This window comes from Colossoma macropomum, unplaced genomic scaffold (genome assembly GCF_904425465.1).
Source record: "Colossoma macropomum unplaced genomic scaffold, Colossoma_macropomum, whole genome shotgun sequence".
In the NCBI taxonomy this organism is placed as follows: Eukaryota; Metazoa; Chordata; class Actinopteri; order Characiformes; family Serrasalmidae; genus Colossoma; species Colossoma macropomum.
In genome coordinates, this window is record NW_023494801.1 from 17,965,636 (window position 1) to 18,253,993 (window position 288,358).

General features: G+C 39.5%; 8 protein-coding genes and 1 non-coding gene across 17 annotated transcripts; 7 read left to right on the plus strand and 2 right to left on the minus strand.

The window, feature by feature from the left end:
* Positions 1-25,276: 25,276 nt before the first annotated feature.
* mchr1b (melanin-concentrating hormone receptor 1b) lies at positions 25,277-27,295 on the minus strand. Its single transcript, XM_036590245.1, has 3 exons — positions 27,059-27,295; positions 26,703-26,800; positions 25,277-26,292 (listed from the first exon to the last, which is right to left on the minus strand). Exons 2-3 carry the CDS (start codon positions 26,770-26,772, stop codon positions 25,277-25,279), a joined length of 1,086 nt encoding a protein of 361 aa, XP_036446138.1. The 5' UTR covers positions 26,773-26,800; positions 27,059-27,295.
* Positions 27,296-33,592: 6,297 nt separating this feature from the next.
* Positions 33,593-73,360, plus strand: grb2b (growth factor receptor-bound protein 2b). The gene is made up of 6 exons (XM_036589256.1): positions 33,593-33,736; positions 35,251-35,552; positions 61,470-61,567; positions 69,163-69,285; positions 70,535-70,703; positions 71,406-73,360. The coding sequence occupies exons 2-6, from the start codon at positions 35,475-35,477 to the stop codon at positions 71,589-71,591; spliced, it is 654 nt and encodes a 217-aa protein (XP_036445149.1). The 5' UTR covers positions 33,593-33,736; positions 35,251-35,474; the 3' UTR covers positions 71,592-73,360.
* Positions 73,361-80,557: 7,197 nt separating this feature from the next.
* On the minus strand, positions 80,558-80,639 carry trnas-aga. The gene has a single exon. It is a non-coding gene; the product is annotated as a tRNA-Ser (tRNA).
* Positions 80,640-83,342: 2,703 nt separating this feature from the next.
* On the plus strand, positions 83,343-126,727 carry bptf (bromodomain PHD finger transcription factor). 6 transcript variants are annotated; one of them, XM_036589570.1, is made up of 32 exons: positions 83,343-84,020; positions 86,097-86,919; positions 89,828-90,051; positions 95,200-95,394; positions 96,399-96,581; positions 99,548-99,733; positions 100,381-100,532; positions 103,372-103,715; positions 104,918-105,049; positions 105,442-105,571; positions 106,443-106,578; positions 106,761-107,072; positions 107,244-109,089; positions 110,152-110,276; positions 110,365-110,493; positions 110,647-110,797; positions 110,937-111,057; positions 111,406-111,643; positions 112,605-112,775; positions 113,267-113,403; positions 113,985-114,114; positions 114,314-114,531; positions 115,082-115,355; positions 115,808-116,826; positions 117,279-117,361; positions 117,491-117,716; positions 118,436-118,725; positions 119,004-119,177; positions 119,609-119,801; positions 120,405-120,489; positions 121,703-121,889; positions 126,351-126,727. In XM_036589570.1, the coding sequence occupies exons 1-32, from the start codon at positions 83,549-83,551 to the stop codon at positions 126,385-126,387; spliced, it is 9,123 nt and encodes a 3,040-aa protein (XP_036445463.1). In that variant the 5' UTR covers positions 83,343-83,548; the 3' UTR covers positions 126,388-126,727. The 6 variants fall into 6 exon arrangements, with proteins under 6 accessions (XP_036445463.1, XP_036445465.1, XP_036445466.1 ...); XM_036589572.1 differs by having other exon boundaries at positions 113,985-114,099; XM_036589573.1 differs by having other exon boundaries at positions 111,406-111,634; positions 113,985-114,099.
* Positions 126,728-130,204: 3,477 nt separating this feature from the next.
* On the plus strand, positions 130,205-134,908 carry kpna2 (karyopherin alpha 2 (RAG cohort 1, importin alpha 1)). The gene is made up of 11 exons (XM_036589578.1): positions 130,205-130,278; positions 130,636-130,752; positions 131,044-131,184; positions 131,706-131,791; positions 131,901-132,169; positions 132,271-132,365; positions 132,628-132,891; positions 133,309-133,542; positions 133,835-134,017; positions 134,437-134,586; positions 134,676-134,908. The coding sequence occupies exons 2-11, from the start codon at positions 130,684-130,686 to the stop codon at positions 134,763-134,765; spliced, it is 1,581 nt and encodes a 526-aa protein (XP_036445471.1). The 5' UTR covers positions 130,205-130,278; positions 130,636-130,683; the 3' UTR covers positions 134,766-134,908.
* Positions 134,909-135,043: 135 nt separating this feature from the next.
* On the plus strand, positions 135,044-194,563 carry smurf2 (SMAD specific E3 ubiquitin protein ligase 2). The gene is made up of 20 exons (XM_036589577.1): positions 135,044-135,521; positions 160,334-160,372; positions 162,088-162,196; positions 166,679-166,812; positions 170,980-171,045; positions 172,848-172,932; positions 173,061-173,144; positions 173,988-174,190; positions 177,463-177,547; positions 178,490-178,648; positions 179,243-179,287; positions 184,240-184,438; positions 187,373-187,476; positions 187,942-188,056; positions 189,023-189,201; positions 189,636-189,773; positions 189,896-190,016; positions 190,317-190,518; positions 191,422-191,497; positions 191,660-194,563. Exons 1-20 carry the CDS (start codon positions 135,470-135,472, stop codon positions 191,757-191,759), a joined length of 2,295 nt encoding a protein of 764 aa, XP_036445470.1. The 5' UTR covers positions 135,044-135,469; the 3' UTR covers positions 191,760-194,563.
* A 3,657-nt stretch (positions 194,564-198,220) lies between these two features.
* On the plus strand, positions 198,221-204,380 carry ddx5 (DEAD (Asp-Glu-Ala-Asp) box helicase 5). 2 transcript variants are annotated; one of them, XM_036589581.1, is made up of 13 exons: positions 198,221-198,392; positions 199,416-199,587; positions 199,693-199,789; positions 200,131-200,264; positions 200,380-200,445; positions 200,719-200,860; positions 200,949-201,109; positions 201,289-201,461; positions 201,673-201,783; positions 201,868-201,929; positions 202,021-202,080; positions 203,149-203,370; positions 203,598-204,380. In XM_036589581.1, exons 1-13 carry the CDS (start codon positions 198,352-198,354, stop codon positions 204,026-204,028), a joined length of 1,872 nt encoding a protein of 623 aa, XP_036445474.1. In that variant the 5' UTR covers positions 198,221-198,351; the 3' UTR covers positions 204,029-204,380. The 2 variants fall into 2 exon arrangements, with proteins under 2 accessions (XP_036445474.1, XP_036445475.1); XM_036589582.1 differs by having other exon boundaries at positions 203,149-203,383; positions 203,598-204,081.
* Positions 204,381-213,749: 9,369 nt separating this feature from the next.
* On the plus strand, positions 213,750-225,030 carry pglyrp6 (peptidoglycan recognition protein 6). 2 transcript variants are annotated; one of them, XM_036590428.1, is made up of 5 exons: positions 213,750-214,148; positions 218,082-218,927; positions 219,725-219,935; positions 224,236-224,530; positions 224,646-225,030. In XM_036590428.1, the coding sequence occupies exons 1-5, from the start codon at positions 214,085-214,087 to the stop codon at positions 224,658-224,660; spliced, it is 1,431 nt and encodes a 476-aa protein (XP_036446321.1). In that variant the 5' UTR covers positions 213,750-214,084; the 3' UTR covers positions 224,661-225,030. The 2 variants fall into 2 exon arrangements, with proteins under 2 accessions (XP_036446321.1, XP_036446320.1); XM_036590427.1 differs by lacking the exon at positions 224,646-225,030 and having other exon boundaries at positions 224,236-224,551.
* A 2,072-nt stretch (positions 225,031-227,102) lies between these two features.
* si:ch211-194b1.1 (protein Wiz) lies at positions 227,103-252,796 on the plus strand. 2 transcript variants are annotated; one of them, XM_036590425.1, is made up of 18 exons: positions 227,103-227,701; positions 228,612-228,760; positions 229,525-229,702; positions 229,983-230,067; positions 230,838-230,983; positions 231,134-232,666; positions 233,297-233,485; positions 235,003-235,461; positions 236,296-236,661; positions 239,387-239,512; positions 240,978-241,556; positions 242,618-243,094; positions 245,006-245,524; positions 246,598-247,134; positions 248,243-248,454; positions 248,603-248,894; positions 249,104-249,269; positions 249,451-252,796. In XM_036590425.1, the coding sequence occupies exons 2-18, from the start codon at positions 228,659-228,661 to the stop codon at positions 249,806-249,808; spliced, it is 6,324 nt and encodes a 2,107-aa protein (XP_036446318.1). In that variant the 5' UTR covers positions 227,103-227,701; positions 228,612-228,658; the 3' UTR covers positions 249,809-252,796. The 2 variants fall into 2 exon arrangements, with proteins under 2 accessions (XP_036446318.1, XP_036446319.1); XM_036590426.1 differs by lacking the exon at positions 233,297-233,485.
* Positions 252,797-288,358: the final 35,562 nt, after the last annotated feature.

Sequence of the window (288,358 nt, forward strand, 5' to 3'; positions counted from 1 at the left end):
TTGATGGAAGCTGGGTCAGAGGCTGTTTGAACAGCAGCGCTTGTATTGACTCACATGCCAACACTTTCTATTCTTAAGATGTTCTGAACAGTAAGGTCAATGCATGGGTCATCTCTCCTCTGACTGATGACTTATTACGTGCTTTTCAGAGACACTTGTCCCTTTCCTCAGCTTGTGAAGGGAATGCCAATACTAGCACAGGATGTAAGAATATCACTCTCTAGCCTCCACTAGCCTCGTAAGCAAGGTTTATGATTAGCACCAGGGACATTTTCGTTGCCCAACATGGCCAAGAGCCACCTACTTTGACAAGAAGGGGCCAGTTGACTGAAAAACGGCCTGCCAAAGACCTTTTTTTGCATGCTGTGGCGGGACAGACATTTGTGACAATGGTGCTATAACCAAAACAAGCCTGCCTGAAAGTGGTATAGCAGACACCAGAAAATACTGTGTCAGTAACACCAGAGAAAGCTAAAGAAGGTACACCATGACATTCACAGCCATTTTTCAACTATGATTTGCTCCAAAAAATCATTTTTGTCATGCTGTGCAGGGCAGATGGGAGCTGACATATGCTCCCAGAGTCATTTAAAAGGGTTGCGTAATGGTCATGGTTAGGGAGTAACCAAAAGTGATACAGGGAACAAGAAGAAGAACATTTTCCCATAGGACTGCAGTTACCCTCGACTACGCTATCCTTAGTAAGATAATTAGCTAGCTAAGTAAACTTTGTAATGCAAACCCCTTTCAAAAGAGTCTGGAAGACATACTTTTTAAATAATTGCTTTGTCTGGCTTTAGTGATGTCTTTCTTCCTTTTTGTTGCTAGTAGCAAATCAAATGTCATAGTTCGAAATATTAAGCAAAAAATAATGAATATTGCGTCAGATCGCAATGATACACTATATTGCCAAAAGTATTCGCTCGTCTGCCTTCACGTGCATATGAACATGAGTGACATCCCATTCTTAATCCATAGGGTTTAATAGGATATTGGCCCACCCTTTGCAGCTATAACAGCTTCAACTCTTCTGGGAAGGTTTTCCACAAGGTTTAGGAGTGTGTTTATGGGAATTTTTGACCATTCTTCCAGAAGTTCATTTGTGAGGTCAGACACTGATGTTGGACGAGAAGGCTTGGCTCACAGTCCCCACTCTAATTCATCCCAAAGGTGTTCTATTGGGTTGAGGTCAGGACTCTGTGCAGGCCAGTCAAATTCTTCCACAGTAAACTCACTCATCCATGTCTTTATGGACCTTGCTTTGTGCACTGATGCGCAGTCATGTTGGAACAGGAAGGGGCCAAACTCCCCAAACTGTTCCCACAAAGTTGGGAGCATGAAATTGTCCAAAATCTCTTGGTCTGCTGAAGCAATAAGAGTTCCTTTCACCGGAACTAAGGGGCCGAGCCCACCTCCTGAAAAACAACCCCACACCAGAATCCCCCCTCCACCAAACTTTACATTTGGCACAGTCAGACAAGTATTATTCTCCTGGCAACCGCCAAACCCACTATGCGCCTCACCATCTGCTGACCCCGCTCTGTCATTTTACATGGCCTACCACTTCGTGGCTGAGTTGCTGTCGTACCCAATCGCTTCCACTTTGTTATAATACCACTGACAGTTGACTGTGGAATATTTAGTAAAGAGGAAATTTCACAACGGGACTTGTACCTGCACAGGTGGCATTCTATCACGGTACCACGCTGGAATTCACTGAGCTGCTGAGAGCGACCCATTCTTTCAGAAATGTTTGTAGAAGCAGTCTGCATGCCTAGGTGGTTATTTTTATACACCTGTGGCCATGGAAGTGATTGGAACATCTGAATTCAATGATGGGTGAGTGAATACTTTTGGCAATATAGTGTATCTGGGGCTCCCGGGTGGCACAACCATCTAAGCGTTGGCCCTATCATCAGGAGATCGCGAGTTCGATCCCTGGTGATGCTACAGCCATCCGTAGCCGGGAGTCTGGGAGAGCACAACTAGCCTCGCTCTCCCTGGGTGGGTAGGATGGCCCCTCCTTCTCCCCCCATCACTTAACGCGATGCTAGTCAGCGCAGGCGTCAGTTAGCTGACGTAACAGATCTGGCGGTTGGCGCTTTCCTCCGAGCGCGTTCAGCTGTCCAGTGACGTTGCGTGAGCGGCAGTTCGAAAAGAAGTGGTGGCTGGTTTCACAGGTCTCGGAGGAAGCCTGTGCTAGCCTTCGCCCTCCTAGCGTTGATAACATCGTGTGATTGGGGGAGTCCTAACTAGCGGGTGGAATTGGAGACGACTAAATTGGGGAGATAAATGGGCTAAAATCCAAAATAGTGTATCTAGACAAGTTCTGCTCCTGAAAACTTGATTGAGGAATTGAGGCTGAAACACAGAGCCATGGAAACATAGAACTGTTTCCTAGAGAGAACATAGGCCTAAGAACATATGACTGTTTTCCAAAATAACATAGAGGGAACACCAGCCCTGGGGAACATAAGGCCCTGGAATCAAATGGCAGTTTCCAACAAATTTCAATAAGAAAATAAAGTACCGAGGGAACACAGAGATGATCCTGAGCCAAAAACTACATTCTCCTGGTGACTACTTACCATTCAGCTTGATAAACAAAAGATTTTTTTTCTACTGGGCTGATATGAGTCAGTGAATGGAAGTGTGTACAGGTTGAAGGCCAGAAAGCTAATGAGAGTGTAGACAAAATGGATCCCTACTCTGCCATTAACTGTGCTTTAAAGGAGGAAGCTGTTTAGTCCACTAAACAGCACTAAGACACACACAAATCAATAGATTCTCAAACACACCAGTAGTTGCTTGCATGGGGTTGAAATTGGCCTCTGAGTCATAGCATGCAAAAGACACGGATGTAACGTGTAGGACCTACAACAGTTATCATTCTGTGTTTTGCTCTGTGATGAGCAGCAGGCAGTAAATGTTCAGTTAAGGTTTTTCTTTTTCTTTGTACAGTGCTACTTTTACAGCAGTGTTTCATCAGAGAGTCAGGAGAGGAGGTTGTTTTGTTTACAACAGGCTTACCAGCCTCTAAGAATGTTCCACTGTCTGCTGCTCAGTTATAGGAGACTCGCACTATGGTGTATATTCACCCAGCTAGAAATATTTTGTTCTTAAAATGTTCTAAAAAAAATTACGCACATGTTCTATTAGTGTTTTTAGCAGGAAGGCTGAAATGTTCTGTTTAACATTCTCCAAAAACATAATCTGTGACCTGGACAAAATTCTCAAAGCATCCTCTGAATATTGCACTTAAAACATTATGTCTCAGTTGACAATTAACCTCATAGGAACATTATGTTAAATGATAAACATCCTTAAAACGTTCTTTGAACATTAGATTAAACGGTTTTCTTTAAAACATCACCGTAAAAACCATTACAGTAACCTTAGTCAAAGTTGTAGGAATGTTACCTGCTAGCTGTGCAGCTTTTGTAGTGATCTACAATGCTCACTAGAGAAATTATGAGTGTACTGTTGGAAATCATAGTGCCCTTCAAATCACTGCACAAGAATGGACCCAAACAGGGGTCAACAGAAGCTATGGTTCTAAATCAAATTAATTTCCCCCTGTTTGAGACAGCTGGAACCGCCATAGTAACTGTGATTAATAATTCACTTGCCTTTTTAGTTATTTAATGCCGCTCTAAAATGTCTTGGCTAATTACCTTGCTTAATAGTAACAGTTCATTTGACTTATGGGCTGATATAAAATGATATACTGCACTGTTTTGCACACACACTCACAAAGCTTGTATCATTCTCTAGGAATGTGAAAATATGAGTAAAACCACTCAGTCTTTGAGGTTAGCATAAATGCTAATTGCATTAACTAGCTGATGTAGCCTTAGTGAACTCTTTGCAATTAATTTTCTTAAAAATTAATTGAGACATTAACACACCATTCAAGTTTACATTCTAGTACACTTTTTTCGGTTATGTAATAGTGCTTGGTGTTTTCTTCATCTGAAAGAGTGAAGAATTTGTTAAATTTCCTTTAGCTTCATGTGTACCAAAAACCATAAAACTGGTATTTTGGGTATTGAACTGATGACTGCACTCAATGGCCAACATAAATTATAGTGCCCAAAACACAGATATGGATCCATTTCAGTCACAGCTGAGATTCCATGAGGACAGCCATCAAAAATTGGCAACTTATCATAAGAAAAATACATATATATGTAAGGATGTACCAGTGCTAGCTTGGTCTACTGCGAATGTGTAGGGTGTTTGGATGGTGCTCATCTACTTGAAAAGTGGAAAATTGTTGCATCATTAAATAATCAGTTGTTTATGTTCTGGATTTTGGCAACCAATGATTGTTCAGAGAAAAATTAGACAACTGTTAGACAATGGAAGCAACAGCAGGAATTCTGATTGTCATTGCTTTCGGAATCAGTTATATATCATCCATTGACTTACATTTTTTGCGTGGTCTACTGTGTTCAAGTGTTATGGTATAATGTTACTCTATTGGTCCTACAAGGGAAATGTGTCATTTTGCATACTTAACCAATCTGGGAGCAGCATGCTGTCATTGGTCATGTCACAGGTCATGTAACATGCCTGATTTTATCAAGTGTATTTATGACTACACACTTGGAAGGTGGTTCTTCATGGGTTTTTTAGTAAAGGGAGTGGTTCCATGTAGAACTCTGAGTTCTACATAAAACAATTTCATGCTTAAATTGTTGTTTGCATTGTGAAATCATTTTTCAGATTGATGGAGGATGTGTTGTATATGGTTCTATATAGAACCTTTTTGAAAATGGTTATATATAGCACCAAAAATGGTTCTTCTATTATTATGATGTCAAGCTTGTAACAAAAAGAACCCTATTTGGTGCTTTATAGAACAATATACAACACATTCTCTATCAATCTGAAGAACCATTTCGCCATGCAAAGAACCATTTAAGTTTACAAGGTTAATGTAAACATACCATTTGCATACAGTCAGTGCCTCTGTGGACTGACACTGCTCTTCCACCGCAGGCTTCTTTCTTACCTGAAGTGATTGCGGCAGTGCTCTATGCACCTGAGCTGCGGCACATACAGCACAGGCTGGAGACAAGCTTCGGCTGAGATCTAACTCAATTAAAAACACGTTTATTGTGCACGGCCAGGGGAGATCAGGCCTGTCTTTTCCACTCAGCTGCTGACAAACCACTCTTTCCTTTTTGCCTGCGAGCGTCCTAAATCCTCTCCAGCTGTGCTTCGACTTTTTCGTGAATGTGAAGAAGCCAGCAAGTGGCAGCTAAAGCAAATATCTTTCAACAGATGCCACAAGCCTTCTTTGACTCAATCTGCATGTGCTTATTGTTTCAAGAGGTCTTTTTGTGTGTTTCTCAGTCGCCTCACACCCTGCAGACAGCCCTCTCTCTGCTTTAATCTCAGTCAGGAGGCTTCTGTGTTGCTCTGAATAGGAACACCGCTGGGTCTTTCCTTGTTGCTTCCTTTGTTTATATCCACACCACCTTCCATCAACACTTGGGGTTCATGCCGAGACCTTGAGGAACCAGAGGTTTCATTAACACCTCTTCTTCATCTCCTCATCCCTCAATAATCAATGTATCAACCTGTTTTCAGCAGAGAGGCTGCACTATGCTACAGTGAATTAAAACGACTTACATATTCACAGCTCTTTGTGTGATCAAAACAAGCACAGCTCCGTTCCACAAGCCCTTAGCAGTCCATTAAGACACCCAAGAAGCAGCACTCCTTTAGAATTGGCAGAGAATGCATTAATGGCCAGGATCATAATATCTTGACACTTGCATTCGCATTAATGTAAAAAATCATTTTAATGATACAGTAGCATCCTGAGACCTGACCTAATGCAGTCTAATGACTATGTAAGTGCAGCGCCCTCTAGAATCAAATTTTACAACATTCAGGTTAGATTTCTGTATGTAATGGTGCAAATGCTGCAAATTGCAGTAAGCAAGAAGGCGCTCAGAAGGATTTCATTGAGTAAGAAGAACATGCATCACAACACGGTAATGAGCCAAATGTGAAAAAAGATTCAGGGCTTTGCTAGAAATATTCAGGGCTTAAGCCCAGGCGCTGCATGGTCTAAGATCAAGCTGATAAACAACAAAGACATTTTTATAGCCCTTTTTTTGCTCATCTTTATCAAGGATGCCAAAAATTATGTACTGCCTGAACGTTTTGCACCAGTGAACAGGAATCAGACCTCCAGTTCAAGAAATGAATGTCTTTTTTACCACAAGTGAGTCAGTTTCTCTAGCACATCAAAAACCATAGAGGCATGAAAAAGGCAAGATTTACCTCAGCGAGCAGAGGCTGCTTTCAAGCAGATTTCTTCTGTTCAGTTATGCCTAAAACAACATAGCAAATACTCATGAGAGCCAGAAAAGAAGGCCGTTTAGTCTTAATGTCACAGTGTTATTCCTCTAATCTAGAGATCTAGACCTTAAATAAGGTTTCTAGTCCTGAATTTTATACTCCGTGATTTGAGTTAACTGAAGTGATGAGTTAACTGAACAGGGGAGGGGTGTGCTTAATTCTAAAAACATTGTGCTATAGTTTCCCAGTTGAATGATGCTTTTATAAAACGTTGCAAAGTTGTGTGCAGTGGGCTTTGCGGTACATTTTCTTTCATTTGTTGTACTGTAAAAAGTGCGTCGTCAGGTCTACCTAAAAATTATTTCATGTGGTAACAAGCAACTGAACTAGTTTTATTCAGCTTAAAAAACTACATTGATTGAAAGAATCGTTCATTCAAAGTTTTTATTTAGGTTGAATAAAACTTGTTACCACATGAAGTAATTTTTTTAGGTAGACCTGCCGAGGCACTTTTTACAATGTGGGTGTCAGAGTGTTACCCAATCAGCAGCGATGTGTATGTAAACCCCGCCGTAATAAAAAGACCACACAATGGATTCTATTAAAGTCATTAAAGTCACGTATTTTAAAACATTAAACACATATTTAAACCCTTTTTATTAGGCTTTAAAAATTCTTCAAAAAAAATGCCAAGAATGGCCTTCTTAAATGCCGTAGTTGCAATGCTTGTGTCACACAACAGTGTTCAACACACCTGTCACTACACGATTTGAACCGGAAACCTGATTTGGACCACACATGCATGAAAATGTGTGTAATTTCCGCTACTGTTTTATGGCTGCTACCCGATATTGGCCGTCTCTGAAATGTAATAAATGCTGCCTACTCATACAGTATTCTGAGGCAGTAAGGCAGCCAGTCATGTCTGAATTGAATGTTCATGTAAAACACTGCCTGAGGTTCCTCAGTTTGGTCACGTTTTGAAGACAGCATAGATGTATCCTAGCCTTCTTAAAAGACTGGAAAAAAGATGATAATGCTAACAGCTAGCAGTGAGGTTTTGTATCTTGGCAACAGTGTGATGTATCGCTGCGTCCAAATGTGATTCAGTTGCAGGTATGTTCATCACAACGATGCCTTCTGAGGCACTGACTTATGAAAAAACAAGGCACTGAGACAGCTGCCTTCAGTTTCAGACACAGCTTTAGACAATGCATGCTGATGTGTCTTTGCTGAGCATGCATGGTAGCTGTTAGCGTTAGCTCCTTTTTTCCAGTCTTTTAAGAGGGCTAGGATACATCTATGCTGCCTACAACAAAGCAACCAAACTGAGGAACCTCGGGCAGCGTTTTACATGAACATTCAATTCAGACATGACTGGCTGCCTTACTGCCTCAGAGTAGGCAGCATTTATTACATTTCAGACGCAGCCAATATGGAGCTGCAGCCATAAAACAGTAGCGGACATACATTTTTGCACATGCATGGTCCAAATTGGGTTTCTGGTTCAAATCACTGTTTGCATTTACATAAACATTTTGTTACATTTTGTCAGGGCTGAAGGCTTCCCTGATTGATGTAAATGATTGGCCAACCACTGTCACACCAACCAGAGATCATAAAATCCAGAACTGTAAACTGGACTCAAGGTCCAGATTTGAAGACCTCTGCCTAATCTATTTTTTCAATCTCATTCCACTCAACCTGGCATGAAAGCATCAAATACCCAATCACACTCCTCTGTAACCTTTTACTTCAGGTGGTGAGTGGTGATCTTGCCTTAAAGCAAGAATAAATAACAAATGTGAAAGCACTGGGTTTCTCCCACCGACTCGCAACGACTGCTGGCCTTCTGAGTGACACGCACAAACACCCACGCGCACACTCACCGTTGTGCATCCACTGGATGTGTACAAATGTCAAAGTTCTTGACGCTCCAGAACATCAGTTCAAGGCCTTGGGCTAGCCGTACACTCCTTAATTAGCCCTCCGCTAACTGCCTGGGGGGCTATCATAATTATATCCCTGCACAGTCTGCTTCTAAAGACAACTTCTCAGTCTAACAACCCTTCTCATTAACTTCAAGGGCAAGAGGAATTTTATACTGAAGAAATGATATGCAAATGAACTGGCAAAATCAAATTATATGTGTTTTTATGAAACAATACAAAGTGTACGTGGACATGAGATCATTTCTATGATGCCCAATTCAACTCTTGTATAAGGAATAGGTAAGATAGGTAGATGGAAAAAGAGAAACAGGCTAGGTCGCAATGAGAAAAAAAGCCCAAGTTAGTCTAAAAACCTTAACAGCTAAAGTGTAGCTTCCTTCTGCAGGCCTATCTTTCAGACTCTTGTCATCTCAAAGTAGACTTCTGCAACTCGCTCTTGGCTGGTCTTCCTGTAGGGCCCATCAGGCTTTTGTAGCTGATTCAAAATGCAGCAGCACGGCTTGTCTTCCATCCTATGTTCACTCAGGTCACTCTGCTGTTGTGTTACTCTCACTGGCTTCCTGTAGCTGCCCCCATCAGATTTAAAACCCTAATGCTAATGCTTGCTTACAAAGCCAGAATGGACCAGCCCCTCCCTACCTGATGGCAACTGACAAAACTCGACTTGACTTGGTGGTATGTCTCAGTTGTCTTCAAAAATGGTAACTGAAGATTCATCTTTTTACAAGGCATTTAGATGAATAATAATTAAAATGCCTTGTATTGTACTTATGTCATGTTTTATTTCAGAGACAGGTATGAGCACTGACTCCCGAGAGTCTCTAGGGTTTCTTGCCACTGTCGTCATTGGCTTTCTCATGGGGTCTCGACCCGGATTTTTCTGTAAAGCTGCTTTGTGATAACGCCTGTTGTAAAAAGCGCTATATAAAACCTTAACTTAAATAAACCTTGACTTGACATGACACCTTACGTGATTACATGGGTGACATATTTTGAGTGGTCCTTTTTAGATAAAACAAAGACTTAACAGACTCTCAGTAACATGTCAAAAACATACGAGGGTTAGGATTAGGTTTTGCTTTGAGGTTAAGGTTAAGGTTAGGATTAGGGTCAGGGTTAGGGTTAGGTGTTGGGTAAGGTTGGTAAGGTTATGTTTTGCACAATGGAAGTAACATATTAACAATACATCTACTTAATGTAAGTAATGCATAAACAGAACATTTACAAGATATTTACTTCAGTGTACTCAGATGCTGCACTACTGCTACTTCACTGATATGTTTTTTTGTGTTACTGATAATCTATTAAGGGGTTATTAATCATCTACAAAGGACCACTCCAAATAAAGTGCCACCCTAACATAAATCCATAAGCATTTATGAACACTTATTTCAACAACCATCGGCTGTCATAAAGGCTGCTTTTGTAAATTTTGATGACAATTCACCTCAACAGGTTTTATGACAACTGACACTTCTTGGAATAAACCTTCATAAATGTCTATATAGGTGTATGTCAGTTGTCATGAATGGCTTGTGTATGTGTTGAGTACTCAGCCTGTGGATGACTGCTTATACCAGCCTGTGGATGACAGTGGATGTGCATTGTATGTGAGACTAGAAATGGGCATGAACAGAGATTTGAAATATAGAGGGTTGAGCTCGCTGTGTTTCGCTGAGTTCCAACTGAGCCATGCGTGAGCAGAACCTCAAACAGATGATGGATTTACGCTTATCATAGGAGGTGTTTGTGTGTGTTTGGGGGGGAGGGGGGATTGGCACTTCTCGTTTGATGGTGGAGTTATGAGATCAAGGATAGACATGAGTACTTAGGAAACAAGCCGCGGCTATATTTATTAAATAGAAATCTACATATCATCACCATTAAAAAAAACATGCACAGCATCTTTATTTCTTTTTTCAACATCATTTAAACGCAGCAGCTGTCCTTTATATTGTGTGGGAATTCCATGATGAACAGACCGATAGAAATGCTCTAGAATTAGCTGGAATAAAATCTCCTTACGTTCATTTACAAACCCAAAAATGATACAGTAGATAAAACGCAAAGCTCTGATTTATAAATCCTGTTTGATTTTTGAACTGCAACCAGCCACCAGATTCTGTCTCTGCACCAGCCTGCAAGAAGAGTTCTTCTACTGTTACGATGTCAAGTCTATAACAGTAGAAGAACCCTTTTGGGTGCTATATAGAACCGTTTTCAAAAAGGTTCTACATAGAACCATCTACAAAACATTCTCCATCGCTTTGAAGAACACTTTAATGATGCAGAGAACCCTTTAAACATGCAAAGGGTTCTTTGAGTTTTAACGGTTCTTCATAGAACCATTCTCTTTATTAAAGAACCTTCGAAGAACAATCTTTTTAAAGATGTAGTGCAGTACATTCGAAGTAGCCGGGGTTATTATACAACAGTGTTGAAGTTTAATAACAGACTTTCATATGACGTCATTTCAGTGTGCAGGACTGTTAGCTTGCTATTAGCACAGATGTAGCAATGTTAATGTTTGACTCTTTAACGTTCTTGTCTTTCAGAGGGTCCAGTGACATTCAGTGTAAAAATGTACAAAGGGCAAAACATACTTGGTTTGGAACCTTTTTGTGTACCACGGGGCTCAATATTGGCAACTTTCCAAAATCCATCTAGAGAAATTGTTAGATAGAAAGTTGCTAATGAGTATTTTGCTCAGTACAGAATGATGCACGACTTCAGATGTCTAAAATGACGCCTCTTATATGTCAAACACCTCAAATAACATAAAAAAATATAACAACATATTGTAGCATGTTCATAGAGGCCATGAGCTGTTGCTATCATTTTCTGGATTGTTGAGATAACGTGTTAATTATCTTGTGATCTCAAGATAACAACTTTGTTGTCTTGAGATAACAAGATAACCAACTCCTTACTTGAAGATAACAGCTTTGTTATCTCAGACTTACATTTGTTCAAGAAATGTTGAAATTAGAAATTGTTCAAGAAATTAGTTCTACAGCATGGGTTATTTCATAAGGACGCTTATTGTGAAGGCGGGGCTAGCCCTCTGTGTTTATGTGTAGATCAGTAGTCAGTCTTGCACTGATGGCTGAAGTAGACATGAGCTGAGGTAGAGAACCAACTGTTACAGAAAATTCTGCTTATGTACGTTGTGGCTGAGGCCAACAAAAGCTGGGGCACGTTCACTTTCAAAACACTGTGAAGTGTTTTTCTGCTGTTTCTGGGTTGAATGACATGTTTTGTTGGAACAGTGTAAAACCGTGTGCAGTGGGCTTGAGGTACGTTTTCTTTCGTTTGATGGGTGTATCAGAGGTCTTACCCAATCTCACCCAATCAGCAGGGACGTGTATAAACCCTGCTGCATTACAAAGACAGTGTACACAATGGATTCTAATAAAGTCCTCTACAAATGCAGCAGCTGCAGCTTGGTGTGCACAATAACTGAAGACATGCTTGCCATATTTTGATGTAAAGCTTTTTTTAATATTATGCTTATTCATTTTTAATATTATGTTTATTAAGTTTCTTTCAACATAAGAAATATTCATCACACATGCATAACATAGGAAAAAAAGGAGGAGGGGTGCAGCTTACATACACGAATGTTTGTGACTAAAGCTTTACCCACATTTCAAAAATAGTACAGTGAATTATATAAGTGCTCTCATTAGAATACTTGAGAGATCTGAGCCAATATACACCAGAAAAGGTTCCCAAATGTCACAGAAGATGTTCGTTTTAGAAGGTAACAGGTGTGTCAAGTATTCTATGGTCAAGTATACATGGTCAAAAACGACTCTGTGCCAGATTGGTATAGAGGCCATTTTATGTTATCCATTGTAATAAAATACAATGTTATTTTTACAATACAATGTTGTTTTAAACATTTTAAAAGAAGAATGTGTGTCCCCAAACTTATGACAGGCAGTGTGTAAAAAAAGGTCAGACTTCATTCTGTGCGGTCACTTAGAAATCACTTTCACAGCTGAACGTTTTCTTAAAGAAGCTTGAGACAGAATCGACTTTGGGTTTGTGTTCTTGCGTCTCTGTGTGACTGGTTCCTGAAAGTTTCATGCTTTGCATTAATGATGGCCTGAAAGCCTTTGTTGTGACTGTGGACAGTCCACAGTCAGAGGAGGACGTGTAGGGGGGATTTGAAGGATTCTCTTTTGCTGCCACTTGCTTTAGGTGATTCCATTGTTTTCCTCACCTTTCACATCATTGCTGTCATATGAAAACTCCATTTTTTTTGCTTTTTATTTATTTATTCATTTACTTTTTTACACCATTTGAAAATGGCAGCTGTCCTTTACACTGTGTGAGTGTTTCATAGTAAATGGACCAACAGAAAAGTCCAAAATCACTTACATTGCAACTAAGGATGTTTGACCTTCTCGTTTAAAGACTTTAAAGATCTTTCTTGCAATTTTCTTCTTCGAGTGCATCCCTAATTACATCTTGTCAGATACTCATTCATAAACACAACACAGGAGATGGGGTTAGCTCCTCAAAGAAAACAGTAAACACTTATAATGAGCAAAGTATCAGGAGGCCTCTCTTTGAACCTCAACTGAAAGATCAGTTCTTGTTAAGAAAAAGCAGATGAAAGGTAAGATAACATCGTCTGGACATTAGCATGGTAGACATACTGTTATAAATAGCTTAGCATGATAGAATATAGAATGTACAGAATGTCTTTATTAGCATTGTACAAATACACTGAAACTGGGTTGCAATTTCCCCGCTGGATGATAGCAGTAGTCAAGAGTCAAGAGGTTTTTATTGTCATTCCATCTATGTACAAGTACACAGTGGAGTGAAATTACGTTCCTCCAGGAACAACAAGGTGCAACAAGGAACAAAAAGTACAAAAGTACAAAATTACAAAGTGCGAATGTGCAGACAGTGCGCAAACAAAAATTAAGCTAGAAACAATACAATAAATACAATAAATTAAACAGACATTAGACACAGTAAACAGACCGGACAGTGTAGCACCGACACAGCACAGATTTCTGGACATGAGGTGGTGGAATAAGGTGCAGACATATTTAACATGATGTGATCTGTAAGTTATGTCAGATAACATACATATACACAGCAGTTACTGAGGTAGTAAAACAATTACTGAGGTAGTGAAACAGTTACTGAGGTAGTAAAAACGGTGTAAACACAGTATTGGCAGCAATGTTCCAGATAGATGGTGCAAGTAGAGCATCAAAAGAGATGTGTATGAGTGTGTAGGGGGGGGATTTAGTTCAGTCCTTGTGAGTTTAAAAACCTGATTGCTTGAGGAACAAAGCTGTTGCAGAGCCGGATGCTCCGGTACCTTCTGCCAGACGGCATCAGTGAAAAAAGTCTGTGTGAGGGATGGATGGGGTCGTTCACGATGCTGGTGGCTTTGCGGATGCAGCGTGTGGTGTAGATGTCCATGATGGAGGGGAAAGAGACCCCGATGATCTTCTCAGCTGTCCTCACTATGCGCTGTAGGGTCTTGCGGTCGGAGGCGGTGCAATTCCCAAACCAGGCAATGATGCAGCTGCTCAGAATGCTCTCCACAGTCCCCCTGTAGAACATGGTGAGGATGGGAGGGGGGAGATGAGCTTTCTTCATCATCTTAGTAACATATGATAGAACATATGAATATAATTTAAACAACCTATATGAACTAGAATTATGTGTGCAAAATGTATATTACGCAGTAAACAAAACAATATACAAAATAGATTTACACAGTAATATGAGAGAGCAATGTCAACAGTGGCAACCAGCATACTAAAGCAGTAGCAGTGCCTATATAGTGATTAATATTCAGTATAAGTAGCAGCATTCATGGTGGTAGCAGTCACGGGCATAATATTGCAATAATGTCACTGGCATTAGTCAGACAGTGATATGGAAAAGTGTCAGTGCAGAGTGGGGGTGGGAGATTGATATGGGTATTCAGCAGCTGATGGCAGCCACAAGCAACATACTTTAATTGTCCCTGGTGTCAGCATAGCAGATGATGCTATGGTATGGAAAGTGAAGTGTCAGTGCAGTGAGTGTATTGGTTTAGTAAACTGCTTCAGTGCAGTAATGGCTCATGGATAGAAGCTACACTGTATGGACACCTACACGTTAGACCCACAGGAGCTTTTATGATACCCCATTCTAAATCCATAGGCATCAATACGGAGTTGACCCCTTTTTCTACCTATAACAGCTTCCACTCTCCTGCGAAGCTTTCTACAAGATTTTAGAGTGTGTCTGTGGGAATTTCTGCCCATTCATCCAGAAGAGCATTTGTGAGGTCAGACCCTGATGAGGGCCTGACTCACAATACAGTGGCAGCCTATGACAGTGCTGTATTCAAAATCACTGAGCTCCTCAGTACGACCCATTCTACTGCCAGTGTTTGTCTATCGAGACTGCAAGGCTATGTGCTTAATTTGATCCACCTGTTAGCAATTGGTGTGGCTGAAACACCTGAACTCAATAATTAAGACGTGCATCCCAATACTTTTGTCTATATAGTGTGTGTTATAGCAGATTCTTTAATATTTTGCACTGAGGAATATGGTCAGATAAATAATCTGACCTTGAGTGTTATTTGCACTGGACGGTCACAGAAATGAAATCTACGCAGCTTCAACTCCGAAAGCAAAGATTTTGATCAGTCACAGCTGAAAAGGCCTGCAGGTTGTCTTCGTTCTTGAGGACGTCCCCAAAATGTTGTTCAGTTTTCCGTATTCAGTCTCTCACAGCAGATCAAGGGAACATGTGAGAGAGAATGAGAGTGCACTCTATGGTACAGTGAGCTACTTTAGGTCTATGAAGACCAGCTTTGTCATTATTTGCTGGAGATTATGAGGGATGGTCTGAGCTATTACATGAGATATTCTTTGCTCTGTGCTTTCAATCAGTGTTCCCACAATCAACCATCAGTAGGTGGTGGCCTTTATGACCTTTTGTGCAGTATGGTGGACGTAATAAACCTCCTAAACCTCTGTCCTAACTGTTATTAGAGCTATAGAAAGAAAGCTATTGACATAAGGTGACATAGGCTACTGATAAAACTGGATTTAAAACTTGACTTATTGAGCTGGATTACTGCATATTCACTGTCTACTTTATTAGAAATGCCTTGTGTTATTCTTTTATGGATGAAGCAACAAATGGTGTTCACTGACAAATGTTTGTCAAAGTTTTCCTAAGCCCATGTGGTGATATCACAGAAATATGCTGGATTTTAATGCAGTGCAGTCTGAGGATTCGAGGGCCATGGCCTTCTCTGGATTTCCTGAATCTTTTGATGATATTATGCACTATAGAGGGTGAAATACCTTAAATATTTGCAATTGCTCATTGAGAAATGTTGTTCTTTATCCGTTGGATTTTTTGCTAATGCACTTTTTGGCAAAATGGCGAACTTCACCCCGTAAAGGACTAGGACGTTCCTGGATGTTTCTTTTATGTCTGAGCATGACTGCATCACCTGTTTAAGATGTTTTTAAACATTTATGACTGGGCAGTGGGTGTAAAATCTTACTGGTAATTTACATAAATCCAGATTAATATTGCTTTCAATCCTGGCAAAAATATTTGCTAAAGGTCAAAATGAAGAAAACATCAACAAAGAGCTAATAATGGCCAACTCATTTAGAGCTGAGATAAACTGGGTATTTAATTAAGTTACAATTTTCAAAGGCAGCTGCTCTTTCTGTCTTTATCAGCCTTTTTCTGGCCAAGATAAAAAAGAGCATATTAAGGTGTGGAGAAATGGTCAGCATCCCCAAAAAGGCTGAAATCTGAAAGTAAGTCTATTCATCTGTTTAGAATTATTACTTTGTAGAGAGTTTGATATAAGGCGATATGATCTAGTTATTAACATTTATGCTTGGGCCACAGAATGAGTGTTTTTGCTAATATTTCAGAGCTTTGTTTGATAGTACAGAATAAAAAAGAGCTTAGTAGATGATTCCAAACTAGATAATTTTAGGTATATAAAATGATCAAAAAGACAAGTACATGGTTAATGGTGTTTATTATAAACGGTTCCTGCTGCCTCTCGATCAGGTGAGAAATGAACTAGGACTAGAACCATAATGTTGGCTAATGTTTGAGTCAGTTCTTGTGAAATGTGTGGCTGGTATATGTTCATTTCTTATGAAATGTGCAGCTGGTATATGTTTATGATTAAATGACAAAAATTAACTACATAAATTCTCAAAGTTATTGACCTGGGAAGATCTGTTTTAAATCATTTTCTATTTTTCCAGTATCTTGGTTAAATAAGTCTCAAACAAAACCCTGTTGTATCAGTGCAGTGCTGTACCCACCCAGAAGTAAGTAGTTTCCTTTTTTGATGTAATGCTGATTTGTCCTATCCTGTGGATGTCATATGGGCATAAAGATAAAGGCCAGTGATGTCACAGCTACAAACCTGACATTTAATTGAACTATGCTCATCCCATAAATGTGCTTTTTCTTAGCACCTGTTGCTAGGTTGGGCAAATTTTACACTAGGAACACTGACAAAAAGTCCCATTCCACCTAATGAGAAACTGTAGCAGGCAACTTTTAGTCAAAGTTTTTGTCAAAATATGTAAATTTAGATGCATAATTGAGTTGGCTTGACTGTTCTATACATTTTTGCACTGTTGTCCCAGGTCGCAGTTTTTGACCTGGAAACAGAAAACAATTGTAGGAATACAGGAATAGTGTGCTTGTGCTTCTGGATAAGACTACGTGTGCTTTTCATACAGCATTCATTCAGGCAATATTTTTTTTCCATAAGAAATGAACGAAGGAACGTTGACAAAATTCAATTATAAAACGGATAGTTCAGGTTCTAAAATCTGATTGGCTGAGCCGCATATATGCACACCTAAGACTGCCTCACACCAACTGAAATATGTATTACTGCACCATGTCATGTAAAAATCCTTGTGCTAAGTAATCTTTGACTGTAACGCTGCTCAAAAGAACAATCGAGTATATTGATGAAGTAAGAACCTGTTTTAGTTTAAACAGCTGACACTCTATTATTTTTAACTAGAACTAGGCTGGTCAGTTAGCTAACAGACCAAAGAACTCCATCATTGATATCACAGGCTTTAATTAAAGTACTTACGGTATGATTAACTGTAAAACGGCAGTATAAAAGTCTAAAGAATGTCCCCTGAATGGCTTACATGCTTCAAATGTCTGTGTTTCAGTCAGAAGTCTTATTAAACCCAGGCTGAATCCCAAACAGCTCCATACTCCCTATAGTGTGCTAGCTAGTAATTTGATGACCAAAAAGTAGCAACTGCCCAGAATTCCATTCACTTTCCCTTTCTAGTTTCAAATGATATTTATTTTGTGCACATGTGAATGGTCTCACTGTTAGGATATATAGGATGTTATTGATGTTGGCTGTTAAATTCATCATTGTTGGTTTTTGGTGAGGTTAATTGATTTGAAACTGTGCACTTATTTGCATTGGACATATATTTCCCAATAAGCCACTTCCAGAATTTGAACAGCAAATATTATTGTTTGAATATTATTATCTTCACGAAGCTCCCGTGGCTCTACAGTCTGAATAGAATTCTATAAAATATTCATTTAGCAAAAAAAGACCCCATGTAGATGTTTCTTATGAACAGTGTAGGCAGGCTAGCCTAATTCCATCTAATTGTGGAAATCCTGCAGCATCAACAGCTGTGTGCAGAGCTGCAGGCAAAAACTAATCAGACCCCGTTTTCTCTTTCATATGAACCATTCCATTATTTCAATATGAAACATTAAGTCATGGAAATATAGAAATTCTAGCTTCTGCAGCCGAACAGTGCAGTTTGTCGAGTATGGATGTGGCTGAATCCCAAATTACTATTTTAGCGTCATAGTTTTGCTTTAAACAGTGCTATGTTATGAAATGTTCACTGTTATATGACAAAAAGTTGGGCGACCGAATGTTCTCCTCTTCATTCAGCAGTCCATGGTTGCTTGGCAACAATACCCTTTGCTAATGGAACTACATTTCTTGGTGGAATTCTTCTTTATGTTGATTATTATTAATAATACCTTAAACTATTTTGTAAAAAAAATGTATCATAATTTATGTTGGCCACCATTTTATAAATACAACAAGCCCCTTAAGGCCATGCATTACTGCAAATTTATCATGGGGAAGAGAGTTTTAGGCACTCATGCCTAAGAAAACCCTTACCCATGATGAAATAGCAGTAACGCACAGCCTGTTGTGGCTTATTGCTTTAATCTAACTGGCACAAGTAATGTCACAAAGGACATCTCTCACACTGCCCCTCATAGACATTACGTACAGAATCATACACATATAAACACACATGTTAGCAACCACCAGGGACACTATAGCAACAGCCTAGCAACACCCTAACAACCATTTGGGATAATATCAGAGAACTTGTAGAGAGGAGAGTTACCACTCTGCAATGTCTTCCGGGTTTCTCAAACACTAGAGGGCGCTCCTGAGCAAGTCCAAAATGAATGGGTTGATATGGAGCCTTTGAGCAAAATTATAGTTTCTAAATGCTGAAACATTTTTAATCTAAAAGAATACATTAATTTCCTGAACACAGAATAGCATAAAACATTTTAACACTACTGTTATATTTTTAAGAGCATTTAAACTCGAGTTATAGGAGTTTAAAACGGCACCTCATGTACGTTCATGACATCTGTGAAAGCGAACAGCCAATGAGCTGCTCTGCTCACCAACCAATCAGAACTCACTAGCAGTAATGCAAGCGCTCTGCTGCCCAAAACCCATTTGCTGTAGAAAAAAGGAAACATATAGGTAAGACTTCTTTGCTTTTTAGTGTAATAACAGACACCTGGAATACCATAGCAATAGCCTAGCAACACCTTAGCAACCCTCTGGTTACCATAGCAACAGCCTATCAACACCTTAGTAACCACCTGGAATACCATAGCAATAGCCTTGCAACACCTTAGCCACCAATTGACCTGGGATAACATAGCAACAGCCTAGCAACACCTTAGCAACCACCTGAGATACCATAACAACAGCCTGGCAGAAACTTCCAATTGAATTCCATTCACTTTCCCTTGCTATTTTCAAATGATATTTATTTTGTGCGCATGTGAATGGTCTCACTGTTAGGATATATAGGATGTTATTGATTTTGGCTGTTAAATTCATCATTGTTGGTTTTTAAAGCCCACAGGGTGAGGTTAATTGATTTGAAACTGTGCATGTATTTGCATTGGACATATATTTCCCAATAAGCCACTTCCAGAATTTAAACAGCAAATATTATTGTTTGAATATCATTATCTTCACGAAGCTGCCGTGGCTCTACGGTCTGAACAGAATACTATAAAATATTCATTTAGCAAAAAGACTCCTTATATATGTTGAATATGAAAAGTGCAGGCAGGCTAGCCTAATTCCATCTAATTGTGGAAATCCTGCAGGCAAAAACAAATCAGACCTTGTTTTCTTTTTCATATGAACCATTTCATTATTTCCATATGAAACATTAAGGTGATTAGTTCGATTACTAGTGGTCCTATATATCAGAGCAATGCTTCTGTTGTTTTATGTGTTTTCTTCATTGTTACTGTGTACTGTGAAGCTTACCATTCTATGCAAACCACAAACATTTTTGTAATAATATAAAGACAAATAATAGCTTTGATTGGTACACATACCTATACAAAGTGCTGTGCAAAAGTCAGAGACCACCATTCTCCTGTTTAATTTCCAATCAAAATGGCTATTAACTACAAGTTATTCATTTTTAAAGTGATATTTTTGAGGAAAATAGATAAGGTAATCCACTTGCATGAAGAAAGATAAAGTCAATAAAGAAATGAAGTGGAATAATAAAGAAAGAAAGTGGAAAAAACAGGAGTTTCCAAAAGTGGAGCCCTTAAAAAAATCATTAATAAATATAGAAAAAGACTCTTAACAGCTGTGTCAAACCACCACAATTGTCCCATCATAAAACAGTACTTCAAGCATTCATCTTTAAGATAGAGAAGAAAATCAAGCTCCACTTCTGCTTCAGATCTGAAAAAATGTGTTTCTGTCCATCCTTCTGAGACACAACTCAACACTATGAGTCTGAAATGGTGAGTAGCTGTCAAGAGTAAGTAAGAAAAGGAAATAGACAAAAAAAGAAATTTTGCACAAGGACACCTGAGATATGGAGGCTTTATGGTCTGATGAGTCTAAATTTCTAACAGGGATTATTTGGATTGTGAGAAGGAGAAAATACAACCAAAGCAGGCTGAACTTCGGAGGTGTGGAAAAATAGATTTCTTTGAAAAACTGAAAGCAGGTCTCCTGAAAAGAAGCTGTAATAAAGGCAAAGGGTGAACACACTATTCTAAAAAATGTAACTATATTTAGTTGTTGAGGTTCCTGTGTAGTTTTCTGTTTAACACATGTTTTCCACTTTTTTTCTGATGCTGAAAATGAATAACTTAATAATGTGCATAATGGCCTTTTTGACAGGAAATTCAATAATTATGTGGTCTTCCTGAGTTTCCCAGCGTATTGAATGTACTTAAGATACATAATTATACAGTACATGTTCACAAATAATGCACACTTAGATTATGAGTCATAGATGTTTCCTCATATTGTAACCCATTGATATTTTGAGCTAATGTAATCTTGCATCAATAAAAAAGGTCTTTGCAATTTGTCATTGCAATTAAACAGGAGTGGGCCATGAGAATGGACTATATTAGTCATATCTAAAGTCAAATCAGCACTCAATAAAACACAGTTACCTCCTAATCAAAACTACCCCCCTACTGTGTCCCATCTCCATAGCATATTATTTCTACAATTTAAATGGCGGGTAAAAAAAAATTATACTGTGTTACACCTTTGATTGAAGCCACTATTGGCTGTATCATAATTGCTGGGCAGCCTGTAGTTATTTGGAAGCATATTCTCCCATGACAAGATGACAGAAATAGCTTTTTAAAAAGGGGCTTTTCATTTTGAAGGAAACAGATAAGTAAGCTTATATAGCAGCAATCTGTCTTATTAGAGTTGCTCAGACACACTGAGGAGCTATTCTCATCTGTCATGCAGTAGAGCTGGATGAGCGTAGTGAAGAAAATGCAGCCTGCCTTTAGAAAAATCCTACACACAGCCATTAACTAGAAGTCAACAGTTTTATTCTGACATTTATGCCAAGAGACACTTGAACAGACAGGGTCTAACGAAAAAACAGTCACAGCTGAACTTTTATTTGACACAGATTTAGTTCCATCAGGTAATTAGATGCAAAGATTCCAGTATGCAGTGAAAATGCTTTCAAAAGCCAGGTTAACCCTTAGAAGCTTAGAGTTATTACTGTCGTTGTGCTATACATTTGATTTACATCATTATTTATATGCCATGTTACATAATTACATTATGAATTACATTTACATCCAGTTTAAATTTTGTTTAGACAGTTTTGGTTCTGGAGTGCAAATATATACTATATTTATTTTTAGATGCACAACACCTCATGGAACTGGTGTGCAACTCACACATGTTTAGCAGGCTAAAACCTCTCCACAAGGGGGTGCCGTTAGCCCTCAAAAAGCTTCTGATGCTTCATAAGAGCAGTGTCTTGCATCATTGACACTGTGCTCTTGCTTCTTTTTGCAAAAAATGGCAAAAACATGGAAAGACCACACACAGCAATAACATTTCATCAAATACAAAAAAAATGCATTTTGGCTAATTTTGATATTAGAGTATGTGTAAGAGTTAATGACTGGATTTGATTAACTGCAGAGAAGGAAAAAAGCAACAACAAGAAGGGGAAAATAGAGCATAGAGCTGAAGCTTACTTTTTGATTAATGGCACTTTTTAAGATTAAAATTAAAAAAACATTTTATTATTTAAAAATAGCAGATGGAAATTGGCAGGTTTTGTATCTGATGAGTAACGCTGGACGTACGCTACACGATTCTTAGCCCAATTTTAACCCCGATTTGCACCTTTCAACAAATTTTCACAGCCTTGAAGCGATTTTCCAGGTCGGGGGGCATGGTCAGAAAGGACTGACAGTGCGAATCATCTGGTAGTGTGAAAGGAGAAACGAGTTTTCAGCCTTCTGAACCAGCTCTTGCGTAATCAGAGGCCCTCTTATTTTTTCAAACATGATTTTTTGCGACTCAAAACATTGACGAGGCCTGTAATGTGAGAAGGTCAATAATGTAACTGAACGGGTGATTAAGGCAAGCCAGTTAGAGAGCTAGAAGAAAGAAAAAAGTAAAGGAACACAGCGGACTGAGGAGATAAAGAAACTGCTTGTTGAACAAAGGAAAAGAGTTACTCTCTTTACAATGTCAATTCACCTGCCAGTGTATAGAAGAATACGTCTCCACTTCTCAGTGTGATATCTGCATTTCTCAACCGCATATTCATCCCCAGTTTGCATTTTTTTTGCGATTATTTAAGTCCTCGTTATGTAACTCGTTATGTTATATTCTTATTGCCTTATCTCAGTGTGTATGCTCTCAACAAAAATACAAGAAATTCTCTAAAAGACTGAGCTTAAGTGTGTGATGCTCTTCGTTCTGTAAATCTGTTAGGATTTTAAAGTTGTGTAGTGTATGGTCATCTTAACAGAAGCTGCCTCTTGAGAGGAGCTAATGAGCTAACCCTGAGTGGTAAAAAGTTGGATGCTGATGAGGACTTTTCTCCTCAGTGGAAAATGTTCCTACATGTTATTTTGTCACAGAAAATATATGTTCACCATTTCTAGATTTAGCTATTACCAGCAGGAATAGTTAGCCTAGCAAAAACACTATTATTGCCATCTGAGTCACATCCTTAACATGGTGTTCACGTTCAGGCACTCCTGTTTAATAGTAACTCACCTCATTATTCAAATACTGGCATCACGAACAGTTAAGCGAGCACTCGAGTGCCTCCCTATAAAATATCTCATCTTCTACTTACAAACACTAGGGATGGGCATCACAATATCGCTGCTGTCGGAACAAAACCTGAGAGGTTTTTCTAAGTCATTTTGGGCCGTTTCTTTTGGTCCATTCATCGTGAAATTAACACACAGTGTAAAGGCCAACAAGCATTTTCGAATTATGTCAAAAACTGAAAAACGACAAAAATTGAGGTATGAGGTTTTATTCCGACCGCAGCGACATGCTTTTCTGAACATATGGTGAATATTGTCAGTACGTAAAGAACACTGACCAACTGCATGTGTAACGAGACAGACAATTAAAATTAACAAAAGAGGCTTTACTGGTTTGTGCGAGATCCAAAGTCATGGTCAAAAAACAGGCAAAGGTCAGATCCAAAATAAGCCACATACAACAACAAACAAACATAAACGATAGGCCCAGGTGAACAATACTCAAAAGGGAACAGGCAAAAAGGCAGAGTTGAAAAAATACAGAGGGTGAGTCACACACACAGGAAGTCAGCCCGATCACAGGAAAGAGCACTCAGTAACTCTGTGAAAGAAGCAACATCTCACACTGAACTTAAGTAAAGCCTGGGCTTCTAAGCTATCTAAACAAATCATGTGACAAACTAAACAGGTGAGGCATATCAACAGTCAGGTGAGGCTGATCTCTGATAGGTAGAGTGTTGTAATGTCAGAGTGATGTGTTCACCCAGAGGGTTCTGGGAATTGGAGGGATGCGTGACTGCATGATTCATTACAAATAAATTAGGCCTGGTTAAGTCAATTTAGAGCAGCATATTTTAAAAATGTGGCTCTACTGGGTTTTGTTTTTTTCACCTCTGGAAACTAAACATCATGATGCATTTTGTGTATCATGAATATATATTGAGTTATTGTGATATATTTTATGCTGAACCGCCCACATCTAGTCTGGACCCCTGACTGCTTGTTTCAGTGAACTTTCACCTTTCTCTGTTTTTTTTTAATGCTTTTGTTATTACCAACAACAACTACAACTTCTAAGGGTTAAAAGACATCAACATCAATACCACATTTACACTTAACAATAAAAAGGATGCTTTCTTCAAGAGCAGTGTGAAGTTTACCACCATGGAACTGGCATTAATCCTCTCTTTTGGGAAGCAGACAGCATTTTAAATGAATGTCTGTCATCTCTTTCAACTGAATCACATGACTGCACAACTTTGACATGCAATCAGCAGGCAGACAAAGGAACACAGCGTCCGGCAAATCAGTCTGGCTTTAGAACTACCAGGTCACTCTGAACCAGTCTGTGGGACTTATCACATTTAATCAGGTGTCAATTCATTCTGTTCGGAAGTGAAACTAGAATAAAAGCTAGAATCAGAATTCGATGCGACATTGGCAATGTCACATCTTGTGCTACGGATAAATAATGGACACTGGCATATGTTGAGGTCTGGGAAAAGAGAAAAAAGAATATGTTTCTGACCAGTCTCAGCGGTTCAGGGATAAAATGCTTCCATCCCAGAGGAATCCTTCTGTGTCTCACATTCACATTTAAAAGGGAATTTTTTATATACACATTTTCTTTCAATACCTAAACAGAACAACATTATTTCTTAGTAGTGCACCACACACTGCCAAGAAATTTATGAAATGTATTAGTTTTCTTCTAGCACTGTTCTTCTCCAGCCAAGAATGAACATGTAGAATCTGAAACATGAATTACAGCCAAATGCGTTCAAATTCAAAGCCCTGTCATGCTCTTTTTTCAACCTTGAAGTGATCCCAAGACATTCTTCTGATCCTCAAGAGCACAAACTGTCTTTAAAGAAGATTCATCTGAGACGAGCAGAGCAAGAGTGGCCCCTTATATAACATGCAGCACGGAAGAACGTTTGTTAGCGTTAGCAAAAACGTTACATTGTACGTGTTCACTTTGGAAAGTTTTTCTTTTTTTTGGTGGTGCTCATTACAGACAGCTTCAAAATGTTCTGTTCAGCGCGGTTTATCCTAACTCCCCAAGGGCCGCTCTTAACCTCCTGTGGAGCTCTGGGAAGCTTACTGAGGCTTAGGATTTCTCAGTGCACAGCCACCGTGACGGGCAGGAGCTCTCTGGAGGACTGGGACTGCTGTGCCCCATCGGGCGCCAAGCGTAGACTCACGCTGCCATCTGCCATCCCAGGATCGACCCGTAGGTCCCTGTGGCCCAGCCGGATGGCCACAATGAATTGCCTCTTGAAGGTCTCGCTAAGTATGATGTACAGAAGTGGGTTGATGCAGCTGTTGGCGTATCCCATGCTAATGGCAATGTTATAAGCATAGAGGAAGGCGAAGCTTGGCCGCTGGACGCCCAGATGGGCCAGCTGTAAGATGTAATACGGGGCCCAACAGATGAAGAAAGCCAAGCAGATAGCCACCGCCATTCGGGTAACCTTCCTCGTACGGACGCGAAGACTGCGTTGTGGAAGAGGAGCAACTGTGGCAGCCATGTTCTTGAGGATCTTGAAGAAGACCACGCAGATGACCACCAGAGGCAGGGCGAAAGCCAGCACAAACTGGTAGAGGGTGAACCAGTAGGTGTCTGTGGCCGGGTTGGGGAGAAGAAGAGCGCAGCCCACAGAGCCATCTCGTAGAGGCATGAGGCCAGCATACATCCAAACAGGCGTAATGGAGAGCAGGGAGAGTATCCACACCAGGCTGACCACGGAGACGGCCATGCACGGGGTGCGCACATGGTTAAAGCGGATGGGGTGGACTGTGGCCAAGTATCGGTCCAGCGTCATGACGGTCAGGATGTAGGTGCTGACTGTCTGGCTGTTGGAGTCCAATGCGGTGATGACGGTGCACATGGTGGCTCCAAAACACCAAGAGCCGTTTCCCACCAGCTGGTGGATGAGGAACGGCATTCCCAGAAGGAAGAGCAGGTCCACAATGGACAGGCTGAAGATGAAGATGTCAGGCACCGTCTGCTGAGCCCGAAACTTGGTCTTCTTGACTATGGTGTAGATAACAATGCAGTTCCCAATGATCCCCACAAAGCAGATGACACCGTAGATGCTTGGCATGAGCACATTGTGATAGGGCTCGCTGATCTCTGCAGGAAGCACAAGAGAAACTTCAGATTTCTGGCCTGATTATCATGCATATCTATCTTCAAGACTAGCTATAAATGTGTGACTGCATGCAATGAAAAAAGTGATGGACATAATGACTTGATTTAAATGTGGACATCATTTCTGCATAAAAAAAAAAATGTTTTGTGTTTTGGGTTTCCTGTATTTGCCAATAAATGTGTTGTTGTAATATGTTTTATCTGTGTGTAAATAATACACACGCTTAAATCAAGTAAATGCAATGCACCACTTTTACCAAACAGCTATCTTGAAGGCTTCATTGGTTAAATGTACTGAAGAAGTCATTTATGTTTAAATCCTTTTATGGTCCAAAGAAAATGGATTTAATAATGTCTTCAAGTGGATGGGAAAGGAGAGAGAAAAAAAGCACCTGCATGAACAATCCCAGATAAATTATATTGGAAGCTGGAATTATCCTCGGGATCAGTGATGAAATCCATCTCCAGCTGGACCGACCTACTTGAAAAGCTGTCATAATAAATAAATAAAGTCAATTTCAGAGGCTATAAGTAAGTGACCATAATCAAAATCATTATAAGCATTGCTGCACCGCAAACAGTCAGATAAAATGGAGAAATCAGTCTCGTAAAAGCTGATGCTTGTAACACAAAGCCGTGCCTTAAAGTCACTAGCAAATTGTTGCTGTGTGGCTAATTAATTACACTAAGTGTAATGGATATGAACGCTAGCCACAAATATGAAGTAGCATCTGTCCAGTTAACTTACCTTCTCCCAGAGCCTCTCCTCTCGCTGTATTACTTCGTTCCTAAGCATTTCTCCTTTTTCCACCGTTAAAATGAAATCCTTCAAGTTGAAGTATTTCTCCTTAGGTTCAGCATTAACGCCCCCTCTCGCTCTTCATTACTCTCTGTGTGCGAGTAGAGAGCTGCTGTCTGAATGAACGCTAGTGCAGCTCCTCCTCTCTGCGCTCAGCTAAACAGGCGCTGCGCTCCTAAAAGGGGAACTCCACCGACGTTTTCAAAATTTTTATTGCATAATTCAGTCGTTGCGATGTAAGCAAAGTCATTCAAAGTGGTGAGATGTAAAATGATTCGTTGTAGAGTAAGTAATAGACTCTTATATCTTCACAGTGGTGGTGATAGGAACCAGGAATCGTCGTGTCTACAGCGCTAATATAGCCATTTTATTTACTATCCAAAACCACCACTTTTTAAATGTAACGTTGATGATGGTAAAAAAGTGGTAAATGTGAAAAAAAAACGTTTTCTTTACTATTTTGTACAATACCCTGCCCCCCTCCACCATGAATGGATTAAAATAAAGGGATTAACAATACGGTTTTAGGATACAACTTCAGCACAAGACTATAGCAAAACAATGTCTCAAACGTCAGGCAGTGTACTAATTTGTGTTATAACTTTCTGTAAGGGAGTTTTTCAGATGTGGACCTCTGGTGGTTTCTATTCAATTCTGACTCGGTAAGTTTCTCTACAGCGAGTATTTCACACCACACCACTCTGAACGACGTTGTTAACGTCTTAACCAATTAGTTCTGTACAAATTTTAAAAAAACTGGTGGAATTCCCCTTTAACGGAGAATAAAACCGGGAACATATGGTTCATAACTGCTTCTCAGTCAGCTCTTCATGTCCTCAAATACAACTCTGGCACCTTCTGCCAGATGGCAGGAGGGTGAAGAGTCCATGAATAGGGCTGGGAGGGGTTGTCCACAATGCTGGCGGCCTTGTAGATGGAGAAATTGTGGCAGCGGGTGTTGATGGTGGGGAAAAACACAGCGATGATATTCTCAGTTGTCCTTACAATCTGCTGTAGAGTCCTGCGGTCTGAGACGGTGTAGTTCCCATACCAGACAGCGAGAAAGCATAACACTCTCTATTGTCCCCTTGTAGTGAGAATGGAACTGGGGAGGTTTGCTCTCTTCATCCTTTGCAGGAAGTTAAGTTGCTGCTGGGCTTTCTTGGCTGGACAGGTGGTGTTGAAGGTTCAGGTGAGGTCGTTGGTGATGTGCACACCATAGAACTTAGAGTTTCTGTCTCTCTCATGTTGTAAGGCAAAACAGTACCCAGAGGAAACATATTTTTTGGGGGTTTAGCACTTTTTTTTTACTACTACACCATTACATATTAAGACATGTATAGGTTTGCTGGTGGCTTTATATATGAAATAAAATGGTTGTATTTGTGTTGCAAACAACATGATATCTGGTTCCCATCGCCACCATTGTAAAGAAACCAAACTGGTAAGTTTTTCTACAATGCACCATTTCACATTAAACCACTCTGAATTACTTTGTTTACATCTCAAAAATTGGATTATGCAGAAATTATGCAGGAATTGTCCTTTAACATTAGTTCTACATTTGACTCTGCGCATATTTGTATTCATTCATATTTTATAATTGAAACTGCATCTGAGCCTCATTGCGAGCATTTCAGTCTCTGAATGTCCTTGACATCAATTTTTAGCCGTTCAGCTTGTTGATTTCATTAAAGGAGTCATATTTTGGCCTTTGGAATTGATGCGCTTGTTCTGAATCAGGGTTTTGTTATGCAGTCAGCGGTAATGTGAAGAGTGCTGTACATGCTGTCTTTGTACTTCAGCTGCTCCACAATAACTGTCTGTGAGAATTTGTGAGATCTTGGCACCATTATTTAATGGCATTCCAAAACAACAGCAGCATAATGGAGTAATTTCTGTTACATTTTCACATTTAGTAATTTAACAGATAATCCCTACAAAGAGCAACCTACAAAAACTTCCCACTAGCACTGCTACCAATACAGCAATAGTGCTAGATTGTAACATATGGCAGTATTTTGCCAAAATTGCATGAGTGAGGAGTGCAGAGTATATGTAAAGAAGAACTGTTAGAGAACTAATAGAGTGTAGGAAAGGGAGACAAAGAGGCAGGATGCATGTGCAAGTCCTTTGATGTATTGGAAACACTGAAGAAATTGAATCTGCAAAAGTGACTAAACAAATAAGGAATACTAATGACAAAATTCTTAGGCAGAAAGAAAACAAAAGACAAAAGGACATGAAGTAAATTGGTAAACAAACAAGAAATAACAAAAAAAGCAAACACAAAGCACACAACCAGGGAACAAACACACATGGAACAAACTGGAAACAGAGGATCTACACAAACTACACACAGGTGGGACAAATGACATAGAGGCAGGACCAGGCAGAAGACACAGACTAAAATAACAACAAATCCACACGGAACAAGAAAACAAAGGCTGAAAGACGAGGACAGGGCAGGAAAGGATGTTACACCTATTGTAAAACAACATCACAGGCAGCATATTTAAAACCATTTTCATGTAACCGCTCATAGTAAGCTTTCAGAGGCTCTAAAAAATTCGATTCTTCAAATGTCTGGTTCCTATCATCACTGTTGTGAACAATTCTAACTTCTATAGAATAGAGCATTTCACATTAAACCACTCTGAATAACTTTCTCTTTTACATCTTAGTGATTTTATCATTAAAAGTGGGAAAATCAGTGGTATTCTGCTTTAAGCCAGAAATCAAGATTGTCCAGCAGGACTGTCTCATACTTCTTCTCAGATAGGACAGTTTTGAAATCAGAAATCAAAATTGACCTTTTTTTGTCTCATTAGTTCATATTTTTGGTCGTATTATGCGTATTATGTTTCCTGTAATCTGTGATCAAAGTATAGTGAGTTTTGATTACATCACTGTGCACCAGCAGGAGGAGACAAATAATATTAACCAATAACATATCACCTCTACCACTTATCATCAAGTGAAAACGCTCAGCTTACTCATAGATGCTCCCTACTACCATTTTTTACTCAGAAAGACATTTGAGCTTTAAAGGAAAATGTGATCATTTTTGCTTTGTGTTGACGTTAAATGACGTATGTAGATTTTGGGGATCTGGAGATCTTTATGGTGGAAATGTGTAATTGCACACATGTGCAGAAGAACGTTAATCAGTTGTATTTTGGACCCTTCCCTGAGCAGATTAATCTGATGATTGTGTGTGCACTGAAAAAGTATTCAAAGAGGACTTTGAGCTGGACCATCTTTTTGAGTCTGTGGGTGTGACATTAATATGTAAAGACATAAGACGTAGTCTGAAAACCACCCGTGAAATCCGTCCCGATGCTTCTTACTTTTACATCATTCTTTAATGTCTTACATTGTGACTCACAGCAGCACATCCTATTTTATAGTGTTTTTTCTATAAAAATACACAATTTACATAGTACATAGTACGTACTTGCTTTGTGCTGTCTCTGCCCAATCAGAGCTGAGGTGCTCTATGCTGTTGTAAGAATATTTCAGTTTTCAACTACGGCTGTTCACCCCCTTTGTTGAATCCATTTTAAAGGGTGTGCCAGTCTATCAGGTCAGGCCGCTCAAGTAGAATTCATGGTTATCACTTCTGTATAGAAATCAGGTCTGCACTCACTTGTTATAAAAAATCAGTTTGCCTAGTCCTTTAATATAAGTAAAATACATATTTCATGTCTTCACTACTCTGCCTTTCCCACTCATGTAACAGTAGATGGTAGATGAAATGCATGGGCCCAGAAATTGTTTTTTATCTTCATCTTTGCATCTTGTGCCTCAGGCCTGGGGGTTTAGAGTTTGGATGTGTTGCACTTTGTGGGATCAATAAACTATAGCGTGGGCCAGACTCCCTTTATAAATTATACTACAAAGCTTGGCCCGTTCTGCAGTTGTTATGGTGTCCTAATGATTATCCATACACTTTAGTCTTTAATGGCTGTTACTATTAGGCCTATAAGGCCATTCTGGTGCCTGAATCTCACTTAAGGGACATTACGTAAGCTATTACTGTTAGCAGAGCTGTTAGATACTACATTTATCAACTAGCAAATGAGCAAATGGAGAAATAAGGCCTGTCCTCAAGAAGGAGTCACACATGCAGTTTGATGTATGAAAATACATAAAAGTTCTGAATTACAGCTAAATCAACATTTCAGTGGTTTGTGAAGTCTATTCTATGCCAATGTTTCAGGATTATTTGAGTCCAGTACAGTAGACTTAGTACTATTGTAGAAACGGGGAAAGACTGAAAACAAAATCAAATCAAGTTACTTATCTACAGGTAAATAAGTAAGACCCATGGCATCGACAAACACATCCCAAACCTGCATAAACTACATAATTCGCTGATAAAATCCATTTTCAAATTGGCTAATGCCACAAATACAGCTACATTTGGCACCTACAACCCTATGAAGGGAAAAACAATGCGAAACCTGAGAACATTACATGAAAACTGTGGTTCGTTCAAACCATGGTTATTAAATTGACGTATAATTTAATTAACCATCCTGCTTAGTGTAGTAAATATACTGTGCCAGAACATTTCTGCTCTAATGGATTTGCTTTTGTCAGGACAGCTCTCATTCACAGACTCCACCGAGAGGTCAATACAGCTCAATATGTCATTTGATGGCAGCTTGGGAATCCAGAGCGGCCATCAAGGTTAAAAACTCAATCATTGATTCTACAAGCCTCGAGAGTGTCTCCAGTCTCTGTTGTGGTCTTCAGCTACGCTGAGTTTCGTTTGAAAGTCCAATTCATCAATTTTATGGTCGTTCAGAAAACATCATGCCCTGTGCATACAGGGCTGTTATGACTAAAAAGACCACTCTCGGGGGATTCTATCAGTGTTTCAAAATGTTCTTCATAATTCAATCGTTAAGAAGTACAAAGTCATTCAGAGTGGTTTGATGTGAAATTGTAAGTTCCCACTAAACTTCTGAACTGTTCACAGCTCTGGTGAAAGGAACCAGATGCCCAAAGTGTTTAAAGCCTGTAACAGCTACATCACAAAGTTATTACAAGAAATGTTTTATGAACATGTTCCTTGCAATCTGAGATTGTTTTATGATAGTTTTGAGATGAGATTTTGGGATAAAACATATTTTTTAAAATATATTCATGCTGGAGAGGTACATGCAGGGTGTCGTAAGGCTAAATAGTCCCAGAATAAAACAGATTTTATCGCATTTACCACTATTTAACCATAGTTGACAACACATATAAACTCAGAAAACATGTACATCCATTGGACATTCTAGATAGCAAATAGAATGTGTATATTTGTGTTCTAGACATCAGGACCCCTGGTTCCTATCACCACCACTGTAAAATCAAACCAAATGCTTCAGCACTTTCATATCATATATATATATATCGCTACAATCTTAGAAAAGATGGTTCTTTAAGCGTTCTTTAGTAAAAAAAAAAGTGGTTCTATATAGAGCCATGAACACTCCAAGAACCATTTGCATGATTAAAGGGTTCTTTGCATCATGAAAGCGTTCTTCAGAATGTGATTTAGATGGCTCTATATAGAAAAAGTTTCTTCTATTTTTACGGTCAAGCTTGTAACAATAGAAGAACCATTTTTGGTGCTATATAGAACCCCTTTTTAAAGGGGTTCTATATAGAACCATCTATAGCACATTCTCCATCAATCTGAAGAACACTTTCAAGTTTCAAAGAACCATTTAATCATGCAAAGGATTCTTTGAGTGTTCATGGTTCTATATAGAACCATTTTCTTTACCAAAGAACTTTTGAAGAACCATCTTTTTAAGAGTGTAGGGCTTAACGATTTGGGAAAAAAATCTAAATGTGATTTTTCTGACTAATATTGTGACTGCAATTTAAGTTGTGATTATTTTCTTATTCTCCTCTAAATTAGGGTTCAGGTCTTATTTATTTATTCATTCATTCATTCATTTATGCTGATAAGATCAGAATATCCATTTTTCTGGCTTGATGCCTGGACCCTGAATGTAGTGTGCTAGACTGCCAGTAAGCTGTGGTTGTGATGTCACAACACATAAACCATTGCCTCTGATTTGTCTCACTCATCCACAGGCATTTTACAAGCTGTGTTAATAGGTTAAATTTCCCCATTTCAAACTTAAGACATAGTTGTTGATAATGTAGACTATAATTTTAAGCAATTGCAGCTCTTGTGGTTTGAAAATTGCTCTCTCTTAAATGACTTTTTCGATGTAAAATCGATTCATCTTTCAGCCCTACATATCAGTACGTTTAAGGCCTTATTAATTTCATATATAAGTAACTGAGAAATCCCATCTGTAACTGAATCATCTGTTTACCTCGTATTTTTAATTGTACTGGAGTGTCAGTTAGAGGGTCGGTCGGCCGGTGGCAGACTGAACCCGTGTAAGTGAGCAGTCTCCTCCTGAGGAAGCGGAAACGCAGGAAACTTACGTCGCAAAACTAGCAAAGCCAAACAAGCGTTTGGCCGAAGGTTCATCACGGCGAAGCGGACTTTCCGTAGTCAGTCTACTGGGAAAATAAGCGTAGCGTTTGAATATTACTCAAAGTGGGATTTAAAGTGAGTTTAAAAAGGACTGAAGACCTCCCACGAGGGTGAGTGGAACTTATTTCAGTATTTCTCGCTGACAAACCGCTGAAACGTGAGGGGTTTTCTTCACGCCACGGCGTTAGATAACGTTAGCTCGCTGGCTAACGTAGAGTTAGCAAAACAAGCTAACGCTAGCATTACAGTTACAGCGGCCCGCCTGAGTCGTTAGCTCGCTGCTAGCTGCCCAATGCGTTTTGTTGCCTGAAATGTTATATAGTCAGCGCTCGCCGACCACTTGTTGTTCAGAACGTGTTCGTACATTCAGGTTGGTCTGTTATACTCATTATTTCGACTTATGTTATGTCTGTGTCACTGAAAATATGCCACGTTAGCGTGGTGGTGGCACAGCGATACAAATCACTTGGTTGTTGGCGGAGGCTCGCTTTCCTAGCTGGGGTGCGCTGCCGTCGAAGCTTTGCGATAAAACACATTTGTCTAGGTTTCCCCCTTTTCTTTAGTTACATTAGAAATGTCTGAGGAGCGTTACTTGACGTTTTAAAGCGTTAGCGAGTTGGCTGACATGGCTTGGCTGGTGCGATGACAAATGAACGTTAGTCAGTTAGCGAACATTCTAGTTAACGTTAATGTTGGTGAACGTAACGTTAGGTGAGCTTTGGCGGACTTTGTAACGACACTCTTCGTTGCCTTTTAAATAACTATTACGACTATGTTTTACGGTGTTGTGTTATATTAAGTACCATTTAAGGCCATGTTGAGCGTGATTTTGTACATGATAATTCTGTGATTATTAGCAGTAACGTTACGTTAGTGTTTTTTCTGGCAGGCTGAACTGCGTAGACAGCTGCGATTTGTAAGGAATTGTCAGCGATGGAAAAGTCATTTAATGTTACGTAACGAGTTAAAATACCATAAAGCATCCTTAGGTAAAGGTTATGCAACATTTATTTCAAAGTGATTATTAGTTAGCTAAGTTAGTCTTCCTCACATTTTTCCGTGAACGCTAGAGCCAGTATAGCCCGCTGCATCGTAAAGTTGGCATTGGTAAAAGTTACAGTAAGTTAGCTTGTTATTTACTCAGTAGGCTCGATGGATCTGATGGAATCGTCGGATTGTTATTAAATCTCCTTAATGTGCTGTATTTGAGCTGAACCTCTTTAAAGAGCTCTGCTCGCGAAACGCTAATCTGTGCATGTGCCTTTGCGCCATGTCGTCATCGTGCTTCGTCTCTCTCTCGTTTTTTGGGGGCTGCGTGCTTCTAACCAGCTACTGGTCTAATGCCAGACTGCCTGCAGCCAATGGGATGAGTGTCTGTTGATTTTTTGTTTCCTTATTGGACAGCTGTTCTCTGTGCTCGTTCCTGATTGGACGATAAGCGGTGTTCGGAGAGCGCAGTTGGTCGCTGGAAATGTCAGGCAGACGGGCTTCCTTCCTCTTTATAGGGAGCGCTGGGTTTTTAATACCAGTCGTATCGTGGGCGCGGCCCATTGAACAGCGTATATTCAATCTGTTCGTTTTTGCTTCGGTGTCAGTTTTACTTACACGCTTCTTTCATTTGCAGGCGCCTCACCGTGACCTTTATGTGAGGATAGAGAAGGAGAGACGCGGGTCAGCGATTCGGAGCCACCGTTTGCAGCATCTGTCCTGGATCTACCCTTGTGTTCCCACTTGAGACATCTTTTGTCTTCATTCAGTCTGCCACAGGGGAACAAACTCTCACAAAACAGACGTTTTCGACTGCTCTGCTGTAGTTTAGTCTCTTGTAGGTGTCCGTCACGCTGAATCATGGAGGCCATTGCCAAGTATGATTTCAAAGCGACTGCAGATGATGAGCTAAGTTTTAAACGTGGAGAAATCCTGAAGGTAAGGAGCTCTCTTTACACCTTCACTGTTCATGCACATGTAAATTACAGTTATGATATATGGCAGGGTACTTTCATCTGAGTTTAGCCTAGCACAGACCAAACATTTTCGATGTCTGAAAAGACCATCATTAAATGTTCAATCTGAAATCCTGCTGTGTCACTAAATCACGTAGAGATAGAAGGGATTGGCTTATTTGTCTGTTTTTTATTATGAGTGATATTTTAGGTTGTGCTGCATTTTGTCAGTTTAGGGGTGTGTCTGGTGTTTGATAGAAGGATTTATTTGCAGCCAAAACAGAGTCAGAATATCTGAAGCCTTTTATGTATATTCACGTGCTGTAGTGATAAGTAACAGTTCTTTTTCACAGACAAGCTGTGGCAGAATATTGATAAGTAGAATATTATCAGTTGAGTGTGCATTTGGTATGTTACTAGTAAGACATAAGAGTGTTTTGTAAGGTACCAAAAGAAGTCCTTGGTTTGAAGATCCGGCCTAAAAGAAATATTTGTAATATGTTTTCAAGAAATAATTTTAAAGATTTAATCAAGAACTGTCCGACATTATGCAGCCACTGCTCTCCTAGCACGTGTTGTGGGGCCTCATGCTACAGACATTTTACGTCCATTCCTTTTCTCCTACACATTAGTGAAATATAACTCAAGCATGGTAGTTTTTGACACCTTAAAGTAGCATTAGTTGAGGGTGAGAAACATTTCTTCCTTCTTCTCATTGCACTAAAAAAAAATCTGTAGTTCTGCTTGCTAATCTTAGTGTAATGCAAGACGTATTTGTTGCTCATCATGTCAGCCAGATGCTGTATTTTGAAATAAGACGGAACAGAAGTGTCTTAAAATGCTTAAGTTCCACTTCTCTCTTTGCTTTAAAGCCTGAATGCTTATCTTCCTTCAGTTTTTGTTAATCTGGTTGGCCCTTGAGGCTGCATGTCATGGCTGTGCTTGTGCAAAACTGAGGTCTGCCTAAAGAGACTTTGGGTTGCATCCTTTGAGCTGGATTGTACAGCCTGCCGTAGAAAAGGGTTTTCACTCCAGTGCTCCGAGATTTAAATGCAATCATTGTAATCCGTCTCACTGGACGTCATAGGATCTTTGATAAAGAAGGCAACATAAGCACCCCACATACATCATATCCTTTATCTTCTTACTTCTTGAATTCATGGCCTGATCTTTCTCTGGGAGGGGTGAAATAAAGGAGAGACAAAATAAAAAAACAACCCCCCTTCTCCCGTCTTATCATTTCGTAAAGGATTAAAGAGCCATTAGTGCACTCTAGATTGGTTTGGACTGTTGGATAATGCTTACGTAATATCACTATAAGTCACAAGCACACAGTACCTCAAGCATTATGAAGGTCTATTTTATAGACAGAACAAAAGTTTAAGTGTAGACTTAGCGTTTAAAAAATCAGTGATGTAGAAGCTTTAGCATGAAGCAGGAGAATATAGGTACATTATGCGCAAGTTGTTATAGACACAAGTGTTTCTGCAACTACAGACTTTTTAGGTCTCAGCAGTAGATTTTTTAATGTGTTCACATTTTTAGCATAAAGCATAGAATTTATTTTCTCACTATACATGTATGTCATAATACATGCACACATGCAAATTGTGAAGCTAAATATAATAATATGAGAAAGTAATGTGTTTTATACAGTCTTTGTGAAAAGTTACTGAATTACAAAATTGCAGGTTTAATTGAAAAGATGTAATGTATAAATGTTAAATTTGAACATGAGTGGTTGTCTTTAATCTTTTGGCTGTATCTGTCCCACAAATGTTCTTACCAAGGCAAAAGACCAGATGATCCAAAATATGTTTTTTCAAAGTCAAATTAACCTATTTTCAGTGAAAACATTAGTTAGCAAAAAAGCATGTGGGCAAGCCGTGGGAGACCTAGTCACAGAAATGCAGAGTAAATATTGTCTTTTTATAGTCCATATTTTCTGTTCTTACAGTGTAGCTAATATGTAATATGCTTTGAACTAGATCTTTAAAGCAGTCATATTTATTACTTTCAAATATTTTAAGTGATCTGCCAAAGCTAATGTAACTGTATGTAATATAAATTTATTGTTTATTCTCAAATAGTGAAGATGTCTTCGCTGTGGTGTCTTTACCACTACATTTTACACTGCTGGTGCAAAGACTTCATGTCACTGTAAAGACAAATTTTAACAGGAGTAAAATTTTAGAAATTGTGAAATTTTGTATTAAATTTGTACACGTAAAATTCTCTTTTGATGTGGTGATGAGGTTCTCACGCTGCTAAAAAGTCCTGTACTTGCAGAAACACCCCCATTAAGTAAATCACATAGTAAATACCAATTAAATAATTGGACTAGATGATTTTTTTGTTATACAAGTTGTATTTCAGTGGAGAGTTTTAAATATGTTGTTTGGCCCTAATGTCTGTAGTCTGTAGATGTGTACAGAAAGACATTAAAACTTTACTGCACTAGTTTTTATATTTTACCTTTTTCTGTCTTTACTTACTCCTTGCTTATCTGTTTAGTGTCTTTAATTGTACTCTTCTGTGTGGCATCATTGTTTATCCACCCACTGAACATTTTACTTGTTCTTTGAGTCAGGAAGCGATTCTGGTAGGTAGGCTCTCTTAGCAGGAAGTACCAAGGGTGGATCAGAGCTTGAATGAAGCAAAATAGGACAGTTTATTATATTTGCATACAAGAGGAGGGTAATACTGTGTAACTTGCTTAGCAGTGTGCTGTCAGTTACAGATCACAGTGTAGACTTTAAAGCAAATTATATCAGCTCACCACACTTAATCAAATGTTCACATGATCTAATTATACTTTTGGTATCAAATTGTCGCCTGTTTATCTGCTTACTCCTCTGTGAAATCCTTTTGTTTCCTTAGTATATGTTTTGGTGAAAGAACAGGCTCAGCAAAGCTGAAGTGACACCTTCTTTTCCTCTTCAAATCACTTTTCGCTTCCTTTTTAACCTTTTCTAAGCCCTTAAGCTTCTTGGGAAACGTTCTTCCGAGAGCTAAGGTCATTTCGCTAAAAGCTCCATTAAGTCTAATTTTAAACCAATTCGATAATGCTGGCGTTTCTGTGAAACATAGCGCTCCAACCCTGATGTTAGCAAGAAAAGCCACAAAAGAGGAAAGGAACCATGTGCACGGGTAGACATTTACCCCAAGTCTGTTACATAGTTGAGACGAAAAAATGAAGCATGCTACATCCGTGTTTTATTAAGGTGGCTTGATGGCAGTTGTGGTATCTCACATGACCCCACGTTTTACTGTTGCCACCTGTTGTCACAGGCGTAACACAATGCATGGCTGCTCTGTTTCGGCACGGGGTATGAGTTATGAGTGCAATCACGCAAATATCCCGTAACACAGTTGTCTGATGTGGTCTTCAAAACAGTTCTGAGCTTGTGCAAAACGTATTGTATGGGTAAACCCATTGCACAGCAGACATGTTGCAGCACTGATGTTGCAACAGCATTAGCAATAGAAAAAATTAACACTGCCACCTTTTCTTTAAAGGCATTTGGATTTTTGTGTTTTTATAACTGCTTCTTTCAAATAAGTGGCGTAACCTTCATAAACACATTTAGGTAAAGTTGAAATGGGGCATATTTATCAAACCCGTCATGAGTGTTGATCTAGCATCAGTTTTTTCATATACGTATAAATATAATCATATGCATAGGTGAGCTGCTCTGGTACATTTGATAAATGTGTGTCATGCAGATATCAGAATATTAATGCTGCATGCATCTTTTGTTTTCTTTTGATGTCCTGCTCTGCAAAGCTTCTGTTATAGTGGTAGAATGGCAAACTGGGAAGAGTAAGTGTAAGCAAGAGATCATTGTTGTCCTGTTCTTAGCACAAAATGATTAAGCAGCTGTTTAAGGACCCATTATGCCAGCTAATCCTGTTCAGCCCCATGCTACATTTAACAGATATAGGCTAAGACATATAAACATCCCGATACTCTCTCTTGATTTTAAAATAATATGGTCACATTAAGTTTTAGGAAAAGCCTAAGCTTTATAACAGCACTATCAAACACTCTCAGCTGTTATGTTTAGTATACATTTGCTAATATTAATGGTCACTTTGGTACAGCTTTCATAGTAGTTGCCGTTAAAAAAAAAATTCTAAATATGTTCCTTGTGTTCTTTAATTTCCTCCAGTGTCCATGAGCCTCAGGGTTCAGCAGTGGCAGTTTGCTTGACCCGTTTTACTCGCATTTAATTTTGACCCCTTAAGGGTTGGTGAGTGTCTGATTCACCAAGCGTACTCCATTTATTCTGCTCTCCTGCCTTTGAAGTGAGCGAGAGCCAGCCAGTCAGTCAGATCATGCCCCAAGGGTTATAGTCCTGTGGACGCACGAATTGTGTGGAGAATTGTGCTGGTGGTGAATAAGCCCCGTTGCCACATGCATGGCTGTATCCTTGTTCCTGGAAAAAACATGTTTTAAACACATCATTATTCTCTCCACTTGCTGCTGGGCTTTCCCGCATGCATTATGTAGAGTCTTATTTTAACTTATTGGAACATCCAGTGTCTCATCTTTTTAAAGGTTTCTCTTAAGTGGCTAGTGATGATTTCGAAAAGCAGGTTTTTAAGTGTGTGCATTTGATAGTGCTGATGCATCTTTACAAGCAGGAGATTTTGCAGTGAACAGATAATGAAAAATCTGAAGTGAGAATTTGAATACTGGCCTTTCTTTTTCCTGATCTTAATGTGTCAATTAAACATATGCTGCTGTGGTCATTTGTGCTGTTTGAAGAAGGAATACACAGTGATGTTGGAGACATATTATTATTTACTGTGTTTGTATTTAGAAGTTACTCTGCTCTGGAAGAGCAGAATGTTTAGGTGACGCTGGTCTACAATGCCTGTCTGGTATTCATTATAGTGCGTAAATGTTGTCTTTCTCTGAAATGCTAATCCAGGTGTGTGCAGTCCAATTTTCTACATATTAAAAATGTGTCTGTATTGGTAGATAAGTACATGAAAAACATTAGCATCGGCCCATGATTTCCATTTCGATGCGTCTCTAGTTCCTTAATTCTAAAGTTATACAAGATAATTGGAAGATCATTTTTTTCCATTGTTTTTGACAAGAGACTAGCAGGCAGTGGGCAGTCAAGCTCAAGTGAAATCAAACTCTCTTAGATAATTATGAGCTTTTTTGGTACATTTTTTTTTTTCTCCATTACGGTCTTTCTTTTCGTTCTCTCCTTTCTGCTCCCTCTGTCTACAACCAACCCCATTTCTGCCTGATTTTACCCTTCAGGTGACGTTATGAAGAAGGACAGGATGGAGCGTACTAATAGACTCCAGACTCCCCCTGCCTCCCTGTAACCTTTAACCTGCTTACATCATAGTGAATTAAGCACTGAGGCATTGAAAGACCTTAGCAAAACCTTTTTTTTCTTTTCAGAATGCAGTCATTAAGAATGTGGAGAAGTGCTTTTAATATGAAAATGTAGCCAGCATTATAGTGGCATGTAATATCTTTACTAGTTCATGAATAAAGATAAAAAAAAAAACACTACTTGCTCTGTCAGTAGGTTCAGTATGTTACCATGTGCGTTAATATTTCAGTCATTGTTGGCATATGGTTATACTTAGTTAATCCAAGAGTGGTCTTAAGACTTTTCTGGGAATACTATCATTTAAATAGCTTTGTCAAAATACCCCTCCCTCTTTCCCCTAATTCTAAATCCATTAAGGCTTTTCTGCCCACGCAAAAAGCATTTTATTTCTCATTCATTAATTCTACAACTTAATGTTATATTTTTTACGTATATAAAAGAAGAAATCTAAAATGTCAGGGAATTCTGAGACTTTTTTCAGAATGTGAATAATAGTGCCACACGCCAAATAGGACTACTGTATTCCCTAAACGTGCATGTAAAACACAATATTCTGGGTTCTTTTGTTAAAAACACATAAAGTAGGTAATCAGCATTATCTGATTCTGCTCTATGCTGTACGACACTATATCAAGCAGGACGTGTCCGGTAATTATTAACTTCTGTTGGAATCATGAAGAGCACTTAGCTCTGATTGTCTCCTTATAGAAGATGAGCTGTATAGTGTGTACCGTCTAGCGCGACTGCAGCATATCTAAACCATCACTGCATTAGTAAAAATGGTGACCATATCCTGAAATTCAAAACTGAGTCATTAGCATTGGAAATCCAGTAGCTAAATCCTAAGGGCCTGAGCCTTTGATCATGTAGTATTTTATAATCTTAGTGACAGTTTGAGGATGGATGACTGTCTGACTGCCTGCAGAAGAAGGACTGAATGTCATCTGTATTTCCTTCTGTGAAAGTAACCGACCAGTCAGGAAGAAAATGCCTTTAACTATTCATTATCTCCTGCAAAGAGAGAGTGCAAGTGGATAACCAGGAATGACTCAGTCCCAGCTTTCCCTGAAATTGATAATGTTTTATTTAGTACTGACCTCACTTTTTGTAGCAGGGACAGAGAAGTAAGGTGCTTAATAAAAGTTATGCAGTGCAGTCAGTCTTTGCTGGTGGGGAAGCCATTGCAGTGTGGTTAGGTGCAAGTCTTTACAGCAGCTAATAAGCAACCAACCCTAATGCCGGCCTTACACCAAACGACTTGTCAAGCGATTTCACTGTCGCAGACAAATATCCATATCGGGATAAAATCATGAGGGTTACGTCGCGCTCACGTCATCTCGATCGTTTGGTGTGAAGTGGTCAAGACGGTCGTCTTAAGTCAGTCTTTTTCTCGTCCTGATGCTGCGACAAAATCAACCGTGTTTAATATTATCGGACGTTTTAAGTCTTGGCTCATGCAAATAGTAACGTGCCAGGGGCGTGCGTGAGTGCTTGCGGGCGAGCACAGGCGCGCTGCGCGATAGGGAGAGAGAGAGAGAGAGAGAGAATGCAGGCATTATTGAAGAATCATCAATGTTTTTTTTCTGTTTTCTGTTATAGTGGTTTCTTATTTTGTTTGTTTGTTTCTTATGGTTTAGTTCATGACACCCAGTCAACAATGCTGAATCGATGCATGTTGTGTTGATGTGTAAATCTTTATATCAAGTTAAAGTAACTGCACATTTTACGGGTTAATTAAAATTCTGGGTGATGATCTGCCAGAGTATGCAGTTCTATAGTGAACTAATCTGAGCACCAGATTTTTACACACCAACGTATCTTCCCATCTCTACCACTATAGAGTGGAAGGAAAAGTGTTCATCTGCTTGTAAATTTCCACCAGGTGCATGATGGGGAATAATCTCAAAAATCTAGTTGCAGTCTTGTAAATAGTGACACTGCAAGATTCCCAGTCTTTGCAAAATCATAGTTGGTGACTAAAAACCGTGACACTGTCTTTATTTGTGAGAGGGTGTCAGACCTTAGTCTTTCAGAAGTCTTCAAAATCTTCTAGTGTATGAGTAGCATAAGAAGTTCCTTGATTGGCTTCTTCAAATGCTTTCTGTTTCTGGTGCTTATTGTTTGGTAAAGGTGTAATCGTATGCAAGCATGCATTGAGATCATGCACCCTATTTCAGAGGTTAAAAAAAACAGAACCTAAGTGGAAACATGTCTCTGAACCCATTTCAGGAGCACCTACTAGCAACCAGCGCATAGTATGTTTAGTCACTCCCTTGTGATCAGAACGTAAGCTGCTTCTGCAACGTCATTCCATGACTGAAATTAGCATTAAAAATCCAGCAGCCTCAAACTCCCGGTCTTGACAAACCTTAACGGCTTATGTACCTACAGTCATATACCTAGTTAATACTGACCTGTTTAAAGAGCTTTCTGTGGCTAATCAGGGTCACTGGCTAGCACTAGATTGTTAGCAAACACAGTGTAATTCACTGCCACTCCATCTAATCCACTGTTGGTAGACTTTGGTAAAAGAAAAAAGTGTATTTAAGGATGACAGATAAACAAAAATTAGAGTGACTGCAGTGTGTTTCCATAACAGTTAACCCCTAGTAAAGCCTTGGCACAATACAAATCTTTTACAATACACTATGCAGTGAGAACAAGAAGTTTTAGTTTCACAAAGAGACTTTGTAGAATAATGGTTAGTGTAAGTTTAAATACACATAGGTCAAGACTGAAATACAATTTATTGAAAACATTCAAAGCATAATAGATTAGTTGATTACTAGTTATTTGCTGGTGTATTTGAAAATATTTTTCCTTTTTTTCTAGTACATTCTGGACTTTCAAAAAAAAGGAGAGAGAACCATGGCAAAGACATGCTGAATAAGTTGTTCCTGTCACAAATCAGCTCTTGATTCTCGTTTTCTCCCCACTGCTCTAAAAGGCCCTGTTGGCCCTGTTTACTTGAAGATGGGTCTGTCTCTCTGTCTGTCTGTCTGTCTGTCTGTCTTACTCAGGCACCTTAATCAGCTCCAATTTTATTTTAGTTTCTGTTATGCATTTTGAATGAATTCTACCACTTTGTTGACTTTCTTTGTCTGTTTTTTTCTGATTGTGAAACATTCTATTTTATGTAACTTGTAATTTATTGCTGATGGGATTGATAGAGGATGGGGGTCAAATTCTAAGCCTTTTTTCCCCCCCAGCATTAATCGCCTCAAAGCACTGGTATGTAAAGCCTTTGTTTTGTCTTCTATCTGGCAACACTGGATTTTTCCAGGAATAGATTTCACTTTATAATCCTGAGGCCAGAGATGAACCTGATGCTGTGTGGGTATTTTTTTAAATCGCTTCCTTGAGCGTCAGTGCAGTGAGGTTTTCCTCACAAAAAAGGTTGATTGTTCAAGCTGCTGATTTTGTTTTGTCAATAATCTGTCAACTGCGCAGTGTGGTGAATGATTGATAGGACATTCAAGCTTACTTTCTTTCCTGTTAAAATAAATAGGCTTATTAATACAGGGCTGTTTTGTATTTTAGCAAGCTATTTTGAGGCTGTGAGGCAAATCAGCTTGTCAGTAGCTGGTCTAATTTAGTATGTGGCATGTCTCTGTCTGCACACTAATCTGATGGCTCCTTTTCATAATACATACAGCTGGTGTTGTGTTTGTTAGGTTATTTGTTTATAGTTTTCCCTGCCCAGATTTTATGATTATTGATCTGTTTATTGTGGTACTTTTCTTTCTTTACTTTCTTTATTAGGATCCTCATTTGCTGTAGCTACTACTGCAGCTATTTTTCATGGGGTCATACAATAACAACAAAAAGACATAAGGAAAATAAAAGATAGTATGAAAAGAAAAATGTAATATGTAAGACTAATGTAAGACTAATAACAAAATAATTTGCTTAATGAAGTGCAGTTATGAATATAAAGTAATTTCAGTACCATGCAGTGGTTCTATTCAAGCATACAGTGGTACTACACAGCAATACCTGAGCAGAGGTGGTACTCAAATAACTGTCATGTCCATACAAAGTTATAGAACCTAGCACCAACATTTCGGTCTGTTTAAAGTAATTTATTTTATGGGAATAATAATGTTATTTACAGCCTGAACAAGTTCCAATTTAGTGTTACCAACCCTAAATGAACTGATAAGATGCCCCACCAACCACTGCTTAGAAGTAGTTATGGTCGTTTTCAGACTGGTATTTTCTGGTGTACTGACCAGAATACACTGGCTCATGTAAACATCAGTACTGCTGCAGTTGAGATGCACTTTGTCATACTTGTTTTATCAGTTGCGACAGTTAAATTCCACACTCTTGAGGCTTAATACTGGCATGCTTGCAATGTCGGACAGAATTCTGTGCACTAGTTAAGAGTTCAAATCAGAGCACAAATCCATTGCAGCATTTAACATTCCCCTTTAAATACTGCCAGTCCCACGTTCCTTAGTTATCCCTGCTATCTAAACATTTACTTGTTACCCAGTTGTCTATATTGAGTTAAAGCATAGAGCATTACTGTCACAAAGGTATCCCTAAGTAGATTTTACTGTCCGGGACATGATTTTTATCTCAGGATGCCGGTATGGTGTTAAGTCTTGAGTACTGTCTGCTTCTATATATTGGACAAAATGAAACAAATTAACCAGCCAAAACCTCTGGCTGCCCATGTTTATACTTAGGCCTTTCATGGCCTATATTTGAACTTTTGTGTGTGTGTGAGCTATTGAACAATTGAGTTGGTCAGTAGCACCCCAAAACCACAGATGTGGTTGAAGTAATTAACCCCTATGCTGATTAGTCTTGTAAGGCCAGGTGTGATCTCATATTGAGAACGTACATCTGTACACAACTTGTAAAAAATTTTGGTAGTGGGTGGCAGCAAAATCTACAAATAACAAGACTACACTTACGAGCTTTGTCTCTGCAACCCATCCCCAAATTCGTCCGCTCCCTTGTACTTTTAATGTCTGGACTTAACCGATGATGCTGCTGCGCACACAGCACGCATCTGTCTGCTTGATCGGAACAAGTCCTGGTGGGAGCATCTAATGCACTGTTGTCCATAAATGTTCCAAACTCTATTGTTTATCCAAAAGGAAAGGCTAACAAGCTTATAAAGATGCACAAAACCTTTTCTGCTCATAGCTGTCCTGGTTTTACAATGAAGGTCTGTCCCAGCATTACCACAAGCATTACCAGTACTGTACTCATTGTGTTTTCTGCCTGCTTGATCTCATAACATTCTTTGAGATCAAAGGAAGACCACTTAATGTGGTACTTAAAAATTTTCAAGATTTTCTTATGAAAATTATCTTGTGCCATGAAAGGCTTAGTTTCCGCAAGGAGATCTTGTGATTATGAATCATGCTAGGAGGGGGGAAAAAAGAAGAAGCTTATTTTTGTCTCTGTACATTTGAGCTGAGCTGTCTAAAAATGCATCTGGGCTCGCGCTCTCAAATAAGCTGTGTACTTAGCATGATTAGATGAGCCAGAGTGCTTTTGAATTTGTATGAGGCTGGCACTCTAGAGGACCTGAGGTGTCTCTCTTACTCTGTCATTAAGGTTGTTTTACAGCTTGAGTGTTCAACAGTCAAGAATGACTGTTAAAGCCCTTTCGTAAGACCTCAGTAATTAATATTGCTGTCTCCAAATTTTATAGTTGCAGTTTCCGGGTTGATGATTAAATGTGAAGAAAAACATGGACTTTCTTTGGTTTACTTGCATTATGTGAACGGCTGCAAGTGAACTGTGTGTTTATTTTACTAATCAAATGTGGGTTCTTTTTTTGGGAAGAACATCTGATTTGTTATGAGATGAAATCTTTGGACAGGAGAATACAAACAAAATCAAAATTCAGAAGTCAAAAAAATTCAAATGCAGTTATGGTCTTGTCCAAGGTTTGTCATTAGTGACCTTGTCTCAAGTTTAGCTGACCTGATTTCCCTCCTCCTCTCCTTTACAGTTTTGTCCGTTTGATTACGTATGTGTGTGTTGTAGAGCTGGGCGATATGGCCAAAAACGTTATCACGATAAACAAAATTCATGTCGTTCGATATCGATACATATCGTGATAAATGTCAAATCATGATTTCTTTCACGTTTGAAGGCTGATTTTGCTCCTGGGTGGTTAATTGTGGTTTTAAACTATCACTTATGGTCCCGATCATGACAAACACTCGGCAAACAGTGGAACATTTCACTAATCTGTCATGGAAGAGTGGGAGAAAGTTTCTGAGCTGTTTTTATCAGCTTGAAAAGCACAGCTGCAATTTTTGTAATAGTCATGGTTTAAGAAAGAAAACAGATTATTTTTAGCTGTCTGGTGACGGGCGCTCGGCTACCCCGTTACAAATGCTAAACAAGTGGCCAACAACAGTGCTAAACTCTTTAGCTTCTCAACATCGTCAACTCGGTTCGGTAGGTCACTGCTGTCACTCCTACCACATCCATGACAGAGCATATCACAGTATTCAGACACCAGCTAGCGACGACTCGGTTTCTCTATGCTATCGTAGTAGTTTGAGGGGTGAACCGCAGTATATCTGACGTTTGCTGTGTCATGCTTCATGTTAGCCAGCAGCTAAAAACAGCTAGCCTGGAAAGATAGCGCTCTCCTGCTCTCCATTGCCTCACAGCTTCTTCAGTTTACTTTCGAACATGAATCCACTTCTTTCTTTCACTTTCGTTGCTCGAGAATGCACTAATACTAAAATATGACGGTTTGGCGCTGTAACACGGCGCTGTAGACGTGATTTAACACCGCTGAAGTTGTTAGGATGCACGGAAAGAGGTGAGTTCACTGTAGGACAGTACAGATACGCCACTGACCTCGTCAATCACACTCGGTCACAGGAGAACAGAACGCCGGTCGGTCCACTCAAACAGGGAATGTATAACTCCGCGTTTCATCCATCCATCCATCCATCATCTAAGCCGCTTATCCTTCTGGGTCGCGGTGGAGTGCTGGAGCCTATCCCAGCTGTCATTGAGCGGAAGGCAGGATATCCGTGTTTCAGCCGTTGCTAAAGTATATTTGGCGACTTTTTTACTCGTGGCCCCCTCCCTCTCTAATCAAGTCGAAAAATTCGGAAGTGCGCCCTCTCCTGGCGACAGCAGAGTAGTATCGCTTTCCTTGCAGTAGAAAACGCCACCAGGGCTTTCGCTAAAACGTGGAAGTGTGAGAATGGTGTATTATATCGAACATTTATCGAACCTGTCTTATCGCTCTATCGAGGAAAAGTTGTATCGCAATACTTATCATTATCGTTTATCACCCAGCCCTAGTTTGTTGTCATTTCGCGCTTAAACAGTGTAACTTCTGGTTGGTCTGGCTTATTTAAGTGACTTCATTACGTACTCTTTCTCACAATCTCATTTGTTCATTTTTGCCTATCCTCTTTTCATGTCTCTCTCAGATTTGCTGTAAAGGAACATTAGTCTTATAGTTATAATTCTATTCTACCCTAGACGGTCTTCTCTGTTACTGGTCCATGTTTTAGCATTTTCCTTTATAATAAAATAGTCCTTCTGGCTTGGATGAGAGGATGTAACTTGCAGGTTAACATTTGCTTTGTGGTGTTGTATATGATGCACTCGCATTATTTGGCCAATTTTTTTGCTGTCTATAAAATGGTATATTTTAAAATGTAAAGATGTACTAATTTCAGATCCCAAGTCTAGCAGGGATTTGATCACAGATATAGCGTTGTGATATAACGGTGTATCGCAGGGGAGAGCTGGCTTGTGCCTGAGGAGCAGTGTCCAGCTCTAACTTGGTCTTCTTGTGTCTCCACACAGTAGACAATTTCTTGGACTTTGAAGGACCTAAATATTAGGTTGAGGTTGTTTGCAAAACTAAAGCAATAAAACAATAGGTAAAATTAGAGCCCCCCCTTCTGTGTGTTTGCAGACGTAAGCAATCAAGGTGGTGTATTCTTCAAGTCCTAATAATCAAAAGCAGAACTACTTGGGCCTCTAATAGACTCTCAACCGAAACAGCTTTAGTTTTGGTTTAAGCAACTATTAACACCAATTTTATGCATTTCTATAAAAAAATGTATTTTATATTCTTTGGCCCAGTATGAAATAGAAAGCATTCAGTCACAACTTCATTAATATTTAATATTCATTAATAAATAACAAATTATGTTAACTGACTATAAATGTGCACATAAACAGTTGTACTTCTTGAAGAATGTACAGTTTGGTATGTTCACATAAATAGCTTTTTTACTGTATCTTTAGCAAGTTTTCTGCTTGATGATACTATTCTGGTCTACATGCATTTGATGACATCACATATGCACAGCAAATCTTGTGGCTTCAAAGAGTCTACCACCCAGCCAGAAAAAAGGTCTAGGAGAAACACTGTGTTTAGTGGTGTACTGTTGAATGAGTTGTTTCATCTTGCCAAAATACACAGGTTGGTTTAGGTTATTTATTCATTAACTCTTGGCTACATTACCAACATGGGTATTGATTTATAAGCTGGAAGGGAGATTGGTTGCATGTAGCAGCACCCTGGTAACGTGTGCATGTGAGTTTGCAGCCGCCCTTGACACCACTTTGTTCTCACTTCCTGTTTGGTGCCTCTTCCACCCCCTGCAACTTCCTGTCTCCATGGAGCTGCAGTGGAGTGCATGTGTTGAGCACTTAAGCAAACTTTACTCTATATGGCTTGACAATTTTGCTCACATGAATGTGTATGTATGTGTGTACTTCTCTCTTTGTCCTTTGCCAGATATCTCTTTTAACACCTTTCTTCCTGTCTTTTACATATTCTGTCTTACTAACCTGAACTGATTTTGTCCAGAGGAGGGAAGTGTATGAGACTGTGCATGACAAATAGTTGGACTTTCCTCCTTTTCTCAAGTTCCTTTTTCTGGTTAATTGTCATTTGTCTTTGACAAAATCCTTTGCTCCCCATGTTTAAAACTTTTCTTAAAGATCTTGATGTTGATTCATTCCTGGAATCTCAGATACTCCCACTGTGTGTGAAACGGAGCCTAAAGAAGAACTCGAGTGCACAGTTTCAGTGTAGTAATTACTTTCCGACAGAGGTCTCTGTTCAAATTAAATGCAGTGAGTTATAGTTTGCTTTAATTCTTCAGCTGATGTCAAAATAGAGAGTGCTAAATCTATACTTTACAATCGTTGCTACAATGCGCAGCAGAGACTGTAAGCCATAGAAACACCAGAACAGAAGTGTCATTGCGCTCTCACCCTCAGTCTTATCCCTGGGCAAGTGTGTGTATGTGTGTGTACACTAGACAATGGTTTTTCCACAGTATCTCTCACCTTCATGGTATAAATTTTATACTGCATTAATTTATAGACTTCTAATGGTGGTATACAATTTTTAAGATACTTTTTATTATTTATTAGCTAAAAATGGAGAGGGGCTGTGCATCTTACAGCGGGGGGAGGACGTTCTGCCATGTGGCTTGTGTATATAGAGCTGGGCGATTTGACAAAAAAATCATATTACAATACCTCAGGAAGTTCATGGTACACAATATGCCATGACGTTTATTTTTTTCTGACATCTGATAAGTTGGAACAGACAAAAAAGAATCAGTAGTGCCACATTTAAAAAAAAAAAAATATCATAACTATTGCAAGCTATGAATACAATGAATGATTATTCAACACTTCGTCTTGTGCTGCACTAATTTCAATTAAACAGGAACAATATTGGTCTTGTTGAAATGAAACATGCAATCAGTGTTCTTTAAAAACTCATCATATCTGCGATATGCCCAGAAAAGTGTTTTGTAACATATTGTGATAATTTATCAAGATAACATAACAATATCACACACATATATATTTAAAAAATTATATTGCTGTATATTACAAGTGCAATATGTCTGACAGTGTGTTAATTCCGTTTTGATAACACGTTAATGTTTAATGTGACAGTCAAAGGTCAGTGTTGTAATGACCAAAATTATTTACATTTGTTTGATGATGTGAATACCTTTATTGATCTAGACACTCACAGAAACTTATCTGGGACATGTAAGAATAGGGCAGATGGTCACAGCACATTATAAAACATTTAATGATATTTGTTCAAGGACAAATTTACATGTTGCAAACGATATTTTTTTTAATTAGTTTTTATTATGGACCACATACATGCACACTTTAGGGCAGTGGTTCTCAATCCCAGATCTTAGATTCCATTCATTTTTTTTTTTTACATGCTTAACATCCATTTCGGCTCTTGGTGTAATTTGAGACTTCAAAACAATAAAAGGTTGGGTGTTTTACAAAAAGGAAAACGTGCAGCGTATGAGGTCTCCGCAGCTGGGATTAAAAATCACTGCGCTACGGTTGCTGTTCATTGAGCTGACTAACCATATGTGAGGCTGCTGTCCTCATCTAGATGTTTAACGGCAGCACAGTAGCTACACTCCATCACCATCTCAGCATGTATGACTCAGAGCTGCAGACAGGCCTCCTGAAGGAAGCAGTGACTCAGTGACAGGTCACATGGCAGGCTGTGAGGTTTGAGGTTTCAGTCCTCAACGTGTGTGTCTTGGATGGTGCATCGGTCAGCCTTCTTTTGGTCTGATGTGTGTATTGCATTGCATTGCATTGAACAACCATTGACAGTAAAACATGAGAACAACAAATCTAAATGATGGACCTAAACAAGCAGTCAGTTTTTTAAACAATGGGCATATATGTTGAAAATATAATCTTATGGTCCTTGGACTTCTCATTATAAACAATACATATCATTTTTTTAGTTGCCTGGGGTTTGATATGGTGGAACAGACAATATAGATAAATTCAATAGTTTTTGTGTATGTGCCTACAGCCAATTAAACAGGACCAATTATATGCTACAGATTGTTAGCATTGTCAGGATTTAGATTCTCAAATTTCCAACAATAGGGTGAAACCTTAGACAGCTAGGCTAGCTGGCATCTCCATTGCATAGAAATGTGACTCTCATTTATTTACAGTGTTGGTGTGGAAACTAGATATAATATCTACAATGTAAATATAGGCATTTTATTTACTATTTAAAATGACCAGTGAATCTACATGTGTAATGTTTTTAATGGTAAAATATTGGTAAATCTAGGGGGGGGGGCATTTTCTTTTTTGTACTGATTACAATGTCCTGCATTTACTACTCCAAAATTTAAGTTTAATTTTTTATTCAGAAATTTAGAAAAATCTGTGAAATTCCCCTTTAGTCAAACTTACAGTTGATCAATGCATTGTAGTGTATTGACGGTATCTGATGAACATAGATATTAATAATCGTATTCTCATCCGCTAGGTACTGTAGGTAAAGATCCCAAACAACACTTTGCATTGATGGTTCTTTCATGTATATACAAGTCATATGATTTGCTGGCTTTTTTTACTCTATTTGAGCTGAGACAGATGAAAGCAACTGTCCCTCCTGCTGTGATCACTGGGCTGTAATCTCATCGCCATAAACTCTGTTACACGGCCCACAGTGCTGTGATGGACTGCAGTGACACATGGTCTCTTAGCCCCAGGATTCAGCAAAGAGACGTCATAAAGAGGAAAAGTGAGGGAGATATCCTTAAAGTGAATTCTCTTACCATTATGGATGTTTGAAGAGGACCAAATAAAGAATGATTTGCAGCAGAATTAATAGATATGCCCAAGTGTGAGGAAAGTGACGGTAACCTGAACCATCAAGAGAGCAGACCCAACACGTGTTTGCTAATATCGTAATCCTGTATGGGTTGTATGGGTGTTCTTGTTAAAGCACCTTTCTAAAGCAGAAAGTGACATGGTCCAAGGCTCCTTCATCATTGCCAGTTATTTTAAACACTCTCCAAGCCACCTGTCTCGACCTTCACACTGCCAGAGTGAGAGGAGTCTAGTAGCGTGAGTCTGGTGACATCCCTAACAGAAGCGCTAAAAACTTCTCAAAGTAGGTAAATGCAAGCAGCCTAGACCATGATGCTCTTTCTCAAGTATTACACTCATTTTTTTTTTTATTGTATATTCACATTTAATTAAACAACTCTTCTCTCTAGAGATTTTGCTGCTGTTTTGACTGAAAATGTGGAACAAACACTGTTTTACCTAGCCTGATTTATACAGTGCAATAAGACTGTGTAGAACAGAGACACGTCTTGTTTAACGATCCTTTTGAAGCTCCTAATTATGTTTCACACAAAACAAAGCTCTTGGATAGGAGATACATGTGTAAAACAACCCTAGATTCCTATTACTGTAGATGTAAATACTTGGTTAGGTGTAAGCACGAGCTTTTAAGGGGTAAAGGAATCAAGGAATATCCATCCATCTAAGCTTTTTCACATCTAACAAATCCAATTCAGCTCAACAGCTATTTAGTAGATCCTTCATGAGCCGAATTGGGTAGATTTGAACGCCTTTGTCTCTCCGTATGTATCAGGTGCCTATTGCTGATTTTCATCATTGTTTTTGACTTTGATTTCAATAAAAATGGAAAGCTCTATCCCATTCTTTAATTAAATCACACCTATAGGGCTGGCCTGAGTAATTTGAATTCTCAAGTTCCCATTTATTGCATTGGTAGTCATTTCCTTATTTAGTGTTCATGAGCTTTATCCCTGATTTAAACAAAACATTTTATCATACAACCAGGAAAAAAATGGCAAAAGCCCATTGATTTCATTTGAAAGGTAACTGCCACATCTTTAGTTTGAACTTAAAAACAAGAGTTAGGAATCAAAACAGCCCAGGACTGAGGGGGAGACTAATTCTGAAAACACATAATATATCAGCAAACATAACAGTTCCTAGAAACAGTGAATAGAGATATGGAATGAACAGACGTCAACAACAACAGTTCAAGATCAGTACATAACGATGGATGTGATATCAGGCTGTAATGTTGAAGCTTAAACGAAGTGGGGATGGCTCATTCTTGCTGGGTGGGAGTGACCTCTGTATTTAACCAGTAATCAGACTCCCCCACAAGGGACTTCTTGACATGAACTGTGAATAAGCCAAAATTAAGAGTCTGTCTTGTCTCTTTTAAACTCTTTTTTGTGGTTTTCCTAGAAATCCTTCTTGCCTTTTTTGGGAAATGTCTTTGTGTTTACATTACGCTAGCACTGTTATATCGAAAGAAAACTTGTGTAATGTTCCCTGGCTAACAGTTTTCCTTGTTCCATTTTTTCTGATGTTACTTTATCAAAGGCTACAGTTCCCTTTTATTTCCTTCTGTTGATCCTGCATGGCCTGAGGGGAATGAAAAAGTATGCTTTATACTTTGTTTTAAATAAATGACTGTGGTCACTGTAATGGAGCGCTTTATACTTATACTTTGTCTGAACCCTGAAAGAATAAGTTGTTCAATTTTCCCTTAGATATAGTCACGTTGTTTTTGGTGACTGTTGAATGACAATTTGGATTATGTGGAAAGAAAAGCCTGTGCCAGTGCAGATCTTAGCTGCAAAGGTTTGTAATCTTGCTTCAGCACCGTCAGTAATACAATTTGAATGATGTGCTTTTCATCTCTCTGATGGTTCTCTAGACAACAAAAAAGCTGGTTACTTGCATGTCAAAGTGTGAGATTGTCACTTAGTTCTAATCAAGACTGAGTCTGGATAGTTGCAGTAATTTGCTGTAAGTTGCAGCATGCCCTTGACTTTCTCCTCCATAGGGATGTTTGAGTAATTAAGTACAGTCAACTTAGAGCTGACTAATGCTCGGAGATGGAGGATCAGCACAAAGAGCATTTCTTATGAAGAAGTCCCCTGGGTGCTGAACTTCCATTAACACTGTCAAAATCAGCATCTCATTTATGAAGTCAGGCTTTGTCATCTTTAGTCTGTCAACTTGACCCCAATTTAAGAGGCCATAGTACAGCTTTTGAGCTGTTCTTTCTGTTTTGTTAAGGCTCTGCCAGGGTAGAGCGTGGTGCGAAACGTTCCAAGGCCTTTAGGAGTTGAGTAACTGGGAGTTTGCGATGCTGATGGTACCAACAGAGATCTTGGTTGTGGTCTTAATCATCATTACAGCACTGCAATACAAACCTTTTTGTAGTTCACAGCTCAAAAGCAGCAGTGCCCCAAATCTGATTTTCCTTGGTTACCATTTCTTTTGCCTGGCATGGTTACAAGAGTTCATATTCTCATTTCATTTTGGGGCCAGGGGTTTGAAGCACATGGGATCATGTAAAGAGGAGGTGTCTGTGCTTTCAAAGCCCTGTGTTGATTACAGAAAGAACTGGGGTGATTCATTAGTCTCTTTAATCTGTTTGCTGGTGCATTTCAGGATTTAAATCAGTCATGCTGTCTTTTATTTAAAAAAAAATATATATATATAAAATTCACTTTGGGTTTAGATAGTTAGTATGTTCATATCCGAACATTTGAATAACCTTCATCTCTTCCCTGCACAGGGTCTTAACTGAAGCACCCTCCTTGCTTATTAAGCGATACAGAGTATTGCAAAATACATAGTTTATAGTGCTGCCTGCTGTAGCTCAGGCTTAGTTCTTGAATCGACTTCCTCTAGGCCAGCTGTGCTGACTATGCATACACACGTCATGTTTGCTTTGACTGTGTGCCAATGTGTAACTATCGATTCCTTTAACCTTAACATGTTCATCACAAATGACTAGGAGAGCAAAGGTGTTAAAATGTTATTTACAGCCTTTGAATGAGTTTGTGATGCCTTCTGTTCCTGGTATAACCAGTTCTCCAATTTGTCATGCGCTGAGGTGCAGAGTGGCTGGTACTAACATGCACACTTGCAGCACTGTTAAAGTCGTACCAATGAAAGCCTTGTTTAGTGAGCATCGCTATTTATCATGGTGGAGAGCTCTGCTAAGGCAGCCTTTTGTTGAGTCATGGATTGAAGTGTTGCTATTGCAGTTAAGAGTGGCTACCTTTTCATTAATGTAAATGAATATTTTAACAAGTGTAAAAACATTAAAATAATCTATAATCTTATGTTTCATGAGTTCTGCAAAGTGAACTGATGAATGTTGTAATTTTCAGCCAATAGGAGAACAAGTTTAAGCCAAATTTGGTATTGGACAGCTATGAATATATTCAACATCTGCCAACTGTATGCTTCTATTGTAAGTCACATGCTTTAAAGTTAAAGATCAGTACTCTGACAGTTTGGAATACATACCATGGATGCAAAATAGGGTTTTTGGCAGGTTTACCTCTGAAGGTGCTTAAAAATACAAGCCTGAACTGGTAAACCTAACTGATAAACCCAATTCGTATTCTATCTGTTGTGATGTAAACATAAGATTGTAAAAGAACAACAGCTGTGTAAACTGATTGCGATCAGCTAAAATAGTTGCAATCAGGGGGTTATGCAGTTGTGACAGACCTACAACATTACTACAGGAGAGCTGTAAATACTTCAACACAATTTTTGACCCTTTTTACCTTAATGGTACCAATTTGTGTAGTCATTATGATGATCATTTATTTTCTTGTATAGGTTGTTCATCTGTCTTTTTCCCATTTTATTATCTCCCTCAATAAGTGTTGAAGGCCTGTGGTTAATTTCTGGTTGGAGGAAGGGTGTTTATATTTGTTCTAAATGGGTAACAGAAGGCAGAGGCCCATTATCAGCAACAGGACATGTGGCCTACAGTTGAAAGGAGCTTTGTCCAGTGGTCAACAGGTTCATTTATACTCTTGTATGATCCTGTCTTGATTTATAGGAGTCCTCAGTAGATGTGTGGGGAGCCGTTCCTCTCCTTACAGGAGAGAAAAAAGTGTGTTTTGATTTCTGACACATACAAATTAATGCTGGAAAAAAGTACTATTAAATTGAGGTTTAGATTTTTTGACTGTTTCTTATGTCTAGTCCTATTAAATACAACAGTATTAATTTGTGAACTGTATAAATCAAAGCACTTTGTTTTTCTAAATCCAAGTTCAAATTCGATCCTGGAGGGTCACAGCACTGCATTGTTTTGTGCTTTTTCACATTCAATTCAGATTTTGAAGGACTTCTAAAGAGTTGGATCAGCTGACATCATTAACAATTTACTGTACTCATACTCAGATTTGATTGTTTTTGTAAAATCACAACATGTGTATTAATAGCACTGCCTTAGGAGTATCCTGATGTGGCATTTTTATCGTTGGCCAGAGATGCGGCTCATTGGAGTAGGAGGCCCTAACAGCTGTGCTCAAGATTATCCAGTCTTCAGTCCTCAGGCACAGAAATAGAAACTCCCTCTATTTTAGCTTGGCACAATCAAAAGACCAAAAAATAGTGAGAGGGAGGCAATTGTTCCATTGTTCCCATAGGCTATACAGAGTTGGAGTGAATTTAGGATTGTGGGTGCATGTGATGTGCAATATAATAGAGAATATAGTTCTGTGCTATGTTGCAGTACAGTATTGGTACTGAGTTACCAATGTTCTTTTCTTCTCTCTTATTAAATGCATTCATGTCCAGTTGTGCTCACAGCTACTGAAGCTATGCAACAAAAGATCAGTTTTGGGGTTCTTGAAATGAAACCAAAGCAGTTTTTGCTTTCCTCTTCCTTGTGTGTGTTCTCTCCTCTCACCCTGCATAAATCATACGTAAAACTTGCAGTCCAATTACACAGCTTTATGTATGTTTGAGCCTGAGCACTTTGCCTCCTGATGTGTCCCAAAGATAGCTTAATCTGTTGGAGTATAACTGTGAAACTGAGTGAGATTGGTCATGTCATAATATATGGTATGATAGTCAGTTATTGTTACTGCAGTATTGGACTTTGCAGTACTGATATCAGAAGACTGCAATATGCAGTAGTGTGTTCTGTGAGCAGCATAATCAATCAGATACACCAGATATTCTAGATGTTCTGAGGTTAGCCAGATACAGAAACAGTGGAAGTAAAATTACATTTCTCTGACTGACTTGCATGTTGACACATCGTCCACTGAGCAGAAAAGAAGAGTCCTCATCGACATCCATTGTTGTACCAGTCAGCTGTATTTTTAGCTCACACCTTCATCCAACATGGAAACTACCAGTTTCCTTCTGCTTCTTTTACAATAATGAAACGTGTTCAAATGTATTCCTTTGCTTGCTGCTAAATTTTTGTGCTACTGTCATTCATTCATTCATTCATTCATTCATTCATTTGTTTATTTGTTTATTAGCCTCTTAACACCAATGCAGTCACCTAAAAGAGTAAGTCTCCGGCTCTAGCCCTACGTCAGTTTCCGCTGAAGTTTTTTTTTTTCTTCTTTAAAACCACATAGCTGTTCATTAACTCTTGTGGGCACTTGCATATCAAAATTAGTTGGAATGTTCAACCCTAGTTGAGGTTTATAGTCTCATCCCTCTTCGGTCACTGTGGCAAGATTTGAATAATGCTAAGATGTACCACCACTATAATAGTACACTTTGGTAATGCCATGGGAATAGTCTCTCTCTTTTTGTTCCTCCCCTTTGTCTTCTCATTTGGTGAAAAACCTGATCCCCTCAAAGGAGATCCCCTCAAAGGAGAGTTTCCTGTATTCAGGTGGGTGTCTAGTCATGTTGAAACCAGGCTGTGGTGGTGATAATTTACAGTTTCTACTCACCAGAAGGGGGAACATCATATGAGTATTAAGACTTGTTAAGCATTCATTCATTTATTTATTTATTTATTTATTTGGTCATGCTTCATGTAAATGTTGTGTTCACTGGAACAATAACTGCTGCCAGCTTTAATAAGGAAGAGTTTTTGTTGTTTTGATTCTGTTAACCTGCCCTAAGTTTCAGGTTGTTTTCCAAAGCCAAGTGTGTCAAAAGTGCTGGCTCATTAAATTAAACAAATCAGTTTTTAATATGTAAAAATATACTGCCTGCTATACAAAAAAATCTCTTATACTATTGGGAATTGACAAAATATTATGATGCAGTAGTGATTTTTATTAAACTTTATAGCATTCATTAATGATGTTGGTACACATTATTCATGTTAATAGCTTAGGTCATGTGTAGTTTTTTAGTTACCTTCTTCTTTTTTGGTAGTCTAGCAGGGTGGGGCCTTACTCATCAGCCATGGTTTGGTGAAGTGATCAGACCATTTTGCAACATCTGTCCCCTGAGCCTGCCCTCATCACTGCTCATTTTCTCTGGAATAATTGGTGCGCTTCTGCAGCTTTCGCTCCTTATTGGATCCACTGAGTGGATAGTTTCAATCTAATTGCTTTCCTTTTGGTCTCTCCTTCATTCTGCAAAGAACTACAGAAAGATGTTTATGCTTCATTATGCTTTAAAAAGGCACTACGGAGGTGCCTCCTTAACAGCTGTAAGCTTAGCAATCAATATAATCTCTAGCTAAAGAAAACATCTTGTTCTGAGTTGGTCTCTACACACCACCCCACACTCTCTCTTCTGTAGTGCTTGCAGCAACCCAAAGAAAGTCCGTTTCACTCCATGTATGCTTTACACCTACATTAAACCTATTTTCATAAATATACCTAGATTTTCTGCATCTGTAAGACAAAGGAAAACGACGTTGTTTGCAGAGAATAAGGCACGTTTATAAGGCTGAGGCTGTTGATTGAGTAAGGCTTTGTTGGAGGTTGTAGGCCTCCTAGGACTGCATCTTGACTTGCTTTCACCTCTCAACCACGTGTTTTGTTCACTGCTGAGGTGTTAACCATGAAGAACGGCCACATGTCAGGTGGACTTTTTTTTTTTGTGGGATTTTTTGTGAGCTATGTGTTGAGGTAGGGGATATGACGATATGTTGCTATTATTGAGATAAATTGCATTATAATGTGCTACAGTTATATATAACTAAGCGCTGCTGCTCTGTGGGTGCATGTTCTATGTTTGAACTTGTGAAAATGCTTTTAAGTATAATGTTACATTTTGGTTATATAGTCTGCCATTATGTGTGCATGGTCAGACTGCTGTGTTGGCACATTTTGAGGTCTGTACAATTCAGTGATTTGGGGAAATTTTCTATTTGAGATTTTTTTTTTCCTTATTTTGATGAAAATAAATTATTTATTTTCAACAAAATAAGGTCCAGGCCTGTGTTGTGTGTGTTGGGGGTTTTTTTGGAGTTTTTTTGCCCCCCTGATTATTGCTTAGAGCATGATTGCAAACTGGAGACCTTTTGGACCAAAGTGCTGCAGAGATTAGCGTTTACCCTCATCTAATGCCCTGAATTCAGTTCATGATCTTGCTAATTAGCTGATGAGCTGAATCAGATGTGTTTTAATAAGGCAGCATGCCGAAGTGTGCAGTGTTTAGGCCCACTAGGACTGGAGCCTGACACACGTGGCTTAAAGGTTAAGCTTGCACACATCAGAGGAATGTGTATATGGGCCTTCAGTTTTCCAGGTCCATAAAAGTAGTGCAATCATCTGACTGCTAATTTGGAAAGTTTCTTAACAGTAACATTATAAAAGTAGCGTTTTAAAAGAAAACTGTATCACAAAGGCTTAGTGGTCCTAAAATTAACATAACACCTTCTATTAAACCACTAGTAATTGTCATCTGCATGCAAAAAAAAAAAAAACCCAAAAGAAAATCACAAAAATTCACATGTATTGTTTATTGGCCACTTTAGTGTCCAGAGCTAGCTTTTGTGGCTGCTGTGAAAGAATGCCACAGAGCACATAGTCAAAAATTGGACTTCGTTGAATCTTTTCAACATTTAACACAACAGAAGCTAGAACTGCTGTTGATGCCGTTATGTGAGGTGTCATGTTTTTTGTAAGAATCATGGAGAAAGTACTGGTACGTTCTGGCCCCGGAGGAGTTATTTCAAAGTGAGTTTGCCTAAATAGAACAAGTAACAACAATATCACTGTCCAGGTTTTAGGTTTTTTGAACAGCAATAAGACTGAATCCTTTTTGATGTTCTATAATTTTCGAATACATAGATACTAGCCAAGATTTATTATGAACATGTCATTCAGATATGTTCTAATACTGATTTTGCGGTAACAGAGTAAGTGCTGTATCTTATACTGTATTGAAAATGCTTTCGTTACCAAAAATGTGCCAAATTGAAATGCTGTGGGCTGAGCGTTTTTTGGGGCTCATTTACATTTTGCATGCTTATTGGCAGAGGAGTTCTGGTTTTAGTGCTGTGGAAACCTTTCCTTTGAGGCATGAGTCAATAACCCGCAGTTTCACAGAAACTGACTGCCGCCCAGATAGATATGAGACATCTGCCACACAGTGTTTCAGTGCACACATACAGATATGCACGCATGAATTTCACAAGCGCATGTGCTAAATAAAGAGTGCAGCTCTTATCAGTGACACCAAGACAACCCATGCATGAGACGCACAGACTACGCACCATTGTATGTAGATACTGTTGTTGTGGTTGTTGTATTTGAATACATAATTAATGGTATTCAAATTGTTGTTCTCACATGTAAAAATTCACTCTCTTCTCTCATTTTATTCTGTTGTCTTAATTCACATTGCTAACATTACTGGCGAATGTTAGCCACGTAATCCTTCCACTGTCAAATGATATTGGCTTATATGTGTACTTCCTGATCCTGTATTAACCAATATTAACTTTTATTTTATTTCAGGTATTAAATGAAGAATGTGACCAGAACTGGTATAAGGCAGAGCTAAATGGCAAAGATGGTTTCATTCCAAAGAATTACATAGAAATGAAAGCACATCCGTGAGTACAACTACTTCCTCTTCTCCTCTGTCTTCCAGCTGCATACATTCTCATATCACCCTTGGGAGCTTAGCCAGATATTTCTAACTGTCCCTGGTGAGTGCAGTGACAGGATTGTGTAGCTTAAGACGAAACGCATCTTCATTGTAGTTTAATCTTCTAATCTGTGAGAACAGCCAGTAGCCTGCAGAGGCTCTGGATTGCAGTAATGTGGAGCGAGAGTGTTTAGTATGGCTCTCAGTGGTAGCAGTGAACTTTTTCTGTAATCACATCAGCAGATCCCTGTGGGAGTCTGAGCATAGCTAAATCACAGTGCAGATTCTAAAAGACTCTGTACATCTGCTCACATTTTGTCAGAGACTACAGAGGCTACAGCACTGAACAGGAGTTCAAGTCCCAGCCCAGACTTGGTTTAAAGGAGTAGTTTAACAGAAAATCAAATGTACATGCATTTCCCCTTAAGCCAGACATAGTAGATCAGCCAAAACATTCATTGCCTGAAGTTTACTTCTTTAGTTTTGAAACTATGACTTTACTATAATAGAAGTCATAAAGATTCAGGGTGACATAGACTTTAATGTCCTTTTAGCTGCAATTATGTAATAGCTCCAATGCAAAACTAAAGAGGCCAACATCTTGGTGAGCTGCTGTTTTGATTTCTGGCCTTATTTCTCAGTTCTTGTTCATCCAGTTTAAACAGTTTAAAATAGTTCTTGATCAGAAGCTGATAATACCCTTGGTAAGGGGGGAGCACAGTTGCACTATCCACAGAAATGACCTTACACGGTTTTGAGAACTGCTGTACTAGATCACAGCTTTCTGACTACTCATTTGTTTACTCATTGTACTCATTCTCTGTTCAGTTGACTCTTTTTCCTGTAGAAAAACAAGCTCTTAATTGTGTCCAGGTGAATTACCGACTCTTGACTCTTACTGCCTTACTGACTCTTTCTGCCTTTTTGGCGTCCTGTAGAATGCCTTTGAAATTTTGCTATGGAGAAATGCAATAGCTAAATGGAATAGTAATCATATTAACTTTGCGTTTCATTTTTCTGGGAAATGTTTTCTTTTGGTCTTGTTTGGAAAGAGGACCTACCAGTTAAAGAATGTGTATAGGTGTAAGTCTATCTCAGCCACTGTGTTCCTAGCTTTTGTTTGTTTGTAAGATTTTTTTCTAATGTTTACCCAAGTTTCTCTCCAGTGTTAGTTGTTGTTAGTTCCCTCTTGTTACCCAGATCTCTTGTGTTGCATGATGCTCCCACTTAATAACAATGTAGCTTCATCTGTGGCATACCTGTAGCCTACTGCCAGTCTTTTCAAGCTGCCTCTTGGGCAATTTTGTAGGACAGTTTTTTAGAGGAGAGGATATCTGCCCACAATTGGCTAACATTAGAAAAAGACACCTACAATTGGCTGTTCTCAAAATTGACAAAGGAACTAAGAACCCTTGCCACTCATTTGGAGCAGCTGTCTATGGCATCATTGAGAATCAAACCCAGGAACCTCTTTTAGCCAGTTTTGTCATGATATAAACAAACAATACTTAGCTATTTCTGGAATAGAGCATTTTCTAATTAACCACACTGTCACACGGGTCTCTGAGTGGCTCTGAGTGGGTCTCTGAGTATCTTGTGTGTTATTCCTGTCAAAGTAGCTGAACAATCTTGTCATTGTTTTTGGTACCATCTTTTAAAATTAAAAAATTTTGTCTGTCATGTTTGTCTGAATTCCTACAAGACTTTAGTGCTAATAGTACTTAGTGCAGTACATTTTCTCTCTTACTCTGTCTGCTCAGGTTCATTACATTGGGATTTATGGCCATGACTGCCTTACATGCAGTGTTGCCAGAGGAATCATATGATGATGGACATTATAAATTATAAAACTATTTGTTGCCCTTTAGTGTATGTTATTCAAAATGCATCCTTATACTTCCACATGCACAAATCGATATGTCTTAATTTCCAATGCAAAGGAATTCAGGTGAAACAAAAATAATAGAATAAAGTATCTAGACCGACCATAGATGGCATAGATTACAAAAGAGGACATAAAGTTGTGAATATCTGTTGTGCTTGTTTTAATTGTGGAAGTCAATCACCTATAGTGAAGAGAAGCTGAGTTTGTGTGTGCACCTGCTGTGAAGAATGCTGGAATAATGGCAAAGAGACACATTCAGTTCCAAAAATAACAATATATGCCGGTGATATCCAAGAAATGTAATTAGTATTTGTTTTTTTCCCAAATTGTCCCTGAAACAAACCTGGTTTTGAGTAGCTCTTTTTTTTTTTGATTGATTTCATTAGATAGTGCTATGCTTCTTTGTTTACACTGCCCATTTGTTTTATGTGTCCTCTTTTGACAAACTTTTATTATTTAAAATCACATTTGTAGTAAATGTCACAAATTCAGTATATCAACGACAGTTTCGTAAAACAGACATTAACACTGTTGGTGTCTTTCACTTCAGATCTTGTGGCTCCTGTAGTTTAGTCTCTTTGCTCCTTTTAGCACTTGATCCGAGTCTGGCTGGAGTTTCAGATCACAGATTGGAGCACAGAGCACTCATTCATACAAAGATGAAAGAAAAAAATTATTAATTTGGCTTCGCTTTTGATTTCATGCCCAATTTTTGATAATTATAAATAAATTGAGAAGTGGTTGAGAGAACATCTTTTGATTATGCTCTATGCTGACAAAGTTGCATGAGTTTCAGATCTGAGTGTTCAGCACTGCTTCATGTCGGAAATTGTATCAATGTTTCGGATGTCAGTAACTCTGAATTAGTTTGTTTGTTTATTTTAATTAACTCCCATCACCACCTCTCCTTTTGAAGAATTTCTTTGTAATTGTTATGTAATATATAAAGTACAAAGGCCAACAAAGAGTGACTAAATATAGTAGCTCAAACATAGGCAGTAACACATGAGAATAGAAATGAAGGAAAGGAGAAAATGATATATAACATTTTTGAAAAAATAATATAGTGAATCATACATGTGCTGCAAATGCATGTACATGTAAATGGCTTTGTCGTCCACATCCGGCATGTCGTAAATGAAGATCTGGTTTTGCCCACTTCTGCCTACAGTGTGAATGCAGCCACAGTGTCTGTCTTTTTTTTTTCTCACTGCTTTTAGGCACTATTGAATATTGACCCACTCAGTGTCACTGGCAGCCCAGCAGGTCCTAGCTAGGATCATGGGCATGATGGGAGTTCAGTCATTTGTCCGTCAGTCATTTGTGTGTGTTTGCATAACAGGCGACTTTTCTGTCGGTCAGAGAGAAAGGAATGGGTACTAAGGACAGCTGGACCTTGTGGGAGTCTCCACAGGGTTACCATAGTCCTCAGGGGCAGGGAGGCGTCCCTTATCAGGCCCTGGGATGTAAATGTGTGTAATCATACAGAGAGGTGCTGATCTGATGGCTACTTCCTCATTACATGCTGTATGTCTGTGCTGTAGATGAATAGGAAAGAACAGACGTGAAACATCTGCTGTTGTCTTGTGTATAAAATAAAGCATGTTGCTATGCAGTCTTCATAGACAAATGTCAGTAGAATGGGTCACCGTAAAGGGCTCAGTGACTTTAAACACGGCACTGTCATAGGATGTCACCTTTGCCACAAGTTAGTTCATGACATTTCTCCGCTGCTAGGTCTCCCCGGGTCAAGTAAAAGTGCTGTTAATGTAAAATGGTAGCTTCAACAACTGCTTAGCCACAAAGCGATAGACCACACAGACTTAGAGTGGGGCTGCCAAGTGCAGAAGCATGTAGCATGTCGCCTGTCTGTTGCATTGCTCAATGCAGAATTTCAAACTGCCTCAGCACAAGAACTGTGCGTCAGGAGCTTCATGAAATGGGTTTTCATGGCCAAGTAGCTGCACCCAAGCCTAAGATCACTATGTGCAATGCCAAGCGGTGTAAAGCATGCTGCTAAACTGTAAAGCCAACAGTAATGTTTGGGAGAGGAGGGATGATGGTCTGGGGCTGTTTTTCCGGGTTTGGTCTCGGCCCCTGAATTCAAGTGTTAATGTTCGTGCTACACCATACAAAGTTGTTTTAAACAATTATATGCTTCCAACTTTGTGGCAACAGTTTGGGGAAGGCCTTTTCCTGTTTCAGCACGACTAAGCAAGGTCCATAAAGACATGGTTTGATGAGTTTTGGTGTGGAGGAACTCCAGTGGTCTGCACAGAGCCCTGACCTCAACCCCACTGAACATTGTCAGGATGAATTGCAACGTCGATTCCAAGCCAAGACTTCTTGGCCAACATCGGAGTCTGATGTCACAAATGCTCTTTTGACTAAATGGACACAAATTCCCACAGACACACTCCGAAATCTTGTAAGAAGCCTTACCAAATGATTGGAGGCTGCAAAGAGGGGTGCAACCCCATATTAATGCTTATGTTTTTGAAATAGTTGCACACGGGTTTCATATAGGTGTGGTGGACAGATGTCCACATACTTTTGGCCATGTAGCGTATTTTGAAGATCTTTTTGATGGTTTGATTGTTGTGGACTGTAAACAGAGAATCAGAAACATTTAACACATTAAATGGAAAACGTTGATGGTTCATTCTACAGCAACGTCCACTTTTCTACCTATCCATAAGTGTCACTGGTCACAGTGACCGTAACACCAGTGACATTTTTGATGAAAATACATTTTACAAAATGGCTGCTACAGAGCATCAAACCACATGTTGTCAGTCATGGAATATCCACTAAAATATGTAATTAAATCAATTTGTATTCTATTTTTTTCACAACTACCTAAGAAAAAAGTAGGTCATACCAGTGACTTCAACTAAAAGCTTCACATGAAATCCTGAGCTAAATGAGAAAATGTCTGATAACTGAAAAGACACAGTGGACGTACCATGTGCTTTTTTCATAGATCCTCAGAAAATAGGTAAAAGGAGGGCAAGCACTTCTGTTAGGCTTGGAATTCTAGATAAATGATTTAAAAACCAATATTGCTAAATTGATGACTCAAGAAGGTGTAATTGTTAAAATAACTTATCCTAGCATGTTTTAAGTGTAATATATCTGTAAACACTAGGGACACAAAAATGGACGTTTCTGTAGAATGACCCTGATCAAGTGGTAGCAGTTTTAGACTCAGCTACATTAAGAATGTGAGTTTGGGTCAGATAAATACATAGTGAGCCAGCTCTGAAACAGGACGCTTGCACACCTGCCTCGTTTGTTGCGGACCAGTTAAACTTTCATTATTTGTTAGTTTTGACAGGTGTGAACACTTCGCTAGGGCTGTACTTTGACGTACAATGATATTGACACAAAATCGGATGTTCAGTAAAACTGTCGGATATCACAAAGTTATGAAAAGCGAATAATTATTATTAATTAATGCCCCTGACTGGAAATGATGTAACTAACCTCTCCTTTACACAAATAGGACAATACAAAATTTAAAAAGCACCTACTATTGTGCACAATAAAAAGAAATACCAACAGCTGCTTGCATCAGAACTGCAAGCATGGTTTTTATGCGTTGCAAAGCTGAAAAACAGTCAGCATTACCTCAACAGATTTTTCTAAAAAGGCTACGAAAATCTATATTTACTTTTTATCTTTTTATATAGTCACACAAGAACGAATGTTGTATTTTTGTTTAGTTTTTAAATATGTTTGTTGTGACAATAGCCATTACTGCCACGCACACTTAAAACACAGTACTAGGAATGAGAACAGTCCTAACCTTTGACGCATTTTTACAGGCGTGTGTGTTACCTAGTTACCTATTCACCACATGGAGGAGTAGGGTTCAATCCCAGTGCAGAAAACACTCGTTGGTAAATGATATGATGTTTCTCTGGCATGTATGAAGTCAGTTAATATGTTCTACTATAATATAATAACATACTATAATAGTATGTCATTTCAGCTCTTAACAATGTGTTTATTGTGTAAACTTGTAGCATGAAGTTTAAAAAGTACGATTTATCGTGCAGCCCTACGCTTCATTCTGATTGGCTGAATTTAAACTAATGCAACATTTAAACTAAATCGATCATAAAGAAATAGTTTATTTTTATTACTCTGTGATACACTTAGACATTAGGTATATCTATTTTCATGCGACATAATGGGTATGATATGTTTTATTTAGAATAAATAAAATTAAACATAGTAATAAATAATAGAGTGCTTGTATTAAATGTTTGGCAAGCCAAAGAACACAAACTTGTAGTATTGGATGCACTACAGCCGTTGCAGTGTGAAACCAACCAAATAAAAAAAAAGTCACTAAAACCCGAACTTCAGCGAATAAACTAGACTAACAGGTGCAAACAGGCTAAAAACAGAAGTTTTGACTCATAATGAAATTATTACTTAATTATTTGTGGTGTTCAGGGGAGTGACGTGAAACTGTCACTTTGTGTGTGTGTGTGTGTGTGTGTGTGTGTGTGTGTGCGCGCGCTGTGCGTTAATTGGTGTGTAAATGCGTGAGAATATAAAAATATTGTGATTGTTCTAGTTGTTCTTTTAAGGGGCCAAACAAAACTTTTTGTTTGTTTTCTCCAGTGCCCCTGAGGTAAATTTCCACACTGTGTGTGTGTGTGAATGATGTGCGTGTGTGGGATGACGCAAGCCGAGCCCGTCCCCATCCTCTTGTACACTGATGTTAATTGCTCGACAGACTCTTTTTATCAGACCGGGACCTGAAGTGTCCTCAGGCTATCCTAAGCCTTTCCGTACAGGACTGCTTTAATTCTGAGAACTTTGTCTCATTCTCTTCATTATTCATCTAACCTTACATGCAGTCCAGTCAGATTATCAGCTTTGACAGCTATTTAATTATTAACTTCCCTCTGCTCTCATCTCCCCTCTTCACTTGTGCCTAATTCATTTTCTCTATTAACATTTTTTTTCTGCCTCAACTTTTCTGGACTGTTCTGTGTGCTCTGCAGATGTTCTCTCCTCTCTCAGATCTTTATCTCTCCCCTCACCCCTGCTGTGTGTTTTCTCTCATCACTCAACCTTCTGGCTGCTTGGCTGTAAACCTCAGTTTACTTCTAATCTGAAAATAACATCATTAAGTTAGGCAACACAGGTTACTTGCATAGCAGAGAATGTACCACAGAATACAGGTATCTAGACCTCCAGTCTGTTTTGAGTCATCGCCTAGCGCGAGATGATGTATATTGTCGACACCAGAATACCGGTCGCTATGTCACATCATGATAAAGACTTTTAATTTTAGCGGTGTTGTTAGATGTAGATGGTTATATCCATAATAATTCTGTTCCAGTCCCTATTGCAATGCTGGTACAATACACTATGAAAGGTTCCTGATTCGTGTCATTTTAAGAAAAGAAAGTAACAAAGTAGTTCAATCAAAACATGCTTTGCAAGGCATTATTTTCACTACAAGTACTCCGTAAGAATAATGTAATTATTATTAAGGTATTTCAAAATATCATGAATCTATCAGCCTAAATATTCAGAATAATAGTTGAGGGAAAGTACCTCTTTATCCACTACTCTAGCCTTGATGATTGATTTCTCAGCAGTGCTAACACCAGGGTCCATGTGGTAATTATACTGTATGTGTACATGTGCAGGTGGTTCTTCGGGAGGATTCCTCGGGCCAGAGCGGAGGAGCTGCTGAACAAACAGAGGCATGACGGAGCTTTCCTTATTAGAGAGAGCGAGAGCGCACCTGGAGACTTCTCCCTGTCTGTCAAGTAAGTGACCACACTCAAGCACACCCTCATTCTCTCTCACTGTGATATTCATGTTTTCATTATATTTTTCTCACGCTTCATCTTTCATGCTAATCTCTCTTTGCGTTTGCCAGCATCTACTTAATACTTCTGATTTTATCTTCACTTCGCTTGCACGAGCAGCACAGGTTACGTGCTGTTCACTTGTGATGGCTCTGCACCACAAAAAGGCTATGCCTGTATCATAAGTGGTATTTTTGTTTTAATATAAACAGAAAACAACATACATACATATTGCTAGATAGAAATCCATCATTCTGATTCTGACATTTGTTCCTTTGAATTCATTCATAATTAATTATAATTGAAAGAAACTTGTTTCCGTGCTTTTTTTTCCTCTTCACTTCATGTACAGATTCAGTTTCAATGAATGACCTCAAGCCAAACACTCTGACAACTTTTTCATTCTTTTAATCAGTTGTTAATCAGCTCATGTGTGATCTACATACCAGGACAGAATTTGATTAGTAGCCAGGAAACATGTTTACCTGTCACACTTTTAATTGAATCCAGAGAGAGATCAATCATTTTGTTTTGACATCTCTAGACTGTGCAGAGCATTTCAACCTTTCTTCAGGATGTCTTTCCATTCCAGTCTCTGTAGGCCTTTAACTGACCTCTAGTGGTCATTTCACTCTACAGGTCCACAGTCTTCCCTTTGATGCCTGCTTTGTTTCATCTGCTCACCTGAGTGTGGGTCTGTGTCTGTATGTGTGTGGGTCCAGGTTTCCTTCTACTGTCTGTCTGTGTGTCATTAATCTGTTCTGGCCTTTCGTGAGCAGTTCTATATGTAAAACAACTCTTTGATTGTCGTCAGCATAATTGCTTGTTTTATCCCAACCCCACGTGCATGTTCCCTCACTGATAAACACGGTGCCTGCCTCAGTTTCCAGTCAGTCTCATGAGTGTGCGTGTGTTTGTGTGAACTATGATAAGGTCATACCGCAGCTCACGCCTGACTCAGACGGCTAGACATTTGAATACATTTTATTGTCAGATTTTACTTCGGCACTGTAATTAGATTGTTAAGGATAAGCTTAGAGCGGGCTGTATTACTATCTACAGAGTAACTCGCCAAGTCTGAAACCGGGTTATGTGCTACTGTATCTACTGTCAGCATCTCTGTTTGCTCCAGCCCTTGTCTGTCTTCTATGGGTCATAAATAGGCCACGCTCACTTACATGTGCTTTCTCTCTCTCTTTGCCTGCAGGTTCGGTAATGATGTGCAGCATTTTAAGGTGTTGCGTGATGGAGCAGGGAAATACTTCCTGTGGGTGGTAAAGTTTAACTCACTCAACGAGCTGGTGGATTATCATCGCACCACCTCCGTCTCTCGAAACCAACAGATCTTTCTACGAGACATTGAGCAGGTGCCTCAGGTCAGTCAGCACTTTTACACTCTGATGCAAAAGGAAGAAGTTATGCAATATGGGCCGCCCTTCCCTGAGACAGTCATAACAGCAGTGACCATGCACTATTGCAGCATTTGGTTCATTTAGCATTTGAAGTACAGGCCACACAGGGACTAAATAACTGAATAAACATATGACACAATGATTGTTTGCATTCATTTCCTATTAAAAGAATTTACAAAATTTCTCCTTACCCAAAATGTAAAACATTAGCTAGGACATTTAGTTCTCCTGGAGCTAATCTAATGTAGCTAACTAGTAATGGTTTGATTATGGTAAGCAGTTAGAATTGTGGAAACTAAATAAATTATCGAACTGTGCGAAGTTGTTAAGCAATCTCAAGTAGACAAATGTGTCTATTTCTGATGCTGTATAAAATACTGATATCCTAAAAAAAAAACGCCAAAGTTACGTAAAAGCAGTAATAGCAGCTGTTTTGAAACCTGAATTTTGTCTGTATGTTCGTATACCAAAATTGAAGGACTTTGCTCTGGCGTTTGCACAGAAATGCCCTGTGCAGTATATGCTTCAAAATAAATCTTATTTTGAGTTCTTTATTTGTTCTTGTGTTTAAAATGCTATGCTATTATAAAATTAGAGAATTTCAGGGCTCTGGACGGGGTCATTCGAACATTTCTAACTCGTGTTTATCTGTTCTTGTGTCTGCAGCACCCTACATATGTGCAGGCCCTGTTCGATTTTGACCCTCAAGAAGACGGTGAGCTGGGATTCCGGCGTGGAGATTTCATCCAAGTCTTGGACAACTCCGACCCCAACTGGTGGAAGGGTGCGTGCCATGGCCAAACAGGAATGTTCCCACGCAATTACGTTACACCTGTCAGTCGGAACATGTAAAAAAGAAAAGAAAAAAGAAAGTCCCTCTCTTCCCACACACACTTTCAAACAACCCTAAACCCCCCACCCCCACCCCATCCCTTAACACCCTGTAATTTGCAGAGTGAAAAGGAGAAATGGAAACCTTGAAAATAGAAAGAAGAAAAATGTGTGGAGAATGGATGTCACATCTCTTCAGTGACATCTGGGTGATATCAACGCTGATTCCTGAGAATATCTGCTTCACCATGAACGCTTGCAGCCAGGCCTGTGCAGTCTGCCAGGGCAAAGAGATAAAGCAACACCACACAGATTAAAACAAAACATGATGATTCTGTCTTTAGATTCACCCTGCTGCTTCTGCCTTTTCCCCACTCCCCCCACCCCTCTTTCCTTTCTAGTGCATTTTTTCCTTTTCATTATTTTTTGGCTGCATGTTTTAATCACTGCATAACAGAAAATTCTAAGGCTGTTTTAAGTTTTAAAAAAATTAAAAAATAAAAAAATATATATAAGATTCAAGTTCAAAAAGAAAACTGATGCTTCATACGAGTTTCCAAGTCTGAAATCATGGGCACAAGAGCGTTGTACATCAATTTTGGGCTGTGTAAAAAAAGACAAAAAAAGAAAAAAAATCACCTATAGAGAGAATCCATTTTTTAAGAATATATATTATATATTTGTATGTGTTTGTCTGTTTTACCTTTACTCATGTTTTTTTTTTTTGGTTTTGTTTTTTTTTCTCTTTTTTCCACTTGTAAATTATGTTCAGTTTTTTGGATGAAACAGTAGCTCTGGGACATGCTGAATCGTCAGTATAATTTTTATGAATTATATCTGAGATTGCTCAGATAAAGCCACATGATATTTAAATCATCACATATTCCATTGGAAACGTTTTTTAGCTGCATACTTTTGCAATCAAACCATTTATTGTCAGGATGCTACCGTTCAGTGACATGCAAGTGAGAGCCATTTATCCAGCAGGAGTTTGTCTAATGTGAAATCGTATTAAGAGGCCAGACACCAATGTAAGCCAAGGTATTTATTGCAGCCACTTTTACTTCTTGGGCCGCGAATGTAGCTGACTTTAGACCGTAGAAATAAACATGAGGGAAGTAAGGTCGGAGTTCTGAACCACACAACTGCTTTGCGAGAGGTGAGTCTATTTACAGTGTCAAAAACGATATACAGTGTATGCATACATATGAACCTATATGCACCGGCGTGTATCATTTTAACCAGAAGATTTTAAATCTTCAGATTCTGATCTTTCTTTGCTACGTATTCGCCAGTCCACAACTGGCATCAGTAATACCAGTATGAGAAACCATAGAAAGAGAGAGTCTTTGTATGTGAATAGTAGAAATATCAGCTTTTTTTTGTCTTTTTTTTTTTTTAAACCTCCCCTTTGTTCTTTGAGCACTTGTTCGGTCAGCCATTTTGATTCCTTCGTGTCTTATGTTTTTTTGGAATTTTTTTTTCCCAGCCTTTTTGTTTTGTGACCTGTAGTTCGGTTGTGTTGTGTTTATTTGTTCTCTCTGGATTAGTGCCTTTTTCTCTGGTGTGTCAATGTCTCCGGCCTGCTGCTTTGGTCTGTGTGGCAGGCTCTGTCAGTACCGCAGCGAGAGATCATGTCTGAACTCCTGCCTCCAAACCCACCAACCCCCCACCCTCCCAACACTCACTTGCACCAGTGTCTTCATGGAACCAATTCTTCCTATTTAAATGTCTTGCATTCTCTTACCTAATGATACTTAAATGTTTTGGCTGTTTCTTTTGGCTCTTTTTTTTAATTTGCTCAATTAATAAAAATGAAATTCTAAAAGTATCTTCAGGTTTATTGTCATTACTTCAGTATCATTTCTTTGTCACAGTGTGGTTTGGGATAGATCTTGCTTATTGCCCCACACCCTGTTCTCTCATTTGACATTTTGGCCAATAAAACACTCTGTTCTTTTTCCCTGTAACAAACCTAATTTGTCAGACTCTGACATGGCCAAACTAGATTTTAAAGTGTTTTTTTTGTAACCACAATGCCAGCTAATGTGGTGCTCAGGTGACCACTGATTACCCCCCTGCTGAGCTGGTCCACCTGTCACCACAGATGTTGTTCTATTTGCTAATGTTTGCTAATATCACTATGAAATAAGATCTCAAATAAAACAAGGTTTTAAATAAGTGGGCATTACAGTGAGAGGCTATGGCTGCAGTAGCTAAACAGAACCTGATGACACAAATATCAGATGGCGTCAGGAGCCACAATAGTCCCCACAATGGCTGTAATAATATCCTAATAATATTTTTTTAAGCCATACCTCTGTTTTTTTTTTGGCACTGAAGCATGCTTGTTAATTGTAAGTACAGTGTACATATGACCAACATGTTTCTGATATTCTAGCCACAATGTCTTGATTTTGGCCACAAAATTGGCTGTGTGTTGATCTGTCTACCCCTGCTGTTTTCTATTAAATTGAAACCCCACCATTACTACTGATGACAGTGCGTCCTGCTTTGTCAGAGATCACATAAGCAAGTGTGTTTGAGGTTTGCACCTTTTTAGTACTGGTGCAAAACCCAAGCACACATCAGAGTGACTTCATTGCTATTGTGATGATTGTGCCTGAGCTTGAAGAAAATGTTTTGGCAGCTATTTGGTGCTCCAAAGTTGAAGAACCCAGGGGGTAAAACATGCTGAAAGCAGTTTAGATTTCAACATTATTAACCCCAAAGGAAAATGCAACACCCACCACCACCCCCCACCACCCCACAGTCCAGCTGAAGTCCAGCTTGGTCATTAAGTGTGTGTTGCCTTGGGTCCTGCATGTGTGCAGTGGCTCTGCTCAGCCAGAACCTAAACATCACATTACTTACAGTCTGGTGAACCGTCTGCCTGTGTATGTGTGGTTTGTTTGTCTATTTGGCTTTACGTCAGTGCTGGCCATTATGAAGACCACTTCCTGGCTGCATTTGGACTGCAGTACTGGCTGTCTCTTGAGTGACCACAGCATGTTGCTCTCATGTGAATATTAAAAATGCATTTAACCATCTATCAGTACTGAATAGAGCTATTGTCTGGAGATCGTTGGACCCCTTTGACGGTTAAATCCACCAAAACATTTTTATACATTCACAGCTGAACTCTAGAAAGCTGTCGAATACTAATCCAGTTGGAAAGTCTTTTTAGATGGAAAGAGGATACAGCCAGTGATGGTTTGCTTCAGCCCCCACCGCCCCTTCCTGCTGTAGGTCATGTACAGACTTCTAACCATATGGCACGACTCAGTAGGCCTCAGGCCAGATGCGGGATGAATCTGAAACAGGTCATCTGCACTGCTTGACATTTTTCAAGACAGTTGGAGATGTTCAAAGCTATGGGTGGCCCTGAGACTAATATCGACAGATCGTGTGAACTTGGATGTCCTGTGTGACACTGATGACCCTGCATGAGAACGCCTGCAGAAGGATATTGCATCAGTCAGGCCACCACAAATATGACCAAATACTGAACTCTGAAAAGGGAAACGTACTGCAAGAAGGCTCCCTACTCAACTGAGATTCATTTGCTGGAAGGATTTAGGGTTTAGAAGTAATCTGACACTTCCAAATTTGCAGCTATTGAGGTGGTGCAGTGTGAGGAACAAAGACAGATGTGATGTTTGTTTAAAAGGAAATTCCACTTATGTTTCAAACTGTCTGCACATCTCAATTGCTGAGATATAAACGTTCAGAAATTACAAATGTCAAATATACGTTACGGAGCCACTAAAGTGCCACAGTATACAAATATAAATATATATGTATATGTATATGGTCATTGTACAGAAACGTCCATTTTTGCGTCCCCAGCGTTTACAGATATATTACACTTAAACACGTTAGGGTTACAATTTAGTTATATTTTAAAATAAAACAATAAGTTATTTTAATAATTACACCTTCTTGAGCCATCAATTTAGCAATATTGGTTTTTAAATCATTTATCTAGAATTCCAAGCACCACAGAAGTGCTTGTCCCCACAGTCATGTGTACAGGGTGAGCGCCATATTTTGAAGAAAGACATTTTTCTGCAATTTTAACTGCAATAATCTATACATGACTATGGAATATATAAATTAAATGACATAAAGAAAACAAATGGCAAATAATCATTATAAGATATATAATCAAAGTTGTTGTCCCCAGGAGTCGTGTCACTGGTGTTACCGCGTAACAAAATCTCTTATTTTGAAATAAAAATCACACTGATGACATCACGACTTCATTTTACCTATTTTCTGAGGATCTATGAAAAAAGCACATGGTACGTCCACTGTGTCTTTTCAGTTATCAGACATTTTCTCATTTAGCTCATGATTTCATATGAAGCTTTTAGTTGAAGTCACTGGTATGACCTGCTTTATTCTTAGATAATTGTGAAAAAATAGAATACAAATGGATTAAATTACATATTTTAGTGGATATTCCATGACTGACAACGTGTTTTGATGCTCTGTAGCAGCCATTTTGTAAAATGCATTTTTCATTAAAAATGTCACTGGTGTTACCTTTCTTATGTGTAACACCAATGAGGATTGGTAACACCAGTGACACCTATGGACAGACAGAAAAGTGGATGTTTCTGTAGAACGTAGAATGAATATATACATATAAAATCACAGTGAATTTGTATATATATAGCCTCTTCTAACTGTACCTGTCGCCTTTGGGTCACGTGCACGCTCTGGGGTCACTCAGGTGACCACAAAGGACACACAAGAAGGCTCCATTAAAAAACTCTGCCGCCAGTGGATTACAGAAAAAAGAGATAACAGCGGCTGATTTAACTGTTTAATAACATGCCATGTAAATGTGTCCAAAAATGCAAACATGCTGGTCTCTCTGTACTCCAGCTCGCCTTATCTTTATCTTAACAGGCAGACGGATCAGAGAGGTGCTCTTTTCACTGTGCTGCATTAAAGACTCTCCTAAAAAGGAATGAGTGTGAGCTCACCGGCACCACAGAACACCCACAAAACCTGATTACATCTGGCTGCCCCCGGGGGATCAGTCTGTGAATATTAAAAGCAGTTGACTTGTTCCACCATTACGCTCTTAAAAAAGATAGTTCTTCAAGTGTTCTTTAGTAAAGGCATTGGTTCTCTATAGAACCATGAACACCCAAAGAACCATTTGCATGCTTAAATGGCTCTTCAGATTGATGGAGAATGTGTTGTATATGGTTCTGTATGGCACCAAAAAAGTCTCTTCTATTGTTACAAGCCTGACATTGCAATAATAGCAGAAGCCTTTTTGGTGCTACGTGGTACCATTATCAAAAAGTTTCTATCTAGAACCATATAAAACAAGTTCTCCATCAATCTGAGGAACCATTTCACCATGCAAAGACCATTTAAGCGTGTGAATGGTTCTTTGAGTGTTCATGGTTCTACATCTTTTTTAAGAGTGTACATGCTCTATTATTCATTACTCATGTTGATGGCACTGTTTTAACTGTTTAATGCAGAGTTTACTCCTCTAAAGCTTCCTCTGTAAACCTTGTAAAGCTTGAGAGGCATTTAAACCCCTCTTTGAGAATGTGCAGTAAATCTGTGTGGGCCTTCTTCACAGCATTTTAACATAGTGACGTAATAGCGCCATCTGCTGGCGAGATAGGACCCATTTTCTCAGGAGAGAATCACTACACTGCAAGTGCTTCCATACCTAAATTTACTTTAGCCCTGGGGTGGAAAATACTTGAGTAGTTAAGAAAAGTTTCTTTCCAAAATGCTGCATATCTATTTTTAACCATTTTTAACCAAAAAAATAACAGCTGATGTTTAATGGAAATGTTTAGACTCAAGGAAATACGTAACCCTGACCTCTGTAGCATACAGTCAATTACTTTGGATGATCATTTGGACACTCTTCTGTATTTAATAAAGGAACAGAACACCTATTCACTCCAAACATGCTTATAATAGAAGCCAATGGGCAGATGCTGCAGCACCTTCCCACTAGCTTCTATTATAAGCATGTTTTGAGTCAACAGGTTTTCTGTTCATTATAGGAAAATGAATGTCCATGTTAACTGATGATATGCAGCAGATAGAGATTACACTGTCAGAAATAAAGGTTCTCTACAGGTACTTTTTTCATTCATCAAGGTACAAACAATGTAAATGTACCTCAAAGGTACAGCAGTGGTGCTGAGGCCCAGTTGTGTACCTTAAGTAAGTTTTTCCAGGTGAAAAGTACATATTTATATATTTTCATAACCTAATGTATTAAAACAGAACAATAACATAAAAATCCTGGAGAGGCGACAGGGTGTGTGGAGTCAATACAACTTAGAAAACATAATCTCAGCGGATTAGTGGAAAAGTTTCTTTCCAAAATGCTTGGACAGAGCAAGTTTGTGCAAAGAATAACAGCTGACGTTTAATGGAAAACATATTTTATTTCACTAATAAAGGTGATAATGATAATACAGCACTGATATTTCTTGTGTGTGAAGCCCACTCTCGACAATGTATATAATGGAAACAAGAAAATTCTGAAAAATGGTATGTAAAGCATTTTGGAACAAAACACTTCAATTGTACTTCATAAGCATCATTTTGGAAGATGTGTATTTAAATAAAATTCAAGTCAAGTCAAAGTTTATTTGTACAGCACTTTTTACAACAGGCCATGTCGCAAAGCAGCTTTACAGAAAAATCCAGGTCCGAGTCCCCATGAGTGTCGCCAATGGCAACAGTGGCAAGTAAAAAAACTCCCCAAGAGCAAGAGGAAGAAACTTTGAGAGGAACCAAGACTCAAAGGAGAACCTATCCTCCTCTGGTCGACACCGGATAGGAAACAACACAAGAACAAAATGAACAGAGGAGAAGGTTTTTACATTAGTGTAAAATATTAAAATACAGAAAAGGGGAAACACAGGTGAAGCAATGGCTCTGATTAGATAGTTTGAGTCTGTCCAGCAGCAGTATCAACAGGAGGGTCAGTGGCATGCAAGTGAGAATTGCCCAGCGTTGCAACTAAATATTAAAAAGAGAAAAAAGACACTTTTTCCTCCTTAGATTTTCATTTAGACCTTCAAATTACTTTATTTATTGTTTTTTATTTTTAAAACAATTCGTATCATAATAAAATAAGCCCAACTCTAACTTTGTGGTAGGGCGGGCTGCTCTAATTAGAAAAATATTGTTTATTTGTTGAAACATTTACTATTTTCATTTATATACCTGATGATGTTAAATGCTGATACTTTTTGACGTTCACTCAAGCATGTTTTCAGCTCCATGCTTACACTTTTAACTGTGGAATACTTTAAATTTTAATACATATTTTGGGTATAATTTCACTACACTTTTTCTTCCTGATGTAGCCATAAATTAAAAAATGTTTAATTAGATCATTTGTAAAATGCTATTCTACTGTTCTAATGGGTCCTTTTACATGTGTTTCTTTTGAGAGTATAACTAGGTAATACTCATTCAAAGATGATTATTACTGTAGAAATGGGTTATGATGGGGTATATTCCTGTCTTAGAAGGCCAGCAAGCCAGGAGCTAAGTCACCATACTGTCATAGTTTGCCTTAGGCAAGTGTCAGGTAGGCTATCACTACACTTCTTTTATTTTTTTGACATTTAACATTATTTTTAGTTCCACCGAAAGGTGTGGGTTTCTGCACGCTGGCAGGGAGAGGACAAGAAAACAGGGCTGTATGTATGGATGTATCAGTAAAAAGCTGACCTTCATCTCATCGCCAGTCTTTCTAAGAGTGCAGATACTTATGGTATGCTTTTAATACTGGAGTCAGTGACAAGTCGATTCCAAACTGAAGCCTTATCATGAGCATCTTCATGAAAGTAACGATTCTCAGATGTATCTGTGAGACTTAAATGAAAGTCTCTGGTCATTTGTAGTTTATCCTTATTTGTTTCAAAAATTCTACCTAATTAAATGGTTGAGATGTAAACAAAGCCATTGGTGTCAAATGCCTCTTTCTAGAGAAACTTGCAAAGACTTGTTCACAGTGGTGGTGATAGGAACTAGACCTCCATCTCTAAAAGCTCCCTCACAGAAAGTTACTCCATTAAATGGTTAAATATATGCTTCCTGATGTCTGAGACATTGTTTCAAAATAGTTTGGGGATAAAGATATGGCTTAAAATGTATTTGAATCCATTAATTTTAATCCATTGTATTGTAATGGATTCAAGGGTACATGCAAAGCACTGTCAGACAAAACAGTCGACAAAAAAATTTGACTATTTTACCATCATCAACATTACATACACTCAGCAGACACGTGTATATTCACTGTGGTTTTGGATAGTAAATAAAACGGCTATATTTGTATAGACATGGCGACCCCTGGTTCCCATCAGTACCACTGTAAAGTAATCAGAGTCTCAATGAGCCAGTTCACATCAAACCACTCTGAATGACTCTGCTAACATCTCAAAGACTGAATTACAAACAAAATGGTGGAATTCTCCTTATACATGAGCAAAGTAGGCTATCATGCTCAAAGTACTCAAACACCTAGCTACCCCACAGGACGAGATACACAGCTAATAATGGCCCATATTCACAAAGCTTTACAAAGTAGAGGTGCTGATCTAGGATCAGATTCCTCTCTTATTCACTAGGCCCTTACTGACAGGACCAGATCCTAGATCAGTACTCCTACTCCGACAAGCTTTATGAATACAGGCCAATGTGAGTTTGTGGTAATTTAAGCAAGATTTATTACAAGATTGGATCAGATTTATAGTTTTTCCCCTCAGTCATCCGATCCTGTATTTTCGGCTGATATCAGCCCAATACTGATACCCATAGACACTGTACATCTCCAATTAACGTTGAAAGACCACTCAGTGAATGTTTGCAGGTTTCGTTGAAAGACGAAAAGACGTCACATTTATTGTCCTTCATTGCTATATGTGACGTATGTTATGAGTAACTAATAATAAATTAAAACGTTAAAACGGTACCGTAGTCGGCAGGATTCGAACCTGCGCGGGGAGACCCCAATGGATTTCTAGTCCATCGCCTTAACCACTCGGCCACGACTACACACCTGATCACTACGGCGTCCCGAAAGGTTCAAATGTACTGACACTGTGGGAACACGCGCTGAAAACAATGTTGATTTAAAGACATTCCGCGCGATTTATCACGTAGATAACTGTAACATACACAGTTTTGCACTTTTGCGAGAGAGTTTAGCGGGAATGGAAAATGTAGCGTTAGCCTGGGACAGTCTTTTAGCTACCGAGCTAAATCGTACCTTGAGTAGGCTAAGGTAGCTGAAGTAGCTAACCTCACAAGCCAAAACAGTCATTATCCTGGAAAGCAGCCGTGCAAGTGTCACGTTACTAGCAGACTTAGCCAAGTATGAAACGTAAAAGCGCGTGTTTTGTCAAATGCCAGATTTTCAATGACCAGTTTTTACGATTCGCGATTTGTTTACAGGCAGATGATGCTGCTCGTGCCATGCGGCCCAAACAAAGCAAACAAAAGATAACTTGAAGTCAAGCGACAAAAGCTGACTGAGCATCACTTCTTCGTAAGTCAGCCAGAAGGTCCCATCATACCTCCTCAAACTGGATTAAACCATGATTTGGTTGATCCACAACTGCAGTTAAGCTAAATTTTCCAACAGTCGTGAACGTTTACCATGTTAAATAGTAACAGTAGTGTTCTGAGAAAAGGACACTGGGTTAATTAATTAATCTCAACCCAATCTACAGCGTGGGGCCCTTGGAGGTTAGTAAGAAGTGTCGGACAGGATGGGGAGCACATTAGCAGTCATTGAAAGCCTTGGCTTATGGAAGTAGATGTCCCAGCAAAAATAAATTAGAACTGGGATGCAGATGGCTAGTAGGGATACCCTAGAGTAACAGTGAAAAGTGAATGAAAACAAGTCATACATCCCTGCTGAGAAAATCATAGAACCCATTAAAAGGTTCTCTTGGTTCCTGGTGGTGTCCATTAGTCAATAATGGTGTTTTATGGTTTCCTTTTGTGTTAATATTACAGTATAAAGGATTCGAACAGTTTAATTTAAAAGTTTTTCAGCCGGGAAGTCTTGGGTCACTTGTCCAGTTTTCATCTCTCGCTCTAATTCTGCTCTTTCTCTGGATTACTATGTGCAGTTCTTTTAAGAGGGACAGTAATGGTGGTGCTGTGAATTCCCTGTAGGCCTCAACGTCCTGATGCATTTGCTAAAATGAAACAAAGGTCAAAATACCAAAGTTTGTCTTTTGTAACATTACCCTTCCTGCAGTAGGCTTACAGTATCACTTCACTCAGTTCCTCCGTAAAATTGTAGAGCTCAAGATGATTGAAATCAATAACATACATTTTATGAATAGGTTAGGCCTAAAATAGTTTAATTACCTATAATAACAGTTGCATAACAGTGTTAAACCATATTTGGCCAAAGGCTGTGGTTCGAGACATTACCTCAAAGGGTTATAAATGATGTTTTCATGGTCTATTGTACATCAGTGGTGCTCTGAGGAGGAGGGAAAAAAATCTGAAATCTCAGATCTTTTGAGCTCCTCCCAACCTGAAAGTTGGACAGGAATGAAGGGGAAAACAGTAGCCCATAGTCACAAAGCAATTAATTATCTTTCTTTCTTTCTTTCTTTCTTTCTTTCTTTCTTTCTTTCCATTTCAGTCTTCAAAGCTCTAGAAAGTAGAGTGGTTCACAAACCGAGATTGACATATGGGCAACTGGGAGCTGTATCTGCACCTCAATAAAAACAGCACTTATATCCAACAAAAAACTTGGTATACTGTAGTCTTTCTTAACGACTGCATTTGGTCACCATATGAATTGTTATGAATTTACTGGTTCTGGTCATATATTGAGTTGATATAGTCCTGGTTAGCTGTCTGTGTAGCAATAATGCATTATTTTCTCAATCTTGTTTGACTATGGCAAAATAAAATGTAGTAATGATGCTGTTAAACCAATACATGAAAAAAGAACCTTGCAAATGACCATATCTGAATTAACTTCAAATGTGATGGCATCCAGTTGTGTAATATTCTGTAATTCTATGCTGGTCCATACACAAAAGCTATAAAAGCATATAATTCTAATACTAGTATAATTCTTCTGGAGTTTTATAGTTCTGATCCTGTTTCCCAACTGCCACATGTGTGCCCAGGCCAAATTATACCAGGGATATAAGGAATATAAATTCTTAATCTGTCAAAATAAGACTTATGGGGTGATGTGGGAAGAGATGGTACGTTTTAATGTTCTGACAGATGACAACAACTAACTTAGGAATAATACAATTAAAATGGAATAAGAATTCATATTCAACAAAAAAAGTCTTTTGGTGCATGTTTATGTGCTGAGGAAAGTCTGATACCTGACTATATGTGTATATGAATAAGAAAATAAGACAGTAGTTTTTTTTTTCAAAATAATAAAATATTGCAAATCTTACAAAAGAAAACAAAAAACGTAAAAAGACAAACCACTTAATAGCATGAAGTAAATACAGTGTACAGTATAGACTACTTTCAAAATATGTTCATTAATTTAAGTGGGTTTTTTTTACGATTCATGTAAAAAATATCTTGAAATAAGCTGTAATTTTAGGCTTCTATTTGTAAATTTTATTTTATGAATAAAATATTGACTAAGAAGAATGAAATCTCAGATTTGAGTGAACCCCAGATCAGACCAGTGATGTTTTAAAGCTGCAGTGCTGAGGCCTGCTGTCTGTTTTGAGTAGACGGAGAGAGAGAGGAAGGAATATGGCGGCTGCGAGCGAGCCGAAGCGGGACGCCGGCCTTTCGCTTTGAGCTTTCTTGCGCTAACAGAGGCCGTGGCTCTCCGCGGGACCGCTGCATCCGCGTCTCGGCGAGCTTAGCTTTCCGGCGGTGCCCGAAATTCCGACTTTTCTGCGCTCGGAGTCCGCGCAACGAACTCGAAAAGAATAGATTTGGTGTATGGACATATGATGAGGGGGAGAAGAGGCAGGCCGCCCAAAACCGTGTTGATGCAGGAGCCCTCTTCGGGGCCGGTGCGAGGGCTCAGACCCCGCCGAGCGCTTAAGGTAAAGGCGAGAGGGGGAGCGGACGAAGATTTCGTGACTCCCGCTAAGCGGGGGAATCACCATTCGTCGCGGGGCCGGAGGAAAGCGGGGTCGGCGGGATCGAGGGGCAGAGGCAGGGGTAGAGGAGCTGCTGTAAGAGGCAGAGGGAGACGGAGCGCCGCCAGCGCCGTGGTCTACGACGACCACGAGAGCGACGAGGAGGACGACGCCGAGAGCTTGGCGTCTGAGGAGGACGAGGAGGTTGAAGAGGACCCCATAACGGACGAGGAGGAAGAGGTCATCGACAACGAGTCGGACTACCTCGAAGAACTGCCCGAGGATGAGGAGGATGATGCGAGCTACTGTACGGAGAGCAGCCACGGCAGCACCCCGGGTAACAACAAGAGGGCTGCTAACAGCGGACTGAGTCCGCCATTCATATTCATATGCTTTTTCTGTGCATGTCGTGGACCCCACACCGAGCACTGCAGTCGCATCAGGCCACCTTTCATTAATATTCTTTTGGAGAAAATCGTCTTTGACACAGTGCGGGGCTGTAACACTCAAAATGGAGTATGAGCTGCTAGCTAACTAAAGACAGGCCCAACTTTTAGCATACAAGCTACCTTGCCTGCTAACGCGAAGCGTCTCTGTTGTGGTGGCTAACCTGCGCAACAACAGAAATACCTGGGCGTTTCTTACCGCAGCCTTATTTTCAAACTACCCCCATGTAATAAACTAGAAACGAGCAGTAACGTTAGCTGGTTAGCAAAGTATATTCAGCCTGTTGGATTCGCTCCTCTGAGAAATGAACTCAGCTTTCCGGCTAACGTTAGCATGCTAACTAGCAAATTAAACTGTAAATTACTAACTAGCTGCACTTTTGCGCTAAAGAGTGCTGCCTACACCTGCACGTCTGGGGAAACATCATCTCTTTTTGAGCTAAAAGTTAATTATGTGCAAGTAAATGTAGTCAGTGATAAGGCTAACGTTAGCTGGCTAGCTAAGGTTAGCGAAAGCTCGTAATGTGGGCTCATAATGAAGTCTAAAAAGTTCGCCTCCGAGTTAGCCGGCCGGTTTGCTAGCTGTTTGTGTGTTGAGATAACAATAACACCGTCTGTTGCTTATCCGGATAATTTCTAAAACAAGCCTTTAATATCATGTATTCTCAACCCTTTCCTTTACTTGAGTCAGTTTTACCTCATGAAAAACTCAGAGCTTCACATTATGTGTATGAGGGTTTGAGAGAAGGTGTGTAGCTTAGTTAGCACCCACCCATGTTGCTAGCGCTTTTTCATTAGCTGAGTAGCTACCGACTCAGGCAGCAGGTTGAAGATCTAATGACAGAACCGCATGCGGCGGAGTGTTTTGAAAACGGGCGCCAGTGGTGTTTCACCTGATGCACGGGGGGAGATTCATATCGAAGGACTGCCAACATCGGACTGATCCTGTGAAAACTTAATATTCACTGACGAATTACATACCAATATGATGGTTCAAACCCTGTTGATATGTGGGCATTTTTGTGTTTTTGTACTTATTTACATAAATTGGTAACGCTTTATTGTGTGAGTTTCCTGTAGCTGATTTGTAGATGCTCACCTTGTCTAACATCCAGACAAACTTCTGAAAAAAAATTATTCCAAAATGCTGTATATCCATTTGTAACAAGAGGGGGGTTAAAAATAATAGCTCACTTATAATACACTTTGTCAAAAAAATGTCTAGTGAAGTCGATATTAATCAATATATAACTTCATAATATTTTTCGTGTATGTGTAAATCACACTCTCTAATGTGTCATAAAGAAAAGTCATGAAAGTGACATTCAGTGCATTTTTGAAACAAAAAAACATCAGCTAAATGTAACTGAGCGTTAAGTTGAAATAGAAAAGATTCTACTAAATCTCACCTTAAACCTAACCATAACTTGAACCCAAATCTAATCCTAAACATAACCCTAGATAATCTATATGGGACTTTCAAAATAAAGTATGGCCCAACATTTTGTAAGGTTGAGGTGCGCACAGTTGCAGTAGTTACTCTGAAGTTAGACGGATTACATAATGCTTTGGCTTTATGAAATACACTGAATCAAACGGTACAAATGCTTATGATTTTATAAATTGAAAGTTACTGTGATGTAAGGAATTATGTAGTGCATGACGTCTGCATATTTACACATGTTCATATTAAACTTTAGTTGAGTCTTACCTATAGGTCCAGCATATTTTAGTGTTTGCTGTGATCTAACGTAGCTGATCCAACCAATTAGCTGTTTAACAAGCTCTTCCTGAGTTGAATTGGGTAAGTTAGAGTGGGAAAACATTACAAAAAGCAGGATGTGATCAGGAACCACCGGTTATTAATCTGCACAGAAATAAACATTTAGGTTTAAAGGGTATGCAGAATCTTTTGGATATGCCACTGCCTTGGTTGCTTACTCTCTGCATATTTGTTGTTTTCATAGGCCGGAGGAGACGGAGAGCCCGTCGGCCACGCTCTCCCATCCTGGAGCAGAAAGAGATCCCTGCACTGGAGCTGCCCACCTCCTCTGAAGACCTCCTCATTCCTGCCGAGCATCTGCTCAACGCCTCATCCATTTACGAGGTCTTGCGCAACTTCAGCACGGTTCTGCGTCTTTCACCCTTCCGTTTCGAGGACTTCTGCGCAGCCCTGGTAAGTCAGGAGCAGTGCACACTGATGGCTGAGACGCATATCGCCCTGCTGAAGGCCATCCTGCGTGAGGAGGACACGTCCAACACCACCTTCGGCCCGGCTGACCTCAAAGACAGCGTCAACTCCACACTCTACTTCATTGATGGCATGACCTGGCCGGAGGTAGTGCGGTCTTACTGCGAGAGTGACCCTGAGTACCGGGACGTCCTGCCGCACCTGGAGGGTGAGGACTACCCCTTCGGGCCGCTGGAGAGCAAGGTGAAGGTCCTTCAGTTCCTGGTGGACCAGTTTTTGACCACAAACCTAGCGCGCGAGGAGCTGATGTCGGAGGGCGTGGTTCAGTACGACGATCACTGCCGCGTGTGCCACCGGCTCGGTGACCTGCTGTGCTGTGAGACCTGCTCGGCCGTGTACCACCTGGAGTGCGTGAAGCCTCCTCTGGAGGAGGTGCCCGAGGATGAGTGGCAGTGCGAGGTGTGCGTGGCGCACAAAGTGCCTGGTGTCACCGACTGCGTGATGGAGGTTCAGAAGAGCCGACCATACCTCCGCCAAGAGCCAATCGGATACGACCGCCACCAGAGGAAGTACTGGTTCCTGAACCGGAGAATCATTGTGTGAGTTTTTGTTCATATTCACTTTTTTAACCCAGTTTTTATGGCCAATCAGGTGGTCCATGTGAATTTTTATTTCATATTCACTTTTCCAACCCAGTTTTTGTGGCCAACTAGATGGTCTCTGTTTTTGCTCTACCAGAAATTCAGTGCACAGATAGAAATATTAGTGTTTAAGTCAACAGAGGGCGCATTGCTGAAGCCACCTCTCTAGCAGCAAATACTCCCTGCAATTAAGTGCTCCCCATGGACACATGTTGACTTTTGCCCATCTTTCAAATCTTTTTCTGAAGATTAGCTTGCTGAAGAAAACATTTGTTTTTTTTTGTTAATTTCATGCATTTTGTTCTTTTGAAAAGCCGTTGATTATCTGATTATGCTACAGTATTGCTAATTTATGCTACAGCCTCTATTGGAGATGCATGTTATGTTTGCGCCAAGCCATCAATGGTGTTCTTTCACTTTCTTTAGGAGTTTGGTATAGACACTGAAACTTTAAGTATTGATCAGTATTGGTGCTGATCCAGTTTTTTGTACCATGTCCCTGTGTGCTAGTTCAGGCTAGATTTGTTGCAGGTTGGGCTAGATTGCCCCCCCCCCTCCATCAGTACCAGTTTGCCATCTCTGTTTAATACGGCTCATGGTAGCTTTTACCTAAATAGTAATATCTGAAGATAAGCTAGAAAGAAGCTCTGAAAAAGGTTTTATTACAGTGAACACAGTTAACACAGTGTTGCAAGTAACTGTGACAGCTCTATTACAGTTTTCTTACTGGTGTGATTCAGATGTGTCGGGAGCTGAGAAAATAAATATGAGCCATCTCAGGGTTCTTGGGGATTGAGTTCAGAACCATTGCAGACATAGGTGGGTAAAGGTCTGCTATACGGCTTCCACACAGGGATGTGAAACTAGTCCAAGGCTGAGCACAGCAGTGTTTTATCTTGTTTTTACACACCTAACTCATCTAACTTTTTAGGCTTTCATAAGTTGAATCAGATGTTAGAGCAGAGAAACACTTCATGTTACTGTGATCTTCTGCTGTTTCGGCTGCTTGACTCTCCAGTTATCTTCTATTCTTTAGACAAACAAAGAGAAGTAATTTGCATCTTTGCCCAATTTATTAAGAAATGCTGAGTTTACTTCTGAATGCTATGTGGATACTGGGCCTCTCCTCCAAGAGAATCTACTGATTGTGTGCAATATAATGGCAAAGCAATGTGCTTACCCTTGTTTAACTAGGATTGATATTTAGTATTAATCTGCTTTAATGTAGTCAGTATAATAAGGGGGAAAGCTACTGATACTGCAGTTCTTCTCAAGTTGAAATGCTTCAGATTGAGCTGGTACTTGCTCTGGTGTTGGTATGGCGTTTCCTAGCGCTTAGTAGACTGGGTTTGGTTCCCTGTCTGGGCAAGATTACTGTGCTATGTGATTGAGTCCTTGGACAAGCCCCCTAACTGTACACTGTGTCTACCTTTGTAACATGATGAAAATTCTAAGTTGCTCTGGATAAGAATATCTGCCACTAATAATACCAGAAATGTATATGTCTCACACAAGCAAGAGGATCTTCACTTTTTTATGCTTTTATGTGGTAGAAGGGGAGAACTGAGAGAGCGTGAAAGTTAAACCTGTAGTGTGGATTATTCTAGTTGTCTTTAGTCTCCTGTTCAATCTAGACATACTCGACCAAGTACCTGGGTACTTTACACAAGGAAAAAGTAGGGATTACATAGTAGTTGTGCATTCAGATTGGTGCTAGAGCTGCCAAAGAAATGTGTGTCAAATGCTTGATTAATGTCATGTTTTTTTTTTTAACCCCAAAACTAGAAGTTATTGACACAAACTGGAGTGTTTGGTTTTGAATCTGGTCTGAGGAGGTTTTCTGTTTTCTACCAGCATCACTCCATCTGTTTTGTGTTTAGGTGTTGCAGGCCCAGTGTGATTAAATAGTGAATTTGTCCTTGACACTTGAGAATATTTCAGTGAAGGATCCATCTCTGCTCCCCTTCTCTGAAAAGGATACCAGGATAAATTTGCATTAAAGGGAAATTCACCTGATTTTTCAAAGTTTCTGCATAATTTAAAAGTTGAGATGTGAATTCACTCAGTGTTAGTGGGAACCAGGGGTTGCGATGTCTACAACACAGATATAACCATTTAATTAATTATTTACCATTTAAAATTACCAGTTAACCTTTTTAATATGTAATGTTGATAATGGTAAAAAAAAAGTGATGAATCTTTAAACGGTTCTGGGTTTGTTTGTTTTTTTGTTTGTTTTTTGGGGAGGGGGTGTAATTTTTCCTTAATTCACTTCTTATGCACATTGTTTTATGATAGTTATAAAATAATGTCTTGGAGATCAAGAAATGTCTTCTGAATCATTACATATAGTAACTTTGTAAGGCAGCTTTTTTAGAGGTGGTAAATGCTTCAGATGTCTGGTTACTATCACCACCACTGTGAGTAAATTTCTTTAAAAGGCTGCATTTCACATCAAACCACCCAAACCACTTTGTACTTAATTATTAAGTTATACAACAATTTTGAAAAATCATTTGAATTCCTCTTTAAGACTTTGTAAGACATGTTCAGTGTATCTTTTGTCCCAAAATTCAAACCCCATGTATTGAGAGATCCAGTTGAAGCAGATGAAAGGAAACCACTTCTGAATGCTTTCTCTCATTCCATCTGTACAAAAGACTTTTGCTCAGCTTCTTGTCAAACTAAAGGCACAATCAATATTATGTAACAGATTCTTTAGGCATTGTTTTTTAGCATCTAATGGCCTATTTGATATATATAGGCAAAATACAACAAGGGTCACCATGGGTGCTTTGAATGTAAATACATCTGTTCTATGTCTGCAGAAATAGAGATTCTGACAGTGTGTCTGGTTGTGTTTCAGTGAGGAGGACGGCGAGGCAGAGGTGGGGAAGAAGATCTGGTACTACAGCTCTAAAGTGCAGCTGGGGGAGCTAATGGAGCTGCTGGATAAAGAGTTCTGGGAGAATGATCTGTGTGCTGTTCTGGAGGAGCTGAGGGAGGAGATCCACGCTCACATGGACATCACTGAGGAGCTCACAAACAAGGCCCGCGGCAACAACAAGGCCTACCTCACCGTCGTCAACGGTAAGAAACATGTTGAATCCTAAACAATTGCACACGTTTGTTTCTGTTACGTCTGTGTCGGACAAGCACGACAACACTTTGCTTGTTGTTTAAGCTTTTCAAACCAGGAGTGTGGATGTCCTCTCCTTTAAATTTCAAGTGCTTACTTGAAGTCTGTACACCATGGATGGCAGCACTTCTATTAGAGGGGAGTTTCACCAATTTTTAAAAATTTCTGCATAATTCAATAGTTAAGATATAAACAGTCATTTAGAGTGGTTTAACAAGAAAATGCACCATTCTGCAGAAATTACATAAAGTAGTGACAAATATGTTGCCGTAGGCCTGAGAGATTTCTTTATGATAGTTTTAACATAAGGTTTTGGCATGACATGTTTTAAAAAATACATTTATGACAGAGAGAGAAAAGTACACTAGACTGTTCCCCATGGAAATCTTAATTGTTTTTGATTTAGGGCTGTATACCTTTATCAACATGTCAAAACTCAGGCGATAAGTGTAGGTTCACTGTGTGTTTTTATTTACTTATTTATTTATTTTTACTTACTATTTTTATTTTTTGTAAATAAAAAGGCAATATTTGTGTTGTGGACATCATGACCCCCGGTTCATATCGCCCTTGTGAAGTAATCGGAATCAGTAATTTTCTTGACACTGCGCCATTTCACATTAACCATTCCATATGGACCCGTTTACATCTCTAAGATTTTTATCAATTTTTTATTAATGATGCAGTTATACGATTTTTTTAAAGTCACGTTAAGCAGTTTTTTCCTCATGCGTTTCTTGGCTTGTTAAGTGGTTTCTTTATTTTTCTCATGTTCCACTCCTTGGGTTAATTATTGTTATTATTCTTTTTTTCCCATATGATTTCAGTTAGCAACTGCTATATAACTGGGTTTGTCCAGTTCTTTTGGTTCTCTCGGTGCAGGCAGTAATAGCCCACAGGGGGCACTGTTGGAGTCCTTTTAACAAATATGTCAACCTAAGTAAGCTCAGCTTGCATCAATTGCCATGGATTTGATTTAGGAAACAAGTCTTTTGTTACAAACACCCAGAAGGGCTGTTTCTGTGCAGACGGGCTGAAGAGGCTGAGATGAATGAGAGGCTGAGGGTGGGAGTGTTTTAATTGGTGTAAAGAAAGTGTGGTTGAATTTTGTGTCTTCAGGAATAAAGATTAGAATCACACCTGTGAAACTGTGTGTGTGTGTGTGTGTGTGTGTGTGTGTGTGTGTGTGTGTGCGCACATGTTTCCTGAGGGTGAAATGTCAGCAGATAACAGCTCTACAGTTTCATGTTGCTGCAGTGTGAGTGATTCAGAATGACAGGAGTGCACAGTGATGAGAAAAGAGAGAGGACTAGCATGCATATGAGCGCTCTTTCTCTCTCTCTCTCGCTCTTTCTCGCTCTCTCACTCGCTCTCGCACTCTCGCTCTCTATTCTCCTTGTTTCTTTGCTTTTCTCTTTCTTTCTTTCTTTCTTTCTTTCTTTCTTTCTTTCTTTTTCTCTCTTTTTAATCTCTCTTTCATACTTTTCCCCCTTTTCTCCTTTCCTTTGGCTCTCTTGCTGTCTTTCTCTTTCTTATACTCTCTCTCTCTCTTTCTCACTCTCTTTCCTTGTCTTTCATTTGTGTCCTTTCTCTGTCTCATTCTCTTTTTATTTCATCTCTGTCTGTCTCGCTCGCTCTTGCTGTTTCTTTCCTTCTCTTTGTCTCACTCTCGCCTTCTGTTTCTTCTTCTCTCACTTGCTCTCCTTATTTCTTTCTCTCTCTTTCACTCTTGCATGCTGATTCGCTGTCTCTCTCTCTCTCTCTCTCTCTCTCTCTCAGACAGAGTGCTGTCCTGAATGTGAGAAGTGCTTGTGTTGTATAGGTTTGATTTATTACTCTCTATTGCAGCATTCATTATACAGTCAGGTTCAGGAAAGGCTTGTTAAAAATAATAAACGTTCCTACTCCTGCAGTTTTCCGAGCAATTATTCTTCTCTTTTATTATTCTGCACTGTTCTAGCACACATTTATGATCACACTCTTGGAAATAGCTTGGCTCCATTAAACAGTTTTAATGCTTTCAGTGGAGGAATACCGGGTTCTCTGTTTTGCTCTGTTGTGAGTGTGAATCCTTTATCATGTCAGCTGTAGGGACGCTTATCTCCTCAGAAACTCCGCGTTTTAGCTCTGTACCCTTTGCGCTGTCCCTTACGTTCCTGCAGTAGGCGGACAATATGATAACCAATGGTCTGCAGTTCATGAACTGCGTGTTTTTTGTTTTTTGTTTTTCCCCCCATAACTGCAGCTTTGAAACATGCATGGCACAGATCGTCTGTTCGTGTGAAAATCAGTTCGGTATCGTTCATAGCAGGTTTCACTTTTGCTAATGCCCAGTGATTTTGAAAGAGTAATAATTTCAGGCTGTTATCACCAGCGTTGGAATTCACCTTCTGCTGTTTTCACAGCTAGATTAGCCTCTAACTGTCATATTCAAAGCACAAAATGATAGTAAATCCGCTACCAGTGCAGGGTGCGCTCCTGCAGGTGTATTTCCCCAAAGCTATTTTTAGAGGTGGAGGAGCATGAAAGGCACTTGGTGTGTGTAGGAGTGAAAAGCTGAGATGCTACATCAAAAAGCTACATCATGATAGTGTTTATCATAATTTTGTGTTTAAGTGTGTAGAAGTTTTCTCTCTGTTCTTTAGAAAACCTTGTTTTTGTTGTTGATCTGTGACCTGTGTTTGTTTGGATTAGGCTATACACATTTGCATTGTACGTTTTTTTAAAATGATTTACTTATTGTGATTGTTTTTTTTAGCTTTTAGAAGTTGGAGTTATCACCAGTTATCACAAAAACATGTTATTATTAAAAAAAAAAAATTATAATTAAAAAAATAAATAAATACTATTTATCATCCGTAGCTAAAATGAATAATTTTCATATCAAAATCATACTTGGAGAGCATTTTTTAAAATCACAAGAACTGCTGTTTTTATTATAGCTTACATTATTAACAGTGAGTTTTCAGTGGGCTAGTTTTACCCTAATAACATAGAGCTTGTAGATGAATTAGACCAATCGGAAACTCCATTACAAATTACCAAACTGTTTTGTGTAAGTGATAAACTGGCAGTCTGGAACAATTTCTTCAGCATTCAGGCCTTAAGTCAGAAAAAGTGGATTTGCTGGTCTTCGTGACAAAAAACATGCCCTAACCTTAATTTATAAAAAATATTTTTTTTAATTCCCAGTTGCACTGGAATGAAAAATCACAAATCAATCGATATTTTGGTGTTCATAGAGAGAAGTGGTTGTTAAGTATGTTAGTTATTGTTGTGTTCAGTCTTGTTTTCCATAAAAGAAACACGCTTCATGTTGTTGCCATGTTTTTTGTTTTTTTTGTTTTTTTTCTTGTCAAAACTTGATGATGAATGGGGCGAAAAACAACATTTAATTAGCATTGCAAAACTACAGTGGTCATTTTTTTTTCTTTTTTGTTGTTTACTTATAACTCTGAGCCATATTAGAGCAGATATGTGTGAAGATGCATGTGAGCTCATAACCGAATAAATTAACTGCTCAGAAATTATTAGCAGAACTGAACAAAATTGAGCTACCAACAAATATGCTATCATAAGTAGACCTTAATAGAATATGGTGCAGTTCTGCACTATTACAGAAACAAAATACTTTTGAGGGGCTGTGAGCAAAGCCATAACATCAGATAGAGGACAAATAATGCCTAGTGGAGACTGCGTGATTTTCGGAGTCTCATAATCTCTACACGACATTTATTCCTCGCGACCTGTTGTTTGTCGACATATCGAAGTACACACTACACTAGCAATCACAGATGAGGCTCACACTCTGCACACACTTTTACCCACAGAGATCCATAACAAAGTGTGCCTTGTCTCCCATTGTCTCTCAGACATAAACGAGAGATGTGTTTATCTCATGCTAAACTGGTGTTGGAGAAGCTTGCTGTGGTTGTTTCTGCACCAATTTGTGCAGGAAAAACAAGAAAGAGGAGGAGAGAAAGTTTAAGCAGAATTCATGCTTTTTCCAAAGCCTTCCAGCCTTCCACTGTTTTTTGGGTACACGCAGAGCATGAGTGGCCATTGCCAGAGCGGAGGACAAAGCTGCGGCAGATTTTAACTCTGAGGCGGCTCTAAATCTAACCGTTGAGCTGCAGCCTTGCGTCAGTATTCGCATATTTTCTCCATGTTTGTTATTGTTTGGGTTGTTCATGCCTCTATTCAGGATTTTTCCTGTCCTTTAGTTACTGCTCATTGCTGCTCCTGCTACTTGTTGTATAGGTGCTCACCCTACACAATTCATGGTAGAGAGTTTATTTTGTTTTCAGGGAAAACTGAATCATGATTTTTCTTACTAATATTGTGACTTGGTAGATTGTGATTTTATTTTCTGTAAATTAAGTTCCATTTTAAGTGGCATGATTTTTATGGCCAAGTAGTTCAGTGTATTTACTTTTTATGACCAGACTGCCAAATAGACAGTGTTATTAAGTTACATTTCCCCACTTTCCAAAGATGACATTGTGGATAATGTCGGCTATAATAAAAAATTCACCTTTTTAAATTGCAATTCCGATATAAGAAAAAATTAGTTTTGGTGTGCGCAGCAATTTGTAGCCAAGCTAGGTGGCTTATTGTTGATCGCAAAAAATATTGTCTGCAATTAGAAAATTGCGGATAAAATTGTGTAGTTTGAACTTGAGTTAAACGGCAATGGTAACAGTAACACGATATCCGCCGGCTCCTCTTAATACCTTTGTGTGTTAATGTTGATGAAAACCTGTCAGATAAAATACTGCAGTGATGTCTGTGAATAATAAGGAGACAGAACTGAACATGTGGCAAGGGACTGACTGCCAGATCACATTCATGCTATTTGAAAAAGGAGCTTAGATTCTCTATCATGGTCTTGCCCCCACTCTGATGTATCTCCACTATGTCTTAGCAACCTATATGTCTGCAGGTGTGTGATGTAAGGCGTCAGTACTGCTGTGAGCAATCGAGGAGCAAAATATTATGTGAACAGTGTCTTACTCAGTTTGTTGGTCTGTCACAGGTAGACGATGCATATCTGTGCTTTGTTTGTTCCCATTATGAAGTGAGACGAAATGTGTTTCCAGATGAGATCTTGGACCGGCTGAAGGCCCGGCAGGAGGCAGAGCTTGATGAGGTGAAACGGCGTACAGATGAGAAGGCCAGGCAGGGGTTAAAGGTTGGTGAGGGTGATAATGCGGTCTCATCTGCTGCTGATGGCTCTACTCCACAACAAGATTCAGGAGATGGGAATGCAGTGAGCGAGAAGACTGCGGCTGATGGTAAGAATTGTTTGTCAGTTCTGACAAATATAATAAGAATGTGAAATACACATCATGACACATACGAGAATTGTGAAAGCTCCAAAAAGTAAAGAATAATGTTAGGTCCATGTTACAATGATGTACAAAGCTAGCTCACAGAAAGTTGGCACAGTAGGTAAAATGCAAATAAAAACAGCAAAGCAATGATTGCAAAGTCACTTTGACCTGTATTTAAATGAAAACAGTACAAAGGCAAAGCAGTTTTTGTTGTCAATTTCATGATTTTTTTTTTTGGTAAATATATTCTGAAATTGATGCCTGCAAAACATTCCAGTTGGGACCAGGTAGTTTAAGAATAGAAAGATGTTCCCCAACAAGCACCTAGGAATTTCACCTTCTGGAGTAGAGCTGAGCGAGATGGCCAAAAATGTTATCATGATAAACAAATTTCATATCCGTCGATATCGATACATATTGTGATAAATGTCAAATCATTATTTCTTTCAGATTCTTGCTCCTGAGTGGTTTATTGCTATCCTTTGTGGTCAGAACATGACAAACACTTGCCAAACAGTGGAACAATTCACAAATCTGTCATAGGATAATGGGATAAAGTTTCTTGTTGGCTGCACGGCTGCAATTTTTGTAATAGTCATAATTTAGGAAAGAAAATGGCTGTCCGGGTTCAAGTGCAAAACTGTGTGTGTGTGTGTGTGTGTGTGTGTGTATATATATATATATATATATATATATATATATATATATATATATATAACTTGACCATTTTGAAAAATGCACCAACAAAACAGCAGGGCCACAATTTTATTAATGTGTCGTATTGTTCATGTACACATGATAAATAAATAACTAAATAAAGGCTTGAATATGTGCATGTCATATTGCAGAGGACGTCTCCTCTACATTGTAGTAATGACTCAAAGATTCCAATAGAGACTCATCCGTAAGTTGGTCTGCAAGATGAGCGGGAATGAATGTTTGTTTGTGTTGTGCCTGTTTCATAGCCGCAACTCCTCCTGCTGCTGAGGACAGTAGCATCAGCGTGTCTGGGCGCCCTCAGGCTGACCCGCTTAACCCGTCTAAAATCGACCCCCAAAGCCCTCCAGCAGGCGCTGCCACCCCTGCCTCCTCCACTGCAGCTGCAGAAGAACCTGGGGAAGGGGCTGAGGTGGAGAGGGAACGGGCAGGTACAGAGGAAAGATGTCTTTTCTCTCGCATAAGAACTTAATTGTGCTTTTGCTGTTGCTTGTCCATCTTTTGTCAAGCTCATCTTGTGTTCATCTGTCTTGACTCTTGAGCTTGTGGAGTGTTGCTGTGCTTGTTCTGGCTTTCCTTAATCCAAGTGCATTCATCTTTATTTGTTCCTTTATTCTTTTCAGAATATTCAGCTTCTCTTGTTTCATTTTGCATCTTGTCCTACTTGTCGCATGTTAGAGCCACGCTTCATTCATGTTCATCAGTGCTATTGCTTTTGATTATGAGGTAAATTGTCATTGTCGAAACCACCAGCAGGCTTCCACATTTTTCCATCTTTTGGCTCTCGTTTTTGCGTTTTTCATAAGCAACAGACAGTATGAAGTAATGAATATATGCAGAATGCTGAGCTGCAGTCGGGCAATCTGAACGTGAAGATTCAGTGATCTTTTTTGAATTGTTAGAGTGAATGTGACTAGAGAAGAACTAATCATGAGTTTTTGTAGCCAAAATAATCTAAAGCTCACACTGCGTGGGGTAAATGATCACGTTACGACCCTGTTTACACCTGGTCACTTCATGTGACAAGTATCTGGATTGTATACTGATAAGATTTTAGCCACATGCATTTACACTTTGCAGTCAAACGCATCTCTGATTAGTTGGACTGAAATTTGATTTCTTTGTGAAATGCAATATGCAGACCTGCTCATTACACGGCAACCAATTACCAATTGTTTATCTGTTCAGCTTCTTCCTGTTTTGCACATTTCTGTCCATCCATATTACTGTTGAGCATTTTGTTTTGTCCGGTTTCCAGCCATATGTATCTTCCTTGCAGTCAGTGGTCATGTGCCCAGCGATGTACTGAATGGGGAGGGTTTCGATTATCAAATGTGTCAGGGAGAGACGGATACGTTTACACTGTTATAACATTATAACGTGGCTCAACTGCGTCTCACACCACCTCCTGAAGTGGTTTGAGCGATCGGATTTGTATCTGCGTCTTGGGTGTGTTATACCTTTGCATTTGTTATGTGGCTTGGACTCATCTAGATGTAATCCTGATACTCCAGATGCATGAAGTGACCAGGTGTCTAGCACAGTATCTGTACTTTGTATTAGCCAAACTTGCAATGCAAACATTCCTTGATCTTTAATGAGTCAAACTGGCATAAGTAACATGGATAAAAAAAAAAAAAGTGCAACATTGAAAGTAAATGGCAACTAAGTGTTTAGCATAATGAGACAACATTTTAATATCAGTGTAGGAGCAACATTCAAATACAGTGTCAGTGCCTCACGATTTTTACCACACAAATTACTGCACACGTGCTGAAATAAACCCAGTACATTGGCTGATTGCCCGTTTCACATTTTGAGCAAAAATCTGCTGATTCCGGTCTTGGCCGATTCCATTTGCATCCCTAATTGTGACCAGTTATAATTAATATTCAGTCAGAGTGTGCTCTCATTTTGCCAGCTCTCATAAAATCAGTCTTTGTGTATTGTTTTATGGTATATTCTTCTACTTTTGTAAATAGTTTCTGGAGTCCAGTTTTGGTATGTTTTATAAAAAAACCTGAATTGAATGGTGAAATTTGCGGCTGAGGCACTGAAATATTCCTAAAGAGTAGTAACGCTAAGGTCAGAGATTTATACCTCATATTTAAGATTGTGGGTTCTGCTTGTTTTCCACTCTTTGGCTTGCTTGACCCTCCATCTCCACTTCATTTGCTTGGTACAGTGAACTCTGGCTGCTTGCATTGCTCAATACAACGTGGAGTTTGGCACTCTGAGCACTTTCAGGCCGTTCCTAGCATCCCTGCTGCACTGGCCCTCTGCCTCCAGCCAGGCTGACAGCAGGGTTCCAGTCCTGTGAGAAAACAAAGCATTTCTGGCACAGGAGCGAGTCAGCTCCTCCCCGCTACCTCTGTTCCACAATACCGCCATAGAAAAGTGCACTGGCCTCATGCCATCCTCAGCCTGTGCTTCAGCCGAGGCCTGCTGGCATCTCTTTCTCTACTGCAAGAGCATAGCTTGGGCTGTGCTTGTCTGTTTAGTGCAGATCATGCCGAGATTGTTCCTTTGGCAGCTGACTTTGTAGTTTTTGCATACATCCTCTTTCATGCATCTTGTGTCATTTGTGTTGGTTATGATCAGTAACTAAAGGTGCACTTCATCCAAAACGTGCAGCCAATGATAAATGCAAGCTTGCCTCATGTGCACTTGCTCAGTCGAGACATTTTTGCTGCCTGAAGCTTGTTCATGTAGTTTTGCACTGGGGCTATGAGGCTAATGTATCTAACAAGTAATGGATCTTATACCTCACCAGTTAGCGATGTGCAAACTGCATGCCTAAATCATTACACGCTTGCCTCAAACTGTTATTATGTAATGTCAGAGACTTGTTTATGTGGTTTCTGACACTGTGTGACATGCTGGTATTGATAAAAATGGACAAAAGTATGTCACATAGTATAAATAAATAAAAAATAGTAAAAGCAGTGTTTCCAAATCTGAATGCTATCAGATTTTATACGTAACGATTTGTCATACAATAACTGCAGAAACCACATTAGATTACTGAACTACGCAAATAATTGCTAAACAACTCAATATGGATTAAGGCAGTTGTATAATGAGTTAGGTATTCAGTTTGCTCGGTGTTGGTGATCTAGCAGAGTTCATTATTTTATAGCTACATTAGGGTTGAATCTAAAAAAAGCTAAGTTTAGAAACCAAACAAACTGGCTGCTGCATTTTTTTGCGTTTTTAATGTGAGAAGGTGAAAACTGTAAATTTGATTTTTCTCTCAACCATCAGTTTAACTGGTCTCTATACTGCTGGCTCAGATTAAATACATTATTGTTAAAATATTAGGGTTGCATTTAAGTGGAGTATTACTTAAACAGAAATATTTGATGTTGATCAGGAAGTGGAATGTTCTCTGTTCTAGATAAAAGCTCAGAGTCAGGTTGTCAAGGTGATGGGGAGCCTGTCCTGGAAACTGAACCTCCACAGACTGCTGATGAAAACAGCTGCAGCAGTCACTTCTCTATCTCTGACTGCCTGAGGCCCCCAGAGGAGCCAGACCTGGCTGACCGCTCTTCACAATCTTCCATCAACAGCCAGGACGATGCAGGTATATGCAGTAACACACAGATCTAACATGCATGCTATGCACAGTCAGTTATATCCTGCCTGCCATATTTCTCATGCTTGCAGTGCCTGCCAGAAGTTTGGGACATCTGGCTTTTCAAAAGGGGTTTTGAAAATGAGCATGTTTTCTGGGTCGTTTTACAGTAGTTTAACATATTAACTAGAAACCTGTTTAGATTCTGCAGTTTTTCTTTTCAAAAACTGTGAACCTGAGCAAGCAGTTCAACATCAATGATTGCCTTATTATCCAGGGCAGGTAAAGTCAGGACAACGGTATTGAAAATCACTTGACCACTTAGGCAAACTGACGTTCAGCCTTAGGATGCTTTCGACAGTGCACTTTGTACTTGATATTGCCTTTATTGGCTTGGAAACACCCTCCTTGCTGCAGAAATTATATGTTAAGTGTCGCAAATTGCGTAGTTGGTAATTGTCTATAGCACGAATAGTCATTCGAAATGTCATAAGTGTAACAATTTGACAAAGAGAGTACACCCTTGTTAATAAAAAAAACAGACAAAAAAGTTGATTATTTTTGACCCATGCATTAATAGTGTTGCAGTCACATTGTTTCATTTACAAGTCATGTTGATTTGAAGCTGTGTAAGTTGACTGGTATGTATGTGGCAGGTGAGGGTAAAGGAAATGGAGAAGGTACGAGGACAGGGTCGTCTATGCGCATGGTGACACGTCTGCGCAATCCTGACAGCAAACTGAGCCAGCGCAAGATCATGCAGGACAAGGATGGTAGCTCGCAGGATGGCAGCAAAGCACTTAAAGAGGTGAGGGTTCTTTCTTCTTAAAAGCTTTTTTTTTTCCCCCTTGGCTTAGAAAGGTAGTGCGGTGTGCTTCACTCAAAACCGAGAACTGAGCTGTTAAGGTGCTGAAGAATTTTCATGTATTATATAAAATTATAAATAATGTGTACATATAAATATGTACTTTACACAAGATGTTGGAACATTTGTTAGGAGGATTTGGTTGCATTCAGCCACAAGAGCGTTGGTGAGGTCAGGTGCTAATGTTGGATGTTTAGTTCTAAATCACAAACATCACTCCAACTTAGAGCTGGGCGATATGGCCAAAAATGTTATCACGATAAACAAAGTTCATATCGTTCGATATCGATACATACTGCGATAAATGTCAAATCATTATTTCTTTCAAGTTTGAAGGCTGATTTTTGGTCCTGGGGGGTTAATTCCTGTTTTAAACTATTCTTTATGGTGGGAACACGACAAACACTCAAACAGTGGAATATTTCACTAATCTGTCATGGAAGAGTGGGAGAAAGTGTCTGGTGAGCTGTTTTTACCAGCTGGAAAAGCATGGCTATTTTGTAATAGTCATGATTTAAGAAAGAAAACAGATTATTTTTAGCTGTCTGGTGACGAGCGCTCGGCTACCCCGTTACAAATGACATCACAGTATTCAGACACCAGCTAGCGACGACTGAATTTCTCTATACTATCGTAGTAGTTTGAGGGGTGAACTGCAAAATATCAACACCAGACAAACAGAGTTCTCCTTTTAGGTACGTTTAAACTTGAAAGCGGTGCTTTTGTGTCTTGTTTGATCTACAGTATCATCAATTCTCCGTGTTGTGGAGTGACGGAGCGCTGCTTCAAGTTAGCCAGCTGCTAAAAACAGCTAGCCTGGAAAGCTAGCGCTCTCCTGCTCTCCACTGCCTCACAGCTTCCTCAGTTTACTTTCGTTTAAATCAGCGCTGTAATTTAGATGAACCCACCTCTTTCTTTCACTTCCGTTGCTTGGCAATGCACTAATACTTAAATATGACTGTCCGAGCGCTGCAACAGCGCTGTAGTTGTGAGGATTGTGATTGTGATTTAACACTGCTAAAGCTGGTTAGGCTGTACGGAAAGAGGTGAGTTCGCTGTAGGACAGTATAGTTACACCACTGACCTCGTCACTCACACTCAGTCACAGGAGAGCAGATCGCCAGTCGCTCCACTCAAACAGGGAATTTATAACTCCGCGTTTCAGCCGTTGCTAAAGACTCATCTTACTCGTGGCCCCCTCCCTCTCTAATCATGTAGAAAAACTCGGAAGTGCGCCCTCTCCTGGCGACAGCAGAGTAGTGTCACTTTCCTTGCAGTAGAAAACGCCACCAAGGCTTTCGCTGAACGTGGGAGTGTGAGAATGGAGTATTATATCGAACATTTATCGAACATGTCGTATCGCTCTATCGAGGAAAAGTTATATCGTAATAATTATCGTTATCGTTTTATCGCCCAGCCCTACTCCAACTCGTCCTAAAGTTATTGGATGGAGCTCCTTCACTCCAGTGAATGCAGCTCCACTGCTCCACAGCTTAGCACTCAGGGGTTTATAGATCTCTAGTTGACACTTAAAGTGAATTCAGTATTTATAAAGCTTGTGTGGATACTTTTGGACAGTTCCAATACAGTCAGTCAGTGTAGTACAAATAATAATTAAAGATAACACACACATCTACAAAGGAGATCACAGAACGTGCACATCCACAGAATGTAAACTGAATGTACAGGGTATTCATAAATATATAGTTCAGGTGGAATATGATTGAAACAGCTGCTGATTTCTATAGAGAAATTGTTCTCTTAAACAGCGTTTATATTACTTGATTATTAATCTTAAAAGATTTATTTTTTTTCCTGTACTTTATTTTTCCCCCCATGGTCCACATTTGTGTGGTTTTATTTACCAAAAACAGTCATTCATTTTTACATGACCGTTTTCAACCTCTCTTTATCCCCTAGATTAAAAGACTTTAACAATGTGTACATGTCAAACTTCTTTTTTTAATTTAATTTTTAATTTAAAAACAGCAAGGGAAATTCAGGTTTCCATGAAATGGTCCCTTAATGGGAGACTTATCGTTCAGTAGCTGCTGAGTTATTCAGTAATTACTATTAGGGAGGCATGATATGGTTTTGTTTACTGAGCACAAGTATGTTTTTTAGTACTTGATACTGAGTCCAATACCATAATGAATAAAGTAGTTGTTGGTGTAAACAAGTGCAGTGTACTTTAACAGTAACTAAAATCTAGCTGATTTTAAATGATGTGAATTAACTAGCTATGCTACAACAGTAGCCTTGGATTGATTAGCGTTTCAGTGGAGAAGAGCAGGTTTTGTTCCACAGCAGAAAAGAACTTTTGTACAGCTGTAAGTAAAGTTTGTTTCATAGTTTTGACCCCTTCTCCTATTCTGTCTCAACAGCAGTCTCTGTAGTGTGAAAGCAGACCCTTGTTCACTGCCCACTTGAGTTGTTTGTCAGTGTATACTAGCCGTACATCACATAGTATCAGCTGGTAACGAATGTGGGTATCATTGCCTTTTTTTTATGAAGCTGAATCCAAGTAAATGAGCAAGGGATCGGGCTGATGCCCAATACCAGTATCGGTATCGATGCATCCCCAATTACTGTGACATTAATGTGTTAGTTATGTAGTTATGAGCATGAGTAATTGACATGTGGGCCTGCATACAGGCACTTGGAGGTCAAGGACCGATTATAAGTTTTGCTATTTTAGTGAATGATGTCATTGTTTAGACACAGCATTAGCTTTACGATAATATATAACATAAGAAATCTAATACTGTGGTTCTTCTCTCAGACCCCTCCGCTAATGACCTATGGCTCTGTCAGGAAAGATCTTGCTGGAAAGAGCAACTCTAACAGTGGTTTCTTCAAGCTTGGCCAGGAGGGCAAGTTCCGCGTCTACCACAACCAGTACAGCACAAACACCCTGGCCCTTAACAAGCACCAGCACCGCGAGGACCATGACAAGCGCCGGCACCTCTCTCACAAGTTCTGTATGACCACCGCTGGCGAGTTTAAGTGGAATGGCTCCGTCCACGGCTCCAAAACGCTGACCGTGTCCACTCTGAGACTGACCATCATCCAGCTGGAGAACAACGTCCCTGCTCCCTTCCTGCATCCCAACTGGGCCTCGCACAGGTAGTCCTGCTGTAGTGTATTTCACCACCTATGTTTTTTCTAGGGTGCTGTGGATTTTTTTTTTTCTTTTGACCTGAGTTTCTTAAAGTCTAAACAGCAAACAGTGACCTCTATCAAGTTTAAACCACCTTGATATGAGTGCAGTTTTTAGCACATGATGCCATGTCAGTTGAATATTTAAGCCAGCAAGTGCAAATTATTGTCATAATGCATGATATAGGTTGCATAGAGTAGTTGACAAATGTAGGTGGTGCTGGACAGGGCAGTGCCTGATTTTGAGATGAAATATGACGTCTGCAGAAGTAGTGGTTCAGTTGTAATATATCTTAATTTAGAATATTGTACAGCACTCATTGTTATTTACTGCTTTCTAGTGTTCTCCTAATTGCAGTAATATGCAAAAGTAAGGAAGGTTATGTAAGACTGTATTTGAAAGCCGTGAACTGCAGGGTTGAACATTTCTGAGCACGGAGGGTAACAGTTCCACACAGACAAGGTTCAACACGGAACGCTCAAAAACTGGGCTCAGCACATGTTGGGTTTTTTTTTTGTTTTTGTTTGTTTTTTGTTTTTTTTTCCCCCTCCCCAGCACAGTTAGCCAACCATACTCTAATCAAATAAGTTCAGTTCACTCATACCAACGCCACATAAATGAAAGCAGTACACAATGTTAAATCCGCCATTCATCAAACATCAAAGCTTCAATCTAAACACCAATTTCTAATGATTGAACAGCACTGATAACCAAGAGAGAGTAGCGTTAGCTGGGTAGCATTAGCTTAGCTAGCATGCTGCCACCTCTGCTCACCACAGAACAAGTTCAACTCTGACAAACAAAAGCTTTCTTACGCGTAGGTGTAGGTGACAATAACTCAAATCTGAGGAAGCGAAGTCGAGTGACTCGAGGGTGGTAGGAGGGATAACTTTAGTGTGTTCGGCTAAAACCTTTGGAAAATGGAAACTGAAACTGGGGAACAGTGATGCTCTGAAAAACAGCACAGAGCACTGTCACAACATTCTTCATCTCCAAGCTGTAACTTAGTTTTAGCATTATTTTGATAGCATTTGATAGCATTATTTTTTTTTCTCTTCTTAGAAGGAATAAGAGCATTTGTCTAGACATAGTAATGTTCCTGCACCCTAAGGTTGAGTCTGTCTGTTTTAGAAATGATTTATTCTGATGGCACATTTTCTTGCCACAGGTCAAACTGGATAAAGGCAGTCCAGATGTGCAGCAAAGCACGAGAGTTTGCCTTAGCTTTGGCCATTTTAGAGTGTGCAATCAAACCAGTGGTTATGCTCCCAGTCTGGAAGGACTCTCTGGGTCACACAAGGTCAGTAAACACAGACGTGCATCATCTGTGCTTTGAATTGCAGATATATAGATGAGTAATCAAAACGAGATGAACTTGATTTATATAAAATGTGAATATGTATTGGAGTATGCCTTTATTTTATACTTGTGCTGCTGAGTAGTTCAGAAGTGCCCTTAAGTAAATGGATGTTTGCAGTATCCTGAAACATTTTGTTTCCTTTCATACTTCTTTTAGTAGGAAGTCATGTTCTTCTAAAGTGCTGTACTGATGTGTCACTAATGTCTTTGCCCGAAGCTACTTAAAAATGTAATGTAAAGGTTAAACAACGCTGATTAAACAAGTCACAAAGTCACCTTGCTCTTTTTATCCCAAATTATTCCCTCCACTTTTCTCTCTCGGTCCTCCCTTAGGCTTCATCGAATGACCTCTATGGAGCGGGAGGAGAAAGAAAAGGTGAAAAAGAGAGAGAAAAAACTGGAAGATGAAGAGACAATGCAGCAGGCCACGTGGGTGAAGTACACATTCCCCATTAAGCACCAGGTGAGCACAGCACATGCTCTCAACGCTGCATTTAGTCTTGCGCAGATAATGTAGCACACGACTGGTTCCAAGGATACAGAGATGAACTTTTGTGGAACAGTATTGGGACAATCAGCTGAATTGTTTGTTGTTTAAAGGCAGGAAATTGTTGATGGTATATACCAGTTCTTTTGGCATGCATCACTGAAACCACCAGATTCTCTTTTTTAGTGCAGCTTTGAATTTATGAAATTCAATGATTTTACAATTCACTGATTTGAAGAAATCGTTCAGAGAAAAAATATTTTATGCAGTTTTCCAAAAACACAGATGTAGTTGATTGGCTGAGACATATTTGGTGTCCAAATTTTGTTTCTTCTGTTTAGCGCTGGAGCTTATGGGGCTAACATTGCAAACAAACACTAGAAATCAATAGTCACCCGAATATTTTCTCTAGATATTTATGCATATGTAATATATTCCCAAAACTTCTCAATCCACATCCATGTCTTCATTAAGGTTGTGCAGACTTTCCAGTGTGGTTCCAGACACAGTGTAACTTACTGTGAACTGTAAAAAATTAACAAACTGTTCACTTCTAGTGTTGTTGTCAGCAGTAGCCTCATAGCTCCAGTTTTAAACCGAAAAAGTAAAATGGGGAAAATTTGTATACCTTTTTTTCGATCTTTTGCTGGACTATTTATTTATTTATTTATTTATATTTAAGGCTACAGCTGCTGATTCTAATCCTGCTCAATTTTAGCCATCATTCTCTTTAACTGTATCTAAGATATTGCTTGTCTATTTTACACATTATTTATACAGTAAGTTTGTTGTCTTAAATTGAAATAATTGCTAATTTGGACAAACGTTTTTTGTCACTGTGTGGTAGGTGTGGAAACAGAAAGGGGAGGAGTACAGAGTGACTGGGTATGGTGGTTGGAGCTGGGTCAGTAAGACCTATGTCCACCGCTTTGTCCCCAGACTACCTGGAAACACAAATGTCAACTATCGAAAAGCACTTGAGGGTATGCTTTTTTTTTTCTTTCTCACAAAGTGGCCTTGACTACGTTTACATAACCATTCATTCAAGTTATTATGCATCATTACTGCAGGTTTTATTAATATGTACTACTATGTGATCGGTTTGTGACCTTTAATGTTTGGTGGTAGGAAAAGATTTTCACCAATTTAATCTCTTACTTTTTAGCTGCTAAAATTGGCAATGAAAACGAAACATCCCACCCGCAGAAACAAAATAGCCCTTCAGAAACGCATGAAGTCTCTGATTCCATCCAAAAGCCTGGAAAGGAAGACAAACAGCAAAATTCCGTTCCTGAATCCACAACAGAACCTTTTTCAGCTGAGGAGCAAACCCTGAAAGAGCAGGATGAAAAAGAGGAGGAAAAGATGGAGGTGGATGAGAAGGCTGTGGATAAGAATGATCACCTCTCCAAGAATGAATCCTCTGAACAAATGGACACTATAGCCTCTAACTCCACTAGTTCCAATGAGGAAAAAGGTATTCATATGGAACTAAATGATTAATTTTTATGTTTCTTTGTACATATTCAAGTGGTCATTGAAAACAGCGAAGCATTTGTCTTGCACATCTTGTGATTGCAGAGAAGTGTTGTATTGTATCATAATATAGTACATAATGTTTTCTTACATGATTTTCTCACATTTACAGTTAATGTTACCACATCTTCGTCTTTGCTGAATGACCAATCTCTCAAAGGGGAGGCTGTTGATGGTGAAGAGTCCAGAGTCAGTGCAGCAACTTCTCAGGCATCCTTCGACTATGAAGTTGTGAACGTCAGTGAAGGCTTCCAGCTGCGCACAGCATACAAGAAGAAAGTCAAAGCATCGAAGCTTGATGGCCTTCTGGAACGACGAGTCAGACAGTTCACCTTGGAAGAGAGGCAGAGGCTGGAGATGCTTAAGCAAACGGCCATCTCTAAGCCAGCCACTGAGAAGGTAAAGGAGGATCAGGAGACAACCACCTCGTCCACAAATCAAGAGTTGAAAACTGAAGGAACCACCCCTATTCCTCCAAAAGCTGTGGAAGCTGATGGGGTAGTAGAGCCAGTAATGAAGGACAAAGATCCTGTGGTCCAAAAGCTTGAATTTGACCAAGAGGAGGAGCAGGTGAAACCCAATTCCTTAGAACAGACTGATAACCTTGATGTCAGATTGGACTCCAGTCCAAAGACTGAAACAGTGGAACAAGGACAGAAAACAGGAACAGAAGCAGAGCACAAAACGGGCAACGGAGCACCAGTAACAACTGCTGCTGCGTTTAATGGAGGTCCACAGCAAGATCTGGAAACAGATCTTGAAGTAAAACCTGAAACGGCTTGTCCTAAAATTGTGGATGCAGAGGGGAAGACTCCAGTTGAAAACAGCTCTTCCATTAGTGAGAATGGTTTAAATGTAGAAAAAACTTTGCCAGTACATGTAAATGGAAAAGATGGTTCCATAGACTCTCCCCCCGCAAATCTCCCCAATAATATTAATTCTAAAGAGATTATGCAGACTATGGAAGATGAGACTAGAGTGGTACCACAAAAAGAACCCCTGAAATCGCTAATGAATGGCGACTTGGCTCAAGAAGGTCAGAAAGAGAAGGCTGAGCCTGATGAGGAACCAGTGGTGGCCAAGTCAGACTCTGAGTATCTGCCACCTCAGAAGATAGCTAAGCTGGAGAACAGCACAGAAGGCATTGTTGACTCGACGGTTAGTTCTGCTCTATCCCAGCCTACCCCAACAGAAGCTAGCTTAAAACCAGATGTGCTTAATAACAGTGCCAAGGTGGCGTCAATAGAGACTGAGGAAGCCAAGCTTAAATCTCTCAGTCCATCATCCATTCCATCTGGGGATGAGTCCAGCCTTAGCAGTGACGTTCCTGAGAACAGCAATAGCAGTGGTAGTGGGACTAAGACCATAATTACGCAAGTTACCACAACTACCACTACCACCACTACGGTTTCCACTGAGTCACGTACTGTCCAGTTAGCAGAAGTATCAAGCACACTTGATGGTACTGCTAGCAATAATGCTTCTACCGTGAATGCATTGGCTGAACCAAAGGTGGAGTCCACCACAACAGTCTCTACTCTTTCTACTACAACTACCACCACTGTTACCAAGGTTACTAATCCAGTCCTTGGAGCCAAGGTAACAGAGGAGAGCAAGACTGTTGTCACAGCAACGCTAACTGATGCTAAATCAGGGCCTTCAGGTTCCTCTGTGAGCTCCATGACCGTGAGTAAGGAGTACACCACTAAAGACAGGGTACGACTGATGAAATTTTCCCGCTCCAAGAAGACCCGGTCAGGGACAGCACTGCCTTCTTACCGCAAGTTCGTAACCAAGAGCAGCAAGAAAAGCATCTTCGTCCTTCCCAACGATGAGCTGAAGAAGCTTGCGCGGCGAGCCGGTATCCGTGAGGTGCCCATATTCAACTACAATGCCAAACCGGCTTTAGACATCTGGCCATATCCATCCCCAAGACCCACATTTGGAATCACGTGGAGGTCTGTAGATACTTTGGGTGCATTGTTTTGCTTTTGTCTTTGATTTTGGATCAGTTTTAGATGGTAGTTTGTTAAACATGTGCCACATGTAGTTACTCAACCCAGACATGTTTGGTGTCCAAAGTGTGCTTCATCAGTTTTGTGCTGATGTAACTAAAACCAGTTAGCTTGACGCAAACCGCATGTACAAATCATTTTTGGACATAACAGAATTGACCATGCATTTTGCAAGAAACCTATTGTTGGGGTTTATGCCTCCATTACTTGTTATTTGGGTGGTGGATCATTCTCAGCACTGCAGTGACACTGACGCAGTGGTGGCATGTTAGTGTGTGTTGCGCTGGTACAAGTGGGTCAGACACAGCAGTGCTACTGGAGTTCCTAAACATCTCAGTTTCACTGATGGACTGAGAATAGTCCACCAACCAAAAACATCCAGCCACCCTCACGTAGGCAGTGTACTTTGACCACTGATGAATGACTTGAGGATGACCAACAGAAACTGTGCAGTAACAGATGAGCTGCTGTCTCTGACTTTAAGGTGGACCAACAATGTGGATGTCTCTAATAAAGTGGACAGTGAGTGGACACAGTGTTTAAAAATTCCAGCAGCACTGCTGTGTCACTGGTTCACATTGATTTTTGTATTGATCCATTAGTGTGAACACAGCTGGTGAACAAACTAGTATTACAAGCCTCCATCTCAGTTTATTAGCTTCAAAAAGCTCTCCACTGTTAACGATTATGGGAGAAATCAGGAAAATATGGCATTCGGCTGTGTTTACTGTAATATGCATGTGCACGTTGCACACACAGTAGGAGGAAAAAAACACTTGAATTTTGTTCTGACTTCTTAAAGGTACATGGGCACAAACCATGGACATGTATTAGACTACATATGAAAGTGGCTGATGTGGTTTGAAAAAAAAAAAAGGTCAGGTTTTGGTGTTTATACATCTCTGACGTCAAATTCATGATGTGGTGCTTCACAGGTGATGTGAACATAACCAACGTTTGACAATAATTTTAGCTGATTATTGAGCCACCCTTCTCGTCTCACAGGTACCGGCTCCAGACCGTGAGGTCTTTGGCTGGAGTAAGCCTGATGTTACGGCTGCTCTGGGCTTGTCTCAGATGGGACGACATGGCAGTGAAGCCCTCTCCCGCTGTGGGAACCACACGGACAGGTACATTCTTGTTTATTTCCACTCTCCACATGAAACTACTAGGAGTGGGTGAGTGTTTAATCACATTTTTATTCCTTCATCGCTGCAGAAACATCTGAGACTGATATCACCACCACAGAGATTATCAAACGGAGAGATGTGGGGCCTTATGGCATTCGATCAGAGTACTGCATCAGGAAAATTATTTGTCCACTGGGAGTGCCTGACACTCCCAAAGGTAAGGTGACAAAGTCAGACAAGAGAGGGAGTAAACATAGTTCCAGGAGGTTTCAGTTATTTAATTATTTCTGTTAGTTCATAATTTCTATTAGGTATTTGTTCTGATTTTGTGTATTTCACTGTGAAGTGGCTAAAATGTAGCAATATTCAGAGACCCCCACACCCCAAAGAAAAGGCCTGCGCTCCAGTGCTCTGCGGCCAAAGAAACCAGAGCCTTCTAAACAGACAGGGCCTGTAGTGATTGAGACGTGGGTGCCAGAGGAGGATCTGGAGCTCTGGGAGATACGAGCCTTTACTGAAAGGTGTGATGCTCTGTGCTTATGCAATTACATATTGTTCCTATTGTTTTTTATAGGTGTGCTAGGTTGTTTCCTCCAAATAACAGAGCCACTGTGATTTCCTCGATCAAACTGTTATTCATTAAATTCTTTATGTCTGCAGAGTTGAGAGGGAAAAGGCACAGGCAGCAGACCCAACTAAGGTTAGTGTGCAGAAGAAAGCTGAAGAGGTCAAGGCCCAATTGGAAGCTCAGCTAAAGCACCAGAGATTGGCAGCCCAGCAGGTGGGAAATTAGATGGTTACCCACCTGGGGATCCCCTCCTAGCAAACTTGGCAAAAAAAGGGGCAGATAAAAAAGGGTGTTTTTTTTCCATTGGGCCTTTGTTGAAGAAAGCACCGTTTGGGGTATCCCAAGCATTTGTGACATTTTATTTGTTCCATGTGATTATTCTAATTGATTCAGTTCAAGTAAGTTTCATTCTGTCACATTTGTCAGTTTGTGTCCTTATTTCTGTAAATCTGTTCACCATGGCAAATTTTGTCATGTTCATCTCCCCTTTGTGTGCTGTGCTTCCCCATTTGAGAGTGGCTCTGCACACAAGCTCCTGACTTCTTCATATTTGCTTTGTAGAAACGGTTGGAGCAGCAAAAACCTGGAGGCACCACCACCACCTCCACCTTGACCAGCACTCCCACCAGCGCTGGATCCTCCACCCAGAAGGTGGTGGTAGGCTCTTTGACCAGTCCGGTCACCCCTGGGACGAAAGTAGTACTGGCCACCAAGTTAGGTACACCGGTGACATTCCAGCAGAACAAGAACTTCCAGCAGACCTTTGCCTCCTGGGTCAAGCAGGGCCAAGGTAATACAGGTCAGTGTTCCAGGGGTTATGGGACAAAAGTGTTGATGCAATTTAAAGTCAAGTTTTTTTCTTTTGTGTTGGACAGTGACTGAATGTTTTCAATATGTGTTCCTTTTTATTTTTTTCATTTAGTACATTTGCTTGCTGTACATACATCTCTTTATTTTACCTTTTGACTGCCTCTTAAATTTTTTTCTGAAGGATTGGTTCTACAATGAATCAAATTTACACAATTTTCCACTTACCCCAGATGTGATCGATCAGCCAAGACATGTTTGTTGTCAATTTTGCTTCTTTAGCTTAAAACTGGAGCAGCAAGGCCAACATTGCTAGCAAACACTAGAAAGCAGTAGATACCTAAATAGCCCAAATCATTTCTAATAAAAATTCATCAAATCTTCCTTTAACCTGCTTCCTTTAACCAGTATGACTTACTGTGAATTAAAAAAAATTAAGAGGTTGAGAGAAGTTTGTGGATGTATTTAGAAGGTAATGTATTTTACTTGGGCTGTTGAGTTTGAGTGTTTGATTTCAGTCTTAGCATCTGGGTTAAGTGGAAAGCTACTAAAGTTGCTAAACTACTAATTTAAAATTGTTTGTATCCGATTTTATTTATTACAGTTGAAGTAGAATGCATAGAAATATCAAAGCAGCTTGAAATGAACAGATGTATTCTAAATCAGTGATGCCCACTTACTATCCAGTACAAATGTCCATGAGCTTGGAGAAGTAAAATAACTGCTAATAGACACTTATATCTTTTTTTTTTTATTGCTCTCAATCATAACACGTTTTTAAAATATGAAGGGAAAGAAGATCTTAAATGAATGAGTACATTTGTGGTCATTGTCAGAGTACAGTTAAACTGTTGAAGAAACCTGTGGGATGGTCGTGGGCACCACTGCCACAGACCATTTTTTTTTTGCTGTGGCTGTTTTGTGGTGATCACCAGCAATCGTGTATGTTGCAGCCTCTACAACTTCTGTTACCACGGTAGCAGCAAGTAGCTACAGCACATCTGGGCAAACGTTCCAGATCGCTGCTGCCCCGGGCTCGAAGGCTGGCAATGTCCTCACCGCCAAACTGCCTCTGCCGGCCAACAGCAAGATAGTCACAGTGAACGTGCCAACCACCCAAGGAGGTAGGGCAGGCCTCGGTCCGCTCTGGCATGCTTTCTATGACTAGGCCTGCCCCCACACAAAGAGAGCCACCCTACCAAGAGCTGTCAACAAAGGCTTTTTGCTAGAGGTTTTAATGAATAAAGGCTGTGGTCTCGGTTTTTTACTCGTCAATTAAGAGTCCTGCTGTGCTTCCCAACAGTGCTGTATTGTAATTATGATAGAAAGGCAAAGCGTGTATGACTTTAAGTACTCTCTCTTATAGATCTAGCCCTGTTTGTGTCTTCTTGTTGGAGAATGTTTGTTATGCATTTTAACTGAAATTCATGATACAGTGAATACTCAGATGACATGAAAACTTGAGACAAAAAGCAAGCAAGAACTCTCACCTAGAATTCAGTTGCTGGTTATTGCTTTCCTTTGAGACGTGTCAGTTTGCATTTTAACCCCAGCTTTTCAACATAATTGATGACTCAGAGTTCAGGTGGAACCTGATGGTTGTCTGTCTTTGCAGGTGTGGTCCAGGTACAGCAGAAGGTAGTGGGCATCATTCCATCCAGCACAGCAGGCACTGCCCAGTCCTTTTCTTCATTCCAGCCACGTTCAGCTAGCGTCAACATCCGGCCCAATACCACCACCACCACACAGCAGGTGTGCTTTTTGATGGACTCTATGCAGTAAATCCTTAATGATGCGATCTCTCAAATTCATTTGATTCATTTGTTTTACTACAAAGATACTATATCCTAGTACTTTACTAAATAAGAAAGTGGTTGTAGAATCGAGATAGCTGAGTTTAAGAGTTTAAATTGATGGTTTAAGCAAAACGTTTTAACCTTACCTCATAAGTAACCAGTCAGATAAGACATGATATTGAAAATTTGTTTCATTAGTTTTGCACTAGAGCTACAAGACTAAAGTAGTTCAAAATTACCAAAAGCCTATATACCTATTATCACATACAGTATGACATATTATCTTTACAAACAGACCACTTATGGCAAAATTCAGACTTCCAGAAGCCACTACTACTAATTTTAGCTATACAACACTCCTCCCTCCCTTTTTCCACCAAATTATTGCTTTAATCTTTGACAAACACTGTATGACCCTATACATGTTTCTGCATTTTGTTCCACCTTCATATGAAAACATTACTGCGAGGAACAGACTAAACTGAATGAGTATAACAAAACTAATATTGTGATGAATTTTTTTTTTCCCTCTTTTAGGTTACAACGACTGGAGCCCCTCTCCGGCCTGGGATGACAGTGGTTCGTTCCCCTATTCAGCAGGCCACAGCTTTAGGCAAGACCATCATCCGCACCCCCCTAACGGTTCAACAAGGTATTCTTCCTGCAAGTAGGTCTTGTCTGCTTGTCTCTCGTTAAGTACTGCATGCTAGACTTAAACAGCTGCATGCTCATTGGGAAGTTCCTTGTAAGCCCTTAACACTATTTATCACAGCATTATTTAGGCCAGTGAAAACTGTGCTCCAGGACTGGAGTTGGGAAACACTGATGTTTCTGTTACAGATTTTCCTTTTCAAATTATCTCCCAGGTCAGGGCCAGCAGGTGGTCACTCAGATCATCCGTGGAACTCCCGTATCCAAGGCTGTGACTAGCGGCAGCCCGATACAGGCTGGCGTAGGCACTCCCCCTCGGCCCTCCACCCCAGGCCAGCCTCAGACCCCCCAGACGCCCACTGGTGCCCGGCCACAACAGGGCCAAGTTAAACTCACCCTGGCTCAGCTCACACAACTCACACAGGGTGCTCAGGTTTGTCCATGTCTCACACTCTAAAATTTACATGACAGCCCGCATGTACTCATGAACCTAGTTTGGTCTGAGCTTGGCTTTTTGCAATGTTACTTTTCTTGTATTCTAACGAGAAATGTGTGGTTGTATTTGGGACAATAAAGGCTAGTACTTAAAAAAGTGGGCCAACCTATATAATGTTTGTATATTATTTTTTGACCGTATAAAATTTTAGCTGCTATTGGTTATCTCCTATGGGAATTAATATATAATTAATATGTTGTTTAATTAACTCAGTTTCCATTCTGGTTCAGGCCCTGCGTGGAGTAAAGAGAATTACATGTTCCCATTCTTTTCCAATGTTAGTTTAAAGATGACTGCTTACTGTGGCTGGTTTAGCTCATTTGCTTCAAGTATTAACTCTTCCATCTTCCAGCTCTACATTTCTTTTTGAAACTTTGTCTGAAAAGCTTCCAGCTAAAGATAAACCATGGAGAAGGTTTGCATCCTAAACGTTTTCTCTGCCCTCTAACACTGCATTCACATTTGGTCTTTCTTTATCTCTGTGAAGGGAGGGAATCCAGGTTTGACTGTAGTGATCCAGGGCCAGGGCCAGACCACAGGCCAGCTCCAGGTCATCCCACAAGGGGTGACCGTGATACCAGGTCCTGGGCAGCAGCTCATGCAGGCAGCCATGCCAAACGGCCAGGTCCAGCGCTTCCTCTTCACCCCCATGCCCCCTGCACCAGCTCCTGCAGCCCCTGCCGTATCCACACCCAGTACCTCTGCCACCCCAGTTACCACTACCGCCACCACTACCACACCTACAACGCCCACACATCCAGGTAGGATGTTCTTGGCTCTAAAAGGCCTGTATGAAAATTAGTTCTCTACATAGGAATAGGCTAGTGGTGGGGTAAAATATGGTCATCAGCCTCACTTCTGGAGATTTACTTTCTTTGGGTTTAGTTCCCATCCATGTCTAATATTCTGCTCGCCTTCTCAATTATCACTAATGCACCTGATCTAGCTAATCAAAGACTTCTAAATACTTTCATTAGCTGAAGCAGTTGTGGCAGATTATGGTTCAGAATAGATTCCACAGATAATCTAGGTAGGTCTTCAGAACCAGGTTTGATGACCACTGGTTTAAGTCAGTATTCCAGATTAGAATGTGTGCCATATTGCAATGATGGAATGACCACTGTTAGTTTAAGGATGACTATTGATGACGATTGATTTCAGAATTGCATAGACTGCATGAATTACAAATGATTTGTGTATATCTCTTCTCCAGTGAGGCAACCTGCAGCACAGGCCCAACCTCCTGTCCAACCATCCAACCTTCCATCGTCTCCACCCTCTCTCCCTGCACCCCAACCTGTCCAGCATCCAGTCACCCCAGCCCAAACCCCAACACCTGCTTCTCCACTCCAGACACCTCAAACCCATATTTCTTCACCTCAGCCCCAGCTCCAGCCGCAGCCCCAAATTCAACCTCAGCCCCAGTTACAGCCGCAGCCCCGAATTCAACCTCTACCCCAACTGCAGCCACAGCCCCAAATTCAACCTCAGCCACAAATACAGCCCCAACCACAAATTCAACCCCAACTTCAAATACAGCCCCAATCACAACTTCAAACTCAGCCTCAGCCCCAATCCCAAGTCCAGTTGCAACCCCAGCTTCATCCACAGCCCCAAATCCAGCCACAGCCTCAACCCCTGACTCAACCACTGCCACAGCCTCCACCCCAAACTCAACCACTGCCACAGCCCCAACTTCAGCTACAGACCCAACCTCAACTTCAGCATCAGCCTCAACCTCACCTACCTGCTCAAACCCCAGTACAGCAGTCTCCTCCCTTATCTGTCTCTCACGTCGCCCAGGTTGCCTCCCCTCCAACACAGGTAGCCTCCATTGCCGTAGCCCCACAGGTGACCCAGACCACAGTAACGCAAGTTCGACCTCAGATCCAGCTCCCCGCCCAGCTCCTCAGTGTGCCAGGTCTCCAGCAGCAAGTCCTCTCCCACATCCAAAACCAGGTTGCGGCCCAGCTCCAGGCCCAGGCCCAGCAGGGCACCCTTCCCCAGCAGATCAAGCTGCAGCTCCCCATCCAGATCCAGCAGCAGGGTGGAGGACAGATGCAGACGCATCAGATACAGAATGTGGTGACCATCCAGACAGCCAGTGTGCAGGAGCAGCTCCAGCGCATTCAGCAGCTGCGAGACCAGCAACAGAAGAAAAAGCAACAGCAGGAGGCTAAGAAAGAGCATGCTCAACAGGCCACCAGCCAGAGCGACCTGCTGCAGAAACAGGTACAGCGCAGCCTTGGAAAAGATTTATATTTAGTCAGGCTGAAAGGACTTAACATGAATATGTAGTGCTGTGCCCATTCATCCATCCTTCTATCCCTCCATTTAGTTTAATCAGTGTGGCTAAACTAGCTATTTAGTACATAAATGGCTGTGAAATGCAAGTATATCTTGAAAGACCTTTGTACTTTTTTTGGCATTTGATACACAATCGCCATGGTGGAAATGCAACCAACAGAGATACCTGTGTTGATCATTGTGATCCTATACCAAGCCCTGTTGAGTCTTACCTTGATAGAGTGCAATTTGAAGGAAAGATTGTGTTGCAATATGAATGTGAGTAACTTGGAGTAAAGTAACATTTAAAAGTGCAGTAGTACATCAATACCGACCATATAGTCTTATTTACATTATTGTTTGTTTAAGCTTTACTGGGGTTTCTATGCCTGTTTTAGGTGGTGATGAAGCAGAATGCAGTCATAGAGCACTTAAAGCAGAAGAAAACCATGACTCCTGCAGAAAGGGAGGAGAACCAGAGGTAAGAACAGTACTGCACTCCCCACATCTAGATTCTGACACCACCCCAATATCAAGACCTCGATGTATTGGTTAAACTGGAACATATCTCTTATTGTTTCTCTGTTTTTCTTTTCTTTTTCTTTTGCAGAATGATCGTGTGTAACCAGGTGATGAAGTTTATCCTGGACAAGATCGACAAGGATGAGAAGCAGGCAGCTAAAAAGAAGAAGAGGGAGGAGTCGGTGGAGCAGAAGCGCAGCAAACAGAATGCCAGCAAGCTCTCAGCTCTGCTCTTCAAACACAAGGAACAGCTCAAAGCTGAGATCCTGAAGAAGAGGGCATTGCTGGATAAGGAGCTACAGGTGGAAGTACAGGTGAGAGCATTAGTGTTACCAGAGTTTGTCCTTTGTCCTGAAATTTAAAATCAAAGTAATTGTTGAGCAAAAAAGTCACATTTGCAACTTTCACTCAGGTCCAAGTAACAGAAGCTTATCAAGAAGCATCAGATACGCTGCATGCCTAAATCACACACCTCCCTCAGACTGTGTGGAGTGGTTAAGGAACCTCAAATAGACTTGCTGATGTGCTTTCTGACACTGTATGACATACTGTTATGTACAAAAACAAACGATACCATGAACAAAATTCAAGCTTCAAAAAACAAAACTTCAGACACCAAAGCTGTCTCAGCTTTTCAGATACTGTCAAAATTGCTGACTGTTTTGCCCCCCTTGTGTTAGCTTTTAATTTATAAATGAAGTATCAGAAGTATTACAAATTAGCATGTTATTGTTAGCTGTACACTTTTCTGAAGAGGTACACAGTTAAAAAGCTACAACTTGTTAGCATACAGCACTGTTTGGTAAAATAGCGCAAAAACAAAAGTAATTGACCTTAATTAACTGAGTTTAGTTCTCAGACCAGGTCTTGTTTACAGCAAAAATCAGCTATGAAGTCAGAACACTTTTCCTTGAGTCAAAATGTAAACAGCAAAGGAACACTTAACGGCCATACTCATCAGAATCAGATTGTGATCCAGTATGAAGGGACTTGTCTGTATACTTCACTCACTCTGGTTCTCCCTCCTATTCAGGAGGAGTTGAGGAAGGATCTGAGCAAGTTGAGAAGAGAGAAAGAGAAGGCTCAGGCTGCAGCCTCTCAGGCAGCCGCTGCAGCCGCCAGTGCCCAGGCAGCTGCCCACGCTGCGGCCACCGCCACTCCAGTCACCTCCTCGGCCTCCAGCCACAAACGCAAGCGCGATGAGGACCGTGATGGAACCTCGTCGAAGAGCAAGAAGAAGAAGATGATCTCTACGTCCTCAAAGGACAGCAAGAGAGATACCAAGCTGTACTGTGTATGCAAAACGCCCTACGACGAATCTAAGTAAGTACCTTAAGATTGCTTCAGAGCAGGAAAGTGAATATTATGAAGGTTGTTGTGGAGTTTTTTAAATAGATCATTCCATACCCAGTTCGGATCCTCCCAAAATGTTCTTTCCTTCTTTGCTAACCTCCTTTGTGTTTTTGACGTTATCATTTTGAAATAATTACCTAATGATGATTATTCTAGCGTGCAGTGAAGAATAATTAGCGAAGGATGTCTGTTCCTCAGATATTACTGTTGTCATTTGTCATTAATGGCTTTGCATGACACTGTTGCAGGTTTTATATCGGTTGTGATCTCTGCTCAAACTGGTATCACGGTGAATGTGTGGGCATCACAGAGAAGGAGGCAAAGAAGATGGATGACTATATTTGCACAGAGTGTAAAAGAGCACAGGAGGGCACCTCAGAGGAGCTCTACTGTATCTGCAGAACGCCTTATGATGAGTCCCAGTATGTGATCTTTCCTCTGCTCTTTATTTCCTTTACACAGACACAGAAAAATAAAAGCATTAAATAATATTAAATAATACAGCTTATGACATTCTTAGATCTAGCACCTCAGAAAGGCTTTTGCAAAAATAGGTACAAAAATTAAAAGAAATTACCTAAGTAGAATGAACATGAAAAAGAATTTAAAAACAAGGGTCATAAGTGTTTTTAAAGTTAGCTTTTTTAGGGTAAAGTGAAATAAAAAATAGAGTAAAAACATGAAAAGGGAATTAAAACTAAACTTTCTTTGTAAGCCACTATCCTGTTCAGAATATTTAAAAGCACAGTGGAACTTCCTTTATCTTGGCATGTGAAGACTGGATGTTGACACAACTAACAAAATCAGAATTGCTTTTTGAGACTAAAACGTGCCTATGCTCTTGTGTGTGTAGGTTTTACATTGGCTGCGACCGTTGCCAGAACTGGTACCATGGGCGCTGTGTGGGCATTCTGCAGAGTGAGGCCACTCATATCGATGAGTACGTGTGCCCACAGTGTCAGTCTACGGAGGAGGCCATGACGGTCTTGACGCCGCTCACAGACAAGGACTATGAGGGCTTAAAGCGAATCCTTCGCTCCTTACAGGTGATTGTCAGTAGGAATTTAAGGGGATTTTCATCAGTTTCTCAGTTGCTGTAAAATTCCAATCACTGAGATAAAAACAAAGTAATTCAGGGTGGTTAAATGTGAAGGTGCATTGTAGAGAAATTTATTGACTCTGATTTCTTTGCAGTGGTGGTGATGGGAACCACGGAGTTGTGATGTCTGCAATGCAAATATAGTCATTTTATTTATGATCCAGAATGACTAGTGAGCCTTCATTTGTCTCCTGAGTTTTATATGTAATACTGAGGACAATAAAATGGTAGAACTGGAATACGAAGGACTTTTTTGACTTAGAACGCCCTAAGAGAACCCCTCTTCCATAAATGGATTTAAATGTTTTAGGCCAAAAGCTTATTTCAGTGTCATGAAATTTTGATTAAATTAGCTTTTAGAGACATTAAACACTGTCCGGTTCCTATCACCACCACTGTGAAATCTCTCTAGAAAGGAGTATTTCACATCAAGCCGTTCTGAATGCTGTTTAATTATTGGGAAAAAAAATGAGTGAAATTTACTTTTAATATGTAGACAGTGATGTTTAGTTGTATATGCTGAGTGTAAATGACCTTGTCTTTCTGCTAGGCCCATAAGATGGCATGGCCGTTCCTGGAACCAGTAGATCCTAACGATGCTCCAGATTACTATGGGGTCATAAAGGAACCAATGGGTAAGTGCATACTTGATAAACTGAATTAATTATTATTTGGACAGGATTAGTTGTACATGGGAAAGTGGGGTAATAATATTATTTTACCATGATGTCTGTAATGCTTATGAAAGAGATGAGGGTGGCTACTCGATGTATACACTGTAGTCACACAAACAAAATTAGAAAGTAGAAAACATGAGTTTGGAAATTTACAGTCAACACTGCTGCATAAATTCAAACCTTTTTGTCATGTTTTAATGTTAAGTGTTGTAACTTGAGGTAGGACAAAACAAACAGGCTCGATTTTGATATGATGGAATTATTAATCTTTACCTGGGATTTTTTCCGTGTTTTTAGTGAAAATGAAAAAAAGTGTAAATCACTGGAATCTTTACTGATGCAGGAGTGCACAGTCTGTAAAAATGACTAACATGGCAGATTCAAGATGTGACTAAAGTTGCTCAGAATCACTGGTAATAATTATGCTACCGCTCCTGCCTTTGTAACATTTGAGTAGTACTTTAAACAGTATAATTTATACCAACTCCCATTAGTGATGGTACAGTGTGATCCATAAGTAATTAGACTGGGAGGCCATTTTTATTGTTTTGACTCCAGCACACTGGATTGGAAGTCAAGCAGTGGCTAAAGTCCAAAATATAACCTATAATTCAAGGGAACTTGTCTTTTTTTTTGGTTAAACCATATAGGAATCACAGCCCTTTTACCAGGGAGTCAAAAAGAATTGGACAAATAAACACTCTTAAATAAAATTGTAATGTTTGCTACTTTCTTGCTAATCCTTCTTTGCAAATTTGTAGTGTGCAACTGCTTGAGGTCTGCAACCCACAGACATCACTTGATCCACTGTAGCTTTCCTGGTGATGTTCTGCCAGGCTTGTAATGCAGATTTCAGTTCCTGCTTATTTTGAGGGCTGTTTGCTTTCAGTCTTGTCTTTAGTACACCATACACATGTTCAGTGGGGTTCAGGTCAGTGCTACAGGCCTGGCTAGTTAAGAATGCTACTTTTGGCTTTTGATAACTCATCCTTACTTTAGTAGTATGTTTTGTGTCGTTGTCCTACTGCAAGATCAAGTCACCCCAACCTAAAATGTTTAGTTGGATCTGAACATTTACTCATGGAGTGTATGCACTACCTAGAGAACATTTATCTCTTCTTCCCTGTTCCATTATATTTTTCTCTTATATTTTCCTGTGTGTTACCTGCAGACCTGTCTACAATAGAGCAGAGGATACAGAAGCGATTTTACAGCAAGCTAACAGAGTTTGTAGCGGACATGACCAAAATTTTCGACAACTGCCGCTACTACAACCCCAGTGACTCACCTTTTTATCAGTGCGCCGAGTTCTTGGAATCCTTCTTTGTACAGAAGCTCAAAGCTTTCAAAGCAAGCAGGTAAGGCTGGCTCCTGGTGGACTGCTGAGTTTTTGAAGGACATTCATTGTGAAGAAAGAAGAAATCACATTTGGTGCTCTTATTTTTACTCGAAAGGCAGTCGTTTGTGCTGCATGTGTTTATTTTTTTGTTGTAGTAATGTTTTTAAAACCATGGCATTCAGAAAGAAAATGGTACTTTGATTGGTGATTTCATTTTTAGACCAAGGCACATATTCACAAAACATCTTTGATTCCTGTAATCATTAGAATGTTGGAATTTTATGTGACTTTAGCCTTAAAGGAATAGTTTGGCAAAAAGAAACGGACGTTACAGAATTTTCCCCTTTAGCCAAATATAGTCATTTGGCTAAGACAGGCATGGCAAATTGGGGAACTTCCAGGCCAAAGTGCTGTGGAGATTAGCATTTACCCTCATCTAATGCTCTGAATTCAGTTCATAAAGGCCTTGCTGATTAGCTGATGAGCTGAATCAGGTGTGTTTAATGGGGTAGTGTGCTGAATTCTGCAGTGTTTTGGCCCACAAGGGTGGCATCTTGACTTGTAAGCCAAGACATGGTTGTCTAGTTTTGCATTGGAGTGGTGAGGTTAATGTCGCTAACAACTGATGGAAGCTTAAACCCCAACAGTTAGCATTGTGCAAACTGCATGCCTAAATCATCACACACTTACCTCAAACTGTGTTAGGTGAGCTCAGATAGGCTTGCTTATGTGGTTTCTGTCCCTGGGTGAAATACGGTTATCTCTAACAAAAGAACAGACAAAATTTAGACTTCAGGAAGGCAGCTACTTCTGCTTTTAGCTACGCAAAATATTTTTTAAAGATAAAAATGTCATTCAGCGTCAGAAACCACATACACAAGTCTGTTTGAGATTGCGTAACCTCATGCAGAAACGTGATTATTTCTGCCAATTTTGTAGTTCTTTTTACATTAATAATGTGATTTTCTAAATGCTGTTTTGTTTTTGATATGTAAAGAATGTGATCTAACAAAGAAGCAAAATTACAGATTTTTATCCAGTTTGTCACAGTACTATTCTGAACAAGAAAACACATCAATAGAAATATAATTCACACATAAATAATACATTACTCTAATTAAACAAACAAGTGCTTCTTGATCTGAACTGCATTCTGAACGAACTTGTGTGTTTGCTTGGGGAAAAAAAACACACTGCCTCCAACGATAAAGAAAGCCTTGTCGAAACTCGGCAGCATTGTAAATGAGGGTCACCCTCAATGTTCTCTGAGATAAAATAAGGGTTGATTGATTAATTTTATACAGGGTGATTCAAAAAGATTCATCTGATTTCAAAATGATTTCACTTGTAATTCATTACAGAACAATGCAGTAAATTAAACCATTAACCATTAACAATTACCAATTGTAAATGGTTTAATTGTGCATAAAATTTATTATGTAATTTTACAAGCGCTCAGTATGAACCTCCTCCAGCTGTACGAACATCAACACGATAGTCAAATTGATCCCATACTCGATTGAGCACATCTGGTGTCCCTGTCAATGCAATTTTGGAGTTTGTCCAGTATTGTGGAACCAACGACAAATGCCCTGAGCTGTTTGAGGTTCACTGCTGACGAAAATAAAGTTGCACAGTTATGACAGATTCACTCATATTGAAGTGGAGAGCGCAAAACGCTTTCTACTCAGGGGTCACCATCTCCTCGCAGACTGAAGGGAGCCATCTTCCGGTGCCAATGACCCCCTTCTTTCAATTGGTACGTGATTGGTTCCTAGGTGCCTCACTGACTCTTTGAAATCGGATTAATCTTTTTGAATCACCCTGTATAACAATAGAAAGAAAAGCTCCATTTCTACACACTGAAATTGTTAAAATTATCTTACTGTTGCCAAAAGAGGAAGCATTCAACCGAACACCTCTGGAGGCAGATTTAAGCGAGCAAGGGTTTTTTTTTGTTTTTTTTTTTGTGGTGGTGGTGGTTAACAACTTTTGAGTGATTTCTTTAGGAACCACCTTGTACAAAGCTAACTGTTTAAGCTTCCATTACTTGTTAGCTACAGTAGCCTTGTAGCTCCAGTGCAGAACTGAACAGGCAAACTTGTCTTGACTGAACAACTGATCAACTGCCTTGGGAATAAAGGGGAATTCAGTGATTTTATCCTCTAAACTCTGGGAAAGTTGAGAATATGGGCCCTGTTCTCTGGCCACGCTCAGGGTCGGTTACTAATTTCATTTGCATCTGTCGCCTGGCTTGTGATAGTATCAGCTTATGTGTAGTGTAGTATATTTAGCTGTGTTAGAAGTGTCCTATGTTTGCATGCTTCTTCATCCACCTCAGTTTGGTTTGTGCTTCTTGCATGTCATTCACTCCACCCGTTCTTCTCTTGCAGATTGTGATGTCATGAGTCTGACGTATAGCTGGAATCTTTGCTGGAGGGGTGGAGTTTCTCTTTTATAGAATCATGGAACTCGCTGTTTCATGAACTGCTGAAACTCCCCACGATTTTACTTCTAAGCAAATTGAATAATTGTGCTCCTGAAGACCTCAGGAGAGAAAACACACTTTAGAAGCCAAAAATCCAGACAGGCCTTCACTGACAATCACAGTATGGCAGCCATGTGGCTAACTGATGCATACAGAGTAATCAAGGGACATGTCTCAGTGGACACATGCACACACATTCATTTTTTTTCTTTTTTGAAGCCTGTTTTTAATAATGTTCACATAAGTAATTGTGGTCAGCGGATCCAGATGGAAATTTAGCATTTTGTTTACTTGCTGGTTTAAAGATATTTTATTTGTATTTGCCCAACAGCAACTTCTGTGTTCTTGCTCAGATATGTTTACCTTGGCACTAATACAATGTTGTGTATATTTTATTGTAATATATATTGAATTAAGTGTCATTTGGCTCTTAGCCAGCCTTACCGGTTCTCTCATTTTTGATCAATTGTCCATTTCGAACACTTACGCTCTTACAGATGAAACTAGCTTTAACACAATGCTCAGTACTCATCTGCAACGTAGATCAGTCTAATAGTAATAAAAAAAAGTATATATATGTATTAAAGTGTCTTGTGCTTTTAATATGGTTTTAAATCCTTTTGTGAAGGATTTTTTCATTATGACCGTGGTGATTTTCTGAAAGAGAATTGGAGACTTTAATACTTTGTCTAGTGTAGTTCAGTCACTATTTTAGTGACATTTCCTTTAGATTTTGTGACTAAAGCACTAATTGAACTATCCACAAATGTGTTTGTGGCAACTGTTGCAAGGTTGGACAAGCATTACAGAATGTTAGCAAACATCCTGTTCAGCCTAATAAATTTAGACTTTAGGTTTGCTACATAGCCTTGATTTTCCAGTTAATGCTGTGCTGCTGAGCTGAACTTTGTTGTAGCTTATCGAAAATCTATACCTGATATATACAGTATCCTCTTTCACGTGCATACCAAAATGAATATAATTTCAAATCAAATGGGAAATTTACTGTTTTTTTTTGTTTTGTTTTTGTTTTTTTTATCTTTCTGCATAATTCCATGTTTGAGATGTTAACAAAGCCTTTCAGAATGGTTTGATGTGAAATAGTGAGACTAATACCTTTACACTGGTGGTGGTACCAGGGGTTGAAATGTCTACAACACAAATATAATCATTTACTATCCAAAGAGACCAGTGAAACTTGGTCTCTTGTCTTCTGAGTTTTTATATGTAATGTTGATAAAATAGTGTTAAATCTGAAACAATATTTTCTTGGGGGACTGTTTTGCCACAGGACGGCCTGTGTGTGCCCCTTTGCCATGAGTGCATTTTTTAAAAAAATCAGGTCTCAGGTATCAAACAGTGTGTTTGTAACTTCCTGTGATGTAGCTTTTAGAGATATTAAACACTTCAGATGTCTGGTTCCTATCACCAACACTGTGAATGAATTTTGGAAAGTTTCTCTAAAACATCAAACCACCCTGAATGACTTCCACCTAAAAAGTATTTGATTAAGCAGAAAGGTTAAAAAATCGGTTGAATTTCGCTTTAGTACGTAAGTAACATACTTTAAATTTTAGAACGCTCCAATTTCTCAATAAATTAAAGGGGATTTCTGCCTACATTCTGTAATGTCTGTTCAACCTGGCAACTGTTACAAAAGAACCTGTTTATAGGTTGAGCATACTTGAGTCATTGAAAAAACCTTGTTTGGGCATTTTGATTTCTTTCACAAAACTGGTCTCCGAACAGCAGAAAAGGGCAAATTCTAGGAACACCAATAAATGACTGAAAGGCATTCCCTGCAGATTATGCCAACATGGCTGCCATGTCCTCTCCCATTCCTGTAGCACCCTTCCGGCATCGTGTGTGTGCGCGTGTCCTCCCTCTCTGTTTCATTTCGTTTGTCTCGTGTACTTGTGTGTCACTGCTGTTCAATAAAACATCAAAGGGCTCTAAACTTCACTTCAGTTTGCTCTCTTTTGTATTCTGTAGGTCTCATAACAACAAACTACAGTCTTCAGCCTCATAGAACACAACCACATGCAGTGCTAAAACTCGCCCAAAAGGAGTTTTTTGTTTTGTTTTGAGGGGAGTTGTGGGGGAATGGGGAGATCTTTTGGACAGTCGACCCACAAGATGGACCCAGTCTTCTCGGAAGCCCTACACGTTCTCAATTTTTCTCTATCTCTCCTTGAACCGATGGTTCTTCCCCATCAACCAGCATCGCACAGAACTGCAGCGTTCAAAGGACGTTCTCTTTGACCTGCCCAGCTCTCTAACTATGGAGGAATTACATCGCGCATTTTGTAACGATTGTTACCTCAAAGCAGTGACTTTTGAATGGGATGCCCTTTTGCCCCCCCTCTTTTTTTTTTTTTTAAATCATGTTTGCATAATTCAGGTCTACCAATCTTTTTCATAAAATTAACATCTTTTCACATGATGTACAAGGAAGAACACGTTTAAGAATTACACGGACGCTGGACACATCCAACTGTGTTTGTGAAGCAGTTGGGGTGGGGGTGGGTCGGGGTACGGGACGCCTAACTGAGTAGCGTGCCGTATTAATGCAGTAAGGAGGCGTGACTGAAACAGCTAAAACCAAGATGCATTGGAAGGCATTCTGTTTGTATGTCTCTTCTTTTTTCTTTCTTTCCTTTTTTTGTATTACAGCTGAAGAAATATTGATGTATATGAAACATAAATAAATGGAAAGGGCAGTGTTCTCTTTCCCACACTGATGAACATGGCCTCATATTTCTTTGACGACTCACTTGACCCAGGACTCTGACAAAGTATGAGGGTGTGTAATGTCACTAGGAAAACCGAATGTTGCTTCAGAGCGATACTATAAGCACTTCAGTCAGTTTGAAATGTACAAGCAGATAAACTGTACTCTTTATGGTCAGAGTTTCTCAAACTTTTATGCTAGAGACCCTTTTACTAATAAGTTACTAACTTATTTATCTACACATGAATTTCAGATCAGTTGTATGAACACAATTTCTATTTATTTGCTTTTATTCTGTTTATTTGTTTAACATACTGGGAAAAAAATATCATTTGTGCCGCATTATTTTCCCAACATGTTATTCAGCAAATAAACAGTAATTGTGCATCATTTATAAATGTGCAGAAATGTGTTCTTATGTTCTTTGTACTTATTTTCACTTAAATCACCAGCATGTGCAGTTTGACCAGGAGCGGCCAAACTTTTGCATACAACTATAAAACAGTTCTAATATTTGGGGTTGGAAATGAGTGGACAGGCTTTAAAAGTATCCACTGGAGTATAATTAGTTGAACTTAATACGTTAATATGGACACGAACCTGACAAAATAGCTTTACTAATGCGTCCAGACCTCGTGTTGTTCAGAGTGTGTTATTCCGCACAATTAAATTAGTATGTATAGAAAGTCACAGTGGTTTGGTCTGAAATGTGTCATTCTAGAGAAACTTACCAAGTTGTTCACAGTGGTGGTGATAGGAACCAGACATCCATTGATTTAATTCCTCTAAAGCTCCCTCAAAGCTCATTATTACATTAAAATTGTTACAGATATGCTTCCTGTTGCCTGAGACGTTGTTTTTTTACGATAATTTTGAGGAAGGTTTTCACCTAAAACATTTTTTAAATATATTTAGGACAGAGACATACATGCAGGGCGCTGTATGGAAAAATGTAGTACCAGAAAATAAAGTTTTATCAGATTTACCACTATTTTACAATCATCAATATGACATTGACACTCAGACACGTGTTGGCTCCCTGGTCACTTTGGATAATAAAATAGCTATGTTTGTGTTGTAAACATCGCTATGTATTCAAAAGCCCAGTGAGTAGAGTGTGGTTTGGCTATTTGCCTGAAGCACCAGAATGTAACTGCTACATCATTTAAGGTGGAACAGGAAATGTAGCTAGCTAGCTATCGAGACATCAACATAAAACAATGGTTATCGTAATTTTTTAACTGAGAAAATACTCACATTTGTTGGTTTCTTTAGTTGCTCGCGCAGCCATTTTGCCATCTTTTTTCCTCATAACACTCAGTTTGGAGTATGCCTCTGTAAAACCTCCATTTCGAGGGCCATGTAGCCCTAACACTTCGCCCTAACCCTCTATCTCAAGAAAAATCGGGACACCCTACCCCTAGACGTCAACATGCAAAACGGAGGGGTGAGAGAGAGAGAGATAGAGATAGATATATAGATATATATAGATATATGTATATGTGTGTGTGTGCGTGTATATATATATATATGGGCAGCGTCCTGTGACCATTGATAAAGGACTAGAGGATGACCAACACAAACTGTGCAGCAGATGAGCTACAGTCTCTGACTTTACATCTACAAGGTAGGACTGACAAGGTAGGATTGTCTAATATAGTGGACAGTGAGTGGACACAGTGTTTAAAGACTCCAGCAGCAGTGCTGTGTGTAAAGTCGGAGACGATTGAACTGAAGAACAGGGTAAAAGGGGGCTAACAAAGTATGCAGAGAAACAGATGGACTACAGTCTGTAATTATAAAACCACACAGTGCACCTATACAGTAAGTGGAGTTGATAAAATGGACACTGAGCGTAGAAACAAGGAGGTGCTCATAATGTTATGCCTGATCGGTGTATACATATATATATATATATATACACACACATACACATACATATATATATATATATATATATATATATACACACACATTAGTTTCTACACTAATTGTTCATTTATTTTATCAGTTCCACTTACCATGCGGGAGCACAAATTGTAGTTCAATTATAGACTGTAGTCCTTACTTTGTTAGCCCCCTTTCTTCAGTGGTCAGGACCCCCATAGGACCACCACAGAGCAGGTATTATTTGGGTGGTGGATCATTTCCAGCACTGCAGTGACACTGACGTGGTGGTGTGTTAGTGTGTGTTGTGCTGGTACGAGTGGATCAGACACAGCAGTGCTGCTGGAGTTTTTAAACACTGTGTCCACTCACTGTCCACTCTATTAGACACTCCTACCTTGTTGGTCCGCCTCATTTAAAGTCAGAGACTGTAGCTCATCTGTTGCTGCACAGTTTGTGTTAGTCATCCTTTTGTCCTTCAGTGGGCAGCACAGGACACTGGCCACAGGACGCTGTTCGCTGGAGATTTTTAGTTGGTAGTCCAGCAGTGACACTGAGGTGTTTAAAACACTAGCAGCACTTCTGTGTCTGATCCACTCACACCAGCGCAACACACACTAACACACCACCACCACGTCAGTGTCACTGCAGTGCTGAGAATGATTCACCACCCATATTATAGCTGCTCTGTAGGGTCCTGTGGGGATCCTGACCATTGAAGAACAGAGTGAAGGGGAGCTAAGAATGTATTTAGAGAAACAGATGGACTACAGTCTGTAATTGTAGAACTACAAAGTGCACCTATATAGTAAGTGGAGCTGCTGGTTTTAATGTTATGGCTGATTGGTGTAAATATATAAGTAACGTACACCAAACACTTCTTTTACTATTCCCAAAATATGGCAAAATACACATGGAGCTTAAACAGTGCCAGCATAAACACAGAGTAACGTTAGAGATAAAAGCATATACATCTGCGCCATGTGACCACTCACTGCACACAATTCTCGGTCGTTTAAACAAATGACCTGCAAAGCCGATATAATGTAAACTCGAATATGAATAAACTTTGCTCCAAATTCACATATTTGACAGGCTTTACTAGCCTTAAGCCGCATTAGTCGTTCAAACATCAAAATCTCGCGTTATCTTGAGAAGCACCGCCCCTTTCTGGCTTGTGATTTTTCAAAACAGTCCAATCGGACGGTGCTTTTGCTCAAACAGACCAATAGGATCGCTCAGAGCGGGAATTTAAAGGTCTGTAGTACAGTCTCACCAGCACAGTTCCTTTGGAGAAAGACGGTAAGTAATGCGTTCGAACTAAATGCACGTTTATATATTAATATATAGTATATTTTGAAATAATGAACACTTTAGTTTTTTAATATTAATTTTATATGATGCGCAGGGAGTTTTGAATGAGCTATTTTGAGACTGGTCTCTCGGACAGACCCGGCGAGATCATGCGAGTCTTTTGCTAATATTTGCATATTTATGCGTATAGATATTAAATACTGCTGCTTTGACTTCTAATAAGCGTACAGGTTTCTCTACGTGTGACGGGACGACGTTTTATGCTTAATGTAAACTTTCGTCGTAGACACAGCCGGTGACAGCGTGTCTGTCTTTTGCTAATCCCACTCCTTTTTTTTCCTTCAGGTTTTTCATCATCTTTGATTAGCGCTTATCTAACTTGCTGTTTTTAAGATGTCGTCTGCTGCCAACGAGAACAGTGCCCGTCTGAACCAGTTCAAAAATAAAGGAAAAGACGCCACCGTAAGTGAATTATTAATATCTAACGCTAGCGAGCTGTAAACGACTTAGATGTGTTTCCTCGTACTGTGCTCTTCCATAAAGAAGGTACGAAACACGCTGAAGCCCGTTTCCTATTCGCCAGCTGCTGTTTGAATTTTTCAGTTCCACCTTAAATGATGCAGCAGTTATCGTTTTAACGCCTCAGGCGCCAGAACGTAACTGCTGCACCGTTTAAGGTGGAACTGGAAAATTCGAATAGGAAGCTTGTGACTTTTGACTTGTCGATAAACGTGTGATTTGAATGTGTTTTAGGAGCTCAGGCGCCGGAGGATTGAGGTCAATGTCGAGCTTCGTAAGGCAAAGAAGGATGAACAGATTCTGAAGAGGAGAAATGTCGCTGTTCTTCCGGATGAAGCCACTTCGCCTCTTCAAGAGAAAAGTCAGAACTGCCAGGTATGATGCAGCATATTAAAAGCAACCAAGATTTTTGATGTGAGGAATTCAACTTGAATTTGTAGTAAAAATGTAAATATTGGTTTAAACAAAGAATTGTAAATAGCTAATTATAATAATTTTTTTAAATAAATTCAAATGATTTTTACTGGAAGTTTTAATTTTCTTAGGAAAACTGAATACATGTTAACACTGAATTCATGCTAATAAAAATTGTTCTTTCCGTTAAAAAAATAAGGGGGAGAAACCAATAATTATTACTGGTGAAAAGTCATGCTTAAAAGTTAAAATATTTCCTACTAGACAAATCTAAAATTTGAATTTAAGCATGTAAGAATATGCCTTTTTCACATTGTCTTGTTCAGATTGAATTTCTGACATCAAAAATTGTGGATAAAAGTTAAAATGGCTTTCCACAAACATTTTAGTGTCATGCAGAAATTGCAGTAATTTACTGCAAATAATTCAGTGTATGTTCTATAGCTAGATTACAGTCTCCCCTGTTTGTACTGTCGACCTAGGCTCAGCACTGGACAGTGGAAGAGATTGTTAATGGAGTCAACAGTAACAGTCTTGAAACTCAGATGCAGGCCACCCAAGCTGCGCGGTGAGTGGTGACTAACTTGTAATCAGTTACAGACATTGGAAATGTCTGATTGGCTGGGTTTTAATTCCTTTTTTCTTATTTGTAACCATATTTCTTTGTCCGAATTTAGAAAACTTCTGTCAAGAGAGAGACATCCACCGATTGACCGAATCATCAGTGCTGGCTTGATCCCCAAGTTTGTGGGCTTTCTGAGCTTGGTGGATTCTCCCCCTATTCAGTTTGAAGCAGCCTGGGCCCTGACTAATATTGCATCTGGAACATCTGACCAGACCGCAGCTGTGGTGGAAGGAGGGGCTATCCCAGCTTTCATCAGTCTAATCACATCCCCTCACCCTCATATTAGTGAACAAGCTGTCTGGGCTCTGGGCAATATTGCTGGTGAGTGCAGAATTGCAGATATGCAAGTTAGCTTGAAGTCACACATTTCTTGAGTTTGAGTTAATAAAATCCTGTCTTGTTTTTCTGGTTTGTGTTTTTAGGTGATGGCTCTGCTTACAGAGATAAGGTCATCAAGCATGGTGCTGTTGCTCCGCTTTTGAGTCTGCTTGCCGTCCCTGACCTTTCTGTGTTTGCGGTGAGTTAAATAAAGTGTCTTCAAATATTTTTGGTTTCTTATAGTTTTTCAGGTTATGGGTTTTTTTCTGTTGTATTTTATTTATTCAAAAATATTTGCTAACATCTGTAGAAACTGTGGTCCAATAGGCTCTGTTGTACCAGTATGAGAGCCTTTAGGATATGTCACGAGTCATTCGAACTGTAGAAGTGATTTCCTACCACTAGGTGGCATTAAAACTTCACTCATCCTGTTTTACTTTTCCTGTCTCCTTCTTTAACAGTCTGGCTACTTGAGAAACATCACCTGGACTTTGTCTAACCTGTGTCGTAACAAGAACCCAGCACCTCCTCTGGATGCAGTGCGTCAGATCCTCCCGACCATTGTCCGCCTCTTGCATCACAGTGATAAGGAGGTGCTAGCAGACACCTGCTGGGCAGTCTCGTATCTGACGGATGGTCCAAATGAAAGGATTGAGGTGGTGGTTGAAACAGGTGTGGTTCCTCGCCTGGTACAGCTGCTTGGATCTGGAGAGCTGTCTATTGTGGTAAGACAACATGAATGATCAGTTAATCACACATTTCTTATACAGCATACATTTTCAAATGACTAGGGTGTAGATCTCTTCAGTGATGGTTCTGTAGTGGTTTTTGTGCACCATAAAATCTGAAATTTCACCATATGATTACACTGGTACAATTCAGAATTATAAGTGTCACTAGGAAAAACTGTCTACAGTAGTGGAATATACTCAAGTGACATTCCCCAAATGATGCATGTAGTATCCATTGTAATCCAGTGTAAGATTTGGGTGGAGCAAGGCAGGTTTATCAGACAACAGCATAAAATACTTCATACTAATCCCTACAACTTCTTTCATGTCACAACAGCCTGAACATGTGAACGACATGCATGCATCTCTGAATCTAATTCTGAGTTAAACCCAATCTATTTCCATCCTTAGACTCCATCGCTTCGCTCCATTGGCAACATTGTGACCGGCACAGATGAGCAGACCCAGGCAGTGCTGGATGCAGGAGCTCTCCCCATGTTCCCCAACCTATTACGGCACCACAAGAACAACATCCAGAAGGAGGCTGCCTGGACAATGTCCAACATCACTGCAGGCAAGGACACACAGATCCAGGAGGTTATCAACGCTGGCCTGGTGCCCTATCTGGTGGAAGTTCTCAAACGGGTATGTTGTGGGCTGAGACTCAGGGGGGTGATGTGAGTAAAGCCTGACTGAAATTTAATACTGAGGACCAGTGCATTTATTGGAATTGGCAAAATGTAATTGGTTGATGATCCGTATTATCAGAACACCATAATGTTGCATGTAAAATGCTGTTGGAGTATACCGTTCAGATCTGTAATTAGATCTGCCAATGTGTTTAAAATAGAATGTGTTATGGATGTGGGATAAATGCGCTTTTGTTGCAATACATTTATTTTATTTATTTTTTTTGTTGTTGGTTCTGTCCATCCAGGGTGACTACAAGACACAGAAGGAGGCAGTGTGGGCAGTAACCAATTACACTAGTGGAGGCACCGTAGAACAAGTTGTTTATCTTGTTCAGGCCAATGTGCTGGAGCCACTACTTAATTTACTGTCTGTCAAAGACAGCAAGACAATTCTTGTCATTTTGGATGCAATCAGTAATATCTTTTTGGTAAGTTATTCTCTGTTTGGACTAGTGTTGTCACAAAGAATTGACTTAAATACCAAAACAAAGTATAGTAAAACAGTGCTTGATTCCAAATGATACTATGACAAAAGTGGCAAGTTTTACACACTTCACTCACATCTTCGTCAAGAGTTTATTTAGGGAAGTAAAAGTTCTATGGCATAGCTCTTAAGAACTCTTTGACCTTTTTAAAAAGGTAGGCAAAAGACTGTCAAACTGCTACTAGCTTATTGAAAAAATATTAAGTTTTATTGTTTACTGCATTTTCAGTTTTGAAAGTACTAGTTTTGATTTTATCATGCAACTCTAATTTGGAGTGTGATCTGTGCACCATCTATAATGGTGTTTTCTATAATGCATTTAATTAAGTGGCTGATTCTTAATGTGCTGACTTTGACTCTTAGGCTGCTGAGAAGATTGGCGAGACCGATAAGCTGTGTCTGATGGTTGAAGAATGCGGTGGCTTGGACAAAATCGAAGCCCTGCAGACCCATGAGAACGAAATGGTGTACAAGGCCTCACTCAACCTCATTGAGAAATACTTCTCTGGCGAGGCAAGTCCATTTTAAAGCAGAAGCTCCTTTTTGTGGCATTTAAAGCTGTTCTCAGTATAGTTTTCTAATGATTTTCTTCATTTTTGCAGGAGGAAGAGGATGAATGTGTGGCCCCTGAAGCTACTACCGATGGCTATGCATTCCAGATCAATGAAAACCAAGGCACTTTCAACTTTTAGAATTTTTTCTTTTTCCCCTTCCCTCTGCTGCTGTTCTGTATGTTATGTCTTGTCCAGTATTTGTGTGATGGACCTCTGCTCTACATTGTACATATGGGACTGTCTGAATTTTAAAACTCTGTAAATAAAGGAACTAATAAACATATGGTGTCGTGATGAACTCATTGAGTTAACATGAGCAGGCTGGGGAAAGCTGAACAGGGGAGGAGACGGGTGATGTCAGTGTTGAGCAGCTTGGTGGCCTACACCGCCCCCCTCCAAACCCCCCGAGCTGAACATATGCCAGTTAGCTGTGACGAACTACGTGAGAAGGCTCCCTCGGTTGGTCCGTGACTGCCCAACTTTGCACAGGCTCTTCGTCACTCGGCCTCACTGAGGGGGAAATAAGAACTGCTCCCCTTCATTAGACTTAATGCTCGGTTTCTAAAACGGATTATCGTCGCGTAGTTTTATTTTTCGCTATATACTTTGCAGGCTAGGTAGCTACAGCTTTGAAAATAAACTGGATGTAAATGCGTTGAGTGAGCTGGTCAGTGTGGACATGGCAGCTCTATGCACATCCGGGCCACAGCATAGCGACTCCATTATTCTCAATTCACTGTGAAAGTAAGTGATCCCGCTAGCACAGCGCAGAGAGGAGGGCGGACAAGCCACACGGGAGTTTTACACGGGAATTCGGCTACAAAGCTGGAAAGCTAAGGGAGATGTCTAATCAAGGGGGAAGAAGAAATGGACCCGTAAAATTGCGTTTAACAGGTAAGTACACAACCATCGACGACCACAACGGCTTTTGCTAACCTGGCAATGTTAGCTAGCAAACAAACACTAGCAAGTGTTACTGTTTGGGACACACTTAAACCAAATTTTGGACTGGTAATAAGCATTATTTACCGTATCCCAATGCCTAGTTATATAGGGTCTCTTTTAAAACTGTTTGCTGATGTATTTAGTTATTTCACAAAGCAAGTTTGGGGGGTATTTGCCATAATGAGCTAGCTAGTCTTGCTAAGGTTAGTGTTAACTTAGCTAACGCTAGCTAGCCCGGCTAGCAGGGCAGTTGCAGTGGTGAACATAATTGTGTTAAATGCTCCTTTACTCGTCCAGAACATTTTATTTCTCTCGTTTATTTTTTGTCCTACCAATGCTCAAGAGACTAACTGAATTTCTTCACCATAAGCTCTCAGTAGAGTTAGTTGGCGTTACTAGGCTAAACTGTGCGACGGTTTGCTAGCTTGGTAAGCCGGAGTCCCTGCCCAAAGTCATTTTCACTGAGCAGTCCTGTTGTTGTACGGAGCTAATATAAATATTATCCGTTATCTGTTCTGATGTGGTAGATAAATGACCAGATTATAATTTGCTCAAGCATCGGGTTGGCTGTTTAGTATTCATATTCACTTGATTATGGTTTGCGGAGTTCCCAAAAACACGCAGGGAGACTCGATCTATCTAAAGAAGTCACCTTAAGGTTAATTTCATAAATCCATTTCGTTCTAGCAAATCCCATAAACCTTTCCGGCTCGTGTTAAAGTAAAATCCGACTGTTTACTAGAGCGAGTGCCCTATTTTGCGGGGAATCTGCCTCTTTTCCATTACTGTCATGTTAAAACAGGGAAACAAGCTAACCCTGCGAACCTCATACAGTCTGTAGTTGCAGATAGACTTGCTGTGTGAAGTGTAACGTTAGACTAAAACCGTCGTAGCTTGTCACTTTTGATCGTCTAGTTGTTTCTGAATTGGCCCAGCCAGCTTTTCATTGTGCCTCGAGGGGGTTTCCTTTGGCTCCGGGTGCCTTTGCTTCTCTTGCTTTCAGGTCTGTTTGGTTGGTTTGTGCTGTTTGAATACACAGCTAACCGAGCCCGAGGGTCTGTGTGTTTTGACTGGGAGAGAGAGATGACCGCGTCTGCGTTTGATGTCCATCCAGTATCAGCGCTGAGGCAAATTCCAGGGTTTTCCATTCGTCTGGAGTAGCCAAATGCAATATTGAAGCTAGTATGGTCACTGATGGAACAAAGTGGAGGAGAGAGTTGCTTCAGTTCAGGACTCAGCCGCCTTGTTTGAGCCGGGTTACCATGCCTGTAACTAGTGAGGTGTTTGTGAATAAAGAGATTAAGTTGATTTTCACAGCACTGCCCTCGTTTGACCTTCCATGGTCACGACATCTTTGTGAGTTCTGTGAGGAGCTTATCCCATCATCGTGACTTCACTGAAGAAAACTGACAACGGCAAGACAGCTTTTGTCCCTCTTTAGAGAAAAAAGCCTTCTTGAATCGAACTGGAAAATCAAACTCAGGGGCAAATATTTTCAGCTTGAAAGCAGTTGCTTTGTTAATGATGGTGGTACATCTGGAAGATTTACAGACCCTGACTTGTATTATTTTTTTAATGTGGTTTGTCTTAATTTTGATGAAGTGCATATTAGTCGCTTGAATAAACCTGTGGGCTTTGGTTTGTGGCCATTGATGACACCATTCTTAAAGCAATGAACAGATACAAAACCCCTCAGGCTTATTTGAGTGTTTCCAAAATCTTTTAGTTACACATATATCCAAAACAATGGGTGTCTGCTAGCTTTTAAATAGAGGAAGTATAGGTTGCTCTGCAAGTGATCAGCTTTCCACTTCATCATGGAAGTGAAAAGCGGGTACAGACCCAGTGCTTTTATTAAAAAAAGTAATAAGCTATTTTATACGAAGAACTTTGCTTAAGGTCGTCACAGTTAATATATGATCCCTTGATCGTAGTGTTTTGACAGTTCTTTGCTTACACAGTCATGTTTACGTTGCAACAAACAGAATGTGAATTGGGTGTTTTCTTCTGTCAGATGAAATAAAAGAAAGCACATAACATTTGTAGAGATGTTCCAATCCAATTGGAAATTAAAACATTTTAGAGGGCAGTGGTGAGTAATGTTTGTTTATTTGAGATAAAGCTGTGTCTGTTGTCAGTTGGGAGCTAGTAAGTATCAACAGCTAGGATGCAAGATGGCCGACCGGCCAATATGGCCACCTTAGGCTTGTACTTCGGTGGCTGTATAGAATAAGCAAAAAAGACAATTCAGGTGTTAACTACAATTTTAGATAGGCTTGTTATGATCATAAAATTTTAGATGGTGATTAACTGAAATAATTGTGATTAATACGTGAAAAGAAATGGTCTTTTTTTGCTCAGTTTATCACTATCTAAAATTATGTCCGTTTCATATCCAAAAGAAGGCTGTCATGCTCAAATCACTAAACCGTTTTACTTTCCACAGACGAAGAACTGAGCTAGAAGAACTGCAGCTAACACCACATCACACAGTGGAGTTTGTTCTAATTCAGGCTAGATTTCTAAAATGATTGGATTAGATTTATTCTTCTTTTCCCTGTGATATCTGGCCCAGTATTTTTTGCTGGTATTAGCCCAGTACCTGGTGCCATTTCTAGTCTGTATATTGAACCGTATATTTCGGTAGTGTATATGTGGATAGTGTGAAATGCTTTGTGTAGGTAGTGCATCATGTTGCATAGGGCTGCTTACAGACACACAGGCAAATAATACTTCCTACTAAATGTATAGCAAGCATGTACAGTCATGAGTTGTGTTGGAGGATGTCTGTGTGGAATTCCCTGGAACAAACCTCCTCAATCTTATAAATATTCAGTGTAGCTTCTCACCAAGTTTTGAAAGCTCTTTATTTTCCAGTGATTAAAATTATGTGTGTACAGGTATTTGAGTCTTTGTGGTACATAAGTGAGGTTTGCCTTTTGTAATTCTTTGAAATGTGTTGTGTTAAGGTATGAATCCACCTAATTCATCATAAATTTTGTATTATGATATTTGCTTTGGCTAGTCATCCACTTTTGAATGTGTCTGATTGTATGATTTACTGTTATTAAGGTTTCTGTCAGTTTTGAACAGTTTTTGTCTTTATATGCCTTCATACCCTGAAAGCAGTGGGTTTTGTACTTGCTAGAAATGTAGCGTGTGAAATTATTACACTTTTAGCACTGAGATTTAATAGGTTTATTCAGTGTTAGCACAGCATAACTTTGTAGGTCATGGCAAAGAATTTTGAATTGCCGTTTTTAAGATCAGATAATAAGCTGAGTGCCATTCAAATATGGAAGTGATTTTAGCCATGTCGGTATTCACACAGTATGTGCAGTGAAAACAACCATTAGCTGTGTTGAGCTGACTCTGCTGCTAAATTTCAGAACTGCATTTGACCAAACATTTCCATGTTCTGTTTAAACAGCAGCGAAAACAAACCTAAAGCATGCAAAAAAAAAAGTGCCGCAATTGCACATCATTTGTAAACGTTTTTCTTTTCCGACTGAGGGCTCTTAAATGATTGAAATCGTTCCACCAATTAATGGACTGGGACTGGATTTCCTGTTGGTTCAGCTGCTCTGCGGGAAGGACAAAGGCTGAGGCGGTCATGCTTTCGAGTGTCTGCCGCACTGTGAGGGCCAGATATAGAGAGGGAATTATTGGCAGACACACACACACTGGGGCCTTTCCAAACATGGAGACAGAGGTCAGCACTGGCAGGTGAGCAGCAGGTTCCGTAGCTTATTAATTAGCTTCTCGATCCCAGTTTAGTGAAACAGTTAATCAGTTCTAGGACCAATAACAGTCCTGATTCTCATAAAATAAAATTAAAGAACTAAAGATGAGGATTTACTCACAGCTAGATGTGCAGTGTGTTATGTACATACCTAAATGATGTGAAGTTTTGCATATAGGATAAGCAAATACTTTAAGCTGTAGGGGTGAAACACAAGTTCTTAATTTGTTTTGATACAATATGTATTGTAGTAGTGCCTAAAATGTCTTATTAAATGCTTTTTAAACATTTTAATGCTTCAATTTTCAGTTTATCATGCAACAGTATAAAAATACAATATTTTATAGCAAACTAACTTGTTAGCCCTGAGCTATAAACTTACGAGGAGTGTTCTATTCCTCCCTGCTCTAAATCTTGAGGTAATAAGGAAGCAACATTTTCAGAGGAAGGAGAGTCTGCCCTTATTATAAACTATGAGCGTAAAATCCATGTTTAAAATTTACTATTACACCTTCTAAAAATATGGATATTATTTAAATATTAAGTCTGTTCTTTGTACTATCTGTGCCAATTAATGAAAAGTGAATACATCTTTTTTTTTTTTTTCCCATTTTGATGCCCAGTACAAAGTGGTTCATGCAGTCAGTTGTTGATGCTCTCTTTCCAGATGCAGTCCATCTCACCTCATGGACTACCTTGGTTGTTACTTTACCTTAATGGATAGTTGGCTTCCTGTCTGCCCTTGAGAATCCTTATGAAGCTGAGTTTGCTGACTCTAAGTGAAAAATAAAGACTAAATTATATACTTTGCTTGGTTAAAATATTTGCAAAGATGTAAATCATCCACAGTATGACAGCCTTTGATTAGAGTTTTATCTGGCCTTTAGTTCTCACACTGGCTTCATCATGGCTGTCCTGATCACCACCGTAATGGAAAATATTTGTTTAGGCTAAGTAGCATATAAAAACGTGGTCTTTTAACTTTAGGTAGCGTATTTATAATTTAAACAATGCCTCATCCACCAGTTAAGTAAGTCTGTTACTAAACCTGCATTATTCTTTGCTGTTTTAAAATGTCCTGCATCTCTGAACACTTTGATGCATTTTCTGGTGAATTATTTGAATAAAAATAATTTTGGTTGTGCTGTTTGGAACATTGCCATAATTAAGAGGCTTTTGTCAAAGGGTCAGTGTCTGCTTGGGCCTGTATGAAGCGTCCCTGTTTTAGGGTCAGTTTTACTTTTTAGCAGACAAACGTGCACTGGAATGGATGCGGGTGAAATACGATCCTAGATCAGCACATTTGAGACACTTCGTGAATACAGTCTCATAACCACCTCACATCCCAGTACCAGCTGTGTCAAGTCTGTGTGGCTCTCACCACAAGTCTGCCCGAAAGCTATAATGTTTGTAGACATTTCCCGAGCACAGTCTAATTCTCTAATTTCGGCAGTGAGGCCTTGAAGGCCTTGTTCTTTTAGAGTCTTGTCTGACTCTCTCGGTAATGTTCTGCAGATGCCGAGGTGGGTCGCCTGTTGCCAACATCTGTGCTCGTAAACCCCAGGTGTTCAAAGTGCTAGCCGTTACCCTTGTACTGGAAGACAGTCTCTGAATGTCTGTCTGTCTGTCTCTCTTTCCTTCTCTTTCTGTGTCTCTCCCTTTCTTTCAGATTGCCCTTGGAATTTCGCTCAAGCATTTTGCACCTGTCAGTTGGCCAGTGTCCTTTTTATTGTTTTCCATCTAATCTGAAAAAAAAAACAGTTAACTCATGGCTTTACATCAAACTTTTACAAAGCACAGCCTGCAATGCTACGCGAAGGTGTTTGACCTTTGAAACCCTTATATTCTCCTCTCTTTTTCACTGAAGTCGATCTTTACCACTAATGTTCCCGTTATGCTCGAGTTGGTCAGTTCAACGCACAAGACATTCTTCAGCCCTTTACTCTGTGGATTTTTTTTATCAGACAAAAAAGACATTCAGTGGGGAAGTAGTTATGAATTTTAGATTGACGTTTCATTCCCAATGTGTATCAGATTAGTTAATAATGCTTAATAAATTACGTGTGTTGTGTATAAATCACTGTACCAGTCTCAGACATTTTTCTCCTTACCTCTTATCTGAGTTCTTTTCTTGCACAGATATGGGACCTTTGAGGTACAGAGCAGACATGAGCTTAATGTCATAACTGTTCTGAGCATTACCGTAGTTGGTTATTGAATGGAATTTGTTTGTTTAGGCTATATTTTGGTGTAGCAGTGCAGCCTGTTGTCTTTTCCATAGCCCATTCCGTAGCCTGTTTATATTTTTTAACAGTGCTGGTCACTTGTCATTCCAGTTAATCTTTTACACTGGAAGAAAGTGGTTGAATTTACAGAATTCAACTGTGTGCATCGTTTCCACACAAATGGAATATGTTACTTCAACTTAATATTTTAAACATGTTTCATTCGTGTAGAGCAAATGTGCACATTTGAATTAAGTTAATTTAAACCAACTTTTAAACAGCCTTTTTTTTCAGCGTACCACACTTTTCTTATCTTGCTGTTGGGAAATGCCCTGCATCACTGTGAACTTTTTTGGTGCCTTGAGTGTTTTTCACTGCTGCGGGCTAAAGACATAATGAAGAGTTTTTTTTCTCTTGATTGGTCCATCTCTTGGGCTCATATGAAGCATTGGGCCTTCGGGGCATAGACCAGACATGAGCTATATAGTCAGCGCTTGTACCACACACAGCTTGTAGGATCAGGTGTGTTTACCTGCAGCAGGTACAGTAGGACTTGGGCAGTCATCCATGCTTCCTCAGGCTTGTGTTGTTTAGTCTGATTCTACCAGAGCAGACCTCTTTCACTTAGAGTGAAGCCTCTGATACTACAGGCTGCCAGTGTTCTCTGTTCACAGCATGAAAGGGCCTGTCTCTGCTTAGCTTCTGTGGTTCAGTCGGACTTGTATAGAGCGAACATTTTACATTCCTGGTACTGCTGTCTTGCTGACTAGAAATAAAGTTGCTCTTTTTGGTGCAAATTGCTAAACGGCTGAAGAAAAAAAAATCTTTGACTTTGAAAGGGTAGATTTTAGGATGCAATAGAGAGGATACATTTCATCTGCATTGGTTAGAGATGATGTATCGCTATCCTTATTTATTTATTTATTTATTTTAGAAAAACTAATAAGCTTTTCAATGAGCATTTTGCTTAGAATGAGTCTCTAAAGGTAGGCTCAGACAAAAAACTGTAGTACTCCATAGCAAAAAAGTTCTTACAGGACTGGAGTTTCATTCCTCCTTCCCCACCTCTGGTGCCAGCATTTTTTGCTTGTATCGACACCAAAACCCATCAATACCGATATGCCATCTCTAGTGTTGACCATTTTTGAGGTAAAATTCTTGGCTACAACTAGGGGTGGGTAACGTGATGGTATTTTATCATTATTGTAATAAATTACAGCACAGTATGCTTTTCTGAACATATCGTGGATGTTATTAGAAGACTTAAAGAACACTGAGCAACTGTGTAGTTCATTACAAAGAGAGCATGTTGAAGCCTGGATTTTGTGCAGTCCAATATGTCGATATGTGAAACATTTGAATACAAATAATTGTGTTCATAGTTTTGATAGTTCTTTTTACATTGCTCCTCTGGTCTCTGTTCTGCTTCAACTTATCATATCTACTAACTAAATATAATGATATTCATTTTGTGTCATGTAAATGTCAAGTATCACCAACACTTTGAACCAGATCTTCATGTAGCTCAGTGGTAATGATTATTGTTAATCTCTAGACACATCAAATGGATACTGCATCCCCTAAAGGCATGCAGAACTTTCATCCAAATGCCATAAGCACAGTATCATTTACTTAAATAAAATTGAAGTACTTTGCCTTCAGGATAATGATTGTCATTCAGTGTTTTCCTCTAGTCATACCACAGCCAGACATGGATATAGGCCACCCAAATTGAATTTACTGTTTGATGCAACTTGGTTTTCAGGGTTTTGGTTGACCAGCTTATTTACAAACAGTTTTGAATCTAGTGATGTGCTGTCTGGTGGCTGTGGAGAAATGACCATTTTTCATCTTAGGTTAAGCTCTGCATGCCCAGCTGAGGGTTTGGCTGCATTCTTCTTCAACTGCCTGTGTGGTGAGAATTGGGTGGAAAAGTATTATGAAATCTAGGTTCTCGTCCAGGACTGAAGAAACGCTCTTCTTCTGCCACCTTGTGTAATACCCATCAACACCCTAGTTAAGACCTACCTCTCCAGACACTGGAAAATGTGTTGTTGAGCTAAATGATGCAAGCTGTTTTCTTTGTCATATGGCATGTGTAGTTGCCATTATGGTGGAATGTCTGAGTCCTTCTGGTAAAAGAAGGTGTGTAAGGTGATGCCGTCTTGTATGTGACATTCCTCTGCCCCTTTCCATCACCTTGTCAGTTGTTTTGGCCAGTACAGTAATGTTCCTCTCTTTCACAGTCCAGCTTAAGCTGTGTCTGTGTATTGGTGTGCTGTCTCAAGTTCTTTTGCTGTGTTTGTTTTACTTGCTTGTAATAAGACAATTGTATTGTAGTTGTGAAAAAAGGAAGACTGAAGACTAAATGACTTCTTGCTTAAGTGACATATTTTTTTGTTTTCACTTGGGCCTTAAAATCCAAGGCTTACTACATACTTTGGCTTATTATTCAGTAACTACAATGCATTTCAATGCAAACTTTGTGAGCTATTCTTAGGTTATAGAAGTGTGAAATAAAACTTTGGAGGGCCCTGGCCTTTTAAGGGGTTAACATATATAAAAATTAGTATGTACTAGTGTTTTATGGTTGTTTGTTAAAAAGAATGATGGGGAAATTGTGGTATACGATGAAGTCTAAACCGTTTAAAATGGTCCTCCTTAAGCGGAGGAATGTGTCTTGCCGTTAACTTCGCTAAGCTCACCAAACCTTCTGTCTCTGCTAAAGAGATTAGTGAACTCCCATTCCTCTACAGCTCTACTCCATTACATCATATTAGTCTGAAGAGCCAAAATGTGCTTAGAGACCCCTTCAGTACCTTGTTCTTTAAGTTCTGCTCAGAGACCAGCTTCCTTCACTCAAAGTCTAGCAGCCAATTGCAAGTGCACTTCTTGAAAAAAGTGAGCAAAATATGATGATGAATCAAATGAAATAAAACAGGCATACCATTTGAGGCGTTATTTTCTCAGCACTACTTTTCTCCTATGTAATGTACGAGTCCAGAGTGGAGGCTTGGGGCTTGCTTATCTTTATACCAGGAAATCATCATTATGTGACCTTGTTCCTTGTCCAATCTTCACATTGGTCCCTTATCAGATCTTGACAGATCCATACCCTGATAGAACAGCCCAATAAGAAACGTTACCCAACCCTACAGGTTCTTAATTTGCTTTCAGTCTGGTGTGAAGCCTCTTTTCCCTGTACAGCACCTCTACCTCTAGAACAGTTTAAAAAAGAAGGCTTGGTAGGTTCTCAGAAATACATGTTTTGAATGCATCATGCATCTTGAATTTAACTTTGACTTCCCTTATAGACTTTGTGAGACCGCTTCTTCCAGTTATTCCTTTTGTTTATGGAGGTTTGTCATGGGAACCCACTACAGCTGTGTGTTTTGTGGCTGGGTGTCTTTACCACCACTTTCCCTTTATTTCCAATGGCCAGTGCAAAGGGGCTTCCCCTCAAGAATGGAGAGAGTGAGAGAACTCTTCTGTGCTTGACTGATCACTAGATTAAGGTTGACCTGAAATACAACAGGAATCTGCCATGTTCATTTACTTCAGGGTTTGCCTTGGTTAGAAGTTGGTCCTTCATCCTTGCTTTTAGTCTGCCTATTTCTAAAACTACAGCTGAAGGCAAATGCCCCGGAATTGGTGATGTCAAAGACCAGGTAGGCAATTAAAACAAGTGAGGGGACTCAAAATATTGGAAGAGGTAGAAGTATCATAGTGCGATACTTTCTTGCAAAATTTTCACAATATATGATAAGTCACTGTTTTTTTTCAGATATCTGATCAGTTACAACAGAAAAAAGTAGTGCTACATTTAAAAAAAAGTAAAATATCAAAAACTATGAATACAGTTAATTTTTTATTCAGTATTTGGTGTATTGTGTTGCCCTAAATCCAGCTGAATGGGACTAATTTTGCTCCCTTTATAGTGAAACATGTGCTTGGTCAGTGTTCTACAAATACTAGTGATGTGCACGATATGTTCAGAAAAACATATTGTATTGTATTGTGATGTAATTTATCTTGATAACGATATATGTTAACATATTGCCCAGCCCTAGGAAAAGGTTTCTCCAATATGTTTCTTCAGCCTCCAGAAAGCCCACAGTGACTCACAGTCTATTTCAGCATGCTTTTACGATTACATGTAAGCCCACTAGCATTCATTATAATAAGCCAGTAGTTACAGATAAGACTACCCACACAAAAAAAGTTTCCTATGAATCACAGATATGTGGAGGTGGGCTCATATTTGTAGTAGAGTGGGGGGAGGAGGTGGGGTGGTGGAATACCTCTCAAACTTTCAATTGAGGCCAGGTGCCATACAAAAACCAAGTAAAACAGACTGGAGATCTGTCCGCTGTTTAAAAGGAAGCTCCAGAATCTGAAGATGGAAGTGAAACGAGAATAACTCATACTTAAGCTTCGGCTTTTAGCAACTTCCCTGAGAATCTTAAAATGTCCCAATTTCTCGGCTCCTGGTCTGTCAGTTAGCTCCTGTTCCTCTGTGTCGCCACACGAATCCGGTTCAGATAAGCATCTGTCCTGAGTCAGATGTGACCTCAGACAGACAGGATGTTCAGAGTCAACAACCCCAGCTAATGAATGACAGAAAGGGTGGGAAGGAAAGGCTTTAAAGAAGGAGGAGAATCAGAGTAGACTGGAAGAGGAAGCAAACTCTAGATTAGACCCGGTACTCCAATAACTCTCTCTCTCTCTCTCTCTCTCTCTCTCTCTCTCTCTCTCTCTCTCTCTCTCTCTCTCTCTCTCTCTCTCTCTCTCTCTCTCTTTCCCCCTTCTATTCCATCACTTGCTGTTTTAAGACGCCGAGTAGGGAAGAGTGGTGAGGGGGGGAGGAAGACTTTTGTTTATAGAAGAACAATGCCACAAATGAGAGCGTGCAGTCCTGGAGCTGGAGTCAAAACACGTCCAGAGGCAGGCAGGGCTGGGCCAGGCTGTGGACAGGAGGAGGGGAGGGGCAGCATTCCAGAGAGATACCTCAGTCTGTTTGGAGTGCCTGAACTGGACAGTATGAAAGCAGGATATGGGCTGATCAAAAACTTTAAACATAGAATTTTCAGCAAGGTCACGATCAAGGTCTGCTGCATGTGTAGCATACGATTGATTACAAGTTTCCCTCTATAACACAGAAACAGTCATTGACTTGAAGCATGATTGCAGTGGAAGTCAAAGTGAAGCATCAAATCAGTTTTCTTCTTTACGCTTAAGGCTCTCTCACTTGCAAACTGTCCATAATAACTCTGTGGAACAGCAGACAGACATTAGGTTGAAAAACTCTCTCATAGGCCATGGTGATGTGTTAAAATAATCTGTGAAGGCAGTTTCCAGCTAAAATAAGAAAATATCTGTTCTTGTTAGTGAACATGTACCTTGTTAGTCATGTCATGGCTTGAATTGGAGGCTGCTGACACTTTGAAATTTAACCGCAGAGGCCAGTCTTTTCATGGAGGAAAACATATAGACCTGACTTCCATCACAAACTCCATTATGATTTGTATACAAAGTTTTAATGAGCTGGGAAAGTTTTGCCTTTTCTGGCCAGGCTCTCTCACACCCCCACATCCTTGCTTAAGTTGCACAGCCTGGAGCAGACAGCTAACCACTAACCCCGCAGTGTGTACCCCAGAGCACCGTGTGAACCGGTTTTCCACAAGGACTATCATCTCTCATGTCACCATTGCGTGCGTGCATGAGAGAGAGAACATATGGGGGCCCTATTTGGTCTCACTGGTAGATGTTTAACCTCTCAAGGTCTGTCGTGACTCTGCTCTGACTGAGACCAGAGATATGAGATGGGCTGAATGTTTGTCCAGTCTTTCAGTACCTTTTTGAAAAAGTGCATTAGAGATGGTGCAATATCACTTTCACTTTTCTTATATTGACCAGTCATACTGATGCTGAAACCTTAGGTATCGGTTGATTCCAATACCAGCACAGTATGTTTTAAAATTAGCCATGTTTAACAGAAGTGTTTTTATTGAGATGGCCACCTAAAAGTACCTTGCTTAATCTCTACCTACCTCTCCACTACAGAAAGTAATATTAGGGATCCACAAATACGGTTATAGTGGGCCAGTGTCGATACACATTTAGAAAATGTAGAAATTGGGATTACGTGTACCTCGATTAGCGTTAGAAAGATGTAGATTATTTATTTGTGTAGGCTTACAAATGAAGTAAATGAATCAAATGGATATCTTTTTAGCATTGGTAGCCCCTTCATAGCCTAAATGTTCTGCTCTCTTAAATAAAATAAATACGTCATCAAATCAAAACACCTGTCCAGTGCTAGTAGTTGTTTTTAAGCAGTCTGCTAATATCAGTTTATTCTCTATCTGTAGGTAATACACAAACATGATTTATGCAAAAGATATTTTTTATTAACTTATGCTTTTATAAAAATAACTTTAAAATAGTGCAAATGTGTGCAAAATTGTACTGTTTAAAATAAAAGATTTGTGATGCTAATGTCACACTTAGCCAACTACTGGTTCTTCTTGTGTTACTGTTAGGGTACTTGTGGTCACTGTTGTTATGTGGCCTGCTTTATGTCTCTTTATGTTGCACAACAAGCAATTCTGGGATATTTTTCAGGCTGGGTTTGTCACAGAATCGGATCAGATTTGTTCCTCGAAATTTTAGCTTATGTCCAAGCTAGCGTTTTCTGCTAGTAACAGCCAGATACCGATACTCCAGTGAAGGCAATGTTTTCAGAATCAGAGAGCTGCAAATATGCTGTGATTTGGTATGATTTATGAACCGAATAACATCAAACAGAAAAATACAACAATCTGTAGAAAACGGCGTAATCCTATCCTGTGTATGAAGATTTATCATTCAACTACTCATGTAGTTTGTAGCATATTGTTGTTTTTCTCCTGTAACCCACTGACAAGTATTATAGCACACTGTTGTGTTGTTTGCACTTCAGCAGTAACATATTGCAATTCTCTTTTACTGTCTGCATCAGACCTCAGATGAAGCTGGCAGTGCAGAGCCTTGCATAAGACGTTGGAATGGATAAATTACTTTTCAGTACTAAATACGTTGGCCCAGGCAGTCAGTACTGAGATGGAAATCAGTATTCATGGAAGCAAGTCACCAAAGAACTTTATTCACACACAGTGCCTCGGGGTATACAATGCTGTATAGTGATTGAAGGAGCAGATATCCTAAAACAACCTGCAGGGGCTGGATTCACAGAGGTTTCTGTATTTTATTGAGAGAATGACCTGGTTCACAGCTTTGAGTTTTTCATGAAAAACATGATTTCTTCTTCCTGTGTTACTGCTTTGTAGCTTGGTTGTGTTCTTGAGCGATACAGTTGGTGATGGAGATGGATAAAACAAACCCCAAATAATAATAATCGTATAATCGAAATAATTTTTTTAGTTTATGGTAACGGTAGACATTGGATCATAATGTTCTATATTTGCTTTAAAAATGAAGGCAGAGTCCTTGTTGTAGGTGTAAAGAAGGGCATTGGGGGGTCCGTGATATGTTATACTTGGAAATCCCCTGACTGGTTTGTGTAAACGAATCTCTGTAACAAATCTCCATTCATCCAAGAACGTGACTAAGTAAGCCAGTTTGCCTTTTTAAGAAGTATACAAAAAGAACACAGTTTCTCTGTTAGTGTCCAAAAAAAATCCCCCTCCACAGCCACTGTCATCTTTAATGACATCACTGTTCTTTCTTTCTGTTCTTTCTTTCTGTCACTTTCTCACTGCTTGCTTGAACTGAGTGCGTCCTGTCAGTCAGCTCTTGCAGACTTGGCATGGTGAACGGCATCACGCACTGAATGAGAAACATACCAACACACACAGAGGCCTCTCTCTTCTTCCCCAGCCGCTTCTCAAGCCTGCCGTTGCCATGACAATTCTGTACTTCTGACTGACTGAGATGCGCTGGGTTACAGTTAGTTTTTCAGGACATTTGTCGGAGTGAAGGTTGTGCCTATTCATTGAATTGCAGACTAGGGGACCTTGACAGCGATGACTCTATTTATTTTTTAGTGAAGAAAGCTTTTGTGCAGGGCAACATAAAATTCAGTTTTTCCATTTCACTTATTCAGAAATCAAAGAACCCTGACTCCTTCCTGGTCTGTGGGGTTACTAGATTTGGAGGAACATAAGATATAACAAAAGATAATAACAAATGATGGTGTAAACCTTTCAAATATTGTTTTGTGTCAGGTTCATGTTTTCTTCAGCTCATTTTAAAATATGTCCTGTGTTTCTTTGAACCTGCTCACATATTTGTGGTTCTTTTTTCTTCAGGTAGTGCTGTATAGTTTTATAACTGTACAGCATTGCTTTATAGTTGACTCTTGATCTATTGTTGTATGTCAGGTTCATGTAATAGTTCTAGCCATTTTCAAAACGGGTCATCCATGCTTCAGCATGTCCTAGATGTTACTGCTTTCTCCACGTCACTCTATCCTCACTTGCCAAATTAGTGTTGCCAGCATCCTCCCATCACTGGTCTTGTAGCGGTGTGATTGTGTGAGGGCCTGCATGTGTTTGTAGCAAGCATGTAAGCTGTTGTTCAGTATGGAGTCATGAGAAAACACCGTGACCAATGAAAGCAGATTTACAACACTGCCCCACAGGTTCAAGCTGCCATGTTTTCTGTTTTCAGGGAAGATTCTTGTCATCACCGACCCTTTCCCACAAACTCCATCATTCATAAGAAAATCTTTCTGACGACCCAGAAGAACGATGACTGATAAACTTTGATGCCATTGCACTTACTGTTTTTTTTCTATAAGATGGAGAGTTAGAGTGAGAAAATGGAAAGCTGCGGTGTTGGCTTAATATGTTTTTGTGCCCATAATGATTCTAATGTGTTTCAGTTAGGTTCTGCACTGGGAGATGTATTGTAGGTTTATCATTTAGATAGAAGTGTGTGGCAGTGGAGTTTAGCTAAATGTGTTTCCTTTCACATTTTCTCTTGATCTTGATTAAAGCGTTAAGGGATATTAAAGCTATGAAATGTTTTCCACTGACAACATACTCTCACCTGTTTGTTTTGTGTGTGTGCACAAGAGTTTTTGGAAGGTAATGTGCTTTTTGGGATTTAGTGCAGCACAGTATGTAAACTATAGATTCCATATCATTGGTTTTATAGTTCAATATTTTTAAATGTGGCACTACTTTGTTTTTTACTTATCAGATGTCAAAAAATATTATGACATGCATTGTGAAAATGTTGTCTTAAAGTGTTTGAAGCTTGTAATAAGTATTTCCTTTGTTTTAGTTTTACTTTAGTGTCTATTTAAAAATAACTCTCTGATAGTTGGGGGGCCCTTGTGTTTTTATAAACTTGGCTGAATAAACAGTTGTCTTCATTAGTTCAGTATTAAGCATTATGGAGTACTTTTGGACACCCCACTAAGTTCACAATGTATGTGTATTTTATGGACACACAATTATTTCCAGTTGTTTTCAAATGGGGAGATGTTTTGTTTGTTGTTTTTGTGCACTGGGCACCTTGCATTTTATGTGAAAAGTTGAAGCGGTCAAGTTGCCTCATTTAGAACATTGACTCAGTTTCATACCGGGATAGAACATAGTGGAAATGCATTTGAAATGAAAATGCGCTGTTGCTTGTCTACCATGAAGACGGAGCCCTTGAGAAATAATTAGTTCCCTAAAAGAAGCTTCTAAATACTGGCTGGAGATTGACTGTCAGATTCAGTTTTGACACACATATGTCAAAGTCTTAGCCACCACTTTAATGCCGTACTATTTTCCTGCCTTTATTTCCTGAGCTCTTACTTTCATTTCATGCTTGTTGGCCTCAGTACCCCTCCACACACATTTTCCTCTCCCTCCCTGAGACTTCACGCCTCCCTCAAGCGCGCTCTCGCTTCTTCTCGCTGTGATGAGACAGCATGAGGAAGCTCACAGGGAGCAGCACGGCTCAAGATAGACAGGGACTCCCGACACCAGCCACAGTTTCACTGGGAAATTGAGTAGGGCGGGAAATCTCTCCTGGCACCACGTACCAGCGGGAAAATACCAGACTGACGGCACCATTCTACCGGGTCGTTACATTTTGAGTTGTGCCTGGGCGGCTATATGATTCTTTGGAAGGAAATGCCAAACTTCCTTTTGAAATGGCCTTTTTCCTCTCTTAAATAGGACCTTTCATGCCGGCTTTGGTGGGCTTGGCGCTTACTAGGGGATCCAACAGACCTTTCAGAATGTTTAGTATTTCTGACGCCGATAAACAGTAAAAGTCACAGCCATGTGACGCCGTTTGTAACATAGACAGTTCTGACTTGCCTGAATATCCGCACACACTAAGCTTTATCCAGCTCAAGGTCCCCGTCGTGGCTGTGGCTCGCGGTCATCCAGGGGAAGCCCGCTTTTGCCCCTGACCGCTTGCCTTCCTGGCGTCAGACTGCTCTCCTCCACTCACACAGACACATTCATGTTCACTCTATCTGAGTTGGCTGCTCAAAAGTCTTAATTTAGGCCTCAGGGACAAAGGGGAAAAAAACACACAAATCCCACACATTTTTACATTTTTGCATTTTTGGACAGGACAGGAGGCAGACCTGTCCACCAACCTGAAATGTGTGTTTCTGAAAAAAAAAAAAATTGGTTTTGTGTGTTAGTCTGGGGGCTTGTGTAGTTTGTACATATGTAGTATGGTCTGCTGTCACTGACCAGTCAGGCATCTTCTGGTTATGGTGTCTGTGAAGAAGAGAGCGCATGTGCAAGGCTATTTAGATGGATCTTCTTGATCGTAACAAGTTGGAAAACATGCCTAAAGGAAACTTGCCAATGAGCAGGCCTACCCACAATCTCAGTACATATGGAAATGTCAGATGGTCTGAGTGCATTGGCAGACTGGTTAGTGAGAATATAGCAACCAGTCTTGCAGCAAGGGAAGTGACAGACTTGGAGACAAATGCTTAGGGTTTTTCAGTATCCAATGTGAGAAAGTCCACAACAGACTGAGCCCATGCAGAGCTGTTGGCATGAAACTCTTGCAGAGGAATTGCACTTAATTTAGACACAATACTTAGCAGAACACTAAGACTTCTGTAAACAGGCCTCATGTTGTTTGACAAAGAAAGCCGTTTATTTGTTATTCCACACATGAAACATTTGATTAAATATTAAACCTGTGAGGAATAGTTTGGGCAAAAATGCTAACTTCCCCTAGCAACATCATCTGTGAATTTTGACAGGAATTAGTTTTTTTTTTATTATTCACTATACAATATTTTTTTTCATTATAGTTGTTTTTCAGTCACTAAGTTGTGTGTATAAAAATTCACACCTATGTTATTTTAATCAGCCTTAACTGTTTAGAGTAAAAACTCTCAACAGTGAATTCTGTGGAACATTTCATTTACAGGTTCATCAGAAACGTACTGTAGACTTTTTAGCGTCTATTACAACTAGTTACTCAGTCTGTTACATTCAACCCACCGATGGGGAAATTGTAATTTTTGGCCTTGCACTGCTTTTAAAATTGTTCACAAACAGTAGGTGCTGAAAACAAAGTTTTTTTTTTATTTTCATTTGCAGAGATTTGTAGGTTGCTTGTATCAAAACACAATACGAGCCACTAAAACCTGTAAAACAATTTTTTTTTTTTTTAAATATTTAGCAAAAAAACTACATAGGATTGTGCCCTGCTTTCCTTTGTTTTCTCAATAAATCAGCATTGTGCAATTGGCAGTTTAGACAATGCATGATGTGAATTTTATATGTAAAATATTGTGACATTATTGTAAATTGATTAAACATCAAAATAATTAGTAGCTTATTCTCCCTCACTAATGTTTGCAATAATGACAGCCCTTTTGGTAACAATGAATGGAAATGATTGGTCTCATGTTAGCTTTACACAAATTGTGCTTTTTTGTGGCAGTCAGTTTCTATTTATTGATAGAGATGTTCAGTTAAACTCTTTCTTTCACACAGAGTTCCTCTGTGTTGTCTAGTTACAGCTGCTTGAGATTCCCCTGCACAGTGGAAATGGTGTTCCCCTTTTCCAGATTCTAAGGCTATATTTCCCAACGCTGCTGATGAGTGCTTATACCATTAAAACACACTCATTTTAACTCAATAAAGGGTAATTAATCAGCTGATTAGTTGAATCTGGTGTGATGAGAGCAGAGAAAGCACTAAAATGTGCTGGGCAGTGTGCTTTCAGCACTAGGGTTGGGAAACACTTCTAAAAGATAAAGAGAGGTTGGTCATGTTAAAAAAAATAAAATAATGTAGAAATTATATGATACTGATGGCATAGGTGGCCTTTAGGGGAAAAAATAAAATACAGGAAAAATGTGGGGTATGGGCTCCTTAAATAGTGAGACTGATCTTGAGTCAGCCTAGAAGAGCAGCTTCAAAGACTCCAGTAGGATCCAAAATACCAGCACTTTGATTCTGTCTTCAGTGACCCAGTTTCACCAACAAACCCCCTACCCCCTTTTCATTGCTGTCTTTGGGCTGTGTGGTGTTTTCTTTTGAGCGGAGCGTGAGTGTAAAAATGGAGCATTCTTTGAGAATGCCAAAGGCCTGCTCACCTGTTCTCCCTCCCCACACACATGCAGCCTGTGAATAATTAATGGAACATACAAAGTAAAGAGCTAGGTGCTGGAGACCCACTCAGGGGCTGCGTGTACGTGTGTGTGTGTGTGTGTGTGTGTGTGTGTGTGTGTGGCGTGACTGGCATTCGCAGAGAGAGAGAGAGAAAGATGCATTCCAGATGCTTGAGTGATGAGGTGGGTTTCACTGGAACGTTACACATTCCCAGGGATGTTTATGGAGAGAAATTCTTCCTAGCCTGTGAAGCGAGCATATACGCTCCTTCATACATCCTCTCCTCCTCCCTCCCTCCCTCCTTTTCTCTCTTCCTCTCGTCTTCCAGAGCGTCCTGATGTGCTTTCCCCACACCATCTTTAAATGCCTCCCATTGCTCTGTACCGTGTCAATTAGAAAGCCAGAGTGTTCATGTGTGGGTGTGGAATCGACCAGTTCACGTGCTCAGAATGAATCAGAATGAGAGTGCCTTTGAGGCCCATGTAGGAGTAGGTTTTTTGTGTATGTGAGGTTGACGTGTGGTAAGAGGCTAGGCGTATTGTTTCCCGTGAATTCCTTGTTGCATTCATTCACACAGTGTGTTATATCATATGAGACCTTTTTTCCATCAGTAGATAGAAGGACTGGCTGCTGGTGTAAAACTGATCACCAACATGACGCTGTTTATTTTACTATATCATGGACACCATTATGTTGTTGCAGTGTATTAGACGAAAGTGGAAACACCAGCAGCCTTTTTCACCACCTGAAAAACACAGACTGTGTACACTTTTCATCAATTTTTATTTTTGGTGATTGGATCACATTCATAATTCTCTTGACTGCATGAAAAGCCAGGTGTAAGCACCCCCAGACCTCATCCAACACAAGTGTAAGAGTGGAAATGATGAATGTGTTAAAAGGCAAAATTGGATCTCAGTTGGTCCCACTGAGGACACATTTTAGTGAATAGTGTAAATAGATTCCAGATAAAATATATGTAGACACAAAGCAGACATGAAACATCTGTTAATGCGGGTGTAAACAAACTCATAAATTCTCCTGTATGTGCAGGACGTCAACAAAGCTACTGGGGCTGAACAGCTATCATTTGTGCAGTGAAGAAAAGAACTGTTCAGTTACAAGCTGCTACTCTCTATTTGGTTTTACAAGGATCATTTTTTTATTTTAAGGAGATATAAACATTTTCTTGTCATTTGAAATATCAGGAATCAACATTGCCTTAAATGGGCAAAAATGGGCACTTCTGGTTTTTAAACTGAAAGGAAAAAAGGCCAAACATTTTGGCTGGAAAAAACCCCAGATGAAACAGGACCTTTATCACAACAAACACAGCACAAGTGCTGAATGAAAATGAGAAGCAGTGATTAAGAACACTTTGTTCCCTTCACTCTCTTGTGCCATTCAACTCAGACACTTTCAAATGGTTTGAGCAGTAGCAGAACAACAGTGGGGGGGGAACAATTGCATGGAGCTGTTTCCTGGTTTCTGTGAGGGACGTTATTTTATAATCGCTGTTAATTTCGGGGGTCAAGAGGGCACGATGCTCAAGTACTTTTCTAATACTGACATACAAGGCAGAACACAAGAAAACAGCAGCAACAGAAAAGAAAGTGCTTTCTAGGATGCAGACACAATCTGTAGCCTCAGTTTCTAAACTAAAAACCTAAAAAAAAGAAATTTATGCCTTTGATGACCAGTCATTCTGTGTTGTTAAGGACATTTGTGTTGTGTAGGCACATATTGTTTAATAAGAATTTTAATAAGTTTTTGTATGTAAACTGTTTTTATTTACTGTCAGCCCTTTTTGGTTTTCGATTTTTTTTTTTTGGTCCAGGGTGTCTTAAATTTCGGTTTTGATTTAAGACAAGAATTTTAATTCTGTTGCATTACTGTGTGAGACCACTGGATTTTGTGGTACATTCTGTAGCCTACATACTATAATCATTTTAGCGAGTTTATTAAACGTCAACCATTTTTATTGTATGTTAGCTTAGTTTTGTCTTATTGAAAGAAGATTTTATTTATAATAAGAGCCTTGTGGGTTTATATTAAGTTTTTTACAAAAGCGTAATTACAAAAAATAATGAAACATAAAAATAAATAATTGTAAATAAAAAAGCACAAACAAGCAACCTTTGATGCATCAATACCTTATTTTTCATACCGAGTACTAGTACGTGCTTTTTTTTTTTTTTTAGTATTTGCTGATATTAATAACGTAATGAGTAACTTATTTAGAATTTAGTACTTGTTATTATAAATGAGTGCAGCGTACCTTTAAATTAAAACATGAAATTGTGGCTGATTTTATAAATGATTAAGCTAGCTATGCTGCATTAGTAACTTTAAATCGAGAAGCATTGCGGTGGAGAAAAGTGGGTTATGTACCACATCAGAAAAGCGCTACTGTACAGCTGTAAGTAAAGAGCATATTAAGTTTTGATCCTTTCAAGAACAGTCTCTGTAGCACAGTGACAGCAGGAATCACATCTGAGACTAATCCAAGGAGCTCACTTGTCGAGTTTCACATCTTGTTGGAGTCTTTTGATTGGATGGTTGAGCGTTTAGTTAAATGTCCTCTAAAGCCAGGCATACACTATGCGATTTTAGAAATCTTGTTTATTGTTGAGTCATGCTGTACATTTAAATAGACCATAACATACTGACAAACGATTATGTTCAGACTACATGAGACACAGAAATCTCTGTCTATGAACAATTTCCATTAAAGCTGTTTAACTCAAAATATCACTCTGCATGTCCAAGTACTGAGCAAATACACTGAGAAACTGAGCTACAGCAGCTTTACTAACTTAACACACTGTGCACTGAATTAAAACCAGGAGGTGATGTATTAAGGGTAGTAAAATACGGTCTCTCTGCAGCCTATTTCACAAAGACATTTTAAAAAATCACGGTATTAACATTTATACCTTGTAATTTTACTCAGTCAAACAGAGTGACACAGGCTTTAAGTCTGCCAGTGTTGAATTTTCACCCATATTGGGGAAGTGGTTGTGATTGTGTTTGTGTGTGTTTGAAAACAGGCTAAAATCGCACAGTGTATTCTTGATGAGAATGTGCCAAGGTGGACTGCTAAAAATGACCAGTGACTCTGCGTTCGACATGGCAGCAGCAACACTTCTCTGTGCAGGCAGACACTCGTTCACTGCCAGCTTAAGTCGTATAGTCATTAGCGCAACAGGGCACTGGGCTTACGTCACGTGGTGTAGGTGGTGTCAGATGTATGTATCGGTTTATTTTTTACGAGTATGAGTAAATGAGCATGGTACCAAGCTGATACCAAATACCAGTATCGTTATTGATTCATCCCTAAACCTTTGTTTTGGTTTCTACCAGGTGTCTTGAATTTATATTTATTGATATATCACTACTTTTCAACCTCCTGCTCAAGATCCAGTTTACATCAATCAGATTTTGTCTTAATTTGGCAACTGTTGGCAACTTGTGTTCTTACCGGTTTTTTTTTTTGATTTCAGAGCACCACCTGACTGTTTTTTAGCACTGAAGCATGTTTGTTATTTGTAAATACAAGGTGTAAATAATAAACACATTTTGGCCGCAACATTAATTGGCTTTTTGGCCTGCGTGGCAAGTACAAAATCTTATATCTAATCCTGGTATATCATGATTGTGCCAAGTTTGTGGAGGTCGTAGAAATATTGTGATATATTGTCATCACCCACCACCAGCAGATATTGTGCCTGCATGTAGAAATACAGAACTCTGTGTGAACCAGACGGAATCAATGAAGGAGTATACCGTTTCTCCATAAGGGCGTACCTTTGTATGTTTGGGTTAGCTAAGTAAAGTCTGCTGCTCACCTGCACCAGAGTGTTGTGCAAGCCCCTTACCTCTACATACACACACACATTCCAGTCTGTTATTCTTTACTGTCTCTGATTTCTCAGAACTGGCAGACTTCTCATTTTGTTTAGGTTGAATACCTCAAAGGCAGCCTTTCTGACAAGCACCCTTTCTTCGCTCACGCCTCACGTCACCCTTTGGCATTCCCCTTTTTTGCTCAGCTTGAATTCTTCCTTTTTGTGCCCCCCTCCATCCAGGCAACCAGACAGCTGTCATTTGTTCATCTTGTGTTTCCTTCTCTTTTCTTTTTGCCTGCCCCTCTCCCTAAAGTGGTTGTCAGATGTTCCTGTGTGTATAAGGTGCATGGTGACCATATGGAGACTGCAGCCCTGTGTGGTTCAATGATGAGTGTAGGGTACTCATTAAGGGTGCTTCAATGAAGAGTCCTTAACCTCATATCCTTAGTCCACCAAATAGACCTGACAGAGCAGCCTCAGACATAAAGGGAGCCTACAAACCCTTTTAAGCTTCTTACACAAGTGCATTAAAGGAGGGCTGAAGTGTTCCCAAATGCAGGAATACTGAAGAGAGATCTGCACCCAGTCAACTGTACATGCATTCTTGATATGTTGGCATGGCAAGTAGGTAGGACTGGACGATACAGGGAAAAACTGCCTTGTTCCACTTTTATTGTTTCATATTATGTTTGTGATGTGCCATGCTGTATACTAAAACTCAAAATCAAACATATAATCATTCTAAATAGCAATTTAGAAGATATAGAAACCAAAATGCTCCAGCAACACATTCTACTGAGTAGTGCATTGTCAGATATTGTGATACGGTTAACGATTGGCCTCCTTTGGTTTGACCAAAATAATTTGTTTGAATCATGTTAAAACCCAGATTCATCAAAACATCCACAGAAATCCATTTGTGATTGGTCAAGATGCTCACAGAACACAATAGAACATTCAGTGATTGCTAACAGGCTCATTTATATGACTTTTGTGACATGATTATTGCAAAATATGATATTTCAATAATCTTTAAAGAATAATACATAATGCAGTGTTACAAGTATCTAAAGACAAGGAATGTTCCAAAATTTTGGCCACTGGAATTTTCCCATGGCACTTTTGTTTTTCAGCTAAAAGGTGGGGGTGAAAGGCATCACAAAACAAAGATTAAATGGGTAGAATTTTAATGGTAATGAAAATAGGAAACAGTGATTAAAAATGTTATTTGTTACCTTCACTTTCCTGCGCTGGTCCACATAGACAAGTTCAAACAGTGAGCACATTTCAGCTGCATGGAACGATATTGTGGTTTCATTAAATTAGACAAGCAGTTTTTAATGTCTGCTGAGTATCAAGAGATACCAAAAACTTCTTTGTTGCAGATTTGATACTGCTTGAAAACACGAAGTCATGCAGAACACTGCAAAACAACAGAGACAAAAAGCAAAATCCTTGCTAGCACACCATCTGAAGATTTTGAGATTCAAAAAAAATTTACAAAGGACAGTGCCAAAGGGCGAAGTAGAGCTAAAAAAAAGAATGAAAATCATGGCCTTTGATGTCCAACTGTTCTAGTAATTTTATTATTTTTTAATGTTTTATTATTTTTGTTATTTGTTAGCAGTTTTTTTTGTTTTTTGGGTCTTCAGTTTGGTTCTTTGGCCCAGTGTGTCCTAATTTTTGTTTTTTGTTTTAGCCAAGGTCTTTAAAATCGTTGCATCACTGCTTTTGTAAGTATCAGACCAAAACAATGCACTATTAAGAGGTGAGTGTTGCTGATGCATTTTGGGTCAGTCTCCTGTAATGTTTATTTGAATGACTTAGTGAGTTAGTAAGCGTGGCTATGCTAGCATTGTGAGATGCCAAAATTAAAAGCTTTCGACTTCTAAAGTTTTCAGAGTCCTTTAGGAGTGGAGCTGTTAAAGCCCTGGCGGAGCTGAATGTAGGCCAGCTGCGGGCTGCAGATTCCACCGGCTCTCCGCAGCTCACGATGCATTTTTAAAGCTTGTCTGCTTGATCCGAGTGCGTCGTGCTCAGTAAGAGTCTGAGCATGACTCTCCGCATTTCCTGACCCATTTTAGCACCTTGATCCTAAAAATACAGCCCCCTGACGTCCAGATCAGAAACCTGTCTCTCTATAGCTTTGCTTTAATCACTGGAACTGTATTAAACACTTTGACCCTCACGGACCAAACAGGGGCTCTGCATTAAGCTTTCTTTAGAATGCTTGTTAACAATGTCACTTATTTTGATCTGCTTTAGATGTACTGTCATAAAAGCCTGTTTTGGTGTCTTGGCTAGCCAATGAAATTAAATGTTTTTTTCTCTCTCTCTCTTTCCCTTGCAGTGCTGTGTGCGAAGAATCTGGCAAAGAAAGACTTCTTTCGTAAGTAACCCAGAGAGCGACAGAGAGAGTGCTCTATTTCTGTAGCTCTATGTAAATCAGCTCAGTGTTTTAGAGTCGTCCCGTCTGTTTGAAGCGCGCCGAGTGAGATAAGTATTCTTCCCCTGCGAGACGCCAGAAATGTGGGTCAGTTTGAGGAGATAAAGCGCCCCTGAGTGCAAGGCACACACACATTCACACAACTATAATCTGTCTCTGTCTAGTCTCTCTCTCGTGTTCTCTCTCTCTCTCTCTCTCTCTCTCTCTCTCTGTCTCTCTCGCGCCCCAACACAGTACACGTTCAGGCTGACGAAAAAGGTGATCAGATAACCCAAGAAAAAGGAGATAGGGGAGAAAAGCAAGAGAAGAGAAAAAAAACAGTAGTTTGAGGGCTGATAGTCTGCAGATTGCATGTCTGTGCACTCGTCACGGCTGCAAAACTTAGCAGTGCACCAATAAAAACACTGGCCGGTCTGGAGGGAAATTAAAGAGAGCCGTCTGTGTGTCTGTCTGTCTGCCTGTCTGTCTGTCTATCTTTGGGTGGGTGTGTGTGTTTGGAGTTGTTTGGGTTGTGGGTGTTGTGTCGAAACAGGTTGTTAAGGTCAGTCACCTAAACACCAGTTACTGCTTACCTGTCCCATAATAGCACAGTCTGCACCTGTTTTAGAGAAAGTGTCTGTGTCTGTGTTATAAGTGGGCAATATGACAGTATGTATTGTTATCATGATGAATTATGTTTTTCCAAGTATACTGTGGGTGTCATCACTACTTCTAGAAGACTGAACAACTGCAAGTTCCCTTTAAAAAAAGATTTAGACCGGTTTTTGAGATGTAAACAATATGTAAACAACAATAACAAACAGCATATAGAAACTGTATAAACTGCATAGTAAAAAGTAGCTGACTGGGTTTCAGCCCAGTATGCCAGTGTTATATTTTTATTTATTTTGAGCAATTGATGTTCTTCTTAAATAGCTCTTTTTAAGTAGTTTAAATTAGTAAACTGAGTACCAGATGACACTGATCTAATATTTCTTCTTTAAAAATATTAATTGTTAAAATAAGCTGTTTTTAATTGAAGCACTTCACTTAAGATGCTCAAACTACTTGAACACTCTACTACCACATACGTGTGTGTATGTATGTGTGTGTGTGTGTGTGTGTGTGTGTATATATATATATATATATATATATATATATATAATAAAGCAACTATCACAATGTGGGAGTCATATTTCAGGGTAGAAATCCAGCTTTTTATCCTGAAATCAGCCTAATACAAGTATCTGTTGTTGGATCTCAAAAAGTTTGTTTTTGGAAGTGTTAAAAAAAAAAAGAAAAAAGATTGTGCTCAGTTTTTCATAGGCTTTTTTTCATAGCCTTTTGCCTGTTCCAACTTGTTCAGAAACCTCAAAAGATTAAAAATGTTGCGGTACATAGTGTGGGTTGAAATGGCAAAGTTAGCTTTGTTATACTATCTCACCATAGATGTGTTAAGTGAGGAGTAAAATATACTTCCTCCAGAACACAGTGCTACATTTAACACAGGGCAGCTCAGACAACAGTGCAATTAGATAATAAATGCAATAACTACAGAAAAGGATTGTGATTTCTGTGAGTTTTTTTTTGTTTTTTGAAACTATATTGCCCTTAGTCTCTGTATGTGTGTGTATGTATATGTGTGACTGTGTAATACTGTATTTTATTACCTGTTCTAGGCCTACCTGACCCCTTTGCTAAGGTGGTAGTGGACGGTTCAGGACAGTGCCACTCCACAGACACAGTCAGAAACACACTCGACCCCAAATGGAACCAACACTATGACTTGTAAGTACTCAATACATACTGGTGTGTTTTCTCCATCCCTCACACACACAGTTTGATACACACACAAAATGTGGCATACATCATTTGCAGCTGACCACTCTGTTTCAAGGATTCCTCCTGTCTAATCACGAGTGGAGGAAAGGTTTTCTCAACATCCAGAGCTGTACAACACTCAGCACACAGCTTAAAACAAACTGGACAGAAAAAGGAATGTTTTCAGATTCAAACAAGTTCATGAAGTTGCACTCAGTTTGCAGTTTTGTGTTTACTTGCTTGTCCATCAAATGCGTTAACTTGCCACCTAAAGAAGCACGTTCTGCTTGTAAGAACAAGGTGCTCTGCGCTATCTATCCATTTATACACCCTTCTGATCACAATAGCAGTAGCGTGGAAGGCAGTTGTCAGCATGTGGACGCACATGCATGCAAGAGACTCTGTGGCTGTAAAATAATCAGGTAATTTCATGAACATAGCACAGAGATACAGATGTCACTTACAGTAACGTCATCAGTTTGGTATTTAACAGTGCTGCAGCACTACAAACATAACCAAAATGCTAACCGCTGATAACTCCACACACTTGCAAGCTAAACTACATCTGCAAAAGTGAAACTAACTTGATTACACAACCAACAATCATACCTGATTTAGCAATAGTTAGTAAAAGATGCTTTATTCAATGCTGCATTTTGTACAAGTAATGATGAGTAAAAAGCTGATTCCAAACTGTTAAAGCACTTTTGCTGCATGTTGGATGTTGTAAACGTCACACTTGCAGACTTGAAAGCAGTATTTGTTTCACTCACGCATTAATGTACTGTGTAAAAATAAATTCCTGAATTTCAATATAGCCATGACTGTATTAATGTGCATATTCTAGGCTTAACTATGATATTCTGCTATATCGATGTTTAACACATTCCCTCTATTAATTTCTCACTGGCCACACACCACTTCACTCTCACAGTCTGTAACTGACACAGATATTCTAGTACACAATCTCTCACTCTCCCACATACTCAGTCACTGCTTACTCACATTCAGTAGAAACCTGAGAGATAGCAATGAATGTGATGCTTTGTACAATATGTCTCGCCTAACCAGCGCTTAACATGCCTGTTATTAACCCATCAAATTTGTCACTAGACTTCACATATGTGGCCTACACACACATTCAGGTGACCACTATCAAGAGAGGCTCCTGTAGATTAAGCCATCACCTGTATACAGACCTCATATACTCTAGATTTGAGCAGGTTTGCAGGGGTTTCAAAAGGAGCTTTAAAGTTATCAACTTTGTCTCCATAGTCACATCTAGACCACACATCTCAGTGTGTGTCAACAGAGAGCTGGAAGTTGAAGCAAAAATAGAAACTTTCCCTCCAACAAGTCTCTCAATGTCACTTTTCCCAAAGTCCTAAACGAGGGAGAGAGGGTGTATGTGCATAGGGGTGAGGATAAGAATGAGGGAAAGAGCAAGGGAGAAAGTTTCCAGTATTTGTCCTCTCCTTACGTGGGATGACAGAAAGAGGAAGCACGTGTCTCAGTTTGTTTGGTTGCCTTGGTGACTGGATGCTTTTTTTCCCCCTCAGCTGGTTATAGACAGAGAGACAGAAGGAGAAAGAGGACTGACATTGGCATTACAAGAATAGTTGAAATTAAATTTACACAGTTTTCTCCTTACCACAAATGCAGTCAGTCATCCAAGACATGTTCGGCATCTGAAGTTTCTTTAGATTTGCTCTGGACTGGACAAAACAAAACAGACAAAGGTGCAAAGAAATTCAATCTTCAAGATGGCTGCTACTATAATACTACTCTTTTAGCTATGCTACATACTTTTCTCTATTTTTATATAGATAACACTCAAAAATGTCACCAGTACAAACGGAAAACATGGTTGACAACACGGTCGTTACGCCCAGGATGATGGCTGGAGGTCCTGAGTGGTCAAATCTGTCCTGAGTGGTCATATACCATAGTGTTGAGTGTTTGAGTTTTCAGAGATACTGCACACATTCAAGAAAAAGTACCAAGAGTGTAGTATGTTAGCATTGTTCAAGTTTCAAAGCATTTCCTGCGCTTCCCAGTCTATATGGTCCAAATATGGTAAGTAAGCTGAAAAACAGCCTACTTTGAATTCTTCATTTTTGTGATGTCACAAAACAAAAAAAGGGCCTGTTCAGCCTACAGTAGTTCAGCTCTGCCAGTTCAGGCTAGGAGTGGGTAATATGATAATAGTTTATTGTTATTATAATAATTTCTGTTGTTTTGTTGATCGTTTTTTATGATCCCTAATTCAGGTTGGAGTTTTTGTTTTTAAGTGCGGCTTAATACAGGGCAGCCAATCAGAGTAAAGCTCCTTTGTATAAAACAGCCTGTTAAAGTCAGGGGAAGACTGGGAAACTGTAAATTAGATTTTTGGCAAAAATATCACTTTAATGCCAGTGTTTAGTTCTCTCTTTCTCTCTCTCTTACACACATACACTCCCTTTCTCTCTCTCTGTAACTGGGGGCAACAGGTGGACTCCCGGGTGCAGCTGGCCCTTTCATTGAGGAACTTTGGCTCAGGGAGCTCCGACTAGGCCATGTCAAACACAGCCAAGCTTTAAACGCTGGCCTCAGTGCAGCAGCAAGTGCTTAGTGCAGCTCTGACTACTTAAAACCTGCTTATTTCAGCTGCTCTCAGATCAGTGTCTGAGGAGCTCCATGCACTGTCCTTGCTTACTGTTCTTCCTGCAATCATAGTCATTTGTTTCAGAGAGTTTAGATATCTTTCTTTAGCTTTTCATTTATTTTGCTAATACCATCTGCCAACTGTAGGATGTTCCTGTGTGTTGGAAAATATGACCTGCCCATAATCTTTATAAATCTTTATTAGTAAAATGACCATTCAGACAGGTTAAGCTTTCGTTCAGATTTTGGCCCAAACTCTGCCTGCAGGTCTTTTACAAGCAGTTGTATTATCTGGAAATAAGCGTAGTTTGGCACGCACGAAAGTTCCTCAAGAGTTCCACATAATTTGGATCAGAGAGGTTTCTGAGCTCAGGACTTTATTAAATTCTCTGGCGCTGGAAATTTGATAAATGTTTGCCAGCTCCAGAGAAGCAGCTTTTTGTTTGGGTTTCCTCTGACCCCTCTGGCTTGCCTGGCTTCGTGTGAACATCTAACCGTGCTATCCATCCCCTCTTAGTTTAGTCTCCCTTCTCTCGTCTCCTTTCATCTCCCACCTCCTCCCCTTTACTTTTCTCCCCGTTCTCTCCTTACCTCACCCTTCGTTAACAGAGGATTCTTTCACTTTGGCAGCCTCTTAAGATCTTATGACATTTCAGACATGCTTGAAGGACTCTGGCCAGAGCTTTTGAGCTTTGAGGCCTTCTGCATCTTGCTTTTGCTTTTGAAATCAGGAGCTGGTTCTGGATGGTATCGATGAAATATCACAGTATTTTCCAAATATTTTACATATTTAGTCATAATATTGGATCATATTTAAGTGTGCATTGATTAGTTAACATTATTGAACCTGTGATTCTTGAGTACTGATTTTCTTTGAAAAGAATGTCTTAGAAACCTGATGTTGTGTGTTTTGATTGGATGGATTTTTGTTGTGATTGAAAGAATTAGCAATACTGAGTCAGGAGGAAAAAAATGCTGTTGTGAGTCTCCCTGTAAAGCGTGAAATAATTTAAAATCTTTATGGGAGATTTCCGGACCATGTCATACGTATCAATGTCACACAGCCTTCACCAAACACGTCCGTCACCAAATCTTGGCTGAGTTCTCTTTGAATACTTTTTCAGCGCTCTCGCATTAGATTCTTCTGCTTGGGGAAAGAGTCTGAAGCACAACCAACATAACAGAATGGTATAATAATAATAATAATAATAATAATAAACTGAACAATAGAAAAGAAATGCGATAGAAAAAATCTATCAGGAATATGTCATGATGGACAGGTAAGTTCTCAGTAGTAGCACTCAGAAGGTACAGAGATAGGGAACTCTGGTCCTGATTGTCCTGCTTAAACACACTTGATTCAACTCCGTTAATTACCAGGTTTAATTGTTGAGTCAGAGCAAAGAAATCATCAAACTGTGCTGGACTCCAGCCCTCAGTTCCTGCCCTCAGTCCTGCACACCTGCTGTAAAGGAAGTTCCACAGTCAAAGTGCATATTGGCTAAAAGCACCAGTTCGTGTAATCTAGCAGAGGGGAAGCAGGGAGTGCGTAGTGTTCTAGGTAGGGAGTGATCATGAAGAAGGCCAGTGAGGTATGAAGGAGTTAAACCATGAAGTGCCCTGAATTATTATAACTGTTTATTAACCATTAGTTAGAAGTCCAGAGTGTGTCGTAATAGAATGAAATGTCCGCCCTTACAGTTCATGAGTCAGGCAAGCCAAACCAAGAACTTTTAGCCTTACAGAACTAGCATGTAAGTTGCCAAGAAAGTTTGATTTATGGCTACATGTCTTTCCTCTGTGTAGATACATTGGGAAGTTGGACTCCATCACTATCAGCGTGTGGAACCATAAGAAGATCCACAAGAAGCAGGGCGCCGGCTTTCTGGGCTGTGTACGGCTCCTCTCCAACTCCATCAACCGCCTCAAAGACACTGGCTGTAAGTGTGTGTTTGTGTGTGTTTGTGTGTGTGTGCGTGTGTTAATGTGTGTTAATGTGTTTTTTGCTCCAATTGAAAGTGTATCTGGGATGGCTTTGTGTGTCTAGATGACCTCAGCAGCCTTAGCTCTGAAAGTGTGCATTGACAATAATATGCATGTTATCTATGTCTGGATGTAAATGACACTGACTAGTCTGTATCTGTCTGCACTTATGTGTGTACTTGTTTTTTCATATGTTTTCTGGACAAAAATGTCCAGACTTTGTAGAACAATCAGATCAAACAGGTAACCTACAGCAAAATGGTCCTGACTATATAAGGTGTTTATATAGTATGTGCATGTTTAATTTTTAGATTTCCGTTTAGATTTCCATTTAGAGTTAGGCCTAATATTTTTTACATAAAAAAGTAGCTCCATATATTGGCACGGGCAGAACACAACCTTAACCTTGTATCTCAAAAATGGTAACATTTCAGAAGAAGGAAAAAACATTCTTAACTTTTAACATACAACAATTTTGTACCATTGTTATTGGTCTATTTGTCATGAGATTTTCACACAATTTAAAGGTCACCTGCATTTTTTTTGAATGATATAAAAAAAAAAATAAAAAAAAAAGTAGAAAAAAAGATGAAGGTGCAGTGTTTTGTTTGGACTGACACGATACAGAATTCATACAGTTGGATGGGCTTCACTGGTCAAATTTTATATATATATATATATATATATATATATATATATATATATATATATATATATATATATATATATTAAAGTGAAAATTACACGCACTGTGAAAACAATTACTGTTCATTTACTGAAGTTAACATTGGAAAAAATAAAAACATAAAATGTGGCCTGTGCATTTTCTGTTTTATTTTTTCCAAAATGTTAAAACGTGCACTACAAGTAGCAGAAAATGTCGACTTATTTTCACTTAGAAAATCAATAAATAATTGTATTTGTAATTTGACCAAGAGTGTTTTTGCATATGACTGTATGGGACACATGTGCTTAGGTTCAAATCATTTTATTCTGGTGAAGGTTGTGGAGCTATGGGTCACGTTTTTGTTGTTCAGAGATCCAGACAGCACAGACGGAAGTGATTTTTGCAGTCTAGTACAATGCTCTTGATGTCAGGCTTGTGGCAGTGGAGACTCTAGGGCTCATTTGTGATGTGCTGAAGCAGAACCAGGCCGGTTATGGTGCCAGTGTGCTTCTGTCTGAGGGATTTTAAAACAACACTTTTCCTAGAAACCCTCCAACATGGCTGATTTCCTGAAGAAGTACAGGAAACCACCAGCCTCTCCCACAGCTGCAAGCAAGGGGTTCCACCCTGCCCAACGTTTCCTGATGTCTGTCTGTTTTCTCTCTCTGTCTGTCTCTGTTGAACTCTTTGTCCCTTTCCTGATTAACTTTCTGTTTCTCTTTCATTTCTTTTATGTTTAATCTGTTTTTTCTCTCTCTCTCTCTCTCTCTCCATCTCTCTCTCCATCTCTCTTTCTCTATTCTTCTGTTTGTGTTTCTCTCAGAACGAATTGGGACATTCTTTGTTGTGGCTGTTTAGATACATGTTTATCATTCCTTCATTTGCAGCTGTTTAACCACAGTCTCCCTGCGGTTAAAGAAGTGTGTGTGTGTGTATGTGTGTGTGTGTGTGTGTACATGCAGTTCAACCGATCCCTGTTTAGTCTAGTGGTACATCCTGGCTTGACTGTCATTCTCTGTCTGAAGAAACCCTACTTGTTATTCCTGTCTCTTTCTTCCCGTGGTGCACCATAGACAGAGAGATCTAGCATCTCCACTTCTCGAGTCTGGAATGAATAAAGCAGGCTTTGTGTACACACGCGCGCACGAGCACGCACGGCTGCAGTGGGTGTGACCTCTTGGATGCTTTGAACGGTCCGTGGTGGCACTGCCTCTCTGTCCATCTGCTGCAGTGTCTCACAGGCAGTCAGGCAGTCAGGCACACTCTGACTGAAATTTAGTGGCTGTGGTGGAAACGTTATGCAGGGATGAGCAAGATACACACTGCCCTTGTGGGCTCACTGTGTGTTGTGATAAACTTTTCATTTTTATACTGAGTTCACACCAGACACATCAGCATCATGTAGGAGTAGAGTTAGTGAAACGTGAGCGACCATTCGTCCCAACCACGCTGTCTCTCGACTTAGTCTAGTGGAGTCAAATGTGATCTTAAACCAAGAACATCTGGGGACAACCATGAGAAACTTTAACAATGAGAACAAACTATTAGAGTCGGAGTAAACGGAGAGTGAATTTTCTAAACCGGTCTAACACTTGTAAAGTACAGGTTGTTGGTACATTCGTCAACATTGTCTGATTGAGAACCAGCCTGCTGTTTGCCCATAGATGTAGATGCCCATAGATGTTTGTATGGCTGAAAACCGAATCGCCTGAAGTTACTTTCTTGTCCATTTATGTGATGTGACCTGCGAATACAGCTTGAATCCCCTTTGCAAATGAACTTGCACCTCCAAAATGGACAGTAATGGACATGCAACCAAGACTGCAATTTTTTTTTTTTTCCTAAACATATACACCTGGCCAGGCTTGGTAAACTAATTGCCACATCTCATTGGCAAACAAGCGAAGTCTCTTTTGTCCTGAGTTAATAAAGGCATTTACATGCACTTAATGATACGATTATAATCCGATTTTGGTAGTCATCTAATTATTCCCCTGGTTATTTAAACAGCATACTCTGATTTCCTAGATGGGATTGAGGCCTAGAAATCTGATAAAGAATCTGTTTTAGCCCACTAATCAGATTTTTCAGTGTGTGTAAAGCCTCACTCCGATTTAATAAATTTTCCTCAGTTTGTGCCTGTGCGAAAACAGACCGCTGTTCCAGAAATAGCAAGCGTTTAACACAACACTCACAAGATGGCAACAAAACACTTTCGGAGTGATGCTGCAAACAACTTGATGCTTGACAAAATGAAGAATTTAAATATTCTTCATATTTTCATGTCTTGTTCTGTGAGTTTGTTGGGGAGTTGCAAAGCAGAAACCCAACTGCTGCCTGACCCGTGCAAAAACTGTGTTTTCCCGTTTTCTGTTTACCCAAGTGCCTGGAAACACGCTGAATAAATTACAAACAAAATCTGATTTTCTGGAGTTAGCAGTTTATTAAGTGACACTCAGTGTCTTCAAAGTATTTAAAATGTTTTGTTTGTGTCAGATAAAAACTCAGCATGACAGTAGCCACCTAATATCTTTAAGACTGCACAGGAGCTGCTCAGCATCTACTAGAACAACAAGGTCAATATTAAATGATTAATTCATAATTTCAGTATAGTTCAGAAACTCACAGAAAGAAATATTTTGTCGTTATCATGATAAATTACATTTGACCAACTGTGTGTTTCATTACGAAAAGAGCGTAATTAATCCTGTTTAACCTGTTTTAGTGCAGCACAGTATGTGAAATGTTAAGTTCATTGTACTCTTGATTTTATAAGGACTTTTTTTACAGACTGCTATTGATTCTTTTAGTCTGTTTCAACTTACCAAACCTCAGAAAAAGTAAATATTGTAATTAATATCTTCTATCATACAAATGAAGTATCATGATGTTATATTTTTGCTTTATTGTCAATCCCTACATATTAGTGCTGTTTGTTTTAAAAAGGCTTGTGTCTGTAAAGAACAGCCTGTGTATAGTAAGTATATAAACTGCATTAACAATTAGCTGAATGGATATCAGCCCATTATGCCAATTTTATCTCGTTTTATTATTTTATTTTTACCAGTTGTTTAGATTTTTTGAATCATGTTCCTTCTTGAATGGTTTATTTTTGCAAACCTTGAACAAAAACTCAGATGTGCTACTCCTGTTTTTACTTTTCTGTTGTACCTTGTTTGGAAACCTCTAAAAAAAAATGTCATGATGCGTATTGAGTATCGTTAAAATGCCAGAATTGTGATGTTAAAGTCTGATTGGGTATGTTAGGGTTCTTTCTTTTACCCCAATTTATCCTTTTTGTGTATTCACTACCGAGCCAGTATCTAGTAAAAAATGGTCCACTTATTAATGATTAATAGGCATTTAAGCATTTTCTTTGCTCCTGCTTTCATCAAAGGCTTGTGTTTCATCATGATTTGCATTTCTCTCTCTTTCTCTCTCTCTTTCATATTCACAGATCAGAGATTGGATCTCAACAAGTTGGGGCCTAATGACAGTGACACAGTGAGGGGCCAGATAGTAGGTGAGTTTGGTTGATGTCCTTGTTTCTCTCCAGACTTCTGCCATGGCTACTGTGTATGGTACAGTCTCACAATTTGCAGTCTAAGCGTAGAGAATCTGATGGTTGGTTCGTGAACTCTTAACTCTTAGTTCCGCCTTAACCTGTTGACATGGCTAAATGATTGGCTAGAAGAAAATGACTGAGTAGTATTTGAACTGCCCCACCTCCTTCCCCGCTTCAGAAGAGCTGATTTCCCCCAACATTCCTCTCTTCCCACTCAACCTGCCACATCTGCCTTTCATCCTGTGAGTCAGTCCAGCCCTGGGGACTGCCGGAACCGTTCTGTAATGACTATTAAACCCACATATTTACACGAAGCACGATAAGGCAAACACTTAGGGTAAAAAGGAGGAAAAACACTCATTCATGCATTGCCATGTATTTGGCAGTCATTATTTTGTATTTTACAGTATGTAACATTTTTCAGGGCTGATGGTACTTAAAACCTTAGTCAGAAACATGTCCATATTAATATGAACTTGAGATGAACTCTGAGGCGCATAGCGATGGCAACTTGAAACCCACTTATTGCTCTTTGATCCAGTTGAAGTGAGAAGGCGGCCTGCACCCTATAAACTGTTCTTGTGAACTGGAGTGCAGACGTGAGCTTGACACTCAGCTTTATGAGCAAACCTTTAGTCACAGTCTCCTCTGTAGCAACTTGTGCTTCAGATGCTTCCTATGATGTCAATGTTAGAGTTGCTCTCTAATTACAGAAACAGAGCTCTTCTCAAAAGTAGACATTGCTGAAAAATGTTGCCTATGCATCTGGCCTCTGAGTTTTCATGGACGTGTCTCAGAGCTCACAGATGGTTTACACCTAATACAGTTGCTAATGGTCACCGCAGGGTATCTGTTATATGCCCTCTATAAAAGCCTGCACTAAGAGCAGAACAGGCCACCCAAAACGTTCATGTGTCTAATAACTCATAAAACTGAAATGTGCCAGAGATAAAGCTGTTTAAACATCATTCTTATTTAACTCCATAAACTGCAGGAGTCCATAAGTTCCCCTCTCTTAAATTTCAGAGACCACCTGTAATTTATTTAATTTCATTGACCATTAAGTTATGTTAAGGTACTTATTTTTCAGGAGATATTTCTGGGGAGATTAAATATTCTAAATAGGAGTTAAAATAATTAAAAATACAGAGAAATGGCGCAACTGTGTAAGACCTGGTAGACCACCAGAACTTTCACCTTTAGATAAACAGTTTTTAAAGCTTTCACCTGGACTGACCACCCCAGACCCCGGACCTCAACATCATTGAATGTGTTTAGGATTACTTGGATCATGAGAAGCAGAAAATGCAAATAACATCTAAGATTGAACTTTGCAGTTGTGGAAAAATATCCACAATATCCTGCAAATTTCTTTGAAAAACTGAAAGCAAATCAAACTGAAAAGAATGGGAGCTGAAATAAAGGAAAAGGGTGCAGATACTAAAAAGTTAAAATTGTGCTATTTTGTTTAGTTGTTGATGATTCTATGTGTGATTCTGTACAAAATGTTTTCTACTTTTGTTTCTAATGCTGAAAAATGAAAACTTGTATTTATTGGCTTTTTTGCCTGGAAATTAAATAAACAAAGGGTCTCTGCCTTTTTTAGTATTGTACATTCTAGTTTCATAGTAATTACAGAATTAGAAGCATTAAGATCATTTTCTTAGTAGAGCACCTGCCGTTTAAGAGGTTAAAATATCTAGATGAGTGTTAAGAATACTATATCTAATGTTTTACTGTCTGGGCTTGTATGTGTTCAGTGAGTCTGCAGTCCAGAGACAGAATTGGAACTGGTGGGCCAGTGGTAGACTGCAGTCGTCTGTTTGACAATGACCTACCTGATGGGTGAGTTACTGTGGCAAAATGGCTGTACAGGCGTGCTATGAGTAAATGTTTTCAGTGCAGATTGATCTTTCATTGATTCTGCCTTGCTGTTAAGAACTTGCATGTGTAACTGTGTTTGTGTTGTGCAGCTGGGAAGAAAGAAGAACCGCATCTGGTCGAATCCAGTACCTTAACCACATCACACGCAGCACACAGTGGGAGAGGCCCACCAGGTGAGTGAGAACTGATCTGAGATAAGAGTTTCTGTTTTGTGTGAATAGAGACAATGGCCTCAACCTGTTTTTTTTTTCTTGCAGTGGAGATTTGCTTTATATGACAACACTGCCCACTGCAACGTTAAATTATAAACTCTGCTTTGAGCTCTTAGGTTTAAAATGCTCTTAGAAAAAGTGTTATACTAGGCTTCATATTAGAAAGTGTGTTGTGCTGTCTTTATTTTTGTAATTCGTCTTTTACAGATACCAAAGAAGGTCTGCTGAGAGCAGACGGAAGTTAATTCTGGGATTTGTCCATTTAGTCTTGTTTTGTCTGTTTTTCCATTCATATTTCAAACGAACCGCATCATAGTTTGTTTAGAAGCAGACTGCGGTTGGCCTCCTCTGGGGATTTTGACCTGTGACACAACTATGACACAAATGGAATAAAAATCTCAGAATTTTCAGCTTTGTTAGATTGCATTCCTTACATGTCAGATAAACGCAACAGCATTCAGAAATCGGTTTATTAACGGGAAAGTTTAGATAAAGCGGCTGTAATAGCCACTTTTTTGCATCTGCCTTAGAAGGTTAAGATAAGTAACTGAGTAATAATCCTAGGGTTCAAGGTGTTAGTTTTGCATTCTTTCTCAGAGAGATATTTTGCAGTGGAATCTCCCACTGAGTCACAGTAATTCCCCAAATATTATGTTGTCAGAGAGACGGTCACAGACAGTGATCACTTGGGTGATCATGGAGTGTGTGAGATTTTTTTTCAAACTTGCACCAGATACAATCCTGAAATAGTTTGGGCCATTCAAAGCTTTGACTTACTGGTGTCTCTCTCTCCCTCTATGTCAGGCCGGCATCTGAGTACTCTAGTCCAGGTCGGCCGCTCAGCTGTCTGGTGGATGAAAACACTCCCATCATGACTCCTAATGGTGCAGCAGGAGTGGAGGCAGGTGATCTGCGGGTTCAGGAGCGTCGGGTTCGTTCACAGAGACACAGAAATTACATGAGCCGAACTCATCTTCACACCCCACCAGACCTGCCCGAGGGCTACGGTTAGTTCACAGCACACGCATATATATACAGTGGTACAGTCTATCTAGTGAGGGCCACACTGCTGTTTCAACTCTTTTGCTCCTGTAGCCTCTCACTCATTCTCATGTTATGCCTTGTCTAAAGGGAAACTTGAGTTTACACTATAGCTTATAGTATTCCGCTATAGGTTTTGTTAGTTTGCTACCTGCTGACTTATCCATCATTCTCCCATGAGCACTAACCTGAATAGTCTCAGGAAGGCATCCTCTGATGCCAGTGTTGCTGATATATTACGATGTTGCTGTCATCATCTTTGTGTTTTGCTTACTTAAGATTTGACATCCGTCAGTGAGAAACAGATTTACAGTGGCAGCAGCTGGAAATAACTTTGGTTTTATCAGGAGAGCTATCAACTGAACTTCTTGAAAAGATGTATTTGACACAGAGAATTACGATCCTTGAGTCATAGCAACAACACACAAGCAGGTGAGCTTCAGAATGGAACTAACTAGTGTTAAGGGTGCTTTCACATCTAACTCGTTTGGTATGAATCTATCAATTTTTCTTTAATTCAGTTTATTCTCACAGATGTGAAAACTCCACCTGTACTCAGGTGCGCACCAAACAAATAAGGTATGGTCAGGCAAAACTCACGGGTCTCAGGTGGCTTCCAAACAAAGCCTGGTTCGGTTCACTATTGGTGGGAACATATTTTTGTGTTAGTCTGCACCAAACAGAGGAATTCGACATCAAAGCATGCTTTTCTGCTTCGTCAGTGCTGTACTGCCTGCACTGACTTTTAACAGACACTGATATAGTTCTTGCAGCACAAGCTACAGCAGATGAGCAAGAACATCATAGCTAAGCAGTGACTTTGGTTTTGGCACATGGATCGAGGAATGTGCTACAGCGACATGATAGAAATTGACAAACCAATCATAAAGAAACAAATAAGGTTTTTATTATTAATTTGATTGAGATACACAAACATTAAGCATCTCTTTTTTAATGCAAAGTAGGACTTTTTGACTCAAATGGTGGCAAATGTAAGAGTAACATAGCATTTGAATACCTGCAAAATTCCTGATCAATGTGTTATTTGATGCACTTGCAGCGAAAACAACCAACCCAAAAAAGATATAATGTCACAAAAACCCAAACTCTGGTTAGGACTGGTTAGACCAACATTAACAGCACTATAGTATACATAAAGGTGACATGGGTAACTATTGACACAGCAGTGGATTATGGCCAATAAATATAATACACCAAGTTGTTTTTGTATTTTTGTTTGAAAATCAGCACCATTAGATCAGTGCAATGATGTGTTTTACACCCCAAACACACACAAACAAACCCTTCTGTGGCTTCTGATATAACCCAGGGGAAAATGGTTAGTTCTTTGCGCACTCTGACAGCATTCATACCTTCAGCCTGCCAGAGGAATGTACTTACATAGCGCACACACAAGCATGCAGGACAGGGAGCTCAGAGCTGCTTGGCTTGTTGAAGGGAGCTGTGTTGCTGAGGGAATTGGGGTGATGCTGTAGCTCTTTGGAGAGAACAATATGTCTGAAATCTCTCTCTCTCTCTGACACGCTGTCATCACCAGCTCAGGGTTAGACGAGACCAGTCCAGGAGGAGTTTGAGTGTGTGTGTGCACGCATCTCTGGGGGGGCTTAATAGGACTGTATTTGTGTGTTCGAGCACACTTGAGTCAGCGCATCCTGTGGATGCATCCATAGAGACAGAATAGGGTGGAGATTATGCACACACATTGTGTGTGTGTGTGTGTGTGTGTGTGTGTGTGTGTGTGTGTCCATGGAGAAAGTGCAGGGTGGAGGTTAAGTACACGTAATGTGGAATATGAGTGTGTGTGTGTGTGTATGTGTAATGCAGGGCGTTGTGTGTCGAAAGGAAAGCCAGAGGGATCTCAGCCCCGTGAAAATCTCTGTCAACAATGATAAATGAGTTCTCTGTATAACACGCACACAAACTCTCTGACGACCTGTTTCTTCCATAATCCCTACACACACACACACACACACACACACTCTGCGCGTTTATAAAATCTAAGTTTTCTGCTGCATGTACTACTCCCAACATTTAATAATCTTTTAACCCATTTGGTGAGCATATCCTCACTGTCGCACTAAAACCTTTTCTCCTTTTGTGTTGTTTTTAACTTTTCAGCTACCCTTTACATTGTGTAAAAATTGGTTTAAAATTGCACTAAAATATTGTTACGTTATTTTCCATTATAAGTTAGGAATGTTTTTCCTTCTCCTGTAAAGTTACCATTTTGCAGATATAGTTTGTATAAGTTTTGTTTGGACAGTAACAATATGTTGACGTAAGTGTGGGCATGTTTGTTTTATTACGCAGATGTGATATGTTTGTTTTACTATCCAAATGTGTCCTAGTATTTTGTTAATTTAACCTGCCTTGTTAAAATAAACCATCTTGTCATTTTTAAAGTACCACAACATACAGTGGGGTCTAAAAAGTCAGAGACCACATTTGAATTAGGAAAATAAATAAAATTTTCTAGAGTTTCGAAAAATTACAAAACTACAATGAAGAAATATTCAAGATTCTGCTCTGTGTCGTGGTCACTTCAAATTTGCGTCTTATCCCTTTTACTGCAGCATGTTAAGATGATTGTCAGGTGGATTTGAACTTCTCATCAGAGGCTTGTTTAATCAGCTTTCAGCTATTGAAATTGCACACTACTGTTAAAGCAAAAGAGAGGGATTTAACTTTTCACTCACTGTTATGCTAAGGTGAAACATGCTATTATTGGTTAATATTATTTTTCCTACCCACTGGTGCACAGTGATGTAATAAAAAAATAGAAAACATTTTAGAGTCAGGCAAAAGTTGTTTCATTTTGATGACAGATTAGAGGAGAACAAGGATTTCGTGTTTTCAGTATGATGAAATCATGAATTGTATTTAATATGGCCAGACCCATGAACAGCTGCAGAAGCAGCTGATATTGTTTCATATTAATGGCCATATCTAAGCAGAAATTAAAATGAGAATATGAGGTTGATGAATCTGCCTAAAGTGTAAACTTGTTTGGTTTTTTGTTATTCATAAAAATATGAAATATTTTCTTGTTAGAATATTTGAGTTTTTTTTCCCCTTTGGAACAGCAAAAATGGTTAAAATTCACATCCTTCGTAACATACTAGAAATAGTTAAATACTCATACAGTTTAGGTTATATCCCAGTCATGCCTTTGTCACCAGAGATTAACCCTCCTCCTTTCCCTCTGATTGGTCCACAGAGCAGCGCACCACGCAGCAGGGTCAGGTGTACTTCCTGCACACCCAGACAGGTGTCAGCACTTGGCATGACCCCAGAGTACCCAGGTAAACCCCATCCACCCACCCACAGCACAGTGCTTCATGTTCACTTTTACTTTTGGCATAGACTCTAGTGTCATAGGGGTCCTGCAGACTATAAGCAACTCAGCCACCTCACAAAAAGAGTAGTACTGGAGACAGTATTATATTTATCACGATCAGCAATGAAAGTGTGGTTTGGTCTAGCACTAACCTAACCAGGAGTTCAGGAAATAATCCATTAAAAATAAAGTGTAGGATAAGACTTTGGATTTGACATATAAAGGATGTTGTAGCTGTAGTAAAGTTCAGAGGTACAAGCATTTCAGAGCTGTATCAGATATTTATGATGGATATTTTAGGTTAAAGCAGCAGTTTTTGTAAAGTTTTGAAAATTTGCCCGATCTGCTCAAAGCACCAAGAAACTGCAGTCAGCTGTTTTGTTGTTGTTGTTGATACACCACAGCTAAATTTAGGTTATTCAAGTACTATTTTTGTAGTTTTGTCACGTCAGTCCTCATGGGTATGACTCTGGCCCTAGAGGACAGCAGGGCCAGTGTCAGGAGCTTGCTTTTTCCATTATGCCCTCCACAGTACACCTACTAAGTTCATTACTCTCTGCTGTGAGAATCTTCACCCTGCTGTCATAGGACAAAGACAGCAGTCTACTCTAGTGAATTATGCTGAGGGAAACAGAAAGGCTTGCATGATTTCTCCAGACCTATTGTTTTTTCATATTTGCCTGTTTTCTTTGTTTTATTTCATTATTTTCCTTTCTTTTTGGTTTGCTTGCTTTCCTTTGTCATATTCTCTCTCTCTCTCTTTCTCTCTCTCTCTCTCTCTCTCTTTCTTTCTTTCTTTCTTTCTTTCTTTCTTTCTTTCTTTCTTTCTTTCTTTCTCTCTCTCTCTCTCTCTCTCTCTCTCTCTCTCTCTCTCTCTCTCTCTCTCTCTCTCTCTCTCTCTCAAAAGGGATCTGAGTAATGTAAATTGTGAGGAGTTGGGGCCACTGCCTCCAGGCTGGGAGATTAGGAACACAGCTACGGGTCGAGTTTACTTCGTGGACCACAACAACCGAACTACACAGTTTACTGACCCGCGGCTCTCTGCCAACCTGCACCTCGTCCTCAAGTAAGTTCTGCTCCAGCCCTGTCCATGTCGGACTCAAAAGAGTTTCTCAGAAGAGCTGGGTGTTAAGATACATCAAGCCCTTCAGCTTATAATAACAAACAGTTGTTTTGAAATCAATAAGGCTGCATTCACATTGCAAAGTTGAAGTAGCATAAATTCACTACTAATGAAATTCTTGATTTTTTTTTATTTATTTTTATTTTATTTTTTTTTTTTGCCTTAGCACAGATGTGAAGCTGTGTGAACGCAAACATAGGATCTTTTAAAATCTGATTTCAGCCACTTTCATATGTAGATGTCCTCAATGAGACACAGATCTGATACAGATTGTAGATGATTTAACATTGCGCTTCAGGGAACATGCATAAATCATTCAGCATCGGCTAATTTGATGATACATGTGTGCTGCTAGCCCTTCCAGGGCAGAACTTTCAGTGTTCACACTAATGACAGATGTGGCTCATTTGCGAACACTGAGCAAAGTCAAAATTGAACAATAAGGCCTGTAATGTGAATGTAGCCTTAACCCCAGTCATATCAGATTTGAATTTGATGTTTACGTATACATTTGTCCTTGTGCTCTTTCCCCATCAGTCCCAGTCCTAATGGTTCCCGTGGTGCTGGTGAGGCTCCAAACAGGTAAGATGTTCATCTGCTATCAGTGGTTGGTTCATATAGTGCTTTTATAATAGATCCGATTGTTTGATTGGTTTGATATGTCTACTATTAATTGAATTGCCGGTCACCAGGCAAGAAAGCAAAGGAAAAAAATAAGGGAGAAAGGAGGGGAAAAACTCTTTACAGCTGTGATGCACACAAGTGGAATGAACTGGTGGTTGAGTTTCCATGGTATGATATTATTCTCCCTCTCTCTAAAAGCCCCTCTGTCTGCTACGTGTGCGTGTGTGTGTGTGTTTCTGCCTGTGCACACTGCGGGTCAGAGGAATGCACTGATGAAGAGATCAGGTTTCGCTTTTCCTGTTCTGACAGATCAAAGAACATGTTCTACACCGCTTTTCCTTTCCATACATTTTTTCCCTCCTAGTCCAGAGAAAACCTTATAAAAACTTGAGACCCACTGTACATTTAAGTCATTTAGGTACCAAGCAAACTGGCCACCGTTCATTCGAGTGACTCATTCACTCCATAGTTCTTTAGTTTTGAAATCAGTGCATTCATTGTCATTAGGATGTAGTGTTGTATACCTCACTCATACCCTTTAATGGTTCCGAAACAGTTCTTGGCTTCTTGGATAAACCCTTTTACTGGTGTAGAACCTTTCCATTATTTGTAGGTCCTTTAAACTTTTAAAAAAGGTTCTTCACACTGACACATCTTATTCAAGTATTCTTTAGGAAACCAAAAGTGATTTTGTTAATTTTTTAAATGTACTTAATTTTAAAGAGTGTACAGTATTTGTCTAAAACTTACAAGACACTTGTTTCTCTAACATTTCTTTTTAAATCAAGGGTATTAGTTGAGTTTGTTCCCCTTTGCTGCAGTAACAACCTCTGCTCTTCTGGGAAAGCTTTACACTAGATGTTGGAATATTTCTGTAAAAATTTCATTGCATTCAACCACAGCAGTATTAATCAGGTCAGGTACTGACGTTAGATGTTCTGCATCACAAACATCACTCCAACTCATCCTAAAATTATTGAATAGAGCTCCATCACTCTAGAGAATGCAGTTCCACTGCTCAACAGCCCAATACTGGGAGGCTTTCTACCCCTCTAGCTGATGCTGGGCATTGGGCTTGATGACCTTAGGCTCATGTGCGGCTGCCGTAGACCATCCCATTCTATTAGCAGTGCTTTTCTGTAATGTTTATGCAAGCTGTGTGTGTGCAGTTGAACACTTGTGTCAACAGTGGGTGCACCTGAAAGTAGCTGAATTCACTAATCTGAAAAGGTGTCTGGTTACTTAAAGGTTTGGTAAGTATGATTTAGGGGGATATATTAGCAGAAATCTAATAAAATATAAAAGCAGAATGTAGTATACAAAACCATAGGTTCTGCTACACACTTGGAAAGGGAGGGGTGAAGGAGGGATACTCAACGCTCGATGCTACTAAATATCACACACTGCTGCTTTAACATCCAGCTGCATCATAAGCTGAAATTCTGTGTTCAATGTATGAACATCAGCAGCTTTTTAAAGTAGCAGTCTGTTTTCACAACCGATGGCTACCCTCATGAGTGTTTCTTATAAACTATAGTATCTTCCTAGAAGTGCTGTGGCCCCCATTATAGCAGCAGGACCCTCTGCATGCAGCTAGAAAATATAATTCATGGAGGAATACCCACATTGAGGACCTTCTGCGCAGATAGAATGAAATCAACCGCATTCAGACTCCATTTTGTGCTCTGGGGTAAATTGTTGCCCCCCAAGGAGCTAAGAGAAAGACAGTAGACGTCAGCCCTTGGGGGGGTCACTTTCCATTGGAGCTTAGTCTCCAGCCATTTTAAAAGGTTGGACATTCCAAGCAGTGGACACGCTCTGGTAAAGACATCAGAGGGACCTCACTCAGTGGATGAACGTCAACACATCTGTCTTCTATCATTTCAGAGGAGCTTGGAGAAGCTCAGGCTACCTCACTCTGCACCTCCCTTATGACCAAGCACATAACCTCTGCAAATAATATTGGCCTTCCATTAGGAGAGCATTGGAAGTGGTGAAACGACATACTGACATATGTAACATCACTACTTACAGTAGTAATATTTTTTGTTTGTATTTATTTTTTCATTAGTGCGTTTCTGAGCGTTGCTTAGTACTTACTGCCTTTTTAAATGTAGTTTTCTCAGGTGCCCAAAACTTTTGTATAGTATTGTATCTGTTTAAAATAGAAACAACACAGATCCTGAATTTTAACCAGTGTCCATATATCTGCGTGATATGCATGTGAAATGGAGACAGATTCTGCAGGGGAGGTAGAATTCGGCACAACACCTGTTGTCTGAAAATCACGTGATGCCTAAAATCGAGTAATAGAAAATGCATATGATGATAATTGCTAATTATCAAGTTTTGAATTATTTTTGGCCCTTTTCATCAAGCCCTACCTTCCAGTCACGCAACTGTGTGTCAGTGTCCATAAATACTTCAAATTGCCTGTTGCATTTTGAAGGTGTTTGTGGAATTTTCAAGGTGTCTGAGGATTGTTACTGCAGGACTGTGATTCCTCTGTGGTGATGTTAGTCACAGCCACTGTGGCTTTAACGCAGCGCTACTGAGCCTGACCCTTCCTTTGGGTACAACACACTCCCATTGCTTCGCCTCTCCATCTCCCTCTCTTTTTTGATTGCCTCACTCACCCTTCTCCTACTGCATGTCCTGTCTTCTCTTCTGTCTCATATTTTCTCTTTATCAGATCATCCCTCCTTCCCTCCCCTCTAGCGCTGCCTTTACTGTCCACATGCTGCTTCTCCTTTTTCTCCTTGTTTTGCCCATTACTCTAACCTTCATCACTGTCAATTTTCCTCTCGCTCTCTCTTTTCCTCGACTCTAGCCTCGCTCCCTGAGACAAGTTATCTGTATTTGAAGTGCATATGTGCACATGTATGCATGTGTTCAGAATGTGGCAGCTCTGCTCTCTGCTCAGCTGGGCGAGGCTCTGCAGACACCACAGCAGCCGCTCAGGAATGAAGGCAGCCAGGGAGAGAGAGAGAGAGAGAGACCACACTGCAGATCACTGCACGCACGCACACACACACACACTTACCCATAGCCCACTGAGGCAGAGAGAGTCTGCGTTTTCCTGCTGGATCACAAATCAAACTTCACAATCACCCTTAAAAAATTGAACGGTAGTAATCAAATAGGAAACTTTAGGATTTACTCTTGCCCTTGTTTAGTATTCCTGTATTTGTAGAGTTGGGGCTGGGTGATCACAGGAGACATTTTCACACTGCACAATATACATCACAATATTTAGGGGTTTTTTTCCAGAAGTTTGAGAAGTTGTAACAAAAGCATTTAAAAATGCTATTGAAACTAAGAGTACAATATTTTTTTTTATGGCCAGACTGAGGATTAAATTCACTCGGGATAAGCACATCTTCCAAATGCATAAATGTACATTGAAAATTCAACTGCGCTGAATTTAATGTGCTTAGAGAACTCATCATGCTCTCTGAATGAAACATGCTGTTCATCAGTGTGTTTTAAGTACTGATAATATCCAGTGTGCATCATGAAAGCAATTAATGCCATCATTTTGCCCACACTTTCCTGTAGTACCGTTTTATAGTAATCTATAGTAACCTTGTTTATTGTCCTGTAGTAGTCAATAGTAATCTGTCTGAGTTTACTTTAAGATTCTTAAAGGAATTACTTTACCATGATTATTATTATTTTTATGAAGTAGATATAGCTACTAAAAACTCAGTTGTCAGTAAGAGCCTTTTTTAGCTGAAGCAGTGGTGCCAGCCTGTGAAAGCCCCCGAGTTTCTGTCCCACTGAACCAGTGCCCTCAGCATAGGGTCACGGTCTGTTTAAAAATGCTCTTTGTGAAAGAGCTCTGTCCTCTATCTTTGGAAAGTTGTGTTTTTGGAGATGAAGGTGGATTGTGTCTGGGAGATGTCTATGGCACCGTGCCCTGCTGCTTTGGCATTACAGCTATGTGAGAACTGGCATGTGAAGGATGTGGGGATGTCGGGGGGAAGCAGTGTGAGTGCAGGCAGAGGCTTGTTAGGAAGATTGTGTGTGAGTGTGTGTAGACTGAACCGGAGTGTCTGCGTGTCAGTGCTTGTTTTGAATTTCCAAAATCTCAAAAATTAATATAAGATTAATCAATTATTGTTAAAAGCCTTTCCACGCTAAATGCTGTCTGATCCACTCAGACCAGTGCAACACACACTAACAAACCACCACCACATCAGTGTTATTGCAGTGCTGAGAATGATCCACCACTCTAATAGTACCTGCTCTGTGAGGGTCCATGGGAGTCCTGACCACTGAAGAACAGGGTAAAAAGGGGCTAACAAAGTATACAGAGAAACAGATGGACTACAGTCTGTAATTGTAGAACTACAAAGTGCACTTATATAATAAGTAGAGCTGATAAAATGGACAGTGAGCATAGAAACAAGGTCATAATGTTATGCCTGATCTGTGTGAATGACACAAATGTGAGAAATATTTTGTAACTAATTTTTTGGAACATTTTGAAATTTCATGACTTTTGCTCCTGACAAAAAAGTGTGGATACATCCTGTTTCGAAAAGCAAAAGGAACATAGTTTCACTGCCTCACTCAGGAACTGAAACTTTATAATAAGATTAATGATTTCACAACTTTTAGATGCCCCACACCTGACAAAACAAAGGATTAACTGTACTGTCTATACTGTTGCTAAGCCAACGCCAAAGACAACAAACGAGAGAAAGAATGTTGCATTTTCATCATTCATAAAATCTTGGTGTGCAACATCCTATCAGTTATGCATGCGTTTGTAAAAGTTTATCAAATTCTCAATTAATGACAAGTCAGATTAAATGTATAAAGGCCTTTGTACTGCAAATGTGCATATCTTGTAAATATCTTCACCAAAAAGCAATAACGGTCTCTCTCTCTGTGTGTCTGTGAAGTCGTGCAGGTCAGCTGAAAGACCAGGCCCAGTCTGCACTGTCTCCTGGTAACCTGCCTGAAGATGCAGAGTGTCTGACTGTGCCCAAGTACAAGAGAGACCTGGTGCAGAAGCTGAAGATCCTCCGGCAGGAGCTCTCACAGCAGCAGCCACAGGCTGGACACTGCCGCATCGAAGTGTCCCGCGAAGAGATCTTTGAGGTAACATGGTGGATCCACTTGAATGAGTATAAACTATACTGACGTGACCTCACAAGATTTTAGTTCAGTAACAGTTCAGTGCACACTGCAATCTCAATTTTTACTATGATTTGATTCAATTTGCTTATTTTACTATGATTCACAATTTTTTACACTGATTTACACTGAGTAGACAAATATGACTGGAGGAACTAACACAACCAAGGAAAACACAAAACAAAAACAATATAGCAAGTGTGTTTGTTTGAAAATAACCTGTAAGTTTTGTTTAGGTCTAAAAATTCTAATTACAATTAATTATTGCTGTTTATAACATTCCAAAAGTAAGCATCACATAACTGGCATCACTAAGTGGGGTTTGATAGTAACAGACTGAAAAGTCTTGTAAATGGATGAACAGTTCAGTGCTGTTTAGTGCTGGGTATCGGGTACCAATTTAGTTCCGGTTCCTGACTGGTCAGTACCGAAATATCAATAAGCTCCTGGACAAACGGTGCTGCTTTTGGTATTTATGTAATGTTAATTCATTCTACATAGCTGGCATTTTCAAATGGATGGTGCTAGACTGGATTAGAGGCTCATGTTAAAACTACAGATAGAATAGTTTGATAGTCTAAATGTCAGAAAATGTTTCCAACATTAAAAGAATAACTAGGATATTTTGACAGCCTAAATCAGGTTATCAGGGGGAGTAGTAATATTAAGATGAGTCTGTACTGAATTAAAATTTGGTAGCTAGCATAGCATAAATCGCTAACTGATGGGTAGCCTAAGTTTGAACTTGGTGTGAGCTGTCCTGACAACCAGGAGTAACTAATTTTGCTTTGCTTATGGTCACTATTTTCAACTGTAGGGAGATAACAGCCTTTTCACATCTTTGCATTTTGAATCTTTTCACATCTTTTGTGAAAAGTCTATGTCATGTCTTTGTTTATGGAAAGTATAATCAAGCAGTATTGATAGTATTGGTGTTGATTGCAGTATAGATAAAATCCTAACAATACACATCCCTAATGCTGTTTCAACCAGCCAGGCTTTCCAACCTAAATATGTAAAAGTACATTCATTAAAATGAATGTGATCTGTAAAAAGAGACGGCCAGTTGGAAATGAGTGAGTGACAAACGTGGCAAATTTATTTTTGACCATAAAATTTAAATACATTTTATTTACATGACATCTTTTGTACATTTTTGATAAATCTGTACATGAAAACTTCCAAATAATTAACCGCTGTGAACTAATATGAGAAGCTATAGACTTGCCTCATTGTTTACTTTTGGAGGCTTAGTTGTAACATGGGGTTAGCTGTAACATCATTAACACATTTCTGCACATTTTAGTGCACAATTACTGTTTATTTGCTGAATTTAACATATTGAAAGGGAAAATAAATAATTAAATATGGCCTATGCAAGAGTAATGGTAGATTGTTTTTTTCCTGTGTTATCTCAGCAAATAAGTATAAATTGCACACAAAATTTACACTCTGAAGATTTTTCAGATCTGAAGTAAGAGTGGAGCTTGATTTTCTCCACTCTCTCAAAGATATAAGCTTGAAGAACTGTCTGTCTGATGGTGACAATGTTCTCTGAAGAGGGAACTTGCCATTTGACCAGGGACGTTCAAACTTTTGTATACAACTGTACAGCAACCCAGTAACTGAAAATCACTTAGGACGAAAAAATTTATGGTCTAAAACAGGGGTGCTCAGTCCTCATCCTGGAGAGTTCAGAGCCAACAAACTCTACAGGGTGATAGATCTCCAGGACCAGGATTGGGCACCCCTGGTCTAAAAAGAGTCTTCAGGTTGAATCTGGAGAATCGTGTCTGATTGCTGTGAAGGTTCACAGATCACATAGCTAAGGTAATGTGAAAAATTATCCGTGTTACGTTTCACCCCATGTTAGTTACAGACATAGAGCTCAGTAATACAACATGGCATGAAGCAGCAGGCTTTTCACTGACTGATGATGAGGGCAGAGAGTGGCTGCTGGTTTGTTGCTCCCCTGGCAGAGCCTGACTGTGAGCCATGTGCTCTCGCTGGAGTGTGACATCTGCCATACTGCCACACAGCCTTCTTTTTTCCTTTCTCTCCTCTTGTGCTGAGAGCAGAGAGGAAGCTCATTTTGTGCCCCTGCTGTGCTGGCTTGTTTTGCTGACCCCCTATTGTAGCTCTTTTTTCTTCACTCTCTCGCTGTCTGCCTCCGTCATCCCTCACTGCCTACCAGCAAAACACTTGAGCAAGACAGTAAATAAAAGTCTAAAGGCTGTTTTAATTGTGTGTAAACATGCCTGGGAGCTCAATTTGGTATTACTTCTTTCATCCACTAATGAGAAAGTCCTTAACACGCATGTTTAGTTGGCTGAGCTCGTGTGCGACCGCTATGTAAGCCTACCAGCCATTAGAAGTATGCGTGTGTGACTTCTCTTTTTTTTTCTATTTGTTATTAAGCCTGTCTCTAGCCATGGACCTGCTGTAGGATGGTTTTGAGCCATATGTGTTTGTGTGCACACTTGTTTTTCCCCTACCGCTCCACAGCTTGAAGTGATTTTGCCTGAGTGGGCTCGTCTGGGTTTGGGTGCTTAAGGGAGTGTGAGGCTGAACTCTTGGAGATGTTTCTGATGCTGCATTCCACCGTTCCTCTGTGTTCTCTCCAGAGCTCCAGAGGCATGCAAGCCTGCAACAGACAGATTATATGGGCCCACAGAGCAAAAACAAGTCTGCGTGCATGTTTTTGCGTATATCACTGTTCACTTGTCCGCAGATTCAGAATGTCTGTGAAATTCAGAATGTGTTGTTAAATGCCTTTACTATGTTATTCCAGTATCAAAAAGTACTGTCTTTATGAAATATATAGAATGTGTTGCTTTTCTTTAATTATAGCTGTCCTGCTGGTTACTAAGCAGCATTTTCTGACCTCTCCTTCCTCAGGAGTCGTACCGGCAGGTGATGAAGATGAGGCCGAAAGACTTGTGGAAGAGACTGATGGTGAAGTTCAGAGGAGAGGAAGGACTGGATTATGGAGGAGTAGCCAGGTATGACCTTCACCTACATACTAATTAGGACAGGAAAAACAGAAATTATCTCAGATCAGGGTCTGTATTCACAAAGCTTCTCAAGAGTAGGAGTGCTGATCTGGGATCTGTCCCTGTCAGTAAAGTCTTAGTAAATGAGAGAAGAATCTGACCCTGGATCAGTACTCGTACTCCGGGAAGCTTTGTGAATACAGGCCAAGCGCTTTTGTTCTTTTAGGGCTTACGCTGAGACATTTTGTTCACTTGATCCTAATTCCTGATGAAGGCAGACTGGAAACTAGACCCTTTAGACCCTCTAGTGGTGACAGATGGGTATTACACAAGTCAAATGTGAACTGAACTTCTGAGCATCTCAAGAATGACCTTCTCCTATATTTGTGGAACAGAAATACAAACTCTGGTGACCAGACTTGAAAATTGCACAAGATTACTATGCTTAATGTGTTTGCTTGCGTGTGTTTGCAGGGAGTGGTTATACCTCCTGTCACATGAGATGTTGAATCCATACTACGGCCTCTTCCAGTACTCGCGGGATGACATCTACACTCTACAGATCAACCCAGACTCTGCCGTCAACCCGGTACATAACTTAATTGAGCAAAAAGCCAGACAGCAACACCTCTGCTTGGCATTTTATCAGCTTTGTGCATAACCTTTTGACAGTCTTGTTGTGACTTACAGAACTTAGGCAATGGTTTTCATCACAAACAGATATATGTCGAAAAGTAAAGAGTAAGGGGTAATTTAGACAACGCCTCTTCAGATTCTCTGAATCAAGCTTCTGTCATTGTCATCTATGGACCATCTATTGTACCACTACTGAAAAGCACTGCGCAGTGTGCAATACACCCAGCCATTAGTTGTTTGCAATATGATGATATTTTATTGTTATCATGATACACAAAATGCATTTCTGAGCATATCATGGATATTGTTTGTACTTAAAGAACACTGACCAACTGCATCTTTCATTCCAAAGAGACTGTAATTAGTCCTGTTTAATTGGAATTAATGCAGCACAGTATGTGAAATGCAGAATCAAAACCTTTGTAGTCATAGTTTTTAATATTGGTTTTTAAAACTTTGTAATATCGTGCATCATGACCATTTCACATATCATGATATACAATTTTTTTCCATATCACCCACCCCAAACAGCCATACATCACTGCATCAATGTCAAGGAAGTCTCATCTAGTGACTAACAGACCAAAAGCTAGTTCTGGCTGATTTTTAACACTCAGTGCTGTACAGCACTCGGCACGAAGATTAACACAAACTCCTTGTGAAAAAAAAGAAGATTTTAATTTATTTTTTCTGTCAGTTTCAAAATGTTTATTGCACATTTTTAGTTTTTGGAGTTGTCTCAAATTGTTTTCTCCTGTCCGCCTACTACTCAAACATATGCGTCAACTCGTCTCCTTTAAAAAGACATTGTCTGAACATCCCCTAACTGAGCTCCTCTGAAAAACAAACCATGCTTATATCTGTACTGCTGGTGCAGTTAAATCATCAATTATTGATTGTTGGACTGTTTTCATTTCAGGAACACTTGTCCTACTTCCACTTTGTGGGCCGCATAATGGGCATGGCTGTGTTCCACGGCCATTACATAGATGGCGGCTTTACTCTGCCCTTTTACAAGCAACTGCTGGGCAAACCCATCACCCTGGATGACATGGAGTCTGTAGACCCTGACCTGCACAACAGTTTAGTCTGGATCCTGTGAGTGCTCCTCAATTCCTGCTTAAACCAGATGACTAGTTACCTTACAAGTTGCAGTGAAACAGTTTATCATTTTTTTGTTTGTTTGTTTTCACAGACCACTCAGTTCTGATGATTTCTCTGACATTTCCTAGCATTCAGCATTTTTGTGACTGTAGCAGTTTTCATGTAGATCTAGTGTTCCAGATCCATATTACATGCATACATGCCTGTGATATTCTTCTTAGCAGACCAAGCAGTCTGAGGTCTTTAGTTGTTTTTTTTAGAGGAATAATAATTTAGAGTTCACTGGTTCACTTTTAAAACGTCTTATGGGATGATGGTAGTCGGCTGATTATCAGTATGATGCATGTAGCATTATACACATTTCCATAGCATGTTTCTTCAGAACATGTCAAGTATATGTAATAATTTCCCCCAATCTGTGTTCTCAGTGACAATGACATCACAGGGGTACTGGACCACACATTTTGTGTAGAGCACAATGCATATGGGGAGATCATTCAGCATGAGCTCAAACCAAATGGCAAGAGCATCCCTGTAACCCAGGAGACCAAGAAGGAGTATGTCAGGTATGTTTATACAGCTCTTATACAGCTCTTGCGCTTGAACTGGGCTGACTTTATTCGACTTTGATGCAGCACTTATTCTGACCACAAGGTGATGCTAATATCATGGGTTTGGTCTCCTGCAGGCTTTATGTTAATTGGCGGTTCCTGAGAGGCATTGAGGCTCAGTTCCTGGCCCTGCAGAAAGGCTTCAATGAGGTCATACCACAACACCTGCTCAAGGCCTTTGATGAGAAAGAGCTTGAGGTATTAGAATTTGAATGCTTATGAATACCTCTTTAATACAGAAAGTGTTGAAAAGTTGAGCACTTTGTTGATTTTAGCTGGTACTTTTTTTCACAACTGCTAATTTTTGCTAACACACTGCATTAATAATTGCTTGTGAATTTTTACAGAATGTATTTTATCAAATATTCTGTGTGATGTGACTGACAAGTCTTCCATTTCTGTACTTAGTGGCACAGTTTCAGTCTTAAGGTTTAAGTTTTAATATGTATTTCCACATGACCTCACTTTGCACCACACCCCATCCTTTCCCTCTGCCAGCTGATCGTGTGTGGCCTGGGGAAGATCGACATAAACGACTGGAAGTCCAACACACGATTGAAGCACTGCACACCAGACAGCAACATCGTGAAGTGGTTCTGGCGAGCTGTTGAGTCATTCGATGAGGAGCGGAGAGCCCGACTGCTGCAGTTCGTCACCGGCTCCTCCAGAGTGCCGCTGCAGGGCTTCAAAGCTTTACAAGGTATTTCAGCTCAGGCCATTTATACCAATGGGATGAACCTTAAGAGCAGATAGTTGGGGGGTGGATACACAGTTATCAGCACTAAGTGCATAGTAGTACTTGTGCAAAAGTCAGAGATCTTCTATTCATTTCATTTCCAGTCAAAGCAGCCATTAAGTTCAAGTTATTCATTTTTCATGAGTTGTTTCTAAGGAGATCCACTTACATAAGCAAGGAGAAAGTGAAAAGAGAAAAAAGGGAAAAGCATTTCTAAAGCTGGAGTTTAAAAAATTGTTAAAAGATGTAGAGAAGCTTGGGTTCCCAACAACTGTGCAGGGCCTGGTAGACCACCAAAACTGTCACCATCAGATAAACAGTACTTTAAGCTTACATCTTTGAGAGAGAGGAGAAAATCAAGCTCCACTCTTACTTCAGATCTGAAAAATCCACAGGTGTTTCTGTCCATCCTTCCACTGTGAGAGGACAACCCAAACAAAGAAGCTGCTGATGTTCTCATAACAATGGATGGACCACACCGGAGTCCAAACCTGAACATCATTGAATATGTTTGGGATTACTTAGATTGAGAAGCAGAAAATGCAACCAACTTCTAAGACTAAACTTTTTGTGTAATGTTCTGTTAAATGGATGTTTTTGCTTTTTCTCCTGACAACTAAAAAATTAATGGTCATTTTGACTAGAAATTAAATAAATGAAGGGTGGTCTGACATTTTACAGTACTGTATATTGTACTAGTATGTCTTTTAGTCGGGGTGTAAAATTGTTGGATCAATCTAAAGGTGATGATTCAACTACATTAATTTTGAAATGTTAGAAATTACACCACAGTCAGTTAAACTTTTAACACTTGTAATGGTATGCCTGTACATGTTCTCACGCGATCTTGATGTGTTTGGGGTCCAGGAGCTGCAGGCCCGCGTCTCTTCACCATCCATCAGATTGATGCCAGCACCGATAACCTCCCCAAGGCCCACACATGGTGAGTGAAAACACTTCAGCCTTTCTGCCCTCAGTTTAGCAGAATGTGTGATCTGTTTTTATACTTCCATTGTTGTTCATAAGAATTCAGGGATACAGTTAAACAGTGTTAGGCACATCAGTCAAGCTGGTATTAACTGTTCAATTTTTTGTGTTCCCGTAGCTTCAACCGCATTGACATTCCTCCATACGAGCACTATGACAAGCTCTACGACAAACTTCTAACAGCCATTGAGGAGACTTGTGGCTTTGCCGTGGAGTGATTGGCCTGCATTTAGTGGATGAGCTGTTTTGTGGGAGGAGTTGACCCGTCACTCTACCCCAAGGGGGGTGGCCTATGGTTCAGCAGCACCGCCCCTGTCATCAGAAGCAGGGACAGGACTAGGAATAGGATGATGAGAGGGATGGAATATTTTGCAGCACTCTATGCCTAATTCAGCTACATGGGTTTTTTTTCTGCTTCCCTGCATATTTTTTTGTTTTGTTTTGTTTTTTAAGACAAAAATGGACTTTTTTTCAGCTGCTAGTAACTCTTGACTTTTTACCATTTTTTGGAACATGTGTAAATGACTGCTCTTCCTCTTGTGTTTTTTAGCATTAAGAAAAAAGATATAGACAGTATTTCATGTAGCGTCTGTACCAACTGACTGAGGAGAAAGGAGGGACACTGGTGGGGTGCCAACAGAGCACTCCTGCATAAGCTAACAGAGTAGCACTACTGCCCTTACTGAAGACAAGTGGAAGATGCCAGTGTCGACAAAGGACTACACGCAATGGTGTTTGTTTGCCAGGTGGACTTGGAAGCCCTTGTAGCAGGTCCTAGTCTTCTGAAGTAGAACAGGGTGTGATACTCTAATATCTTGTTGCATGGTGGACATTTGGGGCCCGACATGCCATTGCAAGCTACAAAGGAGCTCTAATGAGGGCTCTCATTTAGGGCCCTAGTGCAAGTGCCCTGCTGGCCACTGTTAAGCCCATAAACACCAGAAACCATCACAACTACCTGTGCTCCATTCCGTAAAACCAGTCTCATCAGCAGTCTGATGTATAAGCTTCTTTGAAATGAATGAATGAATGATCGCTTGATGGATTGATTGAGTGTTATTTTTATAGGACACGGGGGAAACATGTAGAAATGAACAACCAAATTATATAGAATTATAATTTATTACCCTTATTTACCCACTATAAACTTGTGTTCTCCAGAGCAAAAAAAAAATGAAGTGGAACATGTACACTGCTTTGCCATGGATGACTTAACAGGTGGCAGTTCAAAGAAAGGAAAGGTGATATGAATGTTTTAAGGAACCCATCTCCTTTAGTGCCATTTATTTTTTAAAACGCATGATTTGACATCATCAGACCTGAACATCCTAACGGCTAACTAAAGGTATGTCTATGCGCATGTATGATGGATTTCATTTTGTACCCTTCAGTCATGGAATCTCTGTTTCTTATTGACCCCAAAAAGAATGATAAGGCTACATTAAGGTGTGGTTCCTGTATTGAGTATCAACACTAATATTGCCTGCTATGACTCACAGGAAACAAAAGGCATAATTAAATTTTACTATTTTTTACTGTATCTGATACTCTTAAGATTAAGATTGAGACCCTTATTAGTCCCACAATGGGGAAATTTCACCTCCACAATCTAACCCATTCGTTACACCACATACACACTAGTGAACACACACACTAGGGGGCAGTGAGCACACTGCCCAGGGTGGTGGGCAGCCCTATCCGCAGTGCCCGGGGAGCAGTTGGGGGTTAGGTGCCTTGCTCAAGGGCACCTCAGTCACGTACTGTTGGCTCAGGGGATCGAACCAGTGACCTTTCGGTCACAAGGCTTGTTCCCTAACCTCCACCCAACAACTCCCCCCTCTTGTATAGTTACTTAAATTATATCGGTGAGCAGACATTTAATTACGCTACAGGGTGAGCAATGGTGAAGTAATCCAAGTTTAAAGGTTCAAACACAAACAAAAATAGATGACGCTGACATTTAGAACATGGCTACAGCGGATTTTAGCCATTTTGTCCTTCTGCTTCAAGGGGACTGTAGCCGCAGTACCTGACTATGAATTACTTTGGACAAAAGTGTCCGTTAAATGACTAAATCTCAAATGTGTCACCAGTTATACCCAAACGCCTTGAAAACCGTTTGTATTATTTTAAATGTGTAGCCTCAGACATAGTGCAACACCTTTTTTTTTTTTTTGATACTTTCCAGCTTCATTCTAGGACTCACAAGCAACATATTTGATTCTTAAACAACGGCTTGAATTTTTAGCTGTCCTCTCTAGTAAAAAAGTCTCCATCATATTTATTTTATTTCATAAGCTCATGTTAGATGGTTGAATGTTTGAGATGATACTTGTCTATAGCAATCCTCTATGACCATGGACTGTTGTTAAAATTTGCATATGCTGAAAATGAATTACACTTCTCGTTGTATTACTTTTTTTTATAAACTGAGTGTGGAAAAAAAAAGTGGAAAAAATAATCTCTGGATAAAGTGATTATCCTGAAGTTATCCTGAAAAGGTGCTTTGTACAGTAATAGAATATTGTCCTTATACAGTTGGCCATGTGGATCACAGAAATCTGTCATATATCTTTAACTTAAATAGAAAGATATAAAAAGACATTGGGGGAAAATACATTTTTGCACACATGCAGACTGTAATTGTTGTAAATAATAGGCAAAAAAAAATTCTATTTACCGAACTCTTTATGAACGGAATGAATTTTTTTAAATGTATTTCATTTACTTTCAAGTCCAGTGCACACATACAGACTCTCTTCTCATCATTTTTTGTTTTCTTCTCTTTACTCAGCGTCACTCTTTTGTTGTACAGCTGCCTCCAGGACGTTGGACTGGATGTTGTTTTGGCATGTTAAAATTCGAGAGGCGCCTCTGGTTTATTTTAGCATGACTTACTAGCAGGACTATATCTCATAGTTGACAGGTGCAATTTGTTTAATGTAACACACTATCATTTTTTGTAAGAGTATTTTATTTTTGTGTGTAATTAGTTCTGATTAAACTGGCTTTTGGCACCAACGGCTGCTTTTATCTGTTTGTGTCTACATGTACATGTCTGGTAGTAGCTTATCCAGATCCTGAAAAAAGCCCCTCAGTTAAGAAACATCCAGTCGCTTTAACTTCCTACTGCTAGACAATTCAGTGAGCTGAGTGACTGAAAATCACAAAAAAATAAAAGCACATTTAAATGAGTGGCTCAGTGTTATTCATTCCAAAGGAGTCACTGGTTTACCATTTACTGCTCAAAGACACTTTCAGGCAGTGTGATCATTTAAAGAGGAATACCATTGATTTTTCAAAATGAATAATTAAGTAGTTGCAGTGTAAATAAAGTCATTCAAAGTGTTTTGATTAGAAATGCACTATTCAAGAGAAAAGAATGGTGCACAGTGGTGGTGATAAGAACCAGATGTCCGGACAGTTTAATGCCTTTAAAGGACACCTCACAAACGAATATTACATGAAATGGTTATGAATTGTGCTGCCTGATGCCTTTTTTCTCGGTAGTTTAGCAATAAACTATTTTTAAATCCATTCATGGTGGAGAGGTACATGCAGTGTATTGTAAGGTAAAATAATCCCGAAAGAAAACATTTTTGGAGATTTACCGCTATTTTCCAATCATCAACATTACATACACTTATTGAGCCATTTATTAGAATCACCTCTTCACCTACTCATTTGATTAACTAATCAGCCAATCGTGTGGCAGCGGTGCACTGCATTAATCGTGCAGACATGGGCCACTAACTTTAAGTAATGTCCACATCAACTATCTGAATGAAGGATTACACACAATGGGATTTTCATACACAGTGGTGCAATAAAGAAAAAACATCCAGTTAGTGGCATGCAGAGATGCCTTGTTGATGAGGGAGGTCAACAGAGAATGGTCAGATAAGTTCGAGCTAAAAGAAAGGCTAATGTACACGTCAAACCTTGATGCTGATAGGCTACAACAGCAGAAGACCATGTTGGGTTCCACTTCTGTCAGCCAAGAACAGAAAGCTGTGGGTGCAGATTCATCAAACTGCAAAGTTGAAGACTGGAAAACAAGCCTGGCCTGATGAATCTCAATTTCTGCTGAGGCACCAACAGCATGAATCCATGGAGCCAACCTGCTTTGTGTAAACAGTCCAGGCTGGTGGAGGTGGTGTAATGATTTTATGAATGTTTTCTTGGCACACTTTGGGCCTGTTAATACCAATCAGTCATCGCTTGAATGCCACAGCCTATCTGAGTATTGTTGCTGACCATGTGCATCTCTTCAACTGACCCATCTTCTAATGGCTACGTCTAGGATAATAATGCACCATGTCACAGCAGGTCTTTCCAAACAGTTTTCATAAACATGACAGTGAGTTCAGTGTTCTTTAGTGGTCTTCCCAGTCACTGGACCTGAGTCCAGTAGAACACTTTGGGATGTGGTAGAGTGGGAGATTTGTAGCATGAAAGTACACCTTGAAAATCTGCAGGAGTCACATGATGGAGTCCAGGAATGTTTCCAATTTTTTTGTGACTTAGTGTTCTTTACAGTGGTGGTGATGGGGAACCAGGAGTCACACAACACAAACATAGTCAAATGAGCAATGAACCTCCGTCTGTCTTCTGAGTTTTTATATGTGATGTTGATAAAAGTAAAATATGGAAGATACATACAACATCTAAAATATGTTTTAGGCCAAAACCTTCTCAAAACTATCGTGACACAACCATTTCATGTGATAACCTTCTGTGAGGGAGCTTTTAGAGGCATTAAAAGCTTCAGAAATCTGGTTCCCATCACATCCACTGTGAGTTTCTCAAATGGAACATTTCACATCAGACCACTCTGAATCACTTTGTGTATATACTTTAAAAAGATGGTTCTTCAAGGGTTCTATTTAGAACCATAAGATCTATATAGAAGCATTTCATGCTTAAACAGTTCTTTGTATGGTGAAATTGTTCTTCAGATTAATAGACAATGTGTTGTACATGGTTCTATATAGCACCAAAAAGGGTTCTGCTATTGTTAAGATGTCAAGCCTTTGAGTTAAGCCTTAAATTAAAAATTAAATGCGTCCCCCTTTAACATTAGATTCCACGCATATATACTTTTCTCTTATACTTTTTGCTGTAAACTGCCCATTGTAATTCTGATGAGGGCATTTGGGCCATCTTTCAGCAGGCTGAGACAAAGAAAGCAGTTGTCCCTGTTATAATGATAAAGGATTTGTCCTTTGTTTTGAAAGGAGTGAGTGGGGTGTGAACAGCCTCCTGTTAGCAAGAGAGACAGGTGTTAGCCTGTTCTGAGGTAAAACGTTGGTTATAACTTGACCATTTGGAACATTACATTAGGTCACTCAGGAGAGATGTATGAGCGATAATGTCTTTATGAAATGTTCACCAGACAGTGTGAAGTTTCTCTGAGCTGCTATGACCAGAAATAGCATCTTAGGCTAGCAGTGAGATTTCCTTAGTAAACATGTAGGCTGAGTTGGGCAGAATAATTTAAAAAAGTAGTGATGGCTGAACACTAAATACACTGTCCTAAATATATTCAGTAACAAATTCCATTACAGCACAGAAAGTAATCAGAATACACATAGAATACATCTTGATAAGGCACATGGAAATAGTTACTGTTACTGTTGGCTGTTTTCTTCATGTAATCCTTTTGTTAATATGCATTATGGACAGTTTGCTTATCATTTCAGGGAGTTTTAGAAATTCTCAAGTTTTTTTTATTCACATCTCTTGCTTTAGTCCACTGCTGCTCCCCGAGCAGGACTGCTGCTCTTGCGAACTTAGCAAAAGTGGATCACTTTTTTGTTCACTGTGCCAGGGGACCCTCATAAAATCTATGTTCTCATGTCTTTTGTGTTTTGTGAGTTGTCTTCTATTCTGCCCTCTCTCCTTTCATGCTGTCCTCTCTTCACTGACTGAGTTTCACCACCTCCTTCCTGCCACTGGGAGCCTGATATTGGTGCCGACTTTTACATTTCATGGTGGTGATGACATGTTGAAACAGTTAATAAACATTGAAACACTGAGCATGTTTCTTTAAAAAATTATGCTTATTTTTTTTAGATTAGTGATTTAGTAAGAATTCTCAAAGGATTCCCTTTAAAAAAATGTTAAAAGAAACTGTTTTGAATACGGTCTTTTTTAAACAGAACTAAATTCAGGTCATTTTTGTGTTCACATTTATTTACATATATCAAATACTTTAATTCGGTTTAATCCCAAACTTGTACACACAGTCATATGCTATATAATGAGATGTTTTGTTGATTTTCTTCATGAAAATAAGTTAACACATCCTCTACAGAGAACACACCTCTGCACTTTTCATGGACTATATTACTGTTTATTTGCTGGATTTCACAATTTGGGAAAAAAGTATATATATATATATATGTATAGAGAGAGAGAGAGAGAGAGAGAGAGAGATTTTGTGTTGGGCTACAGTTCAGACAGTATATAGACAGTACATGTGGACACTCATATACTGCACATATGGTCATTCATATGGTTGAATGAAATAAAATAAAATAAAATAAAACACAGAGTAAATAAAGCTCATTTTAGAGAATCAGAAACACGTTTAAGAACATGAGCAGATCGACAGAGAGCGGCTCAGAGCACGTGGAGGAGAATGACGTAATTTCCTGTTCGTATAAAGGCGTAGTGAGCGCAGCCGGTAGCGGCATTCAGAGCACCATCACTGCCGGCGGAGGAAGGACGGAGAGGGGCCCAAACTAGCTTTACTTTAGTCCTTAACTTTTGTTTTTACCTTTTAATTTATTACCTTTAGCAACAACCATGCCTGGATATTCAGACAGAGACCGCAGCCGCGACAGAAAGTGAGTCTCCTCTTTTTATCTTGTTCGCTAAGCTAGCGCGTTGGGCCGGTTAGCTTAGCTAGCCTCCGTTAATGTTGGAACACATCGTCAGCACATTAATTTCATTTTTTAAATTGACTCTTAAGTGTTAAATGTTAAGAGGTCAGTTTTCGGACTAAATATCAAAGATTAAGGTTAATGGTAAGTCGTGTTAGCGAGTAATTCAGCTGACTGGCCAGCCGGCTGTTGCTAGCTAATAGCTCGACAGACTGTTTTGCGTTGAAATATCCTTTAATTATACGGGACGGTTAGTATCTCAGTGACAGTTTGGCTAGTTTAACCGTTATGCATGTGTCCTGATCGCGATGTCGAGTCATTTCTGTGTGTATTCTCAGTATTAGCGTCCTCTCCAGTGAGGCCTTGTCTCGCCATGTGGCTGAAGCTGATGCCGGTACAAAATGCCGGCCGGTTTTTTTCCTTTGTTTCCTTGCCGGTCCGAATTAAAATGGCAGCGGCTTAAAACGTGACGCAGACATCATAAACTAACATCGCCACCGCCGATACTGAGCTTATACTCTTAACATTTTCATGGCTTGTTTCCCGTTTGACCTCTTTTTTTCTTGTACCATGGCCTAAACATTGGTGGTCGAGTTCTGTAAACCAGTAACTAAGTTAATTAAGAGGAAATTCTACCGGGTTTTCAAAACTTATCAACAGCTCACTCCGTGATATGTAAACAGTGTATATGGCAGTGTATATCTAACCATGAAATGTAGTCATTTTTTATGAGGAGCTTCCAGGGGCATTGAACTCATCAGGCCTCTGGTTCCCATCCCCACTGCTGTGAACAATTCTGACTCTGCAAGTTTCTGTAAAATGGAGTATTTTATACTAAAACGCTCAATTATTTTGTTTACATCTGTCATTTAATGTAGAATGTAGTTGAAAAATCAGGAGTCCCATTTTAAGCTATCTAAACATGTATGACTCATGGCTGCTTGGAAAATATGATTAACTTCCTGCATAATTTTTACATTCCTCCAGTTATGGCAATGGACCACCACGGTTTGGAGGGAGTCGCGGTGGGCCCCCACAAGGCAAGAAGTTTGGAAATCCAGGGGACAGGCTGCGGAAGAAACATTGGAACCTTGATGAGCTGCCTAAATTCGAGAAGAACTTTTATCAAGAACATCCTGATGTGGCCCGAAGGTCCTCAGTAAGTAAACACTTCTGCTTAGCCTTCATATTGGATATTGTGTTCTTGTGGTCGTTCTCATAAGGGTGGACTTTGGTTTTAATGTTCTGCTTTTTTTAATTGCAGCAAGAAGTTGAACAGTACAGGAGAAGCAAGGAGATAACGGTGAAGGGGAGAGACTGCCCCAAACCTGTTATGAGGTTTCATGAGGCCAGCTTTCCATGTAAGTTTACACAACACACACCTACAGAAGTTATAGGAATTCACTGGCAAAAATTGCTAGCTGGCTGAATTATTTCTTAAACAGAAGTCTGACATTTAAGGTTGGTGTGATTGCTAATGCTAGCTAGCACTACAGATGTATTTATTAGCCTCTAAGCTGCTGGCTGTCAGGGTTTTTGAGCACTGTAGGTATTCCAGTGTCTTTTATTTTTTTATTTATTTGACATGCATGTTTGATGTTGTAGTGAGAGTCAGTAATGTCAAACTGATGAGGCTGTGGAATGCCAGAATACCCCTTTAAGAATCTGTTCTAAATCTAGGCTTTGGCCTTTTGTTTTGCAGCTTATGTAATGGATGTGATCAATAAACAGAACTGGACTGATCCAACTCCTATCCAAGCTCAGGGGTGGCCACTGGCATTAAGTGGCAAAGATATGGTTGGCATTGCCCAGACAGGTTCTGGGAAAACACTTTCGGTAAGAATTTATTGATACTTCTGGTAGTTCTTTTATATTTGGCAATACATTCTTATTAGTACTTGGTTTTATTTTTAAGTACAAATGGGGTTTAATGTGATCTCTTTCTTTTCAGTATTTGCTTCCTGCTATTGTGCACATAAACCACCAGCCCTTCCTGGAGCGTGGAGATGGACCAATTGTAAGTGGCTTTGCAAATTAAGTTTATAAATTCTGCACTTAGACTAAAATCTACAATCTTAACTGTACATACAGGACAGTTGCTGTCTTACTGTACAATTTGCTTGTACTATGGTTTTTGTATGAGGGCACCGATGCAGGGTGGGCCCACTTGGCCACCTTTTTTGATTTTCATAGTCTTATTCCTATCCACACACTGCTCACTTAACACTTGTACCTGGAAAATTCCTCTCTTTTGGTTTATTGGCTGACATTCTTACATTCTGTTTTTCAGTGTCTGGTACTGGCCCCCACTCGTGAGCTAGCCCAACAGGTCCAGCAGGTGGCAGCAGAGTATGGCAGAGCCTCCCGTCTCAAGTCCACCTGCATCTATGGAGGAGCTCCAAAAGGACCACAAATCCGGGACCTGGAGAGGGGTATGCTTTCTTTTCCATCCCCTGTCATCAACTTTAGACTTATTTACTGTTGATCTTTGAGCTAAAAGTCTACAACCTTTTCCTCCAGGGGTTGAGATCTGCATTGCCACCCCAGGCAGGCTTATTGACTTCCTGGAAGCTGGCAAGACGAATCTGCGCAGGTGCACATATCTAGTCCTGGATGAGGCTGACAGAATGCTGGATATGGGCTTTGAACCCCAAATCCGCAAAATCGTCGATCAGATCAGGGTATGATTTCACTTCTTGAAACACAAGCTGTAGCCTTAAGGAGTATACTGTAATTCTTGGCTCAGCGAAACAATGTTAACTAATGTTAAGTCAAGTTCAGGAAGCTGTTGGATGAGATGTCTGTTCTGGCCTTTAAAGCACACTTGTGTTTTGCTCGCTCATGTGCTGTCTCTCTGTAGCCTGACAGGCAGACACTCATGTGGAGTGCTACCTGGCCCAAAGAGGTGCGTCAGCTGGCTGAAGACTTCTTGAAGGACTACGTCCAGATCAATGTGGGTGCACTGCAGCTCAGCGCCAACCACAACATCCTACAGATCGTTGATGTTTGCAATGATGGAGAAAAGGAGGACAAGTGAGTGCTGTTTAGCATTTAGTGGTCATAATAAAATGGTCATTAATGACTTTGTTGATCAGTCCAGTGCAGTGCTGGTTAAGTAGTGTATTGTTTGTACCAAAGTCCTAAGCCCCCATAGTTGGCTGATAAGTGTTTCAGTGGAAGATGAGTAGAGCTCTACTTGTTAACGTTGGATTACAATTGATACATTATAATCTGCTCTGTCCAGACTGGTGCGTCTGCTGGAGGAAATCATGAGTGAGAAGGAGAACAAGACTATCATCTTTGTGGAGACCAAGAGGAGGTGCGATGACCTCACCAGGAGAATGCGCAGGGATGGGTAAGTCAAATTGCAGCAGTGTTGTAAATACTATTGTAGATGCTATGTGATGAACCTGTATTCATGTGTAGTTCTATTTTGCAGGTGGCCTGCAATGGGTATACATGGAGACAAAAGCCAGCAGGAGAGAGACTGGGTGCTTAATGGTATGTGTTCACCATTATGACTGGTCATTAATTTGAGTAACTGATGTTGGGTGTAGTTGTAACCCATTTCTTTCCTTATTTATTCCTTCAGAATTCAAGTTTGGCAAAGCTCCCATCCTTATTGCTACTGATGTGGCCTCAAGAGGTCTAGGTAGGTTTGCTTTATTTACTTTAATGGCGTCAAGCACCTGAGTGATGCTTTGTCAGTCATATTCTTGTGTACTTATAAAGAGTGTTTAAGCTTCTTTCTTTAACTGCTGTCCCTCTCTGAGTTTCCCCCTCTCACCTGAAGGTGCAGTCTTGGTGGCAGGGCCTTGGCATGACACGTCCAGGTTCTCCGGAGGGGTCTGGAGCTCCATTGCTGGAGTCCTGCCTTTTCTGCCAGCCAGTCAAATCGCATACAGAGGTTCTGGGAGGTTGTGCGTACCGCTGGCGCGGAGCCGACCACCGAGGAATGTGGCATTGTGGGATAGCCTCGTGTCTCTTTGCAGCTGCTCTTACAGAACTTAACTGCTTCACTTGAGAATCCTTCAAACCCAAAGCCTGTAAGCCATGCTATTATGGCATTATAATTGTGGAAAGGTTCTGTTGGTCTGCCTTGGTTTGTGGGCCTCTTTCACAGTATTTGGCTATTTGAAATGAGAGCAGTTGTTAGTTACCTGCACACCTCTGTACTGAATGCGATTCCCAGGCTGGTTGGAGTTCCCTCCTTTTTCTGGCTCCAGTCATGTCGAGTCCTGCCTAAGAGAGACATTTTATCAAGTGACCACTGATTGGTTGGGAGGACTTTGCCTTGATTATACAGTTAAATTGTCTGCCCTGTTGTAAGGGCTGCTCAGTGATTTGGCCAGAACATGACGAGATGCAACACTTTGACCTCAGGTTTCCTGATGTCTGTAGGTAGTCCTTGCATCAACATGCAACAAGGCAAAACTACTACTCAAGGCCTATTGGTGGGAGTCACCTGGTTGTCACTTAAACCTGTGGGGATGTCAGATCTGAGCCATGGAAGTGGTCTAATTAGTCACCATTTTAGTCTTCGAGTCAGTTATGGAAGTTAAATGTTTTCAAACTGTCTCAGTAAACTTGTTCTTTTCAGTCAGGTAAGTATGTGCCCTCCTAATCACTGCATTTACTAACATCTCTACCTTTTGCTGCTGTGGCTGTGTGCGAATTCTTGCACCCTCTTGCGGCCACGCTGCATTAATCATTCATACAGATGTCGAGGACGTCAAATTCGTCATTAACTATGACTACCCCAACAACTCTGAGGACTACATCCACCGAATTGGGCGCACAGCTCGCAGCCAGAAAACGGGGACGGCCTACACATTCTTCACGCCCAATAACATGAAGCAGGCGCACGACCTAGTCTCTGTCCTCCGTGAGGCGAATCAGGCCATTAACCCCAAACTCATCCAGATGGCGGAAGACAGAGGAGGTAAATCCAATTGGTGAGATACAGGAACTGTGGTTTATCTGCAGTCGCCTTTTTCCCCTTTTTTGTGGATTTTAATGAAGCTTTTTCTCAGTTTGAGGGTTTCTCATACTTTTTTCACTTTTTTGAATTTTTTCCTAGCTTTTTGTGAGCTATCATACCAGCCATTTTTCTAACACGTCTTCGTTGTACTTTTTAGATTTTAACTTGGATTTTCCTTATTCCTGTAGGTCGTTCAAGGGGCGGTCGAGGTGGCGGGTATAGAGATGACCGCAGAGATCACTACTCTGGAGGCAGACGGGATTTCAACAGTTACGGCCAGGACAGCCGCAGTAATGACCGTGGTTATGACAGTGGACCAAAGAAGGTCTTTGGCAACAAGGCCCAAAATGGGGGATCTTATGGGTCTAGCAACTACAATGGTAACAGCAATAATGGCTTTAATGGGGCTTACAACAATGGACAGTCCAGCTTTGGTGGTAACCAGTCTGGTGGCTTTGGAAACCAGGGTTTCCAGAACCAGCAGTTTGGGGCCAACCAAGGTGGCATTCAGAATGGAATGAGCCACAGCCAATTCCCCTTCAACCCTCAGCAGCAGCCCCCACAGCCTATGCCCCAGCAGATGGTGCCCTTCTCTATGCCCCCTCCTGCCTTCCCCTAGTTAAACTCGCACACAGCCGCATACGCACAGTGTAATTTATTGCATTTATGTCCTGTATAACTGATACTTTGTTTCATGACTGTGTTATGTATAACATTTTTTCCCCCCAAGCAGGATTTAAAAGGAGTTGTGCCTCCTACTTTTGAGTCCCTAAGTCTGCAGTGCAGCAGTAGTGGTGGTGCACTTTTTGTGGATTTTTCTTCTTTTTTTGTATAGCTATTACATTCCTCAGTAACTTGAAATTTGTTCTTTTTGTACCTGTTACACTCGTTAAGGACCTAAGCCTGGAAAGTTTCAAGTAACATCAAGGGACATTGCATGGCCCTTTAAATAAACAAAAACAAAAAAGCTCTGTCTTTTTGTCCTCTTGCTTTTTGATCACATAAGATTGCTGTGAGTCTCATAAATCTGTTATAGTATTTTTACTGAATGTCAATTCTACAATTTAATATCATAGCTTTTCCTGCTATGATGGCAAGGAGGCTGTACATATTGCCTTGTTAGTGCACTGTAGGTGAAGGTGGCCATTTTTACCAAAAAAAGTTTACTGTTCTAAGTGGAATCTAAATACTGGTCATTCTGTTGGAATGGTATTAGAAATGGAAACCAACACAAAGCATGTACATTTGGTCGCTCTGCAGCTGGGGTGCCTGATGCTGCTCCTGGATTGCTACCGCCTGAGAGTTCAGGTCTGTCACACTTTGCTCTGATATTCAGATGGCCCTGAAGGCTTTCATTAACCTGGATCAGGAGTGTTGGATTAAGATTAGAGCTGAATGCTGCAGGTGGTAGAATTCCAGGACCAGGTTTAGGTCCCATTGTTGGATAGGACAGGGGAGAGAATTAGTGGCTTGTAAGGTTTATTCAAAACCCGATCATAGCTAGTCTAGCCTCAATCCAGTCAGGACAACCCTGTTTTGTAACCATTAAAGATTACATTAAGATTAAATGTTGAGTATTTATGTTTTTACTGTCCTGTAGTGTTGGGAATACTAATTGCCTCCCACAAACATCATCCACAAAAAAGCAAGTCAACATAAAAAGGAAGAGTGGGGTAGTAGTGTGTGTGTGTGTGTGTGTGTGTGTGTGTGTGTGATTAAGTATGAATGGGTGTGTTTTACTTTTCCTTTTGTTTTGAGATCATGTACCTGTTGAAGGTAACAGAACGGCTGAGGACATGAGAATTTTGTATCTAGTTGTCAAAGTGCTTGTGTACACTTGTGTACATTCTGTCTAAGATGAAGGAAAAAATGAAGGTGTTTGAGTTGAAGTGAAATCTGATTGGAGTAACTGAGTATAAAATGTGGATGTATGTGATTAAGATGTTAAGGTTAAGCTGTTTAATGGGAGAGTTAGTTAATAAATGGGGTCTAGGCTTGATCAAGCTGTAGTATGGTATTGTTACATTAGACTGACATTTTTTCAAGGAGATGTGGGTGATGAAGTAGTGTGTCCCACTGTGACATGCTTATTTTTTTGTAGGTTTCCAGTTCAGGAGAGAGATTTTCTTTGCTTTGTGTTTAAGGAGCACTGCAGGCAAAAATCAGCATCGACAAACCCTGTTTGATGTTTAAGGTTTGTTCTGTGGAGGATTTTATATCGAATTAACTGATGGTTTGTACTGTTAGCCATGGTGAAGGTGTTGGTGTACATGTTGGTCCTCTTCCCCATTTTGCAGTTGGAGGGTGTATTGTTGAGTCAGTGTAGTTGAGTAGTTAATATTTTTTTTTGAGGGGCTTGTTTTGATATTTTTTAAGATTTCTTCTGCTATGCGAGAAGATTCTAAATCATGTTCTTTTATATTTGCTTTATGAATGATGGCATGATTTGATGAATGATTTAACTTGTAGGTACTGGAGAAATTTGTCTCTGCTAATGCCACACTTCTGGACCAATTCCACTAGTGATAAAAATACTGAGTTTTGTATTAAGTCTTGTAACTAAGAGATGCCTTTGTCTCTTCATTTAAGGAAAAAATGTTTTTTTATTGTGTAAAAAATCTGGGTCGCTCCAAAGTAGAGTGTGTTTACATATCTGTGGTGTTGAGTTAGTGATTTTGAGAACTTTCCACCAAGCTGTTAAGGCTGTGGCTGTTGAGGTTTTAAAGCAGTTACCGAGTTTAACCCATTAGAACTCCAGGCTTATTACATACTAAGGCCCAGTAACTACAGGGACAGTGGAAGTGTGTAATAAAACAATGGGCCTGTCTGTGGGCCCTGGCCATTTAAGGGGTTAATGGAGGGACTGATGAATGGTAAATCAGAGATTTGTATTTCTTTAAACTGTGATTGGTCAGTTTCAATCCAGGAGTTACATTGATTGCTGGTATGTAACCATTTTGAGATAAACTGTAATTGGGTGGCAAGAAAGTAATTGGGAAAAGTTAGGAACATCTAAACCACCTTATTTTTTTATTTTTTTTTTATTGTGGATAACTGGATTTTTTATTTTTTCAGTAGAATTTAGTTATGACGTATCAAGGGAGTTGAACTAGGTAGAGGGAGGCTGGATTGAAATAATTGAGTGAAGATAGTTGATCTTTGGTAGTATTGTGATTCTATGGTTGTTATTCTGCTCATGAGAGTGAAAGGTATATTGATCCAGTGATTTAGACCATCCTGTATTGATCTGAGGAGAGGATAGTGGTTAAAATAGCCTGACAGCTTGGGGGAAATGTTTATGCCTAGGTATTTAATATTGCCAGAAGATAGTGGGACAGTTATTGTTTTGGCTGCCGAGTTCCAGCTATGTGAATATAGAGGTAATATCGCCCTTCCAAGCATTTTAGTCAACTTACACTGTCAGTCTCCAATGTTATTTATTTATACAAAACTCATTACTGTAAATAGAAGTTCAGGCTTATAGCTATTACATATATTACTGAACATATTATTAATGTGCATCAGTTGTGCGACACGCTGGGCTCTGAAGACCAAAGTGTATGAAGCATGACAAAGAAATGTCAAAAAAAAACCCACTTCAAATTTGTAAAGATCTAAGAATGTGTAAACTCTGCAGAAGGAGCATTACTTGCAGTACAACTTCATATGCCACTCACCTTAAAACAACATATTAACAGTCTATTCTATTTGGTCGGGTTTAGGTTTTAAGTACAGGATTACTTCTTTCAGAAGCAAAATAATACAGATTAGCCCTGATGATTGTAATAACTCATTTTCACACTCAATAATAACTCAATAATTGCTAATATTAAAGACGAGCACACAAAATTGACAGTTTCATATAGTGATTCAATAAATATAGAACTGTAATGTTGTGTTTTATCCCACTGTGAAGAGGTTTTGGGTGTTTCTTTTTAAGTTATAAGTTAAGTTTTTTAAGTTATTTAAGTTAACTCAGATGCTGTCCTTTAAAATGGGAAGTACCATATCTAGCACTTGAACAACACTGTCATATACAGTCATGTCCATAAGTATTTGGACAGTGGCACAATGTTTGTAATTTTTGCCTCTGTACACCACAATGGATTAGAAATGAAGTGATCAGAATGTAATTGAAGTGTAGATGTTCAGCTTTAATTCAAGGGGTTTAACAAAAATATTGCATTAACTGTTTAGGAATTGCAGCCACTTTTTACGTAGTTCCTCCATTTTCACATGCTCAAAAGAAATTGGACGATTATAAATATAAGGATTATTTTTAATACTTTGATACAAATCCTTTGCAGTCAAACACTGCCTGAAGTCTGGAATCCATGAACATCACCAAATGTGTTTCCACCCTTGAGATGCTTTGCCAGGCCTTCTCTGCAGCCGCCTTCAGTTGCCGCTTGTTTGTGGGTCTTTCTGTCTTCAGTTTTGTCTTCAGTAAGTGAAAAGCATTCTCAGCTGGGTTCAGGTCAGGTGACTGACTCGGCCATTTAGGAACATTTCTTTGCCTTAAGAAGCTCTTGAATTGCTTTTGTGGTATGTTTTGGGTCATTATCCATCTGTACTTTGAAGCACCATCCTGTCAGTTTTGCAGGGTTTGACTGAATCTGAGCAGAAAGTAAAGCTCAATCAATTTCAAAATTCATCCTGCTACTTCTATCAGCAGTCACATCGTCAATAAACAGCAGTGACCCGGTTCCATTGGCAGCCATACCTGCCCATGCTGTAACACTACCTCCACCATGTTTGACAGATTATGTGCTATGCTTCAGATCATGAGTTCTTGTCTGTCCAAAGAATCTTGTTCCAGAACTTGGCAGACGTTTTTAGATGTTTTATAGAGAAGACTTATCTGGACTTTCTGTCCCTGAGTGTTACCAGTGGTTTGCATCTTGAGGTAAACCCTCTGTATTTATATTCATGTAGGTGTCACTTGATTGTTGTCTTCAACAATGATATGCCAACCTTTTCCAGAATGTCCTTGACTTGACTAGATGTTGTGAAGAGGTTGTTCTCAGAAATAATTCTACAATCACTTTAGTTGTCTTCCATGGTCTTCCAGGCCTTTTGGTGTTGCTGAGGTGGCCAGTGCATTCCTTCTTTTTAAAAATGTACCAAATTGCTGATTTGGCTACTGATAAAGTTTCTGCTATCTGTCTGATAGGTTTGTATTGGTTTTTCAGCTTAATGACGACCCTTTCACTTGCATCGACATGCAATTGGACTGCATATTGAGCAGAAAAGCTAATGAATGCATATTCAACACTTGGAATCAACTCCACACCTTTTATCTCCTTAATCTGTCATGAAATAGTGAGGGAACAGGCCACATCTGGCCATGAAACTGCTTATCACTCAACTGTCTAATTACATTTCAGCCTGTGAACATGGAGGGACTAGGTACAAAAAAGGCTGTAATTCCTAAACGGTTATTTAAATATTTTTGTTAAACCCCTTGAATTGAGACTGAAAGTTTACACTTCACTTACATCTTGATTACTTCATTTCAAATCCATTGTCGTGGTGTACAAAGGTAAAATTACAAAAATTGTGTCTGTCCAAATACTTATGGGCCTGGCTGTGGGAGAGTAATTTACTCCTCAATCTGCATATTTTGGGAATATTGTTGTCCACCAGATTTCCGAATAATGTTTCTTTTCGAGGCCTTTTAAAGCAAAGTTTTCGTTTCTCCACACTTCACACAAATATACCAAAGAAAAAGAAATATAGTGGCTCAAAATCAACAGCAACAGACAAGGAAGATGTTTGTTTTGCTGGATGAGATGTCCAGTGTTTATAATTACTCTTATTTGAGAAAAAAAAAGAGCATTAAAAGTGCAATTTTGATGTCATGCTTAGAAAAAACTGTTTCTGGCCATGGTCTATTGGTGTGTGTTGCACTGGTAGGAGTGGATCAGACTCAGTAGTGCTGTTGGATTTTTTAAACCTCAGAAGAATAGAGTCCTGTGGGCAGCATCCTGTGACCACTGATGAAAAGATGAAGGACTAGAGGATGACTAACACAAACTGTGCAGCAGCAGATGAGCAATCGTCTCTGACTTTACAGCTACAAGGAAGACAAACAAGGTGGGTGTGTCTAATAGAGTGGACAATGAGTGGACACAGTGTTTAAAATCTCCAGCAGCACTGCTGTGTCTGATCTACACACTTAAAATAGATGGTCCTTCAGGGGTTCTCTAGTACAGAAAATGGTTCTTTGTAGAACCATGAACACTCAAATAACCATTTGCATGATTAAAGGGTTCTTTTCATTGTGAAATAGTTCTTCAGATTGATGGAGATGTTTTATATGATTTTATATAGAACTTTTTTGAAAAGAGTGGATTTTTGCTGCTATATATAGAACGCTTTTCAAAAAGGTTCTATATAGAACAATCTACAGCACATTCTCCAACAATCTGAAGAACCATTTAATGATGCAAAGAACCCTTTAATCATGTAAAGGATTCCTGAGTGTTCATGGTTCTACATAGAATCATTGTCTTTACTAAAGAACCCTTGAGGAACCATCATTTCAAGAGTGATACTTGTACCAGCACAACACACACTAACACACCACCACGTCAGTGTCACTGCAGTGCTGAGAATGATCCACCACCCAAATAGTACCTGCTCTGTGAGGGTCCTGACCATTGAAGAAGACTACAGTCTAATTGTAGAACTACAAAGTGCTCCTATATGGTAAGTAGAGCTGATAAAATGGTGGTTATTACATTCTTATTTTCCTATTCAATTTATTTTTTAAAGTGCTTTATTAATGTAGCTTAACTGTACAAATTACATTTTAAAAAAGTAAGAAATACGTTATATCCTTTAAGGCTATTTTAAACCTGGGAACAGTAAGAGGTTGATGTATTTGAGCAAACATTAACCTTCTGTCAGTGCCAGGCTGAATCTGTTGAGTGGAATGAAACTGAAAGCTTGGGGGATTTGAGATAATTTACCAGGTTGAGTTTCTTACCATTTGAATTCTGTTAAGATAAAGCTTGATCTGCATCTCAAAGTAAAAATGCTAATTTTAGGCCAGCTCTAGTTGCAATGTCCTAAATTAGTTCAGTTATGGAGCAAGAGGCTTCCTCAGTGCACGTGCCTGCGTTCAAAGTAGGAGTTTCCTCACTGAAAATGACAAAGACTGTTGTAATGGGAAGTCAGCTGGAAGGCCTTGTTCTCTTTTCTCTGACTCCACTGCCAGGATGTGCAGCTTCCGCTTTGATTAATGCTGGATCTGCTATTGCACAAAGAAAAAAATTCAAGCAAATTCTGTCAACATTGAAATTCCTGCTGGCCTGCCACATTTCCGCTACGTTTCGCCTCGACATTTGCACCAGTTACAATACTGGTCATTCTTACTCAGCTCTTTTAAGACCTGTTGTACTACATTAAGTGGGTCACTGTGGTAAAGTGTTATGGTTGCAAAGTTTCTTGATATCAGATATTCATTTGAAAAAATAAAACTCATTAGCACTAGTAAAAAGGACATTTTGACAAAGATATTGGCATATAGCGCAAATTGTTACTAGCCTGAATGAAATTTTTAAATTGGATTAATTAAAAAAGTAAAAATTTTGTTTGTGTATATTGAAATTTCAGTCATTACATTTAATTAGATTTATTTCTGGCAAAATTTTAAATTGTTTTATGTGCATATTTTAATTCTAACATTAAACTACAAAGCTTTAATTTTACATTTAAAAATCAATTTTGACTAGTAAGAAATCAGTTACAACAATTCTAATGTAAAAATCGTGGATTTGAAGTTTAAACTGCATTCCATACATCACAGTTCGAGGAATAGTTGAGTCTAGATGGGGGCATTTAGGGGCTTGTGAACAGTTTAAAATGCTTAAAATGTAAGTGATGTTTTAAGCGAGCTGTGTCATTTTTTTGGGAGGAAATGAAAGAGAAAATAAAAAAAATCCATAATTGTCAATTGAGATTTACACTCAGAGTTAGTGTGTGTTTTACCACTTTGAGAGTCGCAAAGTTTAAATTTAAATGAATTCGTTTTAAATGAATCACTTAAGCGTTTAACTTAAATACTTATGATGTTTTATTCAACTGACTAAAAAGTTTAGTGGTGTACAGTGGAGTGCAGTTTTACACTTCTGAGTAACTAATATAATTAATATTGGTAAAAAGCAGACTTAAACTAAATTTTGCATTAATAAAATTAATTAAAGCCCCCCCACTTCTTCGCCCAAATGGTGTATTCTGCACCTTCTTTTAAAATGATTTAAACGTATGTAATCATGGTGTCCACTGCTGACAGAGAAGTGTACACAAATCAAGTTTCAGTCGCTGCTCAGTTTAGTTTCGACTACAGGTTCCATAGTTGTACAGCACGTACATTAGGCAGTACTATCTCATTAACTGAGTGAGTAGCTAACCTTTGTGTTAGCTGGGGTTTGGTACGGTGACATATTCTTAATATATGCTTTTTCAGTAATCAGTGAAAGCCGAGAAGCAAGAGAGAAAAACAGACAAGCGGGGGAGGTAAATAAAATAAAATCAATGCAGAACCATCAACTGATTTAATATTGCGCCGCCAGTGTAGAGTAAGACACGGGGAGGCTGTGATTTTCACCACAAGAAGTACTTTTCATTAAGGACCAGGGTAGAAAGGCACATACAGAAGTGTGAAACCACAGAGGAGGTGGTCACTGTAGCACAAAACAACACAAATGACATATAAACACAACTTAAACTAAAGCAACAACAACATAACAACAAGAAACAGTCCCTTTCAGGAGGACGCACACCCACCATGTGCCTCTGCACGTGGCCTCTCACATGGCTGGGCCTCCCGAGCTTCTCAGAGCCAGTGGTGCAGGGGTCGGCAACATGCGACTCTTTCACTGCCCTTTGCAGCTTCACAGCTAAATTAGATTTTTAGGTAAAAATAGCATAATCCTCCTTTACAGTAAAATAAAGCTCTGCTGATTGTTCTAACACAGTTTCAACAATAAATGATCTTAAACGCAGGAGTTAATGTAGGCTGCAACTACTAATTCACCAACCTTTAACCCTGAAGATCTGCATACAGCTGGTCATAATGCAGACAACAGTCTTGCCTAGCTAGTAGCCAACGAAAAGGCCAAGAGAAAGATTTAAGACGAACATTGATATTTTGGAGACGAATGGACTTATTTGCGTTTATAAGCACTCCTGCTAGTTTCCTGATATGTTTAATCTGCATTGAAAAACGTTTAAACACTAAAAAGTCACAAAGCTGATGTCAGCTTCTCGTTCACCAGCTTCTTGTTCGAATTTTCCCGTTCCATCTTAAATGGTACAGCAGTTACATTCTGACACAATTTAAGGTGGAACAGGAAAGTTTAACAAGAAGCTGGCGAACGAGAAGCTGACTTCATTTTAAATTAATTTTCATTTAATGAAAATGTTCAAAATTTTCATTTTCAAAATTAAATTGAGAAACATTTTGCAAGAAACGATTCCACTTTTGTCAGAAAAACGGCTGTAGCTGAGTTAAGACTTAAAACAGAGCAAAATAAGTCTGTGTTTTTGTTTATATATATATTTTAACCTATAGTAGCACATTAGCACATACTGAGACATATTTACAGCCAAAAATTGTATAACGGACATAAAACGTTGTGTTTCCCAAGGTGGTTTGATGTTTGTTGAAAGGACAAAATGGCTCTTCTTAACATTTGTGTTGTGAGCCCTGCAGCAGTGGGTCGCTACAGCAGATACAGGTTTGAGCATGTATTTCCAGCGGAAAACAAAAGGGTCCATAAATAATTAAATACTTAACTATATAACATTAAACAGAATAACTGGAGTCAAATCAGTTTGTGGTAGAAGGGAGTGATGGGAAATGAACAGAGCAATGAATTGTTAAAAAAGCCCTAAAGGCGAGTTTGACAGTGGGTGCAATCCACATATTCAGCAGTTAGTTTAGTCGCTGTGAGATGTAGGTCACTTTTCTGTAAAACAGACCTCACTAAAATGTTGAGCTTATTTATGGCCCTGACCTCAGAGACTGTATTTGCAAAGGATGTCTGTGGAATGCCCCTGACTGCATGTGGTCAGACCTTTAACAGCCAGTACACTTGACCATGTGTGTTGTCATGTGAGCAACAGTGAAGCTGTGTTTTCCAGAATGTACTCGTGTATAATCCGCTCTGCGTTTACTCTACACCCAAACATGGTGCAATGCTATGGCAGAAGGAAGGTTTGGTGGTGCAATGCATAATAAAACAGACCTGGCAGAACATCCTGGCAGGCTTGTTAATGATTAGCCAGTGTAGTGTATGTTGCAGAATAAAATGTTACTCACTGCTCTGGGGTTATAGTGAGGTAAAGACTGCATAGGGTGCGAACACTGCTTTTCAATTCCTGTCACTGTGCAAGCGTACAAATATATTGAATGGAAAGTAGATATGGAGGACCTTGAGCGTTCAGCTGCGTGAGGGCCTGTACACACACGCCCTCTTGGCACCTGCTGGTTTCTCATGACAGTTCGCAAGAAGTGATTTTCACTGTGGTGGTTTATCTGTATATTGTGTTATGCAATAGGGCATAACAATAAGTGGATGTGGGTATAAAAGGTAGCATATTTGGAGCAGAGCTGTCAGTAAGCTGTTCCTGATTGTGAAGGAAGCTTGTGTTCTGAGGCGTTCTCATGGATTTACATTTAGGACGGATAGCTTTCTTGCTGTTGGTGGTCAGCCGTTCTCTCGCTGAAGGTAAGTACAATTTTTATTTTTGTTTATTTGTTCATTCACACCAACATTAGAATAAATAGAAACAAGTAAACAATACATTGTGATTTGATGTCTATCACAATAGCTAAACCATTAGAGACTTTTTTTCGTATACTTAAGTATTATTTTGGAAAATTTATACTGTACCCAAGTAATATTAAGGATTTATTAAGTAATTAAGTAATTGAATCCTTGTACTTTTACTTGATTACACGTCCAAGAGAAAAAAAACACACTTTTTATTAATTTCATTTTTGTTTAGACTGTCAAAGTACTCATTACAAATCTCAAAGGCCTGGAGACTTTTCTCTTTTTCTCTCACCAATTGGTCGAGTTCCTGTGCATTTACTGCATTGGATTCATTGTTTTTATTAAGATATCCAACCAAGTTCCTGTCGCAAAATAAAACTATGCTCACTCGTGTTTGTGTGAGGACCAGTACAGCCAATTAATCCCCACAAACAAAGAAAACATTTCATTTATTTGTTAAGACATCTGCTTTTTTACTTGAGCATGTTTAAATGTACTCAAGTATATTTTTGGCTCCATACTTCCACTTATAGTACAGTTTCTCTTCAATACCTACTTCAGCTAATTAGTCCTTCATAATGAAGGAACTGAACAAATCCATGAAATGGCTGGAGCTGCATTGAGAAGTTCTTTTTACCAACATATCAATAACTAAAAATCTAATATACATTTAAACATTTACTCTGATGATATATAGATATATACTGCCAAGATGAGTCATTTACAAATACGACTTTTGCACTGTTATGTATATTTAATGGGCTTTTTTTATTCTTTATTGTCATTATTTTTATGTTTTAAAACTAAAAACATCACCCTAATATATCTTATATACATAAAGTGTAAAATCCACAATGTCTAATCCACACTGACGTCATCACAGACAACAAGTACTTTAGAAAGGAAAGGATTTTAGTCTTATTGAGGTTGAGCATTGCACAAGTACATTTATTTATCAAATACATTTTGAAATGTATCCAACCAAAAAAAAATGTTTTGGTTGATCTGTTTCAGTGTCTAGATGTGTTTGAAATGAGTTTTACACATAAAACTATATGGCCTTGTTCTTTTCTGTGTATTGAGTCCCTCTTACTCACTTTCAAAGCTTAATTACAGTATATCAGTTTAAAAATGACATCATCACTCAAATACTAACTCACATCATGACTGCACCACTCCATGTGAAGCATTTTAATCTTCCAGTAACGCACTTCAATATAAAAGTTTTGTTGAGTACTTTATATAACCATCAGTAGCAAAACCAGTGTGGTATGATTACTGTTTCTAGGCTGACGTGTTAAAACACGTTTGGGACGTATACTTGAAATGCCTTTGAAATTAAAAACTTTAATGCAAAGCTTTGCTTCAATAATACACTGGACTCATTACCATGAGGAGTTTTGACACTCCAGTCAGTCCAAAGTACTTTGATCTGAAGCTTTTTTCCCATAATTGCTTTGTTACCTGGCGCCAGAAATCCACTTGACATGCATGCATTTATTACGCCACTAAATTACAAAACTGAGCAACACTTTGCTTTTTGGAACAGGCATCAGAAACTCTTTCATCACAGAATAAACTGGATGGTATTAGATTTTTTTTCAAGATTATACCTACAGTTTATATAGGAGTGTTATTTTTACTTTGAAAATTAACAAAGCATGTAACATATATATACACCAACACACACACACACACACATATGTACACAAAGAGAGCTTTTGGTTCCCTCAAACTGTTGTATATGCATAAGGTAAAGGTTCTATGAGGAACTTGTGAAGATCTTTACATCATGTAAAAACTCTTTAAACTATTTTATTCTGTGGAGGATTTTTAACTTTAAAAAATCTTTGCAGTCACACTTCTCATTAACAAAAACGCTTCTCTAAAGAATCATCCCCTGAAATGTTCTCTAGAAAACTATCTTCAGAAGGAGCAGTATAGCCAACCACTAGAAGACGGGATTCATCTATTCTTCTGTGGCACCATGGTGGGGTTAGGGTTAGGATTTGGGCCATGGTTAGGGCTAGGACCAGTCTGAGGATTGGGTTTAGGTTTTGGGTTGAGGCTGAGGTTAGGATTAGAGCCAGGTTTAGAGTTAAAGACAATTATGGTGAATTTAGTAATGTAAATTAAGTATCTACAAAGCATCTAAAGTGAACTATCCAAATAAAGTGTTATTAGTATGCATTAATAAAGTATATATATACACACCAACCACTTCATTAAGCTCCGATTACCATATAGCTTCTATAAGTGTCTGATCCACTCGTACCAGCACAACACACAATAAAAAAATACCACCACGTCAGTGTCACTGCAGTGCTGAGAATGTTCCACCACCCAAATCATACCTGCTCTGTGGTGGTCCTGTGGGGGTCCTGACCATTGAAGAACAGGGTAAAAAAGTATGCAGAGAAACAGATAAACTACAGTCTGTAATTGTAGAACTACAAAGTGCACCTATATGGTAAACAGAGCTGATAAAATGGACAGTGAGTGTAGAAACAAGGAGGTGTACTTAATGAAGTGACCGGTGAGTGTTTATTATGACCTAAATGTTGATTTATATTGTATTCGGTATAACCTAGTTACAGCACCCTAGTAGCAACCATAATAATACGTAAATGTCATTAAAAGCCTCTTGTTTGTGAATGACATTCTTAATGTTAACATTTGGAATGTTTCTCCTGGTGAGTCCAGAGGTTTAACTGTGCTGCGTTCAGTGTAACTCATTTGTTTTCTTAATTGTAGCTGTTTGCCTTTAACCCAGTTAAAGTAGATAAGAACATGCAAAGAAACACGGAGTGAAAGTGTTATAGTTACAGCTAACAGATAACAACTAAGTAATCTCTACAGGACATTTAGGGCCTTTTGTTAGTGAATGACTTCCTTAATGGATATTCCTGTGTTTTCTATCTGTTGTATCTGTGACATTCAGTCACCTGCCACAGACACTTCCCTTTACCTACAAAAGAATAGACTGTGTTCAAAACACACTTTAAATAGAAAGTGCAGGTGTTTTGAGTGAACGAGTGGATATGTATTAAAACGTTTGACTTACTGTATGAATTATTAGACTGTCCGGCAATTTGTGAGTTATTTATCAGTTATATCATAAGCAGTTGTGTAATCTTGGCAAACACATGGCAGTTGCTAAAGTGGCCATTTACTGCATTCTTTTTCATATGTTTTAAATTTAAAAAATATTTTCATCTCTTATTATATTTACCCGAGGTCTGCTAATGACATTTGTATGGGGTTAATGTAAAAAACCAGTTATGTTTCATTTTTAAATTACAAATATAATTAAAATTAAATTACTTTTCACTGTTTTTATTCTCTTTTTAACCCTGTGTTTGTTACTGTGCCTTTAAGACTGATATGTAAATTACCCGTACTCTGATTGGTTGCATTGCATTGTACCTCCTTGAAAACGCAGTGTAGGCTGGAACACCCCATATAACTTCAGCCTAAATGTGCATGGCTTTACCGCCGTAGGCTGAAATAGTGGATGTACAGTTGCATACAAAAGTTTAGGCACCCCGGTCAAATGATAAGTTTTGTTATAGTAAAAATAAATTAATACATCCTCTACAGAGAACACAGTGCTGTACATTTTAATGCACAATCACTGTTTATTTGCTAAATTTAACACATTGAAAAAAAACAAATAATTGTGCACTATAATTTGCAGAACAATGCCATGTTTAAGTCTATTCTTTGTAGAGGATGTGGTAACTTATTTTCGCTCAGAAAATCAACAAAACGTGAAATTTCATGACAGAATCACAGAAACAACACATCCAAAATGTTTTTGGATTTCCACGATATGAGCCCTTATATGTTTCTCCTGTTTTGTCCCTCACTGTTTTCCCTGATTAGACCACCACGCAAGGCATATGGATAACTTCATCAAAGCTGTGGAGACCATTGAAGCTGAGAACCCTGGGTCTGGGCCTCTAGCTGTGGTGAGAGGTCTGTGTAAAGCTGCTCATGTTGAGACACCCTTTATCCGGCTTTATCTCAGTGATGGCAGTCATACGCACGGCCTGGTGATAAAGCCAGAACTTACTGGATTCATCACCAGCGTGATCAAACACCGGGTGACTGAGCTGGGTGTGGAGGAAGGTGTAGTCCTGACTGCGGATGGAACCACTGTGGCTCTGACCCCTCTGCTCCTGGGCCTCGAGGCTGGTTTACAGTCCACTTCTCCTAGCCGTGTGCGTGGCCTGTACCCCCTGACCCTGTTCAACAACCTGGTTCGTTCTTTTCTCCACCATTTTCAGAGTGACCCGTCCACCTCTTCACGTCTGGGTCCCGGTGGCTGTTGGGACAGTGTAACAGACCCCCAAGTGTTCACCCTCTCCGGTGTGGCCTCCTTGGCAACGGACTCTCTGATAACTGGAGGAATGGACGGAGCAATTTTAGGGAAGCATGTTGCCGAACCCAACAATCGTCCAGTAAGACTGAGCGACCTTCTGAAACAGTACTACAACCATCGGTTGGACACAGCAGGGCTGGATGCTGCACCTGGCATGATTAGCCAGCTCCGCAGAACCAACTTCAGGAAGCTGGTCAGCTTCCCTTTACTGAAAAAGCAGCTGCCAAGAAGCCTGACTACATATCAGAAGATGCAAAAATATTCCAAGAAACAAAAAAAGGAGATCAAGAACAAGAAGGAGGAGATGCTGAATGAGGGGCTGAAGGAGTTTGTCCACAGCTATATGGGTAGGTTGAAATGTGATGTGATATGACAGATACACAGATAATGGGCAGACTTTTTAAAATGCAGCAGGGCACAACTTAACATATGGTAACAGCTTTTTATGTAGTTAAATATATTTAAGTAACAAGTGCTTGTATTCATATATATATCATCTGCAAATTTTAACAGCAGTTTGACTTTTTTTCATGATTTTTTTCATTACTGAGATATGTGTATAAGTCACAGAACTCATATATTATTTTAATCACCCTTTTGGTACTTGTAATATAACATTTTGAGCATATAAACAACAATATAAAACTAGCCAGGCTCCATATGGGTTAATTTTAATGCAGTGTTACAATTAAGCCTCCCAAAGTAAACAAAAAAGGAGGCCTATTTCTCCCCATATACATTTAAAAACAGTTAATTTTTTAACTTTTTATTCACAGATTCACGAGTGATATACTACAGATGTCATTCAAATAAAAGCTATTTCAGTTTAATTATGCTGACATTAGCTCTTCTAATTTGCTAGTGTTTGACACAGCCTCTTTCCACTAGTCATATTTATTGTGGCCCATATATTTTTATGTATTTAGGTTGGAAAGCTCATCTGGTTCAAACACAGTAGAATTATGTTGAGTTAACCAGACTTTTCTGGTTACCCCACATAGTTACAATGATTTTTGCCAGTGTCAATATCCTGCATAATGTAGGCTGTGGTGCTTTAAGGCTGATCTTTATCTGCAAAGCATTAATGTCACTATAATGAAGTCACTCTTTACCTCATAAACAAACTTATTCCCTCCTTCCTCAGATTGTCCGGCCATCATTCCACGGTGCATGTGGGAAGCGCAGCCATATCGTGGCACCCCCATCCAACTGACCCTGCCATTGCCCTTCCTGTACATCCACCACACCTACGGGCCTTCCCAACCTTGCCTGACCTTTCAGCAGTGCTCCCGAGACATGAGGTCCATGCAGCGCTTCCACCAGGATGACCGTGGCTGGGATGACATTGGATACAGGTGAGAGAAAAGCACATTCTGTGTACAAGAACCTTCCACTGAGGATAAAACCTCTGGTACAAAAACATCATTTTCATTTGTCTCTATTCTCCTGGTCTCCTTTATTTTCAATTTTAAATCACTTAACAAAAGAGTACATCAGTAACAGTACAAAGCACAAACCCACCATCCCCACTGGCCCCCAACCATGACCCAAACACCCATTCATTATTAAAAATAAGAGATAGAGAGAGAGAGAGAAAGAGAGGGAGAGAGAGAGAGAGCTTAAGAAAGGAAACAAAAAAGAGCACTCAGGGTCAATTCAGATGCTCCAAGTTAAAACATCTCTGTGCTCCTGGGTCACAGCTATGCAAGCTCTCCATCGTAATAATATGAAGCATCTCTGATGCCAGCCAGTAAAGCTTGTTGTTGAACATGTGGAAGAATGGACACTGAATCTGAGAATCACCCTGACAGGGTCAGGATGTAAGTGTGTGATAAGCATTTCTGAGAACCACTGAAAAACACTCAACCAAAAGTTCTGCAACAGAGGGCAAAACCAGAACTAGTGTGCTAGAGATCCATCGGCTATTTTACATTTGTGGCCGGCTGAAAACACAGAGCTATACATTTTGCTTGGTCTAATTTTTGAATAGTGAAGTCTGTGGAGCACCTTAAACTGGATCAACCTGTATACAGAATTTATGGATCAGTGTTATATCCTGGACAGGCTCTCCTCCCAAATCTCCTCTGTGAAAGAAACGTTAAGCTCATTCTCCCAATCCTCCTTGAGATGGCTAGCGCTGGGGAGTGAAAAGAAGATTAAAACAAAGTGGGACACAAATATCTGGAAGCAGGATATATACAAAACAATTCAAACAGTGAATGGTCATCAGGTTCGACTGTAAAGTTAGGAATATTTTCTCTGACATAATGTCTAATCTATAGATGGCAAAAAAAGTAAATGAGAACGACTACATTTTCTTTGAGCTGGTCGAAAGAGACAAATCTTCTGTCTACATATAAGTCTCCAGTACACTGTAGACCTTTGTCCTTCTAGACAGAGAATGGCCTATCTAGCCTTAATCTAGCCTAAAGTACATTTAACTGTACTTTAGCTTTACCTATAAGCTTTGATGTTAATGTTTGCCACCGCACATCATTTATTTACTTCATGAATGAAATATAACATTAAAGTAGGCTGAACTGCTAACAGGCTAATTAGGCCCCTTCAGAAATGTTCAGGTACAGGCCTTCAAATCTTTACTGAACAAGTCAGTTGAAATATTATTGAAATGTTAACTGAACGTCTGTTCAGTCAGCAGTTTTAGCTGCAGCTTAGGTGAACCATAGCTTGGCACCAGCAATGCTAACTGCAATTAGTATTGTGCTAGCTAGTCGAATGAGGAAAGTCTTAATTGCATTAAACATTGCTATGTGTGATTGACATGAGACTCTGGGTCTCAGTGTAAACAAAATGAAAATGTTCATGAAATGACTGGAAACTCTCATCCTAAAATGACAGTATGGTGAATCACAACACAGTGGGTGAGCTGTCCAGTCGATATTGGCACTGCGTCAGTGTGTACGCCACATCCATGTCACACATATTTGAGTCATCAACGTATCAATGCTCCTACTACCAAGGACTTACCCAGTGCTTAAAATCGTAATCACTACTGATCCACTCTATACAGAGAAAATGTGTCCAGTCTTTTTAAAGCAATGTATTTAGTTTGCCTAGCAGCGGCCACTTGATTGGCTAAGGCCATGTCCTCCAGTGCCCTGAGCCAGCATTTTTTTGTGCTGCTGACTGGCTAAGAGCAGTGCACTGAATCTGAGGGAGAGTTTGAATCCTCAGCAAAACAGAGGCCACAGTCAGTGGCGGATTTATGTGATCAGGGGCCCCTAGGCTACACGTTGAATGGGTCCCCCAATACTCCCACACACCAACACAAACCCCTCCAACACACAAACTATCTATCCACCACCACCGGCAGTTTTGGAAAAGAGTGTTTTCTGCTCACGTTGGTCTCCAGAAAAGTCGTAAACAGTCTAAGAGCGAAACAAATCACTACCTTTGTACAGTGAAAACAGTGGCCTTTCTCTTTGTACGTAATTGCCAGTTTCCTTTAAATGAGTGTTTTAGAGAAGCATATCTTCTGGTGTTTATGCTGGTGTTCTGACATGATGAGGCCCAGTATGCCTGCATCTATTCATCAGTTTTAGTCCACTATGCAGGGTCCGAACTATAAGAAGGGGGAGCTGCTATCGCTGTCAGCGTCTGTTAATGTTAGCTCCGCTGCAGCAGTTGGGGTTGTGGAGGCCATGGCAGTTGTTGGAGTTTTTTCAGGTGGCACTGTGTACATGTTCTTAAATTGATTCAGTGACGGGATCTGGTTTTTATGGTCGCCAATGGTGTAGTTTGCGTCAAGCTTACAGCTAGCTTGACCCTCTAAGCATTTAGCTAATGTACATTAAACAGACCTTTCTGACACACTTACTAGGAGGAACAGTGCTGTAAAGTCACCCAAAAATTAAAACTGATCTACGAATCTATCCAAACTAATCAATCCTGAGCTTACTATGTGTTTATCTTTTTAATGGGCCAATGAGGGCTCAAGTTTTTTGTTATAAATGTAAAATATTTTTTTCTGCCCAATCAGTGGGCCCCAATTTCTGTATTCTGCTGCAGCCTAGGATAGCCTGTGTGTTAATCCGCCCCTGGCTACAGTGACAGTTTCTGGCTGTTAAATAGGGTTTATAAACCTGCCATTCATTTTTATTTTTATTTGTTCATGGTAACGGCTAGGGTGGTACCCCAGAGCACTCTTTAGGACAGGGAGCAGTCCACACACAGACAAGCAGGAAACAGAGGGAGGATCCATGATTAGACATCAAAAGACAGAGCAAGGGTCACCGAATGAAACGGATGTAAAGAACAGGAAAATGGCTCAAAAATGCCAAGATGTATTAATGTAACTTTCAACGATTGTTCATTCCAGCGCGTGACATGAAAGTGCCTACATAAGCTTTGGCTGTTCAAATTAAATATGCACAGGCAACTGCAACCTATGATGAAGTATGCCATTGCATTTTTCCAAGCAAGTGGTGTCCTAAAAACCACTACCCATTTGTTTGGCAGGGGACTGGTAATTGAAACAGAGTGACATTTAACTCTCAGATGTCTAATGTTATTATTGTCGTTTTGCTATTTATTTAAATAATAGAAATATAACAATTGCCAATTAAATAATTAATTGTAGTTTGTTATGTAGTGAACTACATTCAATTTCAATTTTAACTTCTGTTTTATGAAGATAAGTATAAAAGAATAAATTTCAGTTCAGATTTATGTAACGTACATAAATAAATAATAAATTAGGCCCAACACCTTTATTTTTTGTAGGGTGACATGTGCTGTGTGAGGTATATGTTTGGTTATACTCAGACTTTGAATATCTGAACAATACTTTGAAAAAACATAATCTATAAACACTATCTGTTGCTGCATCCACAAATGTTGAGACTGCACTATGCACAGTGGAAGCCATATGTAAACAACAGAAGGGCTGTTGACTTCTCTGGAATCGAGCTCATCGGAAATGGACTAATGCACAGTGGGAATGCGTAATGTGGTCTGAAATTCAGCTTTTTTTTTAATAGAACCAGTATATCTTTACAAAAAATAATGAAGTAATAAGGTACAAAATTGTGTTTTTGTACTATTTCATAATTGCGTTTTTATTAGCATTTCACATACTGTCACATCATTTTCGAGTTGGGTTTGTAATACCAATATTAATAGAATAAATAACATGGTGATTTTTAATAGTACATTGTCTATATACTTTTGTTCTATTAACAAAAACACCCTTTGTGTCACTTTCTGACATCGAAACAAACTTTAACCTGTCAGTGCAGAACATAAATTGAATGCAGATGACATAATGACATGACTATGCAATGAATAATGTAATTACATAATTTAATGTAAACAGTATATTAAAGTGAGTAACAACTATATAATTCTAAGCATTAATTCTGTTGTCCTGAAGTGAATCTGTAGGGGTATAGCTCATTTTTAAATAACCAAACAATTTGAAAGGACCAAGAAGTTTAGACTGGAAGCAGTTGAAGGTTAGTTAAGGCTTGGTGTTGAAGAGGACCTGATTTTGTGAGTCCTACTAGGAGGGTTAACACAAAGTGACTTCTGGACCCTACATTGCTTTTTAGTCTGCAGTCTAGATCAGTTTGAGTTTACCAGACAAGCATAACAGTCACATGACCTCTCTCCTAACTTCTGTTTACTCCTTTCCAGCTTCGTGGCTGGCTCTGACGGGTACCTGTATGAAGGGCGTGGCTGGCATTGGCAAGGCGCCCACACTAAAGGCCACAACTCCATAGGTTACGGCGTCTCCTTCATAGGAGACTACACCTCCAGCATCCCAGCCAAGCGCACCATGGACCTAGTGAGACACCAGCTGGCAAAGTGTGCCACAGACGGAGGGAGACTGATGTCAAACTTCACTATACATGGCCACAGACAGGTGGTCAGCACCTCCTGCCCTGGAGATACCCTCTACAGTGAAATCCAAGGCTGGAAGCACTTTGCGGTAAGACATCAAGTCACATGAAGTTATGAACTGTATCTCTGTTTGCTTTTGATGTTTTCTGGATGGAACAGACTGATAGACTGATTGCATGTACTTGTGTTTGTGTGTTTTACAGGAGGTTAAGAATTAAAGGCTGGGAATTTCTTGAGCATTTTCCATTGCAGAATAAAATTTTTAACAACCTGTAACAGAGATGTGTTTATTATCCAAATGTTGCTTTAATGATATAGTTATTATTAGTAGTAGTAATAATTAGTATTAAATAACACTTAAAGTGGATAATCATGCAAACATAGTGGAGTGAATTATGACTGAATGCTTCTAATGCACCACACTTAATACTGTACTATACTGTACTATTTCTGAGCTTTGGTATTTTATAAGTCTAATTGCACTGGTCATTTTAAAAGCCTGGAGTTGTTGTTGTTTTGCTTTGATAGAGATACTGTTCTTCACATTAGCACACTGTAAACAGCATTAATAAAGCACTTTTAAATTTAGGTTCACTGTTTTTCAACCTAGACCTTGTACGTATGGACCATTCCACTGTCCTAAACCCAATCATTTTTATTTCTTTTAGAGTAAAGTTGAAGGATTTAGATTGATCATGAGTTTAATGTTTATTTAAGATGCTAAATCTTATATCTTATATCTTAAAACTACCGTAACACAAAAAGCTTTAGTCCATAGGTAGAGCCTTATTTTAGTCACACCCTTGCATTATAGACTGCATCCCTGTTTAAATGTAAATGTGTCCCAAAGTCTGAAAATGAGTGTGTAACCTTAAAAATTGTCACTATTGAAACATATGTTGTATGTATGGTGATTTTATGTGTGTAGAACTGTTTAAAGCTGTGTTTGCTATTTACATACTGGCTAGCGTTTCCGACTCCTTGCACAGGGCTACAGAAGAACTCGTTTTTGTTCCCTATTAACTTTTCAGTGGATGGTTCTTTAGAGAACCATATTTGTAATCAGGTGTGAGTGTGACAACCTTTTTAAACTTTAGAGAAACTCCATATAATGTAACAATTCTGGGAAAAACCCTTCAATTGACACATAAGCTTTACATTATGAGTATAAGCTCTTCAGGAACATAGTATTGGAGTCAGTTTTCACTCCTTCAAAATGGGTCACATATGTCTTATTCTAACTTGTGGCAGCAGATTCAAGTTCTGGCTCTTCACTCAGTTTTCATAAATGTCCAGTACATGACCCACTGACATATCCCATTAAACACCCGCTCAGAAAAAAATATAGGAGCTAGCAGAACTTTCTACTTGTGGCACCAAGAGAACAGACGGCGAAAATACTAGATAAAATAAAAAAATTAGGTTGAAAGCATGGTTTGTGACTTCTTTAATAAAACTTCTAAGGAAAATCTCTCATTATTGAAAAGGAGATTTGTCAGATTTTTGAAGGCTTCACTGACTCAATATAGTTAGAATTAACATGGCCTCTTAGCATCATTTCAGTTTGAATGTTCAAGCCGGGGAACCTCTAGTAATGAGTTTGGCCAATGCCTGAACTCCTTAAACCTATAAACTCTCAGGCCTGTTTTTTGCAGTTATTAATCTTAATGTTATTTATGTAGTAACTACTGTTAATTATTATCTAGTAACTACTATGAACGTACTGTGTAAGGTATGCAGTTATGAGAATGAGGAGTACTTGCCAAATGGTGATGTGCTTAGAGATTAAGGGATCCTCTATTGAGGAAAAGAATCCTAATATGGTAAAATGTTATATTACAGCACAAAATTTTAATACACTGTTGCCCTCTCAGGTCATACAGCACAGTGACCTCTTCTGGTCACATTAATGGAATTTAGTCAAACTGTATGATAATTGATATCACACATCACAGCCCTGACCCGTTACTTGAGTTATATCAGCCATTTATCACGTAATTTCTGCCTTGTAAAGAGGACCCAGTGGTTGGGCTTTCTTTTTCAAACACAACAAAAAAAGAATGGTTGATTTTTAATCGTTCAATCAGACATCACTGTTTGCATACTCAAAAAAAAAAAAATCATTTTTCAGTATTTTTTTTTTCTTCAAGTTGCAGTATTTGTGTTTGTGAGAACCCAAACTCTGTTATTATATTTAATAATATACAGTACAGATTGAAATACTATAAGCTAGACACCAGAAGCCATTTTAAGATGTTTTATTCAATATTTCAGTTTTTTGGGAATAATTATTAAATCATAAATAATATACTGTAATTACAGTGACTTGACAAGCTTTCAGATTTTATAACCTTTTTTTCAAACACAAAGCGTATTGTTCATTTCATTAAAATGTTGTGCAGCTTTTTCAGTCATTTTAGAATAACCTACAGCTCTGTTCATCACTCTGGACATACTATATAAAAAAAAACTGACCAACCTATTTATAACTTATGAAGTTTAGCATCTTAATAGAATTATTTCATAAATGTTCCTTGAAAAACATTGTTTTATTTGAAGAAAACAGTGACTTTAAACTTTTAAATGGTGATTCAAAACTTTTAAACAGTAAACGCGTTGGATTTTGTGACATAACAAAAACAATGAAAACAGCCAGCTTAATTTCCGCAAACACTGTGTGGATAATGATGCGTTTCGACACTTTAACAGTGTTTACACGACACATAAAACTATTTTTATGTAAAAATGGTTCGTAAATGTAGTTTTTCCGTGATATGAGCGTTTTAATATGCGCTTTACACGAGTTAACACTGAACGCAGCGCTTTCTTCAAAGTCTCTAAATGCACCGCTGGGTTAAACGCGGCGTCAGGGCTCTGTGGAAGAGTTTACGCTAGCAGGCTAATCCCGGCAGCCTAACGGCCGACTGGGAGCGAAAGAGTTGCCCTCTCTGAGTGCAACAACTCCAGGGTTAACAGCAGCAGCAACTCTTCCCCACCCCGCCAACGTCACCATCGCAGCCGTGGCGTCCCTCCGAAGCCAACAACATGGAGTCCGGGCTGCTCTCTGCGAGCACGGCCGCTTAGCCTTCAGCGCCGCACACACACTCGGCACAGAGCTGGAGGAGCAGCGGTGCAGCACAGCGGGCGTGTTTACATGAGACTTCAGCCCGAGCAGATCATGGAGAGCCGCTGCTGCGTGTGACTGGACGCAGGACGCTCCGGAGAAGAAGACTGTGAGGCAGCCAGGCAGGCCGTTTCGGTGAGTGTTGCACAATTTTTTTTCTGGCTTTCCCTCGCGTCTGCTTATCCGAGGGGGCATTTAACATTCACGGGGTGTTGTTCCTTTTTTCATGGGCTGAGGCTAGGCTAGCCCACCCTAAGTACTCTCCTCTGTAGCCCTCCATCATCGTTAGCGAGGAGAAGAGCGTTGTCTCCTCAGCATTCGTCATCACAAGGACAGCGCTAAATTTACTGAAACCAGACATGTTGAAATAGGTCAGACAGACGGTCCCATATTGCAGCAGGCAGGTGGAGCGACCGAAGAATGAAATGTGGCACTTTTGCCTTTTTCCTTTTTGCTTCATTCAGGTGAAAAAAAATGGGCGGGTGGGCTACAGTGGTCACTAAATTTAAACGCGTCAAGTTGCTGGAAAGTGTTCTTGCGTTGTCCCTGCCATTATATTACAGGCTGCTCACACCATCTTTTCTCCAAACCAGAGTATAACAAGAGAATGACTACCTACACTCTTAAAGAAGATGGTTCTTTAAGGGTTCTGTAGTAAATACAGTGGTTCTATGTAGAACCATGAGTCCTATTTAGAACTATTTCATGCTTAAATGGTTCTTTGCATAGTAAAATATTTCTTCAGATTGATGGAGAATGAATTGTATATGGTTCTCTCTATAGAACTTTTTTGAAAATTGTTCTACCTAGCACCAAAAAGGGTTCTGCTATTGTTACGATGTAAATCTTGTGATAATAGAATGATGCTGTACAGAAGGTCAGTCAGTCTGAAGTACCGTTTCACCATGCAGAGAGCTATTTAAGCATGCAAATGGTTTTTTGAGTGTTCATGGTTCTATATTAAACCATTGTCATTACTAAAGAACCCTTAAAGAACCATTTTTTAAAGAGTGTATATGTATTCTGTCTACATGTATGTGAACAGAAGAGGAACTATGTAGGTGAAGTGCAGCAGACCAGCGTGCCGGACTAATGGAGCCTGGTGTAGGTCCTCCCTCCAGCATGGATCCCCTTGATCCATCATCCATCGGTGGGCCATCAGCATCCCCCTCTCTGCTCAACAATAGCTTGCTGGTACGAGGATTAACAGATCCTTCCCTCATACATCTAAGTTTAGGACTGTCTTTCTCTCTAACCTATTGGTTGCTAGCAAAGATTCTTTCTCTGGATAGACAAAGCACTTTTTGTAAGTCGCTCTGGATAAGAGCGTCTGCTAAATGATGTAAATGTAAATGTAAATGTACACGTCCTCTCTCATCCGGTTATACTTGAGATGTCGTTGGGGACCTTGGTCCCATGTTAAACGTTTATTTCTAAATGCTGAGGGTTCTTACATCTTACTCTTTTCTTTAGTTCTATTCTATAGCATTAATGACAATGAAGTTTTATTGCATCGTGATAAATGCTGCTTCTCTGAGTATATTGTGGATGCTGTCAGCACTTCAAAAACACTGACTAACTGCAATACATTGGACATAATTTGAATAAGGGAAAGTGATGACTGTAATCATGTTCTTGCACACTACATACTAACGACTCTAGAGCTGGGTGGCAGTAAGAGTGCTCGAGTGAGTTGGAGCTGATCGTGTGTAAACTTTGGTGTTCAAACAATGCAGTTAACAGAATGTCCCTTCTCTGTGGTGCATCATTACATCTCCATTATGCAGATGCACAATGTCATATTATCGCATAGTGGTATCACAGTGTCATGATGCATTGTTACATCCCTGTTTCCAACTTATAAAACCTCAGAAAAAGAGGAAATATTGTGATATATTTTACCATACCGTCCACCCCTAACACCTAACTCTATCTAACTTTTATTAACACACATACAGGGGGGGTTGTCCCAAGGTGGTGGTCTGGAGAGGGATGATGGCGAAGGGGATTCTGGGCTTCCAAGAAGCCTACTCCCCAGAATTGAAACCTATGGGAACAGTCTGAGAAAACCTCGATCCTCAGCCTTCCCTTCATCTCTAACATGGGACTCAGACTCTGAGAAAGAAATATTTGATGGTAATTATTTTCATTATGTCAGTGTACATTGACGAGGATACAGTGTGCTTTGCTTGCTGTTTTTATGTTTGTAAGTCTTTGGTTTGTGATGTATTATAGCACACTGATCTAGGATCTAAGTATCACTAAGCAAATATTAGGTTGGCGTTTTTATTTCTGTTGTGCGAATAATGTTCCTGGAAAAGTGCTGTTGTCTAAGTGCTGTTAATTTACCCGTGGGTCTGCTCCTGTGTTAAGTCACTTGTGTGCTGTTTGTGTTGTTCCCAATGGTGTATGTCAGAAGAGGAGCTTCAGCACTTTTCTAATCCACATGGCCTAGCTGCTCACAGTCCAGGAAGTCCCACCTGTGGACAGGAACAAGATAGGTGAGATGAAGTGGGACAGGTTTTTTTAAACAGATATTACACGTACAGAGGGGTCCAAAAGTCTGCACCAGTAAAAATGCTTCTGTTTTGCATTGTTTTCAAATTGAATACAAAGTGCATTGTTACAAATGATATATCAGCTTAACAGTATGTATAGAATGTAAAATCAGTTTTGGAATTACTTTGTATTTGGTATGTCCCCATTTTGCTATAATGACAATGTGCAGTTGAGCTGGCATAGACTCCGTAAGTTTATGCGAAAGCCTCTGATAGGTAGATCAAATTCACCTGAGATGAAAGTGATAAAACATGAAAGAAATCTGACCCACTGTCAGGGTCACAGATTTATTAAAATTTCAGTAGTGACCTAGAAATAGGACAGACTCTTAAAAAAAAATATTTTTCTTTTTTGTATTTTACTTGTCATAACTTTTCTTTGTTTTCAGTTTTTCTATTTTTTTTTTTTTAATATTCAGGTTTAAATTTAAAAATCTGGATTTCTAGTATGGTCTTAGGTTTTTGAACCCCAGTGTACATGGCTAACGCCTGTGGATATACAGACTGGCACTTCCAGTTATTTTGATAGATATGGTCTGAATATGGAAAGTTAAACATATTCAAACAAGAGATGTTGCTTAAAAATAACACTAATGACAATAGAAAGATGGAAGAAGACGAGACCAAAAACTAAGATCATAAAACAAATCTATTTGTGTTCTATTTGATCTTTTGTTAAAATCCTGCTCTGTACACCCTTTTTGAACGTGCAGAGTTGACTGTGGGGTTTACCAAACAACTGAGACGTCCAAGAACTTATTCTTTGAGATGGAGTTGGCCAGTCCGCTGGAGAGGAGAGATCAAGGTAGAGACGAAACATATGGAGAGCCAAGGATTGCACAGTCCAGCACTACGCAACGTGAGAGTTGGAGGGAGGGGCATTTGAAACTGCATTGTTTTTTGGAGAAAAATAAATGCATATTAATTAGACCTTTACTTTGGAGCAGCATTATGTGGATTCTACAATGCTACCCTTTTTGAATTATGAAGTGTTCCCTTTTGTTTGCAGTGGAAAAAGACAAAGCTGGAAGTGTGTCGGACCAGGCTGGGTCACTTTTCTCAGAAACAAAGCCAAAGGAGGGGTGCCAAAAAAAGGAAGAAGAGATTAAGAAGTTTGATCAGAGGAAGGAGGGGGTGAGGAAGGTTCCTGAAAGGGATGTATACACCTTTCCAGGTGATTCAGACCCGGAAAGTCCTCCACCAGGTCCCTGGGCACATTGCACCTTTATCCAGCGTAGGAGAAAGAAGAGGGCCTTACTGAGACCTTTCTCCGGACTGAACCCCTGGCAACGCACAACTGCTACAAGCAGGAAGACTAGGTTAACCTCTGCCAGGGCAAAGGGCCGTGCTAAGACGGTGAACGACGAAGCAGGGGTGTTTGAGTTTAAGGAGGAAGAAGAGGAGAAAGTTCAGGAGAGGGAGAGGCCACAAGGACTCAGAGGGGAGCTTTGCCAGGAGATTTTTACTTGTGTGGAATGTAGCATTTACTTCAAAAGACGAGCACATCTGCGGGAACACATGCGAGAGCATGCCCCAGATGGTGGGAGAAAGGGGCAGCGTGGCGAGGAGGGTGCAGGAAGGAGGCGGGCCAAAAAGACTGGCTTTGAGTGTATGGAGTGTGGTCAGGAGTTCTCCGACAGGCTAGTGCTGGTGGATCACCACAGACGACATCAAGAATCACGACGCAAGATCTTGGAAGAGATTGGAAAGCTAAATGATGGAGGGAAGGGGACAGTAGTGCAAACCAGTCGCAGAAAGCCCAGGCGTCCAACCATTAAAGAACCTTCTACTGTCTGTGGCCAGTTTGTCTGTCTCAAGTGCAACTACAGCTCTGATGTGCCTCAAGAGCTTGCTGACCATGCCAAGACACATACCACTCGAGCAAAGGCTGGTGTCCCTCGAGCCTCGCCCCGTTTCCAGCAAAAGTCCCGTAAAAAAGGTCAGACACGACTTTCTGGGAATGTAGCATCAAGCCATGCTACCACACTGCCCAACGAGAGGTATCCCACGAGAGCCTCTGTGCAAGCAACGGAAAAACACCCTGAAGTTGACCACTCTCAGACCAATGCCTGTGACCCACAGGCTGAGAATGAGGGTGACCCCTTTCCAGGATCTAGCCAGGATCACACTGTCTCTGCTACTCCAGCAGAACCTGTAGACCAGCCAGATGTAGCAAGTGCTCATACTGATGCCCCTTCCCCTGTGGGTCAGTGCCTGCAGGAGGAATCTGGGACAACGCAGGTGGGTCTAGCAGAGGAGAACTTCCAAAAGCCTCAAACTCCTGCACTAGTACCTTCAAATGCAAAGGCACCACGACGCAGGGATGTTGCGTTCAAGAGTACAGGGAAACGACGCTCAAAACGAGTTGTGAGGGATTCAATGGGGCGGACGCGAGGAAGTAGCCGACAGGATCCTCAGCTTACTGACACTAATGATGCTAAGAACCAGAACCAAAACACTGATCAGACAACAGAGGAGGACCAAGCAGAAGCTGCACCTCTACCAGAACCAGAGGCTGAGCCAAAACTGGTCATCAAAATAGGTATGGCCAGATTATAAAATAAGTCAAATAACGCATGAGAAGAGCAACAATTTTAATTATATGAAAGCTAATGCTCTCTTTGCTTCAAACCCATTTCATTGTTATGTCTGGTAAGCACATTTTATTTTTAAAACATTTTCAAAAAACGTGTTACTTAATGTATTCCTTAAAGCATTTTGTATTTGGTGTTCTGGAACAGAAAAGATTGCAGTATTGTTGACTACCACAATCAACCAAATGATCATATAATTAAATGTTTCCTATCTAGTTTTTACATTGGTCATATTTGTGCATTGTGTGTTTATTGTGATGCATGCATATGACATGTCTAATGTTGTGTTTATTAAAGGCATGTGGTGCAGTTCCCCCACCATTGGCTGATGCTCATTATAGGCTGCTGTTGGTGGAAATGTATTTATTGACTAAGAGAAAGGGTAGTAATTTTTTTTTACTTCTAAAAAGGGTTTCCATCAGTGGCCCTAGTCAGCAAGGGCGAATACTTGGGAGATAAATGCTCAGCCTCAAAAAATTGTTTTCCAATTCATGTCTGATACTATTGGCCACTATTTGGGGTAAGCCCAGGTTTTTTCTCATGTCTGAACCTGGTCGACCCCTTGCTTCCCCCTGCAGACCCTTTGGAGGCACCTGCCCTGGCATTGCAGCTGAAGCGCAGTTTCTCAGCAAGCCTTCGGGGGGCGACAGAGAGGCTAGATTTGGCCGAGGGGCAGCAGGCCCAGCTCAGACACAAGTTACCCCTCGTCCTCATAAACGCCCTCAGCTCTGACCTCCAAACTCCCCTCTCATACAACAGAGTTATGGGTGAGTGACAGGCTGAGGCTCAGAGGTCTCTTAATGATGCAGAGTAGTGTGTATATTCTCATTGAGTCTCAGCAGGTTTAACTTATGTCTAACTTTAGGCAGAATACCTTACATTATTCCTAACTCAGGTTCTCCTTAAGTCAGAGTAGACCTAGTTTTCACTTTTGGTGTATTCATGTTCATTGCATCTCTCCATTTTATGTATTTTGCCCACATTTGAATTTTCGTTTCATTAATACAGTCCTGGTCTTAAAACCCAGAAAATGTGAATAGCTGTTTTCAATGCTTAAAAAAAGTATGAAATTTGTACAAAAGTTTGAAAAATTGTGATCAGATCTAATCTGTCACGTTGAATGAATAAACTGCTTTATAATAACAGCTGAAAAATGCGTGTTGGGCTAACACGTTACAAAGTATTGTGTTAAAGTAACAAAGTTCTGTAACACTTTAGAAATTAAATTCTTGACTAAATACTAACTGACTGTGAATATGGATAAAGATCCCTATGATGAAGCACAGAGCGCCTCAACCTCACCTAAAAAGAAACATTAACTCAGAAACAGCTCTGTACAGTTTTATTTCAAGGTGACTGTCTTTAAATCACTCATTTATAATTGAAAAAAGTGTGTAGTTATGTTTTGTTCAGAGCAAAGGCCAATAGGGATAGAGATATGCCTTTTACATAACATGTACTGTGATTAGCTGTTTTTTTAGTAGTGAAAGGACTACTTGTCTTTCCCTTGTAGCAACTTTCCAGTTGGTACAGGTTCGTTTGGGTTGTAGAGAGCAATTTAACTCCTTAAAATCCCAGGCTTATTACATACTAAGGCTTATTAGTCAGTAACTACAGGGACTTGCAAACCGGTTGAGCTATTCTTAGGTTATAGAAATGTGTAACAAAACTTTGGGCCAGCTGGTGGGCCCTGGCAAAGTAATAAATAGTGAGATGACTTTTTCCAAGATGTAATAAGTAAAGAAATCCTGTTACAGTTTGAGAGAAATAAGTTGTTATTTATAAATGTTAACTTTTTTAAATAACTACCCCACAAGTAGTCATAACCAGTGTGCTCCCAATAAGTGACTGTGTTCATATTTTGTTTGTTAATGAAAGAATATACAGGCTACTTCTGCCTTGTGTTTATTTTGCTGTGTCAAACCGAGTCTTTAAGTGTTGTTATTTTGAGTTGAAAACCCATCAAAATGTTGTTTTGCCTAACTGGCCATTATTGTGAGAACTGTCAGTTGAGAAAAGAAAGGTCTGGAAGGTTATAGTTTTAAAAGCAGACCAATTAAGAGGGAAAAAGCTTTTTACAAGTCTGGATTTTTTTAATGACACAACAGCAAGCACCCTGTCAGTGTAATCGGAGCATGACTTTAATTGCAAAAACCATTTCTTCGCTACCAGTCCAAACCAGATAGAACTGTCTCATCAAGGCCATGAGTGAGCAGCTCTTCTTGGAGGTACAGTGCTCCTGTGGCTCTTCCCTTCACATTACTGCTTTCTTATTTTCTTGTAGGAGAAGAGTCCTCTACTGTGTCCTCAGACCTTAAACCTTCCCCTCCACCAAAGACCAGTGAGGAGCCCAAAGATCAGAGGAATGAGGAGACCCTACTGGAAAACAGAGAAGATAAGTGTGGTCAAGATATCACTGAGGCAAAAGATGACGACCATGCTGACGATGAGGATAATGACGATGACCTTGATGAAGTGGAAGAGCAGGCTGTTTTTAATCGCCTTCTTGAGGCCTTAACTGAAGAGGAGGATGAGGAAGACGAAGAGGGTGTTTCGTTAAAGAGTGTGGGGAGGAAGTGCCCCTACTGCCCAGACCGTTTTGACAATGGAATCGGACTAGCCAATCATATTAGGGGTCACCTCAACAGAGTTGGAGTCAGCTACAATGTCAGACACTTCATATCCCCAGAAGAGGTTAATGCCATTGAGAAGAAGTTCTCCTACCAAAAGAAGAAGAAAAAAGGTAAGGACAGCCACTGCTACAGCAGTTTAGCCGTCGTTGTCATTGTTGAAGACCTGTGTTATGAAAGCATCATGAAAGTTATCATTAAGGACTGAATTAATAAATAAAAATATATCATAAGAAGTTTAAGCTTCAAAAAGATTACAAAGTCACAGTACATAATTGCAGAATTTGCAGAACAGAGAACACATTTACAGTATTGGAAACTGTTTGAAAGTGCTGCAGTGTAATTAAATTAGAGATAATCTGATGGGGAATTAAAGCAAAAGTAAATGCAAAAGAAACTTTAGAAGCACAAGTTCCTTTTTCTGTTTTCTGTGTTCTGTAAGCTATTTTCTGTACTCTATAAGCTTAAGTGGCACTTAAAATCAAAACTTAAGTCATGTTGTAAACTTGCTGAAGGTGGTAGGAACTGCATTGAGGTGGAAACATGAGGTTGGGCAGCTTGAAGTGTTTTTTTTTTTCTTTTAACATGTCGAACAACATATTAATGCTGTTAACTCTAGTTTTATGCCAGAATGCCCCTTTAATTTAAAAGAAAACTAATTCGAAGAAACAGTGTAGTACATATTAGTACTGTTGCTTTCATAGTTAAAGTTCTGTTAAACTGTATTGAACTGAACTTTCTATCACTGTTTACCCAAGTCCAGTCCTGCAGCCCTTGGGACTCTATGGTTTTTCCTGCTCTAACACTCTCGTGTTAGTAGCTGATGAATTGACTCGAGTGTGTTCGAGCAGGGAAAATACAAAACTGTGCAGTGCAGGGCGGGCTCCAGGACTGGAGTTGTTCCAGCATCAGTTTCTCTGATACTGTTCTTGATGCCTTGCTGCCAGTTGCCAACTTTGATCCAGCAACTTTCAGCGTGATGCGCTGTGAGTTCTGCAGCGCTGGCTTTGACACCAGGGCCGGACTTTCCAGCCACGCCCGCGCCCATCTCAGAGACTTTGGTATTACCAACTGGGAGGTCACTGTCTCCCCCATCAACGTCCTCCGAGAGCTCTTCTCCAAGCGGCCGGATCTCGCTCTATCCACCCCTCCTTCTTTTACCTCCGACGTGCAGAAACAGGACCCAGATAAAGAGAAGGAGGAGCCTGTATCAGGGCAGGACGAGGAGGGTGGAACTTCAGAAGCAGCGCCGCAGGCACCCGAATCTCCTACTCCACCTTGGAAGGAGGAACATAATGACAGTGAACCTGAGGGTGAGTGAAGTGGAAGTTTTTTTTTCCTTTGCATGTGTGGTTACAGACTTTGTACTCAAAAAGATTTTAGCTTTTGAAAAGCCTGTCCGTTCTTCTTAATGCCACCTTTGACTTAGAAACTGGAGTCTCATCATGCTTAAAACCAGTTAAAGGGGTATTCTGGTCAAAATGTAAATGTTACTATTGCTACATCCACTGTAAGAAAGTGCTTACCCACCTCTTGCAGTGGCACAGTAGTTCAGAGAGTTTTTTCTAGTTTCTAGACTCTAGTGGGGTGGATTTTTGGGAGTGGACTGTTCGAAATTTCCTTCTAGTTGGCTAATGCAGAAGGAAGCCAGAAGGCAAAGGTTACTGCTAGGAAACTGAATATCATGTCTGTATTTATGCGCCTCTACATCATTGTATTACTGTATCACCTTAGTGGGCCATATGATATATTTTAATAAAGCACAAAAATACAAAAGTACCCAAAGCTTTTTGTGAATTGTGTCACACTGACTGAGGCTGAGGGCTGCAGAATATTACGTGACAAGTAATGTATTAAGTGCTAGTTTTAGCCTGGAATGTCCCTTTAAGATATATTACTCATAGCAATTTTTATTGCATTGAAAGATAAGTAAGTGTAGCTTACAAAACTGTATTATGTAAAGTGGACAGAATTTGTACAGTTAAGAGGAGCCACCTTGGGACAGAAGAGACTTCAGAAGAAGCTTGTGCAGATCAGTGGATGTGAAAGCAGGGAGAGTTGTGCTACTTTTATCAGGCAAAGAACACAGTGTCCTTTCTCCATGCAGTGTCTCGGTGCATTTAAATTGATGTCTGGCATTCAGTATTTAGCTTCATCTCCGCCTTTACTCAATTGGTCACTTCTCGGGTTTGCTGGTTTTGTGTGTGTGGGGCAAAATGGCTGCTTTCAGATCCCTGCAGACGCAAACAATAGGGGGAAAAATTGTCTGAGTGAAGGTGTTGTAGGTGCGGTGCTGTGCGGCTGTTCAGCAGTGAGTGTTGTCCACTTTAAGGAGCTGAGCTAGCAGCCACTTTAGCCTCGCTTCTTCCCATTCTCACCGCTTCACCCAGCAGTACTGACAACACTGCCGCTAGACATGAAAGTCTTCAGAAAACAATAAATCAAGTCATATGGGAGTATTTGGAATCAGCGTCTGGCATCATCTTTCCTGAGAGCTGAGCCAGACGGTGCCGTCAAAGTGAGTCATATTTCAGACGAGTTGAAGCCGTTTCATTCTCCAGCCATTCTCTAAGTAAAAACTAACATAACGTTTTAGGTGTTTTGGTAGATGTCAGAAAAGCTACGTAAGCATTTTTGTCTGCAATTTCAGAAAAGCCCTGGCAGATTTCTGGAGAAACTGCGGCTGAGACGGATCCCAAACAGCCTTCAGTTGTCATTTCTCACCATTTTATCTCCTGTGTTTTTGTTTGAGATGTGACTCTCTGATCTGGGGGTTATTTCACAAAGTAGGATTTCTCAGTTCTCAGCCAGATAACTTAAGCCCAAAAATGAGGACTGTCCAATAAGATTGTCCCTCAGCTTTTGTCCTGTTAGACAGGCTTGACTTTGAGCTTAAGTTATGCGGCTGAACTGAGAAGTCGTGCTTTGTAAATTATCCCCTGATCTGTTAATCCTGGTTCTAGCATTTCTGCACACTCATGCATTTTTCATACTTTACCGCCTTTCTTACAGACGAGTTCTGTTTGTTTTGCTTCTTAAACGTTTTACAAAGTAATGTTTGACACTGTTTTAAGTTTTCAGTTTAATTCATATCTCGCTATAAAAGACTGAGAAGTGTCTGGATGTTAAACGAAATATTCACTGTTTTGTCAAATGAGGACTGAGAACAGTGTTGCTAGATTGCTTCTGTAATTTCTAGCCAAAAAAATGTTAAAGCCCTGCCAAAATACATGTAAAACCTTGTAAAAATACACGTCAAAAAAGTCTGGCATTTTAACTGTAGTACAAAATAATACAGCATTGTACCAACATCAATAATGAGCTGGAACGTTAGCCGCTGATGTTTTACTTTCGAAATTTTGAAATTAAATCACCAACAAGTTGGGGCACTAAAGAGAAGAACACTACAGAACATGCTAAATGAACTTCAAATATGTGAGTGAATGAAGGAAATGTTCTCTTAAGAAAAGGGTTGGCGGGGGGGGTTCACTGTCTTGGTTTTAGAATCGTTACACTGTAAAAGTTAAATTAAAAATGAAAGCACTCAAATGTCATGAATGAAAAAAAGTTTGATACAGACCTTTGCTTTCTTTTTTGTGTTTGCATAAGTGACTGCATGTTTTATGTATGTATTTAAGATGAAAGTAATTTCTTAATAGACATCCTGAACTCTGCTTCATTTGATGATCTCTTTGGGGGGGATTAATCATTTCCATAAAGCTGGAGGCAGACATCTGCCAACATACCTTAGTTAATTACATTGCACTGAAAAACACTGTGATGGCATTACTTAATGCATCTATAGTGGTCCAGCTGCTCTCTTTGGATACTGTCTAAATCAGCCTCAGTCTATTAATTGCAAAAAAAAGTACACTTAGGGGTTAAAAGTTTTACATTAGCTGAATTTCCATTGGTTTGCTGAACGTAATCTCTAAGCTTTAAGACTTATTACAAAGGTATTACTCTTGACATACACTGACTCTTTGAATTCGTGACTGGTGATTAAGAAGTGTGTAAGAAGTGTGTGTATATTTTCAGGTGGGGAGGATAAAGAGGACGTTGTAAAGATGCCACTTCTGGACAACTTCAGCTCAAGCCCAGGCTCGAATAGCTCCTTCTTACAGCCAGAGAACGTTGCTCCTGTAGAAGAGCCAGAGTCCAAGAGTGAGTTGGCTTTGAGATTAGCCCAGTCCATTACATTAATGTCATATGATTAAATTAATGTTCTTAACTTGGAGAAAACAGCAGGTTGAAGACCATGATAGGAGTTATTATTGCTTTAATTCGTGAATCAGTCGACATGTTTGTGTACGCTTATTGGCTTCTTTATTGGATGTTTTAACCTCTTAAACTGTAAAACCACCATATATGCAGGCCCACACTTCCATTCCTCTCTTTCATAACTGCATAAACATCATATTGGTATTAGAGTAGCTACTTAGTAGTCATGTAATGCTAAGTAGTCATCAAATAAAACATACTGCAGAATTCAGTTTAAGGGGTTAAGTACTACAGTAATGTAAAAATCTTAACACAGAGTTTAATACTGTGACTGTTATGATCCTGTATGTACTTTGATATAGTTAATTATTACTGTTTAATATGTCGAAAATATTTAAATTTCATAAAAATATTATTTAATATTGTGAAGATTCTATACGAAGACATGCTGTTGTTATATCCTCAGTACTTCTAGATCATGTATAATAAAAAAAGATTAAATATTTACTAATATTTATTAATAATTTGCAATTCATCACATTACTTTGTGAAGTTAATCGCAAGTAATTGCATTTATCCTGATCCTAAAGAATTTTTTCATTTAAAAAGCTTTGTATTTTGTTATAGCTATATGGATAGGCAAAATAACCTTAATCACTTAATCATATCACTTAATAATTACTTCAGTAACTATTCAGTAATGCTGTTTTCATCTTGTGAATGCAGAATTCACCTGAATTTAACATTGTTTCCAATTTTCATCACTGACTTTTCATCACTGACTTTTCATCACTGGAACATGCAACAGTGGCTGCATGTTCCAGCAATGATTGTATATATCATATATGGTATACATGCAGTCAGTGGTTCCAGCTCTTCCCTGATTCTATCCCTGCTTGTTGGTTTATCCTTAGGTGTCCTGTGAGTGCTGTACAGCAAAGCCATCGTTTTAAAAGCCATTTAAAAGCTGATTTTAAACAAGAGGTCCACAATTGCTGTTTATCATAGCAGAATGTGAGCAGCTGGGCTTCACTCTGCAGTAATGGTTTAAAGGGCCAAACTAGTAAAACGGTGTTAAAAATTAGTGGCGTTACAAATTTGTCACATTAAGGCATTTTAATGTGCAGTAATTTAGACCACTTATTAGTTTGGTTTTTTTATTTTTCCCACTATTTCTTCTTAAATACTTAACTGTGCTCATAGTTTGTCATGGTCTTTTTTAAATGTGCATTACTGCTGTGCACATTTCCTGTTATGTGTAATTTTCCTGTTATAACTTGTTTTTAAACCTCAGAAAAACTAAATATTGTGATACATATTGTATATTGTGAAATGTTGTATTTTTCCATATTGCCAGCTCCTGGATGGTTCTAACTGTAATGGATTCACACTGTGTTATTTTCTCCAGGCTCTAGTTTGCTGAAGTGTGAGGTCTGCAGTGCTCCCTTTGAGACGCGACGAGGCTTATCCAGCCATGCCCGCTCTCACCTGCGCCAGCTTGGCGTGGGCGTGTCAGAGAGCAGCGGAGCCCCCATAGATCTCCTCTACCAGATTACCAAGGAACGGGCCACTGATGCCCAGCCCCCCGTCACACCCCTCTCACACGCTCCAGCGCCATCGCCGAAAAAAACTCCTCCATCACCCGTGCCCACACCGAGCCCCAGGAGGGACACAGAGTTTGAAGAGGAATCGCAGGATATTAAGCCCCCTCTCCCGCTGTCTGTCTTGGGCAGTGTAGTGAAAGTTCCCCCTTCTCCGACCAGCCCCTCTCCATGCGGTTCTCTACCCTCCTCTCCGTTTGGAAAGTCTCGCTCTCCGTCTCCGTCCCCTGTTCTGAGAAAAGCCCCCATCTCTTCCCTGTTGCCTGTGTCTTCCCCACTGCGCTCCCAAGAGCATAAGTCCATGTGCAGGGTTCAGAGCACTGCCCTGTCCACTCCACCCAGACCGTTCTGGGCTCCACAGGACACAGACGCCCCTCTGAATCTCAGTAAGACATTTTTAATATTCATTCCACTTTGCATTGGTTTATTAATGTGTTCTCTCAATGATTTACTAGAGAAAAATACACAGTACTGTTCAAAAGTTTGATACCGAAAGTTATTTTGTATAATTTAGTACATGCTAGTTAACATCTTTTTATTATTATTTAATTTGAGATTGGTTCACCTTTTTTTTTCATATATGCGGCATTTTGAAAACTAATCTTGTCACTGTATAACCTCATTCTAGTTGTTAAATAATCATTCACAGTTTTGTTCATAATTCTCTGAATGTTTTCTTTTTTACAGCTTTCTATAAATGATTTGAAGCCTGTGAAGTTGTGGACTTTATAAATCGTTTTGGCCTTAAAGATGAACTTCGATTAGTCAATATTTATTGTTATTGTGATAAATTACATCACGAAATGCTTTCCTGGGCATATTGTGAATACTATCAGTACTTAAAGAAAGCTGACCAATAAGAACACAATTAAATCAAGTAACTTTGGATTTCGCAGTAAAATTACATCGAACTCTTATTGTGATAGCATTGGTGTTTCTGCTTAATGCAAGTGAAGTTACTGTGAGTGAAGTATTGGCAAAGCAGTTAAATCTGTTCTCAATGGATTCATTTGATAATTCAGTTAATTTCTTAATTCGGACGAGTATTGAATTATGAATAAATCCACAAAGACAGATTTAACTAACTGTCAATCAAAATATGAATAAGAGCTAAGTTAGTTATAACTAAATTATAGTGATGCTCGCAGAGTGAGCAGCATCATTTTGTGGTTCCTCTTGCATGCTTGTAAGAACTTAAGCATCAGCCTTTATATAGTTTATGCTGGGTAACTAACCACATTGTCTGCAAATCTACCTGTCTGATATAAATATTTAGGTGCAGCAAAAAAATGTTTTTTGACTGGATTAAAGGATAAACTGTAAATGTGTGACAGACTGTCAGTGCTGTGAGACCCCTGGTTTAAGAAGTTAAAAGTGGTAGGGTTATCAGGCAAGTACTTTTGCTGTCTTTAATAATGTTTCTGTGTTTCTGTCCCTCTGTTTATAGCAATGGAAGCGGACCCCAGCAAAGACATTATATGCAAGTTATGTGGTGCGTGGTTTGAGACGCGCAAAGGCTTGTCGAGTCATGCGCGTGCCCACCTCCGCCACTTCGGGGTGGAATACTCTGAGTCCAAGGGTTCCCCCATCGACCTCCTAAACAGACTCATCCTCACTGACGACTTCAAACATAGAGCGAATTCCTTACTCCCTGACAGCCCAGAGGACCTGAGGGTCCGAAGTTCTGGCGTGACTCCTCCCTCTCCATCCACATCCACGTCTTCAGCCTCCAAGAGGCCCCTCCTCCCCAGCTCTCTCCTCTTCAAAACTTCAGCACTGGGCAGTGGCGTCGGCCCTAAAGCTACCTCCTCCTCCTCTTCCTCCACTACGCACTCCTTGTTAGCTCCACCCACCAAGAAGTTGAAACCCTCCCCACAACAAGTCTTCCGTTTGAATAGCAGGGAGCTGATGCCCATTTCTCTTGGTGACTAAACGCATATTTTTTTGGTTTCTTTCTTCTTGAGCATAATTTAGCCGCCCACAAATGCATTCTTTCATAGCAACTGTTTCCAGATTGGACAAGCTTTACAGAACATGCCAAAAATGCCATTCAACTAATGAGAAATTGTAGCTCACAACTCAGATTGTTTAAATTGGACTACTATAATGTTTTGAGTTGCTATGCTACACTACCAAGCTGTACTATGCTGATATAGCTTATCAAAACTAAGCAGGTTGGAAATAACATAGCATAGAATTTGCCTCCATGCTAATTTTAGGTTACGCAACAAAAAAGTGTATCCTCAGTAGTGTGTTTGTGAGTTTAGGTACTCAGCATGCAATGTTGAAGTCCTTTGAAATGCTCCGTTTTTACGAAACTTACTGAATTAGTATTGGTCACAGTGGTGGTGATAGGAACCAGAGGTCTGAAGAGTTTGATACCTTTAAAGCTAAATCACAGAAAGTCAATATAAATGTTTATTAATACACTGCCTGATGTTTGAGAAATTGTTTTATGAAAGTTTTGAGACCAGGCTTATCCCTAAAACATGTTTTTATGCCCAGTCATGGTGGAAAGGTACATGCAGGAAGTTGGAAGGCAAAATAGTATTGTATTTTAGTATTGTATTGTATTAAAACATATTTCTTCAGATTTACCACTATTTGACCATTATCAACATTGCATATAAAAACTCAGAAGACATGGGAAGGTTCACTGATCATTTAGGATAGTAAATATAATGGCAATAAATGCGTTGTAGGCATTGTGACCCCTGGTTCCAATCACCACCACTGTAAATAATTCTAAGTCGGCAAGATTCTTGACAATGAACCATTTCACATCAAACCACTCGCAAAGTCTTTGTTTACATTTCTACCACTGAGTTCTGCAAAAAGTTTGAAACATTTGTGGAATTCATTAGCCAATAACTGTAATGTGCAAGAATTCAAACTGCATTGTAATACTGAAAAAAGTAATCACATTACTGTAACACATTACTTTGTGCCACATTACCCCCAACACTGATCATCTTAACACTTAACACTGGACCCTTTCACATGCATACAGAATAAATATAATTTTAAATTAATAACACAATCTGAATGTACATATTTTAACAAACACTGAGTTGTGCGCTGCACTTTATTCTTAAGGTTCAGTGGGATTTCTCCCAGCAATCTGTAAAGCTTGTCTAACCTCAGTTGCTACAAAATAACAGATTTTTTGAGCATGGATGGGTCAGTTCATGCTCTTCCGAGTGTAAATAATGATAAAGACATTCTCAAACTGAATCAAGTGTGTTAGAGTCAGCATAGTCTCAGTATCATGACTCTACAAAACAATGTAGCATATGACAGCTTCTGTTGAAAAATCCTGGCACATGAACATCACAGACATTTTTGAGGTCACATTAAGGGATGTGACCAGTACCTAATTAAAAATGTTCAGTTCCAACATACTTTTTTGATTTATCAACAGTGATTTTTGGCACTTTGCAGGATGTTAATGCATATTTTATGTTGTTTTGGGAGATGGAAAAGTGTAGTTACTGAGATGATTTACAGCTCAAGGTAAAGGAGGTTTACACGCAGAATCTTAATCATGTCACTTCTGAGAGATTCTGGGATTAGAGCAAAGAAAATGTAGAACTACAGTGCAGAATTCTCCAGGTCTGGGACTAAGAACAGTTGTGTTGTTGAGGCTTGAGTGAGTAAACAGTGATTGTGTATTAAGTGTGTAGAAGTGTGACCTCTGTAGAGGACGTGTTACTTATTTTCACTTAGAATATTAACAAAACGTGTAATTTTATCATGGGCGCCCAAATTTTTGCGTACGACTGTATAAATAAGAACTGCATTTATAAAACTGTTTCTTCTTATTCTACCTTTGTAGCTGAACCGCTGAAAGATGTGGGCTGTGAGTTCTGTGGTGAGCTTTTTGAGAACCGTAAGGGCCTCTCCAGCCACGCCCGCTCCCATCTGCGCCAGCTGGGCATCACAGAGTGGTCTGTGAACGGCTCACCCATTGACACGCTCCGGGAGCTCATAGCTCGTCGAGGTCTGCCTTGTGTCACGCCAGTAAAACCCCTGAAATCACCTTCTTCCTCACCAGGCCCAGGACCTCCTCGAACCTCCCTCCAATCCTCTTCCCCACCGGGGGGCGTCCTTGGCCGCTTGACTTTTCCTTATACTCACCAGTCCAGCCAGCACCAGCCCACTGCCCGCAAGCTGCCTGTATCAGCTTCTGCCACCAACTCCTCCTCCACAGTGGTAATGGTTAAACCCAAGCCAGAACCTGAGCAGGTGGAAGTCACCGTGACTGAAGAAGAGATAGAAGGACGCGAAGCGTATGGCTCTGAACCTCAGCATTCCAGTTGGGGCAGCACAGACAATGTGCATCCTATCAACCTGGGTAGGTTTGCAGTGCATTTATTCACTAAGGGAATAAATTAATAATAAGTCATGCTTAAAGCATTACCTGAGTTAAAAAAAGTAATTGATAATATTTCCGGTATCCCAAATGTAGTCATATTTGGTGTTCAAGGTTTTCCGTTGGCTGCATTCAAGGCTGCTGTAGCTATAAAAATAATCAATGTTTATACCCTACCACTTAGTGCTGTGCAAACTGAGGTCCATTAATGGTATTTGTGCTTAATACTAGCATTTGGTTATTATGTTGCCTTCTGTAGGGCATGTCTTGGCCTTATTGGCTTGACAGAATTCCTGATTTGTATCATTTTTGCCTTTTCGCCCATCAGTGTTCTCCTACTACAATACCCAGCATGCATTACACAAATACATCTCACAGCAATCGGTAGGCGCTGAACGAAACCAGACTGCTAGCCAGTGATCTAGAAGTTAATGATCACATCTTTAGTGCTAACTAGCATTACTTACATACCACTAACCTGAATCAGTCATCAGATCCTTTCTTTATTAAAGGAAACATTCACACAATCCACCCCAAGCATCCAATCCAAAGTACTTTTTTACAAAATTTACTTGCACCCTCAAGACACATCAGAAGGGTTTTTTCCTTTCATTTAAACCGTGAAATTACTGTGGCACCACTGTAGGATGCAGATAGACGTGTACAATAGATGTAGCAGTAGGTAAAGGTTTCATTTTAGCCAGAGTGTCTCTTTTCTTTTCTCTAATCTTTCTGACACTGTATGACATACTGTTACGTATAAAATGGACAAATCAGTATGTCATACATTAAGTCTGTACGATTACTGAACAACTCCCTACATTTTGAAGCAAGTGTTTGATTTAGGCATGCAGTTTGCACAATGCTAATCGGCTTATATAAGCTTCCATTACATCTAGTAGATCCAGCGCAAAAGTAAAGAAGTAACTAGCATGTCTTGGCTGATTTAATAGATCTGAGTGAGGTAAAGGGAAAGTTGTGCAATTGCAAAACTATTCATTTAAACCACAGAATAGAGTTACTGGCTTATTCACTTGCTTCTCTGTTACCCCCAGTCATGCCTCAAGAGAGAGAACCCTCACGTGACATCCGCTGTGAGTTCTGCGGCGAGTTCTTTGAGAACCGCAAAGGTCTCTCCAGCCACGCCCGCTCCCACCTACGCCATATGGGCATCACAGAGTGGTCTGTGAATGGCTCGCCCATCGACACGCTGTGGGAGATCATGCGGAAGCAAGGCACCACGCCTGCATCCGTTGTGCTGGGCATGAAGGAGGAGCCAGGGCGGGACAGCAGCCCACCTTGGAAAGGTCAGGGTTATCAGTCACCCAAAGTCTCTCGCAAGTCACCTCTTAACCTGCTCCACTCTGGCTCACGCCTCCATAAGCATGGATTAGGGGCCACAGGGCTGTCCACCACACCCCCTGCAGGAAAGTTTTTTGGTATGGCACCACTTGGAAAGAGGGTGCTGGCATCTGAAGGACACCTTGGTGAAAGGTCACCACCAGCCACGTCCAAAACCTTCTCACCTCCACCACAGGATTTCTCATTTAAGGCCAAAGTATCCACGGACAAGCATGGGGTAGGCCACATGGGTAAGAGTGTGTTTTTTCAAGCCGATTCCAGTCAGGTTGAATGTAGCATTTTAAAGCTGTCTGTGAAACATATTGGGTAAAAACTGTAGCTGAAAATGCATGAACAAAAAAAACGTACATTTTAGGAGTTGAACAGATTAGTGGGTTATCCACTAGATATTGATGGAGTGTGTCTGATTTTAGTAATGAAATAAGGCGGCAAAGAAAAAAACATTTATAAACATGCAGAAAGAGAGTCAAAGCATTACGTAGTATTTCCACATTTAAATAGTATGGAACAAAGTGGTATGCCTATCAGTGACACAAGCATCTTGTTTTTTTATTACTAACTGCTTAACATAAAACACTTAAATACATTTTTTAAGCAGTATAGCATTTACTTCCCAGACATTTTTCAGTTTATAGTTTTCAACTGTATTTTGCTTTGAAAGTGTTGGCATGTAGAGAGTGAGGCTGAATGCTACTTGCTAGCATTTAGTTTGATAAAAATTTGTTCCCTATCAGGTTGATAAAAACTAGTGCATGAAAGCACAGATAGAAAACAGGAAGCATGATTCTGATATTTGTGGTCATTTTAGCTTTTTTTTTTATTGATGCAATCATATAAAAGCAAAGTGCCTTACTAAATGCACCCAAATATGTTGTTTTATTTGGTGAATTATGATAGCCTATGTTAGACAGTTTATCTACATTTGTGGGGCGAGTGGCTGACACTGACACTTCTCTGAAATACAACAGAAATTCTTCTGCTGTACAGTTCTTCTACCTGCTACCATACCTATCCACCTCAAAATGCAGCATATGCTGCTAGCATTTAGTAGCAAGTGACCAACAAAACACTTTTTTATTGATGTCTGAAACACTCTGTCTTTATTCTTTAAATATGGCAGATGATGCCTAACTCATTTTTGAATGACTAGTAAAAATAAGAGCTGTGCTACTCCCCTTGTACGCTGTAGCTAGTGTCAGGGTAGCTAGCTCCTTAATTCTCAGATCCAGTGGGTCCTCATCATACTGTCAAGGGCTACACAGGTGTGATACACCTCTGAATTCTAAATTTGAATTAATCAGAATAGTTCAGACAGACATTTTCTGTGCTCTTTCTTAGATGCTAGCTGTGAGCTGTGTGGTTTCTTCTTTGAGAACCGGAAAGCACTGGCCAGCCACGCTCGCGCCCATTTGCGACAGTTTGGTGTGACTGAGTGGTGTGTGAACGGTTCACCTATCGAGACGCTGAGTGCCTGGATGCGCAGTCGCCCACAAACAGTAGCTGAGATACACCGCAGTTACCTCCAGGGTGGACGCAATGCCCAAAAGAAGGTACTAAAGACAGCTCACATGCTGTAATGATAAGTAGTAACATCATACTAATCTTTGTGATGTGTGCCGGAAATCTTCAGCGAGAAAATTTTCACCAGTTGGATTTATTTTGGCCTGAAAAAAGCCTCTTGCCACATTTGTCTTGCAGAGGAGCAGTTCTTCTCTCTCGCCATCATCTGATTCTGACCCCATGACCCGTGTATCTCAGAAGCCTTCAGCAGGCCAGTGGGCATCCTTGACATTGTCCCATGGGAGGACAGTCAGACGGGATGCTATGAAGACCTCCTGGAGATCATCATCACAGGCAGTTGATGTAAAAAATGGTTTGGGTGCCTCCTCTCGGCATGTTGTCAGTACACAGGGTGAGGGACATCAGTCCAACAGTACTCTTCCACGTGCCCAAGTGGCACGGAGTGAACTAAACGTCCGTGTGCCACGGGGTAAGAGCTTAGTCAAACACTCTTCCAGACATATTCCTTTACAGCTTCTCAAATGCTTTCTTTCTTGCTCTTTTGCTTTCTTGCCTCGGTTTTTTATTCGTTTTATTAAAAAGGTGGCCAATTTCACTCTCCTTCTACTAGGCACTATTGTGCTTTGTTAATGTCTTATTGTTGTTTTAATGTCTTATTGGTGTCTTATTTTTTATTAGGCATTGAGCGACGGCCACTGAAACACCCATCACATGCTGATGGAGGGGAGAGAGAGAGCTGTCCCCCAAAACCACCTCGTACCAGTACCGTACCTGCCCTTGTCCCAAAGCCTCCCTCCACCCCACTTGTCAAACTTGTGGGAAAAATCTACTCCCTTAAATGCCGGTAAGTCATTTGTGCTTTTGTGTCATATGTGTTGCTATTTTTAAGTAGAATTACAGTACAGGCTTCTGTGGGTTCTTGATGCTGTAAAAAGCAGTGGTCTTAAAATAAAACCTTGTGGCACTCCATTTGGTAAATGTGCATTACTAGACTGTTGGTATGCTGATGTTCTTATCTTTTTCAGGTTCTGTGATGTGGAGTTCCATGGCCCTCTCTCAGTGCAGGAGGACTGGATCAGGCACCTGCAGCAACACATTCTGAATCTCAACTACAACAAACCAGTTCCCACTGCAAACAGCACTCCTGCCAAATCTGACACAGCTGCTCCTCGAACCCAAGCGTCAGCTACTACCTCCACCGCTACTACTACTTCCACAGCTCTGACTACCACCTCGACCATCACGCTGAACCCCACACCTATACCCACGCCTGCCTCTACTCCGACACCCGCACCCACTCCAACCCCAACCTCAACAGCTCCCCCAGTGGCCAGCCTTGGAACTCCAGCCACAGCAGAGCCAGTTCTTACTCCTGCCACATAATACACGCTCTGCTGCCTCATGTTTTTGCCTTCCTTATCCATCATTCTCTCTGAACTTCCTTACAGACTGTTACAGACCCGTCTTTGAATATGTGTCTCTGTCATTATAAAACAGAGCTTTCAGAAAAGCTTTGCCAACCACCCACTCACCCTGACCCACTTAGCATGCAGCAGTAAAGGTAGAGTGAGGCTTGAGATAGGCCAGTTGCCATGACAATTTAGGCTTTCCTGGCCAACAAAATATCAAGCCATCAGTCAAGTGCAGGAGGGTCACAAAATCCTCCATGCTTAACCTGATGGTTTAGTTCTTCAGTGGTATTATTTGTGTAATCAGACACTGACGGTTCAGAAGTGCTTATGGAGATGAAGTATATGTGGTAACTAACTCCTGTAAACTTGCTGACTTCGCCCTGTGATTGGATTTTATTGTAGCTCAGTGGGCACTTTAAGAATGTATGGATTGAACGCTCCATACCTTGTAATACTTTCTTTTGTTTAGTACTGATCAAACTAGTCAAAACTATCACATAGGTAAGAGTACCTAGAAGCAATCTATGGCACAATTATGAAAACACGTTATTGTGTTCGTCCAAAATTGTTGTAGCACTTTTCTTGAACGGCTTTGTTCCGAAGCACTTAAACACTAGGCCAAGCCTTTTTACCCTAGATGGGTGTGGCAATCAGACACGCATTCGATGGTTAACACAGTCGTGCCATAATGAAGCATGAACTGACACTGCCGACACACCATCGTTAAAATTTTAGGATCTCTTTGCACCTTACTGGGTCTCATTTAAGAGTGAGACACAATTTAGGTCATTTTTTTATTGAAACAGGCCTTTAATGTTTTGTTCTCATAAGCCTAGTTCCCAAAGTGAACATTTCTCTGCCAGATTTTTGACATTTATTTTTTTTTTAATCATTTATATTTCATTTCTTCATTTCTTTCTTTTCTTTAAAATCCTGAAAATGTTTTTCTTTAAATTAATGAATTAATTTTTGGCCCAGTAAAGGCTCATATAAGCTATTAAACATTGATTGATCTAATCAAATATTTAATTAAAAATGAGCAAAACAGGCCCAACTGGCCTTTTCAGAAGTTCTGACTACTGTTTGTTTTCTGGGTTCTTGAAGCTCATGATTTTTTACATGTTGGTACTGCAGAAGGTACCTGCATAAGCTAGAACTTAAACAATCCTAAAATTCCGTTAAGTCTCTAAGAAACCTAGATTTTCTTTTGCACATTAGCTTGCTGCTGTTGAAGCAGTCCCAAATATTGAGGCAGCTTATAGGGAATTGCCTCTTCCGTTTGCTTAAAACAGTTTGTTTTTTCAAGAAATTGCCTTGGATTCATTGAATGGGAACTGGGCCTAAAAATGTTGGGCTCTTAAATACTAGGTTTTATTGGGATGCAGTTAAACTGTCTTATTTATTTCCTGCCTTGACTTAAACCCAAACCTCTGTGCTAATTTATTGCACCTTTGAATGTCATAAATTTGAACTGGTTTAGCTACAGGACAAGAATTTGAATGTCTTGCAAAAGGGCAATGAGTTGATGCACTTTTATCAGAGTTTGGATAGGGAAGCATATGGAAGTATGTATGTGTGTGTGAGTGCGCGTGTGCATGCACTTACAAGGTCAGTAATTCATAATTATGGTTGCCTGTAAATGCCCTCACCATGTAGTGGTAAACTCTGACCCTGTATACTTTTAAAGTTGTTTTCTATAGCATACTAGTGTCCATGCCAAGAACTTGGCTGCATCGCATCCATCCGCCTGTGGCAGAACGTGCCAAAGAGTCAGTCTCAGAGTCACTCCCAGACATTTGACATGAGGCAATCTCATTGGCTACAGCTATCAAGCGCAAGCTCCTGATTGGATGAAAGCAACATTTTCTTCATTCAGTCGTTTCAAGTTGATGAAACTGTGGACAGTGATGACCAGTAGAGAAGCTGCCTTGATCTTGTCTGGATTGTATTTCCACCTTTGATGAACTACATGAATGCATATAACAGACAAAAGCACTACAGGTTTATGTGCTGAATCTTAATATTTGAACGTTGACAGTCAAGTTGGTTGGTCCAAGAAGCGTCTACACATCCTGCTACTATGAAGGACTGTCAGAACTATGTAGCTTCACATTGCTTTAGTTGGAAATCCGTGTCAGCGTGAAGCAATAACAGTACGGTCCATATGACACAAGCTCTGGGGGTTTGTTTCAACGTTCACTACATTTCTCTGACTGTTAAATCTTACAGTATTCCTGTGGAGAATATAGGCTTATATATATATTATGTAATTAACAGTAGAAGAAAAAAATAATTACAAGTATCAACAGTTTGAAATGTGATCCTGATCCATTTATCGTGAATTTATTGCAACTTTTTAATGCCGTGTATTTTTTATTGCCATTTGTGTTTCTGTACTTGCAGTCAAAGATAAGTGAAATAGAGTAAGTGTTATTTTTTATTATGTTAGATTCTCTTAAGATGAACTACATTGGTGCTCATGGATATGAATGGGTTTTTAATTGAGTTGTTCTACGCTAGATCTTGCAATTATTGTCCTGACATGAAAGGACTTTAAAAAGGGGGGCTGTGATGCTCTTTACGATGAAATGTTACTGGTTGGTGGCGAGCAGATTCCGTACAGTGCGTCACAGTTCCCTTTTGAGACTTCTTCAGCTGGTTTGACTGGCTGCAGGGTGTGTGTTTGTGTGTATGACTAGTGTAAGAGAGAAAGAGCGAGAAAGGCAGAGAACGCTAAGCTGCCATGGACGAGTTGTACTGAGTTAGAAAGATTCATGTGAATCAACAAATCATTAAATGTGATCTGAAACGTACAGTAGAACGAGTCACATCGTTTCTGCTTCTTGTTAAATATACAATGTCCTCCTTAAATGTTGGGACAGCAAAGTCAGAACTGTTACTTCTGCTGTATACTCCAGCTCTTTTAATTAAAGATGAGAACAATGAATATGAGACAAAAGCACAGAATGATGCCTTTCATTTCTCAGTGTTTTTAGCGCCTCGTCGTTTCTTACAGTACTATACACTTCTAAAAATGATGGTTCTTCAAGGGTTCTTTAGTAAAAAATGCTTCTATATAAAACTATGAACACTTATAGAACCCTTTGCATGATTAAATGGTTCTTTGCATTGTGAAAGACTTCTTCAAATTAATGGAGAATGTGTTGTAGATGGTTTTATATAGAACCTTATTGGAAGTGGTTCTTCAGTTGTTACAAGCTTAATATCAAACAATAGAGGAACCTTTTTGGTGCTACATACCTTTTTGGAACCCTTCAAGAACCATCTTTTTTTGAGTGTACAGTACGCCTACAAGTCAGAGAAAATGACCGTACAAGTTCCATTTTTCAGCATCAGGAAAAAAGCAGATAACATATTTAACAAAAAAGTACACATAAATGTCAACAAACATGTAACATCATTTTCAGCATTTAACATGTCCACTGTTTGCCTTTTCACAGCTTCCATTCTTTGCGGGACGCTTGCTTTCAGGTTTACATAGAGTTCAGTCTTAAAAGTTGGTTGCATTTTATATTTCTCGTGATCCGAGTCATCTCCATCATAAATTTAGACTTATCAATCCATGCACATCTCAGGCGTGCAGTTTCAGTGTTCTCGTGCAAATTTTCTTTTTGGTCTGTCTGCTTTCCTCAGTAACAGCTTCTTGACAGCTACACATCCTTTCAGACCCATAGTGTTGAGTTGTCTTCTCACAGTGGAAGGATGGACAAAAACTTTTGTTTTTTTCAGATCTGAAGCAGGAGTGAAGCTTGATTTTCTCCTCTGTCTCAAAGATGAAAGCTTTGTCTGATAGTGACAGTTTTGGTGGTCTACTAGGTCTTGCACAGTTCCTATTATCTCTATATCTTTGAATCTTTTTTGAGCTCCAGTTTTGATAACTCACATATTTTCCTTTGACTTTCTTTTTTCTTGTGTAAGTGCATTATCTTGTATCTTATCACCTCTGAAATATCTCCTTTAGCTGCTTTAGATGTGAAATAAGAAATGTGGAAGGCAGCTGAGGTGTGTCTGTGTAGTTGGTCTTTGAAGGGGAACATTATGTCAGCGATCCTTAAGGAACAGTTGTTGGGAGGAACAACTGTAACTGTGACTCTCTGGTAGAACAGGTAGTAGAAGGTAAAGAGTGGACGAGCTAGCTTCTGCACAGGATGTATCTCCATTTTTGTTTCAAAATTCGATGTACTCTTTACATTGAATCAAAATTTCATGATGAATAGACCAATCAAAATGGTGTAAAATTCCCTGAAATAAAACCTTGTTATATTAACTTACATTGAAAGCTAAGAATGTCTTTACCTTGTTCAGACAGCTGTAGTATGTGTTTCAGGGTTTAGGTATTATAGCCCCATTTATGCCCATAAGAGTGATTTGGCAGCACTAGATTGTTAATTGTTCAGGTGCTTCACTGAGTTCATAACTCAGCTTGCTTATTGGTACTTTAGTTATAGGCACAACATTAGTATGTTAGTGCAGCTGTACTTCATTTGTCCATTTATGAGTCATATTCATGATGACTAAAAGGGGAAATAGTGTCCATGCAGAGGTCATAGTTTTGTTGGAATAAAATCTGGCCAGGTTGTTTTACAAGTATACACCAGAGGGTGGTGCTAGTGAATCATTGGTGGCAGTGCAATCTTATTTCACTGTCCTGTGCAATAGACTGTTCTCATTGGCTCATTGAATATCTACAGTCATACTCTGGACCCCAAAGAAATTAATACTCATAAAACTGCCCTCCTTCATTAAGCTTTATATTGTAGACACATGCAAGTTTTCTCAGCCGCAAGGAATTCTTTGCTTAAAAGGCATTTCATGTTTAATTGTGATTCCCTAAAAAAGACATTAGCCAGCAACTTTCTTGTGGAAGGTGTCAGACGGAGGGACCCCTGGGGTGCAGAGGATGAAGAGGCAGTAAAAACGTCAGGCTAAAATAACTTGAGAAATGAGCAGTAAAGGGTAAACACAGCTAAAGACAGCAGAAAATGCGGCTACAGGATCCAAAGCAGAGATGCTATCAGCGCTCTGTGGGCGACAGAATGAGGAAGAAACACAGATATTCATCCCTGAAACCAAAACATAAACTTTACTATCACAGTGGCGCTTCTTTGTACTGGAGAAACAGACCGGTGCACTCAGAATCTCAGAGTCAGGGGAATGTGCCTGAACTATCAAGAGGTCTTAAGTTAAACTAATACTCTTTGTGACACGGTTCTGCCACTGAAGCCAAAGTGATGTAGAAAAACATTGCTTTGCTGGTTTCTTAAGACTTTCTCGACTCCACATTCAATAAGATGATTAATTTGCCTTTATATGTTATGTTAAATTCTGAATACAACTTATTTATCAACAATTTACAGCCCATGAAAATGATGTGTTTTGGTATCTCGTGTGTTTGTTTGTTTTACAAGTGAAACTTACGCATAGAGTCAGTACTGTCTGTGTCTACACTCAATTCATAGACTCCATATTGACCATTATATCAGCTCCACTTACCTTATAGGTGCACTTTGTAGTTCTACAAATACAGAGTGTAGTCCATCTGTTTCTCTGCATGCTTTCTTACCCACTTTTACCCTGTACTTCAATGGTCAGAACCCCCATGGGACCACCACAGAGCAGGTACTATTTGGGTGATGGATCATTCTCAGCACTGCAGTAACACTAATGTGGTGGTGGTGTGTTAGTGTGTGTTGCGCTAGTCTGAGTGGATCAGACACAGCAGTGCTGCTGGACTCAGAATAGTCCACCAACCAAAAATATCCAGCCAACAGCGTCCTGTGGGCAGCGTCCTGTGACCACTGATGAAGGACTAGAGGATGACTGACACAAACTGTGCAGCAGCAGATGAGCTATCGTCTCTGACTTTACATCTACAAGGTGGACCGACAAGGCAGGAGTGTCTAATAGAGTGGGTAGTGAGTGGACACAGTGTTTAAAAAGTCCAGCAGTACTGCTGTGTCTGATCCACTCGTACTAGCGCAACACACACACACACACACACACACACACATATATATATATATATATATATATATATATATATATATATACATATATATATATATATATATATATATATGTATATATATATTGCAAATAAAGTTGCTGATTCTGATTAAAAGCTACATAGGCCCAATGATGATGTGTATGTATGCCGTAGAGGAAATTGGAGAAAAAAACTCAAAAAAGACAATCTTTCTAGCCACTATCAGGGCAAGGTACCTCCCTGCCCAGGATACAAACCCCCCCTGGTGAGTACTGCATCAATTTGTCATCTTTGTACAGAACACTGGAGCTCCTCCACACCAAACTTGTTGAACCATGTTGTTATGGACCTTTGTGCATAAAGGCACAGACATGCTGTAACAAGAAAAGGCCTTCTCCTTCTTTTACAACAAAGTAATTGTCTAAAATGTCTTTGTATGCTGTAGCACTAACATTACTCTTCACTGGAACTAAGCGTCCCCAACCCTGAAAAACAGCCCCAGACCATTATTACTCTTACTGTTGGCATTCAGCATTCTCCTGGCATTCACCAAACTCGCGTTTGTCCATCAGAATAACAGATAGTAAGGCATAATTCATATCTACAGAGAACACGTTTTCACTGTTCTAGAGCACAGCGGCAGCATGCTTTACACACTTCAGCTGACACATAGCATTATGCATAGTGATATTACATTAGTGACCCATTTTATGAGGCAAGCTATTAGTGACTTGTGCTTGCATCACTGAGCAGTGTCTATGTCACACAGGCATGGCATCATACTGAAGAACTAAATTCAGAAGCTACCTTTTCAGACAAGCCTCGAGGTAATAAGCTCAGCACCAGTGCCAAACAAGAACAGAAGGGGGACCAGACATCACAGACTGTGGCTTTTGTGCATAAGGAGGCCAAGTTATCATTGGAAGAGGACCAAATAGTCCTTGTTCATGGTGCTGCTACCAGGTTCTGACCCTTCTTTTGTTTCCACCTATACAGAAGCCCGAAGGCACCACCACAACAGGACGAAACTCCCTCTCCATCTGGCACCTTTTCTACAGCTGCAGTGGATTTGCTTAGACACTCTCATAAACACTATTTGCCACTGCCTTATGCTTCACCATGCGGCTCCACATATTCAGAGGCTGTTTCCTCAGACTCAGGCTGTGCTATGTCATCATTTTGCTGGGGACTAACTGGTACTGGCTCAGTTTATCCAAGTTAATTCATCTGGATTCTGCAGAGACGTTAACAACTGAATTGCCATCCTGCAACTATATAAAGGAGCTCACTTCTTCTGATGTGTAAAGATCTTAATGGCATATCTTAGTGAACTAATTGAGTGCCCACCATACTTTGTTTACAAGTTGCTGGTCTGACAAGAAAATATTCAAAGGAATAGTATGGGGAAGAGCTTTCTCTTACAACACCCTCCAACTTTGGAACAGCCTCTCTTGCGATTAAGACACAACCCATTTTTAAACTTATCCTAAACTGACCTGTTTACACAAGCTTTTGGTTCACTGCCATGACATGCCAGCATGTTTTGTATTCATATCTGTTGATCTGGTGTTGGCATCATTTTCTGCTCACTAGACTTGCTTATACTCATCTATGTTCTTTAACGTTTTCCTTCTTTTCAGTTTGCTATATCTTTCCTAAGCCTGTATTGCTGGTGCAGCGGGACTTCCAAGTACACAGCAAGTCCAGAATTTCCAGTGGCCCCTCCTGTCTTTTTTGATGCTGGTGCCAGATTGATCTTGATTGAGGGCCTCACCTGTAGGCACCTTTCACCCTGCTGATAAGACAGAAAGCCTCGGCTGGTTAACATTGAGACTCCAATAAATAGCCCATCATCTTTTCTCTTTCTATGGACTGTCTGAGCTGGTGGTGACTGACCCCCTGCATTGACTTTAACTAAAACAATCACTTACGGACATTTTACACCTGTCTTACACTGTACTGAGATCCTTACCTGATCATACTAACAGGACTTCATGGAAATCGTTGATTTAATTATCATTCTTTTCCATAGCCTCTGATAGGCAGGGGTAACTCTCAACATGTCTGGCCTTCTTGCCCCAGTCTGAAGATGTGGAGATGGTTTACTGGAGAACTCATTGATGCCTCCTTTCAGACACTGGATTATATTGCCTGAGACTCTGGCAAGTTTTTAGTCTCTGGCTTGTGGCTATGGCCAAGTATAGCTCAGACCACCCAGGCTTTCCGAGGCCTGCAAAGATGGGCCTTGTTCACATTCTCCCGCGTTTTGGCTGTGGCAGATGGGCAAGAACTGCCGCTGATCGACTGTGAGCTGAGAGATTTCCAGTGTACAGTTGTATGCAAAAGTATAAGCACCACTCACCAAATTACATATTTTGTTGATTTTTGAAGTGAAAAGGAGTAAACACAACTTCAGCATCGAATTAGTTAAAAAATAACTTTTTTTGCAAATGTCAATGAACAGTTACTTTATATTTAATTAACATCAATTGCAGAAAAAATGTGAACATTACTTGTGGCATGTGCAAAAGTTGGGACAGCCTATTATCTGTACTTACTAATACCCTGTTTAGCAGATATCACAGCTTGCAAGTGCTTTCGTGGCGAGCTAGGAGTATATTGTTGTTTTAGGTAATTTTACCCACTCTTCTCTTTAAAACGCTTCTAGATCTGCAATATTCTTGGGTCATTCTGTATGCATGGTATGTTTAATATTGTGATGCTGGCATAAAGTAAGACACAGCAAGACACAAGCCATAATTCTGCCACGAGAAATGCTCCTTCATTGAAACACCAAAAGAAAACTCATATAACGCCACGTGAATAGTGGGGTGATCATCAACAGCAATACAACTCTGCTTCACGGAAGACACTCAGTCGAACTACCTAAGATCACTGCCTGGCACACAATAACACAGGTAACATGTACACATAAACTAAATTAACAAACAACATCACATATAAATCCCTTTCTACAGGGAACATGCATCTCCCATGAACCTCTTCACATGGCTCTTTGCATGGCCACGCCTCTAGAGTCTCTTGACAGCAGCGCAAGCCAGTAGTGGGATTCCACAATATCTACTCACAGATTTTCAGTGATGTTTGAGTCAGGGGACTGTGGGGGCCATTCCAAAAGCTTTAGCTTGCATTTCTTGAAGTAGTTCATGGTGGATTTCTAGGTTTGTTTTAGATTATTGTGCTGATGCCTCTTTTTACCTTTAGTTTCTTGACTGAAGTCATATTTGGTATTTAAGTTACCCCCTTAATATCCCAGGCTTGTTACATACTAAGCCTTATTATTCAGTAACTACAGGGACTTGCAAACTGGTTAAGCTATTCTTAGGTTATAGAAGTATATATTAAAACTGGGCACTTAAGGGTTTAACCAAATATAAAGTACCTGTGCAACAGCGTTCTTCAGAGAAAAGTTATTTTTTAAAATAGTTCACTGCAGTTGTCATGTTTACCTCTTTTTACATCAAAAAGCAACAAATTGTCGTATTGCCAGGGTGCCAAAACCTTTGCACACAAGTGTATAAGAACCTCACTGTCATAGGCCATGTATGCCTGTTGTTGTTCTTTTAGAATACTTACCCACTAAAGTCCAATGCACGCTCATTCATGCTTTATTCAATGTTTATTTACTAACCTCTTAAAAGGCCAGGGCTCACCAGTGGGCCCAAAGTTTTATTACATACTTCTATAGTCTAAGAATAGCTCAACCAGATTGCATTGGAGTCCCTATAGTTACTGAATAATACGCCTTAGTATGTAATAACCCTGGTATTATTAAGGGTTTAACTATTTTAAAATGAGTACAGTTTTTAAAAGAATTCAACAAACAGCTTTTTTACTAACACTGAAATTCCTGCTAAAGCCTGAGTAGACTGATAAATCAATGTGATGATCAGTTATTAATGTCAGTGTTACTGAGTTCTCAGTGTTTCTGAGCTCCATCACTACTTTTCCCATTTTATACAGTCCACAAAAGGAAATTAAGCTGTAAAATTAACCTATTTTGAATGATTTGTTTATGGGTAAGTTTTGCAATGAATTTACTTTTGAAGTTGTCCTATTTTGCAATATGTTATGATTTTATGTTTCAAACATAAAATCATTCCCAACTACTTTATAGTTTTTATATATATTTAGAATATAAACAAATTCATATTATATGATAAAACTAAATGACCATTTTTAACACTTTACTTAATCTGCACGTATGGTTGGATGGTTGCACCTCCTGACATTATTAGAATTTGTAAGGCAAACATGCCTAAGGTGAATTTTGTTTTGCTGGACTGAAAATCTATTCATATAAAGGAGGTAATGTAGAATAATTTGATATTAAAGTCATGAGTATATAAAATGATTTTATGGAAAAATAATTAGCTTAGACACAATAAATGTATGTCAAGTCATTGAGTCATAAATCTGTGTATTGATTTGCATCATTCACTTTGACCAGTCCAGTCTTTGAGGCACTATATGGGCTTGTAAATTGGACTACCACCAACATTTATCAAACAGACCAATTATCTGTTTGCATTAGTGACAGAAATAATGCAGGGGGTCTTACATCAAAACAGAAGCCTTCACACTGGACAGGTCATTCCTATGGCCTCCAAGTCTGTCCAGTGTTCCAGTGCGTCAGTATTCTCTCAGCTCATTAAAAACAAAGCGGCCTCCTCTCAGGCAGGACCATGTGGGATTAGTTCAGCTTCACTCTAGTTGACCCCTTCCTCGTGACTTTGTATCTGTCTCTATGCTTTGCTTTGCACCATCTGTATCGGTCACTAAGGACAAATACAGAATGGAACTGCGGTTAGAAAAAATCTCTTAACGACTGAATCAAATAAACTGAAAGTTTGCTCCAAAACATTGGCCAAAACGTTACTCACTCTAACAAACACCAGCGTAAATGCGCAACTGCTGCAATAACAAACTCTTTTTTTTTGCGCAAATAACAGCATGAAAATATTTGTATTGCTCAAAATTGTGCACGGATGCTTTCAGGGTAAACAAAGCAAACATCAGTTGCAGATGGTGAAATTTAATATGTAAACTGCAGCAGTTCAGCAGAGGTTTTTTTGAATGATTCTGATTCACCTTTTCCACCATTGCTGCGATGTCCAGGGGCTCCAGAATAACCTTTTCAGAAATATCTCAGAACCAAAAGTGCCTTTGTTTACATAACGGTTACGTTTACTTCTCAGTAGAAATGTTTGAGCTGCAATGACGCCATCAGCTGTTGTCGTGTTACTGTGAACATTTATTTTTAAATCTGTAGTCATGGATAGTGCTTTGTACCATCATAAGAGCAATTTAATTACGTTTCTAAAAATGCCTTTAACTTCACAATGGCTACCTCACAACATAAAAACACACAAACACAAACAGTGAGCCAACATCCTCTACAGAAAACACACTTAAATATGGCATATTTCTGCAAATTTTGGTGCATATGTATTCACTTGTTGAGTTTAAGTATAAAATGTGCTATAACTTTTGCCCAGGCCACATTTATGTTTTCTTTTTCCACCAATGTTAAATTCAGCACAGTAATTATGCATTAAAATATGCAGAGGTTTATTAGAACAAGGGACAAGAGATAGCTTAGCAAGCTTAGATAGCAATCCTCACTACATTCAGGCTCAAACATATATAACTCAATGTACCAAGGTGTCTGCTTACAAGCACATAAAAAAGGTTTTGTCGTAAATGACCTCTCGAGATAAGTGCTGTGCAAAGCCGACTGCAAACAGTGAAGTTTTCTGGAGTTAATACAGACTCTTACTGTGTCAAAAAACCCCACCTTTGTATTTACAGTGACATTACATCACATAGGAGCTTCACAGTAAACGTGTATTTGAGTAAACTGACAAAAGACGTACATATATATGTGTGTATTGGGTAGTAACTGCAGGAAAATATGAAATCAATCCATTTCTTTTTTCACAGACAGCAACTGAACAATGTCTCCATGTGACAATAGCAGTACAGATAATGAAAGATGTAGTGACAGCAGTAAGCCTCTCAGAGACACTTACTGATGCTTTTTGATGGAATTTTACATTTATGCATCTTTTTGCCTTCTGATAAAGTGTTAAAAAATATTTCTTTTTGGCATTATTATAATGGCTAAGAACAAAATCACACTGATAAATTCACTTCCTGTTCATTTCAAGAGTGTCATAGTTTATTGCACATCAAATAAGTGCATTAGATTACTTTTCACAGGTATTTTAAGCACACATTGCTCCTTTAGGCCTTTACCTTAGAAAATCAGTACCATCAATATCAGGCTTTGTGGTTTTATTAATAACAGGTTTATGGGGTTTCCTTGGAAGTAAATAACTGATTACCAAGCTATTATTATCACATATGGCAACAGATTAAAATAGTTTTGTCTAGACATTTTTCAGAGCATGATTTCATTACAGCAGTTCCCAGCTGTAGTGATTTCTACAAACAGCAAGCAGATCCGCTCTCTGTAATGTTTTCAAGAATTTTGTCCTTATTTAGAAGTGAATCCTGTAAATCCACTTTCCCCCCCAAATGTAGTAGCCGTGAATAATTATAATCATTAAAGCCGCAGTAGGAAGGATTGAGAAGAGAGTGGAAAAACTTCCAGGTCCCTTCACCTCCTTCTCCACTGTGCCCCAGCCCTGCCTTCAAAGCCCCTAAAGAGGCTGCCATGCACTCGCAGGATAGCAGCCATGGAGCACACACTGGTAAGAACATGGACTAAACTCCACACAGCTGTATAAAAGATGCTTTACAGTCGCCTGGCTATACTTTGTACGATACTAGAAACGCTATACTAGAAACTTGATACATAACAAAGTCTGTGATTGGTCGGTGCAAAAGAGGCGTGGCATGAAACAAAGACAGATAACTTTGAGGAGCAGCTCTCACAGGAGGTATCGACACCTTTATGATTTATTACTGAGAGGTCACAAAGACATTCCGACATATAACTAAAACTGTGAAAGAATCATTTCCAGTAGTCATGAAACTTCTAAAATGTCATCGTGTCACCTGCAGTTGTGCAGCATATACAACAATCAAAACTAAGCCCTAGAAAGTATGCGAGACTGTAAGTTTCGGTGCGCAACTTTTCTGAACTTCATTTCACAAGAAGTATGCTGAGTGCTTTAGGAGCACCACAAGGAGCCAGAGTAGCCCGTTTTTTACAGATTATCTCATGTTCTACTGTCAAATATGACAAAAAGTTATGTTTACATAGATAACCTACTGCAACTTTAATATTAGAGAGGCTGTTTCCCCACGGTTCCAACGCTTGAACAATATTGGGCCAGACTCATAAAACACACCGCCAGATTTACTATGATGCTAATTCGTTAGGAACAAACAGCATGGCGGTAACATGTTCGTGCAATCCTAAACAAGAATTCCAGTTATTACTAGAATCTTAACACCGGTGCGGTGTGAGGTGTGGCTGCACTTTTATCTCATTTACATGTGCTGGTAGCAATTTATAACCTGACACAATCCCACAAAAAAACACCTGAACCGCTCTGGCAGTAATTTTCCATGGTAAACCCTCTAACTGCTGCTGTAGGAGAAAGCAGGGAGGAAGAAGACTGGCTTGGGATTTCATATTGGCAGATGTGACTGGCACTGTGCTTAAAACAGCTTCTTCTCCTTGCGTCAAATTTGATTTCAAATTTGGCAAGTAGGTTTAGCTTGGAATCTAAATAAGTGAAGAGTAATTTGACATGTGGAGATTCTAATTACATGTTCAAATTGATTTTATTTTGGGAAGTTTTGACTTTTAATCCTATTTTACAGTTTACAATGAATTTTACACAGGAATCAAGTTTACAAATGTAAACATTTACGTAGCAAAAACTGAAATTTTACTAGTGAAATTTAATATTTACTAGCAGAATTCTTGATATCAGTAATTAATAACATATGATCTTATTTACATGTGGATTTTGATTGGCTCTTGTCTAGGATACAGGTGAAAATACCACAACGTTAAAAATACGCTGTGCATTAATTGCCGCTACAGCGACTTTATAAATAGCTCTTATTTACCGATCCACACGTTTGGTCTAGCATAGCGCTGTTACTGAAAATGTTTAATGACTTTTACTCTGAAAGTTTTTCTAGAACAGAGCATTTCACATCAAACCACTCTGAATGACTTTGTTTATATTTTAATCATTCAATTATGCAGAAATGCTGAAAAGGAAGTGGAATTTTATGGCTGCTACTAAAAATTGTATTAGTTTTATTTGTGTTTATAACAATAGCACTAGCCTAACACCAACAAAGCCAAAAGCCCAAAACAAAGCCCAAACAAAATTTGCCAAAACGATTCAAATATGATAACTCCCTATCTTCGCAGAAGGCTCAGCAAAGCCGTATCACTGCCATACTAGATAAACAAGAAATATCTGCGTCTCATTTGTGTAGTTGGCAAACAGTACTGGAGACAGTACATAAAGCTGACGTGCATCCGTAAGACAGGTTTCTCAGACAAAGTGCTGATAGATCCTCTCTCTGCAACGCTGTTCTATACAAAATGCATAAAAGGGCTGAAGAGATGAAGAAAAAGCAGGAAATTAGTCAGACAATCTATAAGAACTATGAGTGTGTGTGTGTGTGTGTGTGGGTGTGTGTGTCTGTGGATTTTTGGTTCCATCCTGCAGCCCATTTAATAACACACACACAGCCATGCTGGATTATTAATCAGTTTACATGCTGACAACTACACCTTCTTTCTATGTCAGGAAACAGTGAATTCATACACAGTTAGACATAATTAGCATATGTATAACTACATATAAAAGCAGTCATGGGACGATCTCTGAATGCAAGTCATATTTTGTTTATTTATAAGATAAATTGATAATGTATTAATTTGTATCCATCAGAAAAGTTATAATAACCATCAGTAACAACCAGGTTTACTAACTGAAACTCTAACTGATAAGTAAGAAAAGTTAAAGGGCTCGAATGGGACAAATATTAGTGTCAGTAAAAGGGTCAGTATTTGGTACTATATTTAGGTCAGTATTTTGTTGCATATCGATTCCTTTGGATGGCATATGCAGTCTTCTAGACAGGGAGTGCATGAGTTTAGATTTAATCTCAGCCAGGCTTGTTGGATGTTCTCTTTTGGTTGGTCAGAGAGTAGCAGGTTTTGAACACTTCCTGTCTCTTTTCACCACTTCAGAACATTTTTCACTCTTGAATTGGGAATTTTTAGTGCGTCTGAACTCTTTCTCACAGATATTTTATTACCAAGAGGCAAAATTCTTTTTTGGCAAATTAAGTCAACTGAGTATTGATTCAACTCAATGTCAGTTTTCTTAGTTTTCCAGCTTTCAGAATGTTAATAAAATTTGGGGTTGGGTGTGCTGGATGGTATGTTGGAGATCTCTGGTTTGAACGTATTGTGTGTGCATTTGGATTAGAATGAGACAGAAGATCAATAATGGCACAGTATAAATGAACACCCTGAAAGCTCACAGAAACAGGTGACTGCAACTGAAATGCATTTTTCCTAAACAAACATAATTAGTTGCTGCTTCCGTCATCTGAATGACTTGAATTTCGAGTACAAGGTGTGTTTTGTTGCTCACTAAAACTGTGTTGTGCAGGACTTCAGTTCTAGTGTACTTGATGCTGGTGCATTAACAGTTTGTTCTATTGCACCAAGCTTGACATCATAACAATAGAGGAACCATTTTTGGTGCTATATAGAACCATTTTACCCAGAAGGATAAACGGTTTAGATGATGTATGTATGCATGTATGTATAGAACCATTTTTGAAAAGGTTTTATATAGTATAACACATTCTCCATGTGTTTCACCATGCAAAGAACAATTCAAGCATGAGATGGTTCTATATAGAACTCATGGTTCTAAATAGAAACATTGTCTTTACTAAGAAATCCTTGCAGAACCATCTTTTCTAAGTGTGTAGTTCAACTGAGGGCCCTCGAGAACAGGCAGAAAATTTTTTTATGACTAGTGGGCAAAAAGGCTAATGTCCATTTAATCCCTTAAAATCACAGGTAATTATTACATCCTAAGTCAGACTGAATAGCATCCCGTACACTGTTTAGGTTACTGGGATGGTGTTTGTGTGGAGCTTTAATGTCGCAAAGAATTATTTGATGTTCAGTTCAGTTCACTCTTGTTGGCAAGCCACCAACGGACTCACCCTCCGTATTAAGGTCGGATCAATAACACTTCTGGTGCTTTCATTCATTCTCAGTGTGTGTGCTCTTGTGTACTGGAATTGAACTCAGGCAGTGGATGATGTCAAGCAAATCCAGGTGAATGCAAGAACACAGTAATGCATACTGAGAAACACTTACCTTATTGATTTCAATAATGTACACCCTCATATTAAGCTTTAGTGTCAGATTCTTGAGTACTGCAATATCACAGAGACCTTGTATCTGCACTTTTGTCATTTTTCACATTTTTGAAGTTTGAAAAGTCCAGTTGTGCTTTGCACTGTGTTAAAGTTTCATGACAAATGGACAAATGGCAGGCAGCACGGTGACACAGCAGCTAGTGCTGTTGCCTCACAGCAAAAAGGGCCTGGGTTTCATTCCAGGGTCCTTTCTGTGTGGCATTTGCATGTTCTCCCTTTGTCTGTGTGGGTTTCCTCCCACATGAAGGTCAGACCAATTGGACATGCTAAATTGCCCCTAGATGAGTATGGTTGCATACGTCTGTGTATCTCCTTTGCGATGGACTGGTGACCTGTTCAGGGTGTTTCCTGCCTGCTGCCTAATGAACACTGGGATGGGCTCCAGCCCCCACTGCAACCCAGAAGGATAAGTGGCTTGGAAAGTGTGTGTGGGGTATAGAGATGATCCAAAAGTCTTTGGTAAATCTTGTTGCATTGACAAGTCATTCATTATTTTACCTCCTCCTCTAATGTTCCTATTTTGGAAAGAGAAAGTTTTGTTCTGACAGTGACGGTAATAAAGCTAAGGGTGAAGGAGCAGTGCTAATATTTACCTTTTTACCGAGAGGTATTTCCAGATTCTGCCAGTGGTTAAGATGAAGAAAACCAACATTTGTGTTTGTAGTCTGCATTCAGGCCAGGGGATGACATGAGGGACCTGAGCATGTCTTTTTCATGCAGTTACAGCATGAAATATCGAAATTATATCAGTATCAGCAGAACAATGCTTAAAATAATACTGGCATGAGACAGATGGGTTATTCTAACAATCAGGACAGATACTAGGACCCAGCTTGAATAAGTAAAAATGACTAACTTCTTTTCTCATTTTGGATATACAAGAAAATGATTTTGCTTGGGCTTAAAAGAGACACATGTGCTTGATGTACATACAAGAAATAACCTTATGCACTTACCAGTTTCCCTTTACCTTGTGTTATACTCTAATGATGAACAGGACAGTAGTAATGCTCCAATATTACCTGGAACAAAATACATGTTACGTTAATCTTCCATTTTAAGTTCAAGATGTTCTCCTGAAAAGTTACCATTTTGGAGATTTTGTTTCCAACAGCAATGCAACCTTATCTAGGTCACTAGGTTATGGCCTCTATCTGACCTATCTATATGGCCCTCCTAGCCAGTATTAAGACAGAATTAGCTAGCATTAAAATTACATTTAAATTAGCATTTGCTTTTTTAATTAGAAAAGGAAAAGAGATTGGCAAGCTTAGATAGCAATCCTCACTACATTCAGGCTCAAACATATATGACTCAGCGTACCAAGGTATCTGCTTATAAGCACGTAAAAAAGGTTTTGTTATAAATGACCTCAAAAGAGAAATGCTGCGCAAAGCTGACTGCAAACAGTGAAGTTTTTTCTGGAGAAAAAAGAGCCCCACCTTGTATGTACAGTGACATTACAGCAGATAGGAGCCTCACAGTGAACATGCACTTGAGTAAACTGACAAGACAGTCATGTATATGTGCGTATTGGGTAGTAAGTGCAGGAAGATATGAAATCAATCAATTAATTTTTTTCATAGACAGAAATAGAACAATGTCTCCATGTGACAATAGCAGTACAGATAATGAAAGATGTAGTGACAGCAGTAAGCCTCTCAGAGACACTTACTGATACTTTTTGATAGAATTCTAAATATAAGGGTATTAGGTCATTTTTCACAGGTATTTTAAGCACACACTTCTCCTTTAAGCCTTTATCTTAGAAAATGAGCACTATCAATATCAAGCTTTGTGGTTTTATTAATAACAGATTTATGGTGTTTCCTCAGAAGTGACTGATCACCAAGCTGTTATTATCACATATGGCAACAAATTAAAAGAGTTTTGTCTGGACATTTTTCACAGTTGATCACAGCATAATTTCATTACAGCAGTTCCCAGCTTTAGTGATTTCTACAAACAGCAAGCAGATCAGCTCTCTGTAATGTTTTCAAGAATATTGTCCTTATTTAGAAGCAAATCCTGTAAATCCACTTTTCCTTCCAAACATAGTATCTGTGAATAAATATAATCGTTAATATTAAAGATAACCGGGTTTCCTCAGAACTCCTGAGTTACACAGCAGAAGAAAATAATACAGTAAGTCCTATTTGTGTAACAGCTGTCAGTGGAATGAATTATGTGCAGTCAGAGTGCTCAGATTAAGCAGAAGCTACAAACCAACAAAAACACATTTTTATTATAGCTGCATTAGATGGTCTGATAGCTTCAGGTTAACCACTGAAAATCCCAGGCTTATTACATAGTAAGGCTTATTAATCAGTAATAACAGGGCTTCACTGCAAACAGGTTGAGCTATTCTTATTCTAGGTTATAGAAGTGTGTAATAAAACTAGGGGCCCTGGTCTTTTAAGTGGTTAATCTTCATTTAATTTCATTAACACATCCTAGCAGTGATCTATTTGTGAGCTGAGTCTAATGTCTGAAGTGCTATGTAGGCTACATGGCAACCAAGTACCTCTGAAATGTGTTATGAAAAGACAGGAAGCGATATATTGTTTAAGAATTAAGGCCTAGAACAGTATGGTATGAATGTTTTATGCAGGTGTCCAAGTTAAGTCAGGTTTAATCTTATGTAAGATCATAAGATCTTATGAAACCTGAAAAGTAGCAATTCTTGATTGAACACTGCATGAACAATGAACTTATCTCAATGTCAGCAACACAAAAGACTGACAACAGAAAGTGGTAAATAACATGGATGTCACACCAAACTAAACTTAAATGTAGAGCGCATAGAAATCAAGAAATTAGCTCCATTTCTGGTAGCAATTAGCATGATACCTAGTCAAAAAGGATTTATTAAGAACAGAGTGTTAATTTTACTATGACATTCAGGGGGTCAGCATTTTCCCCAACAGTAAATACAGCTTCAAAGTTTCATGACTCAGTTCAGTCAAATTTTAGCAAACTTACATTTTTAGTACTGCATCTTAAGTTATGTCTACAAAATGTAGCTTAAGTTTATTCGTAAAAAACAGTGAATGTGGTTGCCTCTTTATAGTTTTCTATCGGATTCTTACTCACTTTAATGATTAAAAATCTGCCTATGTTTCACAAGTGGCCACTCGTGGCAGAATGGAATATGCCCTTGGCAGGTTAGCTTCAGTGAGCTAATCAGCTAGCCATGCAAACTTTGCAATGCAGTTGTTTTTTTTTCTGAGAAAAGTTTGAACATAACATATGCCACATTTGTAAACTGTTTGTAAACTTGTTGTAGAGCCGTGGTGTACTGCCTTTCTTTTTTGTTATTGTTAGCTGTGTAGCCTTTAGCATGCTAACTAGCCAGCTGCCAAAGAAAAGTGATGAAGCTGTATTAGCAGTCATGTGTAACAGATGGATAAGTTTGCTACTTAAAACCCAGCAAATCAAATGCTATATTTTGAAATATTAAGCTTTTTAAAGTAGTTCTCTGTTGTGGCTTACAAACAGCTTTGTCCACCATTACGTATGGGTTTGAGAAGGGAAATGTTGCAATAATTTCTAAGTTCTGTTGCTGAAGTTGACATTTGTGTTTAGTGATCCACTCACCCCTCCGGGGACCTATCTAGCACCTTTGACCTGAGCTAAAAAAGCAATGGAATGGCCCTTAAGATGGCATCAGGGAGTCTCCTGAGGGGAAATGACAAGGCCAAATGGATGAGGGCCTGTTAAAATCAGCACTGAAACCAATATTACCACAGGTAATCTTTATCTAACCACAGATGAGTCATAGCCTGTGAGAAGAGAATTAGCAATGACTAAACTGGGGCATAAAATATCCACCCCAGAATTTAAGCAATTTCCCTGATAGCAAGAGGATAGTGGTCCACTGTTGGCCTGCTGATGGCAAAGCTGGTGGTCCACTGGCGTTTTGCTCAGCGTTTTCTGGGAGGCCCACTGGTGGTTAAGCAGACTGTTTCACTTATCACTGCTCATTTTCCACTCTCAGTCCAAGTTACTTATTTTTCCTTCCTTCTTTTCTTTAGTTAAATTAGTTTAGAAAATAATTTTAATCTACCTCAGTGTTAGCAACAACATTTCATATAAAATCATTTATCAGGCCTAGTCATTACTTTTTCTCTCAGTTGTTTGTAATATTTGTCTCAGTTTATTTTTTAAAAATAAAAATCTGTACATTTAAAATCTGGGTGGTCTGAGGGTGGACCAGCAGTGGCAAACAGTCAGCGGGTTGCCGACCTTATCAAGCCAGCGGACCAATATATGCTTGCTATCTGGGTTCAGCTGAAAAGGAGGCACGTTGTTTTTAGTAAGCTTAATTTTTTTTTTGTTTGGCACCTTAGACTGAAACTAAGATACAGTACTAAAACGTTAAAAAGTTTTAAAAACCCCAAAGAACTTTTGACTAAATTGCATAAATTAAAACAAGCTATGCAAAAGCTTTTTTTTTTTAAATGGTACAAAAAACCTCACAAACTGGATGTTACACCAGTAAGCTTCTTAGCTAGTGATCTATCATGCATGTTGCAGTTATTTTTTTCATGAGGAAAACTGTAGGTATTAATCTCTTTCTAGCCAGTAAGATATTAAAATAAAGAACCTGATGTATAAAATAAAGAACCTGTAAGTAGTGGTAATAACAGAGGTGAAAAAATCTGGTGCCAATTAGCTTACCCACAAATGAGAGGGTAAGTTAGCATAACAGAGGTAGCAAGCAACTTAGTGGCCAGTGGTTTACCTAGACACTTATGTTTAGTCTTCACAATATGTAACAGGTAATGAGGGAGTCAAGCTTGAGGCAATGTTAACAGCAAAGAATTGGTATGGCCTGTTGTACAGGTGTTTAAAGTCATGTCTTTCTGACATGGCTAGGGAAGTATATTTTGCTGTTTAATGTTAAAATGATCTGGTATATGTAATTTTCATGAACTTTTTAAATCCTTTCAGGAAGTTAAAGTCTTAATTCTGAAAGTCTTAATGCCCCACATGCTGTTTTACACTCTGATCAAGGCCATAAACACCGACACTGCAGCTTGTGTGTGAGTACCAGGAGTTAAAGTGTAACAGTTATATCTGCCTAATATGAGTGAATGACACAGTCAATCATTTAATTCAATTCTATACCGTTTTAATTGCATTACTGCATCTAGCGAGAACAATTTTTTAAAAATAATTTTCTCAATATGCTCATTGTTTTTAAATAACTACTGACTTAAAACCAAATAAATAAATAAATAAATACTCTTATACTTATGTAGCACTCGGGCTATCATGCTAGTTTCCATAATACGCATGGTCCTGCTGGACAAACACTTATTAAACCTATATTGATCTTGCTTATCCACAGCTCTCTGTCATTGTATCAGTAATGCTGTGTTCAATTTTACCATGAAAATCCTTTTTTAGAACCTCTCAAGCGCCAAATCTCATAATATTAAAAATATGTTTCACAGTAAACTGATAAACACAATAAACTTTTCCACCAAAATATCAGTTTCACCAAGCCACTGTTTAGAAGTGTGTAATCCAGGAGGTTTAGTCATGACTTTTGATTTCATCCATGAAAGTAAACATTGTTATGTAATTTACCCCAAATGCCTTCATCCTTTTGCCAAAATGCTCAGTTCTTATGTCCATATATGACGTTATATTTTTCGAGAGAAAGACTGTATTTCTAGTTCTTCTCAGAAGAGTCGTATGCAAAAGTTTGGGTCTCCTGGTCAAACTACATGTTTTGTTGATTTTCTATGTGAAAATAAGTTTACACATCTCCTACACTTAAATATGACATATTTCTACTTATTTGGTAAGTTTTATATATTGAACAAAAATAAAACAAAAAGTATAAAATATACTGTAACTTTTGCACAACTTTCATGTTGTATTTTTCCCCAGTATGTTCAGTTCAGCATTGAACAGTACTAGAGCTTTAAAAAGTGCAGAAGTGTGTTCTCTGAAGAGGATGTGTACTTATTCTCACTTAGAAAATCAACAACACATGTCATTTGACCAGGTCAAACTTCTGATTAATGACCTATGAACAAGGTGATGACCTCATATGATTACATGCGCCTTTTAGAGGTCAATGGGTCAAAGAGTGCTCCTTATTGTTGAGAGGTTGTGATCGAGAACTTGGCTACTTTATTTGTTGCTCTTTCACTTTGTGTTTATTGGCTGTTTGTTTTTCTCTACCTTCTGGCACAGCATGTATTCAGATGCTCAGCATTAACTTTTGGAAATGTAATTCAGGCCTCACGTTTCCTCCAGCCAAGTATTCAGAAGCGAAGAGAAGCTCTTGAATAAGGTTGCGCTCTCTCCAAGTTTGGTAAGAGAGTTAGGACTAAAACAGTTAATACGCTAACAGTATAATAACAGAGCATTCTGTTTCGTGTAGCAGTGCCAAACCTGTCAAATAAAAAACTTATAACTGGATCTTGGGAATTTGAAGAGCTGTTTCACCTCATGAAATGAATGAAAACGCTGACAAAGCACTTTTTTGTTAACGAATTCTTGCCTCTGCATTTGAATTTTCTTACATTTATTTGGCAATCCTCAGGGAAATGCTTTCCCCCAAAATAATGCTAATGCTGGAAATAATTACTGAAATCTCACAGGGAGCTTTAGGCTTCTACAAATGAGACCACCTCAGACTTGACTGCTGCTGGCCGACAACAGTTCTGAGAACACCAGCTTTTTTTAGTTTCAATTGACATGAAAGCACTCAAAATGAGGTCACCCTGTTAAACTGAATTACTATTATTAAGTATTTTAATGCCACAGTCGGAGATTTGAAATAAATTTCAAAGGTTATGGTCTATTCTCAATGTTTTTTCACAATGACACCTTCATTTGCCAAAGAAAGCTAACTTTACCAACAACTCCACTGTTTATAAACAAGAAGAACGTAAATCATTTTAAGGGCAGTTTTTCTACATTTCCTATTGGTGCTTGCATTAGCCTATGACTTTGCAAAAGGCAATATGGCCTCACACCTTCCTTCAGGGCAGCTACTAGGGGTTGCACGACTTAAGATTTTTTGAAGTCGACAGTTATGTGATGAAAGTCGAGCTGACCTTGACTAATTGGTGATGATGTCATGATTAAAACCACAGGAGAAGGAAATACTTTGCAACAAGCATCTTTAAAAATTCAGAATTTTAAAATCTGTGACAAAGCCAAACTCTACAGATCAGTAGAGCGTGACGTGCCCTTTCTGACGAGCCCTGGATCGCATTGCTGGCCTTCAGGGAACCGGAGATGCGGAGAATCGCGCAAATTTGCATCCGAATTAGGCACACTTTAGGCAGCCTTGCCAAGATGCTTTACCATGGTGGAGGTCCAGAGAACTAGAGGAATTTAGAGCACCATCACACGACAAAAATAAGAGTAACTGACTTCATACTATACAGGATTATAGGGCGTTATGCTCCCTCCCCAATGACACATGACTCTTTATTGTGGTCCTCAGGAAGCCATAAATAACAATGTTCAATATCTGATCTTTGAAGCACTGTAGATTGGCGGAGAAACAATGGAACCAAGCAGAATTCCACAGTTTAGCAGAACATGATGCGCCCTTTCCAGCAAGCCTTGGATTGTATTACTTTACAAAAACCTTAGAAACAGACCCCAAAATCACCAGGCTCCTCACCTGTTGTCTTCTCTGATGCATCCATGTTGTTAGTGTCATAATCACATTATCACGTGACTAGGTTACACAAGCTTCAAGCGACATCGCGGAGCAGTAAAGTCGAAAACAGTACAAAATTAGTATGTTACAGGATGTTCTATGTATACATATGATTCAACTAATCAACGTTACAGTTTTTGTACATGTGTGCTTATTCTGGAACATGTTCCCAAAAATGTTGTAACAGGAGCATGTTTATCACTGTGTTACATCACCTTTTTTTCCTTATTCTTACTTAACATAACATGTTATCTCATCTCCCCTGGCAACTACTTCAGGTGAGTAGATGTTCTGGCACTGGCAATGTTGTTTGAATGTAGTCCAGTTTTTTGTATCAAGTTGTTTTTCACTTTGTCTAGTAAAAAACAGCTGGATGATCTGTGTATGTTGTAGAATGTATTTTTCATACAGACACTCTAGTGAGTGACAGCAGAATGTCTCTCCTCTGCAGGTTCAGGCAAACCTGAATGTCACTGTGTGGAATCAAGCCTAAGGGCGTTTTTCAGTTTTGACTTTTTTTGTTGGACCAAATTACAATTAAATATTTCATCTCCTCCTCTCCCCCTCATTCATTCATTTTGGTTGAACCAAACTTTAGTGCTTTGGTCTGGACTGTGGTCCGAGGCACCTTTCACACCTGCTATGCTGGTTTGGTCCAAACTGAAAAGTCCAAAGGTCCAAATCAAACAAGGTAGGTGTGAAAGCACCCTAAAGCTTTGGACTCAACTCTCAAATTTCAGAATGCCTGGAAATGAAGAATCAGTTCTTTTGGGATGGACTCAATGCCTTACTGGATAGTGTTCTTGTTTTCCCAGTTTTTCTTAATGATTGAAATTATTCTTTGATCATTCTCTACTTTCTGGTCTTACTCATTACTGTAGTCTACTAGGTTGTTTGCAAGATCTCCAGTGCAGTACTTAGTTGATTTTGACTTACCTAATGTTTTAGCTATGATTGATTTCTTCTAGTTTTTCAGCCAGGTGATGGCCTACTTTTAAGGTGTTAAAAGGAAATACTAAATTTCACACTCATTCAGAGTGGTTTAATATGAAATGGTTCATTGAAGAGAAACTTAGCAGCTCAGATTGATTTACAGTGGTGGTGACAGTAACCAGGGGTGGCAATGTCTACAAAGCAAATATAGCCATTTTATTTATTATTCAAAACCACCCATGACCCTACATGTGTCTTATGGGTTTTTACATGTGATGTTGATGATGGTCAAATAGTGATAAATCTGATCATTTTCAGATGTTTTTGCCATGAATATGAAATATGTTTTAGGCCAAAACCTTCTCAAAATTATTGTAAAACAAAGTTTCTGACATCATGTAGCATACTTGTAATAACTTTCTGTGAGGGACCATTTAGAGGCATTAAACTCTTCAGACGGCTGGTTCCGATCACTATGACTGTGGACAATTCTGACTCTGTACGTTTCTAGAGAACAGAGCATTTCACATCAAACCACTCTGAATTACCTCTTAATGATTTAATTCTGCATCTTTTTTAAATTGGTGGAATTCCCAGTTTAAGGTACTAACATTTTTTTTGGTCCTCATGTTAAGAGAACAACTCAGTCCAGCATGGCAGTCAGTGTGCAGCCAGTGTGACTGCCATGTTGAGAACGATTCACCACCAGAACTACAGCTGGTCAGCAGCAGTCTTGGGGTAGAGGATGGCTCACAAATTGTACATGACTTCTCATGGGTTATGGTCTAGAAATGTACATCTGGGGATGAAAAAGGTAGATACAGTCAGTGTTTCATTTTAAATCCAGTGTGCTGGAGTGCAAAAGAAATGTCATCACTGTCCACTAACCTATGGACTGCACTGTTTCATCTCACTGCAGTGTGTAGAATAAGCCAGGCTATGCACGAGCATGTGTTTGCCACGGTAATGACTCATGTTCTCTCTCTCTTTCTCTCTATGGCCATCAGGTATCATTTCCTTGCCTCTCTATAATGTCCATTGGCTGCATATGTACCAGAGCAGTGCAATAAGGACAAGGTTTTCTGATGTCTCTGTGCTCTCATTGCCCTCTAGAGAGTAGAGCAACTTGGAAATGAAGGTCTGTAACGATTTACGTAGATTGTCAAATCCAACTCTCTGTGCTCCTCATATTTTGCTAGATTAAGACTGAGCTGTTGTTTTGCACAGATAGCTGGCATGACAGTATGTTTTACACAATGTTTTTACAACCAAATCGAATTAAGCTTTTAGCAGAACTCATTATCTGATGGTTCTTTATAAGGTCAAGCTAAGGTCTTTTGAAAGAATTTATAAACTTGAGCTGAAGTCTAATTCCCTCAATTTGATGTCAGTTGGGTAACAAGGTGGCTATTACTTTTTTTCTCAAATATTTTTTAACAGAATTTGTTAAACATTACAAGAAAGAACAGAAAAACTACAAACAAGTAGCATTTCAGTATCGAACGGCAAAACAATACATTTGCCCTGCAAAATTGAATTCAGTTTAGTTGAAACGTATTTTGTAATTATGTGCGCAATGACGTCAACACTGAGACTACCAGACACTACTGATAAGCAGGAACCTACATCACATTTACCAAACAATGCTGGTGAAAATACAGCACAATACTAACAACTTATTAGTCCACAAAGTTCCTCTCTTCTGCTTATTATTTGACTCTGATTGGCTGAGCTACTTTTGAAGCTGCTGTAAAATACTCAGCTGATCATGAAATAATTTTTCTCTGTTATTTTGCTTGGCAACCATAGCCTGCTGTTAATGAACTACATTGCTTGATGGAAGCACTGTTTATTTTGAGTACTATTTTTAACAATAACTTCAATTGCTGAACATTGATATTTTATCATGTTACATTTTGGCACTATTTTATAAAGTCAATAAATCACTCAAGGTCTCCTTTACAGGATTTCAGACACCCTTTAACAACACGAAAAATCACTGTAATTCAAGGTCTTAAGTTGCTTATTGCTGTATATGGGTTTACAGTACAGTAACGTCACAGAAATGCTCAGTTTTTAAAATAATTTCTCAGACAAGATGCTATATCAACATCACTGCCCCTGAGCCAGAGGGGGAATCACCACTATATTTTTATAATTTTTATTTATGTATTTATTTATTTATTATTATTATTATTATTATTATACTACTGGGACGTTGTGAAAAATGTAAAAAAACAGAATCTCATAATATGCAAATAATTTAAACCCTATATTTAATTGAAAGTAGTCTAATAACATATGAAATGCTGAAACTAATACATTTTATTGTCTTTTGAAAAATGTATGCCCATTTTGAATTTGATGTCAGCAACACTATCAAAAAACAGGGGCAACAAAAGGTGGAACACCTCACAACTAATTAGGTTAATTAGCAACATGTCAGTAACGTGAGTGGGTATAAAAAAAGCATTCAGTCTTTCAGAAGTAAAGATGAGGAGGGGTTCACCACTCTGTGAAAGACTGTGCAGGCAAATAGTGCAACAATTCAAGAATAACATCTCTCAATGTAAAGTAGCAAAGAACTTGTGAATTTCATCATCTATGATGCATAATATAATTAAAAGATTCAGAGAATCTGGAGAAATATTTGTATGCAAGGAACAGAGCTGAAAAACAATATTGACTGGCTGTTTATTTTTGTTTATTTTTAGGATCCCCATTAGCTGCTATTGTGACAGCCACTATACTTCCTGGCATAGATATATCATACATAACAAAAATAGTGCGGTAACAGTTAACAAAACAAGTCATACGAAACACAAGCGTAAAAAAAAAATCAAGAAAAACAAAAAAAACACTGAGAGAAAAGACAAAATAGGAAACTGAAAAATAAACAGTAGACAGTGTAACCATAACATAACATAAGAAAGACAATTGAAAACTGAAAAATCACACTGAAAGAAAATATCATGTGTATATTTACAAAAACTTTAGTTGACCATATTCTGGTAAATATCTACATTCCTGCCCACTTCACTATGGTGTTTTTCCAGCTGTCAAGGACCTATCTGATCTGGGTAATTTGAAATAATTTTTTGTTGCATATCTTGTTATATTAGTTTTTCTACCTTTTATTTGCTCGAGTTGATCAAAGAGATCTGCTGGATATTTTTGTTCATCAGTATTTTTAGTAAGTGTGATCTTTGGGACCTGCACTCATTAAAAACAGACACGATTCTGTAGTGGAAATCACTGCATGGGCTCAGGAACACTTCTGAAAATCATTGTCTGTGAACACAGTTTGCTGCATTTACAAATACCAGTTGAAACTCTACTACGCAAAGAAGAAATTATATATAAACACAATTCAGAAATGCTGCCACCTTCTCTGGGTCCAAGCTCATTTAAAATGGACTGAGGCAAAGTGGAGAAGTGTCCTGTGGTCCGACAAATCAACATTTGAAATTCTTTTTGGAAATCATGAACACTGCATCCTCCAGGTTAAAGAAGAGAGGGACCAGCCGGCTTGTTGTCAGCACACAGTTCAAAAGGCAGCATCTGTGATGGTTTGTGGGTGCGTTAGTGCTCATGGCATGGGTGACTTGCACATCTTTGAAGGCACCATTTATGCTGAACTACATATACTGCTTTAAACTCATTCCCTAAAGTATTCATTCATTTCATTCTTGCATACAAAGTAATATGGTTGGGGTGGATTAGAGTGTGGAGTGGCTCCAAGAATGATGTTACTTAGGGGCCCCAAATGTTCAGAAACTGCCCAGATCAGGTGATCTTAGAGCCAGCCATGTTAGATCTCTATTCTTTAGCATGGTAGATCTCCAGGGCCAGGATTTGACATGCCTGGTTTAGACTGTGTGCTGCACACACTATTTTTGCACTTCACACCTTGTTTACAAAGTTTATGACATTTTTTATCTGATTTTAAAGATGCTCTAGATGCTCCTGTCACTAGCAGGTCTACATAGATTTCAAATGCACCTAACATGATAAAAGCAATGCAGCTAACATTGTTTCATTTTTTACTTTTGGTTCCTTGTTTATAATCTCACCTGCTAGTCAGCGCTCAGCAGACGCATTTATGCTCACCCACTTGGTTAAATATGGCCAAGATCTTCCTCTGACTACCTCCGAATGTGCTTAGAATGATCTGATTGTAAACTGCTCACAATGCATCTTGGGGGTGTTTACACCTGGCTTTTAATGCAGTCAAGTGAAATTGGAACATGATGTGATCACCGAAAAGGATTTTTGTCACCCCCAGTTTAATCACTGAGGAGTAAACACTGTCAGAGTAGTTTGATGTAAAATGGTGCATTGTTGAGAGACTTACCCACTCAGATCCTTCACAGTGATTGTAATAGGATCCAGGAGTTGCAATGTCTACAACACAATTTTTATTTATTACCCTAAAAACACCAGTTATTTTGCCACTTTATTTACTATCGAGAACCATCAGTGAACCTACACATGCCTTGACAAAATCTTGTCAAAACTATCATAAAACAATATCTCAGGCATCAGGCAACAAACATTTTGTGAAGTAGCTTTTAGAGGCATCAATCTCTTCGGCCATCTGGTTCCTATAAACACTGTGAACAATTCTGACTCTGTAAATTCTTTTAAGCAGAGTGTTACACACTAAATCACTCTGAATGACGTTGTTTACAAAAAGTACACAATATTCATTTTATATTGTGACCTAAATAATTCAATTTAGATATAAGATGCATATGACTGCATAGTTCAAATCACCACAAATTTGTGTAGCAAATATTTATGTGTTATTTACTTGCAATTTTTACACCATTTGAAAATGGCTTACATTGTGTGAAGAATTCCTGGACCATTTGAAATGGTGCAAAAAGATTTGGACCAAAATCTTGTTAAATTAACATTCATAATGTACATAACATTAACGTAAAAAATAAGACTGTCCTTCTCCAGAGGTACAGCAACACATGTAGTTAACAGTGAGAGTTGTGTCAAAGCAGTAGAGAAAACTTGCAATACCTCATGTTTCAACAGACATTTCTTTTGAGCAATTCAGGGAATTAGTCATATAATGAATTATTCAAAGCAGCAAAAGCACAAGAACAGCTGGGCTCCTGTACATATTATTCAGCAGTGTGCTGATAAATCATGTCCATTTGTCTTCTTCAGAATGCCACAGATATGACATTTCAGCCCGGTAAGCGTGGTCTGTCAGATAGCTCTTGAACCACTGACTTACCGTGAAGGAATTCAAAAACTAAACTCCTCATCTGACCATTATTTTCCAATTCCTTTTCTTCCTTCACCCCCCAAAAGAACCCTTACACACAACTCCTAATGGAGATTAGAAGCCTTACATGTCTTTTAAAGTGGTCCAAGTGAGAAAATGTGGTTATAGTTAGGGAGCACGCCTTTAATTAGGACTTCTATCATCTTTCTTCTCATGTTGTCTCTTATTATGATTATTTCAGACAGGCTAATAACAGCTAGAGTTGCAGTGCTAGATGATGTTCTCATTTGGTTCTTTTTTTAGCACAGATTACTAACAATAGAGGAGTGAATAGAGGAGCATTACTTGTGTGTTTAATCAGCTGTTTCAGTCATTATTATAAATTAGAAAATTAATATTGAATTCTCTTTTTACACAGACAAATAAATGCTTTTATTACAGCGTGATGGAATGATTTCCAGTGGCATACTGTAGCAGCTGTACAAATGACTTGTGTACAATAATCAATAGAGCATCCAATCAACAGAACAACAAAACATTAGAATATTATGGTCATACAACTTAGATACAAGGCTCACAGAAGTTTAGATGGTGGCCAAGGTGATATTTATCCTTTAATTATGATGTAAATATTTGTTCATCCTGTGTACAGCAATGGTGTAAGTGCCCATTCCTTCTCCTTAGTGACAATCTGCAGGAAGAGAGGTTGTAATAGAATAGGGTCACTGAATGAGAAGGTCTTGAAATCTTGGCAATAATATTTTACATTGAGTCTCAGCCTCAGATGCTCCGCCCACAAATCAATAAACATTTGCCTGATCTTTATTGTACACTATTTTCTTTTTTTTGGCAAATATAGACATGTATGGTGGTACATTCACACGAACAGGAGCATGACCGAGACAGAATAAACAGAAATTGACAAATTGAAATACAAAGCATTTGTATGAGTTATTGTACACTAAGTTGGCCAAAATTGAATTTTGTCAGTTGCATTCTCAAGTGTATGCAGTTCCATGCACCAGTTCCCTGCATCAGTCACATGAGAATAAACTTTTGCAATTGCCTTCACACAGTGACAATGAGTTTTTGCTGCTGGATATAGTAGCTGTAGTAGAACAGTGCATTGCGTCACATTTTAAAAGTTATCCAAGAGCTTTGTATTTAGATGAACAAGATATTTTGCATGTTCACAAGCATACTACTTTGTTTCATGTGGGCCTGCCCCTAAATGTCATGTAAAAACACAGATTTGTGGTGGGCTTCTGCAAGTCAATTAATTGGCCCTTTCCTGTCAGAGTAGGGGGTTATTGGTTATTACATGTTGAGCGATGAAACCCACCAGACTCTCTGACGATAGTTAAATGGCTTGAGAATCTATTGTTTGCACTACCAAAGTTTTCCTAGTAATGTATGGTATTGAATACATTACTATTTGGGGGTAGTCATGGGCTGGAGGCTGACCAGAAAGTCGCCGGTTTGATCCCCTGAAAGGACATGACTGAAGAGCCCTTGCCTAAGGCACCTGACCCTCACCTGCTCACTGGGTGCTGTGGATAGGGCAAGTGTGCTCACTGCCCCCTGGTGTGTGTGAGCATTCACTAGTATGTGTGTGGGTGTTTCACTACACAGATTGGTTAAATACGGAGGTGAATTTCCCCACTGTGGGACTAATAAACGGTAACTTAATACCCATATGTCATTTCAACTCACTGCTTTTAGAGGTGTCAGGAAAGGACACAGACATAGCAATGGAAATGGGAAAATCTATAGGAATCCTGTAAAGATTCCTGTAGTATTATTAGCTCTTTGTCATGATGGCATTGAGTCAAATATACTTTTTGTCATATGTTAATCAATTTAAACAATATGCAAACTGCAGAGAGCACATCTTGAAAGAATACATACATACTTGCCTATATATGTGAGAACTAACTAAACATAAACAATTCATGATCACTGATTTTAGTGCAATATGCCCGTAGGTAATATGACTTAGGAAGAGGATCTGTGATTATAGTGGGAAAACTAAAACTCTTGGTTGGTATAAATGGGTGTTAATACATCTTAAAAATGACTGCTGCATAGATGGGATCAAGATAACTGAACCTGACGCTTTCATTGTAGCTAACCCATTAATTGATCCCCTAATTTTGAATAATGCATGGTGGAAGTGGGTGGAAGAGAACTAGAATGAAGGCCCAGCATTACTGGTAGACTCAGAGTGACTATATAAAGTGTCCTGTTTATCTGCAGTATCCACATTAGGAAGATTTACTAGAACATGCTGGTGGGGTTAACATTTTGCAGCCCTGTTGGAATAGTTTCAGTATCAAGACACTCCAAATAATGAAGAGAGCTTATACAAAAGTCCTCCTGAAGTTTAAAAACATCATGCATTCTTAAGATAAACCATGGTGTAGGTGGTGGGACACTAAGTGGGCTAACTCACACAAGATTCTTGGCATCATTACAGGTCCTACTACAGCAACATGTCCCTTTTTTATAGCCTGTGAGTATTCAGAGTTATATGTGTTTTATATTATGATGCCCTGTTTTTTAAATAAGGGCGGCACAGTGGTGCTGTCACCCGACAGCAAGAAGGACCTGTGTTTGATTCCCTGCCTGGTGACCAGTGTTCTTTCTGTGTGGAGTTTGCATGTTCTCCTTGTGTCTGTGTGGGTTTCCTCTGGGTGCTCTGGTTTCCTTCCGCTGCCAAAAGACATGCAGTCGGGCAAATTGGAGATGCTAAATTGGCCCTATGTGTGTGTGAGAATGTGTGTCCACCCTTAGATGGACTGGTGACCTGTCCAGGGTGTTTCCTGCCTTCCGCCCAATGACTACTGTGATCGGCTCCAGCACCCCCCACAACCCAGGAGGATATGCGGCTTAGATTGTGTGTGTGTGCATGTGTGTGTGTGTGTGTGTGTGTGTGTGTGTCTGTGTGTGTTTCTCAAATAGAGTCCTTCCATAGTGGACATACTTCTTTTAGAGTAATGTTTGTTCACACTAGGAAATAAAAATAATCTTTCCCAGGATCCAGCTTCCTGGCTTCTCTAGTTAGCTCAAACCAGAAACAGAGCTGTCCAGGCAGTCAGAAGTGGGGAGGACTTTTACTCTCTGGTCCCCAATCATCCACTTCTGATGTAGTATGCTGTTGAAACCTGCATGATGTACTATGGATGAATTAAATGTATATTGTTGCACACTGTTTGAAGTTTGGAGTGGTTGCAGGTTGCTGTATGTAGCAGAAAGGGAGGTGATATCAGAGGAATCTGTTTGAAACTTCAAATAAGGTGTGTTTGTCTTTCAATAACTGAATTTCTTTGTGATGTTTAATACAGTACTGTGAAAAAAGTCAAAGACCACCCTTCATTTATTTCATTTCCAAAACAAAACAGCCATTCAATACAAGTTACTCATTTTTTACAAAATATTTCTGCAGAGAAGACAGAGAAAATGGGACTTCTAACAACTTTGCAAGACCTAGTAGATGACCAAAACTGTTCCTATTAGATAAACAGAGAATAAAATCAAGCTCCATTCTTTCTTCAGATCTGAAAAAATCCACAGGTGTTTCTGTCCATCCTTCCACTGTAAGAAGACAACTCAACACTATGAGTCTGAAAGGATGTGTAGCTGTCAAAAAGAACAAAATGAAGAAGTGAAAGAAGAAGAAAACGTTCTCTAGAACACTCAAACTGGATGTTTGAGATGTAGCATAAGGTTTTATGGACTGATCAGTTTAAATTTGTAATTGGAATTATTTTGGTTCGTGAGAAGCAGAAAATACAACCAACTTTTAAGACTGAACTTTGGAGCAGTGGAAAAATATTCCTGCAGATTTCTTTGAAAAAGTAAAAAGAAAGTCTCCCAAAAAGAGTGGAATCTGTAATGAAGGCAAAGTGTGGACAAACTAAATACCGGAAGTGTGATGTAATATGTAGTTGTTGAGGCTTTGGTGTAATTTTCTGATAAATATGTTTTACACTTTTTTCTTGACTGAAAAATGATTAAGATGTACTCATTGGGTTTTTCACTGGAAATTTTGCCCAGTACTGTATGTTACACCAGCAATATGCAGCTATGCATTTCAACATATTATAACGGTACCTTGGCGCAATTTAATAATGTGCGGTACTGTGCAGTAATTTGTCATTTCCACTTTGTGCAGAACACTTGATTTAAGATTGTACTACCCTACAAGAATCCAGACCCTAGCCTAAGATTGACTGTTCAGTTTCTTCCATCAGCCTTCAATCACTACAGAGAGGGGGTAACTCTGGTCTTGGAGGGCCAGTGTTCAGCACACTTTGCCAATTCCCTACACAAACATACCCACCAAATCTGGCAATTAACAATGTTGAGTCCAGTGTGTCTGAGCAGAAAAATCACCAATGTGTACTGGATACCGGCCCTCCAGGACAGGAGTTTAATACCCCTGCTTTAGAGTCAACATTAAATCGCTGATATATTCTTCAGTCAGGGATCGCTGCATTACAGTCTGTTATATATAAAAGTACTACTGTGCTGACAACTATTTGAGGTGGTAATATGGGCATCAGTTCTTTTCATAATCACGAGATACTACTGTGGAGAACTCTAATAAGACAGCTAGTTCCTGCCAGCAAAACACCTGATTATTTTGGAATTGCACTCTCTCCGTTTGGAATGGTGACACATCCTCCGCAAAAGTTAACAAGACATGAATTACACATTTGTTATGGAGCAGGCTGTACTCTGCTTCTCATCTGCAGCTATTTCCAGTGCTCGTGCCTCTCCAGGCCCATCAGTCAGCCACTGGGGACACCTCTCCCCTGACTTCCTGGAAACTCCTCCTTTCATTCCCCTTCACTTTTTCAAGCTCTTCCATTCATCCTTCTGTTCCTACAGCTACATTCTTGGAGCCTTGGTGTGCAGTGTACATGTGCAGCCAGGATTTTTTATGTCATCACACTGATGCTATTCGCCCATTTGTAGTTTGACATACTTGGGTTGTTGAGGCTGTTTCTTGCGTGTATTTACTATAGATAGCTTCTTGTACATATTAGCGACATGATGAGGTCTTTTGTAATTTGTTTTTGCTTTCACTGGAAGTAGGTCTTGATCAAGCTGTTTACTTCTTGATTCTCTTCCACTGAAAAGCAATCAGAGTACCTAACATTTAACTTCACAAGGCAGTTTCATGGTGAGGTTTGGATGTTGCCCAACTGCTTAGAATGAAGACCATTTGGGATCAATAAGGAAAAAGCTCAACACTTTGGAAACTTGCCCCATAGTTTCAGGGTCGATGCTCACTAGCTTAGCATACTGAATGAAAGCCTATGGTTTCAATCGAAGGTAATTGTTAAAGTAATAAAGAAATTTGTTCACATCTACAGCACTGTGTAAAAGTCAGAGACCAGCCTTTATTTATTCGATTTCCAAATAATATCAACAACTAAACATAATATAATTTTTTTAGGATTTATTGTGTCAACACTTTACCTTTATTACAGCTTCCATTCTTTTCATGAGACTTACTTTCAGTTTTAAATCTGCAGGGATATTTTTCCACACCTCCAAAGTTCAGTCTCAGAACTTGGTTGCATTTTCTTCTCACAATCCACGTAATCAAACACATTCAGTGTTGCAGTCTGGACTCTGGGGTGGTCAGTCCATTGCTCTGAGAACACCAGCAGTTTCTTGGTTTGATTTGCAAATTTTCTTCTTTTTTGTCTATTTCCTTTTCTCAGTAAGGGCTTCTTAATAGCTCCACATCCTTTCAGACTCATAGTGCTGAGTTGTCTTCTCACAGTGAAAGGATGGACATTTTTTTCAGGTCTGAAGCAACAGTGGAGCTTAATTTTGTCCTTTTTCTCAAAGTTGAAAGCCTGATGATGACCTGGTCAGATGGAAGAACTTCAGCAGGATAGACAGTTGTAGGATCTGCCCTAAACTCTATGAACTCTCTGCATGTCTGGCATTTATGCTAAGCTAGCAAAAAATAGACTCCAAAAATATCTTCAGGCTGAATGGTGAGTGAAAAATATAATCAAGACAAACTGTTGTATGGTGTGGTTTTATTGTCAGTGTTCTGCTCTAGCCTTTTTTTTTTTTGGAAAAATCATTTATGAGCCATGTGTGAGTGTTCTAGACATGGCGCAAGTGCTGAAAGAACGCGTACAATTAGTTGGCATGAAGAAAATCATTTTATGTTTCCCGTTAGGCAGGGCCGTGCTGTCCAGAAAAGAAATCCCACAAACACAGGCCTTCCATCTAGACATGCAACCCCCAGAGCATTCAGCTGTGAAATACAGGCTGAGTGTTGATGGGAAAAAGTGACAGTTTTCTCCAACTGGTTCCGGCAGGGATACCCTCTCCGGTTCACTCCGTGGTTAAAGGCACTGACTGCAGAATGTTTCCAACATGTTGCAGTGCAATGCGTCACGGAGGAGAGTTTTGCATGGGGTTGATGGTTTTTCTCCAGTCAGCCATGAGGCAGTGAAACTCTGGCGCTGGACATCATTAAAAGTTAAAACATACAGTCAGCTTTTTGGACAGCTAACGGAGACTGTATCTTTCTTAGATGTCCTTACTGTTCTGTGTCATACACACCTACTTATGCACTGTCATCAGTTGTCAGTATAGTCTCCTTTTTACATAAAAATGTTTCTCTCAAACTCCAACAAGCCAGGGTTTTGAGCATCTCCTGATCTTAGTGGACCCACCACATTATTGTTTTTTAAATCAGTACAGCCATAACAATTAATGTAAAAATACCAGATGTTTAAAATATCACAAGTGTCCAGCGTAGGGTTCTCCTTTTGCAGCTGTAGCCAGTCAGCAGCTGGTCCATGTTGTCCACCCTCACACACAAATGCACACATATACAAACACGTTTACATCCCTAACAGCAGGCCATGCAGGAGGAGAACAGAGTGAAGGGACACAGCACCTCCACACTTTTATTCCCTGAAGGTTCACCCCAACACGTGTAATATAAATGTGTAGGTGGTGTGCAGTGTGAAGTCACTGAAATTGTGTTATTTTATATGTTCTTCACAAAAAATTATCAAAGGCCAAAGAATCTGACATCTAAATACATAAATATCACTTTCTTTTGATAATCTTGACATATTTTCTCTTGAAAGATTGTGTTGAAGAAACATAGAAAAATTCATTTTGAAATAGTTGTATGAATATCTGAAAGGAAGAAAGAAAGAAGTCCACGGTTTGTATGTTTTTGTCTGAAAAATTTTTGCTAAAATCCTGACAGGTTTATGTGCCACAAAAAGATTGTCAGTGTAAATGCATTTTAATACATTCTACACTGACACTAAAGTGGCAGCAGACTAGTGGTCGACCAAAGGGGGTTTTCAACGGCCAATGCCGATATTTAGAAAGCAGGGCAGTCGAGGGCCGAATATAAAGCCAATATTGTGTTGTTGTCGTTTTTTTACATCTGATAAAATACAACAAATTAATAATAATGATAGTAATAGTAATAATAATAACAATAATAAATGAGACACAAAATTGCTGAACTTCAATGAGCATTAATTTAATGCTGTTATTGTGTGTATTGTCACAGTAGATATAGAAGTAGATCTGCACTCTGTCTGCTCTGCAGATATATGTAACACTGGTCATTTGCTGTCAGTTAGGATTTGAGAATCTTTTCTAACATTTAGAAAAGACGATAGTAACTGAGAAAATGTTTTTACCATTTATAGCAGGGTGCATGAGAGTTACAGTACAAGGCTCAACTTTTTCGCCACCCTCCCAAAACTGTCCTGAAGCATATTTTGTATATTTGTTTAGGTTTGTGGACAGATTCAGTTACAAGCCAAATTTAAAAGCCAATTTAAAGAATCAAATACATTAAAAAAATAAACTCATTCATATCATCTACCAGGTGACTAGAGGTGACAACAACGTTAAACACTGTGACAACTTAGCTTGCGTAGTGAAGCACAGCCAAACACACACAATCTTGTTTCTGTGAATTGTGGGGCCATTATATAGACTTTCATTCATTTCCTGGAGACTTACCCAAACATTAACCAGAACTAATACTAGTCTAACTCTAACCCTTACCCTAACTTCTAGACATGTCTTCACCTTAAAATTGATTGATTTACATTGTGGGGAAAAGCTTATGCTACTCGCAAGGAAGAAAGGTCCCCACAACATGAGTGTATGTGGAGGTTTTGGTCCCCACAGTGTGACC

Excerpts from the sequence above, each read along its gene's own strand:
- bptf (XM_036589570.1), top strand. The coding sequence starts at position 83,549 with ATGATGAGGGGGAGAAGAGGCAGGCCGCCCAAAACCGTGTTGATGCAG. Across the intron at positions 105,050-105,441 it reads GACTCTCTGGGTCACACAAG|GCTTCATCGAATGACCTCTA; the intron begins GTCAGTAAACAC and ends GTCCTCCCTTAG. Across the intron at positions 121,890-126,350 it reads AAAGCTTTCAAAGCAAGCAG|GTCTCATAACAACAAACTAC; the intron begins GTAAGGCTGGCT and ends TGTATTCTGTAG.
- mchr1b (XM_036590245.1), bottom strand. The coding sequence starts at position 26,772 with ATGGATTTCATCACTGATCCCGAGGATAATTCCAGCTTCCAATATAAT. Across the intron at positions 26,293-26,702 it reads ATCTGGGATTGTTCATGCAG|AGATCAGCGAGCCCTATCAC; the intron begins GTGCTTTTTTTC and ends TGCTTCCTGCAG.
- smurf2 (XM_036589577.1), top strand. The coding sequence starts at position 135,470 with ATGTCTAATCAAGGGGGAAGAAGAAATGGACCCGTAAAATTGCGTTTA. Across the intron at positions 177,548-178,489 it reads CATGACCCCAGAGTACCCAG|GGATCTGAGTAATGTAAATT; the intron begins GTAAACCCCATC and ends CTCTCTCAAAAG. Across the intron at positions 184,439-187,372 it reads CCCGCGAAGAGATCTTTGAG|GAGTCGTACCGGCAGGTGAT; the intron begins GTAACATGGTGG and ends CTCCTTCCTCAG.
- pglyrp6 (XM_036590427.1), top strand. The coding sequence starts at position 214,085 with ATGGATTTACATTTAGGACGGATAGCTTTCTTGCTGTTGGTGGTCAGC. Across the intron at positions 214,149-218,081 it reads CAGCCGTTCTCTCGCTGAAG|ACCACCACGCAAGGCATATG; the intron begins GTAAGTACAATT and ends TTCCCTGATTAG. Across the intron at positions 219,936-224,235 it reads TGGGATGACATTGGATACAG|CTTCGTGGCTGGCTCTGACG; the intron begins GTGAGAGAAAAG and ends ACTCCTTTCCAG.
- kpna2 (XM_036589578.1), top strand. The coding sequence starts at position 130,684 with ATGTCGTCTGCTGCCAACGAGAACAGTGCCCGTCTGAACCAGTTCAAA. Across the intron at positions 132,170-132,270 it reads GGCTCTGGGCAATATTGCTG|GTGATGGCTCTGCTTACAGA; the intron begins GTGAGTGCAGAA and ends TTGTGTTTTTAG. Across the intron at positions 132,892-133,308 it reads CTGGAGAGCTGTCTATTGTG|ACTCCATCGCTTCGCTCCAT; the intron begins GTAAGACAACAT and ends TTCCATCCTTAG.
- grb2b (XM_036589256.1), top strand. The coding sequence starts at position 35,475 with ATGGAGGCCATTGCCAAGTATGATTTCAAAGCGACTGCAGATGATGAG. Across the intron at positions 61,568-69,162 it reads ATAGAAATGAAAGCACATCC|GTGGTTCTTCGGGAGGATTC; the intron begins GTGAGTACAACT and ends GTACATGTGCAG. Across the intron at positions 70,704-71,405 it reads ACATTGAGCAGGTGCCTCAG|CACCCTACATATGTGCAGGC; the intron begins GTCAGTCAGCAC and ends TTGTGTCTGCAG.
- si:ch211-194b1.1 (XM_036590425.1), top strand. The coding sequence starts at position 228,659 with ATGGAGCCTGGTGTAGGTCCTCCCTCCAGCATGGATCCCCTTGATCCA. Across the intron at positions 229,703-229,982 it reads TGAGAAAGAAATATTTGATG|AAGAGGAGCTTCAGCACTTT; the intron begins GTAATTATTTTC and ends GGTGTATGTCAG. Across the intron at positions 247,135-248,242 it reads GCATGGGGTAGGCCACATGG|ATGCTAGCTGTGAGCTGTGT; the intron begins GTAAGAGTGTGT and ends GCTCTTTCTTAG.
- ddx5 (XM_036589581.1), top strand. The coding sequence starts at position 198,352 with ATGCCTGGATATTCAGACAGAGACCGCAGCCGCGACAGAAA. Across the intron at positions 200,265-200,379 it reads GTTCTGGGAAAACACTTTCG|TATTTGCTTCCTGCTATTGT; the intron begins GTAAGAATTTAT and ends CTTTCTTTTCAG. Across the intron at positions 201,110-201,288 it reads AAATCGTCGATCAGATCAGG|CCTGACAGGCAGACACTCAT; the intron begins GTATGATTTCAC and ends GTCTCTCTGTAG.